Source organism: Mauremys reevesii, linkage group 2 (assembly GCF_016161935.1).
Source record: "Mauremys reevesii isolate NIE-2019 linkage group 2, ASM1616193v1, whole genome shotgun sequence".
Lineage (NCBI taxonomy): Eukaryota > Metazoa > Chordata > Testudines > Geoemydidae > Mauremys > Mauremys reevesii.
Genome location: NC_052624.1, coordinates 98,730,501 through 98,995,615, shown reverse-complemented (window position 1 = coordinate 98,995,615; position 265,115 = coordinate 98,730,501). Strand labels below are relative to the sequence as shown.

Genomic DNA, 265,115 nt, shown 5'->3' with positions numbered 1-265,115 from the left:
AGGGAGTGTGTGGTGTGGGAGGGGGTGTGGTGTGCAGAAAGGGGCTCAGGGCAAGGGATTGGGGCAGAGGAGGGGTGCGGGCTGTATGAGGGGGCTCAGGGAAGGGGGTTGCAGTGCAAGAGGGGTGCAGGGTGCAGCAGGGGGCTCAGGGCAGGGGGTTGGGGTGCACGGGGGTATAGAGTGCAGCAGGGAGCTCAGGGCAGGGGATTGGGGTGCAGGAGGGGTGTGGGATGTACGAGGGGGCTCAGGGCAGGGAGTTGGGGTATGAGGTGCAGACAGGGGGCTTAGGGCAGGTTGTTGGGTGGTGGGGTACAGGAGAGGTTCGAGCTCCAGCCCCGCTTACCTCAAGCGGCTCCGGAGTGGCAGCAGCATGTACCGGGGCCAGGGCAGGCTCCCTGCATGCCTGCCCTGTCCCCGGCCTGCACCACTCCAAGAAGCGCTGCGGCCCCTGGGGGCTGTGGGGCGGAGGGCTCTACATGCACTGCCCTTGCCCGCACCTCCAGATACCTCCCCACAAGCTCCCATTGGCCACGGTTCCCTGTTCCCAGCCAATGGGAGCTCCAGAAGGCGGTGCCTGGAGGCAAGGGCAACGCAGGGACGTGGTGCCGGTGGCGCTGCGGGACGAATCCAAAGCCCTGAGGGGCCGGATCCGGCTCGCAGGCCGTAGTTTGCCCACCCCTGTCCTAGAGCATACCTTTTAGTGAAACAGCCAATCTTGGTTTTAAAATTGCCAGTGATACAGAATCCACTGAGACCTGTAGTAAATTGTTCTAATGGTTAATTACCCTCACTGTTAAAAATTTCCAGTATGAATTTGTCTAGCTTCAACTCCCAGCCATTGGATCAAGTTATAGTACCATTCTATGCTCAGTTGAAGAGCCCATTATCAAATATTTCTTGTTCCCCATGTAGATAGTTATAGACTATAACCGAGTCACCCCTTACTTGTCTCTTTGTTAAACTAAACAGATGGCCTCCAGGAGATCAATCATTGTAAATCATGTGTTCTGATCCTTTAATCATTTTTGAGGCTCTTCTCTGAACCCTCTCCAATTTATCAATGTCAATATTTAAAGGAGAATATTGAGGTACCTGAAAATTCTAGGTTTTTTTTGTAGATAATGGGTGTGTGTGTGTGCCCAAATTTATGTCCAAGAGGGTGCTGCTGCAGGGCTGGCTGTGTGCTGCTCAGTCCCTAGTTGGTGTGAAAGTAGAATGAATTATGTTACAAAATAGATAGGATTAAAGAAATGCTGTCTGTACCTTTAAGGAAAGTCGCTGGAATGCTGGAGTCCAGGTGTCAGGAAAACAGACATTAACATAGAACAATTTGCACCGTTTAAGGGCAATTGGTGAAGCATTAGCCTTAGATCGATAGGAGTTAGTAAGGAAGTAGGATATGCATGCTATGCCCCAGGTGAATTTTGCTGTTTTCTCCTTTGTCCCTTTGTTTGATTCCCGCTCTTTTATCTGTATAAATAAGACTGTTTGGGTCTTGCATGGCCACTCACATTATCTGAATGTTATTGGCGGAGCGCTTTGCTAATAAAAACAGAGTGGTCTGACAAATTGTGAGTCTTGATTTTAACTTTGACAATTTGGAGGTTCCACCGAGATGGCAACCGTCTTCACTGGGGCTGTGTGATTCCTGACTGTTTTTGTAGGATGACCGTGGCAGCCGGCACCTGGGCATTTGGCCCGAGCGGTCCTCCACTATAACAAGAAGGGTGCACAACCACAGTGAAGTCTACGCCATCGAACCTGTTGGTTCCCACTCTGTTCTGGTAGGGATCCCAGGATCTGGCATCAGGAATCTGGTCAGGTAATTATATCTGTGTTTTGTCCGGACTGAGGACTGTCCTGTCTCTGTGTCTATCCGTCTTCCTGTGGAGTGTTTGAGTCTGGGTGCCATCTCCGTCCGGGGATTGGCCGACCAAGGGGTTCCTGTCCCCGCGGTCTGAGTGAGTGGAATCTGCACAATCGCAGCCGCACCGCACTTTGGGTAAAAGCCCTGGTGTGAAAGCAAGGGCGATTGAGGCAGTAGCCTGTGGGCTCCTAACCCGAATTTCCTTCTTGTGCGATTGGTGTGTGAAGTCCTCCTGTATGGGTAACCAGACGTCTAAGTCAGGACAGTTCCCTAAACGAACGCTGGCTCATTTTATATATTTAGGATGGGTCCAGACTCCTGTAAGAAGAGTCCGGACTCCTGTAAATTTCTGGAAAAATGGTCTAGGCTAACTCAGGGGGATCCCAAAACTCAGTGGCCACTGTTAAAATCTTGGAACAAAGACCGAGTGGACGTCTTAAAGGACAAACTCGGCCAACCTAAAACTAAATTGGCTAAAGAAGAGGTTAATTGTTTCATTCAGTGGTGGGAAGAGGCAAATCGTAGCTGGACAAAGAAAAAAAAAACTCGCCTCTCTCAAATATTCAAATAATCAGTTAAAAGCTTTATTAAAAGCCTCCTCTCCCACCACCAGACCGAGCGCTCCCCTTTACCCAGTTCTCAAAAACCCACCCCGGATCGATCCAACGCCCTTAATACTCCCATCTCATTGTAAAAAGGACAAAAAGCCCCTTGTTCTGTTCCCCTTTGTTGTCTGCCTCAAAAACTGATTCTTTAGAGTTCCACTACCAATTCAGCAAGGAGGGTTGGCTCCTCAACTAGCCCCCACCCTTCCTGGTCCCTTTCCTTAAACATTTATTTCAAAATTGTGAAGTGACCACAATATCACTCACAAACAGTTCATTGGAAAAAAAAAAGACTTAAAGAGTATCAAAGAATCATCAGGCACTGCTTACTACCCAGATGGCTGTTAAACTGTCTGGCATCCGCAGCATGAGTACATGCTTTGCCGTGTAAGAATGCACCACCCCCAGTGAACCAATCACCACCTCAGGACCACGCAGAGTCAATTTTGACTCCAGAAGATGACGAGGAACAGCCTGCAATACCTTACAATCACGCTCGTAAGGGTTGCCAGAAGCAGACGACTACCTAAAGCAAGGCCCAAGAAAAAGCAGTAGTGAGCCTAGCGCCTGCTGCCTGGTGGACATAAAACTGTGACTACAGTTCCCTCAGTTGAGGTTGTCAGAACCAGAAGGGCCCTGCCTCCAACATGTGGTGCCTGTTCCTCGGCTGTTGGTGTCTGAAGGTCTGGGGAGTCCACAATGACAATTCTTTTATCCAGCAGCAAGTGTGGATAGCTCAGACCCTTAATATTTCTAAATGCTGGGTCTGCAGCCACATCCCAGCCCACTCTCAAACTGATGTTCCTGTCCTGGCTCAATTCCCCAGACCTCACTGGAGGACCTTGTCCGTTTAACACAATATGGAACAGTAATGACACCTGGGAAGAGACTATTGGCAGTTCCTTTATCCCTCTTGGGGGAGTAATACACCATGCAAAAAGGCTCCTGAGGTTACAAGCAGTAGTTGAAATAATGGCAAATGAAACCGGAGAAAGTTTAAAAACTCTGGCCAAAGAAACAGAGGCGATCCGACAGGTGGCCCTTCAAAACCGTCAGGCATTGGACATAGTGCTGGCGGCCAAAGGAGGGACCTGTGCACTCATTGGAAAAGAATGTTGTGTGTATATACCTGACAATACCAATGAGGTAATAGATCGCGCTAGCCACTTAGAACAAATCGCATATCTTCCCCATGAAGAGCCGAGTTCTTTATGGAAGTGGTTAAGCAACCTGTTCAATTTCTCTGGCCTAGGAAACTGGTTGTTTCAGGGAGCCCTGACTATCCTGTTTGGAATCTTAGTGATTTTTGTATGTTTTCAGTTAATCTCCTGTTGTATCCAAAATTGTGTAAAATATGCCACCCAGGTGACTGCCCCAAAACAGAGTGCTAATATGATGATTTTAAATATTGCTGATGAACAAAAAGATAAAGAACGGTTAATATGTGGAACCCAGTCCATCGTTGGTCATGGCGAAGCGTGACCAAAAGGAGGGATTGTGAAAGTAGAATGAATTATGTTACAAAATAGATAGGATTAAAGAAATGCTGTCTGTACCTTTAAGGAAAGTCGCTGGAATGCTGGAGTCCAGGTGTCAGGAAAACAGACATTAACATAGAACAATTTGCACCGTTTAAGGGCAATTGGTGAAGCATTAGCCTTAGATCGATAGGAGTTAGTAAGGAAGTAGGATATGCATGCTATGCCCCAGGTGAATTTTGCTGTTTTCTCCTTTGTCCCTTTGTTTGATTCCAGCTCTTTTATCTGTATAAATAAGACTGTTTGGGTCTTGCATGGCCACTCACATTATCTGAATGTTATTGGTGGAGCGCTTTGCTAATAAAAACAGAGTGGTCTGACAAATTGTGAGTCTTGATTTTAACTTTGACATTGGCATAGTGGGGGCAGTTCTGCGGGACAGAGGCTGGGTGAGAGGCATGCTCTGCACGCCCGGGAACATGATGGGCGGAGGGAGGGGGACATCTCAATATCAGCTTCTGCCTGGCTTTGCATAGCAGAACAGGAACCAGGCGCTCAGTGCCAAACAGCGTGGCCAGCTGTGGCTCCATGGCAGAGGGTGGGGGGAGGCAGAGGCAAAGTGGTAGCTGCAGATGGCAGTGCCACAGGACAGTGGGGGGAGGAGGGGCAGCAAATTTCACCCCAATGTGGTACAAAACTTGGGGGGGGGAGTCCCTCTGCCCTCCCTAAATGTGGTGCCTGCTGGCATCACTGTCAATAAGAAATATCCTAAAGTGAATGAGAGATTATAAGTATAGTGACGATAGGCTATGAAGGGCCTGGAAAATGAAGACAAGAAGCTTATATTTGTTGTAATGGCAAAAGGGGAGCCAGCAGAAGGACACAAAGAGAAGGGTAACATGGTCAAAGTGCCAAGCTAGGACAGAGGTGGGCAAACGACGGCCTGTGGGCCGGATCTGGCCCATCAGGGCTTTGGATACGGCCCACGGGATTGCCACCCCTGTGGTACCACAGACCCCACGCCGCTCCCGGAAGTGGCCGGCACCATGTCCCTACAGCCCAACGGGTTGGGGGGGGGGGCAGCACGATTTGCACGCTGCCCTTGCCTGCAGGTACCACCCCCTGCAGCTCCCATTGGCAAGGAACGGGGAACCGCAGCCACTGGTAGCTTTGGGGGAAGAACCTGCAGGTGAGGGCAGTGCACAGAGACCTCTGCCCCCCCCCACTGAGGAGCCACAAGGACGTGGTGCCGGCTGCTTCAGGGCCAGGGCAGGCAGGCATTCTGCTTGAGACCCGCTGTGCGCCGCTGCCACCCCAGAGCCGCTCCACGTAAGCGGCGCCGGGCCAGAGCACACACCCTGAACTCTTCCTGCACCCTGCACCCCAACCCCCACCGCACCCTTCTTACACCCCAACCCCCTGTTCTGAGCCTTCTCATATACCCTGCACCCCTCCTACACTCTAACCCCCTGCTCTGAGCCTTCTCATATACCCCACACCCCAACACGAGCCCCTTCCTGCACACCACACCACACCACCTCCCACACCCCACACTCCCTCCCATACCCCAACCCCCTGCCCCTGCCCTACATTCATGGCCTTGCATACAATTTCCCAACCCAGATGTGGCCCTTGAGCCAAAAAGTTTGCCCACCCCTGAGCTAGGAAAATGATCTTCACAGCAGTATTTTGAATTGATATGAATGGGGCAAGATTGTATTTGTCAAGGCCAGAGAAGAGATGTTGCAGTAATTGAGGTGAAAGATGATGAGAGCCTAGACAAGAATTTTATAGTTATTTATTATTTGATTCTTGTAATACCTAGGATCCCCAGTTGTGGACCAGACCCTATTGTGCGAGGCACTGTACACACAGAGAACAAAAAGATGGTCCCTTCCCCAAGTGCTTGCGTGGATGGATTGGAAAGGTTGTATCTTAGAGAGGTGATGCAGAAAGAATCAGCTAGATTTAAACACAGCCTGGATGTGAGGATCTAGAGAGGGCAAGTTAAAGCTGAAGATCAGATTACGGGTCTGAGTGATGGGGAAGATAGCGGCATTGCTAGGGGTTGGCAATACCCTGAGAGAGGATATAATTAAAACTACATGATTGAGCAGTGAGGTGGACCATACATCTTGCTGGTGCTATGATTTTTGTGGTTTTGTTAACATGTGAGGGGAGGACCTGGTGGGCTGTGGTTCACAGGCAGAGAGCACCACATGGAAGAAGGTGTGGACAGAACATGCAGAAGACAGAAAGGAGTGGTTATCTATATGGTTTAGGTCAGTGGTCCCCAACCTTTTTCGTCTGGCGGGCGCCAGACAACAAGCCACAGAGAACCGTGGCGGTGGACGAGTATCTGTCAAAATGCCGCCGACAAGCTGCGTCATCCACAGGCGTCACCGCCGAAATGCCGACAAGCATCATCATCCAGAGGCGTTGCCACCAAAAATCGGCAGCATTTTGGTGGCAACGCCTCTGGATGACGCAGCTTGTCAGCAGCATTTTGGCGGATGCTCATTCACCACCCAGTACTTGGGTGCACTTAGACGCCCCGGCAGGCGTTGGGGACCCCTGGTTTAGGTGAAGGACAGAGCAGAGCTGAACGGGGGTAAGGGGCCCGTCTACACTAGGCAAGTTTTTGATCAGCCTGGCCATATCCACACCCACTAGAGGCCTGGCACAGCTGCAGTTTTGAATGGCCTGGGCCATTTTTACTGAAGCCAGTTGCTTCTGGAAGCTGGCTCAGTCACGGCAGGTCCGGCTGCCTTCCAGGGAGCTACAGGGCGGCTCCACAATTGGTTTAGCCGAGCTGGTTTGGGAACTGGTTTAGCGAAGCCAAGGTCAGAGGCGGGGCTGTGATCGATGCAGGGCGGAGCGCCTCAAGCTGTGCTCTGCCCGCCTGGGAGTGGGAAGCAACAGGCAGCGGGGAGGGACGCGGGGCTGCTGAGCTTCCCGCGCCTCCCTCCCGCGCGCGCACAAGCATGACAGTTAAAACCGTTACAGCTCCCAATTTCGAACTGATTCAAACTCTCAGCAGCGCCGAACAGGGCTGCCCCTCCCTTCCCGGGCTCCGCGGGCGCCTCCTCCTTCATCCACCCCCAAGCTCCCCACCCGCAGCCAAGGCGGGCTCCAGGCTCTCCCTCCCCGCGCGCCCCGATTCCCTCTCCCCAGGGGGCTCAGGAGCGCGCGAGGACTGAGAGAGAAGCACGGAACTCGCCATCTCCCCAGCCAGCGCGAGAACAAAGAGAGCTCTTCCACCCCCTCCCCCCCGCACGTGGGGAGCGGACTCCCCGCCCCCGGCTCCGCCTCTAGCCGCTGCCGATTGGCTCAGGCGGCCCCTCCACGTCCATCCAATCGGGGCGGTGCTTGGTTCTCGCCAATGAGCGCGCTGCCGATTGGGCCGCCGGGTTTGGCGCTCGGTCTGGGAGGGTGAATCCGGCGGCCGGAGGCAGAGAGGAGCGGAGAGGGGACCCGGAGGCGGCAGCACCGGCGGGGGGTTGGGGGGGTGAGTGAGCGAGCGAGCGGCCGGCACCGCGCGGGCGGGCGGGAGCCGTTATTATAACCGGCGCCCTTTATACTGGGGGAGGAGGCGGCGGCGGGAGGAGTGGAGCGGGGGGGGCAGAATGAGGAGTGGGGGCCCCAGCCGCGAGGAAACTCGCCCCCGCCCCCCGGGGAACAGGGTGGCGGCCGCGGGGGGAAGCGGCCGGCGGCGGGACACGCTCTGCCGGCCGCTGACAGCTGACGAGAAACACGGAGCGTGAAGCGCCCTTTGTCTAAGTTGGCTCTGCCCACCCTGGCGGAGGGTCCCCCCTGGCCCGACCCGGCTGAGACAAAGGCGGGACTAGAGCCGCGGGCTTGGGACCGCTTTGGACCCCTAACCAGAGCGGGGTTCGTCTGTGATTCTCCTCCTCAGACCTCCCCGTTGACTTCAGGCTAGTGGCGGGTGCAGGGGCAGTTTGACCGAGGGGACGCCCCCCGCTCCCCCTTCAGTCCCCCTCAAAAGGCGAACGAGGTTTTAAATCGCCTGATTGAAACGCCGCAAAATCCTTCGTTCCCTGAGGATGAGACGGGAAAAAATACAATTAACCTCCCCAAACGAGGGGGCCTCCCTGCTACGGGGACAGGTTTGGGCACTTGAGTCTCATGTGCTCTTAGATAGTCTCCCGGAAGCTGATGTTCAATGCGGAGCTGTCTGTGGGTTGTTCCTTCTTTTGCTGTTTCACACGAGTTGCCGCTCTTGATTCTCCCCTTTCCTTCTCCCTTCTCTTTGTATATGAAAATCCCGGGGGCAGGAAGGATGTTAAATGCAAAGGCAGTGGGATGGTATTACTGGCAAACCTGCCCGAAGGCAACTCGAGTGAACTTCTAAGGACAGTAGTGGGTCCCTGTCTTCCACAGCATTGCATGGCATTTCGCAAGTTCAGATAGGCTGGCGACTGCGATTCTAGAACAAAGTGTGTTGAACATGAGGCATGCTCTTACTAAAAGCATGGTTTGTCTTGAGTCATTTTGGTAGCTGTAAGGGGGTGGTGATGGGAAGAGCTGCCTTTTTATTACAATTGTAAGAGCAAAAGAGTGACTGACTGGTAAATATGACAAAATAAGATTGATGCGTGATCTGGTATTATTTTGAAATGTTTGATATTAACAGTTGCCTGCAGTGATTCAGAAGTTATTGGGAGTGAGGAGAAAAAAAGCTTGTAGGTGTGTTTATGTAAATTAATTTGGGTTTTGTTCCAGTGGCTTCTCTCTCCTAGTTCTGGAATACCATCCACATTGTTCTGGAGTGGGAACAATACAATATAGAGCTAGAGAGTTGGGAGTTCAAATCTCTCTTCCCTTCCATCTCAGAAATTAAGTCATTGGAAGACTTCATTTTTATATTTGAATTTCACTAATACATCTTTTGTGCTACTCCACTGAATGGTGTTGTATACAGATGTAGAACTATATAAATGTACAGGGATTAAAATACATAGTGGGAATTCTATCGAATTTCTAAACTGGGATTTCCATATTGATTTCTAGGGTGTAATGCTTTCTAGAGTCTGAATGTAATTTGTAAGAGTTAATTAAAAGGCCACTCTTTCTGTTTATCCCAAGTGTCCATATCAAATTGGGAGCCTCTGGAATGTTTATTTGTGGTAACCAGAAAGCATGTTGTGAAGGGTGAGTACTTGTATGCATTGTACTGTAAGTACTTTCAATTTGGTCTGTTAAAATTTGAATACTCAAGACCTGCTGATACCTCATGAGCAACCCTGCAATATAGCACACTTATTGTTTTTTTTCCTGCAGTATTTTAGTGTGGAATCTTGCATGTAAATAGGCTTTTTAATAAAAAGTTCAGCTGTTCTCTTATGTGCTTTTTTAATCTTTCACCTAAAGAGACAATCCTCTATTGCTTAGTTGTTGTGAAGACGATTGCGACATCAAATAAAGGGTTGTATCTTTTAAATAATAAGACAGATTATTAAGAAACATAAATCCTGTTTTCACAAAAAATGTCCCTAGTAATTAGAGGGCAGTGATGGTAGTTTCTACTTAAACTTGTTTTTTTAAAGCTTTCCATGAGGTGTCAACAATTGTCGTCTTAGAACTATGCCATATTCAAGATCCTAGTTTTGGTTAATAGAAATCTGTAGGATTTGGGTTTCTCACAGGGATGTTAAAATATAGCTGTACTCCAAAAAGTGACTTTATGGAATTCCACTTTATCACTGACTTGCAAATCAAATTTGCGTAGTTTATCCAATCTATCTAAAACCCACACTGTAAACTGAGGCTGGGAACTTGAAGGTCAAGCTGTTTTCTTTTCTGCCTCTCAGTAGAACTACTAAAGACTTCAACTGGAATTTAGTTAGAGAATAGAAACCAGTTCTCTCTGATAACATTACAAAGCAAAGAAGACTGATATATAGTGCCCATTACATCATTACACTTAGGCAGCGTATATACTAAGATTTAAAGGTTCTGACTATTGTGTTCTAATTCTTTGTCATAGACAAGGCAATGTAGACTTCAGTAACACTAGTTTGAAAACATGTTAAATCTTTAAATCCTAGTCTAGACATTACTGTAAATACTCAGGAAGTAGATCTCTTGAATTTGAAGGTGTTGCCATAGTGTTTTTTGTCAGATCCTAAGATTTAATTTGCAAACATCTGAAGTGTTTAGGCTTTCTGGTTGTGAAGATAACCTTCAGTGTAAAAAAACAAACAATGTTCTTAAGTCCTCATCTAGCCAGACAAACACAGGTGTTAAAGTGAACAAAATTAGGCTTCGAAGTTAACAGTTTCCAAGCTGATAGTACTTATATAGTGTGGCTGGACATATATTGACTTTCCAACATGTCAAGAAGCTAAGCTATAAGTCTCAAACATTATTGTTTGTATTATGGTAACAGCTAGGAGCCCTAGTGATAGACCAGGACCTTATGGCGCTAGGCACTATACAAACTGACCCTTTCCCAGAGAACTTACAGTATATAAAATATTTGATATTTCAGGTGGTAAATTTAAAAACTAGGGAAAGTGTTTTTATTATTAGATACTATTGCATTCCCATGGTGCAATTAGAGCATCATTGTGGATTTTTTAATAAGAATTGTTGCAGTAGTAGTAAAGAGGATAACTTTAATAGAGGTTTGCTTGCATGATACATAAATAGCATCATGGGACACTTCACAGCTAATTGTAATCTATATATGCAAATAAAAGGAAATAATAGGTTACAGGTAGCATTTATAGATATTATGACACTTATAGATAGAATGATTGAGCGTGAGGAAATAAATAGGCAAGAAGGATTTGAAAAGATGGAATCTGCTAGGCTTTCTTTACAAAACTTTTGCCCACCCAGGCAAAAATTTGTTTACCAGCTCTTATAAGGATGGAATGGGCAGAGAGTTAGTTTAGGTAAGCTCATTTTTGAAGGGCCTCATTAGTCACCAAGGCAGTGTCTGCACTAGAAAACTGAACCATTGTTAATTAAAACAGTAGGACAGAACCTGTTTAAACACTTGTTTCAGTGTGTCCATAGTAGCCACTCTGATTTGGGTTCTGATGAGTTGCAGTTTTGCCCTGTATCCACACTAGCAGTGTTCTAAACAGTTTCATACATGGTGTGACTGTCCCAGAGGTCCCGGGATAGCTTCCAGAAGTAGTGAATTCTGGGAGATTTTGAAAGCCCCACCAGTTTGATGTGGTAGAGTCATGGAGGGATTGTTTAAGCATTTTGTGCTTTTGCTGCAACCTCTGTTCCTCGTCCCACTAAACTAATGGTGGTTAGACTTAGGGACAGCAAGCCTAATCCAGATGGTATTTGGGACCCTTGTACATGGTTTTGAACAGTTATAAAACACTGCATCCACACACAAGTGTTCTAGGAGGACCAAATCGTGAGTTATTCTAATGTTGTCGGGGTCCAAGAGATAATTCCAAATAGTGGGGTGCGGGAGGGGAGAGGAAAAGGAACAGGGGACATGACAGTAGACATAGGATTTACTACCCATTTTGGAGAGAGGTGCAAGGAGGGAAAAAAGCCTGATGTGAAAAGTGTTGAATGGATGCAAGAATAGAAAGATGGAGGGGAAGGCAAATTCATGGAAGAATATGAAGACACTGGTCACTATTTAGCATGTGCTAAGCATGCATTCATTTTAAATAGATGTGTAAGTGTTTTGCTGAATCATGGTTTAAGAGGGAAACTTTATACTAGTTTCTGAAATAGATATTCTGTCTGCCCTCATGAACAGCTACTGAAGATTTGAGATGAGGGCAGTGTATTCCTGTGAATGGCTTAAGATGAACTGCTACACTTTAATTTGGACAGTTGAGATGGGAAAAGAGAGAACTGTTGGGATCTAGACAAGGGGAGCTGAAGCTGTAGCTGAAGCTGGAGTAGACGTATCCTAAGTCTTGGCCCAGGCTCAAGCCAAACCCCCCTTGGGTCCAAACACCAATTGTGGAACCTAGGGTCTGAGCCCTATTGCTTTCCTGTGTGCACGCAATACCAGTTTGGCTCAGATCCCAGAAGTCTTCTAGATGTGTCCCAGAGTTCCTTGGAGCCAGGGTGGATTTGATTGAAATCAAATTGATTTAAATCACTAGTCAGGAAGACTTGATTTAATCATGGATTTCTACATAAAAGTGCGTTCTTGTTGGTTGTTATAACCTTAATACATATTCTTCACCACTCAGAGATAGATTTAGGTTTCATTTTTAGAAGGTACACACTATACATTTTTAAAGTGATTTATTTTGAAAACTTTTCAGATTAGTTTTACAGCTATATCAGAAAATGAAGGGTTATTTCATTTACCAAAGGTAATTGAAGCAGATATTTATGAAGTCATTGAGAGGTGAACTATCTCCAATTCAACAGGCTAATCATTAATATTTGGAGGATTTTCTTGCCATGATATATTAGTAGGAGAACATCATCAGACAGACATTTAAATCGTTTTATTTAACTAAAATAACAACGTTATGTATTCTAGATTTTTTCCCCCTTGAACAGCAAACATAATATTTTAATAAAACAAGGATATACATTTTTGAGTTTAGTTAAACATTCAAGCTTTTTTAAAATCAGTTTTGTTTTTGTTAAAATTGTGTTACTAAAATAGTTAAATGAATTAAAAAAAAAATTAAATTGACTGTCAGACATGAGAAATTTAAAATTGGCTTCTGCAGCTAACTTAGTCATCTTCACCTTCATTTTCCTGTTTGTTCATAATCTGGGAAAGAAAAACAAGCTTTCCTGCTTTTACAGGTCCCAAACGATTTCTCACTTTGGAATATATTAGTCCAAAGGAAGAAAATATTCTTCGTACACTGAAAGAAGAAGCTACTGCTGTTAAAAGTGAGATTATCAGTCTCTGAATCCAAGTGCTTAAGTGACTTCCACCAGTTCACTGCTGTGACTTTCTTTAAAACATCATCAGCAAACGTATTTCTTGAATGGTTCACCCTTAGATCTGAAGTTTATTATACAGTAAATCCTCACTTAACGTTGTAGTTATGTTCCTCAAAAGTGCAACTTTAAGTGAATCAATGTTAAACAAATCTAATTTTCCCATAAGATTTAATGTAAATATGGGGGGTTAGGTTCCAAGGAAATTTTTTTGGGCAGACAAAAGGCATTATATACTGTACAAAGCGACCCTGGCTTATCCCACGCAGGCACAGCCTGCTGCAAGCTAGGATGCTAGGAAGCACCTTTGCAGCAGCAGCGGCAGCTTCCTCGGAGAAGAACAGGCGCTGTCTTTGCCGGGAATGCTCCAGGCCCGCTCCACTCCAGGCCCTCCTCTTCCCACCCCTACTCTACGTCCTCTCCAGAGCACGCTGCATCCCCGCTCCGAAAGCCCTAAGCACTGCCAAACAGCTGTTTACTGGTGCTAAGGATTTTCTGGGGAGGAAGGGGAGGAGTGGAGACGCGGAGCTTCCCCGCTCCTCCCCCTCCCTCCCAGCGCTTTGCGCTTAGGACTTTTTATTTAGATAGGTTTTTTCCTCAAAAAGCATTTTATAAAAAAAAGTGATTTAAATTAAAAAAATCTTTGATTTTTATACACCCTGCTTGGGGCAATTTACTTCATCTTCTGTATGCCGACAATCTGTGGTGCAGTCTATTGCGAACAGAAGTCACATCTCCCTTTGCAAATGGCAGCAGCTCAGGTCAGTGTTAACGTATTGTCTGTTGAACACCAGTCTGGAAGCACACTATCAGAGAGCCTGCAAGGTCTCAAAGGAGATGGATCAGAAAAAGCCTTTTGCAAAGAGCTGTCTCTTGGTCACAGGATTTTGGTGGAAGGACCAGAGAGCAGAGTGGGAACTAAGTGGCTGGCCTGCAGGGAAGTGGAGTGGCAGAGCTCCTGGTTGAGCACAGCTGGAGGAGGATAACCCCAACACCTCAGCCACTTCTCCTCCCTGAAGGGCAGCCACTTGGTCCCTGCTCTGCGGGCCCCCCTGTGTCCTCCCTAGGTCTGCATGTGCAGGGGTGCCCAGGCTGCGTGTAGAAGCCAGTCCCAAAACCTCCCCGCAGCCTCTTGCAGCGGTGGCGACCCTGGCTCCTTGCTGCCATGCAGAGCTTGTTCAGAGCAGGAAGCAAAGCTGACAGGGAGGATGTGGCTTCCAGCTGTCAGAATGTTGGGGATCATCCCTGAGCTGGAAGCTCTGCTGCTTCCCCTCCCCTCCCTGCTGGGCAGCTGCTTGGTCCTGTGCCGCTGTCTGTCCCTTGTTCCCAGGCTCCTGCCCTCCCTGGGGCTGTGTGCAGAGGTGCCTGGGCAGAATGCAGTGTGAGGGTGGTGAATGGGAGCCGGACCCGAACCTTCCTCACAGCCTTCCGGGAATCCTTATCCATGCCTTCTGGGGTGCGGCGGAGGCAGGGATAATGGATTGGGGGAGGGTCTGGAGCACACTGCAGTCCAAGCTCTGGTGTTGCACTTCACCACTCTGCAGCCGGCAGCAGCCAGACTGAGGGTGTGCGTTTTTCCTCTAAAACCTACATTTTATGACATGCTTCATAATAGACAAATAAAAAAACCAACCAAACAAAAACACCTTAGAATTGCAAAATGTCATTTTAACTGTTTGACAGACCTGGAGACTGATGTTCTAATTAACCTCAGAACAGGTGCACATGGACATTTTCTTGCCAATATAACTCCACCTAAAGGTAGAGAGCCCAATTTTCAGGTTAGATGGTAGTTCAGGATACAGGTTAGATGGTAGTTCAGTATAAAACCTTCTCAAACTGCTGTCGTTCTACTGAGATACCCAACAAAGGAGCTAATTATGCAGTTTATGTACTTGTATTCCTTATAGGCTCCTGAGTCCCATCGATAGCACCATCACAGTTAGGAAGCAGGGTGGGCAGTAGAATTTCCCCACCATGCAACAAATTAATAGGCCTAGAGTGTCGACACTTTGGGATAGTGTTACTTTGGCTTGGGTCTGTACACTGCAGTGTAGATGCCAGAGCCCAAGATTCGAGTGTGGGTCAGAGAATCCTTAATCTAGGGTTAAAATGCAGTGTAGATATGAGAGATGTACCCTCACTGATTGCTGACTGTATCTTGATTCATCCACCTTAACCCCCCCCATTGGGGATACTGCAGACTGTATGTGTTATGTGCTATCCAGTGTCAAAATACTAACATCCCCCTATATTCTGTATGGTACCCCCAATGACTATTAACTGAATTTTCAATGCTCTGTATCATTTATTTTTAAACATTTTCTAATAAAATTTTAAAACTGTACTTAAGCCGATGATTCCCTGATGGGTCAATTGACTCGAGTCCTATTAAATCTAGGTTTATGTTGTTGTGTAGACATACCCTAAATCAGTGGGCCCCCAAACTTTTCCTCTCATGCTCCCCACCCACCTTAGCAGTAATAGAATGTGTCTGCACCTCCCCAGGCTGGGAGTGGAGCCGCAGCCGGGAGCAGGAGCTGGGGGCCAAGAGCGGGGTTGGAGACAGAGAGGGACTGGGTGGTGCTCCCACTCCACCCCCTCATGGGCTTGTCCTGGGCCCCACTCTACCCCCTTGGACATTCCTCCGTGCCCCCATATGGGGGTACGCCCCACAGTTTGGTAACCACTGCCCGAAGTGTTTCTGTAAAGTATTGAAGGAGTGGCTGGTGCCAGCAGGCAAGTGTGACAGTGTCACAGACCTAGGTACTAGGGATGTAAAAGGTTAACCGGTAAGCATTAGGAAAATGCATATTGGGGACGTCTAATGGTACGGGTGTCAATTGCTAGTCATAAAAAACCAAATCTTTACTTTAGAGAACAAGCTGTCCATGAAATTGCTGGGTGATTAAGTAATATGAACTCTTTATAGCGAGCTTCTTCCATACAGTATTATGGATGGACTTATGTCAGATTAGGTGGTTCTCCCTATGCAAGGGAAAACTGCAAAAGTGGGAAATAATAGACTTGTATAGGAGGAACTCATCTCCCTATATTACTGGCCTTTTACTTATATTAAACATTAAAGATCTGCATTCATGAGACAAAAGTTCCTTGTTCATCCCACACATGTAAACTGACTAGTCTTAGATATATAATGTTGTATGGTATACGTCTCTCTAAATGGTGAAATCAGTGGTGCATCTAAGGTTACAAGTTTGGCTGGAGTCCACACTGAAACCTAGTCTAATACTGTTCATGCTGTAAATACTGTAGATAAGAACTTTTTACTTTATTTTATTGAATTTGCGTAATCTGTCCAATGAAGTATTAATTGCTTAGGAAAGTGAGATACCAATACTTGAGCAGTTTATTTAGGTGTGTAAATTAATCTGACTGGGGGAGAATATACTGCCATTTTATTGCAGCCAAATAAGGATGTATCAAATATGGACTTGATAAAGTCATTGAAATTTAGTAATACTTCGTAAAAGTGCTTGTTCATGTCCATTCTAATGTAGGTGTGTGCTTGCCCTGAATACTGCCGCCGTAAAGCTTTTCCCTCAGTGGTATCCGTCGGGTCGGCTCTGGTACCCCTTGGAATTGCACCCTCATAGCGTCGCTATAGAAGGCCCTGCTTCCCCTTCAGTTTCGCCTTACCGCCTGTGATGGTTTCTGGAACTTCTGTTCATCCTTGTATTTGCACAAGTACTCTCCTCAGTGGACTTTTCCTTTTCCTGTATATAGTTAAGGATAGTAGTTAGAATTTACAAATTAGTGTTACTTAGTAGTTAGACCCTGGTTGTCGGGGTTATCCCTTCTCTGGTACTAGGGCATGTGTGGGTCCCTGGGGTTTAAGGTATGTGTGGCTTGCCATCAGCCCATGCCTGCTAGTGACCCCCATTTTAGTTGCCTTAAGTGCTTGGGGAGTCCCACCTGCGGAGCAATGTAGGATTTGTAAAGAGTTCAAATCCCATACCATAAAGGACAGAGACCAGAGACTTAAATACCTCCTTATGGAAGTGGCTCTCCATCCCCCCTCAGAGCTGAGCCACACCAACTCAGCACCGAGCACTTCTACCTCAGTGAGAAGTGCACCGGCTTCTCAGAGAGACAGGCAGTGCAGCTCGGCATCTTTGGCATCAAGGAAGGGACTCTCGGCACTGCCAGGGTTCTCTGGAGGAGGCTTATGCCTCAGTGGCAACACTGCTCCCAGTCGCTGGTGCTGAAGAAAAAGCAAAGGAAAATGGACTTTAGGGTCGCCTTGAATCCTTTAAGCTCTGGAGCTAAGATATGCCTGCTCTGAAAAGAGAGACATGCCCTCAAAAGAGGGCCTGGATGGTCTGCTGCACTTGGTGTGGAAGGCTTGAGGCCTGCAACCATGCGTTTCTGCTCATGACCACAGCCGAACCCATGGTCTGTGCAGCAGAATCTGCCCCATCCAATGCCACTTGGAGGGATGCTTTCACAACTGGTTTACCTTTCTTGAGCAGAGCTGAAAACTTGGCCCTGGATTACTGTGGCAGCAATTCCTTGAACTCGGTCATTGTTCCCCAAGAATTCAAATAATAGTGGTGGTTGGTTCATCTTGAGTTGGAGACACCTTGTGGAGTAGACCTTCCTATGAAACAGATGTAGTCCCCCATTTAAGCCCTTGGCAATATGCTCTCTACTGTACTTGTCCTGGAAGGTAGCCTTCCTGGTGGCCATCACCTTGGCCAGAAGGGTCTCTGAGATTAGGGCCCTTAATTCAGAACCTCCAAACATGATTTTCTTCAAGGACAAGGTCCAAATGCACCCTCACCCAGTCTTCCTCCCGAACGTGGAGGAATTCCACAATAACCATGCTTCTACCAAGAGCCACATGTCAATAGGCAGGAACAGTGGCTTCATTCACTAAATGTTAGGCAGGTGCTGGTGTTCTACATAGAAAGGACTAAATCATTTAAGAAAACTACTCAGCTTTTCGTGGCGGTGGGAGACAGGATTAAAGGTCTTCCAGTCTCAACCCGGAGAATTTCTTTGCGGATCACTTCTTGTAGCCGTACGTGCTACTACCTCGCAAAAAGTCCTTGCTTCTGCCCTGATGACACATTACACAAGGGCACTAGCGTCTTCAGCTACATTCATGACCCACGTTCCCATCCAGGATATCTTAGAGTGGCAGTGTGGTCTTCAGCCCATGCTTTTGCAACTCGCTATTCTGTCACTCAGCAGACCAGAGACAGTGCTGGATTTGGCAGAGAGTTGCTGCAGTCTGCTTGTCGTTGAACTTCAAATCCTCCTCCTACATCTGCTTGGGGGTCACCTACATTGGAATGGACGTGAGCAAGTACTTGAAAAAACAGTTACTAACCTTCCATAACTGCTGCTGTTTGAGGTGTGTTTCTCATATCCATTCCACATTCCACCCTCCTACCCCTCTGTCAGAGTTAGCTGGCAAGAAGGAACTGAAGGGGTGGTAGGTTGGCAGGGTCCTGTATACCGGCGCTATGAAGGCACGACTCTAGGGGGCACCAGAGCCGACCAGAGGGATACCACTGACGGAAAAACTTCCTGGTGGCAGTGCTTGGAGTGAGCACACTCCTACATTGGAATGGACATGAGCAACAGTTCTCTTAAGAACAGCAGTTACAGAAGGTGACTGACTATTTTTTATTTGGCTTTTTTTAGACGTGCATATTTGACTTGCATTATTTTTGTAAATACGCAAGTGAGGTGGCACAAGGTACTATCTACAGTCAGACCCTTTAAAGGGTATTATGACTTTTTAAAATCTGCACAGTAATAAGTTCATTAAAGCTTTTGTAAAACCAGAAACAGATGAGTTGATTATTCTCCTTTATATGTTTACATCTTCCCGTTGCTCTATTGATTCCACTTTGTGTTGCCTTTATTTCCTTCTCCCATTATGTCTCTTCTATGCTTGGAACAATTTCTATGTACCATGCTATCTCCCTCTTCAAAGTGTACATCTTTTCATAATCTTCAATTCCTCTGTCAAAACAATTTGCTATAACTTAAAGAAACAAAATTGTACTTTCAGAGACAAGCAATCTCAATCTTAATATGTATAAGCATTCCATTCCATTTGTTTTATCTTAAGAGGGGGGGAGGGCCTGATCTAGAAAACTTTACATGAGAAATTCTTAGTCATGTGAGTAGTCTTGGCTTCATGGGGACTATTTTTATGAAAGATTGCATTGTCCTTGGGATTGGGACCTTGTCTGTTATTTCTTTAAGGCTCTGTGCATGCTTTTTGGTACCACAATCAAATGTAAGATTTGTGTATAGGGCTGAATTTAAAAAAGCAGAGATATCCCCCAGGTTCTATGGTGCAGATTAAAATATTTTTTCTAGTTTGTTCTGTGTGGTAATTTCCTCCAATTAAATGTCAACCATTTGTACTTTTGATATGTTTGACTGGTGCACGTTACTAGTGTTGTCATAGAAGGACAAAATTCACATTTCTCGCGAACATTGTGTTTAACAGAAACCATTGGAAGGGGAGACTGATGACTGAATTTATTTGTTTCTACATGAAAACTTCTGCATATTTATTGAAGACAGTATAGATTCTCATTCTTGGCTCTTGTGCCTAAAAAGATCTATTTTAAGTGCTATGGATCAGGGTTCAACTGTCTCCCATCATGCAATTGAGCTATTGGGAATCCAATCCTGCAGCTTGAGAAACTGAGCACCTTGAGCAAAGTGTTTCTTTTTTCCTTTGGACGAAAGCAATTTTTCTTTAATTTTTCACTTAAACATTTAACATACTGTGAGGGTGAGGGGAGAAAACGGAATTCTGGAGGGAGAATGATTTAATCCATCAGGCTTATACCCATACTTCGTAGGGCCAGAATACCACGTATTACTCTGTGTTGTGTCAAGACTTTAGACTGAGATTTGGCAAAATAACCATTTTTGACTACTTCCACTGTTTTAAGGCATATTCCTAAATATTTCAGACCATTTGGGAGTCAAGATGCTTCTTCATTTCAAAGGTTCAATTAAGACTGTTCTCCAGTAAATGACTTCTGTGGAGTTAGAACACAGTATTAATTAAGCTTTCTTCCAGTATGATGGTGGTAGTGGTGAAGTATTTCATGACTTGGGGTATGTCTACACTACAGCCGCCACAGTGGTACTGCTGCAGCGGTGCCACTGTAGTGCCATAGTATAGATACTTCCTACAAGGGTTTTTTTCATCAATGTTTTTAATCCACCTCTCTGAGAGGCAGTAGCTAGATCAGGGATTGGCAACCTTTGGCCTGCCAGGGTAAGCGCCCAGGCAGGCCGGGCGAGTTTGTTTACCTGCTGCGTCTGCAGGTTTGGCCGATTGCGGCTCACACTGGCTGCGGTTTGCTGCTCCAGGCCAATGAGCACAGCGGGAAGTGGTGGCCAGCATATCCCTCAGTTGCCGATCCCTGAGCTAGATAGGTGGAAGAATTCTATACTGGGAGTAAGGTCTACCTATCTATATAACTCAGGGCGCAAAATTGTTCACAGCCTTGAGTGATATACCAAGTTTGATCTAATTTTTAAGTGTAGACCAGGCCAAAGTGCTTCAAGCAATTATTACTTGTCTTCCAAGTTATTACACTGTTTGTCAAAAAGCCTTCTGTTTTGAGAAAATGGAGGTGAGCAACAGTCGTAATTTAGGACTGCGGCCAGTGGGAGCTGCAGGGGCAGTGCCTGAGGACTGTAGGAGCTGGAGATGGGACATGCTGCTGCTTCCAGGAGCCACTAAAGGTAAGCGCTACCTGGAGCCTGCACCCGTGAGCCTCCCCTCTTTGCCCTAGCCCTGATCCCCCTTCGAACCTCTCAGTCCCAGCCCGGAGCACCCTTCTACACCCCAAACCCCTCATCTCCAGAGCCCGCACCCCCAGCCAGAACCCTCATCTCCCTCCATCCCAGCCCGGAGCTCCCTACCGCACCCTGAACTCCTCATTTCTGGCCTCACCCCGGAGCCTACACCCCCCCCCCCCCACCCCAACCCTAATTTTGTCAGTATTCATTGCCCAACATACAATTTCTATTCCCAAATGGGGCCTTTGGGCCAAAAAGTTTGCCCATCCCTGGTTTGGAGGCATATTTTAAAATTATATATGAAAAGTAGTCAGACTTGATTTGTGTGTCCTTTTAGATATTTAAAGACCTACAAAAGACTTTAACAAAACTGGGTTCATGTCCATTTTTACTTCCGTATGAAGTGTAAAAGAAAAAAAAAAAGAAAAAAAAAAAGGCCTGAGAGGTGTATGGTGGTGGTTTTTCTTTTTCTTTTTTAAGAAAACAAATTGTTGGGTTCTTTTACTTTAGAAATCTTAAGTCAAATCTGGTGTTTTTATTATTTTGCCGAATGACCTGTGGGAGGCATAAGGGGTGTTTAGTGTGTGTTCTTATAGTTTAACTGAAGGGGGATGGAAATGTTTGTTTACTAAGACATCCTTAATCTGCAATCAAGATATTCTTAATCTGTTTATCAAGATGTCCTTAATCAAGGAAGTTGTTAGATGTTTAAAAGCTTTAAACATTCTCACTGAAAATTCCTTCCCTTCAGTTGCTCAGCTTTCACTTTCTGGGTTCTTGTGTGTCAGTTTAATTAGTTCTCAAATTATAGAATCTTCCAGCCTGGGCAAAACTTAAATTTTTAATTTAAAAAATAAGCAGAAAAAAACCAAAACCTTTTCATACTTTATATATCATAAAATACTGGCTATTACTATATTGGGTGATTACTTTTAAGTGAAATCTAAGACATATGTCATTAACTTAATCTCATTTTCCACCCCTATATAGAACTAGAGTTTATCAAATTCAGATTAATTAAGTCGGTCAACTGTAGTTTAAACAGTTCTTCAAATGCACTGTTTTAGGTGTAAAATATCCTCCAGATATTCTCCAACTGTTCATGCCCGGAAGTGGGCTTTTGTATCAAAGTATATGCATTTCAGTACTACTGGATTTGAGGAATTAAGGGACTTAAATGCAAAAAAACTTTTGCAAACGTTTGGTTAAAGCAAGTGCCATTGTTTGTTTAGTAAAATGTCTGTAACTCTATCTTACGTGTGTCAGGTATTGTGTTGACTAAAGCTCCTTGTTTATATTTTCTGCAGACATGACAAAAAAAATTGTCCTCAGCCTTTTTGGAAAGTTGAAATTAACAAAACTATGTTTTTTTGGGGGGGAGGGGAGGGAGCTGCAGATCAAGAGGAAAGTGAATAGTATGTTGCTTAATTTTTGGTAGTAGTTATATTTGAATTTTTGGGCTGCTAATTCAAACTTCGATAAAACCTTCCTTTTAAATTTTTGAATCTCCACTTTTCCATCTGAATGACATCTTAATCATATGAATATATATCAGATGCATATATCCAGTTGGCTAAAATGCGCAAGATGCCCTGGCTATATATCTTGACAGTAATCCAGGTTTCCTAATTTTCTGTAGCATTGAACATCCTTATGCTCAAGATTTGTGTTGTCTCCTGTAAGAGAGATTTTGCTGACTCCATGCTGAACTGAAGTTGGATTTCAGTGGTAGGCTCAAGTGTCCATATTGGCTTGTGGTTAATATTAACTGCCCAGTCGTTCACTACTTTTTTGAAATATAGCAGCACTTAATAGTCTTAAATGAAGCATTTTATCACAAAACAGTATTTTTGGTTGCAAAGTTTGCAATGAAACAGAAGATGAAGGAATTTCATCAAGATTTACTCAGAGGTGTTCAATAAGTGAACCCCTTGTGTATTTGGATTTCAGAAAATCCAGTAGCCGTAGGTTTATAGAGAAAGGTCTTTCAATATTACAGAGGAGATTTTGCAGATAGCTTACAGTTCTTCACTGTAGAACTTGGTCAGCCTTGCTGTGAAAACAGGCTATGATATGCTGCAGCATTCTAGTGAAGAAATGTGTTTGTAAGAGGTTTCTGGGTAAATATTCTGAAGCAAGATTTTTTATTTAAGGGATTAGATTTTGTCTTGTTAGGTGGTATAATTTGAAGGGTGTATCTTGGGGCGGGGATCTAATAACATCTCTTGAAATTTCTCACTGTCAGATGGAAGTACTGAAAAGCTTTTCCCTCAAGAATTTAGGAAACTATAAGGGGAAGTTAACACGTGGCCTCATTAGAGGACACTTAGAGAATTAAACCAAAGCCTGATGTGAAAACGCAACAAATCCAGTGACAATGTGCACGCTCCTTCTCTTCTCCACAACTTCTGGAATCTGGAAGGTGTTTGGATTCTTACCAGGGGCTCAATCTTGTATAAACCTTTTGTAGTAAGAGAGTGCCTGAAACTTTAGAGAAGGCTATAAAGGATTTTTATTAAGATTGGGCTTGTGGGTTGTTTGCTTTTGCTCCTTTATGATGTCAGGCAGACCTGGATAAATACTTTGTTTTTGCTCTACAAATACTAGGAATGTCAAGTCTGTCCTCCTTGATTTTGCTAGAATACTTCTGGTAGATCTCAAGGATGTTTATTGTAGGCTCTAACACCTTAATTGAAGGGGAAAGAGCGTTGAATCTTTGTCTGTATCCCAGGTGTTAAATCAATGAAGTTAAATAGTTATTGAAGTTATTTCACTAGTTTTCCAACTTAGCCAAGACCCAACTTCTTAATGTAAATTTAAAAAGAATATTTTTTTGGAAAAAAGAGCATAAGCCCAGTGGTGGTTTTTTTCTTTTTCCTTTGCAGGTCACCTTTAAATCCCCTTCTGGTTGTTGTGAAGGAGAAAGGGTTGTTTTTTCTTCCCTCTCCCGTGTGTGTGTGTGTGTGTGTGTGTGTGTGAGAGAGAGCGCACTGCTGGAAAGAGGGGCCTCTACTTTCCTCCTCCCAATTGTTTTGTTTTTTCCCCAGTGCTCTTACCCCATGTATATTCAGCTTTTCTAAGCAACAGAGAAAGCAGATTTGCATTAATTTTGTAATTTTCTGTCAGTGTTCCGAATAATAGCTGTAAAATGGATCATTGTGGTAGGGGAGGCATATTCACTCTGCTGTTTTTAGGGAAAGCTCTGAGCATCAGTGGATGCACTTGAACTTGTCTACAGGCTCAGAAGCAGCATTTCATTGGTTCACATTTGGAAGATCATCTAATGCAACCACAAGCTAAGTTCCCTCTAAGCTGCACAGCTGCCTATTAAGCCCTGTGCAGGGGCAGGGCTGTGGCAGGGAGAGATTCCTCTCCCCCAGCGTGGACCCGCCCTGGTGTGGAGAGGCACCCCTCCCCGCCAGCCCCAGTGCAGACCCGCCCTGGAAAGCAAAGTCATCCAAATGTGATTGTAACTGGTTCTGTCATTTAGTAGTTTTTGATGCAAGCCCCATACAATATCACATACAGTTTCCAACAACATTGAAACCAGTTGGATTAGTAGCATAAACAAAGATTCAGTGAACAGAGCCATCTTTATAACATGTTTAATTAAACTTACTTTCAGAGGCTTAATTAAACCAGTCTGACATCCATCACTATCTTTTTGACTTGTCTACATGAGCACATTCAAAGTGTTTTTCCAGCATTTGCCACTTCCTGATTCTAACTGGAAACTGAGCTTGGAAACTACATAGATTACTAAAGCCTTGTCCAGACTAGTGCCTTTTTGTGGCGGGCTAGAAATATCTCCTCATTGCACTACTCCTGGTAGCAATGGTGGGAAGACTAGTGTAGGTTGGATTGAGGCATCTGTCAGCATTTTTACCTCTGTCATCTAATTTTGCTCTGAGCAGGTTTAAGACTAGTGCTCTACCTTATTAGTGCTCTTCTGGTTACTACCACTGTTACTATTTGCAGTGATGGAGGATCTGAAGTTAGTGTAAATATAGCTGTAACAGAAAATGTGATATCTATCAATAACTTCGATTTGATTAAAAGGTAGAAATCTTGGTAAGAGGGGTTACTAATGCAAACAATGCTACCTCTGTAAGACAATTAATTAACAGCTGAAATGGGTGAAGAAAATCACCCAGAGAAAGTGGTAAGAGGCAAAAATGGACTGAGTCTACCGTAGTGACTAGACCCTCCTAATAAGCATTTGAAAAGGAATGGAGGAACCAAGAAGTCTCTTAAACCAATTTAACCAAGAAAATGGGCATAAGAGTAGTATCTAAAAAATTGAGATGGATATCACGTACAAGAAAGTGGTAACTTTCCCACAAGTGATTGTAGAGGAAAGATAGTCTTGTATAATAAATCAGAACTGGGTAAACATTTTTGAACAGTGTCAGGTATATATCACCAAGGACTGGTGCAAGGAGGAATTGGAGAGACCCTTGAAGTCAAGAGAGGGAAATTAAATCCTGATATGTAGTCTCTGACAAAAGGGTCAGAGTAGAGTGATGCGCAGGAAATATCTTGCAGGCTGCCCCAAATATATGACAGTGGGAGAAAATCTCTTGTGAGTGATAGAGAAGGAAAAAGGGTGTTTGGAGTCCTATCTATAGTTTAAGGTTTCGGTCAAAGGGTTCTTATTCCAGAAGGCGTCACAATAAGGGCGTCACTATGAAAATAACCTCAAGGATCAGAAAGGAGATGATTTTAAAGAGATGCAGGTGACAGAGCAGAGAGGTCTGGGTTTGGCTTAACAAAAGTGGCTTTTTCTCTAATTTGCTCGTGGTAACAGAAAAGACTTTGAGAAACCAGTGAGGAGATGACACATTTTCCAAGCTTGGGGAACAGGGAGAGGACTCTACAGTGACAGTGTAAGTGCTGTTCTATACTTACAACTTCTTATCCTGTTTAGGGGTATTTAATATTGTATAAGTCTTAAATCTGCCTTTTAAATTAAGAAAATAAATTTAGAGTGTAACAAGTTACTTACATATTATTTGCATATTACAAGGGAAAGAAACGTACTTCTGATTAAGAATGTCAGAGGTGTAAAGGCTTTGAACAATCACAGCAGAGATTAAAAGATGAAGGGAAATAAAACTTGAAAGGGCTTTGGGGCCAGGAAGACATACCAAGGCGATGGTATGCTTTGGCATAAAATAGAGCAGTCCAATGAATTCTCTCTCCTATCCAAGTAGTAGTTGGGATTTCTGCTCCCAGTCTTCCCACCCTTTCTGCCAGAATCTGAATTCTTGGAGGATGCAGCTGGGGGAAGTTTTTCGTTACTTGTGGGAATGTCTCAGCATAACATCTATGTGACATCTCCGCATCTTGTGCAATGCTCTGCTGCATATATTGTTAGAGCAACTTGCCAAATACTTGAAGTAGAGGCAAGGACCATAAACAAATAAAAGACCATTGTATCGGGTTGGATCACAGAAACCCCCATGGGAACTGCCAACTGATGTGCCAAGACTACTTCTGCCCCTGCTTTCCCTGCAAGTCTGGGACTCCAGCCCCCTGTCTTGCTGAGCCAGACATGCCAGTCTGCTCCAACACAGACACAGGGTACTTGTCTTTATTGGGAGTTGGGCATCTGAGTGTTAGAGTCTAAACCCCAAATAAATCCGTTTTACCCTGTATAAAGCTTATACAGGGTAAACTCATAAATTGTTCGCCCTCTGTAACACTGATAGAGAGATGCACAGCTGTCCCCCTCCCCTGTATTAATACATACTCTGGGTTAATTAATAAGTAAAAAGTGATTATTAAATACAGAGACTAGGATTTAAGTGGTTCCAAGTAGTAACAGACAGAACAAAGTGAATTACTAAGTAAAATAAAATAGAACACGCAAGTCTATGTTCAAGAAAACTGAATACAGATAAAACCTCACCAGTTCCAATAAGCTTCCTTTTACAGACTAGTCTCCTGCTAGTCTGGGTCCAGCAATCACTCACACCCCCTGTAGTTACTGTCCATTGTTCCAGTTTCTTTCAGGTATTCTTGGGGGTGGAGAGGCTATCTCTTGAGCCAGCTGAAGACAAAAATGGAGGGGTCTTCCACAGGCTTAAATAGACTTTCCCTTGTGGGGGGGAGACCCCCTCCTCTCTCCTATGCAAAGTCCAGCTCCAAGATGGAGTTTTGGAGTCACATGGACAAGTCACATGTCCATCATGACTGAGTTTCTTACCCGCCAAGCCACATTCCTGGGAAAGCGCCGATGTGGATTGGCGTCTTCGAGTTCATTGTTGGCTTAAGTGGTTCTTGATTGGGCATTTAATTTGCACATTTCTTTCTCAATAGAAATCAAGCAAGTATACAGCCAATATTCCTAACTTCAAGTACAAAAATGATACATGCATACAAATAGGAGGAATGTATTCAGTAGATCATAACCTTTACATAGATATGTTGCTTGGCATATGTAGCATAAAACATATTGCAGTTATATTATATATACATTCATTAGCATATTCCCATGAAGCCTTATGGGGTACAACGTCACAACCATACTACAAACTAATTGAGAGTTCACCATGAACACAACTATTTTTGCATTTTGTTTATGAAGGAGGATGGGTGTAACCACACTTCAATCAATTTTCAGTTTCCTGTTGTGAATACAGTTCCATCTAAAATTTTAATGATGGTGAAATGATGGTCTCACAAAAGAGATGTATAGAAAATTGCTAAAGTAACGTGGTAGTGTGAGACAAAGTTGAACTTGACATTATTTACACTAGCCTCTTTTATTGCGAAATCTTCTACCATTGCACTTTTACTGGGGCACTAGTGTAGAGAAGTAAGTGTTTTTACCTCCATGTTGTTTACTCAGAGCCAGGACTAAATGACCAAATAGAAAAAATGCTAGCCACGGCTGTTGCTTGGCTGCACTTGGAAGTGAAGGCAGAGGCAAACACCTCAGAGAGGTGGTGCTACTCCAAAGGATGTTGTTATAGCTATAAATTATGGCCTTGGATAAACATCCTTTAAATGCCCAAACTAACAAGACATAAAGTTAACTTGGTTTTTGTCCTTTCCAATTAAGGGGGAGTTTTTGATTTTATGAGCTGCAATTGTCTTATCTAACTTGGATAGTACCTAGGAATGTCAGTTTTCTCCTTCCTGATAACATACAGGCTTGCGTACAGCATATATGTTCGTCCTGTGTACTTAATCTTTTCTCCTCCCTCACCCTCCAATAAAAGAGATTGTGTTTTGGCAGAGGGAGACACTGGCATAGCTGGCATAAACTGGCCACAAAACAGCTGTCAGTTTCCTCAGCAGGAACAGAGCTGGCTTTACCATTTTTATGTCCCTGCCATCTAGGGGATTCAGGGGGTGAAAAGATGTGGTTGGTGTGTTCCTATATGCTATATCCTTGGGGGCAGCCGGTTTAGGAAGAAATCACTTGAGGCCAGACAGCAGACAGCTAACAAAACTACCATTTTATTTACAGACACAGAGTTCACCCAACTGGCCGAAACCGGCTGCGCTATCCCCTAACAATCTAACTCAGTTGCCATAGGAACAAAAACCATGACAACCAAATACACAACATATTCCTCCCCCCCAATAAGAACATCCCCTAAATAAAGCACACACTAGTCTAGAGAAGGAGGGTAGACTGCTTCCATTCCCGGCTAAACCCTGGGGATTATTTTGCCCCATAACCGTGGGTTCGCCCTAGCTAAAGATCCAGCCGATGAGGAGGCCTTCTGTCTCTAGGTGGATTATGGCGAACTTCTGGTGTTCTTGCACCCGAAAGTACCATGGGCTCTGGGTCCGCAGCACGAACAGGTGAAGTGGTGGTATCAGCTCGTGCTGGGCAAAGGGGTATCTCAGCCGCTGGCAGTAATGGAGGAGAACAGTCAGAAACAGGTGATTTGTGATTCGGTGTCTCACCAGAAGTGGTGAAGTCAGACCACTCAACTGCAGATGTGTCCTGAGGACTGGCATGACCTGGCAACAGCTGATCTACATGTCGCCGCCAGGTAAGATTCTCTGCAGTCCGGACTGTGTAGGAAACAGGTCCTGTTTGAGTGATGATTGTGGCAGGGACCCATTTAGCTCTGGAAGTATAATTCCAAGCCAAAACTGGCTGTCCCGGGCTAAAGGTTCGCTCTTTTGCTCTGGGTGCCCATCTGATAACTTGATTTTGCTGCTGATGTTGCACAATTTGTCGGGGTTCAGAAGGTTTCAGCAGATCAAAGCAAGTGCACAGCTGTCGTCCCATCATTAGAAAGGCCGGAGATGCCTTGGTCATAGCATGAGGTGTGTTTCTGTAGGAAAGTAAGAAGGTATCCAGACGCTTTTGAATGGAGTGTTGTCCCCTTGCTGATTTCAAAGCGTGTTTCATTGTCTGCACAAATCTTTCAGCTAATCCGTTGGTGGATGGATGATATGGTGCTGATGTGATGTGGTGTATCCCGTTTGCCTTTATAAAATTTTTAAACTCCTGAGAGATGAACTGCGGTCCGTTGTCGCTCACAAGTTGTTCTGGCAGACCAAAACGACTAAAGAGTCCTCGTAGTTTTTGAATAGTACTCTCTGCAGTAGTGGACTGCATTATAGAGACTTCTGGCCATTTAGAATGGGCATCTACTGCCACCAAGAACATGCTTCCTTCAAGGGGGCCAGCGAAGTCAACATGAATACATTGCCACGGGTTTTCAGGCCAGTCCCATGGGTGTAGGGGTGCCCACTGCGGTGTATTCCTCACACCCTGACATGACATACAAGCTTTTGCCTTTTCTTCAATAGCACTGTCCAATCCAGGCCACCAAAAATAGCTTCGTGCAATTTCCTTCATGCGCACTATTCCACAGTGACTGGAATGTAGCTGTTCTAACATCTGTGATCTCAGTGGTGGTGGAATAATGACACGTCTCCCCCACAACAAACAACCAGATTGGACCGATAACTCCGTCCTCCTGGACATGTAGGTAACAAGGTCTGGTGAGACTGGAGAGGTTTGTTGAGATTTTCCATGCATCACCAGGTCCATAACTTGGGACAATACTGGGTCAACGCGAGTTGCCTTCTTTATCTGAGTAGCAGTGATGGGTGTATTCTCTACCTGTTCAAAGTAGAAGATTTCCTTTTGGGCACTATCTTGATGTTTGACTGGCAAAGGCAACCTTGAGAGGCCATCTGCATTGCTGTGCAGAGTGGATTTCCGATATTTGTTTTCATATGTGTGTGCTGAAAGGAACAATGCCCAACGTTGCATACGACTAGCAGCTAATGGGGGAATGCCTGTGTAGGGTCAAAAAATTGACGTCAGAGGTCGATGGTCTGTGAGAAGAGTAAACTTTCGCCCAAACAGGTACTGATTAAACTTCCGAATTCCAAAAACAATTCCTAATGCCTCACGTTCAATTTGGGCGTAGTTAGTTTCTGCTTTGCTTAGAGTGCGTGAAGCAAAAGCAATAGGTCTCTCTTCTCCCGAAGGCATAATGTGTGATACGACTGCTCCCACTTCATAAGGGGAGGCATCACAGGCCAATTGTAGGGGTAAGGATGGATCAAAGTGCATTAGAACTTCAGAATTTAGCAGTGCATCCTTAGCTTTGTTAAATGCAACATCACAGGCTTCAGTCCACTTCCAGGCCTTGTTCTGCCCAAGGAGCTCATGAAGTGGTTTTGGCAGTGTGGCTAACTGTGAGATGAACTTTCCATAATAGTTCAGTAGTCCTAGAAACGAGCGCAGCTGGCTTACATTTCAAGGTGGGGGAGCCTCCACAATAGCTTTAACTTTTGCAGGGGCCTTATGAAGACCTGCGGAATCAATGATGTGTCCCAAATATTCAACAGAGGGCTTGAAGAATTCACACTTGTCTTTGCGAACTCGTAGGCCATACCCTTCCAGTCTTTGTAGGGTAGCCTCTAAATTCTTTAAGTGATCCTCTTCATTTCTTCCAGTGACCAGGATATCATCCAGATAGCACTGAACTCCTGACAAGCCACACAAGATCTGGTCCATAGCCAAAAAAAAGGTAATAATTGGGAGATATACAATCTCCTAGAACTGGAAGGGACATTGTACAGGGGCTCCGAGCGCCGCTCACCAAGGAGGTCAGAGCGCAGAAGAAAAAAAAGCCCGGCTAAGCAGCCTCAGCTCTGGTCAGCTCCGGAGAGCAGACCTGCCTGAGGGAGCCCTGAGCGGGAGAGAGGAGGGGGAGCCGAGCGACTGCCCTGAACTGACGGGAGAGCACCCTACCTCGCTCCTGGGAAGACCAGCGCCCTGTGTCCCCCCTGCCCACCCCACCGGTGGTGGCAGCGTCCCCTCACCTACTGGCTCAGCCTGCCACAAGCAGCCTGCCACTGGCTCAGCCTGCCACAAAGCCCTGAGCTTGTGTGTACTGCTACTGGCTCCAGCCTGCCACAAAGGCCTGAGCCCTTATACCTGTTGCTACTGGCCACCCTGTGAGACAGCGCGCGGTGGTGTCCCTCCCCTCCCTCTCAGAGTTTGAGCCCCCGGGACCGCCTGTTACAAGTGGCAGATTTGATGGGGGGGGAGGGAGGGTCCCCCTCCCTCCCCAACCCCTCCTCAGTCCACCACCAGTGGGAAAATACCTAACTCAGGGCCGACAGTAGCCGGGGAGAATTTTGGGCAGCCCAGGGCGGCAGAGGCGGAACTATAACCAGGAGGAGGCCCGCCGGAGGTTCGCTCCTGGGGACGGGGTCCTGCTGCTTCTACCCTCGCCAACCCGTCTCAGGTCATCAACCTGCTAAAGCCATGGTGGTGGACCGAGAGGGCCCACTGATCGACCCTGCCCGCTGCCCTGAGCCTGAACTGGGCCCGACCGGACACACAAGGTGAGGGGACCCTGGACCGACGATAGGCCGCAGCAGAGCAGCCAGCGTAAACAGGCATGTCTCCTGCAGGCTTTCTTTCGAAAAACTTTCCGGCCCCGGGAGTATACCACCACCTGGCCTGTCATCGATTCTGACCGGGCCAGAAAATCATCAGGAGACCACTGCCTTTGCCTTTGCCTTCACGGCGGGTAAGAGAAGGAAGAGAGGTCCACGTTGCCTTGGGAGTCATGGGAGCCTTCCTGCCTTGAATGGCGGAATCGGTGGGTGGTGGTGTTGGTCCCCAAACCGACGCGCCCCGATTTTTGTATAGACCGCCGGGTCGTCGCGCTTAGCCAGCGGTTGCGCGCCTATCCGATGCCAGGGTGGGACGAACTCCTGGGCGCCTGAGAAGCCCCAATTACCACCCCCCTGGACCTGCAAGGGTATTGGCAGATCCTCAGGCCTTTCAATGTTTAATGCCGTGTTCGGCCTCCATGGCCCAGCCGACCTTCCAGCGGTTGATGGACCACCTCTTCTTGCCCACCCCCAGTATGCGCGGCCGCCTACTTGGATGACGTGGTAATCTACAGCCGCCACTGGGATCATGCGATGGTACTAGCCTACAGCCTATGCCTTTTTTACCATCCGGCATCGGGCGGGCAGGACCACGCAAATGCCGACTTCCTGTCCCCCCCGGAGGGTTGAGCCCCGGATACAGGAAGGGGCGGGCTCCAGCGTGGTGAGCCCGCCCCTCAGAGCCTACCGCTCCCTCCTGGGACCAGCCGGGCTCCCGCGCCACCACCGACGAGGAGCCCGGGGGCGCCCAACCTGTAAGTGTGTGTTGTGTGGCCACCACCCACTGACCGCCAGCGGCGCTGACGCTGCCAGGCCCGGGCCCGGAGTGGACACAGTGTGGTGGGTGGTCCCCCCCCCCCACCACACACACGGTGGCCCCCGTCTCCCCTCTGCCTACTGGCTCAGCCTGCCAGGCCTGAGGCTTGTACTGTACCTACTCTGGCACTCAGCCCCACAAGAGAGGTCTGAGCCCTTATGCTGTTGCTACTGGTGCCACAAAAAGCCCTGAGCCTTGTACCTGTTGCCCCCCTGTACTGTTGCTGCCAAGGAGGCCTGAGCCCCTACTGTTTTACTACTGGCAGAGCGGGCGGTGTGGCTCCTCCTCCCCTCAGCTCTGGAACAGGGCGGGAGCAGATGTTATTCCGAAGGGTAGGCGACAGTATCGATAAAGCCCCTTATGAGTCACAATAGTCAACAGCTCTTGGGACTTTTCATCGACGTGCATCTGTAAATATGCTTGACTCAGATCAATCTTACTGAACTTTTGTCCCCCAGCCAGGCCTGCGAAGAGGTCATCGATGCGGGGAAGCGGGTATTGCTCTGCACACAACACTGGGTTGACAGTGACTTTAAAATCACCGGAAATCCGGAGAGAGCCATCTTTCTTCACTATTGGAACAATAGGAGTGGCTCATGAGCTATGGGTAACTGGTATTAGGACTCCATTGGTGACCAGGCGCTCCAGGTCCGCTTCGACTTTCGGCCTGATGGCATATGGCACAGTTTGGGCTTTCAGATATTTTGGTGGACTGTCAGGTTTAATGTTCAATGTCACAGTGATTCCCTTCATACTTCCCAAATCATCTCCAAAAACAGCAGCATGTTTCCTTAGTATAGGGGTTAGACTGGTTTCTTCTTTAGTCATCCGGTGCACTTCTGCCCAGTTCAGTTGAATCTTCCCAAGCCAAGACCTACCCATTAAGGCTGGGTAGTTACCTCTCACCACAAACAGTGGCAATTTAGCAGCCTGTCCATTGAGCTCCACCTTAACATCAATAGTGCCCAACATGGGCACAGCTTCTCCCGTATACGTCTTCAGAACAGTTTTTGTTGCCTTAAGCGGAAGATGCTGTAGCTTTTCTTTATACACAGTCTCGGAGACCAGCGAGACGGCTGCACCGGTGTCCAATTCCATGCGTATAGGTTTGCCATCCAACAACGGGGTTACCCAGTATTCATGTGAGCCCATTGCCAAAGACAAAACATGCAGTGGCACTTCCTCTTGCGATGAGGTGTCACTTTGATCATCCTGGGTCTGCTCTAGGGTATGCAGGGTTCCTCTTTTTGTCAGCCAGGCCACAGGCCTCTTTTTCTTTTGTTTACAGGCACACTCTCAATGTGTCCCGTTTTGCCACAGTGTCGACACACCAGGTCCTTACACCAGCATTCTGATGCCTGGTGACCCGGCTTACCAAAGCGGTAACATTCTTGACTCTGCACAGTTTTTGTGGATCGGTTCTTGTGACACTTTTTGCACCCTAGGGGATGCACCGATGTATTGCGCCTCCCTTGTAGCCAGTTCCATGGAGACAGCAATATAAACAGCCTTCTGTAATGTAAGCTGAGCCTCTTTCAGTAGGCGCTTCTGTATAGCTTCACTGTAGAGGACACACACTAACCTGTCACACAGGGCATCATTTAACATCTCCTTAAATTCACAGTGTTGTGCTAGCTTTTTAAAAATTGCTACAAATTGTACAACTGTTTCATCTTCCTTTTGGTTTCTTTTGTGGAACCTATATCTTTCAGCAATTACCAGTGGTTTGGGGGAAAAATGGGACCCCAGGATTTCCACAATGTCACTGTAAGATTTAGTTGCTGGCTTAACAGGGTGTAGTAAGCTGTGTAGCAGGGAGTAGGTTTTAGCCCCTACAACACTTAAGAATATTGGCATCTTCTTCGCTTCTGTAATGTCATTTGCAATAACAAAAAGCTCAAAACGCTCAGTATACACATGCCACTGCTCTATATTCTCATGAAAAGGTTCCAGTGGCCTGGTCAGAGTAGCCATGATTTTTAGTTTCACTTTCACAGTCAGTGCAAACAAGCAGCCTTTTTGTTTGTTTGTTCTTTACCTTGACTTCTGTTTCCTTCTGTTACTGGAGCAGCACTGGACTCCCATCCTCGTCGCCACTTGCTATATCCTTGAGGGCAGCCGGTTTAGGAAGAAATCATTTGAGGCCAGACAGCAGACAGCTAACAAAACTACCATTTTATTTACAGACACAGAGCTCACCCAACCGGCCAAAACCGGCTGGGCTATCCCCTAATAATCTAACTCAGTTGCCATAGGAACAAAAACCATGACAACCAAATACACAACACTATACTCCTTTTATTACCTAATAGCACAACAGTCCAAAGGGCCCATTGCAGTAAAGGCAGCCTTCAGAGCTGCATTCACCTATGCTGTGGGTTGAACTACCCATTGGTAAACTCAGCATTTGGGAGGAGCAGACAAACTCCCCTTCCATCTCTGTACCTGGCTCAGTGCCAACACAGGGATGAATTTCCTCCACTATCTTTTTCCTTGCTGCAAACCAAGGGATCTAAGTTCTTCTGGGGAGTGCCTCTAAACTAGCTCTTGCAGCCTCTTTTTACAAGACAGATCTGGCTTCCTTAAGAGTCTATGAATCTTGTTCTGAAATGAACTTGAAGTTAATTTGTCATAAATAGTTAGTGTGAAATAGAAAAATATTTAAAATATTTTATCTTGTTCTAGGATGTCTTTCTAAGACTATTCAATACTGAATGTAGTCAAATCATGATACATTTTTAACTGCTTACTTTTTTTTTTTTTAGAAAAGGGTGAAGGTGTAACTAGCTCAGAAGACAGCCCTTGGGTTACTCGCAGTATGTAAATAGCTGTCCTGAGAACATAGCCTAGGGTATGTAAAGATGATACTGCATGTACATTCATTATCAGCTGCAACTTGCATATCTTCTGTGATTTCTTTAAAAATAAATAAATAAATAAAAACCAACTTTGTTTTGAAGAGAAAGTGGCTTCACGACTTGAGCCCTGCAGAAGTAAATTCCCTCTATGCGTTCTGATCTGCGCACACACATTTTACCAATTTAACTAAATCTGTTTTGAAATGTATTTAGCTGAATCTGTGTATCTCTCCTGTGTTGGCACTCTTAAATCTGTTTTAGTTGCTTATATCCATTTAGCGTAGTCTGAGTGGTTTTTTTTTTTAAGTATCCTCTGCTGCCCAGGTGTGCCAGGTTGAAGATCCCTTTGTCCAAGTGGACTGATGTGTGGTAACTGCAATATAGGTCTAAATCTAGGCCATAGGTAGTAGTAATTTGTAGTTCTGCATCATGGGAGAAGGAGAGTATAGGAAGAAAAGTTACTAACTGGAGGTTGAAGATGGTGCGGTGGGATGACTGTTTCATTGTGTACCCTACCATTGGTTCCCTTTCCTGTCGTATTTGTCGTCTTTGCCACATCCTAGTTACATTAATTTTGCACAGCCATTGGATGCCAGATAGTTAGTTACATCACTTGCCAAATCCACTTAGATGGTGGTGTAAACCCCTAATGAATACATTCCATAGATTTCAGTTAGAATTGTACCTGTCTACACTCTGGTGGATCAAAGCAAGTTCAATGTAACATGGTTTTACCTATAATGTGGTAAGATTATTTGGCTCCCAAGGACAGCGTTATATCGAGATAGAGGTGTATTAATAAAATACAAATATAACTTTTCACAGAGACTTACTACTAGCAAGTCTAAAAAAAAAGGGGGGGGGGAAAAAAGCAATAACGAGGGACAGGAACATGCAAAGCACATTATTTGATTCTGTTCTGTTTAGGTCCGGTAAAGAACAGAGAAAACTGTAATTATTTTTATTATTGAGTCTGTGAAGAAACTCTGCATAAATAAATTACAATGATTTGGACATGTATGTATGCATATTTATTTGTTTTCCTAAAATTAATTGAGTATTTTAGGAAAAATTGTGAATGGCATTCTGAGGCCACCAAAAAATTTCGTGAGAACCCTTGGTCTTAGACCCTATGCTTACTCCAAAAGGAAGTTTTCAAGAGTCCATCAGTGTCCATCTAAAAGTATCTATCTGGATTGTGCTAAAAATTAATTTAAGTTTTAAATAGTAAAGTTGAATAGACATTACTTTCATTTGAGTGCATTTTGTGATGCCGAATTCAGTAAGCATCTATAAGTAAGGCTACGTTTTAATCACGGGTATATTTGGTAAAAGTCATGGACAGGTCACGGGCAGTAAACAAAAATTCACGGCCCATGACCTGTCCATGACTTTTACTATATACCCCTGACTAAAACTTGGGGAGCAGCCTGGACGCGGGAGGGGGTTCCATTGGTGCTGGGTGTGTGTGCGGGTGCTGGGGCGGAGGGTGTGTCCTGGGGGGGGGCTCCCATGGGTGCTCCTGGCAGGGAGTTGTGGTCCGGGGTGGGGTGGTTGGGACAGGCTCCCTACCTTGCTCCTGGGAAGCAGCGACCCCAGCTCCATGTGCTGCCTCCACTCCGCCCCAAGTCCTGGTTCTGCAGCTCCCATTGGATGGGAATTGCGGCCAATGGGAGCTGTGAGGGCAGTGCCTGCAGGCGAAGGCAACACATGGAGCTAGGAGCAGAAGGAGAGGAGTTTCTGTCATCCTTCTGGGGAGCTGCCCCACCCCCAGGTAAGCACCGTGCCCAACCTTGAGCCCCACTCAGACCCAAACTCCTTCTGCTTGGGGAATATGGGGCGAGGGGAGTCTGAGACTGCCCCAGCAGAGGGTGCACCTGGCCCAGGGGCTGCCTGAGCTGCTCAGCAGCCCTGGGCCAGGCACACCGGCCGCTGCAGAAGCCACAGAGAGATCAGAAAGTCACAGAATCCATGAGTTCTGTGAGCCTTATCTATAAGTACTCCAGTGGTTAATCTTCTATTATGATATGAATATATTTATCCTGAGTGAGGCCAAAACATCTTATCAGAATCTTTTCCAGTCACTCAGTTTTAGTGTACATAGTCTTGTAATTGATCCTTTGTGAATAATCTAATCATAACTCATCAGACTTTTACCCTATAGAAATCCTAACTCTCAGGCTTTGTTGTTCCATGATCTTGCACAGAATCAGGGCCTATTATTTGGGGTTCAGTGAACTGTATTTTTCAGTTTGTAGTCAATGTTTGACAAATTTTTATCCAAGAGGTCTGCAGCCAAGAAAATTTATCCTATTCACTGTTAATACTCTGTGTGCGTTTAGGATTTATTCCCACGTTTTTTGTGTGTGTCTAAGTCAACTAGGATTGAATTTGCTGTGATGTGACTGTGTTAATGATGAAGTGTATAAGTAAAAGTATATTAATCTTCTGTGTTTTCTATATCAGAGCTAGAGATTTTCTGAGTCAGTCTGGTTTGGTGTCTGAAATACACAGGTTGGCTGACCTTGGAGAGGCGTTTTTCCCTATGGAAATGGGGTGCGCTATAACATGCAGATAAGGATGAAAGAAAGCTGTAATTTTGTTTTTCTTTAAAATAAAAAAATCAAGTTTTTAAATAATACAAATAAGGTTGTGCTATACCAATAGAACTGTAGCTGTTGATGCCCAGATGCCTGTCTCCTTCCTAGGCTCCAGAGTGATACACAAACCAGGAGAAGATAGGCATTTGGTTGTCGTGCAGAACCCAGCGCTGTAGGTGTGATCAGAGGCTGCTGACTAGATCAGGCCCTATTCAGAATTTGTGGGGGAGGAGTGCAGGAAGTGGGGTCATGGTGCCTGGAAAAAAAACAAAAAACTTCTAGCCCAGTGGTTAAAGCACTAACCTGGCACGTGGGAGACCCAGGTTCAATTCCCTCCCCTCTGCCAGTGCTGGGAGAAAATTTGAACAGGGCTCTCCCACCTTTCAGTAAAGTGCTCTAACCACTGAGCTATGAGAGATCCTGATGTATGGCTCCCTCATTCTCTCTTGTTGAAGCTATTCCAGTGTGGATAAATAGAGTGATTGGAGCAGTAGGACTGGACCGTGTGTGTGTGTCTCCTTTTAAATTCAGTGTGCAAAGTAAAAATAGTTATTATGCTGAAAACTCAGCAACTGTTTGTGGAAGATATTTTTAAATAGGGTTTGACTTATACAAATACTAGTTATCCATCGTTGGCCAACTGTTCTTGGTGGTGATTAGATTTTAAGTAGTACACAGCAACAAAATAGTCTATTTTAGAAATTGTAAACTACAGTCTTTGTAAAGTATAAATATTGTTGCAAAATGTAAAAGAAAGGGAAGATACTTTTAAGGTTATTTTTATTGGAAGACTGACTTTTGAAAGTTTTTTCTTTTCTTAGCTAAAAAATAAATTTTGGTACTCTTACTGAGCCTATTTTTTAACACAGACGTTTTGGGAAGCATATCATCAACTTTTCTTTATGCTTATCAAAAACGTAAGTTTATAGTTTTTCAAGTGAAAATCCAAAGGACCAAATTCTGCCCTCCATATTTCAGTGAAAACCATGTATAGATATGAATAAGAACTATGTACAAATATTTTAATGACTGAACTTGGTTCAAAACAAGGATTTTCTTTTTTATGGGCAAAATGCAGGGAAGACAAGATAACATCTACTGAAAAGACAAATGTTCTGTAGATGTTTCAGGCTACAGCAGTTCTCATTTACAACTTCTCTTTGGAAAACTGAGGCCTGGTCTACACTGGCGGCGGGGGGCGGGGTGGAAGAGGAGATCGATCTAAGTTACACAACTTCAGCTACGTGAATAATGTAGCTGAAGTCGACATACTTAGATCGATTTACCGTGGTGTCTTCACTGCAGTGAGTCGACTGCTGCCGCTCCTCCGTCAACTCCTGCTGCGCCTCTCGCGGTGGTGGAGTACAGGAGTCGACGGGAGAACACACGGGGATTGATTTATTGCGTCTAGACTAGACACGAAAAATCGACCCCCACTGGATTGATCGCTGCCTGACGATCCAGTGGGTAGTGTAGACATACCCCGAGGGTTAAAGAATTAAAAATATTGGTTAGAATAATAAAGCTATTACTACACTAGTGCTGTTTAAGAAATTTTGTGACATGCTATGGACAACCTTTTCGGTACAATGAATTAGAAGTGTGGATTAGGAGCAGTTTATTGTGCATTAGTATATTTTGTTGCATGCATGATATTTACATAACTGAAAATGTTGTAATGTTCATATAAGTGTCTAATATTTACGTCTTAAAACATTGCAACAATGCCCCATTTTGTACTCTCAGGCAAGGGTTTAATTTCTCTTTATTAGTTATTCTGATGGGGAGATTCCCAGCCCCCCCTTTTGCCACTTTAGGAGTGTTTTTATAGATCACCTTTAATTGGATTGGTATCCAAGAGACACTCAGTCTTCTTTAAATCAAGCAACCTCCCCAACCGGTTTAGCCGTGATAGTTTCCCATATGCTTGTGCATCCTTGATGGATGCTTCCACGGTGGCTGAGAAAAATAGGACAGGATTTTTAAACAAGGCTGTCTTTTTTTGCTTTCAGCAGCAAAATGGTATGAAATTGAACTGATTTTCTGCATTCACTTGCCTCCCATTGTGACTGGAACATGTATCATGTGTCACCATGCGACTCGTAACAGATGTATTTATTGGCTACGAAAATTAGTTCTAATTTACATCCTTGGCTGCTGTAAGTAAATAGAGCCCTGCTTAAAATTAATAGTAATTGGTCTCTAGCTCATTTTAGAGTGTAGGGAGGTTATCTTACTATATTATGAAACATTGAGCAAAACTTGTGATAAATTAGGGCAAGGTTTGAAACAAAAGTACACAGTGTCACATGTTCAACACTTGCCATTCTAAAATTAATAGAGGATGACCGTGTTAAAAAGATGCATTCAACTTAAAAATCACTTCTATTTGAATGTTTTTACTGATAGTAATTTTATTTTTAATTACAATAAGTGAATGAGAATTTTTTTTGTTCATTGTTTTTACTTGTGTATTTGATAGCAATCTCCAAATAACTTTCATTGTCTCCCTATATAGTCAGTTGAGGCCCATTTTACATATGTAATTTTACTGTCTGAGTAAAGCTACTTGTATGTTTCCAGGATTGGGCCCTTAATTAGTTTCCCATCTGTGTTAGGTCTTTCACACAGGAATAGAAGTGAGAAAGATAGGAAAACAAAAATGATTGTAAAACCACAGGAATTGGCCGGTGGTTGCAAGGGTTGCATCAGTATAATTAAAATCTTTTTAATGCCACACCTTAAGTAAACTTCTACAACTTTTGTGTGTGTATACTCCTATAAGCCTGGTTTAAACCAAGGTGAGTGTACACACTCAAAGTTGTAGAAGTTTTAAGTAAGTCTGTTTTAATCTCTTGCCTTTTAATTAAAACACTGCAATTTCTGTAGTCAGGCCCTGAAGTGATTTCTAATTTTATATTTAAAATTGAGTAGTCGTGACAACTTGTCCCTTTAATGCACTAGCCTTTCAATTTTGTAGTCATGGATGCAAATCCGGTTGTTCTTTGCATGTCCCCTGTATACTTCCATTAACAGGATGCACTGACCAGATGCAGCTTACACAGTGGAACTCTAACTAGCAGGGCCCATTGGAGTGTTTACCCTCCCCCACTTCTCTCACCATTCCTGAACATTATTAGGGCAAGGTTATAAAAGGGGGCAAGGTACTCCAGCTGCCTCAATTCCTTCCTAACGCAACCGGCTGTCAGTTCAGGAACAAACTTTCAGGCCCTCCTCCTATTTCAGTGCCTTCTGAATAGTTTTAGCATAGGCTTTTAGGATAGTTTGTGTATATAGTTATTTTTAAGTAGTGTTAAGTTTTTTACATTTACATATATATTTAATGAAGTGTTAGATTCGATCCTTCAGTTTTGAGATAACAGATCTGAAAATTAAGAGGTTGGGATTTCACAAATGTAGTGTCCATTAGTGTTTTTGACATCCAGTGTGCATGCTAGCTTCCTGGTGTGTCTAGGAGCATGATAGTCTCTGTCAGGGTGTTCAAGATACTCTGCTTTATTCTAAGTAAGGATGCTGTGACAGAAGAAACTGCAGGCTATACTAGTGCAGGAGGCATTGGCAGCTGCCAGAACTGATGCTTCACTAGTATCTAAGAGATTCCACAAACTGGCTTCAGTCCCTAATGCCTCAGGAGACAAGAAGCTGCAAAAATTTCTGCAGCTTCAGTTCCATGCTCTACAAAAGTTATGAGACAGGATCCAACATTACCAGATCCAAAACCTAAAAGCAGAAGACACTCTGTATCCAGAGCCAGTCCATGAGAGAGAAGTTCTTCAGAACCAAGTGTGCCAGTGCAGCTAAGAACCCAGTGAGGAGAAAGGACTCTGTTACAAGCACCAAGAGATGTTCTGTGTACTTTCAGATCTGACCATTTGGATTCTAGAACTCCCAAACTGAAGACTAAGCACAAGGAGACAGATTCTCAGATACAGAAAGAGGGAGCTGAGTACCGGTTCCAAACTGGCTTGCCAACAGTCTGTTACAGGGATTGCACAAATCTACCACATGGATCTGCATCTTCATGTCTCATGTCTGGCAGCATCGGATAAACACTTATTCAGAGTAACAACGATTATTCCAGTCACGTATGCTTGATACTCCACCACTGACAAAAAGGAAGAGTAGAAGACATATGAATTTCTCTACCTTTTCCTCCACCCAAGACCCTTTCAGATTTCTGAATAAGTACTTTCACCATTTTCTGTCCTGCAGGTGGGATCACTGATACGCCTCTACAGTTGGGATCGTAAACAAGTTTGAATCTGTAACCAGACTTTGAATCTGAGCTAATCCCATGTCATAAGGAGAAATACACTTCCACAGAAGTGTATGGAGGATCCTTATCCTAAATTCTATTGCATGGATCCAAATATAGACTTCTGGCTGGAGTGGCAAGTTCATCTATGGGTGAGATGGCCATACTGGCCCTTCCCTGGACAACATGGAGAGCTTGAGTATCCTTTTTATATAAAGAAACTTTCCCACCTAGGATTTGAGAGAGACTGCAAGGATCCGATCCAGTTTCTGGATTAGTCTATAGGTTAAAAAAAACAGTGCCTACTGTCTTACTTGATGCTCTTTTAAAGAAAGAAGAACTGATGATAGCTGAACAAAGTTATGAAACAGATAATGAATTGGAGAATTAGACAGCCTCAGACGTTACCGTGGGGGGGGGATTACAACTTCTTTTTCCCTTCAGAGGATGCAGTTCTCTTTCACAAGCTAACTGACAGGATGGCGGTGATGCTAGGGATTTCCTTTGTCTATTGAGGAGACTTCTCACCCCATATAGGACCCCCCTAGGTGCATTCTCTAGAAACAGAATTATACTTCCTGTCTGATTTTTGCTGAATGAGAAAGTCCATCTGATCTTCACCTGCCTCAGCACAAGCTATGTCGAAAGAAAGAAAAACTTTACCTTGTTCTTCAAAAAGGCTTTTCTATGTTCTGTACACATTCACCCCCAAACTCTTTATTGGTGGAAGCCAATAAATCACAAATATAACCTCAGTTTTGACATGAGGATAGAGAGGTGTTTAACATTTCCCACCTTAGCTTTTTCTACCCCAACTGGAGATTGCCTGTGCCATTTTTGTGGCAACCAGCAATCAATAACTTTGGACGGGTAATTTTTTTAGAGAGAGTACACAATGGATAATACACTTCAGTTTGTGACCGTTCTGAATCCCTCCTCCCCCTTTTCATGAGATCATGTCCCTATTGGACATCAGGAAGCTCAATTCATTTATAAATAGTTTTTGATTCCATATGGTGTCCATAAGATATTATTTCTCTTATTTCTGTATCTCTGTAAGATCATCCCATCACATTTTGTAGTATAAGGAAATCACATCTAATATAAAGTCCTCCTTTTTGGTCTTTCTACCACCCCCAAGAGTTTTTATGAAATGCCTTCCGGTAGTTGTGGCACATTGAAGGAGGCAAGGGATTTTTGTCTTGCCTAATTTAGACAATTTTCTGATTTAAAAACTCCATCCAGAAAAGACCGCTGTATCCAAGATATGCTCTCTCTCTTTGAGAGACTACAACATATAAATAATGTCAGAATAAACTGAGAAAAGACATTGTAACGTCCAGGCAATAGTTTCTGTTTATAGGAGCCGCATTGGACTCAAAACTTAGGCAGAGCATTCCTTTTAGAGAAAAGATTTGTAAACATATGGTCAGCCATCACCATTCTACATCGTTCTCTATAGCAGATGATCATTTTTCTCATGCTGATAGGGGGTTGTGATTTCTGCCATGGTGCATAAAGTCTTATTCCTGTTGAAGAATGAGGTCTTTACAATACTGGTTGGCAAAGAATTGTAAACCCAACTTAAACAGTATATTTCAAAAGGAAATCCCAGCTGTGGTGGACTCACTGTCACAATGTTATGAAAGTAGCATTCTTCAATCTTCTGACAGTCAATTATAGTCAGTATAGATGCATCTAATCTAGACTGGAGAGCTCATTTAGAGAGTTGGATACTCTGGGATCATTGGACTCCCACGAAAAAAAATAGTTATCAGTGGTTTTTTTTTTTGTTTTTTTGTTTGGTCTTTCTCCAACAACGTACCCAAGCATACATTTTTGTTTAACACATCCTACAACATTTCAGATTAATATATTTCCTTCTCCACACCCTGCATAGTAATTGGTCATAATTGAAATACTTGTTTACACAAAAATCTATTATGTTAAGTTTCTTGAGACTTTTATATATGACTAGCCTAAATATAAATGAAGGAGAAGTCATTCTAAGATTTATTAGACTTCAGCTTTATAGTTGTTACTTATAAGATTGTCCTAAAGTCCCTCTGAACTTTTCATGTTCTGTCTATACTGGGAAACCGAACAGTTGCTAAAATCAGTTCTTTGTCTCCTGAAAACTGTTTATTAGTGTAACCTGGACACAATTGTTTTCAGTACTGTTTCAGGAAGTGTGGCAAAGTTCTGACAAACAGCACAGGCACTAAAACTATTTGGCTCTAGATTAAGGAAGACAGTTCTGCATCGGTTACTCAGGCTATGTCTTCACTAGAAACGCTTTAGCGCTTCAGTGTAGATGCTAATTAAAGCAACAGGATCTCCTGTCATTGTAGTTAGTCTACCTTCCCGAGAGGTGGTATCTAGGTCACTGAACAAAACCTTCCGTTGATCAGATGCTGCTGATGCTGATTGGTTTTTTCCCCATCTCTGAGTGACGTAGCTGGGTCAGCCTAACTTTTTAGTGTAGACCTGGCCTTTAGTTTACATTTAGGAGGTTATCTTCACAACCACAAAAGCGAGAAATGATTCTTCAGAAGTTGATGACACTTGGCTAAGAGCTTCCTACTTTCGCCGATCCACTGGATTTTTTTCAGGTCTGCTAGCCAGAGTGGTTATTGTGAATATGATGCACTGTTGCAGATTAAAGTTCAGATAAAATATAGTAGGCTGTAGTCATTCATTTCTTTAGTGTAGGTAAGTCTTGAGGGAATGGCTTTGTTTTAGGAGTTCTAGCATTGTTGGCAGCCAGGAAGTGCAATGTACTTTAAATGGTGACAGCTATTTAAAGTATTTGTCATTGTTATGAGACCATTACGTAGGTATATTGGCAAAATGTGCAGATTGTGTTTAATACAAAGCACACATTAATCTCAGAATTTTTTTCATTGTCTGGTTGTTAATATTTGTGTGAAAAAACTTGTAAATAAATTATATGCATGTCCTTTCGTGTATTTAGGACCAAGTGTATGTAAATAGCTTACTTTACTATGGTTGGAGAATTTTTTTTGTCTATCTTGTGAATTTATTCAGTTTTAAACTCTTACCTCCATAATACTTGTTTACACAATAGTGCTTTTATTGTTAAAACATTTTGCAATGGTACTGTTGAATAGTAACTAGTTTAAATATCTTATTCTGATTCCCCATATCCCTGGTGACATTCACAGTAATGTGGCTTCCAGTTTGAAACTCAAATACCAACTATAACTAGAAAGTTTAACTTCCCGGTACTGTAGTTACTTAATAGTGTGAAGCGTTTCTCAGCATCCAAACTTTTCCATTGGCTTCCTGAGTAAGGGCTTGATCCTGCAAGGTGCTGAGCAGGGTGGCAGTTAAGCATGTGCTTAACTGTAAGCACATGAGTAATCCCATTGCCTTCCAGTGCAGTTGCTCCCATGCTTAAAATTAAGAACATGTTTAACTGCTTTGCTGGATTAGGGCCAGACTGTTCAGCACCTTACAGGATCAAGTCCTGGAAGGTTAACTGTTTTCTATAAATGTCTGATTTTTCTTTAACCCATTGTCCAGCTATCTGCTCGGTCATTGTAAAATGATCTATAAGACACTATCCTATCTATAGTGGCTAGGTCAGTGAATCTTAACATGATATTGTTGATTACAGGATAATCATGGGTCAGACAGGAAAGAAATCTGAAAAGGGACCAATTTGTTGGCGGAAGCGTGTAAAATCAGAATACATGCGACTGAGGCAGCTCAAGAGGTTCCGCCGGGCAGATGAAGTTAAGGTATGTCACCTCTACCTCCTTCATGAAAATCTTATATGGTAGACATTGGAATGGATTTTCTTCTGAAATATAAATTAGAATTCTTGCACTTAACAAAATATATTTTATGTATATATTTGTTGGAAAATATGATTTTTTCTGAAGGAGAAGAGATAAATACTCATTTTTTTTATATAGAAGGTGTTGCACATCTCAATTAACATTAATACAATTTTTGGCACTTGATAGTTTGTCTAATTAGAATTATGAATTTGTAGGCAGGCATTTACACAATACATTCGGTTACACATTTACTTCAGTCAGGATATGCCAAAGTCAGTATTCATTCATGCTTGAAAAATCCTTGCAGTTTTTAGGGGAGTTGACTCTGGAGAGTGGCCATATCCTCCCTGTCCTGCAGCATCATCATGAAACCCTAGATCTCCAAACGTTTAGAAATGGCGTGCATGTAGGAGGAGGAAGGAAGGATAATACAGTTACTCTCAGTACCTTTCCACAGACAATATCGAGTCAGTTCAGTGCTCTTCCTCCATGCCCCTTCAACCCCATTTTTGTTTAATTCCTTTAATGTAGGGGGGGAAACAGTAGAGATGGGTTGGCCTTTTTATTTCCACTTTCCCATAATTCAGAAATAACTGACTGTACTTTCTCACCTTTAAAAATAAATAAATAAATAAAGTTATATCATGGCTGAGATCAAGCCCGAGTAACTTAAAACTGAGTTATTGAGAACGGAAGCATTAGATCATGAAGCATAGTGTTGGTAATATAGGCTATGTGTAAAAATTGTAAAATTTACAATAAAAGTGACGCTAGGATTCTTAAGTCTGTTTGCCTTTTATATCATATGCATTAATGTCAAGGATTTTTGTGACTTTATATATAAATCAATGCACCTAGAAACTATGAAATATGTTTATCTGTGATTTGTATTGTTTAATCATGGAAATACAGGACCCCTCTTTTTGCCGGTGAACATGGCTACTTTAAAGAAAAATAACTATTCCATAATTCTATATTTAAATATTTAAGAGGGAAAAATACTTTTCAAAACAGGTAGAAATGCTGAAAATTATTTTTCTAGTAAAATTTGTGTTCATTTTATGTATTATCATGGTGCTGCTTAAGTGCAGTTAGTGTTTTCAAAGATGTATGCTCTGTTAATAAAATAGACCTGATAGTACTTGAAGAGGTTATTAAATGAATTTTGACTCCTTTCTTATTTTGCTTGCAACATTCACAATTTTCTTTCATTCTTAGAGTATGTTTAATTCTAATCGTCAGAAGATACTGGAAAGAACAGAAATCTTAAATCAAGAATGGAAACAACGTAGGATACAGCCTGTACACATCATGACTTCTGTGAGCTCATTGCGTGGGACCAGGGAGGTTGGTTAACGTGTTGTGGTAATTCTAGTTACAAAGTTGTCAGCACATTTTCGTTTTACTGGTGGAAAAACTGGCTGGCAGATCATGTGCTAGCCACTGTTCTTTTTTCATATGAAGACCTAGCACCTTTCTAGGAATTATTGATTATTACTCCGATCAGATGCTTACTGGGAAGAAATCAATAAAATGCTACTTAGTTAAGATCCTAACGTGCACAAAATTAAGTCTTTTTGCAACAGAAAATGCTTAGGTCACACATTACCATCCTTTAATCAGGCCTTGTCTCATGGGAACTTGGGGTCTGATCTAGCTGCCACTAAAGTCAATGGAAAAAAATTTGTTGCCTTAAATGGCAGCTGGATCAGGCCCTCACTTCATAAAAGAATGTGCATGAAAATAGTGAACAGATTAGTTTGCATAGGTCTCACTTACACTAGAAAAGTAGCACAGGTTTAACTAAGTAGTTTGAAAATGGATGTAGTTTGAACTGGGGAAAGTAACTGAAATACTTTCCTCATGGATTGTATTTTCTAAATGGACAACCTATCCTAAATTCTCAATTACTGAGGGACAGTCTTCATTCATTGATGTATGTGCTTTTCACAACCGACTCTCTGTATAACTTTTCGTGAGTGATGTACCTGAATACTTGAATGCTAATATCTAAACCAGGGGCGGGCAAACTTTTTGGCCTGAGGGCTGCATCGGGTTTCGTAAATTGTATGGAGGGCTGGTTAGGGGAGGGGGTCGGCATTGCACTGGCCAAGTGAGCTGAGGCTGAGGGGGGACAGCAGGGGAGGGGCTGGGGGCGAGCCTCCCGGGCCAGGAGCTTGGGGGCCGGGCAGGGCGGTCCCGCGGGCTGGATGTGGCCCGCAGGCCATAGTTTATCCACCTCTGATCTAAACTGTATTCTTAAATTTACTCACCAAATTTGAGATACTACTGCTTATGCACTATATGTATCTTATGATTTTAAAAACAAACTTTGTATTTGTGGATAATTTAAGCACTATACCCAGATATACAGACACTCTTTTCTCAACTTGTAAATTACATAATTGTAACATTAGCTTTAATAAAATTTTTAAATCTGTTCTTAAACTGGTGCAAAACCCTAATGTCAGCAAACTTAAACTAGTTTAGCTTCTGTAGGTAGATTGACTTTTTGATGTGAAATGATCTGATGACAGGGAAAGTGTCTTCCTACTCATCAAATTGAGATGGGCTACCCATAAACAGAAAGTGAATTTAATTGACAAATCTTCTGTGTTTTGGGAGGGGGATGACTTTTTATGAAGGGGCAAAAAATAACACAAAATCTGAAATGATTAAAAGGGAGCTTTTATACAACTAGTACTTTTAGCCATAAATATATGTATCTTCCATTTGTCTTCTTTTTTTAAACTATTTCCAGACCATGTATCTTAGTGTTCCTTGTGTTCCTTCTACTCTCTTATGAAAGTAGTCCCGCAAGCAAAAATGGAAAACAGATGACTGGTTCCAATCCTACAAAACAACGCACACAGGCAAAGTCACACTGAAGTCAGTGGGGCTCCATACTTGCATGAGCTACACCCACATACATACGGGATCAGAGCTTTTGATAGTATTTGACTGTTTTAACAAATGCTGAAACCAAAAATTGTTGTAAGGGTCATGCATCAATTTTTCAGTTCTTTGGAAGAAAAGGGCCAAATTTCACCTTCAGAGTTATGATTTGAATATATCAGATTTTGACTTGCTGATTGGAATTGTCTTCTTAATCAAAGGGGAATTTTATGTTAATTTCCTGTCTGAATCAATGAATTGATTATTGCATTCTAATCCAGTTTGTCTCAGAAAGGACTCTCAATACTTGATTTAAAAATTGCCATAATTTATAATAGGAGGATTAAGACAAGAAAATACTATTTATAAAAATGTATCTGAATCCTTTTAAAATAAATTTAAATATTTATTTTAGTCTCAAATACATTGGCTGGAGACTTGGTATCTTGTGTGCAGTTTTCATGAAGGTGACACACTCTATGTGGGTTGGTGAGACTCCTCTGTTTCTGTTGAGCCACAGACCTTGGTTTTCAGTCACCTCCAGTGACTAGACTATTGAGTGGCATTGACCAGAGCCACTCCCGCGAATGTAATTTCCTTATTTAATGATTATTGAACTGAGTTCAAAAGCAGGCAGAGTATCACACAGGATCATAAAGGGGATTTAAAATACTGACTTTGTTCTTAACTTTGCATAAACATAATGTTGCCTTGAGATTTTTAGTTATATTCTTTTTTTTTAAAAGGACAAAATCATTTTTATAATTTTGCATACTTTCTAGACTTAAATGATGGCATGAAAAAATTGCTAGAGAGCTACTAGTCAAAGAACTAAATCTAAATCAAATTTCTAAAGACACCAACTAGCCAGAGATTGATACAACAGATAGTCTTCCAAGTTAAGGTGTCTCTGGAAATTTGAAGCCTACCTTGCTTGCTTTTGGAAGAAAGCTTTCTGTCTCCCCTTCCTCTAATCTTCCTCAGTACTCTGATGGGAATAGAGGTCCACTACTGTACCCCTGCAGCAGCATAAAGGCTTCTGAAAAGCATATGGTGAAACTGATCAGTGTCTTGTTAATTTCACATTGCTCCTGACTGTCAAAGTAGTACAGGAACAAAGGTACTGCAGCTATCTGGCTGCGTACCCAGGTGGAGTAGTTTGCACACTGTAACATTCTCTTAAGGTGTTTAATATGAATAAAGTTGTGAAGTCAAATACTCAAGAGATGGGGAAATGCCAGAACTACATTTTTCAATACAAGCTTCATTTGGTTCCTTTTTGTGTATGCATTATGATAGTCTTTACTTACATGATCCCATACTATTTTTTTCCCCACAGAACCCCTGCCTCATTCAGTGTACGGGACAGACTTGCTTTGAGGTTGTGTAGTGAAGGAGAAGGCTGTTGTCTGTAGGATCTGTCTCACTTGTTGCAGAAGTTGCAAGGTGTATACTGACAGACAGGGATGTGCAGGAAGAGAGGGGATGGTTTCATGGTTCAAGCTGTTGAATGCTGCTCTGAATTCTGTCCCTGCCTGTGCTGCAAAGTTCCTGTGTGGTGCCACATTTTCTGGATACCCAGCTGGAGATCCTGTGGTTTGATTTACAGAAGTGCTGAGCACTTGCAGCTGCAACTGAAGCCAATTGGTGTTTTTTTGTTTTTTTTTAATATTTTATATATAGATACTATAGTGATGAGTGCTGTAGAAAAGCCTATGAGGAAATTAATACTGTTTTCAGAGCAGTGTTTGAATAGTGTGCAGTAAATAAGGCATGTGGCCACACATTAAACAACGAAGACAGAGCAAAATACTGAATAGGTGTCCTGTGGAAAAAATATGTGATAGTTTAAGTAAAGATGGTATAATACATATGTACAAGAGCATTGAATTAAGATTCTATGGACAATCTTAATTTTGGCATCTCCTAACTCTTAACTGCTTGACTTTGTAACCTTAATATTATTTTTGAACATAGTTATTTTATGTTTGATTTTGTACAATGTGGGGCCTTTTATATATTGTACATGTCATACAGTGACACACAGGAATCTCTTCCCTCCCATCCTTCCTGCACGTCAGCTTGTGGCTCCAAACCATGGAGGTGTTAGAGCTTCTCAATGAAACTTTTTTTTAAAAAAAAAGTATTTAACATGGGCTCAACAATATGTTTTTCCCTAAACATGTTCTGAGAAATGGCTGAATTGTTTGAGCTGAAACTAAAAAAACAACAACAACAACAAAAAAGAAATCAATAGCAACGAGTCAGCCAGGCAGATACCTGGCATGAAAAAATTCAGCCTGAATGGTTAAAGTTTGGTAAAGTTATTGGCAACTCTAAACAGGGTTCCCAAAGGCAAAGTATTGAGCAGCCTTAAGTATAGGCTCTGTTACCACCTCTGCCTATAATTGGGAAGGTTACCGTTGCATGTATAAGGGCTAGATACTTTAAAAATAGAACCTACAGAAACTGGTTGTGTAGGTTCCCCCAGTTAAGAGCTAGTGGATTTTTCAGGCCCTGGGTTAGAATGTTCATGTATTATTCTAGGACTAACCAAATTTATTAATTGTCCAAATGTTTCATTTTTAAAACCATTTCTCATTTCACATTTTGAATGTTCTGTCCTCTCACCTTCTTGTGATTTCTCTTCCTTCCTGTTCTAGATCTGCAAAAAAGTGAATTGTAAAAGAATGTCATATTGAAAGCACTGTTTGACAGTTCAGAGTTCAGTATTAGAGTAAATTTCACTTTACTGTTGTCCTACACACAATATACACGGTCAAAGGTTTTGGGATAGGATAGGAATACAGTGGAGGGAGGTCAAGACTTACAGACAAGTTGAAGTGATAACTTGTTGAAATAGACTTTCTGGTATTAAAGGATCAACATATTTAATATTTCTGAAAAGAAATTCTTACTTGAGCTCAGCGGTGCATTAATGTGAAGCCTGGAGGAATTCTTCTTTGTTTCCCAGACATCTAGTTAATACACTATAAACACCAGATAAGACAGTTTATCATCAAGTACTAAATCTGTTTTAGATAACCAAATGAAATGATGATGTTTTTCAGTTAAGTAGGCTGAGTGTAATGGTACATGAGAACCTGGATATCCTTGTATGTGATAGTAAACAGAGAACTATGGAAACTATTAACAAATATTCTGCAAACAAAATAATTTGTGCCTCTTGCTTATTAAACCTATTCCTAATGCTACCACCTAAAAATTGAAGCATTTTTCCAAAGACAGACTTACCTAATTCTGATATGGTTTAAATTTGATAAATTGAAACATTCTTTTGTATTTTGTTATCCGAATTGCTACCAGGAGAGAAGTGTAATTTCTACCTCTCATTTCAGTGCTCTGTTACCGGTGACTTAGATTTTCCAAAACAAGTCATCCCGCTCAAGACTCTGAATGCTGTTGCTTCAGTGCCCATAATGTATTCTTGGTCTCCCCTTCAGCAAAATTTTATGGTAAGTGTCACATTTTCAGGTTAACTGCACCTGTATTCCTGCACCCATAGTCCACTCCAGGAATGCCACTCAGGTCTGCCCTGTCTCCTATCTCTTGGTAGGAATCTTTCTCCCACTCTCTTCTGATTGGGTTTTTATGACTACAAAGACCTCTGCCATCCACTGTGATATCTCCAGCAAGCCAGTCTGATTAAAGGCCAGCTCCTGCACTGCTTTCTTTCAGACGACATTTGATAGTGTTTTTCACAGAGACCATACAGCTTTTGTAAGCAAGCACATTTATTCATAGGGCAAAAGCATTACAGAGAAAACGGAGATTTAAATCCACATTAAACGTACCAGAAACCACTCATCTTCCATATGGGGAGTCTGATATGCCAACATTCCTTCTAACCCTTTAGCAAGGGTTGGAGCCTCCCTTTGGACAGAGAGTGATGTCCATCTGCTGAATCAAAATGAAGGCCATGAGCCAGTTCAAGCTCATCCTTTTTATATCAGAAGCCTTTTCTCTCTTTCCCAGTCGCTGGCAAACCTAGCCTGATCCAGAACATGCAAACTACCTGAATGGTTGGAACTTCTCTGGAGTTCGTTAGTCTCAGTGACTCACCATATTTTAGTTCCTGGAGGAGCTGTTAACTCTTCCCCCTGAGTAAAACGCAATCATACATAAACCATTCGTACATTTAATACACGTGTCTCCAAAGATGCTGCCTGGAGTTGCAATATCTGTTAAAGTAAGTTTAAAAAATAGAAGCTGTGTGCATTTGGGGAGATAAATTACAGTGTAAGTGGAAACCAATAAATTAGTATATCCAAAAGAATAGAAATCTATTCCATTTGTTTTAATATTTAGATCTATATAAAATACCTGAAATGTTGCTTTCTGCACTGCTTTACATCAATTTTCTTTTCTTGCTCTACCCAATTGCCTCTTTCAGTTTTTACCAGTTACTTCATAAATTTGAAAAAGTATGAAAAAAGGTTGAATATTAAAAAGGTGGCTGGATGGCAGGTTTTTCTGAGCAGACAAAAGTTTTAGTACTGATTCAGTTTTAGAAAGAGGACATTTTAAAGATATTTGTTATTTACACTTGGTGAGTGTTAATGCTCAAGCCGAGAGAGAGAGAGATAGCACTGGCTATAGACTAACCTTTCTCACCTAAATCTTCCAGGGTTCCATAACGTGGGTATTGCAAAGTTAAGGGTATTCCAGTCCTTGGCCTCACCAGAATAGAAATCCTGGTTATGTACAATGGCTTTGTATTTAGGACAGATGTCAGTTAAGGTCTAGATTTTGACCTAAGTCAAATTTGAACTACATTTTTAGAAATTAGGACTAGTGCTTTGTGTCCAAAAGGAAGTCCTAATAAGTTGTTGATTATTCTTGGATAATCTACTGTCAGTCTCCATTAAGTGATGTTAATTCTATGAGATCCAGGATTTATTGTATGATCTGACTACTTATATTATGAACAGACATGTAAATTACTTAGGGAACTGCACTTTTGATACTGTACATATAATTGGTCATCCTTTTTCATGTTAGTTTAGTGCACTGAAGGCAACCATTTTTATTTAGAATAAAAAAATACAAAATACACAAATTACTATATGTGCCTCAAACTGACCGATCTTATTATTAGAAGTGATTTTTAACTCAAATAAAATCAGCAGCTAATCTACAAGAAAACTCAATCCACAAGGAAATGTTTTTCTCAACAAAAACGAAACATCAACCCTCTATCACTGAAAGGTGTAACTTTTAATTTAGGCTATCTTATTTAAATTAAATAATTGTAAAGGCATTATTATCAACAAATATTTAATCCATTTTAGACAACTGCTTATCTGTTAACATAATGAGTATCCTGTTGAGGATAAGGGCTTGTCTACATGGGGGGAAATTGATCAGAATACTTATCGTGGAAAAGCAATTTCACTGTAGCTATGCATCAGTAGCTGCTCTTGTGAGTATTCTGTTCCTGAAAAAGAGTGACTTTATTTCAGAATGATTACGTGATTATATGGAATGCCACTTGTCATTGCAGGTTTGGGGCAGTCACACTGCTGAAATGGGAGACTCATCAAAAAATTTTCTCATGTGCTCCCTGAGAGAATATCTTTGCTTCTATTGTAATCATAAATCTTTCCATATTACTTTTAGGTAGAGGATGAAACGGTTTTACATAACATTCCTTACATGGGAGATGAAGTGCTTGACCAGGATGGAACCTTTATTGAAGAACTGATCAAGAACTATGATGGAAAAGTACATGGAGACAGAGGTGAGTGCAACACACCATGTATATCAGTCATTTCTTCCTACCTAAACATGATTAACAGCTGCTTTTGTAGCAGTCAGCTTTATTATATACACCTCTACCTCGATATAATGCTGTCCTTGGGAGCCAAAAAATCTTACCGCGTTATAGGACTTGTTATATTGGACTTGCTTTGATCCACCGGAGTGCGCAGCCTTGCCCCTCCGGAGCACTGCTTTACCGAGTTATGTCCAAACTTGTGTTATATCGGGTGGCGTTATATCGAGGTAGTGGTGTATTTTTATTTATAAGTTAAATATTAAAACTGAAGTATGATTCCTGAGGACTTACAAATTCATTCATCATTCATGCCCGTCACCCCAACTGGGGTATGGGCCGCCAACAACAGATCTCCATAGTCTTCTATCCTGGGCCATTCGCTCTAGCTGGTTCCAGGTATAGCCCATTTTTTTGCTATCAACCTGAAGGCCTTGGGGTTCCACTGCAGTGCCTGTCTGGTGATGTTGGTTGGCTGAGTGTATGTCCGATCCAGCCCCACCTTCTCCTTCTAATTTCTTCCTCTGCTGGGAGTTGATGGGTCCTCTCCAAGAGGTGGATGTTACTGATGGTGTCTGGCCAGTGGATCTGGAGAATCCTTCTGAGGCAGCTATTAATGAAGGTCTGGATCTTCCTGGTGGTTGTTTTGGTTGTCCTCCAGGTTTCAGCTCCATACAGTAAGACTGATTTCACGTTGGAGTTGAACAGTCGAATCTTTATTGCCAAAGACAGCTCTCTGGAGCTCCAGATGTTCTTGAGCTGTAAGAAGGCTGCTCTTGCCTTACCAATCCTTACTTTGATGTTGCTGGTCGATGATGCTACCTAGGTAGGTGAAGGACTGCACTTCTTCCAGGGGCTTCCATTCAGTGTGACTGTGATGGAATTGATCCTAAGGATCTTGGTCTTGTCCTTGTGGATGTTGAGGCCAACCTGTGATCTTCTCTTGCATCTGCTGTTTACTGAGCAAAGTCCAGGTCATCAAGCTGGGTCCACAATGACCATTGGATCCATTCCTACGCTTGTAAGTGGATGTCTTCATAATCCAATCGATGACGAAGAAAGAGAAGTGGTGACAACAAGCATCCTTGTCTGACTCGTTCGCACCTGGAAGCTGTTTGTGAGCTGCCCTCCATGGATCACTCTACAGTGTATGCCGTCATATGAATTCTTGATCAGGTTGACCACCTTTGCTGGGATGCCATAGTGGATCTGTTCTGCCGAAACCTGCCTGTTCATCTCGTAGCTGTGGATCGACGGCATCCTTCATTCTCTCTAAGAGGACTCGGTTGAAGACCTTCCTGGCACCGACAGGAGTGTGATTCCTCTATAGTTGGCACAGTTGCTGAGGTCTCCTTTCTTGGGGATTTTGATGAGATATCCCTCTTTCCAGTCAGCCGGAATCACTTCTTCTTCCCATATTTTCTCAAAGAGGGTACAGCATTTCCACTGAGGCATCCAGGTCTGCTTTCAGGGCCTCTGCTGGGATATCGTCAGGTCCAGCCGCCTTCCTGTTCTTCATCATGGTGATGGCTTTTCTGATCTCGTCTCTGGTTGGTTTATCGCAATTGATTGGGAGGTCCTTGTTGGCTGGGTCGATGTCTGGTGGATTTGGTGGTGCTGGTCTGTTCAGGAGTTCCTCAAAGTGCTCCGCCCATCTGTTCATCTGTAGTTCTATTCCTGTTATAGACTTTCCTGCTTGTCTTTTGAACTTTCCAGACAGTATGCTGCCTGCTCTGCTTCTGCTGCCAGTCCATCCACATAATCTCTCTTGTCCTTCCTAATATTCCTCTTCACTGCTCTGGCATACTTTTTGAGCTTTGGCCTTTGCTGCTCTAGTCCTGCTGTTGTTGACTGCTGCCTTCTTCTTCTTTCTGTCTTCTATCTTTGTCAAGGACTCTGCTGTGATCCACTCTTTCTGCTGGTGTTTCTTAATTCCAAGCACTTCCTGGCATGCTGACCTAAGTGTGTCTCTCACTTTCTGCCATCTGTTGGGTACACTGTCTTCCTCGTCCTCAGACCGATCCTGTAGTGCTGAAAACTTATTCTTCAGCGTCAATCCAAAATCTTCCTTGGTCTTATGGTCCTTCAGAAGGTTAGTTCTTCTTCAGCTTCAGCTTCAATCTGGCCACCACTAAGTGATCTGCTCCTCTTCTAACTCTAACGTCCTGCAAGGATCTTCTGAACTTCTTGCTAATGCAGACATGGTCGATCTGGTTTTCTGTCATGCCTGCTAAGATGCTGCCTCCTATGACCAGATTGTTAAGTGCACACAGATCCACAAATCTCTCTCCATTCTCACTCATCTCTCCCAGAGCATGGGTCCCCATGACTTGTTCGTATCCTGTGTTATCAGGTCCAATTTTGGCATTAAAGTCTCCCATAAGGATGGTAATGTCTTTGTCTGGGAGAGTCTCTAATATTTTCTGGAGTCTGTTGTAAAAGTAGTCTTTGTCCTCCTCTTCACTGTCATTGGTTGGGCGTAGCACTGAACAACATTCATCTTAATCCTCTTCATTTTAGTTCTGAAGGATGCTGTGATGATCCTGGGACCATGTGCCTCCCAACCAATCAGTGCTCTCTGTGCCTGCTTGGACAATACTTCATGTCCTGAATACAGCAACAGCTCTCCTGTCACCATCTTGTCTCGCTAATGCCTAGTAGGGTCAGGTTGTTGCTCCTCATCTCTGCTGCAACCCCATGTGCCGATGGTAATCCTCCTGGCTGCAAGAAGGGTGATGTTGAAGACCCTTCTTTCCAGGCTAAAAGTCTCAAAGGACCTCTCTGGTGGAGTTGACTTACAAATTACTGTCTAGTATTCTCCATCATCCCCTATGCCATGTTGAATAGTGACTATAACAATCTTACTTAGCTTTTTTACATGGATTTAATATTTATGCAGTTGTTTGAAAATATAAACTAAATCCTCACACCAGTCCTGAGAGGTGAAATAGCGAGGTTAACTTTGTTGCCCAGAGCATACAATTAATCATTGTAATAGCTGTAATAGCTGAGATTAGATAAGTGACGAAACATTTCAAGGAGAATCCAGACATACTCCTGTCCCTTTTGACAAGACTTCTGAATTGTAGGGCAAAATGGCATAGCCAGATTGAGCCCAGAGATAGGGTGTTACGCTCTTTGGCATTTCACTTGCCTTTACTGTGTATGAGTGAATTCCTCTGGCATGCTTCTTGGGTGGGTGGTGTAGTTGATTGGGGAGACAATAGCAGTGAACTACCAACCACCTCTCTCCTCATTGCCAGTATGGCACAAAGTGACCAGTTCCCCAACCAGCCCGGTCCCATTTATCTTATAGGAAGTGTGATATTACTAGAGCTTTATTTTTCTATTCCTATTTTCAGGTAGAAGGATTTATATTCCCTCTCTTGGCTGGCATAGGGGGATTTGGGAAAAATCCCTCAAAATTAACCAATAAGAAATTGTTGATTCTTATTAATCCTCCTGCTCAGCCCCTCCTGTCTTGTACTAAATTTATGGATTGTAATGTGCTATGAGCACAGGATCTGATAACTCAGGGGTGGGCAAACTACGGCCTGGATCTAGCCCACGGGAGTGCCATCCCCGTGGTATCGCGGGCCCCACGCTGCTCCTGGAAGCTGCCGGCACCACCTCCCTGCAGTCCCTGGGGGGGCAGAGGGCTCTGTGCGCTGCCCTTGCCTGCAGGCACCGCCCCCTCAGCTCCCATTGGCTCCCCCAGGGGCTGCAGGGATGTGATGCCGGCTACTTCCGGGAGCAGCGCGGGGCCAGGGCAGGCAGGGAGCCTGTCTTAGCCCCTCTGCGCGCTGCTGCCACCCTGGAGCTGCTCCAGGTAAGTGGTGCCAGGTCGGAGCCCATACCCTCAACCCTGCTGCACCCAAGCCCCCTGCCCTGAGCCCCTTGTACACCCTGCACCCCTCCTGTGCCCTTGCCCTGAGCCCCTTCCTGCACACTGCACCCCCTCCCACACCCTGCATTCCCTCCCATACCCCACCCCCCTGCCCCAGCCCTACATTCATGGCCCTACATGCAATTTCCCTACTCAAATGTGCTCCTCAGGCCAAAAAGTTTGCCCACCCCTGTGATAACTAAACATATAGCCATAGTTGTTCACTTTTAAAAATAAATATTTGGTATACACTTCCTTTGTTTTTTGTTTTTGCTTTACTTCCAATCTTGCTGAATTTCAGAATGCGGATTTATCAATGATGAGATATTTGTGGAGCTGGTAAATGCACTTGGTCAGTATAGTGATGATGAAGATGATGATGATGGAGATGATAATCCTGATGAGCAAGACGAAAAACAGAAAGACCGAGAAGGCAACAGAATGGGTATGTCAATCCAGTAGATTTTAAAAACCTCTATTATTGTAGCAGTTTTTCCTGTATTTATTTCCTCAATAAATGGAAGATGTTCAGATTTAGATTTTTGTATTTATGCTCAGTGAAGTGAACAACGTTATTTCTTCTAGTGATTGCCCACATCCATTCCACTTCAGGTGTGTGCATGTCTAGTGCACTGTTGAAAACTTTTCCCTCAGTCGTACGCACTGAGGCAGCATATGTGCATTCTGCTGCCTCGTGCCACCTTGCAGTGGTATAAAAGGCAGAGCTGCCCCTGATTCCACTCAGTTCCTTCACTGCTCATGATGGTTGTTGGAATGTGTTATCTTGCTATCGCAGGCTTTTCTTAAATTGTCTATTTTGTATATAGTTGGTTCTGGTTTTAACCATAGTTCTAGTATTAGGGTCTTCTAGTTGGGGCCTTACCAATTTCATGGCTGTGAAAAACATGTCACGGACCGTGAAACCAGCCCTCCCCTGTGAAATCTGATCTCCCGTGCTGCTGGGAGTCTAGGGCTCCTAGCTGCTAGTCCAGCCACACTGGGGACACATTTGTCCTTCCCCTGCATGGCTGCTCTGGCTGCTCTTGGTGGTGAGGGATAGGTCAGTGGTTTGAGCACTGGCCTGCTAAACCCAGAGTTGTGAGTTCAATCCTTGAATTAGGGATCTGGGGCAAAATCAGTACTTGGTCCTGCTAGTGAAGGCAGGGGGCTGGACTCGACTACCTTTAGGAATCCCTTCCAGCTCTATGAGATGGGTATATCTCCATATATATTACACATCTTGCAGTACATCATGTGCCTCACCCTTCTGAGTGTTTACCACCTCTGGCACCCACCAGAGGCTTCATCTTGGCCAGCCACTAGAGCCTGGAAGAAACTGGGCTCTGGGACTTTACCAGTGGCAGTTTTGGCACACTTGAGGATTTCTGCCAGCTCATCTCCTTACCCTCCCCATTCTACTTCATCTAGAAGACATCAAGATCCACTCTAAGTGCAGCAGGAAAGCACTCCTGGTGTTGGGCTTGGTACCGAGCAGGTGAATCTCCCCTTGGAGATACCAGAGGAGGCTCCACCACATCCAGCCTTGGCTTCATCCTCTTCATCACCTGTGGAGCAGGTGTGTCTTTGCCTCCCCCAATGATTATAGAGCCCATCAGGACGTTTTAAGGAGAGTGACTTATGCTTTAGATATCCAGGTGGAAGTTGTTAGAGAGAGATCTCAGGCTGATTGAAATTTTAGCTGCCATAGGACCTCCTCAGATGGTGCTTCCATTTATTTAAGCTATTTTGGAGACCACCAAAGTGCTCTGATAGACTCCATCTTCCTTTCCCACACAGCAGAAAGGTTGAGGTGCAGGTATTATGTCCTCTCACAGGTGTTGACCATTGATTCACCCCCTCCCCTCTGGTATCAGTGGTGGTTTCAGCTGCCATTCGGAGAGCGCCAGGGTCAGCAGACATCTACCCCAAAACAAATGACGCAAAAAAACTTGATCTCTTTGGCAGAAAATTGTATTGAACAGCTGGCTTGCAGCTCGGGATTGCTAATCAGTAGGCATTGCTATGATTTCTACCTCTGAGACAATATCTGAAAGCTTAAGGACAGATTGCCAGAGGGCAAGAGTTCCTTGCTATGGTGGATGAGAGTAAGTTGGTGCTCAGAACCTTGCTTCAGGAGGGTTTGGATGCTGCTGATTCTACGGCCAGAGCCACGTCGGTGACTGTTTCAATGCACAGATGTTAGTGGCTCCGATCATTAGTCTTCCTCAAGAGGTCAGTGCAACCAACCATTCTGTGTCTTCCCTTTGAGGCTCCGTCATTTTAGGAGGGGAGATCTCTCTCTTCCCCCCCTCCCCCCCCCAACCCCTCTGCTGTAACTGTTTGCAGTTTGCAGGCAGCCTGGTGTGTTTGTCAAGGACTGTTTCTCCTACTCCTTTACCACCAGGCTATCCCACTATCCAAGTGCTTGGTCTTACATCACTACAGATCAGTGTGTCTTAAGCATGGTGGAATTGGGATACAAGCTTCAGTTTATTTCTGTCTTCCCATCGCACCACCTTCCTAATCCTTTTTTAGGGATCACTCTTACAAGGAACTTCTTCTTTAGAAGATGCAATCTCTCCTCTAGTTGGAAGCCATAGAAGAAGTTTCTGAGCAATTCAAAGGATTGTTTCCTGATCCCAAAAGGAGGGCTCACCATATTAGTCTTGTGACAGCTGAACAGATATCTGAAGAAAATAGTTTTGCATTGTCATGCTGGCTTTCATTATCCCCTCCCTGGAGACTTGCATGCTGGCTTCAACTTAAAAGATGCAAATTTCCAAGTGGCAATACATCAAAGCCAAAGGACGTTCCTCAGATTCCTGGTCAACCAATCTTGCTACCAGTTGGCAGACAGGCGAAATGATAGTACTGCAGCTCCACATGTTTTCAGAAAGTGCATGGCAGTCGTGGCAGTGCTCCTGAGGAAATCAGGAGTTCACGTGTTTTCCTACCTGGATGACTGGCTGGTGAGAGGTTGGTCCAAAGTTGTGGTGCTGACCACTGTCTCTCCTGCAATCCACCTTCAGCACTCTAAGGTTGCTTAGCAACACAGAGAAGTCAATCCTGTCACCTATACAAAAGATGAAGTTTATAGGAGCTGTCTTGGACTCTCTGGAAGCCAAGGTCTTTCTTCCACAGATAAGATTCCAGACTCTGCTGTCCATTGCTTTAAATCTGAGGGCCTATCCTATAACAATGGTACAAATTGCCTCAGGCTTCTGGGACATATGGTTCATGCACTTATGTTCATCTCGAAAGCTGCAAAGGTGGTTATTATTGGTGCACTCTCCAGTTGTCATCCTCTAGACATAGTAGTTTGAGTACCCACACACGTCTTGACCTCTCTAAGCTAGTGGAAAAACCGTTCATGTGTGTATGGAGTGCTATTTGTTCCTCCACAGTTGGCTTTGACCCTAGTTATATACGCTTTTGCCCTTGGTTGGGGTTTCACCTCAGGTCCCTGGAGATGCAATATCAGAGAATTAAGGGCCATTCAGCTACCTTGTAAAGCTTTCCTTCCCCATATCAAGGAAAGAAATCTGCTCATACTTACCACATAGTGGCCATGTTCTCTGTGAACAGACAAGGACAAGCCCAGTTTCTGCTATGCCAAGAGGCAGTGAGGATTTGGGATTTTTGTATCACCATCTCAGTCCACTTCAAAGCCTCCCACTTTCCTGGTGTCCAGGGTAAACTGGCAGACTAGTTAAGCAGATCTTTCACCAGTCACCACAAGTGGTCTCTCTGCCCAGACGTTGCCAGATTCATTTTCCAACAATGTGGGACTCCCCAAATAGACCTGTTTGAAACAAACGTCAACAGGAAGTGTCATCACACAGGTCACAGCCCAGAGTCCCTCAAAAGATGCTTTCCTGTTGCCCTGGATGGTCACACTCCTGTATGCATTTCCTCCAGTTCCACTCCTGCCCAGAGTGTTGTCGAAAATCACTCAAGACTGTGCTTGAGTCATACTTCTAACTCCAGTATGGACTTGGAAACACTGGTTTGCTACTTTGCTGATCCTCTCAGACAGGTCTGTTGACACTACCCTCACGACCGTGGTCATCTCCTCCACCCCAACCTGCAGGCCCTCATCTCACAGTCTGGATGCTCCATGGCTAATGCCTCAAGAGGAGACTTGCTCAAAGGGAGTTCAAGATGTACTTTTAAATAGTAGAAAACTATATACTTCATTGGGAAATTGGAAGACATTTTCCATCTCGTCCGAAAAAAAAGGGGTTTCTCCAGGCAGAGCTCCCATACATTGTGTTCTGGACAATCAGTTACACCTGAAACAACATGGTCTGGCAACTAATTCCATCAGAGTCAAACTAGCAGCTATCTTGGTTCACTTCCCAAAGCCCTATGCTCAAGGACGAGGAGACACTCCATACTACAGGTGTTAGATCATTGGTGGTGTTTTTGGACAAGACTAAGCAGTTTAGATTGTCCTCATAATTATTTGCAGCAATTGCAGACAGAATGAAGTGGCTTCCACTCTGTTCTCAAAGAGTCTCATCCTGGATAGCCCCCTATATATGCTTATGTTACAAATTGGACAGTGTAGCTCCACCAAGCAGAGTATTAATACATTCAACAAAATCGCATACAGCCTTTGCAAGCATTTTAGCTCGAGTGACTATCCTAGAAATTTGTAAAGCCTCAACGTGGTCTTCAGTACATACTTTTGCCTCGCACTAGGCCATCTCTCAGCAATCTAGAGATGATGCGAGATTTGCACATGTGGTCCTTTAGGCATTTTTCAGGTAGACTCCGATCCTACTCTGGCTTGACCTGCTTGAGTGTCACCTGAAGTGGAACGGGCATGTGCAGTCACTTGAAGAAATGGTTACTGATCTGTTCCGTAACTGTTGTTTGAGACATGATGTACATATCATTCCATGACCCGTCGTCCTTCCCCTCTGTATTGGATTCTGTCCAGTAAGAATGAAATGAGGGAGGTCAGTAGTGGTTCTGCTTTAACTTTAAACCATTGCGCAGCAGCGGGCATATGCACCATCTCAGTGGGCATCGCTGACGGAAAAATCTCCAACAGCATACTGGGCGCATACACGCCTGAAGTGGAATGGACATGTGCAGCACATCTTGAAGAACAAGAGTTACAGAACAGGTTAGAAATAGTTTCTTTCCTCAGAATTTCCCTATACCGGTCAGTCCCAGATTAGCGTAGAGTGTGTTGCAAAATGTGGTGGTGCTAATCATAGACCACTGCCAACACAAGGAAATGGTCAACTCCTTCACTGTCGTTGAAGGATACAGTGGTGCAGTATTTTACTGAGGAAGAAAGCACCATTCATCAAGCAGTTACGTGAATGACTGCTGATGGCAAAATAACAACATAATTTATCATTTGTCCAGAAGAACCTGTTGGTAGGAAAAATCATTTTAAACTCCTTAATCTAACTTCTCTGTAATTATAAACCGAAAGCGTCAGATTTTTGAAGAGCTAATTCTTTCTTTGCTTTGTAATTTAAGTTCTTGGTCAGCTTTTTTCATCCTTAAATATTGGTATAAACAGTACATTTACAAGTAGATTAACATTTATAAAGCTACTGTGTGAAATACAAAAGGAGCACAATATTATTCAGAAAATATTTCCTATTAGTCTTCATATTTCTTTGTCTGCTTCTCTGTGCAGAGAAAGAGAGCCATCCACCTCGGAAGTTTCCTTCTGACAAGATATTTGAAGCCATTTCCTCGATGTTTCCGGATAAGGGTACAGCAGAGGAATTGAAGGAGAAGTAAGATTTGATTTCTTAAGAGGTGTTGGTACACTGCATAATATGGTACTTGGATTTCTGTACTGTCTAGAAAAGAGCTACAGTGGAACCCCGTTTATCCGATTTTATTGGGACCAGAGCCAGATCGGATAAACAAAAATTTGGATAATCCAGAGAATGGGTGGAGCTTGGCTCAGATAATATGGGAGAGGTGGATAATGGCATCTCAGATAAATTGAGTTCTACTGTATTAAAGTTTATTGATGTTTTGAGTAGGATCTGATCATTCTAGCCCCAAGATTGGGAAGTTATGAATAAACTGACTACAGCTGTACTGTTTATGTAAGTGATACTTGAAGGGTGGCTGTTTCAGACATAAGGAAGGCAGTGTGGCCTAGTGGATAGAGCACTGGACTGGGACTTGAAGACCTAGTTCTTTTCCTGGCTTTGGCCCGGGCTACTGGGTGACCTTAGGTGAGAGCTGTCAAATCAGGATATGGTTACTGACCTTGTTTGTAAAGCATTTTGTGATCTACAAGTGAAAAGTGCTATATAGAAGAGGTGGTGGTATTATTTAGTATTGTTAGCCTTCCCCATAAGCAGCCAGAAATCACTTTTGTATGGGTATATATTGTCCTCTTGGTATGGTGAAGGAAAGAGGAAATGCTTTGTTTCAGTGATTTTTTTGGGGGGAGGGGGGCAAGGGGGCTGGTGGAGGGAAGCATTTGTGGAAAGAACATTTTTGAAAAGTTAAATACATCCCTCCCCTGTGATTCTGGTCTCCCCTGCCCTGCCTCAGGATTAATAAGTACAGAGTTACTTAGTCATGCCTTTGAACATAGTCTTCATTGATGTACTTTACGTAACATTTGATTTAAGTAATTTGGCTTTTGACTTAAGCTATAGTATCACAGACCAAAGATAACTTAACTTCACGTTTTTGCCAAGTTAAATATTGTAGAACTGTTTTTTAGCAGGCAGTTTATTGTAAATGTCTAGTGCCAGATTTTTCTTAGTTAAACCAGTAAGTCCAGAATAAATACATTAAAATCGGGAGTTACTTTGGATTTACAGTGGTGTTACAGCAAAACTTGACTCTTTCTGAATAGAATAAGCAATGCCTTTTATTTACTTTTCTTTTTGAAGATACAAAGAACTTACAGAGCAGCAGCTGCCAGGAGCTCTTCCTCCTGAGTGCACACCAAACATAGATGGACCAAATGCAAAATCTGTTCAGAGGGAGCAGAGTCTGCACTCCTTTCATACGCTCTTCTGTAGGCGCTGTTTTAAATATGACTGCTTCTTACATCGTAAGTGCAATAGCCTTTTTGTAACTCTCCATTTCATTTTATGAGACCTCAAGAAACTCTAAAGTAGCCACAGAGTACAATACAGAATAAGAAAAGAGAACAATAGATGTGCTAAAATCTGCTAACAATGGACATGCTAACTTCATTGTGGTGTGAAAATTATAGTTTCTGATCTTTGAAATATTATCTATATTATTTGGTGTAGTTTGATTTCACATTTGCATTTTTGAAGTTGATAGAGTGCCTGGCCTGTAGTTGTGTTTCTCTTTTCTCTCTTTTTAAAAAAAAAAAAAAAAAAAAAAAAATTGTTTCCCAATACTATTCCAAAATTATCATACTTATCTCTTTTTATCATAGTGAGATTGAAAACTGACCTGATGTGTGTTGGAGGGATTTGTTCTTTTCGTGTTCAGATTTTTTTGGTCCTCAGCAGGGGAAATGAATATCCATGAACTGCTTTATTCTTTTATTCTCTTCTGAGACCACACCAGAGGTTACTTCTAGCCTTCTTAGTCTTATGGATTGGAATTATTTTTAGACAGGTGTGTCCTAGAAATCATTCAGAAAGGATGCCCTATTCACTTACAATTCATATTGCCCATACCTTTTGAAGAAATCTTTCAACAAAGTGTAGAGAGACAGTCAGTTTCCATTTCGAAGTGGGAACAATAAAGGACTTCCCTGAGTTCCATCAAAGCAATGGTTCTTTTATTTCCTCATCCTGAAGCCAGAGGCCCAGAATGTGTGATGCAACTAGAGAATGAGTGCAAAGGATTTTGGACTGTCTGAATTTGACACTGAGGGGAGTACAATATACAGTTACTTGTTAGTGAACTCAAATAAAGAGACTCTTAACCAGTAGCTTCCAAATGAGAAATTGTCTTGAGGTGATGACCCACTTGAGGGTGGTGAAATCATGAAGGATTGGGCCAATAACTTCCAGTCTCAAGAATTTTTTTCCTGAGCTGGGGAGTTAGAGAGAAAATTCCATTTCTATAAAATAAGATTTGCCAGACCTGATAGGTCTCTCTCTATCTATATTATATAACTAAACTATTGTCGTATGTAAAGTAAACAAGGTTTTCAAAATGTTTAAGAAGCTTCATTTAAAATTAAATTAAAATGCTGATTTTACGCCGCCGGCCTGCTCAGTCCGCTGCTGGCCTGGGGTTCCATTCATCTAGGCTGGCAACAGCTCTGCACCTGCATGTCAAAGAACTGATAGACCAGTAATAAGAATTCCCAGACAGGAAGTCTGTGCTGAACAGGTTCATGAAAATACTATATCCATTATGCAGAGAAGACACAGAGGTCTTCACTAAGAAGCCCCCAAGTACATGTTGCCATTCAAGGATGGCTGCTTCTTGATGGGATGATAGACATTTGAGATGTTAAGGTATTCGGGATACCCATTTTCAAGGTAGAATAATCTAGCACAGTGCTTAGATGGCTGCAGAACCTTGCAAAATCCCTAAGGCTGAAGATGAACATTCAGAGCTATTGTGCTTTACGTTCTTTTAGATGCAGCAGTGCAATTTGTGTATGATGCTACTTATATCTATAACAAAGGGAAAATCCATTGTAGTAAGGAAGCTGTGATCTGTCTGTATGGCCTAGCCTAGGGGTTGGCAACCTTTCAGAAGTGGTGTGCCGAGTCTTCATTTATTCACTCTAATTTAAGGTTTTGCGTGCCAGTAATACATTTTAACGTTTTTTAGAAGGTCTCTCTCTATCTATATTATATAACTAAACTATTGTCGTATGTAAAGTAAACAAGGTTTTCAAAATGTTTAAGAAGCTTCATTTAAAATTAAATTAAAATGCTGATCTTACGCCGCCGGCCTGCTCAGTCCGCTGCTGGCCTGGGGTTCCATTCATCTAGGCTGGCAACAGGCTGAGTGGGATCGGCGGTCGGGACCCCGGCTGGGAAGGGGCCGGCAACCAGAACCTGGGGCCAGCAGCGGGCTTAGCGGGGCCGGCGGCCAGGACCCCAGACAGGCAGTGAGACTGCTGCTCAGCCCGCTACCGGTCTGGGGTCCCGGCCCTGCCCACATACAGTGGGTACCTACCTTCTCCCTGGTTCAAGCCCATTCTCTTCCCCTCTCTCTGCACTGAGCTGAGGGTGGGAGTGAGCTGAGCACAGGGCTGGGGGTGAAGGAGCAGGTTGGGGTGTAGGGTCTGGCCAGGAGCTAGAATGAGGGAGGGGGCTCATGGTTGGGGCAGGAGGTTTGGGTGTGGAGTGCTTACCTGGGCAGCTCCCATTTGGTGCGAGGGGTGCAGGTGGGAATGTGAAGGGGGAGGCGGTGCAGGAGCTCCAATTTGGTGGGGATATGGGGGTGAAAGAGTGGGGGCTGGGGATGTGTGGGGGTGCAGGAGTCAAGGCAGGGGGGCTGGGTGTGTGTGAGGAGGGTGCAGGAGTCAGGGTATGGGGGGACTGGGTATGTGAGGGGGTGTTGGAGTCAGGGCTGGGGTCTTGGGGGGGGTGCAGGGGTCAGGGCAGAGGGTTGGGTGTGTGGGGGGGGGTACAGGGGTCAAGGCAGAGGGCTGAGGGATGTGGGGATTGTAGGGGTCAGGGCAGAGGACTGGGTGTGTGTGAGGGGAGTGCAGGGATCAGGGCAGGGGCTTCAGGGGTGTGTTTGGGGGTAGGGCGGGGAGCAGGGTGGGAGTTGGGACTCCTGGGCTCCGGGAAGGGGCTGGTGTCTGACGCTCAGGGGAGGAGTGTGGGAGCGAGGACTCTGGATTCCTAGGTTTCCAGCTGGGCTCTAGTTGTTCAAGGGGGTGGGGGGCAGATGGAGATTAGGGCTCTGGACTCCTGGGTTCTGCCCTCAATGCCAGAGGGGAGCCGGGGTCCAGTGACCTAGGGTGGGGAAAGAGGCACGACCCAGCTGTTCCCAGGGTCCAGCAGGCGGCGAGCCACAGGCCCGGGGCTTGTGTTCGGGCTGTGGGATGCGGCCTGTCCCAGTACAGAGACAAGCTCATTCCCGGCTCTGGGGCTCCAACCCCGGAGCAGCCTGCCTGAGTCCAGGGAGTGGGGCCGGCCGTGCTCAGAGCAGGCGGGCAGATGGCGCAGCTGGGACCCAGGACACTTCCCCACTTACAGGCCTCACAGGCGTTGCAACTCCTGTCGGTCCGGGTCCCTCTTCCTCCCTCCTCCCGCCCCCCCCACCCCAGCGGGGCCGCTCAGACTCCGCGGACACCAGGTAGTGGTATGGACACGCTAACCGGAAACACAACCTCCCGCCGGAAGTGATGGAGGTTGGGGAAGCATGTGCAAATGCCAGTGGGAGGGACGGAGAAGAGCGGGCTGGGCAGGATTTTTAATGGCACGCTGCTGCCTGCCGGGGTCCCAACCGCCAGCCCCGCTCAGCCCGCTGCCGAACCCAGGCCAGCAGCGGGCTGAGCGGGGCCGGCGGCCGGGACCCCGGCAGGCAGCAGCGTGCCATTAAAAATCAGCTCACTTGACGTCTTTGGCACGTGTGCCATAGGTTGCCGACCCCTGGCCTAGCCTTTAAAGGGCCACTTCTGGTTGGCAAAGACCTCTAGATACATTAAATCTGGGTTCCCCACACATCAAGCCTCAGAAATAGCAGTATTCCTTTCAGTCTAAACTTGACTAGATGCTGGCACCCCAGAGGAAGAGAGCTCAATGTAACCAAAAAAAGAGAGAGTCCTGGTAAAGACCATTCCTTTTGTCTCCACAGAGGTTGGAACAGCATTCCTCTTTGTTTGCCTTCAAGCAGATTGGCATGAAGATATGCTGACCCATGCAGTGTCAGATACCATAGTTGCTAGCATTTGCCACTTCCTCAGTAGATCAGCCAACATGACTTTGGATCTCCATTATCTTTAAATGAGACTATTCAATAGACATCAGTTCTGAACTGGGGCAGGGCCGGTGCAACCATTTAGGCGACCTAGGCGGTCACCTAGGGCACTAGGATTTGGGGGACGGCGTTTTCTTTGGCAGCGACCACGGTGGCCGGATCTTCGGCCCCCCTGGTCGCCGCCAGCATTTAGGCGGAGGGAGCTGGGGCAGGGAAGCGCGGGGAGGGCCACCTGCAGCAAGTAAGGAGGGGGGCAGCACTCAGGGGAACTCCCCACCCCAGCTGATCCCTGCCCCGCCTCCTCCCCGAGCACGCTGTGGCTGCTTCACTTCTCCCGCCTCCCAAGCTTGCAGCGCCTAAGCTGATTGGCGCCGCAAGCCTGGGAGGCGGGAGAAGTGAAGCAGTGGCGCGTGCTCAGAGCAGGGGTGAGCTGGGGTGGGGGGCGCCTCAGGGTGGAGGATGGGGGATGAGCTGCTGTGGAGGGGGGAGCGCCTCAGGGTGGAGGATGGGGGATGAGCTGCTGGGGGGGGGCCCTCAGGGCGGGGGCTCAGGGACAGGGGAGGGCGCAAGGTGGAAGTCTCGCCTAGGGCGCGAAACATCCTTGCACCGGCCCTGAACTGGGGGGCCATGGCTCAGTGTTCACATCTCACTCCCCATCAGTGCCCGGCCTGGGCCAGAGAAGCTAATGATCCAGCCAGCAGACCAAATTCAGTGATGAATCCTGGACACATGCTACCCCAGGCACATTTTGCATATGCTAAGAAGAAGTTGTTCTAAACCCAGATACCTTATCCAGTTCACTTGCTGCTGTCTCACAAAAAGGCAGAGCACCTAAAACACTTTGGCTCACCTATTGAAAATCTAGGGCATCATCCTGGTTTTCCCAGACCATGTAGCACCCAATATGGATCCATAAATTTCAGTTTAAAGAAAAATGCAACTTATACCCAATGTGTGTTGCAAGTTTCCTTGAAGTCACTGAACCATTCAGTCAACTCAGAATAGCTTCTGTTACGTTATCAGTGATTTCTGTGCCTTTAAAATTTTCATCAGTCGCTTCTGTTTTTAAATTGTAAACAGTCATAAGGACATTCACCAAGCTGGTGATGGTACTTGTAGCAGCCTTGAAAGAAAAGCATATATTGAGATGATTGGCTTGGAAAATTGGGTAGAAAACTAATAGGATGCCATTGTCACCTGTGCACCTTCCTAGACTGCTATTGTTGGATTGTTAATTGAACAAAGAGCCCCGTATTCTTATCTTAGCAGTTAGTCTGCCTCAGCTCAGAAGCTGGCAGAGTTTTCTTAGCATGGCACAGGCATGGCATACTTCAGTGTCAGATACATGCCTTCCTGTATGATCTTAGTCATTGGCTGTAGAATTGCATGTACTGGGATCCATGGCAGTGAAAATGTAGGTGGTGCCTTAGCCTGCTTCTGTAGGACAATGCTTCAGTCCTTTCTGCTCTCCCACTGGGAACCAAAATGTAACATCTTTTTCAATGTTGGCTGTGGCTCTCTTAGGTGGTGGTTGATAACATTAACTTGGGGAAAAGGATGTAACCTGGGTCATTCCCATGGGAGAACTTTGAATATATCTGTTCTATTGGAATGTAGTATTGTGCCCATCTTTCCAAATAACTGCTCAAAGCAAATGGGCTGCAAAGGGGGTGGGTGGGAGAGAAACATGGTTGATCAACTACCTCCATATGAGGCGGGTAAGACTTCTGATACAGGCTTCCCAACTAGTCATTTTGAGTGCAGTGTGATGGCATAATCACAGTTGCTTACATAAATAGGCAGGGAGACACACAAAGATGGCCAAAGAACAGCACATGTTGACATGGAAAAAACACCCATTAGAACTGTCAGCTACTCTCCTAGCAGAGAATTGAAACAACATGAAAGACTAGCTAAGCAGACAACATATGTCTAGTGGAATGAAAAATCAGTCACAAGCTGTTCAGGGCAGTATGGGGAACAACATATCAATCTGATTAATACCAAAGCAACAGGATGTCTTGAGTATTTCAGAAGTTCAGAGAATAAATATAATATTCCATGTTCGGTTTTGAGGGAATAGATGTCTAAAAGTTGAATTTTCCTTGTTATATAGGTATTCCCGCTCTGGCCCATGATGAGGAAGGTACTACAAAAGATAGCCAGGCCCACAGAACACATTATCCTCATAATTGAGGACTGGCCAAAATGACACTAGTTCACAGAATGGGTGAATCTGCAATTGTCATTTTGGCTTCCAGCAATAAATCTCCTCACATTGGACTTTGTCAGCCACAGTGATCAAACTCGCTTCAGGGATATGGCATGGCTGTAAATACAGTACCATTTTAATCTTGATAAATATACCTCTACCCCGATATAACTCTGTCCTCGGGAGCCAAAAATCTTAACGCGTTATAGGTGAAACCGTGTTAATCAAACTTGCTTTGATTCATTGGCGCGCACGGCCCCCCCCAAGCGCTGCTTTACCGCGGTATATCGGGTCATGTTACATCGGAGTAGAGGTGTAATCTATCCTGTTGCAGTATGAGAATTTGGAAGGTAGTGTGGCAATATAGGTAGTATTCCTGTGCTGTGTAGGAAGTTCATATATCCTGGAATTTTGGCAGGACAGTTGGGACATAGGGATGAATGCTGGCTCACTGAAAGTTAATTCAGCAGGAACTGTAACCTTTCAGGTTCATTCAGATAATGTGCCATTGTGGGGGCTCATTGCATCACAGGTTTTGGTTTGTTTTGTTTTTTAAAGACTGAAGAAATTGAGAATGATGATCAATCCATAATGAAAAGGTAATTTGGTCCTACCTGCTATCTACAAGCTTCCTTCCTACATAGTTTTCATCAGGACCAGGTAGCACTTAAGATAGCGCCACATGCTTTTTAATGAAGTCCCCCTCTTCTTTCCTTCAGAAGCAGGATGTATTTGCTACTTTCCTTGTCCTATCCCCAGTAACAACAAAGAAGCAAGATGACATTGTTTGAATGGAACTAGAACTTGAAAAATTTATCTGAAAAGAACCCAGAAATTCAGATTGTCTGACACCTTTCATTGTATATGAAGGTGTTAAAAAAGGACATATAGCCAAATCCACCTTGTTGAATTGGGACTAAACAACTAATTGGCCAAGTTTACTTCAGAGTGAGAAGACAGCGTTGGCAGCATTTAGGGTCCACTCAATATTAATGAGCTGCCTCTTGGAGAAAGCAGATGCATCTCTGATAGCAATCTGTTAAAATGTCACTGTGTGCTACCTTCACACCTTTGCTGAGCATTGCAGGATGAAGTCTAGACCTCAGTGGATGCAGTTTTTGGAGGAAATGGAGGAGCCCATTGTGGAGTGCTAATTCCACCCTATAGCAATCAGAATGCTACTTCAGGAGGTCCAAAGGTCTGGAATGGAAATTACCCACTTGATCTGTGGGTGGTTTTTTTTATATCCTCCTGTTTATCAGTCCAGACCCCCTTCTTATTGAGACTAGCGTCACTTTATGTAGTTTCAAGTTTTTTATCCAAATATTTTGAATTTCTAGTAAAATGCTGGAAAGAAGTTATTAACTTTTGAAATGTCAAGTACACTTGATGAGCTGGGTACCCCTTTATATACAGGTGATGAAATTACTGGAACAGCGTGTATTACTGTCTTCTTTTGCTCGTAGTTATACCTAATTGTCTGGAATAATAGAATTTAGAAGAAGGATAATTATTGGTTATAGAGAACTTCCCAAAAAGCTTGTTTATGGAACAAATGTACATTCCAGGCTAAAATACTGCCTATGCGTTTGCACCTTCATAAATATTAGGAATGAGTAAGGTCTTGAGGATTTGAGCCAATTGGGGACAATGCAGATAAAAAATCCCAGGAGAATGATTCCAGTCTTGATTGAAGAGATCCGGCTGTGGAATGAACTTCCAGACTCCAGCATCCCTAGGAAACTGAAACCTTCCACTGTCGGGGAGAGAAAAACATCAAAATCTTTCCACTATAGCAAGAATGACATTCACAATATTGACATCCCTTCTATGCGAATGGGTCCTCTTCCCTGCTCCCCGCCCCAACCAACAGCAATAAAAAATACCCAACACAGTTTTGACTGATGTAGACAAATTCTCGTGGTGTAGTTTTTAAAGTATTTGTATGTTAACTCCCGATGCACCTTCTTTTTCAGATGTCCATGGTGATGTGTTAAAATGCTGAAATGCCTAGTTTGCAATAGAACAGAAGCACAACAGCAGAGATTTCTTTTTTGGTTTCGTTTTTTAAATTTGCTTTTGTGCAGACCAGGGAGAAAAGTATTGGCACACAATTTTAGGACAAATATAGCCGCACCCATAAGAGATTGTAGTGGAAATGTTCACATGTGAAACTGATACATATAACTAAAATAGTTTTGATTTCTGCAGATTGCTACAGTCTTGTAAACCACTTGCAAGCAATGTTCCCAGCTGTATTCTCAAATTACTGCAGAGCCATTTTCCTTGTGGAGAGTAGAGGAGAAACTGTTAATATAGAAGAAAGTAAAAGTCTTTCAGAACAATAACAAGTCCATATTTTCAGCCCTAAACATTTTAAATACTGAAAGACTTGCTTTTCCTCTGTGTTACTACTTTCTGTTTTCCTGCTTCCCTTCATTATTTTTAGAAACTGAAAAATAATGTTTAAAACGTCTGGCATTAAATGTTTTGAGGTATAAGATTTCTTTGAGTGTATATTTCATATATTTAATGTACAAAACATCTGAACACATCAAGGCTGTATAGGTGTAGAATACATGCATACATTCCAGAAACTACAGAAAATATTAAAGCTATAAACTTCAATGTAGGGGAATAAGAAATGGTAAAGTTAAGTATAATGCATGCTCCAAAGGCGGCAGAGCTGAAGTTGTGCATTTATCCTGAACTTTGGCACTTCCTAGTAACTGAGAGTTCAACAATGCAGCTATTACTTCTAAATATAGAGTTTGGTAAGGAGTTATTTAACATATTTGGGACACCTGATGGTAAGAACTTTTTAACTAAAATAGTATTGTTAATATTTTATTTGATATTATAAAGCAATGTAAAGACTTGTGGTGCTTAAGAATCACAATTTCAGACATCAGATTACAAAGCCCATGTAGAGCAATACAAAGTATTTGGGAACAGTCTGAGTCTCATGAATGTTCTCTCTCCCTTGCCCCCCATTATTATTACTATTTTTTTAAATGGTACTTACTAAGCCTCAACTGGGCTTTATTGGTAACTATTAGGTTTAAATTGGAACCAAATATACCAATTCCGTTTAGGTTGTGGGATTAAAAAGTACCCTAGAACTACACTAATTTCAGAGGATAGCAGGTCCTGGTGTAAATTGGTGCAGTTCTATGTTAGTCTTTGGAGCTATCGATTTACATCAGCTGAGGATCTGGCTCAGCATGTTTAGTGTTTCAGTCTTTGTGATATTGAGTTCAAACTCTTCTCTGTATTTTGCTATATGTACACCTCTAACCCGATATAACACGAATTTGGATATAACGCAGTAAAGCAGTGCTCCGGGGGAGCGGGGCTGCACACTCCAGCGGATCAAAGTAAGTTCGATAAAACGCGGTTTCACCTATAACGCGGTAAGATTTTTTTGGCTCCCGAGGACAGCGTTATATCGTGGTAGAGGTGTACTACCATAGTCTAAAATTTATCTTTTGTGCTTCAGAATTGTGCAATCTGAGTATCAGATTTTCACTATGGAATTAAGTTGCTTACCACTGAGACTTGACATACGATCTTGTGAATGCACAGCAATTGCTTTTACATCTTAACTATTGCTGCTTGAAAATAATTCATGTTATTCAGGTTTTCCCTATACTAAATTGAGGGAGAAATGTAAACACTGCTGTTATGTTAATGTGGCAAAATTGTAAAAGATCTTTAATAGCTTTAAAAATAAATATTAGTCAATGTATACTAGAGGTTAAATGGAGGCTAGTTATCCTTTCAGAGCCTGATTCTCACTCTATTTGTTTTCTTCATTGTGTGTAATAGCCCACTGGAAATATAAGTGACATTCAGTTTCTTACCAATTTTTTTCCCTCTGTCATTGGATTCCTCTGAAAAGAAGTTGATTTTTATCTTCCTTCCTGGCTATATTTGTTCAGTTCAGGCGTAGCTAATATAGAAAGATATCAGTGAGGTAGCTTATCTAGATTATGCTTCCATGGTGACCCTGATCTGTGGTTAAGAGGGCTAAGTATCTTTTGAACAAATGATCATATGAATGTCTCTTGAAATATTGACGGTGAACCACAGAACAAAAGTGTGTTCTTCATTGCTTTTTTATGATGTATAAAGATGACCTCAGAGATGGTATTTAATTTTCATGCACACCCTCTTAAAAAGAAATTGGAAACATTAGGTCATTTCAGTTTTTCCCCTCAAATACTGGAGAACTAATTGAATAACCATCAGGCTGCATGTGGAATTTTCAAAAGCACCTACATAATTTAGAACACACGTTCTATTGACAGTGTAGCTGCAAGTTTCCCACACTACTTGAGATCTTACAGCAAAAAGAGCAAAGTCAAGATATTCGAAAGGGCTTGTTTTTTTTTTTATTGTATTTTTCTGTGGTGAAGAATTCTTTTGAGGTGGTCTTTGGACATCAAAGGAACAGTTAAGGGAATTATTAAATCTCATTTTGCATCTATGTGAACACTGAAATCTCATTTACACTAAGGCATATTTACACTTTCAAAGCAGTGTGAAGTGGCCTGGAAGTGGGTATAGTAAAAATTTGCTCCCACTTTTTAAAGTTCCAGATGTTTAATGTAAATGAGATCTTTGATGATTGCAAAAATCAGGATTGATTACCTAGGTGTCAGCCACTATTTGTCCTGGTCTTGAAGCAGGAAGGAGCATGTTCTTGAGGGAAAGTCCCTGAATAAGAAGTTTGACTCTCACTAGTAGTACCAATGCTCTGTCTGAAAGAGGGCAGGGGAAACAAAATTAACTCAGGACCCTGTGTGTGTAAAGGGTAATCATTTTTACTTAAGATAGTGATTTGAATAGGTGGAAACACATACTATAAGTTATCAGCTTTGCACAATTTTACTTGCCCATTCTTTTAAAAAAAATTTTTTTTTTAAATGGTAAATAAAATACCATTTAGGTTTTTCTTTCACTGTTACTATGGTTGCCATCAGGCCACTTTTGGTGAAGTTCAGATAAATTTTCAATTTTGCAAGTATTTGTTCATGAAACACATATTTAAAAATACTTGAGAAATACTTTTATTTTACAGCATTCCACGCAACTCCTAACACTTACAAACGGAAGAATACAGAAACAGCAATAGATAATAAACCTTGTGGACAGCATTGTTATCAGCATCTGGTAAGAGAACTTATTTCACTGGGTAGATAGAGAGTTGGGAGTTTTTTTGTACTTTCTATTTAGCAAAAAATAAAAATCAAGTGTTTGAAAAAGGTTAAGCCTGTAGTCAAATGAATCCAGTCAAGCCATAATATGCAGTGCTGTAGGAAACTCTGTTGATGACTAATGTCCCATGTGGTGTTAGGAGATACTGTGCTAATGAAAATGTAAAATTTAGGTGCTAGCAACTTGCAGTCAAAGCTTTCATAGCACTTTTCACAAAAGTAAGGATAGTGACTCCAGTGACCAGGCCTAAGTTCAAATTGGGAAGTTGAATTATTTCATATGAAAGTATGTACCTCTAACAGTATAGGGTTACCATATTTCAGGACATGGCCAAAGGGGGAGCTGGAGGTGTGTCTGTGTACTGGGAGGGAGTATTTGGGGTGTGTGGGAGGGGTTTGAGTGTGTACTGAGAGGGGCAGCTGAAGGGGGTACCTGCTGCCTCACTCTCCAGGTTGGGGAGGGGGGAGGGAGAGCTGTGTGTTGCTCCCTGTAATAGTGGCAGGGCAGCTGGCGCAGGCCCAGAACACAGCGCCTGCAGTCTGTCAGCACCTCCCTGCCTCTCCCCCTCCCCAGGGCTGGGAGCTGGGGCTTGGGTGCATAGGATTCAGCAGCAGTCGGGGCAGGGCAGGCGCCATACACACCCACACCCACCCCTCTACTTCTCCCCCGGGGATTTCCTGGCCGCCCACAGACAGTTCAAACCCACCCACCACCGATCTCTACGGAGGCCGCCCTGGAACCAACCAGCGCAGTAGCCGCCCCGCCCCCAACCAAAGGGAGGATTTGGGGGGTGGGTGTCTCAGCCCAGTCCTCCCCCCCGCCCACCCGAGTTGCGGCTCGAGCCCAGGCCGGACGCCCCTCCCCTCACTCAGCACTTCCAGTTCTGCCTTGTGGCCAGCGCTTCCCACCTCAGCAGGTCCCGGAAATGATGCACCCACTGTACGCCAGGCGGGGGAAGCGGGAGACAGAGACATGTGCCTTTCTGGCCGTTAGGGTGGTTGGAGCGCGGCGCACGTGGGGTTGTGAGGCGAGCCCCCTCGCCCCTCCGGGCAGGGGGCGAACCCAGTAGCCCCACCCCGCCGCTTGCCTGCGGGCCGTACAGTGGGCTGCATGTTGTGCAGGCCTGCTATACATTCTGTCAATCATATCCATCTCAAAGAAAATGAGAGAAAATACTATGCTGTATTCATCTTTCCCTGTAATACCAGACCTTTTTTTATTTATAACACCTTAACAGTTCCCAACATTTCTGTTTTTGGCAATGGACTTTATGCTGGAAAATTTTTATTTGTCCATCATCAAAGATGAAAGTATTTTTTCATTTCTTTAAGTGAAAATAGAATTTGGGTACTAATATCAAAGCTAAGTAAATTGAGATCTCAGTGTGTACTTTATTGATGCACACAGTAAAGATCATGAACATGAGATGACTGAAAAGCATTGTAGATAAACATTTTTAGATTTATATTAAAATATGTAAATAGTTATTTTATCTGAAACCTGCTGTGTAAATTATGCATTTTTTTCATGATTCAGGTTTTGGCTTTAAGTGACTAGTGATCCATTCTCACCTCCCTCCTTCCCAAATTAAAACATTTCAAATCCACGTACTGAAGACTCTTATTCTTTATTTAGGAAGGGGCAAAGGAGTTTGCAGCTGCACTGACTGCTGAGCGAATAAAGACGCCACCAAAGCGCCCAGGTGGCCGCCGAAGAGGAAGACTTCCAAATAACACCAGCAGGCCCAGCACACCAACAATAAATGTGTTGGAATCAAAGGACACAGATAGTGACAGGGAAGCAGGAGCAGAAACTGGAGGTGAAAATAATGATAAAGAGGAAGAAGAGAAGAAAGATGAAACATCCAGTTCCTCTGGTGAGGCCAGTCAATGCTTTAATAAGAAATGAATTGTGATTGTCAGGAGAGGTCTCAAACCGTAATTAAGCAACCTTAGAAGCCACATATTTTTGGGTGTATTTGGACTTTTAATTTAATTAGAAGATATGGGATGGTATCTTTATCACAGAGAGCCTTATAATGAAAGTTCAGAATAACTTCATTTGTTCAGCACTATCTCCTGAATACTTTCAGAAGCTAGACTGTGCTACCTGAATTCTTCCCACTGTCTGATTATAGCTTCTGTCTGTAGATGTGTTAAAATTTCTGTATGTGGTGTCTTCTCACTTAAAAAAACCAGGACTTTGTTCTGTTACAGTTCATATAACTTGATGTTTTTAAGAGTCATGGAAACTTAAATTGTGAGAGAAGCCTCAACCTGATTGATGCTCTTGATGTTGCAGAGGCAAATTCCAGGTGTCAGACACCAATAAAGATGAAGCCAAATATTGAGCCTCCTGAGAATGTGGAATGGAGTGGTGCAGAAGCCTCAATGTTCAGAGTTCTCATTGGCACCTACTATGACAACTTCTGTGCAATTGCTAGATTAATTGGGACCAAAACATGCAGGCAGGTAAGAAGTGAAAATTGCTTATTTAGGTGGCAGCATGCTATTTTCAAAACTGGATAGAAAATATATGTTAATACTCATTCTTATTATAAGAGAATTTATTAACCAACTTGGTTTTCCTGAGAACCCTGTCTTCTCTGATTTTTAAAAATTTGTACAATGAATTTTAGTGATTTGAATGTATCATACAGTTTAAAATACACAGCTATTTTTATTTGATCATTTAAGATCAAATAAGATAAAATAAGAGACATATCTATAAAGAAGAAATTTTGTGGCTTGTTATAATTTGTAAGGTGTTGGAGGAAATCATTCTAACATAATAGAAAGCTTCATTTTCTATCAGTGAGATATATGTTATGGTATCTCTTGCTAGGTGTATGAGTTTAGAGTAAAAGAATCTAGTATTATTGCTCCAGTTCCTGCTGAAGATGTTGATACTCCTCCAAGAAAGAAGAAGAGGAAGCACAGGTAAATCTGTTAATAAATAACCTTAGAAGCTAAACATGATAACCCATAGGACAGGGGTTCACAACCTTTTTTCTTTCTGAGCTCCCCCAACATGTTATAAAAACTCCACAGCCCACTTGTGCCATAACTGTTTTTATGCACATAAAAGCCAGAACCAGTGTTAAGGGGTAGCAAGGAGGACAACTGTCTAGGCCCCATGCCACCGGGGACCCCATGAAGCTAAGTTGCTCGGGCTTCAGCTGTCGGCTTGGGGCCCCAGGCTTCAGCCCCATGAGGTGGGGCTTTGGCTTTCTGCTCTGGGACCCAGCAGTCTAATGCCAGCCCTGCTTGGCGGACCCCCTGAAACCTGCTCCCCAGGAGGCGCTGGACCCTTGGTTGAGAACCACTGCCAAAGGAGACGTATTGAGCCAGCAGAATACAAGTAAGGTCTTTGAAAGAAAAGGCTGCTTATTTCTTCTCCTTATTCCTTTGCTTTCAAAGAACATCAGTGAAACAAAATTGTCCAATTTCTCAAAAACAAAACAAACCCTGTTCTACCTTTATAAATAGTCAAGTTTTTCCAAGGTGCTTATAGGCTTATTGCAACAAGTAAATTCAAGTTAGGGTTAGATTCACATTATTCCAGACAATGTTATAATAATCAAAAATTCACATTGATGTAGAATAGGTTAGGTTTTGTTGAATTAAAAAAAAAAGAAAAGGAAAAGGAGATACTACCACTTAGTAGATTTTTGTTTTTGTTTTTTTGTTTTGGGCAACATTCCTTGATTCCTTGAGGGTTTTTTTAAGAAATAACACTTCAGTAAGTCATGTGACTATGTCATTTCCCAATAATAGTCTGAATCAGTAGTGAATAGAAGATATTCTGCAAATTAGTATGCAGATTTTGTCCATATGGTAAAATGTAATGCTTCAGACAAGCAATAACCTGTAATTTGCTGGAAAAATAAGACACATCCTCCCTTTAAAAACAAAACAATTCTTGATCACCTACATGGACTTAGACATTCCGGCTTATTTACCAACTACATACTTAGTTGAAGAACCATGCTAGGAGTCTACTAAAGTTCCAGTACAAGACAAAAATAATATGGCAACTTATCTACCTTTAGTGAGATAAGTGATAAGGAAAGCTGTTATAAGGCTCTTTCTGAGGCTATAAAAAGCCCATCCAAAATTAACTTTCTAAAAGTTTTTTAAAATGCTCCCTTTCCCCCCTGTTTCTTGTCTATCTACTTTGCAACATGTGAACGCTTTTGATAGGGACAATTTGTCAACTAAAAATCTGTGGTCCAACAGAAACCCAAGCATGGGACAATTCTGTGCGTATTCTGGTGAATGTTTTTATTCCTAGAAGGGTGAGAGGAAAAAAGGAAGAGAAGAACTGTCAGCAGCCAATAGATCTTCGAAAAACTTTTTCTATTTTTCCTGAATGGCTGCCTGTTTCTCCCCTCCCCCTACTTTTTCCAGCAATTAATCCCTATTACTTTCCTGGCTCCCGTCTACCTGTTTCATAGTCTTCTTGCTCAAGGAGAGCCTTCCATTGATCTTCGTGCAGAAGCTGCAACAGTGATAAAATGAACTGACTGCTTGTAGTGTAGAGAGACAATCAAACCAGGGTAGAAAAGGGGGTCAGTGAACAGCTGGAAGCGGTCCTGCTCTGTTCAGATCACAATAGTACCATTGCTCCCTCTGCTTCATAGCTCTCAACTGTCCTGAGGCATTTGGTGGGCAAGATTTTTCAAAATCTGAAATTGTCCAGCCAAACTGGACAGTTGGCAGCTCTGTCTAGGAATGTTGTTAGCTTTGCATTCTGGTTTTCTCTGTTCTGGTTCATTGGGTGGGGAAGTGCTATACACCAATGTGTTCTTTCTGACTGGTCACCAATGTGTCAGTGATAAGTGATTTCAGGGTGTCTTTAATGCTTTTACAGCATCTCATTGGATTCTGCATTTTACTATGTCAGCTCAAAGACTAATGGGTTACTTTTCCTCCTATGTAAGAAGCATCTTGAGTAAAACAAAACAATATTGTCACACTTGTTCATGATGGTTTTCTTGTTTCTCTGCCTTCTTGGGAGAGATGCAGCTAGAGGTTTACAAGTGGCTGAAACACTCCGAAGAGGTAGAAAGTGTTCTTTATGTTGTTTCCAGTCTGAATCTACTGTACTGGAGCCAGACTGCGTAAATTGTGTTGAACAACCTTTCTCTGACTCTCCTAATTTTGGGACATGGCTTCCATTGCAGGCTCTGAAGAGCCTGCTGCACACTCCAGTTCCTTTCTGCCTGAAGACAGGAGAGAGCCTGAAGAACAATTCATAATGGCTTCCTACATTCACAGGCACCATCCTTCTGAAGGAGAGCTCCATTCGTAGAGGAGAAAAAGCAGCATCAGGCTCAGTTAAGAGCCTTTGTAACATCTTTCCTACCTGACTTGGTAGCACTTTTTCATTAAGCTTTCTGTTCAGTCTGGGTGGCCTCTTTACCAATATGCTGAAGCTGTCTTGCAAGCTAAACTGCTATTGTTTACTCCACATGAGCACTACCAAACTTAACTTCCTGCAGCATCGGGTTCCCACACCATCTTAGCATCCCAGTCTGCTTAAAGAATGGAGAGCCTAGTAGGAAATACAGCCTGCTCATTGCTAAGAGCAGTTTCCTTTGCTCCTTACTATGCCAAAGTCTTTTAGATTCCTGATAATGCTGTGCTAAAGAGAGAGGAAAACTTTCTTTTTTACACCTCTGTTGTAGGAGCCTAATAACTTCAGTTATCCTGAGGTGTCTTTTTATGTATCATCTCTGCAGCCTGACAATTTGTAAAAACTATTCTTACTAATTAAACCAAGAAAACAGCTCTGTATAAGAGACAACCAGTTTAACCAATTGAATAAAGAGCAACAATTCCACCAACTCAAAAGAATGTGACCATTCACTGAGAGGAGAGAAATTTGTACTTTAGTCATTCATTCTCATGTGCTTACATCCATATCTAGTTGATATGAATGAAATAGTTATCAATCTCCCTCTGATCTCACTGGATTAATAATGATCAGCTGTAATGAGTTTTCCCTCATTAAATAGGACTTGACTTCGTTTCTTAGACTACACTTAAGTGAAGAAATAATGATTTTCTATCCAGAGAGATTTCATTTCAATTCTTCTTTCTGTCCTTATTCTTCAGGGATTGGTTCTTCACAGCACCTCGCTATAGCTTTTCTGTATTATTCTGCCCAGGATACTGAGGCTCTTGTCCAAAGGCATCTTAAGTATCATCGTGGCCTGGCAAGCAGTGTGGCTGATGTCTTGACCCAAATTACTTGCATTCCCCTGTAAAAGGCTGCATCTTTAGAGCGAGTCTAGACACAGCATATTTAAGGAGTCTAATGAGAACAAAAGCAGAAAAGCAAAAACCTACTTTTCCAACAGATCTAACTACATATACCAGTTGAATTTTCATTTCTAAACTTGAGACAGATTCAGTGTTGTCTTCATGCCATTACTAGGGACAGATTTTAGCAGTTTCCCCAGAAATGTCTATAGCTGCTATCCAGTTGATGTCAGCATCTTCTGGATTTTTAGCCAGAAAGGTCAACATATTTGACAAACGATTTCAGTAATCAGAAGTGAACATAATCCAGAAGCATTCAGTTATTAAATGTGCAGGCAGGCAGGAACCAGATGTCTCCCACTTTGTTGGAGATCCAACATCAGTAATTGGCCTATTGTTCCTGATACCTGGATTTAGGAACAACACTTGTGAATGCTTTCTCATCTTCCAACATGTATTTATATACTGAAATTGCTCTTGCCTGAAAGATTCTCCAAGTACCACTTCTTGGTAAGCCTACCTCATCTGGCTTGATGTTTGCAACACCTCCTGACTATTACTGGGGAGAATGGGAGAAGTGGCATGTACAGTAAGAGGAAATTACTCACTAGTAATTGTTTGTTTGTCATGGTCCAGTATTTATTTCATCTTGCATCCCATGGGAAACATCACTTGAAGTTCCTCTATTTTATACTATCCTACTACTACTTTGCTGTGGAAATCTCCCACTTGACACTTTTGCCTCTTTGCTTCCTGGTAGTTGAAAATTCAACATTGTCTTCTGTTGCTGAGTAGGATGGAAGAAGAGATAAATAGAATTATTGGTGAAAAATCTCTCACCCCCACCACTTGTCCTATCCCCAGTATGTCACTCGTTGAGGCCATTAAAGGAAAGTTATAGTGCTTCCAGGCAACCTTCTACCTCTTAGTCATTCAGTTTCTGAAAGTCACCATGCTAATCTTAGGGTTTATGTTGCAACCCGTCGCCAATATCAAAGAGCACTAGTCAGACCTCTAATTATCCCAGTTGGCCCATGTTGAAGCATTCACTTGGTCCCTAAATGTCCTCTTTAATTCCCCCTCTGAACTCATGATCACAATATACCTTTAATCCTTAACTCTCAAAGTATTGTTTTGGTGGCCCTAGTTTTCTTCAGAAGAGTCAGTGAGCTGGCATAATTCATCACAACTTCCATATCTAATTTTCTACCACGTAAAGTTATTTTGGTTCTGATCTTCTTGGCCAAAGTGTTAATCTTTCATTTTAATTCATCTCCTTGCCAAATTTTCTATGCAATCTAATGCGCCCTTAGAAAGAAGGTGGCACACCTTGGACCTTTGCAGGACATTAGTACCGTATATACTTGTTCAGAAAGTGAATATTTTTTGTAAAAAAGTGACGCATCGAAGAGTGGGGGTCAGCTTATAAATGGGTTTACACCAACATTTGATTATTTAAAACTCTATGGAATCATTGAATTGAATATTTAATACATTGTTTACCTAGAGCGTCTACAAGCATGGAGTCCCTCAGCTCCCTGTGGCCACGGTTCGCTGTTCCCAGCCAATGGGAGTGGCAAACTGCAGACACTAGGAACTGAGGGGCTCTGTGCCTGCAGACACTCCAAGTAAACAAAACGTCCTGGCCTGCTAGCGGCTTACCCTAACGGGCCAGGAGCCAAAGTTTGCCAACCCCAGAAATATAGGGTCAGCTTATGAAAGCGTCGTATAGTTTTTGCTATTTTTACCTAACCATATTGGGCGGGGGGGGGTCAGCTTATAAACGAACGGGCTAATGAACAAGTATATACGGTATGTGACTTTGTTAGAATTGGAGAAGTACTTAATTCATAGACACTTCGTAATGATCAAAGGTCTGATTTAAGTTGTGCATTCATGAGTCTTAGCTATGAAAATCTTCCATTACCGGTAGGGAATTTGGCATACTACTAATCCATATTGTCATCTTGGGCCAAAAGAAGGAAAGCTTCTGTGGTGGAAGTATTGTTCAGTTGTGTAGTCTTTTCTACTTTTAACTTGTCTGCAGTGTTTGGCGAATGTAACATAATCATGTGAGCTATATTAAATTTTCTGACTTGAAATCTTATTTCTCCCTTCAAGTAGTTGGGAAGCAGAGTTCTAGAGAGGTTCTATGTCTCTTAACTGAAGTAATACAGTGCAGAAATAGGAATTTTTACCTGTTTATATCCTTTTACTTCAGTATTATACCCGCTTGGAGTGACCCACCTTGAAAAGGAATTAAATCTGTTTTGTATAACTTTTTTTTGAAGAAAAGTTATAAATCCGAACAAATTAAGAATCTGAACTCTGAGTCTCATAGTTACCTTGATAAGAGTCTACTGAATTGGATGGAGAACAGGTTAACACACATTTAATGTAAGCTAGCTGTGTGGAGAATCATGTTGCGTTTGGTTAAAGCTGTTGGGTACACAGGAGGAGAAAACAGTAATCCATCAGAATCCAAATTGACGTAATGCTGTGCAGAAAGGAAATTAACAGGTAGAAATTCCTATTTGGTTAAACATATATTTAAATGTATCTAAGCTTTGAAAGAAGAACTTCTGGGTGTTTGTAGTCATTGGAAAGAAATGCAGATTCATGGTTCTGTTCCTTAAACATTTGAATCTACCATGAGAATTTCTCACTACACACAACACTCTGCATTACGTGGACCAGTTACAAGTATTAACTCTCTCTAGAAATGGAGATCTATACAGAAGCAAATTGGCAGTCTGTCCCATAGTCACAAACAATAGAAATTGAATGTCGGTATTTAAACATATGAATTAACTCCTTGGGAATATAAATTTAGGAAATCCTGGCTGCAAATGATTGAACTTTATTATTGGTGAAACTTGGTAGTTCAATTAGTTTTAACTGCTAAAGAAACAATATATTGGAACTACAGCTTTAAAGCAAAATTAAAAACACTGGTTTCTAACATAATTTTTAGTAGATTGTAAATCGCCTCAAGCACGTTAATGTCACCAGATTTTAGCAGTAAACTGGGCTAGTGTGGAGGTTCTTCCGTAAAACTTTGATGTAGAAGGTTTAGGAATTCTTGTTACAGAAGACTTTCCCAGTTAAGTGATTTTGTAGGTACCTAGAACTGCAGCTACATTCCCCAGCCCAGTACAGGAGGAGTTCCTGTCAACCTTCTTGTGTTTGTTTTGTGTTTTTGCAGGTTGTGGGCTGCTCATTGCAGAAAGATACAGCTGAAAAAGGGTTAGCATCTTTCCATTCAACTTTATGTCCTGAATTTTTAAGATCCTACTAATGTTTTCTGAATGATGTTAGGCCATTTTATACTTTTTCATGGGGAGTCAGGGGTCACAAGGAGACGGAAGAATAGTAACCATACATTACTGATATAGCAGGGACAGAGGATATTCCACATTGTTTATGCAGCTGTTCAGAAAACGCTTTGCATATTTTAAAAGAAAATAAAACTAAATAGGAAGGAGGCAATGAATTCATAACACGTTAGGCAGGCCTTGTTATAGTGCAAATAACACAGCACAACTCTTATTGTATTGTGATGAGCTGCATTTGTGTGGGTTTTTTGTTTTTCATTTTGCAAGTTGCTCTACAAATTTGTGGGTATGGGAGAGACTTTGATTAAAGAATAATTTTCTGTTCAGTGGTGGATTTTTTTTTTTTTGCGCTGCTTGGTTGTTAACTGAAACAGATATAACATTATACAAATACACCTAAACCAGCATAAGTGCTAGTGGATTGAAGGCAGATATTAATTTATATAGCACCCAAAGTTTATTAGCTGCTCTACAGATAAAGTGAAAGACAAGATTCCTGCCTTCAAGAGCCTAGGACTTATCATCACAGGGAAATTGATCAGCAGAAATATAGCGGTATAATTGTATGGGTATTGCTAAGCAGTATAATTCCTCTTGTGGAATAAAAATGACCTTAGTTTAGATCAGTGGGGGCAGCCTGCGGGCCACACACGGCCCATCAGGGTAATCTGCTAGCAGGCTGCCCAACAGTTTGCTTACATTTGCATGGCTGCTCGCAGCTCCCAGTGCCCACAGTTTGCCGTTCCCAGCCAATGGGAGCTGCAGGAAGCAGCAGCCAGCACATCCCTGTGGCCCGCGCCACTTCCCGCAGCTCCCATTGGCCGGGAACAGTGAACTGTGGCCACTGGGAGCTGTGGGCGGTTGTGCAAATGTAAACAAACTGTCTGGTGGCCCGCCAGGAGATTACCCTGGTGGGCCGCATGTGGCCCACAGGTTGCCTACCACTGGTCTAGATTGTCCACATACAGAGCTATAGTGTTCACAGGTGCTGGCTTCTAATTTTCCATGGGGCACTCAACCTCAGCTCTACCCCAGGCCCCACCTCTTCACCCCCTGCTCCACCCCTACTCAGCTCTTTCTGCCCACCAGGGTGCCCTGTCCCCGCTCCTCCCTCTCCCAACTCCTCCTGCATGCTGCTGAACAACTGTTCCAAGGCATCCTGGGGTGGAGGGGAGGGAGTTGATCGGTGGGGGGCCACAGGTAGGCAGGAGTTGGGGGAGGAAGAGGAGCTTGGCTGCTGGTGGGTGCTAAGCACCTGCTAATTTTTTTTCTGTGGTTGCTCCAGCCCTGGAGCATCCATGCAGTCAGTGCCTATGCAAATAATTATACAGCTATAGTTCTGCTCCTCAATTCCCACTGTAGACGAGCTCTTAGGTTCTAAATACACTACAGATTAGTAATATGAGGGGTGAGGTGCAACAGCAAGCAAACAACTCAGTAATTAAGTTAACATACATCTTGTTAATGCCACAATTTTTGTTTCGTGTACTTTTCTATTATTAATACTTTGAGAAGAGTAGGTTTGATAGGCCTTTTTTGTTTAAGTGAATTTTAAGACGGGACTTCCCATTTGAAATTTTTGGTTAAACAAATTTAAAGTTCTCTCATTCTTAATCTTTTCAAATTATTACTATTTTTATTCAGATGGGTCATCTAATCATGTTTACAACTACCAGCCATGTGATCATCCTCGTCAACCTTGTGACAGCTCATGTCCTTGTGTAATTGCTCAGAACTTTTGTGAGAAGTTTTGTCAGTGCAGCTCAGAATGTAAGTAATTTTGGAAGGCATCTGCAATTAGTGTCTTTTCATAGACTAGTGTCATTTGTAGACACAAATTTGCTGATATTAAATAAAAGGGCTACAAAGGGCAAAAAAACGAGCGTGTACCATTTTTTGCTGTTTTTTTGACATTTAAAGAAGGCCTGGAAAGTTTTCAGAGAGGTTTTTTCTTTCTCTTGTGCGCCCCTCCCCCCTTAAAAAAAAAAAAAAAGCATTATTTCAGGTTATATCTAGGTGACCAGAACCATAAATGACATTACAAGTAAGGAGTGAAAGTGCTTTTTAGTCTGTTTACATCTCTTTGGTTGTCTTAACTCCTGTTCAACTTTAATGGCTAATTACACTTTGAATAGAGTCTTTATTATAAATTCAGCACCTTCACCCATTCAAGTAGGGAGTTAAAAGCTTAAAATAAATCCTCTGCCTCCAAGTGGTCCTCCAGCAAAACCAGAAAAAAACACTCTTTTCCTTACTGATATTTCTAAGGTAAGAAACAAGGGCGTACACACACCTGTACTCTGGCTTCCTGGTTCTTTTCAGAATTTATAAAGATACAAAAATCTCTAAATAAGTTAAGCATTAACAATGCCAAGTACAGCAACATCTAAATGGCTTTGAAATACATACTTAAGATGTCAAGTATCAGAGGTGTAGCCGTGTTAGTCTGGATCTGTAAAAGCAGCAAAGAGTCCTGTGGCACCTTACAGACTAACAGACGTATTGGAGCATGCATCCGACGAAGTGGGTATTCACCCACGAAAGCTCATGCTTCAATATGTCTGTTAGTCTATAAGGTGCCACAGGACTCTTTGCTGCTTAGTCTCATTAAAATCTGCACCTTAAGTATATGTGCTCATAGAGAAACGTGTTTAAATTAATGCAGGACGGGGGCATTAAGGAGCAGTGAGTTGGTTATTCTTGAATATAAAGCCTGTGTAAAGAAACTTACCATCCCTCTGTTTAAAGGAAGAGTTTCAAAACTAGTGCATAGGGTGAGCACCGCTTCATTCAGTAGAAGACTGCAGAGAAAACACCCTTAGAGAGTCTACTCAGCCTATGGTAATGAGCCTCCTGGCGTAGGTCAACTGGCTCAGGCTAGTGCTCCAAAAATAGCTCTTTAGATAGTACTTGGAGGTTGCAGCTTAGGCTGGAGCTCAGGCTGTGAAGCTCACCCACCTCCCTAGGCTTCAGAACTCAAGCTGCAATGTCAAAGTGCTGCCTACATAGCTATTTTTAGAGCCCTAGCCTGAGTCTGTCAAGCTGGCTGGGAGGCTCACAGCTGCAGGCTGCATAGTCACCCTGCCTGACTGTTCACTTTGTATTAACCTTAAGTATTGGGGAACTGAGACATCTGAGGCAAGGAATCAGTGTATTTTTGCTAAACTTTAGGACCTGAACTGTGATTCTTTTTTTCACATTTACTTGTTTATTTTTCTTTCCTCTTTAAAGGCCAAAACAGGTTTCCTGGATGCCGCTGCAAAGCACAGTGCAACACTAAGCAGTGTCCATGCTATCTGGCTGTACGTGAATGTGATCCAGACCTCTGTCTGACATGTGGAGCAGCCGATCACTGGGACAGCAAAAATGTTTCTTGCAAGAACTGCAGCATTCAGAGGGGATCCAAAAAGGTGTATATGCTTACCTTTCTACACACGTCTTCCTATCTCCACTGTTTTTGCCTTTTTACATCATGTGAACAATGAGGGGGGGGTGCCTAATATTGTTTTTATTCCAAAAAATCCCCAGTGCACTGGAGTTTGGACTCTGCTGTGGTTTTTGTGGCCAACAAAAAGAGAGAGACTAGCCTGAAAGGGAAAATGGTTTCCACCGACTTTGCCATTCTGAGTTATGTGCTACTTTAGTCCTCTTCGTACAGCTCCTTATGCAACTTGTACCACTATGGAATGGAACATCTACTGTTTTCTTCAGTACTAACTTTTGTGTGCAAAATATGTAAACTTAAGCTGAGCATCACATTTTGTAGGATGAAAAAAATATGCATTTTAAAGCACTGGTTCATGGTTTCCATAATCAGATTAATATTAAAGTGGTAAATATTGCAGTTGTACAAGCAGACTTTTGCAGTCTTAAAAATCTCTTAATTTACCCAGTTTTTTTACTATTCTGATCTGGAGGCCTTTAGTACAGACAGATACAGTTTTGCATGTGTCTTGTTACTTGGATTTGTAATCAAACAGTTTCTACCCCGTGGCCACTTCTACCCTGGAATGTTTTTTTCATTAGCACTGTATCTGGTCTCTTTTATGTGCACCTTCTTCCCCCCCCCACCCTCCCTTCCCAAATGTTAGTGACAATGTATGTTTATCATTTAAGTTGAACATTCCAGAAAACCCAAGTCAGATGATACGTTTCTTGTTTCTCCCCTTCTCTAGCATTTGCTGTTAGCACCTTCAGATGTGGCAGGCTGGGGAATTTTCATCAAAGATCCCGTACAGAAGAATGAATTCATCTCTGAGTACTGTGGTGAGGTATGGAAAGAGAGTACCTTTCAAGTCAGTGGCTTTCAACCTTTTTTACCTTTGCAGACCCCTCAAAAATTTCAAATGGAGGTGCGGACCTCTTAGGAAATCTTAGAACTAGTCCAAGGACCACAGGTTGAAAACCACTGCTTCAAATGTATGTTTTAAGCGTTACAGCTGTACGTTGGCAAAAGAGTAAGAAATTTGTTTTTTATACATAGATGTCTCACTAAAATATTCAAGGTCACTTTCTTCAGTGATGTATCAGTTTGTGACCTTGACTAATTATAAAGCAAAATTGGTTAAATGTCTCTAGGCTTGGGAACTAGCTTGTTTGTAGATTTAGTACCCTTTTGTGGAATAAAGGAATGTTATACAATAATTCACAGCAGGTTTCAAGGTCTTGGCATTGCCAAGAGAATAAAAGCTTCCCTAGCATCTACTATGCATAGATGAATTCATGGTTGATACTGCCATTTTTCCACTGGCAAGATTTTTCATGACTTTTGGGGTGCCTGTGAGGATGAGGCTGGAAGAGAGGATAGATCTAAAGCAGGGTTTCTTCAACTTCATTGCACTGTGATCCGCTTCTGACAACAAAATTGGTACATGACCCCATGATGGGGGACCCGAAGCCTGAGCCCGCCAGAGCCCCACCACCGTGGGTAGGGGGACCAAAACCCAAGGGCTTCAGCCTCTGGCAGGTGGCCTGTAGCCTCGGGCATGGGCCCCAGGCTCCACCAGGTCTAATGCCAGCCCTGTTGGAACAGTCCCGACCCACTTTGGGGTCCCAACCCACAGAAGTGGGTATTCACCCACGAAAGCTCATGCTGCAAAACATCTGTTAGTCTATAAGGTGCCACAGGATTCTTTGCTGCTTCTACAGAACCAGACTAACACGGCTACCCCTCTGATACTGATCTAAAGTTAACCAGTCCCAGTTAAAGCAAATCTGGAGTTTCTTGCAAAATCATTTGACTGCCAGCATAAGATGCTGCCAAGATTCAGTAGGCAAGACTGCCCTCTCATCTGCCCCAAATGTAGATATCAGGCTGTGTGAAAGGGAGAGCTAAGGCCCAGAAGTGAGTGTCCTGTACAGAGTGAATTGATTTAAATCAAAGCAACAATTGTCATTTTCAATCATAGTATGATTAAATCATGTTGTGCATTTGTACAATAGTTATTTTCCAAGTGAAAGGTTGATCCTTATTGGTTGGTAACTATTAAACACATTGATTTGCGACTAAGTAGTCTTTACACTAAATTTCGAGCTTCTTTTTGCTAACCAGGAGAATACACTATAGCTGTACATATTTATTTAAGCAGTTGTGTAGCTTAACTTGCATTTAGATTTTTAATTTTTTTTTTAAGAAAATGGTGAAGATGCATTTCTTCTTAACTAGATAGTTAACTTTTGTATCAAGCTCTATTTTCAGATGTGATTGAAAATGCACAAAAACAGCTTTAATTTTTTTTTAAATTTAAATAAAACTACCTTAAGTGTGCTGGATATGTAAGAGGAAAAAATTACCAAAAGTTTATCAAAACATGTTTTGTAGTTAAAACTGATTTATTAAAGGAAGTAATTATCTGTTAGTGAATTGTACTGATTGTTTCTGGTTGCCATGACCTTTAAGATTTCAGAACTAGTAGATCTCACCCTCTCACACCTAGTTTTTATTCATTGATTGGAAGAGGAAAACAAGCTTTCCTGCTTTTTCAACTATGAATGAACTAGAACTGAACTAGTTGAATAAACTGAATCAAAGAAAATATTCTCTCTGAACCTGTAGAAGAGGCTATTGATAAAAGCTGGCTTAGCACTTCAACAAATTGGTTCCAGATGCTTAGCCAGTGACTTCTACCAGTTCAGTGGTTTCACCTTTCTTAAAATGTAGCAGCAAACATGTACTGCTTAATATTATTTTATGTATTTAATGTAAATGATTATAAGCTTAGGCTTTAACATAAACTGTCTATTTCAAAATTAATTTTAAAGGGGTTGAATTGAAAAAACTTTTTAAATAAAATTGGTTTTTGATTTTTTTTTAATGTAAGTTTATATATCTTTAGAGAAACAGAATTATAAAATGTGTGTCTTCCTTCTAGGCTGAACTGATGGTGCTGTTTTGGGCTACTAAGTAAGAGAGCCCTAGTTAATGTAACTTTGTATGGCTGAATTGGAAATGTCTCCAAGATGACAGCTGTAGACTTTTATTAGTCTTGCAGTCATGGTCTTTGCATCCACCCACAGAACAGCATAGTCTAAGACCACTTGTCAGCCTTAGCTGAAGTGTTAGTTTTCCCTGTCTTAATTCCACTTGCCATATAAATTTCATTCCAGAATGGGAAAAGTTAGGATTCCAGTTATGATGGGCTTTAGATATGGAGCATGCTTGAGGCTGTAAGCTATTTCTATTACCAGCTGAAAAATAAGTGGCCTTTTTAAATATGCAATATTTCTTGCAGATTATTTCTCAGGATGAGGCAGACAGAAGAGGGAAGGTATATGACAAGTACATGTGCAGCTTTCTATTCAATCTGAATAATGGTATGTATTATGTCTAGCTATCCATTCTAATTGACACAACTAAGATTTTCAAAACCTCGATTTAACTGCCACCTAACCCACAGGCACCTAAGTTTGTGCAGGTGGCATGAATGAAACTACCTAAGTTCTGCCACTGCTGAGTGCCCATGTTCACGTCTATGGCCGGGTGGGATTCTCAGAGTAGGTGATTCCTGCTTCTCACCTGTGGGGCCTGATGCAGGCATACCTACCACATTGGGCCTCGTGCACGTAGAGTCCTCTGTAGCTGTCTTTTGTGAAAGGGTCTGTCCAAGAATCAGGTGCCTAAAAACCTTTGATAGATGGGGCTTAAGCCCCATCTCTTACCTTAGCATTTCCTATTGCCTAGCTTAGGCCTCAGCTTGCTAGCTTCTGAAAAATCAACTAGGAACTTAACTCTCCCTATGCCCTGCATAGGGAGCCTTGGGTGACTACCTCATGGCTGAGGATTCTATGGGACAGTGTGGTGCTTAAAAGCTAGGTGTCACAGTGCTCACTGTTGCACTGCCTAAGCCCCTTTGTGGATCTAGCCCTAAGTGCTGCAAAAAATTCATCAAGGAAGCTTTTTTATATAAAGGTCAGCACGTTTTAAAGAACTTGTAGACCTGGAAAGAGAGAAGAGATCCATCTAATTTAGAAACATCATTGTACGTCATTTGGGCAGGAGATGGATGGAGGGGGAATGTGTAAACATTCTCAGCAAGTGGAAACATCAGTTTTAGGAAGTTTAGAACGTTGTTTAACTACGCTGCCATGATATTTTAATATGGCAACTTGTTAGCCTTTCCCGAGGAAAATTGAACATCGGAGAAGGTTTTTCAAAATGACTTTCACGCTGAACACACTAAAGTTATAACCTGGCAGGTGCATAAAATAGGCTGTGCGCTGTACAGCATTTTCTCAGATGTGCTTAAAGCTCTTTAGAAACCTGTTCTAACTGCTTACATTCTCTTCTAGATTTTGTGGTTGATGCAACACGCAAGGGTAACAAAATCCGATTTGCAAACCATTCAGTAAATCCCAACTGCTATGCAAAAGGTAATACCAGAAAAAATTAATCTAGGGGTAGTCTAACAATACATGAAACATTGTTGTAGAGTGGTGGCAGAATGTGTAAATACAAATAAGTCATGCAAAGGTCCTGACTGTATACTTTCTCTTTTTTTTAAACAGTTATGATGGTTAATGGAGATCACAGAATAGGTATATTTGCTAAGAGAGCCATTCAGACTGGTGAAGAGCTGTTTTTTGACTACAGGTTGGTAGATTGTAGTAAGATCTTCATTCTAGGGCCACTGTGGCCAAGCCTGATTTTTTTGTCACATTGAATCTTTAATATCTGAGGTTTGATAATGTATTTAGATACCTCCCCTTTTATTGAAATCCATCTTTGGGTCTCAGCAGGTTGCTTATGCCAGCAGTTGTCTTCATCTCTCAATACTGGGCTTTTGCTGGTGAAAGAGACAGCAATGCACTTGGGGCACTTCTGAAACTCATAGGCACAGTCTAATTAAAGCAGCTAGTCAGAACCTTGCACACTTGAAGCCCAGGCTTTATAGGGAGGACTAGCTCCATATGTATGGAAGAGACAAGGATGGGACAACTATGTATTTTTTTTCTCCAAATAACACATCCAAGTTTGCCAATTACAAAAGACCAGCTCTACACAGTAAAATCTGTCAGGGGTGATTGAGACATTTTTATATTGGCATAACTGCTTGTGATTGAGTCCACCTTCCCCAACCCCCTCCCCCACACACACCCCCAAGCAAAATTTGTGCCATTGGTGCTTTTCTAGTATAGATAAGGCTCAAGTCTCCTGCTGTAAACACACATGTGGAGCAAACAGTAACTCCATTCATTGTCTAGTGCTGACTGCACACTGGGCCAGATTTTTAAAGATAGTTAGGGTTTGCAACACTAAACAGAGCAATCCCCAAGTGATTTTAACAGCCAAGTGCTGTATCCAAAAGTAGCTTGAGTAGCTTTAAAAATCTGGCCCACTGTGATTGTTCCAGTCGTGTGGTCCCATGAATGGCAAACTTCCTGGGTCATGGAGTTCAGTCCCCTGCTATGACAGGCAACCCACCCTCTGTCCTGTTTATATAGCTGTCAAATTAGTGCAAGGCTGTTTCACTCCTGATGGTTAGGAACCATCTAATTTATTCATGATCAATTTCTAGTTTGCCAATAAAAATCTACCCTTCCAAGGCTAATTTCAGTAAACATCATTTTACTGTACCTACACAAACTGGTGAAAAAACATTTCCATCAGTCAAAATGTACAGATGGGCAAAGGGAGAAAAATGCTGCTTGAGAACTGGTTTGATTTCAAGATAATTATGTTGATATTCAAAGCTCTAAACAGTTAACTGGCAAAGCAAACTATGTGGTATTATTGTTTCCCCCCCCCCGCGAAAATTTAAGCTAAGTAAAAAAAACAACTCCAAAATCTTTCAGTTAAATGAAATTCCCCCCAAGCTGCTGCATACTGATTTCTACCCCAAAGTCTGTTTTAACATGAATTGGGCTCTTACAATGCTACTGCACTCTACCACCACCACCACGGTTGGTCCTATGTTTTCTTCTAGAGCAGCAACTTAAAGGCAGGGGCACAAAAGCAACAGAATTGTGTTTAGCCTTTTATGTGATTAGTTCCCAGTATCTTTGAGAGGTTCAGCACCTTAAACGCCTCTTGAAGTTCCTGATGGTGCTCAGCATGATACATATCAGATTAATAAAGTTGTGTGTCTCTCTTTTCCCCCTCAGATACAGCCAGGCTGATGCACTGAAATATGTAGGCATTGAAAGAGAAATGGAAATCCCTTGATATCAGCTACCTCTACTTTTGAACAGCTGCCTTATCTCCAGGAATTTTCTAGTACTGTGGGCAATTTTAGAAAAATGATGCAATTTGAAATTCTGAATTTGCAAAGTACTGTAACAGTAATTTATAGTAAATTTCAAAATCAACTTTTTATTGCCTTCTCACCAGCTGCAAAGTGTTTTGTACCAATGAACTTTTGCAATAATGCGGTGTGGTACATTTTTCAACCTTGAATAAAGGATACTTGAACTTCTTCATTTTTAAGTGTATTTTAGCTATAATGACAGGTTTCAGAGTAGCAGCCGTGTTAGTCTGTATCCGCTAAAAGAACAGGAGTACTTGTGGCACCTTAAAGACTAACATTTATTTTAGCATGAGCTTTTGTGAGCTACGCTAACACAAAAGCTCATGCTAAAATAAATGTTAGTCTCTAAGGTGCCACAGGTACTCCTGTTGTTTTAGCTATAATGGTGGTTCTAGCCAGATTAAAATAACTTTGGTATATAAAGTAAATCACTTGATGGTACACAGTGCACTTAATCACTTGCTGCTGCTTTTACCTTCTGTGTGGGACTTTCACACCATTAGCTGAGCGGGAAGCACAGGAAAATAGGGTTAATGCAAAAACAAATCAGGGGGATTAAAGGACAAGTAATAGTCTTTATATTGGGGCAGGCATAGACCCTTTCTCCAAACTGTATGTGAGGGCAACTTAATTGTCCTGAGTGACATTCAGCTAAGTTAGTCCATGTTAAATAAAGGTGTGTATTTAAATGACACCTCTGTGGAGGCTGTTAAGGCTACGTTAGTTCTTGCTTTATAACTTTTTCCCTTTGGAAGTGAATTAAGTATGGCACAGTGTCCATCACTCTGACCTAGTGCTTCAGGGCAGTGGCTCTCAACTTTTCCAGACTACTGTACCCCTTTCAGGAGGCTAATTTGTCTGGCCTACCCCCAAGTTAAACTACTTGCTCACAAAATCACAATACAAGTCTCAGTACACTATTACTGGAACATTGCTTACTTTCTCATTAATTATAAAATAAATCAATTGTACTTCCACTTCAGTGTATAGTGTAGAAACAAGTCTTTGTTTCTATTGACTTCCCTAGTGCTTTTTATGTAGCCTGTAGTAAAACTAGGCACATATCTTTAGATGAGTTGATGTATCCCTAGGGGCATGAGAACCCCTGTTTTAGGGCATATTGTACACTAGAGCCCACTGGCCTCAGCATACTACCTGCAAGTCTGAATTGGATTGACTTTTATTAAAAAAAAAAAAAAAAGTCCTACCTGATCCTGGCTGATTTACTACTGCACAGCCATCAAGTTTGCAAGGGAACAGTTTTCCACTGGAAAATGCTGGTTTGATTAAATCTAAATATATTGATCTTGTCAGTAACTTCCTACAATAACGTTGAAAATGAAACCTTTAAGGAAGGTCAAAACCAACTATCATCAGTATGTGATGTTTTATTCTGTCCTTTAATTCCTGGATTCATCCTCCTCCAGTTGCAAGAGCTGCTATTGCCAACGCTGTGGGGAAAAAACAAATTGGGCTTGTAGCTTTTTTTTTTTATTGGCTCCTGGGGTGCACAGCAGGCCTACCACAGTCCCAAGCTGCACCCTGAGGGATCTAATCAGAATGGTGGGGTTCTTAGGGATTGACTTGTTTTGAAATGGGATTAGCTTGATTTTTGGTTTAGTATGAAAGTCAGGGTGCTTATTTACCACAGAAAAGTTGGCAACTGTGGTACCAACCCTTGGCATTAGTTGTCTGCTTTTGGTGCACAACAGCTGCCAGAGCCGTATCACTCAAAAGTGCAGACAAGGGCAAGGATAAACTTTCACAAAGTAGATGGGCTCAGTATATGAATTTTACTGCAAGAAGTTACACACTGGGTATTAGCCATATGGGAGCACAGTTCTCAAACCCCACTTTATATTTCAGTGATCTTTTGTGTATTAGTAACCTTCATCACACACCCCTGCAACATCTGCCCTATAAACCTCTCTGACAGACAGCCACCACTGAGGCCTTCCCAAACAGGTGCCATTAGCTTCTTCAAAGGCAAGTGCTGCAATGGCAGCACTACCCTGCAGTACTCACAGCTACAAGCTGTCTAATGTTAACTTCCATGGGTCTCTGGCTGATTGCTGGAACAACTTCTACCACCATCTTGGGACTATTTTTCAAAAGCTCCAGCAGAAACCAAGAATTCATTGATACCGCATTACTGAAAAAAGACTCAGGAAAAACACCAGCCACGCAAGCCTCCATCCAGCCTATATTGAAGACTCCATATACCTGTTACCACCCTGTACCCATATCAGTACTTTGGCAGGTCTAGCCAAAATGGATAATTGCTGATCTGTTAACTTGGGTTTTCAACAGGACGTTTCAGAAAGTGGCTATAAATCCATCTGCTAGCTCAACTTTAACCAGATTTTTTCTTCTGCTTCCATTTGTTGGTCCAGAGCAGTCCCATCCCTTTGTCTACCCTTGTGTAAAAACTACATGACCAATTTATCATAACACAGTTGATCTACCCAGACTGCAGTTTGAACAAGGAGCTTGGTAAGCCATAGCAGAGCAATTACAATTTGAACTAAGCCACTTTACCACTGCGCTGTATGCTGAGTTTTCAAAGAGTGTTCACAGCAACCATTTCTGGCATTTTCTCCCCCCTCCATTTCTGTTTTCCATTGGAAGAAGGACTAAAGTGCTGACTGTTCTCCAGAAACATTTTTGACTGAGTCTAACCCAAAACAACCACCACATACTTTCATTCCATGGCTTGCACACAAGTCAGTGCATCAAAAATGCAACTTTAAACCTAGCAAATAAAATAATCAGAGACAACATTCCTCAACTACAAATGGCATTCACCACCTTCACACCAGGGTTTGTTTTACTGTAAGGGCAGACTGCAGTGTGTTGACATGTGCACATGCTGCTACTAAGCCTATCTTAGGAGATGGTTGTGATACAAGACCGTTTTAAAGCCTTTAGCTCACTTGTAACAGCTCCGCACAATTCAATAAGGTATAGTCATTTCTGCCACTTTTTCTTCATCTGGCACATTTTTGTTAAGCCTTCACTAGGGCAAAGCAGCAGTGCTTTCGACAAAGCAAAACCAGAAGTTTTATCCCCTCTAAATGCTTCAAGTCTAGAAGACGCAGAATTTGCCAAGACAATCTCCGGCCACATCTTTGTTAGCCACCTTTCTTCGCTTCCCATAAGCGCTGTGAAGCAATGGGTATTGCTAAGAAAACAAAGCTATGGTGTCTCTGCATTGCCGAGTGCAGAAGGTGCACCCGAAAAATCGAGATAGAGCTTCTGCTCACAATGAGGACTTGGAAACACATACTAAGAGCAAGAATTTATTTTCCATGTGTAGAGATAGTGAGTACAGAACTCCCACCATTAGAAAACAAGGTTTTGGCTGTATTGCATTTTAATCAGGCTTCCACAGCCAGGAGATTATGTAAGTTTAAAGAAACAATGCTGTAGATGTTAGAGCTAGAGTCCTCTTATTCCAAGATGAAAAAAGATTTTGTTACCAACACACATCCCCAGATTCAAAACTAAAGCATTTATTCCCATTAAATACCTAATTTAATAATAGTTTTGTCTATGGGAATGTACATCCAAAATGTATTACTACATTATTCATAAAAGTGACACGATTAATCTTGGCCAAAAATATTACCTGACAGCATAAGTAGATGAGTTTAGTTTCTGTTGTATCCATTTTGAGAGAGTCAAACTCAAATGCCAAAACATTTTTGCACATCTTCCAAGTATCTGCTATTTATCTTAAATTCAGTGCACCCTTCTCCCCCAAAAAGCCACAACTACAGAATGATTTTTCAATCTAATGATGCGTTTTGCTTGAATCACAGGGAAAGGAAAGAGTAAAATTAACAAATTACTGTAGCTTTCATAATCATTATACCTTTTATTTACATTTTGAAAGTAGTGAAACTTAAAACAATAAAACCAAATGCAACTTGTACAGAAATCTTTTAATTTTTTTTTATTTATCACATTAAAAAATGAAACACACTATACAAATGGTTTTTCATAGCAGATTACACATAGGTCCATTCAGACTCGCTCTCAAAGTGCTGCCAACATTTCTAAGTGCCGCCTGTGGGGGCAGCTATTTATCATATAGCCAATGTATTGATTTAAATGCAGTAGCATGCAACCCTCAGTGGAGAAGGGTTTGATTCCTCTCTGTTCTTAAATTAGGTTAAATGGCATTGGTGTCCATATTTACATACTTGAAATGTATCAATCCTGAGCAGTTCCGATGTAAATCTGAGACTGGCTGATGGGAGTCCTAGTCTCAGTTATTAAAAAGGGAGGTCCAAATGGCAGCAGACTGGCCGCTATGAAGTTCAGTTGTTTTCATTCTTTCCATCACATAACTATTTGCTGAGCGTCTCACACAGTCAGACAACTGCTAATAAAAATGCTAAGCCAAGTAACTGTAGGTGTCCTTCTCACCATCCACACGCTCCAAGTACTCCTTCTCAATCAGAATGTCAATGCATTTCTGTAGGGGAGACATGGAAAGACGGAGTGCACTTCAGAAAACAAACCCCAGGCAGGCACTTTGCAACAGATACTTTAAAAGCAAGAAGTTTGGGCTGCGAAGTACCATGCTGAATACAGATTTCTCCTGAATACTAGCATTAAAACTATTTAGCAGGGAAATGGCATAAATAACTGGCCATTTAAACTATGGCAATTTACTCTACATTTTTGACCATGCCTAGAAGAGGCCACTCACAAAACATCATTCAATGCAATAAAGGTGACTTGATACAGTCAGTTCCCTGGGAGACTAACTAAACATTATTATTATTCTGTAAGTGAGCAATAAAATAATTAAACTAAGATGTATCTGGTTCCTTTATTTTGACAATTGTATGATAAATTATTATTTTACAATTCACACTCCAGTATGCTTATTGGCACATGATGAACTCTTATTATTTAGCCTCACCATACCAATATACTTGGAGAATCTATAAGAGAATAATTAAATGTTTCCTACTTAAAAGTATAATAGCTCAATAACTTATTTCTTTCATCTTTCTTAAATCAGTCCATTAACTCAGACGCTTGTTTAAAACAATTAAGATCCATTGGTGCTGTTCTGACATACCTTAATTACTGGAACTCGCGGTTTGAATCTTGAGGACAGCTGGGTTAGAACTTCTCCAAGCAACTGCTGGTGTTTTAGAACCTTTCTCATTTTCATAATTCTCACAATAGCAGCCTAAATAGCAAAGTAGAAACAAACCTTCTTAGGAAGATACAATTTGCCATTCTGGATCAAGCCAGTGGTTCCCAAACTTTTCACTAAGACAACCCAGCAACTCTGTTTTGTCTCTTTCTGAGACCCCTCCAAGGTCCAAATTTGTTGGGGGCGGGTGGGAGCAAAATCATAGGCCATTGTTGTCGTCCTCCTCCTCACCCAGCCAAGGACACCAACCAACCGCCCACAGCAGCACACTCCACTGCAACCATGACCTTGTCTCAGTGCAGCACAGTAGCAACTCCTGTCCCACGGGGCTGGGGCTGGCTCCTCCCTATGGGGACTGCATAGGGTTACCAACCTTCCCAGTTTAGCCGGGAGTCTCCTGGAATCAGACCCAATCTCCCAGAGGCTACTGACACCAAACCGGGAGATTTTAGGTGCTAAAAGTCCAGAGGCACAGTGGGGCTACAGCTCCCTGCCTACCCTGGCCTTGCGCCGCTCTCAGAAGCGGACGGCATGTACCTGCGGCCCCGGGGGGGAGGGGGCTGGCTGGCTCCGCACACCTCAAGTGCAGATGGGAGCCGTGGGAGCAGCGACTGCGGGCAGAGGCAGTGCATGGAGACCCCTGCCCTCCACACCTAGGAGCCGCTGCTAAAGGGGTGTGCTGGTCACTTTCAGGAGCCGCCCAAGGCAAGCACTGCCCCATGCACTCCAAACTCCCTCCCAGAGCCCAACCCCCTGCCCCAGGCTCGGCCTGGAACCCCCTCCCACACTCCAAACCCCTCAGCCCGGTGAAAGTGAGTGAGAGTGGGGGAGAGCAAGTGATGAAGGGAGGGAGGGAGGGGCAGGGCAATGGTGTTTCAGTTTGTGCGATTAAATAGTTGGCAACCATAGGATTGCAACGTAGCATATGGGGTCACAGAGCCGCTCAGGTTTGGCCCAGCCTCTCCTCTGTCATAATAGAGAGGTGGCTGAGCCAAATTAGGGAGAGTAGCGTTTCACCAGATGGCAACACCTGGAGCTGGGCCCAGTTCTACGGGACAAGAGACACCACTGAGCAGTGGGCTCACTCTCCACCACACACTCCCTCTTGGGGGCCTCTTCTCTGCACCAGGCTCACAACTCATCTAGAACCTTCCTGTGACCCGCTGTTTGGGAAACGCTGTCTTCAGAGCTTTATCATGCCTCTACCAGTGGCTGGTATCTGCTAACGAAGAGGGGGACGAAAGCATTGACCAGTGGTGCAATGAGAGGCAATGTATACACACACAGTTCTTACTAAGAACTTTCAGAGTGTCTGATTCGAACAGTCAACACTCACCATAAGCCTGTTCTTAGGCACGTAAGAATCTACATGATTACAAATGGCTTTGCATAAGGCCAGGATTAGTAATGGACATCAATGGCAACATTAGCCAGAACACTGTCAGACAAGCAGTCTACTGAATTAATCTATTTCACTTCAAAATGAGGCTCACACTTAGTGCCAACACAACTTTTTCCTCTGCTGGTGGATTTGGAGTGACGGTACAATACAAGCCAACTCCACTGTGATCATCTAAATCTGAACAACATTCTGAAGTTTACATCTCATCTAGATGTCCAGCAAAATCAATGTATGAATCCCCGGTACCTAAACACTCCTTACTATGCTGTTCAATGTCAGCAACAACAAAAAGCCAGCCCCCTACGTGTTCTATTCATAAAAGCTACATATCTGAAAATCCTGTTGTGTCTTTTGTTTCAAGTTTGTTTCACCCAGGAATATCACATTATTGTGTTCTTTTAGGAATAAATATAGAAAAGCAAGATTCTGCAATATTTTCATGAAAAGTATTGAAGAGTTATGAAGAGTTTAGTTCATGGGCTGAAGTATATTCAGACTCAGACTAAGGCCAGATTGTACCATTGTGATCATTTAGTCTGATCTGCATGCCACAGGACCTGACCCACCCACTCCTGTAATGGACCATAACCTCTGGCTGAGTTACTGAAGTCCTCAAATCATGATTTAAAGACTTCATGTTAAAAGAATCCACCATTTTGTCTAGTTAAATCAGCAACTGACCCATGCTCCATGCTGCAGAGGAAGGCAAACCCCCACCTGAGGTCTCTGCCAATATGACCTGGGGGAAAACTCCTTCCTGAGCCCAAATATGGCGAGCAATTAGATCCTGAGTATGTGGGCAAGACCCACCAGCCAGACACCTGGCAAAGAATTCACTGCAGTAACCGAGAGCCATTCAGTGTCCTATCTCCGGCAGTTGGGGATATTTGGTGCTAGCAGTCGCAGATTGCCTACAATGGCACGTGGTTGATCTCATCACACTACTATCCAACCTACCTGAATCAGTAGTTTCCTGTCTTCCTCTATATTTTTGTGTGTAGTTTCCTGTTCCTGCTTCTGCTCAGTCTTCATTGGCACATTGATGTTTACCCTCAATTTTTTGCTGCCAGGAAAGGGAAGTTAAGTAAATAATTAGCCTAATTTCAAAAAGAAAATTTGAGTGGAAAGTTAGGAATATCTGATTGCCCCGTCCATTTCCAGTTCTACAAAAAGAACAAATTCCTTCCATTTGCTCCCAACACAGCTTTTCTTACTTAGTGACATGTGAATAGTCCCACATTCGGACAAACCCTGGTACAAAAGCACACACTTAAATTGGGAGAACCTGAACATTGAGATTAAGTTTTGAGTCTTCTTTTAAGTAGAAAACCAAAATAGATCTCAAATTATGGTTTTGTTTTAAAAATAACGAAGAGAACAAAGTATAATGTTTGAAACACAGGAATTTTGATCACAAAAGGAAAATAAAAACTACTTGTGCATTTGACTGCCAAAGGAGTACAGACTTTGAAACTTAAAAGGAACTTATATCTAGGGGAGAAAAAAAGATTTATCTGCATTACTCAATTCTAAAGTTCATTTATTTTTTTACCATTCGTATTTGTTCACTATTTACATTTTACTTAGCATGGGACCCAAAACTGCAATTGCATACTCATGTGTAGATCCTGGCATCCATATGAAACCCTACTGAAGTCATTATGGGTCCATCCATACAGATCAGGGCCTTAAACAGTACAACCCTATATGCCAGTTTCACTTTCTGGTCCTCACCAACTACTAGCACAATGCATATATGAGAGAGAGTTTGATACTGTAGGAAAATTTACACATTAAAAACTTTAACAATAAAAACTCAAAACGAAACTTCTATTCGTATTAAATTTGCCTACAGATAAAACATACAAAGCATAAGATTTGTTCTGGGAACCAAGGATAACATTTTCAAAAGAGCCAAAACCCTATTTTCAAGAGTCACTTGGGTACTCTAAGTCTCATTGAAAATGAGGCTTGTAAGTTACTTTTAAAAGCAGAACTTTGAAAATTTACCACTTAATCTTCCTCAAGAACAAGCTGTGAACAGTTTGGATTATTGTTTATTTACCAGATCAACTGCAATTAGTTATCCCACAGACTTTTGGCCTCATTTGGAGTGTTGCCTCTAGTGAGAGAGAAATGCAATTGATGCTGCACTCCAATTCTATGAGCATACACATGGGACAACAGGGAATTACAACACTTAGGAGAAAAGTCAGTATGTTGCTTTACTTATTACATTCTGATCCTAGTGAGGAGAGAATTAATTTTGGATTTTTTCCCTCATAATAATGTTAATTAATTTGTCTCAAGTATAGATATTGTTGCAATTACACATTTGTATGTTTTGTGAAGGCTGGTATAAATCCTGACCCAAAAAACCAATATTGCAGTTTGATATTTTTCAAATAAGCCATATTTATAAACACCCCTGTGAATCCACTGCACTGTTGAAAACAGAATTTTACCAATTTAACTGTTTTGAAATTCAAACAAAAGAAGTGGTTGATTTGTAAAGGAGAGTATAAAAAAAGATAGCGAACATTATATTAAATAAAGCAAAACAGATGGAAATACACCCAGTGTTAAAGAACACTGAACAAGGATGATCATGTTACCTGCTGATCACATTGCTAGTTATTACCATTCCACATTTAAAATAAGTAACATTATTTCAGAACACTAGACTATAGAATTTGTAAATCTGATATGGCTACAATTACATGTAAATAAGAGGTTACTTCTAGACAAAGCATAACAACAACATCAGTGTTGCCAACACCAAATAATATAATGTTTATGAATTCTCGTAAGAGAAGAGAATACTCAGCCCTCTAGTTTGTTTGGAACAGCCCTCTAGCTGAGATACGGAAGAAAGGAAAAAGATTAAATACAAGGGAGGATTTCTAAATAAAAATTTAATTCATTTCAGTTATTTCATTTCACACAAAATGTGGTTTATTTAATAGAATGTGGATTAAGTTACATGCGCTACACTAAAAGGTTTCTTAAATAAACCATCATCATCAGTATGGAATTCATAACTGAGATTAGGCCTACCCTTCAGCTAAGCACACAACACTACTGTGCCGTAAGTAGTTTGAGACATATAGCTATAAAAACGGCACTGAAATAACAAGAGCTAACAGAAAGACACTGCAAAGAGAATCCTAGTTTTTAAGGCACTTCAGAGCTCGAAATCTCTAAATAAAGCACATTGATCTTTTCAGGGGCTGTTTTTAATGGCCATGCGCTTAAAACTTTGGATTTGGTGTTTTTTGGTTTTTTTTTAAATGAATAAGACCCCTTTAAATGTAATTTATTTACTTGGCATGTGTAAGTCAGGACCAATGGAAAAAAACGCAGTGATGGCACGCCAGCCAAATATGTCTATGTGATCAAAGTCTAACTAAATTAAACCAGATTTTACTGTGCCCCAGTGACTAGCAAGAATCAAGAGTTGAAGATGTGAGAGTATGTTTACTGACACTGCTGGTGAGTGCCATCCTGTTTGCTTTATAGACCCATTAGAGTGCTTGCTCAACCATAGCTATAGCATTGCTAAAGTGACACTATAAATAGCAGGAGCTTCAGAGTAACAGATTGTTACCATTTATACACAACCGGTTTATACTATTAGATTTTTCTTACTTTTTGTAACCAAGATAGAGTTTTATTAAGGTATCTGGCTTCAATTCCACCTCATCCACATTTGCATTTTCATCTTCTAAAACCTACAAGAAACAAAAAATTATTACATATTTGCTATAATGTTTTTCTGTAAATTAAATATGCAAGGAAGCAAAAGAACTTACCAATAACTTTGACTTCAGTAAGATCTGTAGAACTTGTGCCAAGATATCCTACAAGTTACAGGAGATATTATCAATGTAAACTTAAAATACATTTTTCTTTCAAATGTCCAATGAATTTTGACATTGAGTTATAACAAAATAATTGAAAGGTTTTGCATACACTGGAACTATTCAAATTTCATTTTTCATAGCTACAAAAATACAAACTGCAAGCAGAATTGAAAAAAATCACCAACAGGTACAGAAAACTTACAAAAGTATAAAATGTTGAGCAATCAGGCAGTGAATTAACAATTGAGAAATACCACAGAAGCTTATGGGAAATATTAACAACTTTTCATTTTAGAGTATTAAAGACAAAGAATTCCACTTTAGCATGAACCCAATAGTAGATTTTCCCCTTTCTTGTGCCAGACTACTCTGAGGTTCCTCAAATAGGCCAATTTCAAAGAACAGTTCTTTCCAATTACCCCTTTAATGATTCTTTCCCCCACTAAATGGTGCTGACATGCAGCAAAGCATCTATCCGAAGACTATTACATTCATGCTGAGTAAGAACTCAGAAAGTGCACCATGGCAGATGTCTGAATATTTTTCAGGCCTTATCTACGCTGGGGCTTTTTTTCCATTACAAATACTGGAGGCCAGTCCCTGAGGAAGCCGCACCAGTGTATATCTCCTGTATAGACATGGAAGCTGCTATTTTCCCTGCTGAAAGTGAATCCAGTTTGAAGCAGATGGATGCTCCATCCATGCAAATAGCAGCTTTGTCTGTTTACAACTATGGGTTTGCAATGGGTGCAGCTACATTGGTGTCTGACAATGTCCATAACAGAGGCAATTCCCCAATGCGGACAAGACCTATGAATTTTCTATGAAGCATCCAAAACTCTAATTTGTATTCACAGATTTATTCTCTCTTTGGCAGGTCACTTAAGTTTGCTGACCACAGATAATTTGATTTTCCCCCGACATGCCTTAGAAGACCTCATGTGAGCCTATTCAAAAGAGATACACCTGGTTTTTAACAGTTGAGGTACAGAGTCTGCTTTTGAAGAAACAGTAGGGAATTGCCTCTCCAAGTAAAACACACACTTAGCCAATGCACCTATATTCTCAACGTGTTCGTGTTCTTAATCTTTCAGGATATCAAACAGATGGGAAATTCTAGGAACCTGATAATAAAGAGAGACCACCATCTTCCCCAAAACAGAAGTTTTAAAATAAAAATACATGCACTAGAAAACCAATGACTAATTACAGGAGCAGAGGAGGGAGGCATAGAGTAATATAATTCTAAAGTATTCAGCATAGTGATCAGTGAGAGAGTCTCTACACTTCAGGATTTGCTAGAAACCTCAGAAATAAAACCTAGAAGAGGTTATGATTACTGGAAACTGAACAGGAAGGTAAGTTGACCAACAAAGCAGCAACAACTGCTACTACAAGAACAAAAACTAACATTTGAGTCAAACGGATCTCACCTCCTCCTCCCCTTTCCAGGACAGCAGTAAGTGTGCTGAACCCCATGAAAAGAGACTTTACATTACAGTGGTAACATAAAACTAGTGTAATACAATACATAATTAAGACACTACCATTTTTATCTGAGTACTGTCTGTCAGCTGTTGAACAGTATAGGCGTCTTCTGTGTTGTACTGTAGTAGGATTGCCATCTGGAATGTCGATGCCTTCCAGACCCCCAAAAAAGAAAAGAAAGGCCAAATATAAAATCTAAGTGAAAATATGCATAACTTGAATGTGTATTTGAACTTGACTGCCTTGGAAAATTCACCAATCATGAACACAAACACAGAGACACACAAACACTCCGCCACCCAAACTAAATTGAAACCTTGATGAAGCCTGATAGATTAAACTGTTATGGCTAGGCAAAAAAAAAAAAAGGTTCATAATACTCAATTTGAAAGATTCATTGCTTTAAAAAAGTGAATATGCAAAGTACGGTACTTTTAAATGATCCTTCGTATCCAAGTCTACCATTTCTTCTCTGCTATTAAACAGCATTCAAATGGATGTTTAAGCAAAAATCTAGTTCTCAAAGATGTACTATTTAAAAAAAATGGGAGCTAGGGACTGTACTATAGTTATTTTTGGAAAGATTTTGAATAAATTTTCCTCTATGCCTAAATATAATGAGAAAGCAAATAGGCATAATGTTTGCAGCACAACTAAAAACAGTGAGACATATTCATGCCTTCAGATATGTCTACACAACACAAACTTGAATGAGAGTTGTACATGTGAACGATAATTGAGAACTGAGAAATTAGGCTCACGTGCTTTCAGACTATGCTCTTTAAAGAGCTTTATGGAACTGCCAATAAAACATAAGATTTGCTATTTAAAATGGGAAATAAATCTTCACACCCGGAACCTTAAATGGAATCATTATGCAATGCAGCAAGTCTCTCTGTAGGATATTTCACATGTGCCCACCATTGTATTACCAACGTTCCAGTATTCTTTAAATCTAAATCTTAAGACTGTGACCAGTTGAACTACTACTTGCAGACAGTTCCTTCCATGTATCGTGGTGCCAAAACTATAGCTCTCTTTTTACCCATACATTTTCTGATTTCAAAATATTCCCCCTCAATTTGTTACCCAATTATGAGTATTTTCCATTTTATCCTTAATGTAAAACCTAGACACTGACTATTGGATTTCACTACATGACATTAGAAACATTTTACATACAACTGTAGATAAGAATAATTTCATCAAGGCCTATGGGTAAGTGCCCTGTAGTTCATAAACACACCTACGGTTTGTTCAAGTTTATCACCAGTAGTATTAACAATATAAATGTACATTAAATGCATAAGTTCAATAGTCTGAGTAAGGTATTTCAGAAGGCAAAAGTCTCAATTTATTTTAGATACTCAGATAAAAGACCTGATCCCACACACAGTTATGCACACTCGTAGCTTTAAAGTCAACTGGATTACTCATGTGAGTTAAGCAATGTGCATAAGTGTTTTTCAGAGTGGCCAGGCGCAATATACACATGTTTTAGGGTCTAACACTATGACCTAGGAATCTGATTTCCCTACAAGTGTCCAGATACTCGTGCTAGCTCTCATCCAGCTGATGCAAATATAAACAGCAGTGTAGCCATGACAGCATGAATAGCAGCAGCAGAGGCACAGCTGATCTGTGCCAAGTACACACATACCTGAAAACAATGGGCTCAACCTTGCCTCCACTGCCACTACACTGCTACTGGATGAGAGCTAGCATGAATATGTATACATGAGTAGGGGAATCACATCCCAAACTCGTAATGTAGACACAGCCTTAGAGAATTACAGAAATTATTAAATGAATTTAAAATGCTAACGTCAAATCCCATTATATGGCATTTACTCACTTCGTTTCAGGTGTTCAGACAAGTACAAAATAGAGCTGAACATACCCTATATTTATATTAGGCTGTTTGTGTGTTGACATAGGTAGTCACCGTTTAATTCCGGGCAGAATCTAAGTGAGATTTAGTCTCTCCCCGAAAACCAGAAGCTTACACCATACTGAATAACTTTGGGAGAAAGTGAGTACTCAGCCATTTTAAAAAGGAGTATAAAATAGGTAGTGGGGTAATAAAACTCTTAACCCACTAATCTCACTTTTTTTTAAATACAATTTATCTTCTTACAATGGATACCTCAGGGACTGCTGGCATACAAGGATTAAGACAAGCTGGAAAGCTTCTTGAAAAAAAGCAATGGAAAAACTTTTAAGGCCAGATTTTCAAAAAAGCTCAGCACCTATTTAGGCACTAAAATGAAGTGGGAAGGATTTTCAAAGGGAGCCTTTCAAGGTTTTGAGCATTTTAAAATCTGCCTACTTTATTTATTAGTCTAAGTGAGTGCTGAACTTTCCTAATCTTTCCAAAAATTAGTCTAAGTGAGTGCTGAACTCTTCGGAAAATCTGGCCCTTAAACACTTTAAAAGGAAACACAGTGATATGCATAATTTTTAAATGATTTTCCTTCTCACTGTTTAACCACCTCCAAAGTTTAGAGCGAAAATATATTTCCTAATTTTTTCTCCACAATTGCGCACTGATGTTTTGCTATTGTAGGGATGCTTGTGAAGGCTTGCCTCTTATTTTGAAGATACGTGAAGCATTTATTCTGAAACTTTTCTCCCCAATACACAGAATTACATATATATTTTGTCTGACATATACCAAAAAACAGATCAAGTCAGGGACTTCCAACAGCAAGGTCCCTCTACATAACAGCTTGGAAGAACTCAACACAAAAATGTTTAGACTAGTCAATTATTCACTAAGTCTTTCCACTAACACAAGGTTATTCTTACCTGTAATGTGTATCTATTTTTGAAACAGTTGGTAACCAGTTCCCCTTTGGATAGCTGATACAACCAGGTCAATTTTCTTCCACTATGACGACTGGCATAAAAAGCTGTAAATCTCTGATAACTGCGTTCCAACTGTATAAAAAAAATAAATAAAAAGAAAAACATCACTGCATTTTCACACTTTGAAGTGTATTTGAATCTACAGTGTGTAAATCAATCCTATGTTAACAAGCCATTTCTAGGGGGGCCTAGATAGAAAATTTTATAAAAGGTTCTTCAGACTTGGATATGAGTTTTCTTTTGACATCAACTTCACTTTAAATGCCATATGGAAAGGAAAAGAAAACAGGCTTATTGTTCTTTTGTTCCTTTGCAAAGTATTAAGGAGGGCCTTAAAGGTCATTTCCTTTCCCCCGCACTTCTCCTCCCCTACTCATTTGTTAAGTTAGAAATTCAGGTCTTATCTAGCCTGAGGACCAGAGTGACTGGAGAAGCAGTCATCATGTCATCTCAAGAATCAACAGAATGAACGCTGAGTAACTGAGAGGGTCAAAGTTTCGTAATAAAAACAAGAGCTTTAAAAGCATACACCCATTTTATTTTAATGACTACTGAAAGTTCTGGAGGAAGGCCATCTTGTTTAAAGACTATGAGTGCCCCATCGGTAACAAAGAAGGATTACACATCTCAGACTTCCCCCTTGGGAGGTTCTCCAGCACAATTAGGAAAGACAAGACTTGACATTACTGACACTTCGAAAATAAAAAAATAAGCAGGAAAAAATATTTCAGGCTCTCTTTATACACCATAAAACGAGAGATTAAAATCTAGGGGTTTTTTTATGTGAATAAATCCTTTGCAGGTCACTTTTAACAGAGGCAAAAATGTTCAAGTCATGACATTTTGTGTCAGAAAATACTTGGGAGTTCATTTTAGGTCATCGTTGAGAAAAATTTAAACTGAAACTTTAGTTTATTTAATAGAAGATTAAAAAGCTTATCACCTCACCTCAGAAGGTAGAGCAAATGTGCAGGACTGCTGAAAGGGCCATGATCCAGAACTGAGAACCTGTATACTGAAATCCACTGGAAAAGAAATGTACATAGATTAACAGGCTAACAGCTATCTCCCCTTTGGTATTACGGACCTGTCAATGTGCAGTTTGGGAGAGGCCAGCTCAAACAGGAGAGGTTTCTGTGTTGCCTGACCTGACATGGTGATGACACTAATATCAAAAGACAATGGGTAAGTATTACTATTTATAAAACATATTGTTAAAATTAAAGACACTGTGTGAGGCAAAGATAAGGTTGAGGGGTCAGATGTGTATTTACTCAGAATTTAAGTCACAATTCTCTGATATTTGCATGCATTTAATCTCATTCATTACCCTGTTAGCTTTTATTTTCTCTTTTTGAAAAGGAACATTTTCAAAATTAATGCATAACCATTTAATTAAAAATCTGCTATTGGCAAGAACAAAAGTGGCAAATTTATGTTTGTCAATTGCTTTTGAGACTCAGAGTGCATCTATAATGGGGGAGGAAAAAAAACGCTACAGCGAGTCTCAAGAGTTCAGGTCAACTGACTCAGGCTTGCGGGACAAACGCTACAGGGATAAAAACAGAAGTGCAGACGCTGGGGCACCAGAAGGGGGAGGTCTGAGGTGGTCATGGCCCCATCACTTTTTACCTGCCTTAAGGATGAGCAATGGGGTAGAGATGAGGGGGAGGGGGGGCTCAGAGGAAAGAAGCGGAGCTGGGGATGGGGCCATGGACTGGGTGCCGTTCAGCCCCCCCCACACTTTTAGGGAGCTTCTGGTGCTCCTGCGTAGACATTCTCATTCAGGTTGGAGCCCAGGCGCTGAGACCCAGCAAGGAGGTGTGGATCTCAGAGCCCGGGCTCCAGAACTAGTGGGAATGTATACATTGCTATTTTTAGCCCTGTTGACCTGAGGTCTGAGACTTTTTTGTGCAGCGCAGAATGCCTCTAAGATGCAAGGCAGAAGTGAATACATTATGTATTATAAAATAAAATTATATAAAACCTGAAGTGGGCCTTGCACAACATGGAATGTAATTAAGTAAAAACCAAGTGATAACTCTATCGAGAAGAAACTGAAATCTGAGACCTCTGAATCTGAAAGCAACAGGACTAATTACTGAGCTAAAGGAAGACCTGTAGTTTTTCAGTACTATTCCTACAAGTCTCCCTCTTTAAGCAATGATTTTGGTCAAAGGCAAAAAACATTTAACAAAAACACCAGGCTTCACTTTTAGCAGAGGAGGATACACTATGGTGAATCCTCTCTCTGTAACAGCTAACCCCATTGTGATCTGTAAAACTAAAAGGAACCTGTTCCTATCAGGAAGCATGAGGTGCTGTTTGAAGACCGCGAACAGACCCAAAAAAAGTCTATCCAAGCTGAAGTTTTAATAACTCTAGCTTTAAGTGGCATGCTATATGAATCAAATACATCCCTCATTCAACATCTGGTCATTTCCCCTTGTATCTCTACAAGTAAGGGAAGATGTGGCTAATTTAACAATAACTCAGCTTTTAAGAGAAAGGTTATATTAAATTTATACTTACAATCTAATGGTTCTGAATTTGTCAGGTGCTTTTTAAATTGCTCGTTCAAGTCCTTGCTTACACCAATGTCTTGGAACATCCTCTGAAGTTTAGAGGTGTACTCAAAACCACAAGCTTGCTGTAATTAAAGAGCACAGCTTTGTCTGAAAGACCATGTATTTTGACACGGGGAGAACAAACGGAACAAGAAAAGTCGGGTTTTTCTGATAGGAATCAATTTTGCTGGAGGAATATATGACAACCCATTTCCTGCATGTCCAAAAATCACTCTGAAAGTTCTGAACCCATTTAGACAAGTCGTGTTATTTTAACTGCTTTTTCTGTAGCTGTTCTGCCACCAAAAACGTGAGATCAACATTTTAAAAATTAAAATAAATCAGCCAGGAAACACTGTCATGAAAATCTACCAGTCTCAACATCTGGTCTACTTGGTAGCCCTTTATAACAACTATGAGAACGAAAAAGTTACTGACATTTTATTCCCCCTTCAAAAAACTGCATACAAGTAAGCTTTAGCAAGATTGTTGTAAACAGCAGCACAGTTACGCAAAAAAAATATGAACTCAGTTGTATTGATTAATGATTCTTTCACTTATTGCCAATGTCAAATTGCAACACAGAAAAAAAATCAACTGTTCTTAAGGTAGCATTCAGGGTTATTGAAAAAAGTGGCAGACTGGGAAGCTGTTTCAGCAGTTGTTTGCTTGGATAGCAGTCCTGCTTAAAGATCTCATTTCAAAGCAAGACATACTGACTGCAAATCCATGGGGTCAAAAGACTTGTGAACTGTAAATTTTGTATTTTTCTGATCAAAAAGTGCATATATGCATCGTGTGTGGAAAGTAAAGTGCCTTCCTAGCCAGTGCTAAGGCCTGGTCTACACTAGGGGGCGGGGTCGATGTAAGATACGCAACTTCAGCTACGGGAATAGCATAGCTGAAGTCGAAGTATCTTATTTCGGCTTACCTCCCCGTCCTCACGGCAGGGGATCGACAGCTGCAGCTCCCCCTGTCGAGTCCGCTACCGCCACTCACCCTGGTGGAGTTCCGGAGTCGACCGGAGCGTGTTCGGAGATCGATATATCGCGTCTAAATGAGACACGATATATCGATCCCCGATAAACTGATCGCTACCCACCGGATAGACGTACCCTGAGAAAGGGAAGACTTACCTTGAGTTTGGAGATCATGCTTGCTTCAGCATCATCACTAGCACTGTTCTGGTGTACCAGTCTCTTTGCCAGCATTTTAGCATAGAATTTTTGAAATACATCTTTGTCTTCAATGTACTTGAATACAACCATCTGGAAAAGCCAAAAAACCTTTTTACAAAAGGAACACCTGAAAATTTTTATCAAATCCAATTTTTAACTTCATTAAAAGTATCATACGTTTTAGTGTCAATTATTTTTGAAATGTAAATGAAGTCTTTTTTTTTACATGTTAACCTTTGAAATTGTTCAGAAGAGATAAAATGGTTTTACACCATAATACACATTAAAGAGAATGTTGATTCTGTTCAGCTTTCTGAGGTATACTATTGATTGAAGGTTTTTTTGTTTGGTTGGTTTTTTTTTTTTTTTTTTTTAAAGACTTCTGGCAACATTTTTTTAAAATGTTACCAAAAGCTTTAAGCAATGAAATACAGAGAATAAAAAGGTGCTGACTGCACATGACCTCTAACCTCCTGTGATGACCTTAAAATTATTATGAAATGTAAAAGTTTATGTAGAAGAAAAACTCTATTTAAGAATCTTACCACTTGATTGAGTGTATCTTCTAGCTCTGCTTCTTCTGGATTCTTTGAGCTGCAGTCAAAGAAGTGCATTACTGAGCAAATTTATTATTCATAACTTATGAATACTGTTACAGTCTAGATTCATGACTTGTGAACTGAAATTTAAGTCCAATATGGGATTTTCTTTGAAAAACTTTGTTTTCCAAACATGTTCCTATTCAACTTTTTATAGAGACTTTTCAAGCAATTACTGCATTGTCTTTTTTGCTTGAATTAAGTATTTCACAACATAAATATATTTCTATAGATGCAATGTGTAATTTCACTTCACAACTATGATAACTAATTTTTTAAACCAAAAAAACCCACTAGAAAACTAATTTTTAACTTTCCCTGTAAAACATACCTTTTCTTTAGCAAGGAGTCACAATATCGTGCCAGCAACTCTGGAGATTTACTGGATGACTGAGCCATTTTTGTTACTGCATTATTATTTATAAATCGACCACAAGCCTGCAAATTATACAAGAAAGTCAAAGTTTTGGAAATCCCCTAAATCAGAGTGATCTAATGGTTACCACAAACATTAAACATACAGTACCTTGTCCAGTGCAGCCACAAAGCCAGCATCATTGTTGAAGGCAGACATGACTAGAGCATTATATTTCTTATGGACATCCAACACTGTCTGTACATACATTTTTGGATCCTGAAAGAGAAAACAGCCTGTTGCTTGCAATCAAACTTGTTCAACTTTCTGCAAGTTTCTCCAAACAATGCAGATGACAATGTCTTCTTAAGCAGGTTTATAGAGTGAAAGTTTACCAAAAAAAAAAAAAAGTGTGTGTGTGGAAGAGATTAAAAGTATTTAAAAAAAATAGAAATAGGTTCTAGACTATTAAGAGCATTCAAGTGACAAGGAAAACTTATTCTAGTCATTATTACAGTAACAGATATGTATAAAGTATAAAGGGAAAAGCAATGATCTATTCAACCCCACGCTATGCAAGTGTCCAACAAGGACATGTTTTGAAGACGTAAGTTTAATTAAAAGCAGACCTAATAGTTTGTTGTTCAATCAACCACAACATGGCAATTTCTAGAAGAAACCATGCAATCAGTTTTTCCAATAATAAGATCTTACTTTTGAATACTTTACTAGAATGCAAATGATCATTCAAATTCCCAACAAGGTAAGCCAAGATAGAAGCTAACAAAAAATGTTCCCCCTTGAACAATTACAAATACTGCAAGAAGGTTCAGAATCAAGATAGTAAGAAACATTTAAGGCAAGAATCTCAGGAGCACATGCAAGACAAAAATTGAGTTTCCTGATCACAACATGACATATCTGAAGATACTAAATGTCACAAGAGTACTGATGAGGTAAGGAAAGAAAAGTAGCTGTATATAGGTGTAGGGAGAAGTACTTTTCAGGGAAGTAGGCATGATGGTTCCCAAGGGAATGCAATGGAGCTGGTGGCTCTAAGGAGAAGTAGGGAGACAGGTTCAAGGAATTGTGGAGGGAAAGCAGCAAAGGGGAGGAATGCAATGGCTTTTTCACTTTATCACCTGCTAGAAAGTCAAACACACACAACTCTTTAGTTGTAGCTTCCAGAATCTCCATGTAACTTGAAGCCATCAGTTTATTTTTGTAAGAGGTCATTTTGAAAACCAGATATGATTTTGCTTTTGAAGTCAGAGCTCAGTTTTGTTTTGTTTTTTTTTCATTAAGAGACTATACTCGACTCTCCCTAACCTCCCTCTCCCTCCATAAAATTAAAATACCTTCAAGTATATGAAAAATAATACATCTGATGACCTGCAATATGTGTGTTTAAAGTAAGGCCGTCGATTAATCACAATTAACTCATGTGATTAACTAAAAAAAATTAATTGTGATTAATCGCAGTTTTAATTGCGCCATTAATCAATAGAATACCAATTAATGTATTAAATATTTTGGATATTTTTCTACATTTTCATGTCTACATTGTATTCTGTGTTGTAACTGAAATTAAAGTGTATATTTTTATTACAATTATTCCATTCACCTCATACAAGTACTGTAGTGCAATCTCTGTCGTGAAAGTGCAACTTATAAATGCAGATTTTTTTGTTTTGTTACATAACTGCACTCCAAACCAAACCAAAACAATGTAAAACATCAGAGCCTACAAGTCCACTCAGTCCTACTTCTTGTATCGCTAGGACAAACAAGTTTGCTTATATTTACAATTTCACCAGAAAGTGAGAACAGGCAACTGCATGGCACTTTTGCAACCGGCATTTCAAGGTATTTATGTGCCAAATATGCTAAACATTCATGCTTTGGCCACCATTCCAAAGGACATGCTTCCACGCTGATGACATTCGTTAAAAAATAATGTGTTAATTACATTTGTGACTGAACTCACTGGGGGAGAGCTGTATGTCCCCTGCTCTGTTTTACCCACATTATGCAACATATTTCATGTAATAGCAGTGTCAGATGATGACCCAGTACATGTTGTTTTAAGAACAATTTCACTGCAGATTTGACAAAACGCAAAGAAGGTACCAATGTGAGATTTCTAAAGACAGCTGAAGCGCATTCCAAAATCTGAGAGGGACGAGGTATGGAACATGCTTTCAGAAGTCTTAAAAGAGCAACACTCTAATGTGTAAACTACAGAACCCGAACCACCAAAAAAAGAAAGTCAGCCTTCTGCTGGTGACATCTGACTCAGATGATGAAAACGGACATGCATTGGTGCACACTGTTTTGCACTGTTATCGAGCAGAACCCTTCATCAGCATGGATGCATGTCCCCTGGAATGGTGGTTGAAGCATGACGGGACATATGAATCTTTAGTGCATCTGGCACATAAATATCTTGTGATGCCCGCTAAAATGGTGCCACTTGAACACCTGTTCTCACTTTCATGTGACATTGTAAACAAGAAGAGGGCAGCATTATCTCCTGCAAATGAAAACAAACGTGTTCAGCAAATTGCTCAGACAAACAAGAAGTAGGACTGAGTGGACTTGCAGGCTCTAAAATTTTACATTGTTTTATTTTTGAATGCAGTTTTTTTTTGTACATAATTCTACATTTGTAAATTCAACTTTCATGATAAAGAGATTGCACTACAGTACTTGTATTAGGTGAATTGAAATACAATTTTTTTTTTTTTTACAGTGCAAACACTTGTAATAAAAAATATATAGCGAGCACTGTATACTTTGTATTCTATATTGAAATTGAAATCAATGTATTTGAAAATGTAGAAAACATCAAAAATATTTAAATAAATGGTATTCTATTGATAACAGTGCAATTAATTGTGCAATTAATCTTTTAAATCATGAGATTAATCGAGATTAATTTTTTTAGTCGCTTGACAGCCCTAGTATAAAGTTATTTAAATACTATTTGGTGACAATCTCAACCTCTGTGGATTGAAATCAGGTGCCTCATTACATGATTTCTGTACAATTGCAATTATGATTAATTGGCACTACTTTCTTTACTAAGAAGATTGTACTAGTAAACTGTTGTAGATGGAGGATATGAGAGATACAGATGGGCGAGGCAATATATTTTAACAACCAACTTCTATTAGTGGAAAGGATAAGTTTTTGAGCGCTACAGACTTGAAAAGAAGCTCTGTGAAGCTCAAAAGCTTGTCACTTCCATTAACAGAAGTAGATCAATAAAAGATATTACCTCAACCACCTTGTCTCAATTTTCAATAACCACATTCAGCATACATAATACTGTACACATCAGGTAAAAAAGGGCAAACAAATTCATTAAAAAGCTTACAAGTTGAGAGGCACAAGTACATATGATGCTGTACAGAGTAAAGAATATGTGGTCATTAGACCTAGAATGCTTCTTGAAATGGCACGTTTCATGGTTTTTGAAAGGGAGGAATTTATTCAAAGGGTTAGTTCAAGCAAATGGGTCAACGTAAAAGAAGGCAAAAATTGAGCAGTGGTTGAAGGAGAAAAGAAGGAGGTTGGCAAAAAATAGCAATAATATAGTTATACTGTAGTTATTTTATTTTCAACCTACTGTAACCAGTTAGTCCCAGCTGTTTTATTCTGAAGGAATACACACACACAGGACTATCAGAGGCATTCACCTCTCACAAAATGAGCTGTTAGCAATCAGATACAAAACTACATCTGAAAAGATACTTGCATTTAGAGCAGCTTCTCCACATTTCTCAATAGCAGCTAGACCCTGATTATGAATGTGTGTTTCCAAGAGTTTTTTCAGCTCTCCGAGGCCATCCTGGATTCGAGATACAAGGTTATACATGCGTCCCAAGTCTGGAAAAAAAGGAAGACAATTTCTCTGATCTGTATTAACACTAGGATTTCCTTTCTCCCAACACCACAATTCTGCATTTTTAAAGTGACCAAAGAACTGAGCCACACATTTGTCAACATATGCATACTTGCAAGTATTATCACATCACAAGCCAAACAATTTACACTAAACAATTCCAGAGTGGTGCAAAGAACTAGATGGCACTGAAGGACAAAAACTTGCTAAAATAAAAGATATTCTGATTAAACTACTTCTTACTTCTAGTACACTTACACACAAATCAAGAACAAAGATCAAGATATAAACTACAATAAATGTTAACTTATGTCTAGTTTTCATACAGTTTCTACATTTGAGAGGAGGTGTCATATGTCATACAACTTACTTTAAACTTTGAGTATGTAAATTAGGCCTTTTTGCATCCAAGTCTTCTACAATAGATACCACTGTTTCAGCACCACCAGTAGTAACAGTGGTGGGAGTGATAATGTAGTGTGGGCTCCAGCTGGCCACCAGCATAAGCACTGTATTCTGTAATCCTGCTCAGAGCAAGTATGGTACTTAAAACCTCAGGAACCACCTGCAGCTTTCTTTTCTTTTAAAACATGCTAATGCTCCCACTGGTGGGAACAAAACAGTGTTAGCAACCATGGGAAATCTGAGGCAAAAAAAAAAATCAAGTGTAGACATGGCCTTGGAGTGAAACCTGAAAAAGTGAGTTATCTGCAAATTTTGTTACAGAGGAGTGCTACTGCCTCCCCAACCCCTTGTTTCAGGGGGAAACATTCAATGACTGCTAAGTTTCAGTAAATTCTATATTTTGTTTTATAAGCCCAACTAAAAAGAAAGGGATGATTGTCAAGAGCCCCACTAAAAAACTCAAGGTCACAGGATGAAAAACAATGTGCTCCTCATTGGACATAATTTTGTAATATGTTAAAGACGTATATTAAACAAAAAAAACCAAAAAAACAACAACAATAGCTTGCAGCCTAGATTTTCCAGTGTTCAACTCAAAGGGGTGTGATTCCAGAGGGCAGGTACTCAGCCCTTTCTGAAGATAAGGCCCTTTTTAAGGTCTCAAATTGGGTACTCAAAAAACAAAACACAAAATCACTAGTTACTATAGAAAATCTTGGCCTCAGTAAATAGATACTCAAACTTAAAGGTAAAGGACCAGATTAGCCATTATGGACTAGGTACTCAGAGATGTGATAATCCAATAGGGTAATGTTAGGCTTTTCAGCCATATCCTACCATTCAATGGCGTGGGACTTTTCTGTACATCCTCTGAACAATTTATCAGAAATCTCAAATTACTGGATGTTAAATAAAACGGAGAGAAGACAGTAGGATTGCTTGCTAATACCACAATACAAAACACACACAAAATGGTGCCCTTTACTGCTCCTTTATTATCATGTGGCGCAGTAGTGACTCCTATATTAACGATGGCTAACTCTTTCCATTATAACTCTATTTTCAGTTACTTATATAACTTGGTGAACTTTCAGGATGATATATAAAGACTGTCTCAAACTTATTCTGAAAAAGTTTTTCTGTATAGTTTTATATATACACGTCAGGAATATCGGAGCCTCAGTTCCCTCTTTTTGTTTCAGGAGCCTGGTAAAATCTTTGGAGGACCTGAACAATAATGCTATGTGAGAATGTAACTCATGCTGTTGCTAGCCATATCCCAAAAGTAAGGGAACAAGGGTTGTTGCGTTAGATTGTCTATACTTGGAAGTAAATGGAAGACAAATGCAACAAGCTTGCTGAAGCTTTCATGGATTTATAAGGTAATTTTTCCTAAGTCATCTTATATCCTGTGTCCAATAAAGATAATTATTTCCTGCATTAATTCTACTGATGTGCCTAGATACCGGCTGACTAATGCACACCATGTCCTGTATTATTACTTGCATAATATGTTTAAGCAATTACACAACACTTCACAAGTGAGTGGTCTAATACAGTTTGCCTAACATACCTTATATATGGAGGACCTCAAAGGCAGCATGTTTCCAGGAGATGAGCTATAAAGAATATATTATGGTGTGTAGCTATATAAAGTTTTCATTGCTGAGTTTAAGATAATCTAAAACAGTTTGCTTCAATGTTTCATGAGGTTAGATCCAATGACTTGAGACTTGACTGGGCGAGATACAGATGATTTATATTAAGCTTGAATTCCTGGGCAATAGGTTAATGCAGCTGTTTCTAGCCGTGTTGAGTCACAAGACACTGGAGCTTAAAGTGATCAAGGAACATTAATTGTCAGTTGTGCAAGTGGAACCAGTTTAAGAAGAAAGCAAACTTTTTAAAAAGTAGTAGCTGTTTAAAAGCTGCTCAGAGATTTAGAATCATAGAGGTCGGAAAAATTAATGCACAGAGACTGGTGAGGTGAATAAAGATGCACGCTAAATGTATTAAGAAAAGGTATTTATCACCATATGGTATACACAAGAGCTCACATGAACCATTATAAGCTTAGTACTTTTTTTTAAAGTCAGTTAAAGGCTGATTAGACAAAGAATTTTTCATGATGGGGAAGACATTTATATTTTCAGAAGGGATTTATATTTTAAAAAGGTGTTAGTTTCTTATTGTTCCGTAGCCATATATTGCAAAATTGATTCATTTAGGCAGGAAAGAAATTTCTGATTTACAGTGCCAGTCACTTAACAGCTATTTTGAGAGGTAACTAGTGTACACCAATTTAGCTACACTTTCAGATAGCAACAGTTTATTTTTTTTGATCAATTAACCCCACTGATTTGTCCATTTTTTTTTTAAATCTTAGGTATGGATATTTTTAGTACAAATAAATGGTTTCTTAGCTCTTCTTCCACTAGCGAAGGAAGGGGATCGCTAGCCTAACTTCATCGGATAACCCTTAGTACCTTTGACAAAAATAAGTAGTGTTGGCCACTCTAGTCTTCCATTACAGTTGTTTTTAGTAATTATTTCTTTGTTATCTCAGCTACTTCACTCAAAATTCTTCAGAACTTTCAGATTAATACCTTCCAGCTCTGGGGATTTATCATATTATTTATTCAGTTCTATCACTTTCTTTTTTAAATCTTTATTTCAGACAGAGCCCACCTTCATTTCCTGTAACGCTTACCTCCAGATTGATGTAACATCTATGGCGAAGAGTTCTACACAAACAAATCACTTAACTGTCCCGATCTTTGACTGTGTCTTCTGCAAGACACTAAATCTTGGCATTTAGCAGAGCCACTGTCTCTCCTACAGAAGTCTTATACCTATTACACTTCAAATAATTTCTCAAGAATATTCCTTTGGCTATCTATTCCTCAAATTCTCTCTCTCAGCTCTTATAGTCTCCATTTTAGATTATCTACTGAAGTTTATATTCATTTCTAGAAGCATCACTTAAGACCCATTTCCTCTAATAAAAAGGATCTCTTTTTGCCTGAAAGAAGACTACTTGTACCTTATCATGCAATCATTTCCCCCCTTTTTCTTATGCATTCCATCTGTGACTCTAACCAGTATTTTGAGAAGCCACCAAGTTGATCCTATGGATTTCATTTTATTAAAATTTCCCATTTCTCAGATTTTCAAATTTATTTATTTACTGTTAACCCTATCTCTTGATGTAACCCCAGCAAAGACATCAAAGTTAGCAATATTATGATCACTAGTACCATTAAGGGGCGTCATCTCTGAGAAACTCCCAAACTGAAATTTGAACCAACTCACCTTCATTTTTGTCAGCATCCAGTAAGTTCTGAAACTCTGTATGAAAAATCTCCAAGTGTTTTTCAATAAGTACTTGCTCGCATTTTCGTGCTAATTCATCCTGTGTACTTTCATGGAGATAAACCTGAACTCTACGCTGTTCCTCCAAAAGACGAGCTTCTGCCTACAGAAAAAAGATATATGTACTAATGTATAACAGCCAAGATAGAACAGCAGTAAAACTAATGACTACAGTGTACACTTTTTTTTTTTTTTTAGAAAGTATGTTGATGTAACATTATAGTTGTCTATTTAAATACAGAGAATATAGTTCTCACAGGAAAAATAGTGTGACTCCTTTTTATTTATATGTAATATTTTGTGTTAGTGTCCATGTAATTAATTTTATATCTTAATCTGTTGAAACGGAAAAACGTCACTGAGAAAATATTTTCATCCTATGCCTCTGAACAGAAAAAGTTTTCAAAAAAAATGAGAAAGCAACCAAGTCAGAGCACCTATAGAGTTTAAGACATCAGGCTTTCCAGTGCACTGTTAAAAATAAACATGAACAGAAGGTCCTCCATACTTACACAAAAATTAACAGACAAAAATAGACAATTTTACAGTATGTGCACAACATGAATTCATTTGAGTGTTCATAAATATACAGGTTTATTAAAACATTCCAAAACTCAAACTGCACCAGCATTTATTTTGACCCATGGCGCCTTCCATATATATGTTTCTGCTGATCCAAAATCCTAACAGTCACTAGGGAAATCGTGTTTATTCCAAAATGTAAAACTGAATTTGTTTATATAGCCACCAATTTATCTCTATTTTGTTTGTAGAATGTGCTCAGATATGATCAATCTGTAAGAACAGTATGTTAGATGATGGGACACGCGTGGCCCCCCCACTACAGATTAGTGATATTTTTATTGAAAAATCCATCACTATAGAAGGGAAATTAGAAGACAAGTTTATTCATATTCCTAATACTTAAATGTATGGACTAAGCATGAAAGACAACATTAGGGATAAGAGCACACTGAGTTTTAAACCTACACATTAGACAGGCAAAGTCCTTGTAGAAAATAAATTTTTTCAATTATGCAGACACTAGTCTTTAGCTAAACCCATTTCTATAAAAGGTATTAAATACTCATCATCTCTTCTGATGACATGCATGTGGATAACAAGCTTCAACAGTTAAAACAGTAAGGACTGAAAATATTACAAACAAAATCAAGAATTTTGGAAAGGATATAAAGCCCCATGGCTTCAGGGGAAAAGCCAATTTCAAGCCAGTGGGGATTTGGAATCAGCCTTCCATACAAGCAAATTATTCTTTAATTGCCCAATTGCAAGGTTTACTACACCTTCTTCTGAAGCATCTGGTACTCGCTAGTATCCAGAATATTGGACTAGAAGGACAGCTGGTTTGCTTCATGGGAATTCCTACATTTCTATGAGTCAAGAGACTCCATTGCTTATCCCCTTCTTATAGGTAGCACTGTATCACGAAATTTATCAGTCAAAAGGGAACAGTAAACTTGAAATCTATTCATTTCCAAAAAATGAGCTCAAAATAATTTCTGATACTGCACTTGCTCAAGTCCCCCTGCCAATTTCTGTGCTTTCATAATTCTATTTTAAGAAGCATTTCACAAAGCAAGAGGAGGGAGACACACCCACAAAAACAATAATGGAAATCAGCTGATCATATAGAAGAAATACACAAAGTTATAAAACCAGGAAAAAGTAAATATTTCTTTAACCTGTTGTAATAATCTTAGGTGTTTCAGGTAACAACAGTTGATAAACTTCAGACTGAATTTGTGATTTTAAAATTTGATGGGGGTCTCTATGAATCCATCCTTTTCCTATGGCTACACAGGCCATCCCAGCTTTACTCCTCCCCATTTCCTATGGAGTGAGAGATTTGCTGAGTTGAGAGGAAATATGCTATCTGCATGACTAAATGTCCGTTTGTCAACTCCAATTAAGAAATTGACTGGAACCCTCTTACATCAGAAATCATATCTGAACCTCCACATGCTGAAAAGTTTGACGACACCAATGTACTAAAGTAGTGTGGGTTTAGAAATGATTGTACAATACCATTTATCCTCACTGAGAAATTAGCACATGGCAGTTAAGCATGAAAGCCATGTGAGTCAATCAAGTGCAAATTACTTTTTGTGGTCTCACTTTACCAATATAAATGATTGTTTCAAGCCCCTTTGCTAACACTTAGCTGGGTGGCTTGCAACAGCCTTCCCTGCACCTCTTCATGTCTGTCTCAATTGATGCCTTACACAGCAGAAAACTGCTTAACCGTATTCCAATTTACCATCTGAGTAATTAATTATGGGGAGAACGATTCTGTTCCAGGCATTTATATTGCACAAATCACCAAGTATATGAGCACATGGATTGTCTGATTAGGAAACTGCAGGAGGATTAATTTTTCCTCAATGCTGGAGTCGGAATACTCCAAGGACACAATATATACACACTGAAGAGGAAAAAGCAGGAGAAATAATCTAATACCTAATCACAACTAAACAGTTCTGATAACTTGTGTGGGTATTTCTATCAGTGTAGCCAGAGCATAGAAAAGAATTAGTGGAGAAGAAATTTATTTCAGTGATCTAGTATCTAACCCAACTACATACTGGGCCACATCCCTTGGTCTGCATGTGTTGTGTGTGTTCCATCCCCATTTAGACTGGTGTCTAATGTGCAGTTTTTTTGGTTTTGTCAGCTGAATTCTTATGATGGCTGTTCAGCTGGGATTGGGAGTTTGATTTCCAAGCTGGAGAGTCCTCTGTGAGGAGAAATTAAGATGGTGAAGGTGGTCGTGGACCCAGAGTGTTAGAATTTGCCCTCAGACTATGATTCCCAGTGAGGCTGTGCATTTTCTTTCTAAAGATTTCCTCTGCCCTTGGAGAGCTTTCATCTCTCTCTCCAGGCTTAAAATCATCATCTTGGAGGGCAACAAGTAACCTTTTGTGTAATTTTCAGGCCTCCAGGGTTGTCTGGGATCCTGTTAAATTCTATAAATTGCAAGAACCAGGGATTAGTGGCAAATGACCTTCAGACAGCTTTTTTGATGTCCTGCAGTGAGGAAGCCTGGATGAACCCATAGTTTAGATTGAGAATTACTATACTGGGATTCCTTCACTCTTCAGTGCTGTAGCTAATACTGCCTCTATTTTTATTTGTGTGTGGTGTGGTTCTCTCTCTTTTTATTTTTTATTTAGGGAGGCCAGACAAAGCCAGGACAATAAATCAAAAGGGAAACAGGAATCGCTGATTCAACAATTACTGGAACATGAAGATAGATGTTTATGAAGTTGACTGACACTCAGTAACTATCCCAAATCCAATGATGCTAGAGGGATGGCTTTTAATGTATCCACTTTGAAATTTTTGTAGATCATCCATTTTAAAATCAAGGACCACACTACCTCCTTCCAGTCTATGAAGTATAATGAAATGGAATAGAGAGTGCTCTTGATACAAACTATAACTAGGACCATGGTTCCAAAGCACATAAACATGTTTTCATTACAGCAGTGGTTCTCAAACTAGGGCCGCCGCTTGTTCAGGCAAAGCCCCTGGCGGGCCAGGCCGGTTTGTTTACCTGCTGCGTCCGCCGGTTTGGTCGATTGCGGCTCCCACTGGCCGCGGTTCACCGCTCCAGGCCAATGGGGACTGCAGGAAGGGTGGCCAGCACATCCCTCAGCCCGCACCATTTACTGCAGCCCCCATTGGCCCCAATCCCAATTGGCCAGTGGGAGCCGCAATTAGCCAAACCTGCGGACGCAGCAGGTAAACAAACAGGCCTGGCCCGCCAGGGTCTTTCCCTGAACAAGCGGCGGCCCTAGTTTGAGAACCACTGCATTAGAGTACACAAAACGCTCTGGGAAGGAAGACAGGATCACTTTGAAGAGCGGGGGAATTTCCTGATGTCAATATAACAGCCATTATCTGAGAAAAAACAAAATCTATTTATTCTGCATGAAATAAGACTGACCCAAGGAACCAGGCTAGAAATTGTCAAAGAATCTTTATCCAACTTGTTCCTAATTGTCTGAGAGAGACTTGCCAATGAAACTATCCAAGAATTTCAGGTCTTGATTGGAACGATTTTGTAGGGTCCATTACCCTAGAAGTTCTAGAAAAGATAGATTATTTAATAATCCATTTCTAAAGAAACCAATCTGGTAAGGAAGTGGTTTAATGGTTGTTTTCTTTGTGTTTTTTCAGTGTTTTTTTCCTCCAGGGCCTACGTACACCATTTAGGTGCCACTGACACTTCGAAAACCACCCCTCAGTTGGCACCTAAATCCGCATGCCACCCAAATTTCTACCAGTTGGCATTTGCAAAGCCACCAAAGCCCTGATGTTTCCCCACAGCTAATGAGCAATTTGGAGCCCTAGGTATAATGAAGTTATTCAGGACCCCTTGTGATGAAAGATTTTGCCTCAGTTGTTCGAATTACCTTAAAAAGGAAGGTTTGCAGAAAAACCTCAGGAGGAGGTTTAAAATCAGAAAAATTATAACTTGCTTAATTGGATATAAAAGAGTAGTGGTAGTGTCAGGCCCCTTTGGGATGCTTAGACTAGTAATTAGTTTTAAGAATAAATCTTTAATTAACTAGAAATTAATTGTAGTATAAATTAGAAAATCCAGTAATGGAGGGTGATGTAGTGGAAGATTGCATTCCTAAGGCATGCAGGGGTCCATTACCTATGATGTAATAATTTCACTTCCTGTGATGTAATGATAAATTCCACTTCAGCAAAATCCCATAGAACTACATTGTAGCCCATAAGAATACATGGGGCTTCCAAACAGGAAGTAGCAAGGGGTCATCCACAGGTCAGCTGAAAACCCCCCATAGGAATATATTGTAGCCCATAGGAATACATGGAACTTCCAGTGAGGAGGAGGTACCAGTCACATATTGGTACACGTGACTGGGGGAAGCTTGGCACAGAGCCAGCAAAAAACTAGAAGTTGATTGGCTGAGCCCGGGTGACCAAGACATATATAAGGGTGACAGCCAGCAGGTTAAACCCTGTAGTGGGATCAGAGACCTGGAGGAAAGAAGAGGCTGCAAGACACTTGAAAAGATGACAACGCTTAAGGAACAGTGGCAGAAGCCTCAGCGGAACCCTGCAAAGAGAGAGCTGCCTGAAAAGCAGCTACTGCAGCAGCAGCAACCGCAGAATTCCAAGGTTGCTCCAGACAATGGCTGTTTCCATTACCCAGCCACCCAGGGGCCACTGCAGCAGCTACCCCAGCAGCTACCAAGTGGACTTCCGTCTCGTCTACCTGAGGAGCTGTTTTATCTCAGGAACAGGCAGCTGCTCAACACAGGAACTAGCAGCTAGAGACCACCGGCGACAGCAGTCAACAGCTCGCAAAGAAATAGCCACCGGCAGTCATTGCACTCTAATTGTGAAAGAGCAGAAGGACCAAAGACGGTCTCAGAGATTTTAAGAAAGCTTTTGTAAGTTTAATCCTTCTTTTATTTACTATCCAAGAGTGTATGGGTTTCGTTTGTAAATAAAGCTGGCTGGCTGTGGTATGAGGGCTGGGGGCACGTGAGGAGGGTGCAGGAGTCAGGGCATAGGGTCGTGTGGGTGGTGCAAGGAGCTAGGGTATGACGGCGGTGCAGGGGTCAGGGCAGAGGGCTGGGATCAGGGGGTTGCTCCCAGCCCCCTGCTCTGAGCAGCCCATGGCAGGGGGCTGGAGGGATACGCCCTGATTCCACCCACCCCTTCCTCAAGGCCCCGCTCCTGCCTCTTCTCTGCCTCCTTCCCGGTCTGAGCATTGAGGGTGCTGGGGCTCCTCTTCTCCCCCCCCCTCCAAGGGCCATCGGCGGCAGGGAGGGAGAGGAGGTGGGGCACGACGCAGCATGCTGGGGGAAGAGGTGGAGGAGGGGGAAGCTTGGCTGCCGGCAGAGCCTGCCCTACAGCAGCAGCCGGCAGGACCAAGATTCTGCCCCCGCCACAGAGAGCGGTAGGCGGGGGGAGCGGAGAAGACCAGGTTGGGCTGGGCACGATTTTTAATGGCATGCTGCTGCCTGCCGGGGTCGCAGCCGTTGGCCCCGCAGGGGTTCAGCAGCAGGCTGAGTGGGGCTATTGGCAGCCGCAGTGTGCCATCTTTGACACGCGTGCCATAGGTTGCCGACCCTCTTATAGAGTATTATGTGAATGATTATATTGTTATTGTATTGGAGTGCCATTCATTCTTTTAACTATAATTCTTATATCTATCTCTATTCCTCTACTGTAACCACTCACTTCTAAATAAAATCTCTTTGTTTTCCAAGATTTACTGCTTGATTTTCTACTCTTGATCGGAGGGCTGTATCCATGTCCTTTCAAAGGAAAGCAATCTAGCTGTGGCTTTCCCTGGCAATTCCTTTAGGGCAGGCCCCAACCTTGGCTACCGGTTTAGATAAAGTAAGATCTGAGATTTTAAATCAAAAGCAGTGTTTTTAGGCAACATCATTGGTATCGGATAATCTAATCAAATCTTCCAGTAACTTCCTAGGGCATTCTCAAACTAGGCAGGGGAACACCTCTCTCACTAGTGGGGCTCAGTCCCGCAAGCATACTCTGACCAGACCTGATACCTGTCAGACCTTGAAGCAGAAGGTCCAAATGCAGGCCACGGACCAGATAGCTGGGCAGCCTAGTGCCTATACACAAGACAGCCGGGGGCACACAGAATATGGGGCAAGCATGATACAAGTATCGAGCAGGAGACCAAGAGACAGTTTTGGCTGCTAGGCACAGGCTACCTAAGTGACTAACCTGGCTTAGATGCCTAACTCCAAGAGAGGTTTTGCAGCTGAGGATCCTGAGCAGAGGGAGGTGCCTATCTGTGGCCCATTAGCCAGGTGCACCTGCTCAGCTGCTAGGCACCTAAGCCCTTCTCTTCAGCTTCACTCTGGCTAAGTTAGGTGGCTCATAGCTCAGCTTGCTGACTTCTGAGGATCCCTTTCTGAGGTGCGTAAATTTCTGTTTGCATTGTATAGAGAACCTAGGCACCTACCTCAAGACCGATGATCTCCCTAAGCAACAAGTAGTTAGGGATAGGAACAATGAGCAGATCAAGACCTAAGTACCTTTGGGGATCTGGACCTTTGTCTCTTAAAAGGAAAGGCAAGTTTTGGTGTAGATCAATTCTAAACCAAGCAATGATTTTAGAATGCAATATTCAGCCCTCTTCCTGTTTGCACTCACATTTCATCCTCCACACATGAGCCTCAGTCATTTTGGGAGTCCATATGGATTTCAGCTGCAGGAAGGACAAAGGATTTGAGCGAACCAAGTCATAACAAAGTGGTCACCAGATTCAGGGCACATTAATATCTGCCATTTCGATGTGTATATCAGCTAATAGGCTGCACAATTACTCTTTGAAGCTTGGCAGAATAAGAAGTATTTGAAAGAGTGCAGATGATAGGCATCAATTAAAGCAAAAATGCAAAAGCCACAAAGAACGTCACTGACTTGTTTTAATGTCAAAAGAGGAGACGATATATTGTCAGCACCAATATACTGGGCCATGGGGAAGCGGCATCTGAAATATCTTCACACTGCAAACCAAGCAAAAAAGACCTCTCCCTCCCATGCTGGAACAACAAATGCTCTCAAAGAGAATTCTGCTGAACTTTCCCTAAAACCTGCTTCTTGATGAAAAGGGGATTTTGCCTTGCCAATGAAGGTAAGGCCTAAAAGTGCAGGCCTTTCGGTACTGTTTATGAGGCCAGTGCTGGAACTGAACCCATGAGCATGTAGACCCCGAGACACAGTTAATAGCTTTTTCACTGGAAAATCTGACAGGCCTTTGACGTATCTAAATTTATTCCATCACCTCTTTTGCTTTGCCCATTAAGGAGAGTTTCAAATCACTGTAAATACATTGAAGAGGGAGGAATTTCAAACCAGCTAAGAGCAACAAAGATAGGAATAAGAATCTCTGTCCAAATGGCACTGGAAAGAAAGCAAATAGTTTTTACTTTACTACAATAATTAGCATCTCAAGAACTCAAATATCTATATTAGTGCTTACCTCTAATGGACAGCCGGATCCAGGAAATAAGCACTGAACTCCAGCTACTTAATAATAGCTCACCTTTTTCATGTATTCTGTGACTGGGTTTTGTTGCAAGAATTCAGTACTTTCTCTTGTATAAAACCTCTCTGTGTCAGCGAGAAACTGAGATTCAAAAGACTCTTTATAGACAGTTAGTGTAGGTCCCTTTGCAAATGCATCATCTTCATTCAGTCCCAGTTCCACTAAAAAACAAAGTATGCAATGATTAATTTATCCTCCGTTAAATGATCTACTGTACATTGAGTGTTTAGTTCTCTATGCAATTAATTATAAATCCCAGAAGTGCATCCTTAATTCTAAACCAATAATGTGCACTGAGAGATGCCCCAATTAATCAGGAATCTATTCTGTATATAAAAATTAATTCAAACAACTTCATTAAGGATAGATGAAATTGTGGTTGACAATGTGTGCTTACAGTTTTCATCTAAATAAAAACTCAAATAAACTGATTTTCACAACTTGACCTTTGGAACAAAGGTATTTTTTTAGCCTCTTGCTCATCTTCCTTGAGACAGGTATATATTTCAACTAGTGAATAAAGTGGTCTTTATTTAATCAATCATTTGAATTATCATAGCATTTAAGAGCCCCAGGCTATGTATACACTACAGCTGGGATCAACACTCTGAGATCGATCCACCAGCAGTCGATTTAGCGGGGCTAGTGAAGACCCGCCAAATTGACAGCAGATCGCTCTCCAGTCGACTCCTGTATTCTACCCCTGATGAGAAGAGTGAGCTAAGTTGACGGGAAAGTTTCTCCTGTTGACTCCCTGCAGTGTAGACCCTGCGGTAACTCAACCTAAGGTACATCAACTTCAGCCACGTTATTCACGTAGCTGGAGTTGCGTAGCGTAGGTCAACGTACTGTGGTAGTGTAGACATAGCCCCAGTCATGGAACATGATCCATTGCACTAGGTGCTATGCAAAAAGAGAACAAGAAAACAGTTCCTGAAAATTGATAGTTACTTTGCACAAACCTGAACTTCAGCGGAGTTCAAAAGTCTGACAAATCCACTATATAAGGAAAAATCAGAACTGTAAGTAAAAGGATGTCCTTAACCTGTCCCAATGTATGAAAATACTGTGACATGCAGTTATCAGGAATTTAAACAGAACAGGGTCATCACATTCTCTTATGCCACTTCACATTTTTTAAGTCAATTAACTGTGAGAACCCCATAAAGAGTGCAGCCTTGAAAAAATGTGTTTTCCTGGAGAAGCTGGCAAAGGCAGCAATATAAAAATTGGCCAAGACTGTACGCCTTGGTCAGCTTCAAGCTGCTGATTGTACTACAGGAACACTTCCCTCCTCTGGGGAGTTTGAAAGAAAATGGGAACTACCTGATCATAAAGAGTTGGGGAAAAACACAAACCAAAGGCTGTGGGAGAAAAATGTGTGAACTGGGAGATTTGGGGGGGAAGGGGAGGAAAGAAGAAATATGAAAAGATGGCAAGGAACGACAAAAGATGCACATGAGCAAAAGGGTAAGAAGAAATAAACTTGCGGGGGGGCGGGGATGAGAGAGAAAGAAATAGATGCTTCTATGTTAACTAAAGCCAAAGGAAAAGAAAAAACCCCACCACCCCATAATAAGTAACGTTTTCCTTTTCCCCTTCCATTTTGAAAATATGCATTTGAGAAGGGAACACTGAGAGAAGACAAAAGAAACCAAATCTATATTTGAATGATCTCCTAATTTTAATATTAAGCACAATGACAATTTTTCCAGCAATGTGTAGGGAAATGAGCCACTCAACTCCCATTAACACTAAATACACCCTTTCTTAAATTCTTAAGACTGCAACGATGTTCTAGGTTCTTGGTTATTCTACAAAGAAATCCCACTATATATATTTTCCTGTAAAGAAGGCACCTGGGAACATTATAGTTCTTCCAAATGTTTACTCAATATTAAACCATAAAAGAGAATTGCTAACTTTTTCTATAGATTGTTCATAATGTCAGAGTAAAAGATTAATACCCTGATCCTACAAGCTGCTTCACCTGGGCAGAGACATTGACTTATTCAATAGCCTTTGCATGGGCAGCAGAAAGCAGCTTATGGAATCAGGGCCTAAATAATTTTTTAAAATAAAAAGCCAGCATCAGACCCTTATAGTTTGTAGACATTGAAATTATGGGCTTTTGAGTTTAGTCACTGAACAAATAATTAGAAAAAGATGATGTATTTAGCCCATTATTTCTGACAACTTATGTGTATTATATTAGAATATGTATGTATGCACATACATGGTTCAGAATTTATTAGTAGTTGAAATTTATTTTATAAAAATAATGTCGTCATAATAATACATAAGAACTCACTCCAGTGTACTACTGTTAAATTTGCTGAAACACAGAAAGACTGCTCTTTTTTGGCAATTTAGCAAGAGTGAGGATGAGCAATGTTTGACAATTACGAAATACATTTAATAGATATACACTGCAAGGAGGATTGTGAAATTCGCATTATACAAAGACATGTAAAGCACCAGATGCTTCATGGAAGAAATTCTGAAAAATCTTTGGAAATATTGAGGGGGAAAAAAAAATCCCAAAACATCCAAGATTAGTACTAAAACCAGCCTAGACAACCTAGTTTTATCTTCAAAACCAAGTTCCAGGGCAGAAAACCCAGGAAGAATTGAAAAAGAAGACAGGCAAAAGACCCAGGGACTTTTAACAGAATTAGTATTTCTAGTACACCTCTACCCCAATATAACGCGGTCCTCAGGAGACAAAAAATCTCACCGCATTATAGGTGAGACAGCGTTATATCAAACTTGCTTTGGCTCCTCTGTTCCTTGCTCCCTGACTGCCCCCTCCAGAGACACCTGTCCCTAATCACCCCCAGGACCCCACCCAACCCCCCTGTCCCCGACTGCTCCAACCCCTATCCACCACCACCACCACCCCCGGACAGGCACGCACCGGCAGCGGCGGGAAGCAGAGCAGCCCAGCCCCAGTCCACTCCGCCAGCTCCCAGTCATGGTGTTCCGCTTCCCGCCATCGGTGAGTGTGGGGAGGTTGGGGAAAGGATGCCCCCCCGCCCGCACTCACCTGTGGCGGAAAGTGGACCGACGCAGCCCCAGCCCGCTCCGCTTTCCTTGTCCCGGCCCCAGCCATGTCGCCGGGGGTCAGCTGGGGAAAGGTCCTGCACTCACCTGCTCGGCGGGAAGTGGAGTGCCACAGCTGGGAGCTGGCGGAGGGGAGCTGGCTGGGGCTGGGCTGCTCCGCTTCCCACCACCGGTGAGTATGGGGAGGTTGGGGAAAGGATGCCTCCCACACTCACCTGCAGCAGGAAGTGGAGCGCTGTGGCTGGGAGGTGGCAGAGTGGAGCGGGCTGGGGACGGACTGCTCCGCTTCCGCCGCTGCTGGTGAGTGCGGGGGGAGGAATCCCTTCTCCCAACCCCCCTCCCCCGAGTGACACAGCTGGGGTCAGGGCGAGGGAAGCAGAGCGAGCTGCTCCCAGTCCCCCGCTAATCCCCCGGGCCACTCTGGGACTGCGGAGCCCCCAAAAGTGCCCTCCCACAGCTCCTGCCCCCCAGACCCTGGGGGGGGAGCCCCTGACTTCCCCCCGAGACCCTCTGCCCCTTATCGAACCCCTCGGCCTCAGCCTGGCCCAGCACCCTTAACACGCTGCTCAGAGCAGCGTGTCAGAGCTTTACTGCGTTGTATGAGAACCCGCCTTCTACTGGGGTAGAGGTGTATTTCTTACCAAAGCACAACTTAGACCTTCATAAAAGATCTATGGTTATAGCACTTATAACCAGAATATTTAAAAGCACTGACAGAGAAAACTAAAACAGACGAGAAGTGCAATTATTTTTTCTCATAATAGTGAATCCAGTGAGACAAATGTACAATTTGTTTGCATTGTGTGTTAAGGAAAACTGTACTTAAAATTAGTTAAGCTCTCTTCTTTAAAAGTGTTAAGAAACCAGTATAAAAGAAGGGGTTTGAAAAGAATAAGCTCTTTGTGGAATTTTTTTCATATTCTTGACAGCCAGTACATTAATTTAATATGGGTTTACAAAGAGAAAATTTGAATGTTTAACATGTAAATAAAGTTTAATACTTTAAAACAGTAGTTCTCAACCAGGGGTATGCGTACCCCTGGGGGTACACAGAGGTCTTCCAGGGAGTACATCAATTCATCTAGATATTTGCCTAGTTTTACAACAGTACTAGCAAAGTCAGCACAAACTAAAATTTCATACAGACAATGACTTGTTTATACTGCTATAGATACTATACACTGAAATGTAAGTACAATATTTATATTCCAATTGATTTATTTTATAATTATGTAGTAAAAATTAGAAAGTAACCATTTTTTAAGTAACAATGTGCAGTGGCACTTTTATATTTTTAGGTCTGACTTTGTAAGCAAGTAGTTTTTAGGTGAGGTGTAACTTGGGGGTATGCGAGACAAATCAGACTCCTGAAAGGAGGACAGTAGTCTGGAAAGGCTGAGAGACACGGCTTTAAAAAACATGTAAGGTATTTTTATTGTGCATTTGAAATATAAGTCAGTTGCATGGGGAACACTGAAATGTAGCTTTTTAAGCAGAAATTACTATAAATAATTAATGATTATGGAAACTGTATGACATTATGGTTTCCATAGTAAGTATCACAGAAACTAGCTCAAACGGCAACTTTCACATTATTCATGTCAAAAAGAAATTTTCTTTTAAACTTACAGATTGTTTGGATAAATAAATTAGGCGCACACATAAATTAACATTCACTCACTCCCCTGTAGGACACAGTATCAGAATTTAATGCAAATGAAAAAAAAATGTTTGTGTTGCAGCTCATATTTTTGTTCCAACTACAGCACAGTCTTCTTAAATAATTTCTTGGTAACAATGAAATGGAGATTATTACGTTTAACTGGCGGTTCTTTGAGGTGTGTGGTCCGTATCAGTATTCCACACATGCGATATGCATGTGTAGCACACGTCTGAGTCCAGAATTTTTTACAAACAGTGTCTGTTATCCCGCACACGAGCCATAGCTCTTCTCATGCTCCAAACAGAAGGCGAAAAAGGTTGTGTGGACCGACATCACTCCAGTTTCCAATTCTTTCTGTAGTTCAAACATTCTGCAGCACAGAGGACGGAGGGTGGGTAGTAGAGAACACATCTTGAAGAATCTCCAGGTACAGGTAAGTAACCTCCATTTCTTCGGTCAAGAAATGGTCCCTGTGTGTATTCCACATGTGGGAAATTAACAAGCAGTAGTGAGATGAGGTGGGTAAAAGGACACAGAAGTGTAGTTGACTGTAGTACTGCTGCCCTCACAGCTGTGTCCACAGTTATTGACTGGACAGAACATAATTTCTCATGAAGGTATATGAAAACCTCCAAGAAGCTGCCCTACGTATCTCTAGGAAGGCTCTCTCTCTCAGCAATGCAGCTGAAGTAGCTTCATACCCTTCTGGAGAGGGAATATAAGCTAGTTGGTAAGAAAGGGTAATACAACCTGAGATTCATTTTGAAAGTCTCTGCCTTGATATAGTTTGACCCCTTCATCTCTCTGCTATGGAAACAAATATATAAGGTATCTTTCTAACATCCTTCATTCTTTGTCTACAGAATACCATCTCTCTTCATCTGAAGCAAGCGGATTACTTAATTCTCATGAAACTTGGAAACTACTTTAGGAAAGAATCTAGGGTGAGGTCGTAACACCACCTTTTCTCTATAGAAAGAATTATAATGGTGGGTGCACCAGGAGCGCTCACTGACTCTTCTGGCTGACATCATGGCTATTAGGAAGGCCACCTTCGTGGAGTGAAGCCATGGAAGATGGAGATGGGCCACACAGCGTGTGTATAGAGCACCTTTCAGAAGTGGTGTGCCGAGTCTTCGTTTATTCACTTTAAATTAAAGTTTCACGTGCCGGTCATACATTTTAACGCAGGGGCCGGCAACCCTTCAGAAGTGGTGTGCTGAGTCTTCATTTATTCACTTTAAGGTTTCGCATACCGGTAATACATTTTAACGTTTTTTAGAAGGTCTCTCTCTATAAGTCTATATATTATATAACTAAACTACTGTTGTATGAAAGTAAACAAGGTTTTCAAAATGTTTAAGAAGCTTCATTTAAAATGAAATTAAAATGCTGCTCTTATGCTGCCAGCCTGCTTAGCCCACTGTCAGCCTGGGGGTCCGTTCACCTAGGCCAGCCGTGGGCTGAGCGGGGCCTGTGACCGGGACCCCAGCTGGCAAGAGGCCGGCAGCCAGAACCCCAGGCTGGCAGCGGGCTGGGCGGGGCCGGCAGACGGAACCCCAGACCAGCAGCAGGCTGAGCAGCTTAGCCCGCTGCTGGTCTGGGGTTCCATCTGCTGGCTCTTGCCAGCCAGGGTCCCGCCTCCCGGCGCCGCTTAGCCCACTGTCAGTCTGGGGTCCCGGGCCTGTCCACATACAGTGGGTACCTATCTTCTCCCTGGTTCTGGCCCATTCTCTTCCTCTCTCTCTCTGCACTGAGCTGAGGGTGGTGGTAGACTGAGCACAGGGTTGGGGGTGAAGGAGCGGGCTGGGGGGGTTGGGGTGCAGGGTCTGTCCAGGAGCTAGAATGAGGGAGGGGGCTCATGGTTGGGGCAGGAGGTTTGGGTGTGGAGCACTTACCTGGGCAGCTCCCATTTGGTGCAAGGGGTGCAAGTGGGAATGTGGGGGGTGCAGAAGCTCCTGTTTGGTGCTCAGAGTGGGGGGTGGTGATGTGGGAGGTGCAAGATTCAGGGCTGGGGGTGTGTGAGGAGGGTGCAGGAGTCAGGGCAGAGGGCTGGGGGCATGTGGGGGGGGCTGGGTACGTGTGGGGGTGCCAGAGTCAGGGCTGGGGTTGTGGGGGGGAGTCAAAGGGGCTGGGGTGTGAGGGGGGTGCAGGGCAGAGGGATGGGAGGTGGGCTGGGATTGGGGGAATGCTCCCAGCCCCCTGCCCTGAGCAGCTCACGGCAGGGAGCTGGAGAGATATGCCCTGATTCCACCCCCCCTTCCCTAAGGCCCCCGCTCCTGCCTCTTCTCCGCCTCCTTCCCGGTCTGAGCATTGAGGGCGCTGGGGCTCCTCTTCTCCCCTCCCTTGCAAGGGCCATCGGCGGCAGGGAGGGAGAGGAGGTGGGGCACGACGCAGCATGCTGGGGGAAGAGGTGGGGGAGGGGGAAGCTTGGCTGCCGGCAGAGCCTGCCCTACAGCAGCAGCCGGCAGGACCAAGATTCTGCCCCCTGCCTTTGCCAGAGAGAGCGGTAGGCGGGGGGAGAGGGGGAGGAGGAGAGAAGAGCAGGCTGGACTGGGCAGGATTTTTAATGGCATGCTGCTGCCTGCTGGGGGCCTGGCTGTTGGCCTCACTCAGCCCGCAGCCAGGGTTCAGCAGGGGGCTGAGCGGGGCCAGCGGCGGCTGCAGCATGCCATTAAAAATCAGCTCGCGTGCCGTCTTTGGCACGCGTGTCATAGGTTGCCAACCCCTGGTCTAGAGGCTCAAAGAGGGGTTTAGTGAGTGACGAACAAACAAAATTGAGGTCCCACCGATGTGCAAACTTCACTAATGATTGAAAGGATTTAAGAATCCCCTTCAGAAATCTAGTTGTGACAGGATGACTGTTGTCCACTGGAGGATGGAAAGTGATGACCACTGCTAAATACACTCACAGAGAATTGAGCACAAGACCTGAAGACTTAAGTATAAGCAGATGCTCTAAGACGGAATGGATCCAGCAGATCTGAGAACCGAGAACTTCAGCAGATCCATAAATCAGAACTGTCTCAGCCAGTTGGCCCCAATCAGGATGACTCAACCTCTGTCTTCAAAGATTTTCTGTGGAACCTGTGATATCAATGGGATGGGAGGGAAGACATACCGCAGAAGACCCTTCCATGATACCATGGCATCTTCCATCAAACCATTGCCCAGGGCTGCTCTGGGGCAGTACTAAGGAAGTTTCTTTTTCTCACGGTAGGCAAAAAGTTCCCAGGCTGGAATTCCCCACTGGGCTAAGATGTCATCAAGAACTGAATTGTGAATCTCCCATTTGTGACTGAGGAAAAATGTCTGCTCAAGCTGTTCACTAGGGAGTTTTACACCCCTGATAAATATGTTGCTAATAGGGTTATGTGATGGCTGGTGCACCAATTCCAAAGGGTGACTGCCTCAATGCACAATGGGAGAGATCTCACCCACACACACCCACTTACATAAAATATGATTGCCATGTTGTTTGACATTATTTGGATGTGTCTGGATTGGGTGAGTGGGAGGAAGGGTTTGCAAGCGCGATGGACTGCGCAGAGTTCTAGTAAATTGATAAGCATACGGGACTCCCATAGGGTCCAGATGACTTGCTCCATATGGTAACTCATGTGAGCAATGCAACCCAAGAGGGAGGCATTGGTAACAATGATTTCCTTGGGAGCTGGTGTGAGGACAGGGATTCCCCCCTTGAACCTTCTCTGATTTTGTCCACTAGACAACAGTCTAAAATTTTGGGTGGAACCATCATCTACCATTTACGTTGCCCTTTTCTGGTGAGTACATGGAGAGAAGCCAGGCTTGTAGGCAGCAAAGATGAAGCCTGGTGAACGGCGTCAAGTATGTGCATATGGCCATGTGGCCGAGGACAGAAAGGCAAGTTTTGATTGATGTTCTGGGTCTGACAGTGACCTGATGAATCAGAGTACTCAAGGCCTGAAACCTCTTGAGAGGTAGATTCATTTTTGCTGTAGTCGAGTCCAACATCTGGCCTAGAAAAATTTATGAACCCCAGGGGTGTTAATGTGAATTTTTTTGTGATTGATGCAGACACCCAGGGAAGTCAGAAGGTCGAGTACAACAATGGTTTCCTTGTAAGAACTGCCCATCAGAAGCCAATCGCTGAGGTAAGGGAAGACTGTAAATCCCTCTCTTCTCATCCACGCTGCCACGACTGAAAAAAACCTTTGTGAAGCTCTGAGTGCTGAAGCTAGACCAAAGTGGGAGGACTCTGAATTGGTAATGCTTGTGATCAGAGAGGAACCTGTGGAAACTATTGTGGGGTGGGTAGAGGATTATATGAAAATATGCATCTTGCATGTTGAAAGCTGTGAACCATGTTTCCTCTAACAAGGGAATTATTGATGCCAAGGATATCACACAGAATTTTAGTTTTTGAATGAACCTGTTCAGCTGTGTCATACTGAGAACTGGCCTCCATCTCCCATTCTTCTCGGGAATCAAGTAAGGTGAAAAGAATCCCTTCCCTTGATGTTGAGGTGGAGCCCTTTCTATGGCTCCCCTGGAGAGAATGGAGTTCACCTCTTGATGCACAATCTCTCATGATAGTGGTCCTTGAAAAGGAATCAGGAAGGAGGTTTGTGGGTTGGAGGTACCAGAAACTCTATCAAATAGCAACCACAAACAATCTCTAATACCATTTGTCTGTAGTTAGGGGATAACTACAATTTTTTTGGCAAATTGAGTAAGGCAACCTCTGAAATATCAGTGGAGGGGAATGAAGTGACATCAATAATGGGACGCAGGTCCTGACAGCCCCATCAAGAGAAACTCTTTGCTTGGAAAGCTGGATCCCTTCTCTCCAACGGGACTGATGTTATCAATGGTTACGCACCAAGGCTGGCAGGTGGGATGGAAGAACAACTTTGCCTTGTTCGGATAAAGTCTTCCTCTGGTGTAACGGCATCCCGGATTAGAGATGATCCTCAATAGGAGGGGTGAATGCAGATAGGAAAAAGCAAACAAGTCCTCCAGGGAGACCCAAGTCTCTGATAACCCTTCGGTACAAGGAGTCTCCATTGACAGAGCTGTCTGAACTGGAGCCTCCTTCCTCACCATGGTGGTCAGGCCTCCTTTGGGGCCATGCTGCTCCTGATACTGCATCAGCTCTAGAAATGGATGACATCACCAGGAGTTGTTTATCCTGAGCCTTCACAATCAGAGCCAATGTTAGAACCCGTTGGATCTGTACCACCTTCTCCTGCAAAGAAGATTTATTTGGGACTAAAGCCTGAGTGCCTGTGCTTACTAGCTCTCCCATCTTTGATGGGGTGGTTTTAGATAGAGATGGCTTGTCCTTAAGTCTGTGAGAATGCCCTTGGTTCTCATGTGAAGCCTTCTGCCTAGGCTTAACAGTCTTAGCCTCCGTTCCCAAACTCATGCTCAGAAGGCACTGCCCACCTGGTGAGACTGAGGTATGGGAGTAGAGGATGGTCCCCAGTCTGAATCTGATTTGGGCTTCGCTGACTTCTACGTGAGATGTTTTCTGAGTCTCAGTTCCCAATCTTCACAAGTTCTGCGGCAAAAAGAGCAGCAGATGCTGCATTTGGCAGAAACATGAGCCTCACCCACGCAATACATGCAGCATTGATTATCACTTCTCTGAAGAGGAGCAAGGGCAAGAAACACAATTTCTGAACTCCGGGCATAATCCCAGACTTCTCAGGAGGAAAAATATCCTTGTGTGTGGAAGAAAGTGGGGGAAAAAAACCCACTATCTAACTCTGCTATGTAGACTATGCCTTGAAGACTACTCAAACTAAGTATATACAATATCTTACAGTAATGGCAGTAAAAAAGGAGCTGAGGATGAGGAAGATTCTGACTCAGACCATGCAGCGGTAAGAAGGAACTGGAGAGGTGTTCAGACCACAACAAGAGCTACAGCACATGGGCAGGCCAAGGGACACTGCTTGCAAAAAATTCCAGACTGAAACATGTTTCGCATGCATATCCCAAGAGTGGAATACATAGGGACCATCACTTGAAGAAGAACATCTACTACAAGCTTAGAGTTCTGATTATTCCTAGCTATGAGTTTTTGCCTCTCAAAACAGAAAAGGTTGTGTTATTTTGTTTTAGAGGCATATATTGTCTGTCACTTCCCCCCATTCTCAGACAGAACAACAGTTAAAAATTTTGCATGGCAAATTACACTACTAAAAGTTTCTTCCTCTGCAAAAATTTTTCTTAATCAGTGATGGTAAAAATGTTGCTTCAGGGCTCTAGTGGGAGATTTTCCCAAGTGGCTACAAGTAAACTTTAAGGAAAATTCATTTACCATAAGATTGTACGACTCCACTGATCAGCCTGGTGTTGATGGTTTCACCATTTCTTTCCTTTTCTATCAGTTTCAACACAGCATTTGTTACCTTTGAAATATGGATTAAAAATGAGTCAACATACATTAAAACCAACTACTTGGTCAATAAATACAGTAACAAATCAGGCATGCACTTCCACGCTCAAGACAATCCAAACTCCTGAAAAAGAAATAAGGCAATGCGCTAATCTTAACACCAAACAGAACTCCCCCAAACATCATTGAAAGTTGTACACATCAGTAACTTACAATATTCCAGCTAACGAACTGCAAAGAAATATAAAAGCGTCTGTTTGTGCCTTTACTGTTTCTCTATAATATATAAGCAACCTCTAATCTTTGGTTTAATAAATTCTGCTTGTTTACATTTGAAATATACAGTAGAACCTTGCCAATCCATGCTTTGCTAAACCATATGCCTGTAACATGCACACAAAATTTACAGTCTCTCCTCATTCCTCCTATGTAACAGATGATGCAGCTGACATCCCATATTACTAAAAATTCATTAAAGGAGAAGCAGAAGGCTTTTTTCTTCCCTTTTGCAGTTCACCTTGGAATAGTTACTTGTGATATTTTAATACCAACCTTGCGAAATAATGCAGTATTCATAAAATATGTACCTGCTTATTTAACGGCCTGAACAAACAGTCCCTCCAGGTCACCAAGGCAAGCTAAGATTGGGGAAGGGAGAAGAAGAGAGGAAGGGGTTATATATACAGGATAATCCTTTATGAAAAACTGAAATATTGTATTATGCTAAACAACTATAATTTATTTTTAAGAAGCTTTTTGTTATGGCAGGCAAGTCTCAGCTAAGCTATCTCAGGAAAAACTTACATGTTTTATAACTATCCCCACACTCTAAATGATAAGATAATATTTTTGAACTCCTGTTTTCCTCATCCCCCAGAGAGGAATTGGATTGTCCAGTACTTACCTTGACAAATACTCCACTCTTAATAAAAAAATTTAAAAATGAGTTTTCCTGTGACAGGCTGATGTGCGGACTTTGAATTTGAATGGTCAGAGAAGGACCAGCTAGAAGATGAATACTCAGTAAAGACACCCTCCTAAACTGTTTTTATCATCCTGCCCAATGCAGAGTTATTTTCATAGTGCAATAAAATATATACTAAGCAGAAACTAAAATTAAAAAAGATTCCTTTACAATATAACAATCTACACTCACAAATGAGTACCACAGAGTTCAAATGAGAGGAAGAATATCATCACTGTTAGATCTGACAGTTTAGACTGGTTTTCAGAAGTAATACATAGGAAAGGTAGGGTGCCTAGAACATATTTATTGAGAGGTTGTTTCAAATACAAGGAGTGAAATGGAAGAGGATTTGTAGCCTGCACCCTAACACCATCCCAATGAAAGAGGGCATAGGGCTCATTAGTATCTGGTAATGAGTTTCAGCTGGCCTGATCAGTTTATTGTACCCCAACTCACTAATGACATAACATATATCTAGATGGTGTCACATAAGATATCAATAGAAAGCTAATCATATGGTGATATGTACGGAGGACACATTCAAAATTACAAACATACTGGAACTTATGTTATCGAATAGTGAGACAGGGCTGCAGTTACCCCAACCTAGCAAAAGGAATGCCGTTCTGCCACCTTGAAGGTTTTCCAAGGTACATTAGCTACATTAAGAGAAAACGTGAATGCAATTTACACAGAAGGTAAACAGGACCATCAAGCCAACAAGGGGAGGATATATCCACTCAGCATCACAGCAGGGGTAGAAAATTGCAGAACAGATCAATTTGCATTTTAGCAAACACCAATGGGGGAAGAAACGAGCATGAAACCTTCCTTTATCACGAGATTCCACGTCCCTTTCTTCACAGCTTGAATTAACTTACTGGGGGGGAGGGGAGGGCAAGCCTTCAGAAGAATCCATTTAAAAGATGCACTAGACTATAAAAAACAGAGGGCCAAAGAACCCCAAGTTATGTTTCACCTAAGACAACAAAAGAACCAAGCACTCCGGGGGAAATCCTGACCCAGGGGGTGGCCAGCCATCCTACAGGAAGGTAGATTGGTAAGGAAACTACCATGAACAAAGGCTGTAGCTTGGTTTTGTTAAATCTTAGCCCTCAGAAAGTGTTTTTCACTGTTATTTTCTTGTAACCATTTCTAACTCTATCCTTTTTTACTTAACTCACTTAAAATCCTGTCTCCTTTTGTTAATAAGCTTGTTTTACTTTTAATCTAAGTCAACCCACTGCTGTGTTTCATTTAAAGTGAATATTAACTCTAGTTAATGTGGCAAGCTGCTGGGTATTGTATCTTTAAAGGAACAAAAGAACGGTCTAGGAGAGGGCTGGATATCACAGAGCACATGATTTTGGGAAATTTGGGACTGGAGGGTTTTAGGGTCATCTAGAACATGGCAGTGGTATAACAAGAAGGCTGCTGGAATCAGAGCTGCTTAACACAGAGACACTCAGTGCATGCTTATATGTTGGCTGGAAGCATCCAGACAACAGAGCTACAGCACTACAGCATTTTGAGGCACTCAGGGTTATAAAGCAGGAAGTGACCACCCTTCAGTTGTCTGGATTGCTCCCCAGAACACGCATAGATAGAAGTTAGAAGAATACACAATCAGGAAAGAGGTTTAGATGGTATACAGCCCATTAGACAGGGAAATAAAAGGAGAGCTGATCAGGAGGCTATCACAAATAGTTTTCAAAGTGAAAAAAAAACTTCAATTTTTGTGGAAGATGAAAATTGAGTGAAAGGAGAGAAGAGGAAAATATGATTAAAATAGCATTAAATGATAATTTTTGCAGCAGCATATTAAATTGTATGAAAGAGGTATGTCCAGAAAAAAAAAATTACCAACAATACCGATGACTGTCCCCACCAGAACACAGAACAACATTTTGGAGGCAGGAAGAGTAAGGAAGTGAACTTTGGAGGTTATATAAAATAATATGGTTTAGCTTGTCTAGACATGGAGAAGGAAAAAAGGTATCATATAAGCTTGCACATCTGCCAAATACTGGTGAGCCTCATACAAATAGTCAGTTTTAAAGAGTGATTTCTGTGAAGAGAAAGCAGATGCCTGGTGCAGTAGGCTAGGAACACAGTAGGGATATGTTTATATTTCCATCAGAATGTTTTAATTAAAAGTTAAAACCAATAAAATACTTAAAGAGAATGCTGTTTAAAATGCTTACTGAGTAGATTTCGTATATTCCTTTACGACCTTCATCACACTCACGACGAACCCAATGTCGATTGAGGTAGGCACAAATCCCATTCAGAACTTTGCTTGAAAACCTATAATCTTCCCACTGTTGAGTGTAAAATTTCAGCACACTCTCATCCATCAAGTCTTCACCATCCTGAAACAGGGAAAATCCACCAATACTGTAGACTGCTTATTTTTTAATATACAATATAATGCTACGTAGAGACAAAAGTAATCATCTACTGTAAATCAAAATCCATGACATTTGCTGCTGCTTCCAGTAAGAGCTCTACAACAGGTATGGCTGCACATAGGAAACAAAGTATTACTAAATCCATTCTTATCTTGATAGTGGCCTGGCAAAACGTTAAGAGTTATGGGTTAGATATCTAGTAAAAATGCTTGAGCCCCATCTACTCTACAGCTTCCACTATTACTACCACCTGGGGTCCTGCAACAGTGTAAAGGCCACGTGCTAAATTTCTAAGGCCTGGTCTACACTTGGGGGAAAATCGATCCAAGTTACACAACTTCACCTATGTCGACATACTTAGATCTACTTACTGCGGTGTCTTCACTACGGTGAGTCGACTGCTGCCACTCCCCCGTCGACTCTGCCTGTGACTCTCACCGAGCTGGAGTACAAGAGTAGACGGGAGAGCGCTCGGGGATTGATTCATCGCTTCTAGACTAGACGCGATAAATCGATCCCTGCTGGACCGATCGCTGCCCGCCGATCTGGCCAGTAGTGAAGACATGCCCTTAGTATAGCTGCTGCCCAAGAGTCAAGAGTGAATACTGTCACTCTCTCCTTGGTACCCCTGCACGTAGCAGCAGTTAAAGTTGCTACCTGGGCAGAGATAAGGCATCATACCTGGCTCTTACTGCAGCACTGAAGTCTGGGATGGAAGTCTGGGATGTAAGAAAAATGTTACAGGATACAGGAGAAGCTAAAATATCTTTCCCGGCTAGACCAACAAGCTGCCCTTTTTCTTTTTGCAGTAGGGTTAATAATGAGGTTAGCTATTAGCTAAACAAAATTCAGCTACATGCACAGCAATTTAAAAAGTTACACAGTGCGAGAAGTTTTGTGTTTATTTCACAGTGACTGACTTGTGTACAAGGTAAAAAGTCAAAAGGTTAATGAACCAATTAAGATATTAAATGTCATGATTTGTCATGAAATGTCAAAAATTTGACCACTCGACAGTTTTACTTGCAATGGCTTTAGATATTTTTAGTTTTTACTGTACTATTTTGACTCCAATTCACATGAGTTTAATGTAATTATTCATTGAGTTGACATGATGCCGCCTTACCTTAAGGAGATTTGTCAAGTAGTTCTTCAGAAATTCTTTAAGTCGTTTGTACAGTTCTAAGCCAACAAACTGAGCTCCTCCAGGTGTCTGGCCTTTTTTAGATTTAGAAGGAGGTACTCCCGCTCCTCGTGCTTGATTAGACTGGTGTACGCTAGTACAGTAGTTATAAACATGACTGATAGAAAAGTTAAGGAATATCTATGTGTGTATGACAAATATTCTATGCAAATTCTAGGAGTTCCATTTGAACATCTCAGAGTTTATAAACAATGATTTAGCCTGCCTGCGAGGATTACCTGTGGTGTCAGTAAGTAGCATCTGCATGTTGCAAACGGGAAAAGTGAAGGAAAGAGATTAAGTTATTTGTCCAAAGCATCTCAGTCTGTACTGGAACTGAAAACAGAACAACACATTTCTGACTGAATTAATGTAGTAACAATTCTCAAAAGGTCAAAAGTTATCCTGGCAATTGTTTTCTTGTTAATTTAGTTTCTGTTCCCAGCAAAATAATCAAAGAAAACAATATTAAGAGAAGAAACATCATGAAATACATTTAGAGGGTGATAGCAGGAAAAGAGACCACAAGCTTACGTAAAGAAATCTTTCAAGTCTAATCTGACTGCCTTCACTTTTTGCTAGAATTACAAAATGAATGAATAAAGGTGGAAACACAGTGGATATATGTTTATTTTAGTAAAGCATTTATAATAGTCTCAAAGTCTTCACAGAAAAATTCACACTGGTTTGATAGGAATATTGTCATGTTGAATTAAAACTGTCTAAAAGACTGAACAAAAGGTAATAATCAAATTTACCTAAATGCACAGAGGGATCTAGGAAAGTACTGCAGGGATTGATGTTAGGACCAGTCTTAGTTAACATCTGTATTAATAAACTGGAAGATGAAGTAAACCACACTAATTTGCTGATAAAGGTGAAAATGACACACAAGGCTTCTGCGCCAGTTAAACTCCATTTAAACTTTAAATGGATGCACAGGCATTGTGCTGGCCTGCTGCACAGATGTGAATTTCACTTGTTCCTGAACTGGAAGGAATTTAAGCACTACTCTGAACAGACAAAGAAAGGGACCAGAAACATGGACTGAAAATAAAAGTAGATTAATTTTTGAAGAATGCAAGCTAATCACTGCCATCTCCAGTGTTTTTGCCGCCCCAAGCAGTGGGGAAAAAAAAGGCAAAAAAAAAAAAAAGCCACGATCGACACTTCTACCACCGCCGCTTGATTCTTCAGCAGCAATTAAGCGGCAGGTCCTTCCCTCTGAGAGGGACTGAGGGACCCGCTGCCGTTGTGCTGGTGCCTGGAGCCAGCCCTGAAACTAATACAAGCTGAGGAAAAACAAACAAGTGAGCATGTGCACACACAGGGGGAAGGAGAAATATGGGAAGCAGTTATGCAGAAAGAGATCCAGTATCACTAATAGACAGCAAAGTACATATTTGTTTGCAATGTGATGTGATTAAATAAAAGGCCAAAGCAATTTTGGCTGCAAACAGTCATCAAGTCATGGAGCAGTGTGGTAATAATTCCATTATAGCTTTAGTTTGACCAGACATAGAAAACTGCATTTAGTTCTGAATGCCACATTCCCAGGAGAAATTCTAATTTTTAAGTCTTCCCAAGGAATCAGTGGATGTCCCACTGCTCGGGACACATCAAACTAGAGGAGACAAAACTAGGAAGTGTCCTTTACAAAATTGCTTTCCTGTGACTGGGAAATGGATTAGATGATCTAATAGTCTTTATTTTTTAATTTGTAAGACTACCACTCCAGGTCTATGCTTTGACCACTAGGCCAGGATTCTTCGATAAAAAACAAGCACACCTCAAAACTATTTTGCTGAAAGTATGCTTGTGTTTTGATTTTTAACCCTCCCTTTAGAAAGGCGAGCACAATAAAAGGAAATCGGTGAGCAAAATTAAATATCAATAGAATTAGATAACCCAGCATACATTGTGCATCAGAGTCACTATGGACAGATTTGTAACATCAAACTTTAATCACAATCAGAACCTCTGAAAGACAGCAAATACCGCCATCCACATTTTTTTTTTAAATGTATGGCTATCTTAATATTAAGTCACGCAGATTCTTAAAACTAGTTCTCAGCTTAATCAAGAAAGTATTTGACACTTCAGCAAACACAAAGGCTCAAGGTTGTTATGATCACCCTGTTTCCCCCCAGTTTATTTTCTCATTTTCTTCTGCAGCCCCACTTGCATGTTTAAAAAGTCATCTACTTATACCCCAAGAATACAATCCTCTTCGCTTAAATTTTACCCTTTTTGGAAATGTATGCCACGTGTTTATTCCCATGTGTTACCCCTACCTCAGTGCCAAATAGGATTTCCTATAAAAATCCTAAAAAAACACAACATAAAAAATTGGATTAGTGCGAAAATGATGGCAGCTTCATTCCCTGCACCAGTCTTTGATTTCCTGGACACTATCAGTTCATGAAGGTATAAGATCAGAACTATTGTCTTTTTCTAGAAAAGATTAAGCTGACCTTCAACCTAGTTTATCCAAAAGTTCTGGGATCTGTCATTACTCTTACTGATCTGTACCTTAATTCAAGGCTCTCTATTTAAGATGTGATTAATAGTACTATCTGCAATATAATGTTACACTGTCAGCCGAATGCTATATAGTCATCTTTCCAAGTAAGCCTGATACAGAATCCTCTCCCACTTATGCTTTAGTCATACAAGTTATTGGGCTCATTACAAGGATAAATGGGTAAACTTTAATGGTCTGTGATTTACAGGAGGTCAGACTGGATGATCTAGTGATCCCTTCTGGGCTTAAACTCTAGAATCCACTTAGATGATATGCTTAAACTTGGCTTCTATAGAGATGATCATTTGAGAGAGTTGATGCAGATTAGCACAGTTAATCTCTTTCCTTCAATCACATTTTTACTTAAATTCTCATTATTTACTATGTTACCATTATTTACTCATTATTATGCTGCAATTAGCTGTAAATAAGTTTCATTTTCTATAAAGTACTTTGAGTTCATGGGACACAAATAAAAAGTATTTTATTAGTTTTTGGCATTCAGGAGAACAGACCCAGTTCACAGTTGGCTTTTCCTTTTCAGCTTTGTATAGAGAACGGTATCACTGCAATTTACAGTAGTCCAATGGAACTGTAACTTTTAACGGTAGATTGTGTTCACACTAGCCATCCTGTTTTGGTTGAACCATGCCCATTTAGCATTTCCTCCAGCAACTGCAATAACAGGCATACAGTCCCCAGAGCCGGAGTCGGAGAGATGCAATGTAGTTGGGAGAAGTGCTGTACTACAACATTTAAAATGTGTGCATCATCAATGGAGTATTTCCCTACATAATTTTCTTTTAGAGATCCCAATCTCTATCTGACTATACACATACATCTTTTTCCACTTCTGGGGATATAAAAATAGAAGTATATGTTCTGCTGACTAATCAAAAGAAGTTCTATGGTAAGATATTAACTAGAGATTTCTTTAATTTGAAATGTATAAAAAGTGATTCTAATTTGAATAGGGAGGAGTCTGGACTGGCATAGAGAATCTGAAAGGAAAAAGAAGGATCAGGTATGGAAAACATCTCTTTTTTTTTTAAACCTCCTACATGCTAGTCAAGATTCTTAGGTCCTTGCAAAACAGCATTCCATTTGCCATAGGATTAGCATCTCACAACAGCCTACAGAGGCTCCTTTTGAACACTGCTTTCACTGGAACCCGTGATGCTTGGAAAGGTGTAGGTTATGTGCAAGTAGCAACTTCATAGATTACCAGCAAATACATCCACTTCCTCTGTCCTCAGAAAGGCCAGCTATCTCATTCAGTAGACCTTGAATGCTTCCTAGAACTTCATTAGAGAGACTTATTTCATAGTGGGAAAGGAGTTGTTTTATTTGATTAGACAAGGCTAACTAGGCTGCTGTTATCCCTTTCTTATGGCCTCTCCCCTCAAAAAACATTATGTTTTTCTAAGATGCTGAACTTCCCTCACTATTTGTACTTGGGTTAAGACTAAAAAAAGACAGGGTTATATACTCTGATTCTCATGAAAGGGCAGGGAATCATTAGTAAAGAAGCGTGGCACTGTTTTGACCACAGCGTTGCCCGGAGGCAACTCCAAGGTAGGGCATGATGTTCTCCAATTAGCACAGCCAAACTTATGGCAAGCAAAAACAAGACTCTGAGGGATAAATGTAATGGTGATGTCCCTCCTGATAGCTTGAGCAATGATTTGGTAAGGGCATTCCGATCCAAATTTACTTTAATGAAAAAATGGGTGGTTTGAGTACAGGCCTTTGTGCCCAATTTAGCAAACGTCTCAATATGACTGGAGATGTTCCCAAAAGTTGTATGGTCTACATCAGTGGTCACCAACCCATCAATCTTGGAGCCTTGGCCAGTTGATCACGATCTCCGGGCCGCTAAAAGTCTGGCAGCGCAGGGGCTCAGGCAGGATACCTGCCTGTCGTGGCCCCACACCGCTCCCAGAAGCAGCTGGCTGCTGGCACATCTCTGTGGCCCCTGGGGGAAGGTGGAGGATGAGGTGCCTCCGCACGCTGCCCCCGCACCCAGCACCATCCCCACAGCTCCCATTGGCTGGCAACCGGCCAATGGGAGCTGTGGGGGCAGGTGCAGGCAGTACACGGAGACCTGGTGACCCTCTTTCCTCCCCAGGGGCCGTAGAGACGTGCCAGCAGCCAGCCGCTTCCGGGAGCAGCGTGAGGTCATGGCAGGCAGGCAGCCTGCCTGAGCTCCTCTGCAACGCTGACTGGGAGCCGTCTATGGTAAGTGCTGCCCGGCCAGAGCCTGCACTTCGCACCCCCTCCTGCACAGACCCTGCACCCCCTCCCACACCCCAACCCGCGGCCCCAGCCCCCTCCTGCACTCAAACTCCACCCCCAGAGCCCACACCCCTCACCCTCTCTTGCATCCCAACACTCTGCACCAGCCCGGGGCCCTCTCCTGCACCCAAGCTCCCTCCCAGAGCTTGCACCCCAACACCCTGCCCCAGGCTCAGCCCGTAGCCCCCTCCCACACACTGAACCCCTTGGTCCCAGCCCAGAGCCTGCACCCCTCCGAACCTGCTCCAGCCAAGCCCGTGCCCCAGCCCAGTGAAAGTGAGTGAGGGTGGGGGCGAACAAGGGACAGAGGGAGTGGGGAGTAGAGTGAGCGGGGTGGGGCCTCAGGGAAGGAGCAAGATAGATCCTGGGTTGATCTTAAGTTCAAAAAGTGATCTTGTGAGAAAAAGGCTGGAGACCGCTGGTCTACAAGGTATTGAAAGGCTGCAACTGCAGCAAAGTTAACTTTCAATGAACTGGCACTCATTCCTATGCCCCAACCATTCAGCAAAAATTCCACAATATTCAGAATGTAATACAGCATAGCATCAAACCTCTATTTTCACATTATATAATGAATACCTTCTAAATTCTTGCATACTAAATCCAAATAAATTACTTCTTTGAATTAATCAAGGTTGAAAGGACCTTATCGAAAAAGGCCTCTCTCTACTAAACTTGCCCTATCAACAGCCACGCTGTAAGCCTGAAGTGAACTGACTGTACTTCTGTCACTAGGAGATGGAATTGAGGCTTCGCTAGGTCCAGGAAGCCAGGGTACTCACAGCAAGTCTGGTGAGTTCAGAATGAAGTTTCCTGTGGGCATGGCTTTCTTTTGGAGAACTTCCTCACCAGGGGTGTTCCTTAAAAAAAATGGGGAGGGGATGGCTGGAATGGAGTAGTACATGTTTGTCAGCAAGATGTGCCAGCAAGTAGATTATAATATGTGATTATTTTATATCCTGAAAAGTGGGAGGTAGGAGGTGGCAAAGAGTGGAAGACACAATAGAGAATGCAGACCTATGAAAAGTCAGGGGAAGGGGGGAACTGCCCTCCCTGCCCCAGAGCAAATGATAAGAACAGCCATACTGGGTCAGACCAAAGGCCCATCTAGCCAGTATTCTGTCTTCTGACAGTGGCCAATGCCAGCCATTGATGGACCTATCCTCCATGAACTTAGTTCTTTTTTGAATCCTGTTAATAGTCTTGGCTTTCACAACATCCTTTGGGAAGGAGTTCCACAGGCTGACTGTGAGTTGTGTGAAAAATGATGCTCTTGTTGCCCTCTATGTGCCAGAATGAGAACACATATAGCAGTTCAAAGTTCCACTCAAGTAACAGAGCATCTATTCCCCCAAAGACTGGATCCCTGAATGCGCTGAAATAACCCTCTGTCTTCCTATTGATCTTGATGATAATTCTGCAGTTCCCCAACTCTAGTGTACTGCAGACATCTTGTGGTTGAGTTCCCATGACCCTGGACCAAGTGGTGTTCAACCCAGGATGAACAGCCGCATGTGGGAGTTTGTCCGTTTACTTCCTGTGATTCCTTGCCTATAACCTCTGGTCGCATTGTCCGACTGCACCCAGAAGGGCTTGATGACAAGATTGTGTACAATGGAGAGCCGAGTGACTTTTGCCTTCATTTTGAGGTGATCAATTAACTACCACCTCTTTGTGGTCCCTTTGCTCTAGATCATCCCAATAGGTTCAATTTTTGTATTCAGAACTGACCACTGGGAGGTCCCCTCCGCCCCCGCCAGGTTCCTGTGATCCAGCCTTCACCATAGGGCCAGCAGCTGGAGAATCATCAATACAGTCCTTTGATACTGATTCCACACTGAAACAGCAATTTTTTCTGCTCTTATTGGTATCTAGGCCCCAAGGACCACCTCCAAGCTCACTGCTATGGATAAACACCTATAAGCAACCCTATACAGATGCTGAGGTCACAGAAGGACTGATCCCAACACTGTAAGCCTGCCCTGTGTTGACTCTGCTGTGTTCACTATCCAACTAGGCTTCCAGGAGGACCAAGTGTTGAGAGAGATAGGAATCATAGAATATCATAGAAGATCTTTTCTCTGCTAGTGATCCAACTCCCGGCTCTCCAAAAAGGAGCATAACCTGCTGATGGCCTCTCACCAGTCAATCATCTAAGTAGGGGTGCATTTGTAGTCCTTTCTTGAGGCCTCAAAGGACCTCAAGAACTATTATAGCGTTGCTGAGAGTTCTTGGCAAATTATCCCTAAATTTAGTTATTTCTGCAAACAGAATGGAAGCAAGGTTTAATTCTCACACAGAAACCAACTGGCATCATTTATTTACTTGCATGAAAGTGTGCAATTGACAAAGACATTCTAGCAAAAAATAAGACGGACATTCATAGAACAAATCTCAAGCATGCACATAATCAAAGTCTTCTACATAGTCAAATTTTGGTATTCTTCCAGCTTGACTTTTGTATTAATCAAACCACAAATTACAGAATTTACTCCTGTTGTGTGGTCCATCAGAAAGTATTCCTGTACATAAAATGACCTTCCGTATGTTCTACATGTAAAAATAATACTGCTCTCATGCTGTTGATGTTTACACTCTGTGCCCCAATATGCTATAACCAGCCACCGACAGGAAGACTGATGTATTCAAAACAAAATCTGAAATGCTGCATGTGTAATCAATCTGTAATCCTGAAACAAAGTACATCACATAGTCCAAAAATCACAAGGAGAGTTCTATAAAAAGAATTCTTGCCTTGGAGAAAGTAAAACCTAGTTTCATAACAGCAGCATATTTCAGAAGTCATGTGTGTATCCAAGTGGCTATTAGGAAATATTAAAAGATCTCACTGGAATGTTTTTGCAATTTTGTATAGTCATTTACAAATCAAGCTGAGGGGACAAATAATTACTCAGAGGGTATTCTGTCCCAATATGCAGAGGAGCGTAGTCTTACTTCTTTCCCAAGCTAATTGTCCAGCTAGCAAACATCAGGACCTGATCCAATAATGTGATGAGTATCTGCTAAGAGGGGCTAGTTGCCCTCAATTTCTATTACTTTCAAGACAGACACAACACTTTTCAGAATTAGAACCTAATGCAAGTTATTTCTAAACTGATCCTGCTATTAAGCGATACTGAGGCCTGGTCTACACTACGCGTTTAAACCGAATTTAGCAGCATTAAACCGATTTAACCCTGCACCCATCCACACAATGAGGCCCTTTATAATCGATATAAATGGCTCTTTAAACCGGTTTCTGTACTCCTCCCCGACGAGAGGAGTAGCGCTGAAATCGGTATTGCCAGGTCGGATTAGGGTTAGTGTGGCCGCAAATCGACGGTATTGGCCTCCAGGCGGTATCCCACAGTGCACCACTGTGACCGCTCTGGAAAGCGATCTGAACTCGGATGCACTGGCTGGGTAGACAGGAAAAGCCCTGCAAACTTTTGAATTTCATTTCCTGTTTGCCGAGCGTGGAGCTCTGATCAGCACAGGTGGCGATGCAGTCCCAAATCCAAAAAGAGCTCCAGCATGGACCGTATGGGAGATACTGGATCTGATCGCTGTACGGGGAGACAAATCTGTTCTATCAGAGCTCCGTTACAGAAGACGAAATGAAAAAGCATTTGAAAAAATCTCCAGGCTATGATAGCCAGAGGCCACAGCACAGTGCTGCGTGAGAAGCGTAACGGAAAGCCAAAGAATCAAATGGATGCTCATGGAGGGAGGGACGGAGTGCTGAGGACTCCAGCTATCCCACAGTCCCCGGAAAGCATTTGCATTCTTGACTGGGCTCCAAATGCCTGAAGGGTCAAAAACATTTTCCCGGGTGTTTCAGGATGTATGTCGTCAATTTACACCCTTCCCCCCCCCCCGAAAAAAGAAAAGGGAAAAAAATCGTTTCTCGCCTTTTTTCAATGTCACCCTATGTCTACTTCATGCTGCTGGTAGATGGGGTGCTGCAGCGCTAAACCGCAGCATCCTCTCCTCTCCCCTCCCCGGTGGTAGACGGTACAGTGCAAAAGGACTGGTATCCATCCTCATCATCCTGTGAGTGCTCCTGGCTGGCCTCGGTGAGGTCGGCCTGGGGCGCCTGGGTAAAAATAGGAATGACTCCTGGTCATTCCCAGCAGATGGTACAGAACTGCTGGTAACCGTCCTCATCATAGCAACTGGGGACTGAGCTCCATCAGCCCCCCCCCCCCCTTTCATGTGTAAAGAAAAGATTCTGTACTGCCTGGACTATCATAGTAGTATCATAGTAGTGGGGGCTTCCTCCCCCTCATTTTATCTCACTAAAAGGTCTTTCTTATTCCTGCATTCTTTATTACTTCATCACACAAATGGGGGGGACACTGCCACGGTAGCCCAGGAGGGTTGGGGGAGGAGGGAAGCAATGGGTGGGGTTGTTGCAGGGGCACCCCCTAGAATGGCATGCAGCTCATCATTTCTGCGGGATCTCTGGGGCTCTGACACGGAGCGGCTGTGCTCTCTGGTTCTCTAGTACACTTGCCCCATATTCTAGGCTGGACTGACTATTTTTAGACAAAACAGAGGAAGGGAATGACCCGCGGAGTCATTCCCATTTTTGCCTATGCGCCCCCGGCCGACCTCAGCGAGGCCAGCCAGGAGCACCCATAATAGCAGCAGACGGTACAGAACGACTGATAACCGTCATCTCATTGCCAATTTACAATGGCAGACAGTGCAATATGACTGGTAATTGTCTCTGCTATCTTGCAAAGGCAAATGAATGCTGCTGTGTAGCAGTGCAGTACCGCGTCTGTCAGCAGCATCCAGTACACATATGGTGACAGTGACAAAAGGCAAAATGGGCTCCAGGATTGCCATGCTATGGCGTCTGCCAGGGCAATCCAGGGAAAAAGAGCGCAAAATGATTGTCTGCCGTTGCTTTCCCGGAGGAAGGATTGAGTGACGACATTTACTCAATCACCCGCGACACTGTTTTTGCATTGGGATTTCAACCCAGAATTCCAATGAGCAGGGGAGACTGCGGGAACTATGGGATAGCTACAGGTTCGCTACCCACAGTGCAACGCTCTGGAAATCGACGCTAGCCTCGGTACATGGACGCACACTGCCGAATTAATGTGCTTAGTGTGGCCGCGTGCACTTGACTTTATACAATCTGTTTTACAAAAACGGTTTATGTAAAATCGGAATAATCTCGTAGTGTAAACATACCCTAACTTTAAACCTAAGGCCAAAAAAACCACACAAAAAAATGTATGGGGGAAAATGAAGCCATAATACAGTCTCCTGATGCCCTTCAAGGGTATAAGATTCAAGAGACAAAAATCTCCGAGCTTTCCTTCCCTTTCTTGTAAATTGTGATACACAATCACCAGAACTGGCCAATAGCTAGGTTATAATTCAACTTCAACACATGCATCCTAAAAGTTGCTTGTCTCTTTGCAATGCTTCCAAAAATACCTTGACTACTCATCTAAAGCTCATCTGTGCAGAACACAGAGTTGTCTCAGGGGCCAGCCACAGTGTGTGGAACAAACAAGCACACTCACCACCTACTGCTCAAATTAATTCACCATCAGGCAGAGTGTTTACAAGGCTGCTGCACAATTTCAAAACAGTAACATAAGCTTCTAGAAAAAATATATTTCAGATCCTTCTAGGTAGCTCTTATATACCCAGGCACTAGTATGAAACCGCTCTCCACAATTTTTTTTTTTAATTATTTCCCATCTGTACTATGTCGGGATAGTTTTCCACAAGACTGACAAAACATTTACCTTTAATCATGTAAAGTACTATATAAAAGTGTTGTAGGCATATTCCCAGTTTACATGGGAAGAGATGAAGCAGTTCGCAAAGGGACTTGTTTAGAGAGTCAGTGGCAAAATTCAGATTAGATTTTAGCCATCCCTGACAGCAAATATTGTGCAGGAGCAACTATACATATGTATATTGGCGAAAGAACGCATTTGTCTACAATGTGAACTTCAACTGTTTAAATACAAGTCTGAATTCCATAGGAAGAAAAGCAAAAGAAGCTAACCTAAATCTACCAAATAAATTCCAATGGCCCTCCTCACAGCATAAATCTCAGATTTCCCTGCAATCCCAAACTCCCCTTTGCAATCATGGTAACAGACTACAACAAATAAATTATAACTACACATACATATACATAAAAACATACTAACTTTTAGGCATGTATATCCACACACTATTAAAATTCTATGGTAACAGAATGCTGTATCTGGAAGCGTATAGGATACCTTCGGAGTTAGGATACCTTAGTTATGGTTTCCAAAGCAATTTTAACTTGTGTGCCTTGTGGAAGTGTAATATTTAGTTGCCACGTCCATTTACAAACACACACAGGAGATATAGTATAGAATATTTCTTACTGTATCTGTAAGGGAGCAAGTTACGATAAGAACCATAACTCAGATTTCTTGAATCCATGCATTTAAAAGTTTCAGCATCAACACTCCAATAGCTGTGATCAATATGAGAGTCAAATGAGAAAAAAGTGACTGATGATGCACAATGCAGTTATTTCAAACTGAAGAGATCCAAATGCCAGAGTTACCATATAGTCATATCTATATGTCCAAGGCTGTTTATTGAAGTTACTGTACAAGGGAAAATGTGCAGAGTGTGTGTGTGTGTGTTTCATTATCAGATGCAACTTTTTCCCCCACACATAAATGTATAGGTTTTTATTTCAACCTGAAGGGCTCCTTATATGCATATGCTGACACACATTCAGAGATGTTGTGAAACATCATATACTGCACACAAACAGCATGGATGGTGATGGGTAATGGATACTGCACTGATGTCCCCAGTGTGATCCCAAACTACTTGACAGGAAAGTGGAGGGCTGCCTTGCAATGGAGCTGAAGGAGAAGCAGACAAATGCCAGGTGTTAAAAACTCCCTTACTGAACCCCTTAGTGTACTATCAATGTGAGGAGAGCACAGTCAATTCAGCTAATGTGCCAGATATGGGGAGAGGAGATACATTAAGTTTAAAAAGTGCTCCACCTACATTCTACTAGATTGTACTGAAAGTTTGACTTCTGTCAAGAGAAGTGGATCCATCATAGAACTGTCTTGTTAACTCCTTCACTAGTATCGTACTTCAGGTTGTTTGCAGACAGAAATCTGTATTGTGTAAACAGTTTAGTATCAATAGCCAAATAAAAATAAGCCTCATTTCTGGAATGACTGGAGAATACAGACAACTGAAGCAGCAAGTGATCCTAAACTTGAAATATTAAGAGAAAAACAAACAAACCAACCAACCCACCAACACAGCACATCACAGAGCAGAAACAGAGGATGTATGCAGTAGAAATCATTGTCTACTTAGCCAACTGCTTTTCAAGACATTTAAAGTTTGCATTACATAGTGGTCAGAAGTATCCCAGTGGAGGCTTCTGTGCAGCTGTCTTTGGTTAAGATAGAAATGCCTACGGCCTAAATAGCAAGAGCTAGCCTGAATTTGCCTACGGCCTAAATAGCAAGAGCTAGCCTGAATTTGTATCGCATCTGGCCATTTGCTTGGGCAGTCCTCCTACTGATATTGTAGGAAAAGCCAATCTGCCAAATAAATAAATAAATAAATAAATAAAAATAAATAAAAAAAATATACCTTACCATGATTTTATATTTTAATTTATAAAAAAGTTATTTTAAGTTTATAAACTGTAAATACACTGCATTTAACTGTTATTTTAGTTCACAATGGTAGGTGGATGTGTTTGTTTACAGCTGGTATAGTAGGTAAAGCAATTACATTTAACAGAGGAATACTAGAGAAGTCTAATTCTGCCCACAGATACGCTAATATTTAGCTCTAACAGAGGTCAAAAAGTGACAAAAAAAAATGATTTCAAGGAGTAAAGCAGAAAATGGTTGAACAAAAATTTTAATCCCAGTAAAACAATTTTACAAATAAGGAAAAGATTATGCAGGAAATAATGAGATGTAGCAAAACAAGATCTTTAGTGAAGCTCCTAAATTTAAATATTAAAAAGGAATACCTGGGAAATCCTTGTTAAAAGTAATTAGTGAATTGTTAATCAGAACACTTTAGTGTAACAAACAGCTTTTGGAGTATCGGGCTTATTGGAACAATGCTTATTCAAATTTTAGATCATCCTAAATTTGGACAGCTCCCTTTAATGTATATTTCACATAGAAATTAATGTCATGGAATACTGACTAACCAAATGTTTTGTATGTTCTTCTGAGATAGATAACTTGTTTTTTCGTTTTTTAAAAACTAAAAGATAGAGTTTTTTAAATGCCAGTATCAACAAAAATGGTACTTACCTGATTGAATATTTTACAGACTGTGCACTTCCCATCTCTCCCCAGAACAAATGAAAAAGGTAAAAACATGTTCTACCCGCATGAGTAGAATTGTTATTTATTACAAATGCATAGCTTTTGAAGTGTTTAAACAGTATAGATTTTAAAGATATAAAGTAGCCAGATTTTGTTTTAAAATTTAGAACCATACAATATGATTGCTCTGACTGGTTTAAGAATAAATGGATTAGATAGTTCCTTGAGAACAATGATCATCAAATTATGTTTTACAAACGAAGATGGGAAAGTGCTGCAGGGAAATGGAAGATCGTGAGGCTATTCCACAAGATTTATGGCAGAGTATGCAGAAATTGAAGAATCACGATTTTGAAGAAAAGAAAACGTATGTTTTTACCCAAAGTAAAATGCGCACGTACGGTGGAACTCCAAAAAGAAATGCAATATTTTAAAACTTTTGATATTTCTATTCATCAGACAATTTATTGACAGCCATTCATGCTTTCATCCTTTGTTTGGAGCAGACAGAATAGAGAGGTTAGCAAAATAATACTTATTACTACTACTGTATATGTTGTGCTAATTATGGCAGTGTATTAGCTCTCTATTATGGAAGTAAACTTGAAAATAGGACTTGGATGCTTTTGAAAGTTTTACCCATTTATTTTTTGTTTGGTCACTTTAGGCAGGGTGTGGATTAGTGGACATGTTTCCTTGGAGACAATAAATTAGCCAGTAAGAATATTTCCTCTTTGTTGGAGGAGACACTGCTGATCTGACATTGAAAGTGACTTACAGATAGATCAAGTCAGATAAACAGGGTGGAGAGGTTACTCACATTGTGCAGTAACAGCAGATCTTCAAGATAGGAGTGCTCCACTTCAGATGTGCATGCATACCTCAAACCCTTGAAAGGAGATTTTCCCACTAGCAGTGCCTGTTTGGCACACACATGCACTCTATGCCTCCTCGTTCCAGACCAGAGTCATACAGGGATGCACAGATGAACTGCCCTCAGTTCCTTCTCCACCCGAACATCTACACAGAAAACAGTCCAAACCAGAGGGGAAGGAGGGTAGGTAGTGGAGCACACATAGGGACATACATCTCGAAGAACTGAAGTTACTGCACAAGGTAAGTAACCACTTCTTTTTCTTCAAGTAGTGTCCCTATGAGTGCTCTACTTCAGGTGACTTCTGAGCAGTTTTCGCAGAGGGAGGAAGCTTTGGAACTAAGTCCAAAACTGAAGATGACAGAGCAGTACCCAGAGCCGCACTGGCTCTGACGGCATAGATTAAAGCATAGTGTTTCAAAAAAGCCCACACAGCAGCCCTACATATCTCAGACACCAGTATGTTTAAGCAATGCTGCAGTTTATGAAATTGTATTTGACCATAACAGCCCGATAGTTCACTAACAGCACCCTTGCAGTTAAGGATGAACAGGACTTCTGTCCAAAGAGATCCAGCCTCTTTTGTCCCTGTCATAAGAAACAGACCTGAGAAGTGTTGCCTGCCCTGTCATTTACCACATCCATTTCTAGGGAGTTGGGTAGAGGGTTGGAGAACAAGAAATCAGATTCCTTATGTGTGTGTGTGTGGGGGGGGGGGGGTCATCATACTTTTTATTTGCCTTTTTACACATTGGTGGAATAGGTATTTAGCAGGTGTCTGCCACACTGGATCCAGGAGCACCTTGTTAATGGCTAATGCCACCCTGGAGGATTTTGCTGACTGTAGAATATCCAATGGCTTGCATTGTGAATCCCTGACCTTTCTGGGTGGAACCTGAGCGTCAGCTACCCTCTACATGAGATCTTGAAATTGCCAAAAACTGTCGGTCACAGAAGGTGGAGGAAGCATAACTGCATCATCTGGAGATGAGGACGAATGAGTGTTTTAGGGGTGGCCTGGCCTCCTGTTCCTCAAACATCTCCTGTTGTGATAGGGAAAGAACTGAACAACCCTAATGTCCTTTTGAGATGGTGGTGGTCTGGAGAATTGCTGTCAGTAAGCAGTCCAGGGATCCCAGTATGGCCACTGAGAGGGGGAGATGTGGCATATGGGAGTGAGGATGGCATGCAGGGTTGGTTCCACTTTTGATGATGGTTGCTATCTTCCCTATGACTGTCAAAGAATGGGTTCCTGACAGGATATGTTGGGGAATGTGGGACTGAAACAGAAAAGGCCAACTGGAAGGTCCCTTCATCCTCCTCCACATCATCCAATGAAGGAGCCCATACACAAAAAGGTGGAGAGTGCTGCAGTACTTCGGGAAGGTAGCAGTCTGGAGACCAAGCTTTCAGTACCAGAAGACACTCGGTACCCATGAGGAGTAGGGATACTGACTCATCCATTAAAGACTGGTCCCTTGTGTAGCTAACCTTTTGCAGTACTGAGTAGGGAATCAGTCCTGATGCGGTAGCTGAGGATGCAGTAACTGATACTGACAGTACCATTATGGTGGGCATAATATAGGCACTAATGGGATCTGGCGCTGTTACCTGCTTGGTACCTAAAGTGGCGAATGGGTAGGTACAGACGGTGGGACTGAGCCTCACAGTACTGGACCGGGGTGCTTATGCTTGCCCTCTTTGTCCCTAGCAGAGCATACCGAAGCCCTTTCAGAGCCATGTCTCTCCCTCAAGTTCGGGGGCTTTCCATCTCTGCCTGTACCGGAGAAATCCTGACTCAACAGTACTGAGCCGAGAGGTCGAGGCTTTGGAGACCACAGATTTTTCATGGGAACTAAGCTTTTTCATAGCAGGCTCCTTCAGATGAGAATCCATACTCCTCTTTCAGGAAGCCTTCTCAGAAGCCTCCAGTGACCTCTCTTTCTTAGGGGAAACCTGCACCAAGGTGGAAGGAGAGCCGGATCAGTCCAGAGACAAATGTAAGGGATGGGGGTGAGGTTCGTGACCTAAGTCAGATGCTGGTTAAAGTGAGCACATCATCAACAACAGTCTGAGCTTAGTCTCCCTATTTTTTTGTGCCCCCAATTTGAGGGCTAGGCAAAAATCGCACTTCTAGGAGACATGGGACTCCCCAATCAACAGACTCACTTAGATTGGCCATCACTCACAAGCGTAGTTTCTCGGCAGGAGTGGCAGCCTTTGAAGCCTGGCAAGCCAGGCATACCCTGCCAGAAAGACAATGCTCCCCAACAAGAAAGAGAGAGAAGGGAGAAAACCCCACCCCAAAACCCTATCGTCTCAGTACTACTAGCAACTAACTAATCTTAACAACCCACCATAACAAGAATACAAACTAGCCAAAGCATGCTCAAGGTGGGCACCTAGAGGTGTCTCAGGCCGAAAAAGTAGAGAAGGAACTAGGGCAGTTTGCCCACGCATCCCTATATAAGCTCTGTGTCCGACACAAAGAGGCACAGGACACTGTTAGTAAAAAATTAAAAAAAAATAAATCTGTGATCAAGGGCTCAAAGGGGCACATGGGCACATGCAGTGGAGCACACTCAGGGACACTACTCAAAGAGGAATTTTATTTTCCCCCTAATCAGCTGAACACGTTATAAACACAATATAAATATTTTGTCTTTTTAAGTATATGAATACTAGATCACACTGTTGCTGTCTACATGTCTTCTGCCTAGAAGCTGACACCCTGATCACTCAGGATGATACTGTTACTCTAGAAAGTTAAGTGTACTATTTATACATTTGGCAGCCAAACGCTCTTCACTACATAGCAGAATTGTATCGCCAAAACCTATCATTTTGAAACTGCCATCTGAATTTAGACAAATGGTAAAGGCAGATATTCTAAAAAAACTTTAGTGCTTTTTGAAAGAAAACGAAGAAAAAAAAAAAAAAAGAAAAATCTCTGCAGATCCAGCTTGTGCCATTACTTATATCATGGTTGGGTAGCTGGATAAAAAGGGAGCACACATTCAATTTTCCTGATTAATGGAAAAATGAGGCTGCTTCAGGTGTGAATTCTGACGTTCCTTAGACTACTTTGTTCTAATGAATAATGTTGAATTAATTTTCATTTTTGCTGGCAGTGCTGTTTTAGCCACATAGCTCCTAGGACAGAGGTCGGCAACCTTTCAGAAGTGGTGTGCCGAGTCTTCATTTATTCATTTTAATTTAAGGTTTTGCGTGCCGGTCATACATTTTAACGTTTTTTAGATGGTCTCTCTCTATAAGTCTATATAACTAAACTACTGTTGTATGTAAAGTAAACAAGGTTTTCAAAATGTTTAAGAAGCTCCATTTAAAATTAAATTAAAATGCTGATCTTACGCCGCCGGCCTCCTCAGCCCGCTGTTGGCCTGGGGTTCTGTTCACCTACGCCAGCAGCGGCCTGAGCGGGGCCTGTGGCCGGGACCTTGGCTGGCAAGGGGCCAGCAGCCAGAACCCCAAGCTGGCAGCGGGCTGAGCAGGGCCGGTGGCCGGGACCCCAGACCCCACTCAGCCCACTGCCGGTCTGGGGTTCCGGCCCTGTTCACATAGAGTGGGTACCTACCTTCTCCCTGGTTCTGGCCCATTCTCTTCCTCTCTCTCTGCACTGAGCTGAGGGTGGGGGTGCACTGAGCACAGGGCTGGGGGTGAAGGAGCAGGCTGGGAGTTGGGGTGCAGGGTCTAGCCAGGAGCTAGAATGAGGGAGGGGGCTCAGGGTTGGGGCAGGTTTGGGTGTGGAGCGCCTACCTGGGGAGCTCCCATTTGGTGTGAGGGATGCAGGTGAGAATGTGGGGGAGGTGCAGGAGCTCCCGTTTGGTCCTCAGGGTGGGGGGGGGTGTGGATGTCGTGAGGGGGTGCAAGAGTCAGGGCAGGGTGTGCAGGAGTCAGGGCAGAGGGCTGGGGGCATGTGAGGGGGGTGCAGGAGTCAGGGCAGAGGGGGGGTGCAGTGGGCTGGGGTGTGAGGGGGCTGCAGGGGTCAGGGCAGAGGGATGGGAGGTGGGCTGGGATTAAGGGTGTGCTCCCAGCCCCCTGCCCTGAACGGCTCGCAGCAGGGGACTGGAGGGATACGTCCTGATTCCACACACACCCCCTCTCAAGCCCCCACTCCTGCCTCTTCTCCGCCTCCTTCTCAGTCTGAGCATTGAGGGCGCTGGGGCTACTCTTCTCCCCCACCCCTCCTCACAAGGGCCATCGGCGGCAGGGAGGGAGAGGAGGTGGGGCACGACGCAGCACACTAGGGGAAGAGGCGGGGGAGGGGGAAGCTTGGCTGCCGGTGGAGCCTGCCCTACAGCAGCAGCCGGCAGGACCAAGCTTGCTTCTGCCCCCTGCCCTTGCCAGAGAGAACGGTAGGCTGGGGGCGGAGAAGAGCGGGCTGAGCTGGCCGGATTTTTAATTTGAACCATACAGCTTTCCCACAATGCTTATTTGCTCAATGAAATTTAAAGCTGTGGGACAGCTTGAAGCTGTTCTCAAAACATTTTATACCAAACCAGTGCTACTGTAGTAATAAACAACTTTATCTCTGTATTCTACAGTGTGATATTGCCTTAAAATGGCAAAAGGTAAGGTAATACAATAGAGGTTAAAAAGTGAATTGCACTAAGATCTGAATTTAGTGGATCTTTACCCTTCAGAGGGTATCTGAGGTATAACTCAGATCTTGCATTTACGAGAATCTCAGATATCTTATGTGATCGTTTCATTAACCTGCAGTAACACTAACACAGTGGGCGCCTAGCATTTCCAGACATCTAGATATAGAATAGAGAAAAGAGTATCCTCAAACTGTATTTTTAAATGTATCTGATCTAGTATGACTTACTTTGTACTACTTGTACTCCATTTGCTTTGGAAAAATAAAAAACCTAAGAGTAAAAACACAGATAGGCCTTTCCAGAATATTGGTTCTCTCTCTTCCATTCAAGTAATAGATTTATGAAAAAAGGACCTCAAGTCTATACATTTCAAGAGATTTTTAGACACTAGATACTGAATACAGTTGAATCTCAGTGTTCTCATAAGTTTTACTGCACATCACTTTCATAATATTTCTAGCACTCATTTAAATGTTGTCAATTTTTCTCATTCAACCAACACACAGCCTGCTCCATCTAGATCTGGGGCTAAAAAAAGGTTAACCTATTTGTTCTGCTCTCGAAATTCTAAGACCAGATCCTGAAGCATTAGGTCCAGAATTCAACACATTTCCAACTATTACTGAAAGAGCACTCTGTAAAAATTCAATGAAGAATACATTGGTTATTTCCTCTGATTTGGAATCTGAAGTCACAATTCAGAAGATTATTATGAGCGCACTCTATGAGGGTATATCTGAAGAACATTTGATAGATTACATATATGACCCCACCCTCTTATGAAATCTAGAGAACTGCTTACATTACACAGCCTTCAGTCCATCCATCCTACACAAACTTTCTTCAAGTTTTGAAATTAAGTTCCCATTTATTCACAACACTGAATCCAACAAATAGGACAGCAATTTGACAGATGCACAATTTCTGAAACTCCAATACAGTTTCAAGAATATTTAAAAAAGCTGAATTGGGAGCTATCATGCCCGTCTGCTTACCAACCATTTAAAATGGTCATTTTAATTCATCAAGGAGAGTAATGGAATTAGACTAAAAATTAGGAGAGAACACATTCAATTCCAAATGACATTTTTCTTTATTCTATCTCTAAACTTCATGACAGTGTTTTCTTGTTATGAAGCACCTGCCCTACCGCAGAAATACAAGGTTCTTATGAGGGTAAAAAGAGGGAACTGGTGGTTGCCAAGCAGAAAGGGCATTTTCCAGACCTTTGTGAAAATCATCTGTCTCTCTCAAGAGTTCATAAAAGACTCACTTCTTCCCTTAAAAGGCCTGAAGATTTCGAAGGAGACATATACTTCCTGATGCTTTTTGCCTTTCTCCACCATAAATAACAGATCTGACAGAAGAGAGTCTCTGAGCAGGAACATTTTCCTTGAATATAACTTTCAAGTATTAGGAAACATGAACATGAAAACAAAAAACACCACACTGTTTTAGAATCCTTCTAAACATTAAAGCAATCACTAGACTGGGAGCTGCCCAAAAAATTTCAAAATTCTAGAGAGAAATTCACAGAGCTATTCCTTACTCCAGACTGAAAGCTTTGAAACTGACTCCAGTATTCTGCAGAGAAAGATGCTAACCCTATAGTTGGTAAAGCCCTACTGCAAGAGAAAATTCTTCCACTACTCTGAAGTAGATAACTGAACGTTACAAAAAAGCCTTGCAGTAAAATGTCAAAGTGAAAAGGGTGGAAGGAAAAAATGTTTCCACTGTACTGATCATTAATGAGGAATGGTAATATTTAGTGCACCATGTAAATATTAAATTATCTATTAAAAATCACCTTTAAGTGTATGCTGTCTTGTAAAACTAATATTTTTAAAATGTCAAGTGGAATGCTAAGTACAATTATTAAAAAAAATATTTCCAAGACAAGCGTTTATCAAGTTAAACACATTCAGTCATAATTTTTATTATACCAGTGACTGGTCTACTTGTTTTTGTCACAACGAAATAGGAAAGGCTAACCGTTTTCAAAAATGAAGTTTAAAAACAAAAAGTATAAAACATCATCAAAAGTTAAAAAAAAAAACTTACTTTAAGTTATATGGTGATTTTAGTTCTTAATTGACAGTAAAATATTTACCAACCTTTATTTATTTATTTTTAAGTATAAGGATACGTGTAGAGTTCCATATATCTGGATTTTGCCATACTTTGTCTGGTATAAACCTGTTGAATTCCAGCTCTAAGGTCATCCCATATCTGGTCAAGACCAATCTGTTTAAGTCCATGTGGGTTCTGACTCCTATTCGACGACATGTTGTATTTCCTGTAAAGTCTTCCAGAGTAGAAGTCTAAGATCTGGCTATTCCTCCATCAGATTCACAAGTAAAGTAACATTCCAAATTCAGTGACTAAAAAAGATGTTCTTTACATATGAAGAATGATATCCTCTTGCAAGATAACCTACCAAAAAAAAGTAATTAGTTAATAACATTCAGTGACATCAGATTTAATTTCATCAGCTGCTAGAACAAAAGATATGCCATCAAGTCATCCAAAAGTGAACATTACATATTTAGAGTGCTGTCTGCTAATAATATCACCAAAGTACCTGCTCTTTTACAACAGAACATGCTAATCAGGAGATTATTATTTTCAAACATTCCTAAGCTTGCATGGTGCTTTATAAACAAATACAACAAACAAACAACAGCTCTTGCAGCCTAAATTCACAAAAAAGAAGGCAGTGACAAAGAGAGGTGAGGTCAAAGTATAATGAAAAATTTCTGAGTGATGTGCATGTTTTAGGAACTTTGTATATTTTTGCAGCTTTTTATGACCTGCCATGCATTTGATAGCTATTTTGGGTGTCATATTTGAAACCCAAACCAAGAATGACTACAATTTATGTACAACAAATCCTCAATTTTAAATATATAAGTAGAAGAGCAATGATTTTACTGTGTGCCTTCCGTATCACTTCAGCTGTATTCATTAAAATAAGAATTTGGAAGACAACTATACTGTTAAACTGCCAAAATATTGAATATTTTAGGAGTCATCAGTATACATGATTGCTGCAGATGGATATTAAAGATCTTTGTAACATTCATTATTAGTTCTCTGTAATGAATGCAAGGTACACACCAAACCATGAAAGGTCCACAAGCCCATTTTATTTTTTCAGACAGTAACAGAAATAACATTTCTGGAGGTTAACCTATGAGAAATGATCTCTGGCCTCTGGTTAGTAATTTCTCCCAGCCATTCATTACACCCAGGATAGACACAGTATAGAAGGCTTTATTTCTTACATATGATGTAGGACAATTGGATATGAATTTTTAATTCTGAATTTAAGTGATCCAGAATGAAGGTCTTAAAAATAAACGGCTGCTGAACATATTATTTGCATATGATCCAGAATAATACTGTATAGTAATATAGTTAATACCTGAAATTAGAAGGACATTTAAAAAAAACACCTATATAAAGAAATATCCATATAGGACATATTTTCTGAAAGTAGCATATACAATTCCCTAGAAATTATCCACTCCTCCACAGAGCTTCTTAGCTGCGTGGCAACTGACAATAATAGACTAGTATGCTGAAGTGAACAAGTAAAATAAATAAAGCTAGCTTGTTTTACTTTCTGACATCCAGGTACCAAAATGAAACAGTTGGTGTAAGGAGGTTAACAGATGTTGATGACAAGAATAAAAAAAAATCTAAATTGGAGGATATGAACAAGTCCACACCAATTACTTATACTTAGCTTCTTTCTTAGATAAAGTGATGATGATGATGATAAAGACTCCAAAGAGAAAAAAAATACAGTTGTACATGCACGACTTTTCTGAATATCTATACTTAGATTTCAAGCCCTTGGAATCAGTCATGGCAAGGAAAAACTACTATGTAGTATAGCGGAAAGAGTAATATCTATAATACTTCTGAACTTATTTTCACAGTGCTGTACACTGTATCAGCCCCATTTTGCAAATAAGGAAACTGAGGCATGGGATTTATAGTGACTTGCCCAAAGCAACAATTCAGCAAGGCAATGACAGAGCTGGAATTAGAGATCTGACATTCTTGGATTCCAGTCCCGTGTTTAGTCCACCAGAACACGCTGCCTTTCCAAGAAAACACACACTGCCAGTTCAAAACCAAAGGCTCAATTTTCTAAAGTCTATAGGACTTCTCACACTGGTAAGCACTGTTATCAGCAATGTGTAGAAGATCAGTCTTGAACTGTCAGTCAGCGTCCTTTCTTGAAAAGACTGGATGCTCTGCTGGACCGAGTTTGAGACTAGGAACAAGGAACTATAACCCTAGCTCAGCCACTAACTTGCTGCGTAGCTTTGGCACACAGAATCTAGATTCCAGCCATACCTTCCTCCAGCACTGACTACACCTCCTAGTCATGCTAATGAACTGGTAAAGCAATTCCCAATGCATCCCTTGGTACATGTCAAGGATGCAATGAAACCATCTCATTCTGCGTGGCATATATCCAGAACAGTTTTTCAGAATACAACGTATATTGTCTGCTGCACTACCCAAAACTTAACACACACAACTGCAGAAGAGTCCTATGAGATAAAGTTCCATAATATTCTGCCAAAGTAAACTCATAACCTTGATTAACATGAGCAAGAGACAAAAAACAAAAGGAAAAAAAAGGTTGATCAGACACTATCTGGAATTATGATCCTGATGGCTCAAAATGGGTAACCGAAGATAATGAATTTGCACTTTAGGAGCATGATCCTCCATTAATGACATCAATACAAGTTTTGACTTTAGCATTTATGGCATAGCCTCAGGCCAACACAGCACTTTTTATTAGAAGCATTATCTATTCATTTCCATGGACCTCTATCACAACAACTTCAGCTTGGCTCAATACGTACCCCCTGCCAAGAATCTGTTTCAAATAGTGGAACAAACAAAACAAACATTTAGTGAAGTTTCTCAGTCAGTTTCTTGCCACAACTTTACGTGAAGCAAGGGAGCAATGGTGGCAACCTTCATGTGGTCTTCCCTGGTAAGTACCTTTTAATTTATGTGTATGAACTAATGCCACCACTTTGTAGACTGATAATTATTCATTGACTTCTCAGTCAAAATAGCAACTTTTTCAAGAGCTACACTAATTGACTTTTGGGCTAGTTCATTTGTCTATGCAAACGCACTGAATGTTCAGGGCCTATCTTGTTCAAAGGTTGATGTCATCGCAAGGCTACTGATGGACAACATAATCAACGTCCTGGTGCTGCAAGAAACACACATTGCAGAAGGCAGCTCGGTACATCTCAAAATACCAGGATACATCCTTCTCTTCCACCAAAACCATCCAGAACATGGAATGGCCACCTGTATCAGGCCAAAATTAAAAATCATAGCCAATGCACTACCAACAACAGATGACAATTTCACAATTGGTATCCAAGTCAGTGAGCTGACAATATATAACACGTGTAAGCTACCCAATCAGCAGTGACCTTTACCAACCCTATCAAAATCACAACACCCACCTGCACAGTTTGGCAATTTTAACTGCCACCATCCAACATGGGGCTATTCAATGAACGACAGCATAGGCAAATGGCTCACTGAGTGTGCACTGGCTCAGTACCTCTTGATGCAAAACAAAAAAAAGTGTACCTTCTGCTCAGCCCGATGGAAGAAAGAACACAGACCTGATTTATGGACTCTAGTGGATCACAACTCATTGCATTTTGAACTGTCCTGGACCCCTTCCCACACAGTCAGCACAAGCCAGTGGCGGTATAATTGGCCTCAAACTCATTACCAGTGTACCGGTTCCATGCTGGTACCTGAGATGGGTGGACTGCCTGGATTTCTCCACCACCATTAAAAAAACAAAAAAAAACAAAAAAACAAAAAATCAAACCATTAGTAGCATACCTCCAAAGCCTTAAAACTTCAACCTCTTCACAAAGCTTATTATTAAAGCCACAAAGAAGACTATCTTCCATGGTTACAGGAACTTCTTTATGCCATGCTGGAGCCCAGACCGCAAAACTCTCCTAAGGGAGTATTAAGCTTCTGGTGACCCAAACATAGCCACTGTTCTCTTGGAATCACTGGATTCTACACAACAATGATGGACAGAGATGATGGAGGCCACAGACTTCACAAACTCAAGTCATAGCATGGGTCATTCTGTGGAGGTGGAGCAGCACCATCAAACGCACATACTTTTCAAGTCTCTGCTAACAGCACTGCCAGCCTCCTACTAAGAAATTCTAAGATGTCTGTAAGCCAACTGAGAGGAAAAATAGCTCTTAAGGAATCCTGTGCACAAAGCGCCCCTTCTACAAGTCTGTGTCAATCCTTTACAAGAGCCAAGATTGATGTTGCCATTTCTACCACCAAAGCAGGAAAAGCAGCTTTCACTGACGACATTCTTCCAGACTTCCTTGAATACCTCAGTCCAAAAAGGGCACAACTAGAGGGCAGCACTATCCACAGAACTCATCAACACCAACCAATTCCCAACATCTTAGAGATGATCAAAGGTCATCGCCCTTTTCAAACCAGAAAAGATGTCAAATGATCCACAAGCTACCACCTTATTTCCCTCCTCTGTACAACATACAAAGTACTGGAGCAGGTAAGCCTGGTGAGGCTGACCATCATCATGGAGACCACAACCCCTATGCCCCCGAACAGGTTTTAGGGCAGGGCGAATGCTGTGACCAATTGCTTACACTGACTGCATATCGAGGCCAGCTTTCAATGGAAGCTTGAAAAGGACGCAGCTTTTATCGACTGGTCATCAGCCTATAACACTGTCCGGCACAAGGGCCTACTGCTGAAACTATCCAATCTGCTTCTGTGTGACCAGACTCACTAGGTCAATGCTTTTGGAAAGAAAGCATTATGTGCCATCGTGGAAGTCAGGCTAGCAAAAAGCAGAGTCTGCACAATGGCCTCTCAAATAGGGATCAGCATTATCACCATCAATTTTTAAAAACACACACAATGTGCCCAAAATGAAATGTTGCAAGTTAATTTATGCCGACGACCTGGAACTAATGACATAGGCCACAGTACTCAAAGAAGCAAAAGACGCCTTTAATACTGATCTGAAGAGGATGGAAAATTCGGTACTGGCAGCTCAAACCCAATCCACCAAAACTGATGTCATCAGCTTTCCATCTCAGCAATTCTGAAGCTAAGAGGATGCTTAACAAACTTCTGCAGCAAGAAAATTGCCCACGATCCTAACTCCCACTACCTACGGGTCACTCTCCATCACAGTCTTACCTGTCAACATCTGAAGCAGGTGAGCCATAAAACGAAGAGTTGCATCAATATCACCCAAAAGCTAGTCAGGGGTTGTGATGACTGAATATTATGAACAGCAACATTGTCTTTAGTAGAAGCTCACTCAGAAACTTGTCAATATCCAAGTAATTGCGGCTCTAGGACTTGTAACTTGCATTCTGCTGTCCAATCCTCACAAACATCCTTCCTCCAACCATCCGGCGAGAGATGGGAACATTGCGAGAGTACAAGAAAGCTCTCACTAACCAAAATCTCCCACTGAATGACAACCTCATTCATTCACCTTACATTCTCCTTAAGTCTTGCCAACCATTCTGGGCAGCTAGAGAAGCTCTTCTGTCACCCACTTCAACCCAGAAGATACCTGGTGGATGCAATGGGCAGGCTCTGAAGTAAACAGCAAGCACCTCACAGATTATACCAAAGTAGAATTGCCTGGTTTCTTGCTCCACAGGAGACTGTGGACAACCATAAACTGTATCACAATGTTACATGGAAAACGATCACACTTGATGCACAAATGGAGAATTAAGGATTCTCCACAGTGCAAATATATAGACTCCAAACCACTGAACAAACTGTGAACAGTGCCCCAACCCCACACTGAGCCAACGGGAACAGACCAATCACTGTGGGCCCAGGAGGCCATGCCCCTGCTGCGCATGCTCCTGGTGGAAAGGACAGATAAAAGGAGACAGCCCCAGCTCAGTCTGGGCTGGTTGAGGAGGAAGGACACAAGTCGCAAGCTCCAGCAGAGAAACCAGAGACTCCCCAAACGGTGGGAACCATAGACTCAGAATAAGTTGCAAGAAACCAAATGACAGAGAGATTGACAGGGATGCTGAGCCACTGCCAGCTGGGGAGATGACGAGATGCAGCTTGTGGTAGGAAGTGACCCAGGGAATTAAGCCGATGCTTAATCCCATAATGGGGAATTTCCCAATTTCATAGTGCTCTGGGTCAGAACCTAGTGGAGCGGAGTGGGCCCTGGTTCCCCTACCCTCCCTTGCCACTAGGAGGGTGGCTACTGTATATTTGCTCTGCCCCGCCCAGAGAGTCAGAACTCCCAGTGGCTGTTTGCCTGCCCCAGCCAGGAGGCTCAGGGGACGTAGACTGTTTTGTTTGTTCTTCCTCGCCAGGGGTCCTGCAAACACTGAGGACCATCCCTCAAGGAGTCCAGATGACTGTGTGACGGGGTGTACCAACCCCGCACTGGGCCAACAGGGGTGGCCCCCCTCAACAAACAGGGCCCCCCGTCATACCCCATCTTTTAATTTTCAAGAGGTATAGCAAAGGTGCACTCTGCATCTCCTAAACTCCTCAAATGGATCTCCAAGTTTTCTATTAACTTGAACGAAAAAGAACATGAAGCAAGAGAGGAAGCACAGTGCTTAATATGTACCAGCATTTATTCACCAAGGAGCCAGTGAAAATCCTCAAACTCAAAACTATAATCTCAGCACACATGGTGCAGCAGTATCAACAACACAAAACCAATTAAACAAAGTTAAAAATTATTCTGCTATAGCTATGCTGACATAACTCACCCAGATGGACACAACTGTGAAATCAAAGGGTATGCTTATACCGCAATAAAAGACCTGGTCTGGGTCAATTGACTCTGGCTTACAGGGCTTGGATTGAGGGGCTAAAAATTGTGTAGGTGTTGGTGCTCAGGCTGGAGCCTGGGCTCTGAGACCCCACAAGGGGGAAGGGTGTGACAGCCTGGGCTCCAGCCCAAGTCCAAAAGTCTACACCCCAATATTTAGCTCCGCGAGCCTGGGCTCTGAGAATTGGTGCCACGGGTTTTTTATTGCAGTGTAGATGTATCCAAAGTGACTTTACTCCAGAATAATTACTCCACTTCCAAAGGCTGCAAAGATCCCTTTGCTACTCCTAAGAAGTGATGAGACATACCAAATTTCTTGGTGACTGTAATCTCCCTTTATTTCCCATTAGCTAGTATTATACTGTACATTAATAACTTTATGCAGCAGCACAACAATTTCCTGCATCACATTTTTCTAATGCCACCTTATTTTTTCCCCCGCATCCAAAGAGTGGCAAACTGAGACCTAGTAAAATTCTTGTCATTAACGCTGGTGCCAATACCATGGAGAAATCTACTGCTTGAATTTTAAAGTAATAATAGAACTACTCTATATAACAACATTCCTGCTAAAACTCTGGAAACTCCATATCTGAAGGGGAAAGGGCAGAAAAGTAGAGAAGATTCCCTTCCTTTATACTAAAATAATATTAAAACTATGTCTTGCACGATAACACAGAAACAGTTACAAAATACTATATTATTTTAAATCCAGTCAATAAAAATTTGCTTTCAACTAAAAGCCAGTAGAGAATGCTACATCTCTTTTAGAAATTCAGGTTGCGAAGAAATGGATGTGCATATTTATGAAGCTTATAAAAACACCAATATTTATCCATCAATACCAATCAACTATAAAATGTGCTACTGTAATTCAAAACAATGGTGCTTTATAAAACATTTCCATGAGATATTTCTTTATTAAAAATATATTTTACAGGCATGGTGCCAACGTACATACACCCATTCATTTCCAAAATCAATTTCTAAAGTTGAGTAAACTACAATTCTATTATTTTAAATGCTCAACTCTTATGTACTAACAAGCAGGTGTTTTCTGACCCCAACAATCACTTGTAGTTCTTGGGTAAAAATTTCAAACATGCTTAATTGACTTAGGACTCTACGTCACTTTTTCAAAAAAGTAATGTAATCAGGCACTTTTCAAAAGTTTAACCCTTGCCTAATTTCAACCCATAGAAAGAGAATACTCTTCTATCACTCCTAGAACAAGGTGCAGCAAAGTATCAGATTTCACTGTGCCAAAAAGCAGTAAAATATTATGAAAAAATCAAATTTCACTACATATTACACCATACATTCAGAAATCTCATATGCTTTGAATACTAGTAATGAAGTTTAAATCTTGGCAGAGTCATTACATATTATTTTACAGATTAAGATCAGAACTCCATTTTTCATATTTTGCCAACATATCACAAAATACTGAACTTACTGAATTTTTCTAAAAATGAATATGATTCTCAGTATCACAAATACAGTACATGCTTGTAAGGGTATGTAAGCAGTTGTCAGTCCTTGGCAGAATCTGGTTCACTCACCCTACTCGCTGGACAGCTGCTGCAATCATATCAGGCCTTTGGCGGTCATCGCAAAAAGCGAAGCCGAAGCCAAACCAAAAAAGGAATAAGGCTTAATACAGCCAGAGTCCAAAAATGCAAAATGAGATTCTTGCAGTTCAATTCCAATAGTTAGACAAGAGGCACCTTTTTCTAATAAGTCCCTCCCACCCTAAAAACAGTCTTTAACACCTCAGTCAAACCCTGCTCCCTCAGACCAGAGATTTAGCTATAATCCCTAGTGAGTGAAGGCACCTGTTAAATTTAAAATTACCTGCCCTGATGAGCAACATATCACCACTAAACAAAGGCAACTGTCTAAACACCCTATCACAGAGATCAGTAAGTAAGCATACCACATAAATACAAGCACGTATGCTCACAAGAGCAACGGGAACACTAGACATATATACTGCAGACATACTGTATAATGCTATCAGGATAGGTGCGTGCCCCAACAGAAGTATTATGATTTGGTCTATGACACTAGCCTACTGTAATCTGGACCAGCCTTTAAGAGGCCTGAACCACATAGCAGATTTTAGAAACAACTCAGGCTGCTACATGTTCTAGCTCAGGGGTCTCAAGCTCAAGTGACCACGAGGGCCACATGAGGACTAGTAGCTCCAACTAGTTTTAAAATAAGTCCAGCTGAACTAACCTTAAAATATTAAAATTTTCACGGAAAGCTCCCTTACCATAGATTCCTTAGATTTTTACTTTGTACTGTACTTATCTGGGCATATAAAAGAAACCCTTTTCTTGGCATCTGTTGCATATAAAGCAGACTTTGTCTTCTCAGTAATAGACTTAGTATGAAGCAGACAGTTCGAAGCGTATAAAACCAGTTCACTATCCTTCACCTCCGCTCACCAAAGATGGGCAGCATGATTCCCCTCAGATTTCAGTATGTGCAACATAAATGTACATGTGCACACCATAAAACTTTCTTACGAAGCTATATAAATGCCATTAAGGGTGCAACAGTAGACGTTTGGCAATATATGCATGAATGTACAGTAAAGAGTTCAGAAATAATACTATGCCCCTGCTGCACATATCTAACGCTATTTTACGGAAGGGTAACACCTTTGCAAGTTTGTTCAATTGTAATCATTAACATGAAAGAAAAGTGATGTAAGATTATCATTTAAAAACAATCCAAGTATAATTTTCCATATAAAGAAGTTCTGCACAGATTTTTTTTTTCCTCCGCATAAGAATATTACGGGCCAGATATTGAAAGCCTGGCCTCTACAATTTTTGTATCACAAATTTGATGGCATAAAATTCTGGGCACTATTTTCCTCTGTGATGGAGTATATCAGGGCTTCTCTCCCCTAGCTGCTGGCGGTGGCGACACCCTACAGCTCCCTGCTCAGGGAAAACCCACTCAGATTGGGCCACCAACAAGAGGACTCCTCCACACACCTACAGGGGTGAGGAGGATTCATAGATTCCAATGCCAGAAAGCATCATTGTGATCTAATCTGACCTCCTATATAATAAAGGCCACAGAACTTCTCCAAAATAATTCCTAGAACATATCTTTAACAACAACAAAAATCCAATCTCAATTTTAAAATTGTCAGTGTTGAAGAAACAAATATGGCCCTTGATAAATTGTTCCAATGGGTAATTACTCTCACCACTAGGTATTTATATTTTATTTCCAGCCTGAATTTGTCCAGCTTCAAATTCCAGCCATTGGATCATTTTACACCTTTCCGATAGATTGAAGAGATCATTATTAAATATTTATTCCCCACATATAGACTGTAATCAAGTCACCCCTTAGCCTTCTCTTTGTTAGACTCAAAGAACTCAAACAATTTAGCTTATCACTACAAGACATGTTTTCTAATAATTTAATCATTCTTGTAGTTCTTCTGTGAACCCTCTCCAATTTATCAACATCCTTCTTGAATTCTGGGAACCAGAACTGGACAAAGTATTCCAGCAGCAGTCATACCAATGCCAAATAACGGTAAAATAACTCAGTGGTTCTCAACCAGGGGTAAATGTACCCCTAAGGATATGCAGAGGTCTTCCAAGGGGTGCATTTAGATATTTGCCCAGTTTTACAACACTAGCAAAGTCAGTACAAACTAAAATTTCATACAGACAATAACTTGTTTATACTGCTCTATATACTACCCACTGAAACAGAAGTACAATATTTATATTCCAATTGATTTATTTTATATGTTGTAAAAATGAGAAAGTAAGCAATTTTTCAGTAATATGTGCTGTGACACTTTTGTATTTTTATGTTTGATTATGTAAACAACTAGTTTTTAAGTGAGGTGAAATTTGGGGGTATGCAAGACAAATCAGGGGTTTGTCTGAAAGGGGTACTTCCGTAGTCTGAAAAAGTTGAGAGCCACTTAAATAACTTCTTCTCCTACTTGAAAGTCCCCTGCTTACACATCCAATGTTCGCATTAGCTCTTTTGGCCTTAGCTTCACACTGGGAGCTCATATTCAGATGATTATCCACCATGACCCCCAAATCTTTTTCAAAGTCACTGCTTCCCAGAATAGAGTTCACCCACATCCTGTAAGTATGGCCTATATTCTTTTTTCCTAGATGTATAGATTTACATTTAGCTGTATTACAACACAGTTTGCTTGTGCCCAGGCTACCAAGCAATCTACATCATTGACCTATCCTCTACATCATTTATAAATTTTTGTGTCACCTGAAAACTATCAGTGATGATTTTAAGTTTTCTGTAGGTCACTGATAAAAATGTTAAAGAGAGAGAGAGAGAGAGAGAGAGCGCGCGCGCACACGCCTAACCTTTCTGAAGGGCAAACATTTTTAGTGTAGACCTGACCAAAGCAAAATTTCAAAAGAAAAAAGTGTCATCTCTTTACTTTTAGTAATTTTAGACGGTATTTGTAGCAACAGAAGGCAGAACATTTTCAGACAAATCTGATTTTCAAGTTAATCTGTCCCTTTAATTCAAGACCTTGGTTCTTCCTATGTCTGACATATGTTACAAATCACAGGATGCTTTTAACTGAGCCTGTAGGGGTTAGCTTTGCACTTTTTTGCCTACCATGTCTAGCTTTTACATTTAAAGAAGAATGAGGTGCTTTGGGAGAAGAGAGCATATGTGCATTGCAGGTCAAGCCAAAGAGTGAGCATGAGAGAAAGAAGAAAAGCTACGGTGGTCAGAAGGACTTGCAGACCTATTTCATTCAAACCTAGCATAAAGTCTAAATCAAAAACTGAATAAGCTGAACAAAGATAGCAGATATACTGTCCAGAAGGCTTGCTGCAAGACCAAGGCTTGCTGTTGAACTGGCCACGGAGATGCAGCAAAGGAAGGTGAGGGAGGACACAGCCAACAAATGACAAAGATATAGCAATAAGATAGCAGAGCAGGAAAAAAGGCAAACAATTTTTTTTTTTAAGTGAGTCAAGACAATGCAATTTAGCAAGAAGGGCAGCAGCATCATGGAAACCCAGAAATACCGATTTGGGCAGTTCAGAGACTTCACTGCCCCTAGAGTCAAAAATTCTGTTAAGGGTGCTTGCCTTCCTGAAACTTTTCCCCCGCTTTTTTTGAAGATAAGTAACTTTTTTTCCGATAAATCTCAAAACGTCTATTTAAAATGCATTTAATAAATTGGAATACTATGATCCCACAGATCTCTATAGAGCAAAATACCATTTTAGCGTGGCCTGACATTTCACTATAGCTACCACTGTATGTGAAAAACCTCAGCAAAATTAGAAACTAAAGCACAATCTGCTTTTCCCTAAACCCAGAGCACTGCCCACTCCATTTTAGAGAATTTCGCTTACCACAAAGTATGATTTCATATGATGTTTTAGCTACACACTTGAATTTTTAACTGTAATTAACATTCTTTATATAGGCACCCTATTCTTCATCTTATTGTCACCTTAAGGTTAGGTAAACTCTAACTTTTATCAGTTCCTTAAAAACGATGAAATTTTAATCACTGCCATTCAGTTCTGGCCCCAATCTTGTTCTCATGAGCTCACTAATTTTACAGCTTCTTCCACCTTGTTAAATTTCGCAGGACCTCAGCTGATCAAGGCACATCGGCCACATAGACTGCCTATTCAGCTTATAAATATAAAGATAATAGTACATGGATTTGTCTTGCAAGCAGTCTGAAGTTTCTAGATGTCCAAATATATTATTAAATCCTGAAGTGCTTCCTCCTCCTATGTACTCAACCAACATTTCATTCACAGGTGATAAAAACACTGGCATTACAACTAGTATAAAGCTAATGCAGATCACCAAAAGAAATTAGTGATGCTATGTTTGGAAATGAAGTATGTTTTACAGGATTATTATAGTTAATTAACTTCCTATAAATAAAAAATGATCACTCCTGGACTAACTTTCCTTGTTACTCCAGTTTTTTAAAAATAAGCTTATATTTTAAGTTCTATATTTGACTGTCAATTTGACTGTACTGCTTCCAGTTTTAGACATATGCCAAACACAATGACATTTATTGGCAATTTAAAATAATACCATGGAGCAACACTACACCATTTTTAATTCCACACAGTACCACTAACTACCTTAACTCTTGATGCCTAAAAGACAACAGCTACCAGGTGCATAAATACAGACCAGGCATATAATCCTACTCTTCCAGCAAACAGAAAAACCCACTAAAAAAGTTACTGATTCATGAGATTTTTTTCCTCCTGGTTAAACCAAATAGCTTAATTATAATAAACCAAAATTTAACTTTCTGCATTACTCAGAACTTATACCTCTTAAAAATATCATTTGTTCTGTTCTATAAAAGATCAGATGACTATTCCCAACAATTCTTATTTTTAAATTAATCTTTGCTTTCCAACAATTACAACAGCTAACTGCTGCTACACTTTGTCTATACAAAACAGTGCATCGGTTTAACTAAAAAAGTTTATTAATTAATCTAGTAAAACCAAAGCAAACCCTCAATGTCGACACCCTTAAACCTTGCTTGTGTCAAAGTTACAAAGTTAAGCTTGCACCAGAACTGATTTTTTCACTTGATTTACTTAAACAGGTTCGTTTTTGCATTGCACTAGTTATATTAGTAAAGGGATTTTAGGAAGGGTATACTTTCAAGGAAAACAAAGAAATTTGGGAACATGCTTGTAATAAAGAGTAATTTGTGTGGAGAAAATATTTAAAATTGTGAATATTTTGAATTAAGAAGTTGAACAGTTGCCCTGTTTTTTGCCTTCAGCTCACATATTGTTGCGTATGTGTATGATGACATCACTAGCACATAAAGCAGGCTAAGAAATGTATCATTACTAGCAACTCCATCAGCACCATGGAATCCTGAACTATGAACTTTTTATTCTCAAAGAAGTTTCAGGTGTTTAATTTTGTTTGAATGTGTTTCAAGATCTCCCCCCAAATGGTTTCAGATTACAGAGGAGAGGAATTGCTTTTTGGAGGATAAAGGGATTATTTCTGAGTTTCTCTTTAAAAAGCCAGACAACTTATTATTTAGTTTTTGCAGAAATTGGTTATCCTTTTCCTTAATTGGATGCATCCCTTCTCTCCTCTTTCATCACTTCTCTCCTTCATTTTTGCTTCTTTTCAAAACCTTTGTGTTTCAGGGATCTTCCAAAAATCCTTCCCCCTTCTCAGTCTCCCTCTCTCCCTACCCCACAGTCTTTTCTCCAAAATTCATGCATCACAACCACCTCCCTTTTGGTAAATATGGAACATGACTTCCTCCAAAGCTCCTTCAGCTCCTCTGAGGTAGTTACTTAACAGAAAATGAGGAACATGCTTACTTCAGAAGTTAAATAGGCTTCCTTAACAGCATATCGAACCTGTGCTAACAGAAGCAGCAAGGGACTAAGCTTTGTATTATACTTTGATGAGCTACAAAAGAACAATGGATGAGCAGAGCTGCTACTAACACATTTGGTTTGCACATCTCTCTCTCGGTTTGCATGTCTAATCTCACCCAATGTCTTCTCCTCTCTAAGGGAACCACATCTATGCTGCAGCTCCATCCCACAGCACTTTCCCAGCTGTACAAAACTGTGCAGAATTACAATTTCAATTTGCTGCTCCTGCTGGCGCCAATCAGAAAGTACTAAGTTCAAGAGCAGCAACATAGGAACTTTTAGAACACAGGGAGGCAAACCATACAATTCCCAAACCAACTATACCCCAAACCTCAGGTCAATTTCTCCTTAACTCAAACCTCTGCACTTTCCTTCAGCAGATATTCTCCATTGTCATGAGACCACAGAACTGTTCATGAATTTACACACTAAATTTAAATAGCCAAGCAAAACACAGTGAATTAAGCACAGAAGTGTAGCCCTAATACTAAATTCTATTAACATTACTGAAGACCTTATTTCATCATAAAAACACAAGATGAAATAATACATTTTACACCGAAATATACCAGAAGCAACTTAAACTCACAAATAAGATAATTTGAGTTCCGTTAAGGCTGAAATTCTGTCCTTTAGTTCAACCTGCTTCCCTACATTTTCCTGATTTATAGCTGAAATTGACCTTTAGCATTATTTAGTCTCATTTCAGTATAGTTTCATCTTGTAAATTTTATAGATAAGAATTCCTCTGAGTATGAGTTATTATTCCCCTGCTCCTCTCACTTTCTAGGAAGTCACTCTGACCCCTGCTGGGAGTTTCTATATCAGCAACAGAGACTGGAACCAGAAGCAGCAACACACAGAATGATAGAAATGTAGGGCTGGAAGGACCTTGAGTCATTACCAAGTCCAGCACCCTGCACTGTGGTAGGACCAAGTAAACCTAGACCACCACTGACAGGTGTTTGCCCAACAATGTTTTTAAATACTTCCAATGATGGGGATTTCACAACCTCCCTTGGAAGCCTATTTCAGAGATTAACTACCCTTATAGTTGGAAAGTTTTTCCTAGTGTCTAACCTAAATCTCCCTTGCTGCACACTAAAACCCATTACTTCTTGTCCTATCTTCCGTGAACAAAGAACAACTGATCACCATCTTCTTCATACTAGCCCTTAACGTATTTGAAAACTTATCAGGATAATCCACAGTCATCTTTTCTCAAGATTAAACATGCCTAGTTTTTTTTAATCTTTCCTCAGAGGTCAGGTTTTTTAAATATTTTACCATTTTTGTTCCTCTCCTCTGGACTCTCTCCAATTTGTCCACCTCTTTCCTAAAGTGTGGCGCCCAGAACAGAACACAGACTCCAGCTGAGACAACCCTAATGCCAAGTAGAGCAGGACAATTATCTTGCTAGTGTTAAGGGTTTTCGTTCTGGAGTGTATTTTTTGCATCTCCACCACACTGCTGACTCATATTCATTTTGTGATCCACTATAACTCCAAGTTCCTTTTCAGCAATATTACCATCTAGCCAGTTATTCCCAATTGTGTATTGTGCATTTAATTTTTGTTTCCTAAGGGCACTGGGAACTTAGATCATCATACCTACATCTCCAAGGGATGTGAGAAATCCAAACCCCTGAGAGATGTATCTACGCTGACCTAATGCCCAATATGGGGGAGACAGAAGAATTCTTCCATCAACCTTGCTATCTCCTCTTAGGATATGTCTTCACTACCAGCCAGATCGGCGGGCAGCGATCGATCCAGCAGGGACTGATTTATTGTGTCTAGTCTAGACGTGATAAATCGATCCCCGAGTGCTCTCCCATCAACTTCTGTACTCCAGCTCGGCAAGAGGCGTAGGCAGAGTTGATGGGGGAGTGGCAGCAGTTGACTCACCGCGGTGAAGACACCACGGTAAGTCGATATAAGTCCATCGACTTCAGCTACATTATCCACGTAGCTGAAGTTGCGTAATTTAGATCAATCTCTCCCCAGTTAGACAGGCCTGAGGGATATAGATTACCTATACTAGTGGGAGAACCCCACCCTTCAGTGTGGGCAGCATCTACACTTAAACTATTACAGCACCACAACTGCTACACTGGAACTATGCCACTGTAGCGCTTTAAGTGTAGGCATGTGCTAACTTAAGTACTTCGCACTTGTCTTTAATGAATTTCATCTTGTTGAATTCAGACCAATTCTCCAATTCATCAAGGTCATTCTGAATCTAATCCATAGCACCTGTAATCCTGTCCAGTTTGGGGACATCTGCAAATTTTAAAGCACACTCTCCACTCCATTATCCAAGATAATAATGAAAATATTTAACAGTACAAGATCCAGGACTGACCCCTGCAGAAAATCATTGAACTACTCTTTGAGTATAGTCTTTCAACCAGTTGTGCAGCTATTTTAGAGTAATTTCATCTACACCACATTTTCCTAGTTTGCTTATGAGAATATCATGTGGGACTTTGTCAAATGCCTTCCTAAAACCGAGATATAAAAATCTAGACATGCCACGTGCAAATATATTTTTGTGGCTGCTGTGCCTCCCTAGTTGCAACAGTATCAACAGCCCTAATAACTATAGAAGGAAAGAGAGAATGAGCACCTCTTCCCACTCTCTCTAGAAAAATGGTAGCAGCAGGCCAGAGGAAGAAGCCTCCCATAATTCCCCAAATCCAATAGCAGTCTATTGCTCACCATGCCCCTCACTTTGTATGAAAGTGAGGTCAGTTATTTCAACTTGAATTTCTCACACACTAAGGTAGTGTTAATGACAGCAACTTTGACACAAGGACAAGTAGCACTGTATAAACCATTACTACTGCAGGTGTACATATGTTTAATTAAAAAGCAGATCCAAGAGTGATGTTTTCAATTAATCTTGGAATAAAATGTACAACTGGGAAGATATTAAGATTAAATATGTTTCAATCCTTTACTTTTAGTATGAGATTTAAAAGTGTCACCAGGCTACACCGATCCCACATGACCATCTAACAGTGAACCTTCTGACTCTGACAATCCTTCCAAAAGCAGAATAATCAAAAGGGAAGATGAGGGAGATGGGGAAAGTAATGCAATTCTGTCCCAGGTTCTGAAAATAACAAATAAGAATTATGTTGCTAACTTGAGAAAAGAAGGATGGTGCTGAGGTTGAGGTACAATACTAGGTACTGACAGATCCAAGAGATCCATGGCTCTGCCACAAACTTCCTATGCCACAGTTACCTAATCTGTAAAATAGGGTTAATATTTTCCTAACCTCAAAGGTATAGTAATTCAGGTTTGTAAACCCTTCAAGATTCTCAAATAGAACACACTATAGATGCAGAATGTATTATACTAAAAATACAGTGTAGAATCTAAATGAAATTTATAATGCAGCTTCTTTGGATTTTTTAAAAATGTTTGTAGAAGACAAATAAAATTGTGTTTCTAAAACACTGACAAGCTGACCATTCTATTTTTTTTTTAAAGAAAGAAAAATATGGCAAAGAATTTGACCATCTTATGAAACAATATTGCCCCCCACACACACCAGTGCCGGAGATAGTCCAGACATATTATAATGCTACATTAAATGGTATTACGAAAAGCCTGATACAGATATGTTGTCTCACTTCTGTACTAGTGCCATTGTAGCTCCACCAGTGGGAGCCCTGGTGCAGACTGACCTTGGCAGTTTCACCTCCATGTAATTTAATGCTCCTCACAGCAAATCTAGGCTGCACCGCAGTAAACACATCAGTAGCCAATCTACATTAGTTCTCCCAATGGAGATGCAACAATCATAGTGAAACATCTGACAAAAAATGCTAGTGTAGACAAACTCAATAGCTTTCTCTCTCATTTCTTAAGCTATTTCCTTTTCTTTCTTGCCTTCATTAGAAGTTCTCTTGTAATAAATGCAAAAAACATAGCAGTCACTGTGGCTGATTAAAAATACATCCTATACAATCCCTATATAACACGAGACTACAACTTTTAGCAAAGCTTGCAATTAGTTATTGGCAGGGCTGGCTCAAATCACCATTTGCTTCAATTTACCTCATCTTTAAAATTCAGTAACTGTGGCAACTAACAGTGTTTTGCCCCTGCCACAGCCCTAGGCTGGCACAAGGTTGTCTTTCTGAAACTGGCTTACACATTTTTACAGTGCAGTCAGGACCCCCATAACTAAGTTTATTACTGGTTTCATGGGGTGTCCTTCCTCACTGCTACATGCAGCAGAAAACCATAAAGATACACTACCCTATATGCTGCTGATATTGTTCTGTGTGTATGTCCTCCAAACCCTGTGCCCCCTGCCAAGACATCACAGGTCCCCAGATTTTTCCTAGAATGCATGGATAGAAACAAGTTTATACATTATGGTAAATACAGACTCTCAATCACAGCTGTGATAGAGCAAAGCTCTACAGACAAAACTGAACTTTTATTTGTAAGACCATTAACATGATTGTGTCAACAACTGGCTATAAAACCATGGGAAAGTTGTTGCATAACATAGCCTTTATATCTATCTGCAATAGGAAAATGACCCTTTGTTAAGCTGTCTATCACAGTAAGTCAACCTATGCTTCACAACTCCAGCTATGTGAATAACTGGAGTTGACGTACCTTAGGTCGAGTTACCATGGGGTGTACACCACGGGGGAGGGACGGCGGGGGGGCGATGGGAGTTCTCCCATCGACTTACCTTACTCTTCTTGTCAGGGGTAGAGTACAGGGGTTGACTGGAGAGCAATCTGCAATTGGTCTGGCAGGTCTTGACTAGACCTGCTAAATCAACCGCCGGTGAATCAATCCCAGAGCATTGATCCCAGCTGTAGTGTAGGCTTGCCCTTGGCAATTGTTTTCAGCAATGGGTATGTCTCCACTTCCCCCACCATGCATTCGCAAAACCCGTGTTGAAAGTGATTTAATTACTGGTGCTCCTGGAACAAAACTATTTTCAGTAGCATTACAAAAAGTATAAAGGAATCATGTTAAAAACCATTTTGTCCACTAGCAGTTCTCTCTGCTGGCACTGAAAGTAATTTAACCCTATGCTGGTAACCACTGTCACCAATGAATAATTCCTGAGGCCATGTCTACACTTACCGGGGATAGATGCTGCTGCAATCGATGCAGCGGGGGTCAATTTAGCGGGTCTAGTAAAGTCCTGCTAAATCAACTGCAGAGCACTCTCCAGTGGACTCCAGTACTCCACCAGAATAAGAAAGTAAGGTAACGTGATGGGACAGCGTCTCCCGTCGACACTGCACAATGTAGACACCGAAGTAAGTTGACCTAAGCTACATTGACTCCAACTACATTATTCACATAGCTGGAATAGCATAACTTAAGTTGACTTACCCCGATAGTGTAAACAAGGCCTGATTTAGTAAAGTGGGCCTTTCTATGTACTCAAACTAACAATCCAGCACCAGAGAAATGTAATTGATGAACAATACACTGCTACCTCGATATAACGCCACCCGATATAACATGAATTTGGATATAATGTGGTAAAGCAGTGCTCGGGGGGGGGGGGGGGGGCTGCGCACTCCAGGGGATCAAAGCAAGTTCAATATAACACGGTTTCACCTATAACGCGGTAAGATTTTTTGGCTCCCAAGGACAGCGTTATATCGAGGTAGAGGTGTATTTAATAGAACAGAGTATTAAATATCTCCTTGAAAATATTATAAAAAACAGCAAAATTCTATAGGAATCAACTTAAGATAAACCCAAGTAAGACACACACAAACCAAAATAAGTGTCCACACGGGGGTTTGCATAAAGTTAGCTAATTTCTTTTATGAAGATTTAATTGAAACCGGTGCAACTGTCTGAGGCAGACAACAGCAAACTTATAGACACAAACTATAAAACAGGTTCAAACCAATGTGACAAACACAGTATTCTAATTATGCATGGCACTTAATTCTGACTGCAATATTCAAATTACAAGGATAAAGCAATCAACATTAACAGATTAGGCAACAGATATAACTGTGACAAGAGGCGCAAGGATAGGTCAACTACAAGGAGGAACAACTGACCATTTTTAAATCAAGTTTGGATGTTTTTCTAGAAGATATTCTCTAGTCTAAACAGGAATTATTTCAGGAAATTCTATATAATAAAGGTCAGACTATGTGATCACAGTGGTCCCTTCTGGCCTCATAATCTATGAATCTTCTGAACCACAAAAATCAGAGAGGGAAGCGACCAATTTTTAAGAGGGTCATATCAGGTCAATTCATCTGCCAGTGCAAACCTCTACAATAAGTGCCCAGGGCTGCAGGTGGTGAAAGTGGGCCAATTTACTACACTTCTGCTTTTGAAAAGATTCCAAACAGTGTTACCTCCCAAACATCCCTCCCCGCCTCCTGAAAATCACCAATTCACAATACTGTAGTGGAAACAATTTCTGAGTTGTACTTTAAGCTAATTCCCTATACCCTCACTAGTCTCTCCCCCAACTTCTCCAAAATAGCAGGTTTTACTAAAGCACCTGATGGACCAGGTAATTATCCCCAGATAAAAAGTGAGACAAAAAGATAAAAGTTATACATGCAGTAAATAAAGCAACATTGATTCGGGGTGGGGGGTGTTAAACTGGTTAGCTGTTATTCCCAGAGAACTAAAAACATAATTGAGACAAATTAGTAGAGATAGGGAAATCTGTGCGCACAGCCTGGATAGGAAAAGATGTGCAAAAATTAAGCCAACTGGCGCAACCCCATCCCAAAAAAAGAAAAAAATGGCACAGCAAGAGCATATAAGTACAAAGTAGTGGAGACAGTATGTGGGTTCACAGAAAGGAAGGAAGAAGTGTAATGCGAAGATGATGAGGGATCTTAGGGAAAGATTTGAGGACAAGTAAATAAGATCAGCGGGGGTAAAAATCACAGTGCGGGAAATAGTTTTTTGGAGAAAGAATTACAGCAGGGGAATAATTATGGTGGATGAATCCTCCACACTGAGGGACAAAGAACGATTAAGGGGAGGGTGAAAGGATCCCAGTTAAAGGAAAACAGATCACTGTAAGGCTTTGTTACAGAGCTGTTAGTGGGTGGCAGAATATTAACTGGACAATTATAAGGATTTAGTTGAGGAACACTGAGAACTATGGAGATAGTCATTGGGTAGGGGCAGAAGAGGGTTACAGGGAAAGTCACTGAGGATGAAGGGAGAGTAGGGGGCTTTGGAGAGTAGTTAGTTGCACAGTCTTAAAGAGTGGGAGGAGGTTGGAGGGAACTGGGATGATATGGGGTCAGGGATAACTGAGATGATGCAGCAGTCTGGCGGTGAGGGGCTGTGGAAGAGAATATTCTGGAGTGACTGGGATAATATTGGGAACGAGAGGGGCTGGCCACAGGGGGTGAGAGGGCCAGCCACTGAGGCTGCCCCTTGGGGAGGAGGGGGGCTCCAGGAGCAATACTGAGGCATGGTGGGGGCTGCCCCCTTGCGCGGAAGGCTCCTGGGGCGACACTGGGGCGCTGGCGGGGGGCTGCCCCTTGGGGCGACACTGGGACAGGAGGGGGGAGGCTCCGGGGCGGTACCGGGAAAGGCATTTCCAGTGCGTAGTTCGAGGCCTCTCACTAGAGGCCGAGCCGGGGGCAGAGGGGCCGGATCCCCGGCCGGGCTCGGCCCCACCCCGGGGCTGGCGGGCCAGGGCATAAACGCGCCCGAAGGGAAGAACGAGCAGCGGCGGCGGCCGGGCCTCCCCTGCGCGGCGGCTGCGGAGCGACTCCGAGCCAGGCCCCGCCGCCCGTCCCGCTCCCGCCGCCTCCCCGCGCCCGTCCCGCCGCCGCCGGCCTCACTGCGACACCGCGGCGCCGCCGAGGCCTCGGCACTCACCAGCATCGCGCGTCCCGCAGAGTCAGGCCCGGCCGCGCCGCGTCCGCCCGCCCCTTCCGCCTCCGCCAGGCCCCGGATCCGCCGCCGCCTCCCTCCCGCCCCGCGCGGCCCCAGAGGAGGAGCAGCGAGCACCGCCCCCGCCGCACAGCGCGCCCCGCCCCGGCTGCCACCCGCCAGCCCGCGGGGAGAGAGCGCCGGGGCCTGGCCGCACGCGGGGCAAGCGGCGCTCGCTCGCTCCAGCGCCGGGGTCTCCCCAGTAGCAGAGCGGGGGGGGGGGCACCCAGCTCCAGACCAGGCTGATTCCCCAGCACCCACCTGCCAACACCACCCGCTCATTCCCAGGGAGAGAAATGAGGTTGAGTGACCTAGCGACACTTGGGGAGCTCGCCTCCCCGTCACACTAGGATGGAGAAAGAGGGGGCGCTAACTAACCCTTCAGCAACTGCGCGCACACACACACACCCCGCACTCAGCGCCAGAGAGAATGGAAGACTGAACCCTCCCACAGCCGGTATTAGAGAGGAAGGGCGGGGAGGGCTAGCTAAAACCCTTGCCAAGTTAATATACTTTTATTTATGCCAGTCACGTTGGTCATTGAGCCCTCTGTTGCCCTCCCTTGGAGGATGGATGTAATATTACATTTGATATCAACATATCACAATGTAGTGGTATATCTCGTGGGGAAGATCAAGTGCCCTCAAAGTCACATGCATCCGACGAAGTGGGTATTCATCTACGAAAGCTCATGCTTCAATACATCTGTTAGTCTATAAGGTGCCACAGGACTCTTTGCTGCTTTTACAGATCCAGACTAACATGGCTACCCCTCTGATACTTGACACAACGTCACAGAAATTGGAGGGATGGCTATAACTCAAACTTGTTTTTTGTTAATTCGGACAACTTGTGCTGAAGTGGCACAACTCCAGTAGTGGCCACAGTTTGACTGAAAGAGGTCTCGTTTGAGTGAGACTCAGCCCTGTTCTGTTGACTGGGGCAAGTGTTGAAGCGTCAGGCCCATTTATTTTTTTTATTTACAGATATTTAAATGAGAGCTAGAGGATGTGATGATGTTAGGGTAATGTATTGCCTCACTGGGTAGGCAGAAGTCATAGCAGACAGGAATTATAGAAGGAGACATTGAAGGCCTGGTGCTGCTATATGACATTGAGCTGCTTGTAACATTTTCAGTTATTGCAAGTTAAGCTGAGTTGAACCTGAGCAGTGTTTGAAGCGGAGACTTAATTCAGTAGTTGCCATTTGCTCCCTATAAGCGATACCCTCACGTGGCAATGATGGCATTGTTCTGGTGGAAGTGCTGCCTTTCACAAGACAACCCCTCTGAAGTTACTAAAGACTGTAGGGCATATCTTGCAAAACTGAGAGCATCCTGACAAAGCAGCAGTTTAGATAATATACTGACTAGTTCTAGTGCCCCTGCCATTCAGTTGGCTATATCTTCACTGTCTGTCCTAAACTGGTGTCTGTTACTCACTATTAAAGAGGTTTCCCACTGAAAAAGGAGAGGGGATGGGATTTAGGGACCCTTACACTTGAGAATTTTGCTGTGGCAGGACTCTCTCTGCACCCCATCATTACAAATAGTGCAGAAACAGATCCACTGGCCTTTCTCTGCAGATGGAGGGCCAGATTCTGATCGTAGTTATACCAAAGGAAATCTGGAGTAACTGCATTGAAGTCAATGGTGTTACTCTGCTTTTACACCAGTATAAAGGACATCAGAAACTGGCCCAAGGAGTGCAACACTCAGAGTATACTATGGGTACAAGTTGCACAAACAGTAGAGAACCAGGCTCGGGGAGAATATTCCTTTACACCCTGAAATTATCAGCTCACACTTAGGCACCACAGGCTGTGCACCATTTTCAAAATTTGGCCGTTAAAAATACCCCACAAATAGCTGTTGTCCACACAACTTCTTCAAATAATTATTTCCTTATACAATAAAATCTTCTCCAGAACCATCCACTGAAGTGAACATAATCAAATACATGGAGACAGCTCCTCTAAGAAAACAGTGCTGGCATAGCAGTCAGGAAGCACCACTTTGGAAGCAGGGTCAGTAGATGTGATGGACCCTATTTGCCAACTGTGGAGCATTGCATCATGTGCACTATGATTGCTCATGAAAAATTGTTTTACAAGCACTATCCCTGGGCATGACATAGCCCTTCCTATTTGCCAGAGCAGGAGTTATGTATTAGAGGTGAAGTTAATGCACCTGATGAATAACATGCAGCCTTCTTGGTCTTCTTGTTAGTCAGGACAAAGACGATCAGAGGGAAGAGGAAACCAAATATGAGGTGGGGAAACAATTATTAATAAATGAGGCCAATGATGATAAAATCTCTGAAGGTTTGTTTTAACTTCATTTTGCAATATTATAACATTTAATTAAATGCATATACCATTAAAGTCAGCATTGTTTTCAAATGCTAAACCAAGGAGAGGATGGGGCCACGCATAAGAGAAGAGGGGAGAAAAATCTGTCAAGGAGTGAAAAAGAAGAAAGGAAAAAGCGTGTATTATCATGCACAAACAACCATTACCATCTGGTTCTGAGTCCTATAGCACGACAAAGAAAAAGAGAGGTTTCTTAATCCTGCAACAGAAACTTGAGATCATAGAGAAATTTGAGCATGGCATCCCAGCAAGGAAAAAAAAACTTTCACTAGAGTATAATTGTGGTTTGCAAACTGTGTATGACTTGAACATGGGCAAGTCATGGATCTGTAAGTTTATTCCTGACGGTGACAGCATGTTTGGTGTGCTAAAGAGGAAGCCTGAAAAAAATCTTCATTGGAGGCTGTAGATGTTTCTTCATATACATGGTTCAAACAGAAACATGCTGAAGGAATTCCGGTTTCAGGACCAATGATAGCAGAAAAAGGCAGGGAATTTCATGCAAAAATGAACATTATTGTCAGGCCCTGCCTCTCAGTAGTCATGCCTAGTGGTTGGAGTGGAGCTAGAAACCAGACATTGGATTGGGACTGTGCTGAGGGTAGTGCTGGAACAAAGATATGGGAACAGGCCAGTATCAGAACCGAGATCAGTGTCTGGAGACAAGCCAAACTGAGTACTATAGCCAGAGTCCAGATACAGGCCGAAGCCAGGTGATCAGAGTCCATAAACAAGCCAAATCAGTACTGTGACGCTGACAGACTAGCTCAGCATGACGCTGGCAGACCAGCTCAAATCAAAGCCATAGGCCAATTCACTTGTTAGAGTAGAACAAAGAGGGATGTTACCACATTACATTTACCTGGCATATGAACCAGTAATTACATTTACACTAAATTTACCTATTGGTTGCTATTGCCTTACATTATGTATATCCCTGTACTTAATTAACCCTAGATCAAAAGTGTTTGTTAGTGAGAATTGATGTGTAAACTTCATGCAAACTAATGAAAAATTGTTTGGATTGCTATGACTAAATGCATTGTGTATATCTCTGTAATTAGATTGCCCATCAAACAGGATTGGAGCCTTGGAACTGTAAATGAAGAAGCATGCTAAGGAAAAGCCCATGTTGTGACAGAAAAAAACTTGCCAGATTGCTTTCCAGGGAAAACAGCTATAAGAATGGATCCAGGGAATGATCTTGTATCTCTGAGTTGTTTGGACACTTTCAGGGAGCATTCGAGATGCAAGACACAGATCCCCAAAGTCACTTGGGGTAACCCCAAGAGACTTATGGAAAACTAAGAAATTATTACATCTTTGCTATCATTTTGGACTTACAAACTTGGACTCATCTGTTAATGTATTTTACCTACTCTAAACCACTCAATAACTCTCTTCCTTTTCTTAGCTAATAAACCTTTAGTTTACTAGAGAAATTGGCGGCTAGCATTGTTTTTGGTGAGATGGTCATGAGTATCCATTGACCTGGGGTAAGTGACTGACCCTTTGGGATAGTGAGTATAATGTGAGGTGATTTTTGATTTTAATAACTTTTCACCACAAAGTTTACTTTGTCTGGGCGGCAAGATGCTCTGGAGAGCCTAAGCGGATTGTTGTGACTCCATGGTAAGACTGGTATAGTGATCCAGGAGTACACATATGTGAAATCTAATTATAGAATAAACCACCCGTTTGGGGTGTCTGCCCCGTTTTCTGACAGTCTGACCTGAGATTGCCGCTCTCAGTTGTGAGCTACTCTAGACAGGGACCATAGCTGAAGTCCAGATACAGGGCAAAGGTTGAAGCCTGGTGGTCATAGTCCAAGAGGGTCAGGAGGCAGAGGCAAGACTGGAGCGGGCCAGTAACAAGAGTGGAGCAAGGTTAGGGTTGGGCAAGGACAAGACTGGAACACAGCCCAGGCAAGGCTGGAGTAGGAACCAGATCAGGAGCAGGCTGGGCATGTAGGGAGTCTGGCCCACTGCAAGGCTGCAAGAGGGTTCCTGGCTGGGTAGTGCTGTTGCACAGACTCATCTGCAGCTCTGCCGGGGTTGGAGGAAGTACCTGAACCTGAGGATTATCTGACCCAGCCTCTACTCCTGGATAGGCTGCTGCTCCATCCTTGAAGACTGAGTCACTGCAGGCTCTGTGGGAAGATTAAGTGCAGCTGAGTTGTTGGTTCCTGCCTGAGTGCTGCCTCATCACAGCTCTGTTGTAGGGGCACCTATTGAGCCTCTGGGGATAGGCAGTTACAGGCCTGCCCACATCGAAAACCCCCACACCCAGCCTAAGGGGAGGAGCCACAGGACCCAGGCATAAAAAGATTACAGGGAACTGTGACACTGCATCCCATATTCTTCAAAGAGATTATTATTATGATATGATTATGGCATAACAACAATGTATTTTATACAAGATAGGTCATGTGAAATATTGTAAAGGTTATGATTTACTGAATATGATTATCCTATTTGTATGCATGTATCATTTTGGTATCTGAAGTTAGGAATAGTGTCTATGTATCTATTACAAATATGTTTACACTTGGGGAATGCCCACTAGACAAGAGACTGTTAGTCTAGATGGCTGGCCGGAAACGGCCCATTCAAGTCAATGGACCATTAGGAACAACAATAGGTCTTAGAAGAAGCTAATCTCCCACCCAGGAGCCTTCCTGAGGACCCTACAAACAGCCTCTGAGTCATGGTTGTTATGACACTACAGGGACATGTGACCAGATCACTTGGTACTGGACTCCATCTTGGAATACCAGTGTTTTTCCACTGAAAGGCATGGGAACAAAGCTTGGAGACAAAGGGTTCCCACCATATGCAAAAGCTATTTAAGGCAGGGGAGTGACATCAAGGTTGTTCACTGACTCCCCACCCAAAGAGACTCCTGGAAATACCTGAGGAACAAGGAATGAACTGGGGGGAGTGCTGGATCCAGGCTAGAGGGATTTTTAGCCTGTGAAAGGAATACCTGGGGATTCCAAGCTGTAATCAAGTGAAGCTTGTCCCTTAAGAGCCTGAAGCCAGCTTATATAATCAGTTAGGGTGAGAATTTGCTACTCATATCCAATCTCTTTAGTATATTAAGCTTAAATTGTGTTTTTGTTTATTTGTTAGGTAACCTGCTTCGATCTGTTTGCTAGCCCTTATAATCACTTAAAATCTATCTTTTGTAGTTAATACATTTGCTTTTGCTTTAATCACAAGCCAATGTGTGGGATTTATAACTTGGGGCAAAAATCTGTTGTATATTCTCTCTCCACATTGAGGGAAGGAGCGAATTTCATGAGCTTATGCTGTACAGACTTCTGTGCAGTGCAAGACAGTATTCTTTTGGGTTTACACTCCAGAGGGGGGTGTGCTCTTGAGCAGCTGGGCAGTTCCTCACTGTAGCCTCCCCATGCAGAGCTGATCACAGCAGCCTGTAAATTCTGCAGCTCGGTGTGTCCATACCTGTGTGAAATCTGGTGAAAGAGCAAGCTTGGAGAGCTTGGTAACTTATCACAGAACCACAGTGTGAGAGGGAGCCAAGGCTGGTGGATCAGGGGGGCTTAGTGGTACCCAAGTTGCAGGTGGCACCCCAGGGGGAACCCATTACAGGACAACAAATGAAAAAACAGGTACAAGAGTGAGGGTCACAGGTTCAAAAGCAGGGATGCAGAGGGAGATACCAAGCAGAGAACCCTGGACAGCACCCACTGCTCTTCAAAGGTGTCTGGGGAGCCAGTGTACACAGTCCAAAGCAGGGGTCCCCAATGTGGTGCCCGCGGGTGCCATACGCCCGTGTCCTGGCCGCTGAAATGCCACTGAATTTCTGCAGCGTTTTGGCGGCGATGCCTCTCGATGATGTCATTTGTCGGCAGCAAGTGACGTCATCGAGAGGCGTCACCGCCGAAACGCTGCAGAAATTCGGCGGCATTTCGGCGGATGCTCCACGGCCGCCACGGTCCTTTGTCTGGCGCCCACCAGACGAAAAGGTTGGGGACCACTGATCCAAAGGAACTCTGCCCAGAGACGTGACTTAAGGGAGGATCAGAAGTAGGCCCCAGTGTTGCAGAGCACCTCTCCATCCAGCTTCCTCCACCATGGCCAGAGCCAGGAGAAGGTTGACGAGGAGGTCTCATGACTTCATGGCCAATTGTGGGGCCACAGATGGGGTGTGCAAGATCAAGAGGTGCAGGGAAAAGTCCGCCAGAACGTAAGGAGAAGGTTTTGGAGAAGCCAGAAAAGGGGCTTTATCCCAGTGCATTTCAATGTAGATGTGCACAAGATCACCCTCTCACCATGGAAGGGGCAGGTCTCAGGGGAGGTAGTGAACTGCGCCAGGTACATGCCTGTGTTCACAGTTCCGTGAAGGAGCTGCCAACTAATATCCCCATTGGGCTGTGGGGCCAGGGTGGAATATGGACTGGCCCATCAGGTTTCCTCACCCTCGATGGGTGGTAGGAGGTCCCGCCTCGTGGTGTAGGGGCAAGACACGAGGCTGAAGAAGTGAAGGGTGAGGAGCACAAGCATGTATTGCTGTTTCCTAGGTGCAGTTCGGAGGCAGACTGGCTGCATGTCATGCAGCCAGCTCAGGTGGTGCGTAGGGGGCAGCAGGGGAGGTTTGTGGGGCAGAGGCCCAATTCTGAGGTCTGGTGGAGTGAGCAGGGAGCACTCCCTTGCAGGGCCTGCTCGAGGAAAGCACAAGAAGTGGGTGGTAAGGCTAGCCTCAAGCAGCCCTGGTTTGGCTGCTAGTTTGCCTCACAATTACCAAGCCTTTCGTGGCAAGACAAGGGTGGCTAATGCATTTTAAATCACGCCATGGAATGTGTGTGCTTTGCATATGAGGAGAAAAGCTTTTCACAGAGAGTGCAGCATCCAAAAATTTCAAGGATAGATTCCATCTGTGCATTGAAATGCACTTTTTTTTTTTTTACCAGATCAAGTGTGCAATGCTGATGAGACAAGTGTTTTTTGGAAATGTCTTCCAGGTTGCACTCAGTTGTGCCTGGATATATGTCAGGCACGAAAATGATCACTTTCATGTGCTGTGCCAATGCAAGTGGGAGGCATTGTTTGCAATTGGCTTGTATGGACAAAGTCAAAAGGTCACAGTCATTCAAGGACACAGATGTTCAGCATTTGGCAGTTCATTACTATCACCAGAAGGCAGCATGGATGGACAGGGATATTTTCTAAGACTGATTTCATGCAACCATCCACAGAAATAACAGTTGCTCGAAAAAGCAATTATATTGATGGACAGTGCTCCCTCACATCTTCAGGAAGAGCAACTGATGATAGATAACCAGATTTTTGCCATACTCTTGCCAAATGTGACTTCAATTTGCAGCCAATAAACCAATTTATAATTCAGACTTTTAAAAAAATTACAGAAAAATATTATGGAAAAAATTATTAACTGAACAACATGACGTTTATTTTTTTGGAAGTCACTGACTCTGAAAGATGCTATTTATGGTTCTGCAAAGGCATGGAATGATGTCAAAGACATCACATTTCAACATGCCTGATATTAACTGTGGCCGGATCTTGAAGACACACATTTCCTTGATTTTTAAACAGACCCAGAGGAAAACAATGATATTATTGAAATTATAAATCACCATCATGGTTTTGAAGAAGTGGATGAAGAGAATATCCAACAATGGCTCCTGTGTGACAGCAACCATCCCTAATACCAAATTTTAGATTATTCTGAGATTAATGTTGCTGTTCAAGGGGAAAATCAGGAGAAGAAGGCAGACAGTGAATAAGACATGACTGAGGACACAGTGCAGAATCTTCAGAATGTGTTTATGGTCTTTGAGCAACAAGATTATATGAGAGTATTCTGATATCCTGCAGCTGCATTCAATGTGTGACAAAGTGAGACATAAGATTTCTACAGGTCTCTTTCAAAAATCCGTTCCAGACAATTCCAGATAACAGAAACCTAAAGTACTACTTGTACTGTTAATTACATCCTAATATACTATTCTAGTATATTTTTTCATTGATCAATAAAGTAATGTTGGTTTGATGCAGTATAATTGATTTCTTTTAAAAAAATCCCAAAATGTTGTCACTCACAAAGGGTGTCCCAACCATTAATGTGGATTAAAGTTTATACAGTACATTACATATTAAATACAGTATTAGAAACGATGTATCTTTATTTATAGGTATGACAGCATTATTCAACTATAAATTTTTTTCTTTTGTGATTTGTTCTGCTGCGTCTTACAGATAGTTTGTTTCCTTTCTCATGACCTTAAGTGTATGGAGATGATTTGAGCAATCAGTCAATCGTTGAAACAGGTGAAGGTGTCATTGACCTTATGCTCCAGAAAGTTCTTTTGATATTGTGGGCACTAAGAAAAACATCGCTAATATACTTTACACAATACAGTCATGCAATAGGGCTGCAAAAACTATTAATAGATAATGTAGTCTGCAGAGCACATACAGAGACAAAAGGTTGCCAGCTATATACAAACTGAACTAATAATGTTGCTCTAATGAAGGACTGGAAAAGTGAAGCTAAGTTCTCAGAGAAAATAAATTGAATATGTGAATACTCATCTGGAGTTGCTTTACTGATATTTTCTGCAGAAGATAATATCTTAGTCCATGATGTGGAAGTGGACTAGGGGTTTTGTGCTTTTAGATCAGTAGATATTTTCACCAGCATTTGCTTTGTAGGCTTTCTTGATACAAGTCTGTATTCATCTTGCTCTGATAGTCTTCTCCTTCACGGCAATGTTTCCACAGAGCCCCATAGTAAAAGTTGTCATAGGCCTCGCCACACAGCCATAAAACCTTGTTGAACAGTAGTTGGCAGTTATGTGATGCGTAAGTCTCATGAGCTTGCTTTTCAGGTGATGCACTGATATTTCCAATCTGGGTTGGTGTGCACATATAGGATCCGTAAACAGTCCATGGTCTTTGGAAATCTCAGGATTTGAGGTTCTGCATAAAACTTGCTAGAGCTGAGGGCCGTGAGACTCTCTCAAATCATATCTTCCTTACCCTCAGGACAGATTTAATGGCTAGTATTGTTATAACATATGACTTTAATAGACATGGAGAGACCTCATTCCCCTTCTGTTGTGTCAGAAGGCAATCCAATCTGTCAAGTATCAGAGGGGTAGCCGTGTTAGTCTGGATCTGTAAAAGCAACAAAGAATCCTGTGGCACCTTATAGACTAACAGACGTTTTGCAGCATGAGCTTTCGTGGGTGAATACCCACTTCTTCGGATGCAAGCCGAAGAAGTGGGTATTCACCCACGAAAGCTCATGCTGCAAAACGTCTGTTAGTCTATAAGGTGCCACAGGATTCTTTAATTCAATCTGTGAAAATGATGGAATTTAGAATGAAGTGACCCCATCAAAAATCACAAAAAACAGCATAACCAGAAACTAAGGTAAGGATCAGTGTAAGTGGTTGATCAAACCTTTAGTGGTTTGTCTGATATTTTCCAGGTAGAGCCATCCAGATATGGGCTTGTCTTGCTACAGATCTAAGCAGCTACAAATCTACAAGTCCAAGATTCAGCCTGAGAACGGGCAAAGATGCACAGTGTCTATCAGACAGTTTTCATTTACACAGAGGAAAAGGACTCATACCTTTTTTTTTCCATTTTGCTGAGGAAGATTCCACAGGATAGTCTAGAGTTCCTGGTTTGAGAACAGCAGATCTGGTTCTCAGAGACAGAGCCACAGTGAAGACAGCAAAGAATCCTGTGGCACCTTATAGACTAACAAACGTTTTGCAGCATGAGCTTTCGTGGGTGAATACCCACTTCGTCGGATGCAAGAAGACAGTGAAGACAGTGAAGTCTATCAAAACAATATATTTAGAGAACAAGCTACTGCTGGCAGATTTTTGTGCTTCCTTCCCACATCAGGAGAGGGTGGCATGAAACAAAGAGGCATTTGGATTTCTTGAAAGCATCAGTTCATTTCAAGTAAACTTTTAGTCTTTCATTACATCCATTTTATGCCATAATTCTTTCTGGTCATGTCTAGTATTTAAACAGCAAGAAGGGAACATTTTCTGAACATCTCTGAAAACTAGTGTTACACTTACAATTAAAGTCAGGTCAGGTAAATAGCAAGGCCTCTTCTATTTGGGAGGTGTAGTGTTGCTCCTCAGTTGATAGAGTTCCTTGATAGTAGACCCATCTTGTGGATAATAGATAAGAATTTGAAAAATCTCAAATTAGGAACTCAGGGACTTTCTGGTCAGGCTCTAAAGGGGCATGGCTGAATCTTTTTGAAGGTTGTTGGAATTCTGCTGTTTTGAAATCTCTTAATTAGTTGGTGAGAATAAATTTGTGACTATGAAAACATTGGTATGGAAACAAGTGTTGATAATTGTCCCCTCAAGGTTTATATTGCCAAGTTGAGGGACAGGTTATCCTGTAAATATATGAGGAATTAGAGATCTGCAGTTTATTGGGATTAATTTGGCTGCCTCTCTACTTGCAGTGAAGATTTGTTCTTGGTATTACACTATTTGTATTTGGAGAGTTTCTTGGATGTTAGGAGGATGCCTCACTCTGGCAAATCTGCTTTTCTCAATCTTCCATACAGTGATAATTTAGTAATGGTGGATTCCAATGTTAAGGCATAGGTCCTGTTAAAACAAGCTGGAGGTTATGTTGAGCATGGATTTGCTCACTAGTTTTAAGAACTTCTGCTGCTTCAATGGGTGAGAGGCAACTAGGAAGATGCAATCCTTTTCTCCATTATCTCATGAACCAGCTGAGACAAGAAGCATATAATTAGGTGCTCGGGTTAGGGATGAATCCTTAGCTACAATAGCTTATTTGGCCATATGTGTGAGAGGGTGTCAACTGCTGTTGCTCTTCTGTTGTGAATGGAGAAGTATAATTCAAACTTGTGATTGCCAAGTGAGGTGAATAAGTAAATTGTGGGTTATTCCAATGAGCCTATCATTCAGTTTTATATAGACTAATAATTAAGGGATCATTTCCCCTCCTGAATTATTTTTCTTCTCAGTCAGTCTGCCCTGTCACACTGGTGGCTCCATTTATGTGCATAGCTTTTACGAAGAGTGTGTTCTTCTGCCCACTGAAACAACTTTTTTGATCTCTAATGAAGCAGTTCCAGCAGTTCCCCCTTGTCAGTTCAGATAGGAGATCATGTTTATATTTCTTGACCAGGATATGCTTATTTTTTTAGGACTAGCTGTAACTTTCACAGAATCTGCTCATTTCTCTGAGTTCCAATGGGTTGGTTGATTTTTCTTTCTTTCCGCCCTGATCCACACTCTTTTACCAAGTTCTTCCCCAGTTGGATTCTCTAGACTCTAGCCTTCAATACTCAAGTTTGGTGAGAATTTTCCTCTTTGTTTGGCAGAGATATTCCCTTGATCAATCTCTAGTCTTCCGTCAACCACAACAAAGTGTATTACCTTGCCTGGAATTGTGACATCTGAATTTGGTAATAGAGCCTATCTTGCTCATGTAGTAAGGAGGAGTCTCTAATGTATCCCATGGGCTATCATTCTCAGAGCCATTCTGTGATACAAGAGGCCACGATGCCAAAGAAATAGACTCTTTCCACTCCACGAGTATCTCAGGAGGATGTTAAATGGCAGCTACTAAAGTTTGACATTAGTTTTAAAATCAGCAGGTCCAAATAACTTACATCCAAGAGTTTTAAAAGAGCTGGCTGAGGAGCTTGCTGAACTGTTAATGTTGATTATAAAGTTTTGGAACAGTGGGGAAATTCCAGGAAACTGGAAGAAAGCCAGTTATGTGCTAATACTTTTAAAAGGGTAAATGGGATTACTTGAGAAATTATAGGCCTGTCAATATGACATCAATACCAAGCAAGATAATGGAGAGGCTGATATCAGTTTGATTAATAAAGAATTCAAGGATAGTAATATGCCAATCAACATGGGTTTATGGAAAGTAATTAAAAAAAAAAGATTACAAGTTTGGTTGATACACTGATGTAATATACTTAAGTCTAGCACCTTAGGGAAGTTTATTACTGCATGAAATTTTGATTAAAAACTAGAATATAAAATTAACATGGTACATATTGAATGGATTAAAACTGGCTAACAGATAGGTCTCAAAATGTAACTATTAACAGTGAATCCCTCCATTTAGTGGAGTGCTGCAGAGATTTGTTCTTGGTCCTACACTGTTTAGTATTTTTATTAGGGCTGTCGATTAATCGCAGTTAACTCACGCTATTAACTGAAAAAAATTAATCATGATTAAAAAATTAATCACAGTTTTAATTGCACTGCTTCACAATAGAATACCAATTGAAATGTATTAAATATTTTGGATATTTTTCTACATATTCATATATATTGTATTCTGTGTTGTAACTGAAATCTAAGTGTATATTTTTTATTACAAATATTTGCACTGTAAAAATGATAAATGAAAGAAATAGCATTTTTCAATTCACCTAATACAAATACTGTAGTGCAATCTCTTTGTCTACAAATGTAGATTTCTTTTGTTACATAACTGCACTCAAAAAAAAAACACAATGTAAAACTTTAGTGCCTACAAGTCCACTCAGTCGTATTTCTTGTTCAGCCAATTGCTAAGACAAAACTAGTTTTTTTTTTACATTTACAGGAGATAATGCTGCCCTCTTCTTATTTACAGTGTCACCAGAAAGTGAAAACAGGCATTTGCATGGCACTTTTGTAGCCAGAATTGCAAGGTATTTACATGCCAGAGATGCTAAACATTCGTATGCTTCTTCCTACTTTGGCCACCGTTCCAGAGGACAAGCTTCCATGGTGATGATGCTCGTTAAAAAAATAATGCGTTAATTAAATTTGTGACTGAACTCCTTGGGGGAGAGCTGTATGTCCCCTGCTCTGTTTTACCCATATTCTGTCATATATTTCATGCTATAGCAGTCTCAGATGATGACCCAGCACATGTTGTTCATTTTAAGAACATTTTCATTGCAGATTTGACAAAGCGCAAAGAAGGTACAAATGTGAGATTTCTAAAGATAGTTACAGCACTCGACCCAACATTTAAGAATCTGAAGTGTCTTCCAAAATCTGAGAGGGAGTAGGTGTGGAGCGTGCTTTCAGAAGTCTTAAAAGAGCAACACTCCGATGTGGAAACTACACAACCCGAACCAGCCATAAAGAAAATGTACCTTCTCCTTGTGGCCTCTGACTCAGATAATAAAAATGAACGTGTGTCGGTCAGCACTGCTTTGGATTGTTATTGAGTAGAACCCTTCATGCATGGATGCATGTCCCCTGGAATGATGGTTGAAGCATGAAGGGACATATGAATCTTTAGCGCATCTGGCGCATAAATATCTTGCGATGCCGGCAACAACAGTGCCATGAGAACGCCTGTTCTCACTTTCTGGTGACAATGTAAATAAGAAGCGGGCAGCATTATCTCCTGCAAATATAAACAAACTTGTTTGTCTGAGTGATTGGATGAACAAGAAGTAGGACTGAGTAGACTTGCAGGCTCTAAAATTTTACATTGTTTTATTTTTTAATGCAATTTTTTGTACATAATTCTACATTTGTAAGTTCTACTTTCATGACAAAGATATTGCACTACAGTACTTGTATTAGGTGTATTGAAAAATACTATTTCTTTTGTTTTTTTACAATGCAAATACTTGTAATCAAAAATATAAAAAAAAATTGAAAATGTAGAAAACATCCACAATATTTAAATAAATGGTATTCTATTATTGTTTATCAGTGTAATTAATCACACAATTAATCACAATTAATTAATTTTTTTAATTGTTTGACAGCCCTAATTTTTATCAATGACCTGAAAGAATACAAAGTCATCATTGTTGAAGTTGCAGATGACACAAAAATTGAGATAGTGTAAATAATAAAGAGGACAGGTCATTAATACAGTGTGATCTGGATCGGTTGCGCTCAAGCAAACTATGCATTTTAATATGGCTAAATGTAAATGTAGACATCTAGGAACAAAGAATGGGGGGAGACTATTTGGGAAGCAGTGACTCTGAAAAAGTTTTGGGGTCCATGGCGGGTAATCATCTGATCATGGGCTCCCATGTGATGCTGTGGCCAAAAGCATAAATGCAATCCTGGGATATATAAATGGGAATTATGAGTAGGAGTAGAGAGGATTTTTTTTACCTTTGCATTTGGCACTGGTGTGACCACTGCTGGAATACTGTATGCAGTTCTGGAGCCCACAATTCAAGAAGGATCTATGGCCTGTATTATACAGGAGGTCAGATGAGATGATCACAACGGTCCCTTCTGGCCTTGGAGTCATTGAAGCATTTTTAATTGTGGCTCTCCTAATAGCTGACACACAGATCTATCACTGGTGCCTATAAAATCTGTCAGTGATAAATGATGCTCTGCCCTTCAGTGTGCTCTCACCATTCCCAGGTAAGTAATGGGTTATGAAGAGATTACATTACTCTTTTCAAAATTGATGATGAACCTCTGCTTTTGAATGAGGGACAATGCCAGATCAATAGCAAAGGATAAGGGATGCAGTCTAAAAATGGGTGCATATACTATATACGCATGATTTGGTTAATCTCCTGACTATGTCTGACATCCTGAAGGAGGAATAATTTGTACTGGTACTGCTTTGAGTTATACACAAACCATAGCTATAGCCAGGTACGCTTCTTTCTTGTTTGCAGAGATCAGGAAATTTCTCAGCAGGATGCTGAAGAGTATTATGAGCAGGTTTTTCCATTCTGAAATTATGATATTAGCCTTCAGATTCTTGATATCCAGTACTGGTGGTATCTCTTCTGACATTTTGAGTTAATTTACTTTGTTAAAGTATTGCAAATAGTATTGAATAAACACCATGGAATTTCTCATTATGGAGTACAGCCACTAAGGTTTCTATGCAAAGCAGGTGGTTTTTAGTAGTTTGAATCACAAGGGAATTGTCAGGCTTCTTTAACGTTATTTGAAGGAAAATCTGAGAACCTGGGAAAGTATCACAAATTATTGTAGCATAACCGTCTTTTATAATTTTTAAGACTTGTCTTGGTCAACTTTTCCCATTCAGACAGAAAATGGGATCCCAATCTCAAAAGACCTGTTCTAGTGATTGACAATACTTGCTGCCTTCACACACTCATGAGAAAGAATCAGCAGACCTGTACTCTATAGAGTAAATGACCAGTCTTTCTGCACTTTTCAGGAGCTATTTAACAGCAAAGTGTTATAGTGAGTCTTAGTAACATGAGAATTCTTTTTTTTCCTACTTACAAAATATAGAGTCCTTTACTACTAAATTATAAAACAGTTAAACTACTTTTGTCAAAATGAATGAATAAAGTACATTTTGTGATGCATTATTCTTAGGCTTGTTCATTTAGTCAGTAATTTACAGTGGGTCTCCCAGGTTCTGCTGAGTAACCAATACCATAATCTCAACTCTAAATAAAAAACTATACACTGAATAATGACCTTATTAGTGTGTAAAAACCTAGAGCTCTAGATTCAAAGAACCATTATAGCCATATTGTATGGTAGCTATAGCGAACAATGCTTCTCTGTACTGAAGTGTGTCATGGAAACTCTAGTGACATTAGGTTTAACTAAGACTTGGGACTACATTTTGAGGCTTTAAAAATATCTAGGGAGTTCCATACATGTATGCTGTAGACTTTTATTTAAGCAGGGGTGGGACCGGGAAGCCACAAGACCAGCGGACCCTTCGCAGGCACGCCTGCGGGAGGTCCACTGAAGCCGCGGGACCAGCGGACCATCCGCAGGCAAGCCACTGGAGGCAGCCTGCCTGCCGCCCTTGCGGCGCCGGCAGAGCGCCCCCCGCAGCTTGCTGCCCCAAGCACGCGCTTAGCGTGCTGGGGCCCGGAGCCACCCCTGTATTTAAGACATTATCAAACTAACTAACCCCTCTTCCTCCCTCTCCTCTCCCGAGTTTGTGTTTAGTTTCATCTAGCTTTCATGTTTCAAATGCAAATAAATATACCTGAAATAGTGGATAGGAGGCAACCCCATCTAATTAGGTAACAATCATAATTACTAACACTTTACTTTGTGTAGTTACCTGAAAATCTCAAATTATATTACAAAATTTAATCCTCCCCAATATGGAGAGGCAACCAGGTAAAGTGATTTTCCCAGGGTAACATAAAGAGTCAGGACTAGTATTCAATCCTAACTGTCATTTCCCTGTTGAGTACCAGACCGTATTTATGGCCACTGAACACCATTCAGCTCACTTGTCAGTCTCTGGGTTAGCTTCATTTTCAGGTGAAAAGGCAAAATGGAGCCTAAGTTTGAGTCTTTGACACACCCCTTGTCGTATGCTTGAGAGTGATGACTGATGTTTATCATCATGGACAATTCCCTTAATTAAGGAAATAAATCTTACAGTTGAAAAGTAATTCTCCCCACCACACATACCCTTTCAATATCACACTACCCCCAGTGGAGAAAATGTTAAGCCATACAAGTAATTCCCAAGGCAATAAATCCCTAAGAATACTCAGGAACATCACACTAAAACACTTGCTGAAAATATTTCTAAAGACAAAGGTCATTAAAGCTTAGGTCATGCATTGTACAAGATCACAGCATACAGCTTGAATGATCAAACCACAACGTATACAACACAGGCTGAAAATGGCTCTAACTGCTAATTGTGATCCTGATTATGCCCCCTGCTTCAGTGCTATGAGAGCCAGCAATGCAGTAATTGAAACAAATTATTACAAACATGATGATGAAAATGCATGCTGGACTTTCTGCTCAAAACTCTATTATTAATCATATAATGAGAGAAACTATTCAGAAGCTAGCAGATGTAAGCACCCAGCTACATCTAGTGTTTAACACTGTGTAGATTATCATGTCTAACACATTGCAATTTTCACCTATAGACAAGCTGTACCAGATGAAATATCTCACATACTGAAGCTGGTAGGTAAGCAGAGAAGCTTTAAAATAAAATATGCAGTTATCAGCAGACTCATTGTACATAATATTCCAAGTATTGAAATTCTAGCTGAAATATCTTTCTAGGGCCTTACATAAACCTATTTGATCTTACCTATATTTTGAGGTATCAACATTAATGGTTACAAATTTCAAAGGAGCAGATTTTCCATTATAAACTAACATTGTAAGGAAGAAATAAAGAAAACATTCATTAAACTAATCTCTCAGCCAAAAAATTTCATATGTTATCTTATTAGTACACAGAACTCAACTATAGCAATTAAAGATGCACTAATTCATATGTATGAACTGCTTGGTTAACACTGCTCCAAACCTTAGATTAGGTAAACAATAAAACCATCCTGACTGTACACTACTTTTCAGTGATTCATGCATCTGATTTTATTTTTTGGTAACAATACTTATCTACTTTGCAGGGGCTGTGCAAGGTCTAATTCTTTCATTTTGGGTTCAGAATTTTGAAGTTCTTTGATAAAAGGAACTATCCAAAACTAATTACTAATCTAATTTCCCCTCCTTAACCACTTTCTTATAAACATTGAGTCTTTTAAGATAAAGAATAAACTTAAAAACCAAATTTTTCTTATTAAATCAGGGAAACCATTTTTTTTAGAAACTACTGAAGTGAACACAACTGGATAAGATATTTAACACAATCCTTCTGGAGAGAAAGGTTATGCTCACTCTCTCTCCCCTGCCTTCCCCCCTCCCCCCCGCCACCGCTGCCTTAAAGGTGGTAAAGATTTTTTTCAGTTGTTGCTATATATTGCTATTTATGACAATTCCATCCTCCATATGTCCAGGTACCACTTCAAGGTTCCTGTCACTGTACATTTATGCTGAGAAGCCTGTTCAACTTTGTTCCAACTAGGAGATTCTCTCCTGAGCCACGGAAGCAAATTTAGTATTAACAGGGTTGTACACACCAATGCCACTCCATCAAACTTCAGTCATGCACAGAAGTAATTAGTTCTGTGTCCCCAGATATGTTGATGCCCAGGAGGAATTTTGCAGGGCTGCGAAGGCAACTGTCGTTTTGGTACAGGTAGAGCTTTCTGAAAGGCCCAGTCTTAAGCAGGAAGCTATTACCTACCATGACCAGCATTTTCAAACCTGGATGCTTAATGTGAGGTATATATTTAGAACCTAGTTAAAAGTCGCCTGAATTTCAGAAACACTGGAGCACATGTAAGTTTCAGTACGGGCTGCAGGAATTCGGCACTTTTGAAGGGGAGGCCACTTATTTAGGCACCAACTATTTTAGGCACCCAAGTTTGCACAAATATACTTCTTATGTATGGTATGCTTCTTATAACACTGCAGAAAAAAGCAGGTAAGTGTGGCTAATGAAGAATTCAAACTCTTATGAGATACATTTTTAAATGAGCACATGACTAATTAAAACTGCACTGAAAACTTAGGAGTATATGTTTCATAAGAATCAACCTAATAAGTGGCCCTTGCATGCACATGCAATGGTGTAAAATGTAAATACTACTTAAACAAAATTGGCCCTAAAGTTAAGCAATCAGCTAGTCAGGTCTAAACAATCACAAAGGGCAAAGCAGAAAAACCAGTACTCAAGTGCTTAAGCCTAGATTATTAAACACTTAAATTCAAGATATTACTGATATTATATAAACTTTTTGTGTAGGACTTGTTAGGGACTAAGCTGTTCATTTCTTTTATTCTAACATTTTTAATATACACACTTAGTTCAAATCTATTTCCCACAGACGGAGGCAGATACAGTGGAACAAATGCCATTCCACTGCATGGGTGGAGAGAGGTAGGATTTGAGGGGTTCACAGAGTATGTGAACTTCATGCATATCACAGGAAACAGCATGTAGCTCTGCACATGCTGTTGCACAGGTGGATGGAACATGGGGAGGAAAAGAAATGAGGATGTGAGATCTCCCACTAACCATTATTGAGTGGCCATTGTTCTCTGAAGGAGCAGTGGGAGGAGAATGGGCAATACTGCAGTGTAAGGACTGAACTAAGGGAACAGTTTTATTCTATGACTTGGGAGGGAAGATTAATTCCCTCAACCTTGTGGAGATTCCCAGAGCCCAGAAACAACTCAGACATTAAGCATGAAGAAGCATTTGCCTCAGAGTCATGTTCATTTTCTTATTTACATTTGGATTGTGACTGAATGTTGGTGGGTTTATGGCAAGCAGGGCCGGCTCCAAGTTTTTTGCTGTCCCAAGCAAAAAAAATTTCCTGTGACCCCTGGCCCCGCCCCAACTCTGCCCCTTCCCCACCCCATTCCTACCCCTTCCTCAAATCCCCGGCCCACCTCCTCCCCTGGGTGCATCGCACGCTCGGGGGAGGAGGCGGAGGTGAGCTGGGGGGGAGCGGTTCCTCTGCCCCCCCGGGTTACTTCCTGTGGTTCTCCCCGCTCCCCCCCACCGCCGCAGCTCACCTCCGCTCCTCCTGCTCCCCTGAGCATGCCGCTGCTGCCGCTCCGCTTCTCCCTCCTCTCTCCCAGGCTTGCCGCAAAACAGCTGATTCACGCAGCAAGCCTGGGAGGGAGGGGGGAGAAGCGAAGCAGCGGTGCGCTTGGGGGAGCACGCGGCAGTGGAGCGGAGGTGAGCTGGGGTGGAGCGGTTCCTCTGCTCCCCCACAGGGTTACTTCCTGTGGCCCTCCCCGTGCCCCCCACTGCCGCAGCTCACCTCCGCTCAGGGCCGGCTCCCGGCTTTTTGCACCCCAAGCAAAAAAAAAAAAAAAGAGCCGGAGTGCCGCCCCTTGGAAAGTACCGCCCCAAGCACATGCTTGGAGTGCAGATGCCTAGAACCAGCCCTGATGGCAAGGGAGCACAAGGACCTTCCTCTCTTCCATGTATTTTCCAAAGGGACTGACACATTGTCCCTTTATTTCCCTTGGGTGTGCAAACCACTCCAAAAGTGGCAGCAAGGTCCTGGCTCTGCCCAGCATTACCTTTCCTAATAGTGGACTACCCGAACACTGGGAAGCTTGGGCAGCTATTGGTAATGTGCTTTCCCCAAAGTGGTGCACAGTTTAACTACCACAATCTGGCTCTTAGGTATTTTATCTCATAATGCTCATTAATACAAGTGTCAAGATAGCTAATTTGGGAACCCCTACTTTGCCATTGTCTCTCAAATTCTCTTAACTATGACAACTCCTGCTGTGACTGAGATAGTAGGAATTGTAAGTGCCAGTTTGACCCTGTCTAGCCTGCATGAAACACAGTATATCAACATACCAGTAACTATCAAACTACAGAGTGGGTATATGTTGTGCAGTCCCTGCCAGCTCTGCTCAGCCATAATCCTCAAATATCACCATTTGTTCATTTATCGCCTCTTATGCATCCTTTCAGAAACTGTTCTCTGTGTGTTTTTAAACACAATATGGGAAGGTTCAACAGGAAAAGTTCTTGCTTAATTGATGCAGGAACTGATCTTAATCCTCCCTAGCTCCGTAGGATTTATTTTGTGCAGAGGGAAAAAAAAAGGCATTACTGAAAACATTTGGACAAATACAGTGAGTCATTGGGGAAATGTATTAAGTTAATTAGCATCCCATGTAATAGTAGATGGAAGCTTTGCTTTCATACGGCACAGTACTGATTAAAGAAAGAGACATTCCTTATCTGAATCTTAATCTGCATCCTATGGGAGAGAAACTAGCAGAGTTCATTTTGTTAGCTGACAATTTACAATCCTTGTGTTTTTAATTCCAAATATGGCTAGAGTGAGTTCTTTACCTTACCCTATGAATACCGATGGTAATACAGCACGGCCATACTTATAAATTAAACCCCCATATACTCTACAGAGATTACTGGATATATATCACCTTCAGTGGGGGCACAATTTTTTTATTTATTGAAGTTGTTCCTCTTGTGCAGCTGTTAATCATTTCTTGGGAAAAAACGAATGGCGCCCTTAACTCCCACCAGGTGCTTGATCTTGCAAATGTTCTATCCTCATTAACATTAGGTCATCAAGCCAGCTCTACCTTACATTTCATTACAAGTTAGTTTTCTCATCATGTTTTACATGGATGGTCTTCATAGTCCTAGATGCCACAATATGGCATGGCAACAGTATCATTAATGGCAACATTTAAACACCAAGCAAGAGAATTTTGTTTGAGACAGATAAGTTTGTGTTTGGAGAGGACCTTCAAGAAATTTTGAAATCCAAGCCTTAATTTTCTATATCTTAAAATATATTAGGCCACATGAAAACAAAGGTTCATGTGTATTTCATTGTAACACTGGCATTATATTAAGAAAACTACACAGTATCTAATATAATAAGATTTCCCTTCCGTGTGTCCTCTTTTTCCATTTCTTTTCCCCTTTGGCTTTCTAAAGTATCTCTCTCTGTTTCTTTTCTTCCATCTTTCACGTGTTTTCCTACAGTATTTCCCTCACCCATAATGTTTATTAAAATTTACAAACTTATACCATGCCAACTAAAAAACCCCCAAACAGTTTTGTTTCATCTCTTACTTCAGGACACTTCTGTGATTCATTATTGTATCTCTCATACAGTATTTGATATTACATTAATCACTTCCCTGTGGAAAACATCTCCTCCTTTGGTGTTCCACATTTCCCCCCTGCTTTATTATCTCTTATCTCCTCAACCTCCCTCTCTCTCCTTCGTGCCTCAGTACCTTTTGAGGTTTACCTTTCAGAAGCCTGAATGAGACTGCACAAAACATGACAGAAGAGGTTCAAGTTAATTTCAAAGGATGATATAAGTTGGAAGAGGACCCTTTGAATATATACAGAATACAATAGGACTGATATGAAGCATACTTTCAATATAACAATAATGCTTTGCTCTTATATATCATTCATCATCTCAGACTGCTATACAAAAAACAAATGAAGTTTCACAAGATTCTGAATGAGGCAGATGAGTAGTGTACTGGGGTGAATTTCACCCAGTTCTTGTAAGGCCAACATTTCCAAACTTGGGTTCCTAAAGGAAGATGAGTAAATTCATATTTAGTAGCCTACATAAATTGGCCTGATTTTCAGGAGGCATGGAGCACCCACAGTTCCTGTAGACTTTAACAGGAGCTGCTGGTTCTCAACATCTGTGAAAATCAGGCAAATTTTATTTAAGTACCTAAACTTAAACATCCAAATAGGAAAATTTTGTCATTGGTGGTTTACCCAAAGTCACATGGAAAATCTGGAAGAGCATATAATGCTATCCAGGGCTCCTGACTCTTAGTCCTGAGCATTAGTCATGAGAAAATCTTTCTTCCATTAATCCCTAGCCGTGCCTCCATCCCAACTTTATCCCATGATGTCTTATCATTTTGTAGTGTTTGCAAATTATTGCATCTGGTAGCTCAATGTCCCAGAGAAAAAAGAAGGTTACTCACGCTGTGCAGTAATTGAGGTTCTTCGAGATGTGTGTCCCTATTTGTGCTCCACTGTAAATGGGTGTGGCACTGCTCCGTGCACCTGGGATCAGAGATCTTCATTAGCAGTGCCCACTGTACTGCACAAACGCACCTCCTCGTCTCGAACTCCCAAGTTCCTTCTCTATCACAGAGCTTATCTTTCAGCTCCGAAGCAGAGGGGAAGAGGGCAGGTAGGGGAGCACCCATAGGGATACAGATCTCAAAGGACCTCTGTGACTGCACAGGGTGAGTAACCTTCTCTTCTTCTTCTTCAAGTGATGTCCCTATGGGTGCTTCACTGTAGGGAACTATAAAGCAGTGCCTCTAGTTGGAAGGCTGGGGCTTTGGAACAGCATTTAATGCAGATGATAGGACAGTGTGTCCTAGCAGAGTATCTGATGCTGTAATGAGTAATAGCATAGTGGTGGCTAAAAGTGTCCATGGATGTCCATGTGGCTGCTTTGCAAATGTCAGCAATCAGGAAATTGTAGAGAAAGGGGCAATGAAGGTGGATAGAGAGCGGGTGGAATTTGCTTGAGTTCCAGGAGGAGATTGTTGATTATGCAGTTTGTAGGACAAGTGTTTACACTGCGAGATCCACTTGGAAAGGTGTTGATTAGAAATGGCCATGTCTTTCAATCTTTTGGCCGTTGATAGGAATAAGTTTGGTGATCATCTGAAAGGTTTAGTTCTGTCCAGGTAGAACGCTAATGCTCGTCTTACATCCAGGTATATAATGCTGCCTCCTGCTGGTTACAGCGTGGCTTTGGAAAGAAGCAGGAAAGGTGGATAGGTTGTTTGCGATGGAAAGAGGACAGTACCTTGGGTAAAAATGTAAGGTGTGGACATAACATAACCTTGGCCTTTATGAAAAATCTTGTATGGGAAGTATCCCATGAGTGATCCAATTTCACCAACCCAATGGGCAAAGGTGATAACAACAAGAAATGCTTTTTTCATGGATATGTGAACATAACAGCACATTACCATTAGTTCCAACAGTGGTCTAGTAAGAGAATGTAGCACAGGGCCGGGGTCCCAAGCTGGGGTGGAATCCTGTATGTGAAGGTAAAGGTTTTGGAGGCCTTTCAGGAAACTTTTCATGAGCAGGTGGGTGAACATGGAGTGAACATCTATCTTGGGGTGAAAGGCTGTAATGGCTACCAAGTGCACACAAATGAAGTTGATGGATAACCATGATCTTTTAAGGTGTAAAATATAGTTCAGGATGAGCAGTAATGGAGCACTCATTGCGTTAACATGATTAGAATCTAGTCCATTTGTGGAGTTAAGTGCATCTAGTTCTATCACGTCTGCTGTTCAAGAATAGTTGTTTAACTGCCTCTGAACAAGTCATCTCTGAATTCCAGAACCATGGAGGAGCCATGCCATCAGGTGGAGTAGCTGTGGATTGGGATGGAGTATTCGACCCACATCCTGTGAAAGGAGTCGTGGAGTTGGTCACAGAGTGATTGGAGGGCATACCATCATGCTAATAAGGTAAGTATACCAGATCTGTCATGGCCATAGAGGAGCTAAAAAGATGACTCATGCTCTGTCCTCTTGGATCTTGTGGAGTACTCTGAACAAAAGGGGAAAGGGAGGAAAGGCATAGAGCAGTGGTGCATCCCATGTGAGGAGGAATGCATCTCCCAGGAATCTGAGTCCTAGGCTTGCTCTCGAGCAAAATTGAGCACATTGGCATTCTCTGCTGTGGCAAAGAGATCTATGGTGGGGAATGCCCAGGGGCTAAAGATGTAGTGAAGGGCTCCAGTATCCAACTCCCACTCGTGATCTTGGGAGAATCTCCTGCTCAATGAATCCGCTGTAGTGTTCTGGTATCTAGGGAGGTGTGTGGCTGAGATGTCATGCTAGATACATCAGTTCAATAATGTATTGCTTCTGAGCATAGTGGGACCTCGCACCAGCTTGCCTGTTGATGTAGAACATGCAGGCAATATTGTCCATTATGACTCCGATGTGTGACCAATGATAGAAAATGTTGGCAGGCATTGCAGACCACTCATAACTCTAGGAGACTGATGTGTAGGGTGGATTCAGTTACGGACCTACCCTGCACTGTATGGGTCTGAAGGTGCGCTCTCCAACTGATTAAGAAGGCATCAGTTGTTAGTGGTTAGTTGATGGTGCTGGTTGAAGGAAAGGAACCCCAAAAGAAATGTTTTTGTGTTGTGTCCATCAGAGTAATGAGTCCTTGACCTTGATAGGCATGAGGAGTTTGTAAAGGTTGTGTCTGTGAGATACATGTACATAGCTATGCCTGGAGACACTGCATGTGCAACCATGCGTACTTTACCATGAACATGGCCAAGCAGCTGGAGACCTGTCTGGCTGAGATCTGGGGACAAGTTCTCAACATGGATACAAGATTGACTATTGCTGAAAATCTGTGAGCAAGGCTCTGGCTTGTATGGCGTCCAGTTGTGCCCTGATACATTCCAGGTGTTGCACTGATGTCAAGGTAGATTTTTCCAGGTTCAAGAAGAGGTCCATTGTTGTTTGTATGGCATGAAGGGCATCTGGTTCAGATGGTGCCTTGAGGAGACAGTCTAAGTATGGAAATGTGACGATGTCCTCTTTTCATAGGTAGGCAGCCACTACCATGAGGACTTTGGAGAACACTTGAGGCACTGTAGCGAGTCTGAAGGGCAGTACTTTGTATTGATAGTGATTGGTCCCCATGATGACTTGGAGGAACTGTCTGTAGGCAGGGTGTATTGTCACGTGAAAATACGTATATTGGAGGTCGAGGGCCGAGAACCAGTACCCCTGTTCCAGTGTTGGGATAATGGTGGACAGGATAATGATCTTGAAGTGTTGCAGTTTGATGAACTTGTTGAGGTTTCAAAGGTCGAGGATTGGTCTCCATCCACCAGATTTCTTTTGGATCAGAAAATAATGGGAGTAAAAACCCTTCTGTCTGTGCTAGGCTCGGACCGATTCTATGGCTCCCAGTTGCAGAAGGTGGTTTGTTTCTTCTCATAGAATGTGTTCATGAGAAGGATCCCTGAACAGGGATGGGGGTGGGGGAGGACGGTTGGAGGGGGAGATAGGAATGGGATGAAGTATCCTTCCTTGATGATCTCTAGAGCCCACTTGTCTGAGGCAATTAGTCAGGGCCAGCTCCAGGCACCAGCCCAGCAAGCAGATGCTTGGGGTGGCCAACGGAGGTGGGCGGCAGGTCCCTCACTCCCTCTTCAGCAGCAATTCGGTGGCAGGTCCCTCACTCCCTCTCAGAGCGAAGGACCTGCCGCTGAAGACTGAAGCGGCAGCGGTAGAGCTGATCGCGATCGCGGCTGTTTTTTTTTTTTTTGCTGCGTGGGGTGGCAAAAACCCTGGAGCCAGCCCTGCAATTAGTCACCATGATGGAAAGAAAGGGGCTAAATGGTCACCAAACTGGTGGGATGTTGGAGATGGTTGCTGTGACTGGAACAGGGGGAGGCTTCTTGGAGCCTCAACCACACCTTCAAAATTGTTGTTTGGTCAAAGGTGTGTGAGAGGTAGCCCCTTGAGGAATTGTATGTCTGCTTTTGGTAGGGGGCTTCTGTCAGTGGTGTTGTGTGTGTTGTATTGTCGCTGAGGAGTGAACAGCGGTGGTCAGGATCGTGGGGGAGGTTGGTATTTCCCTGGTCATCTCTTCGGTGCTGGCGTATAAATGCCCAGAGAGCTGAGAGTTGTTTGAGAGTCCTTCAGGGAGTGCAGGGACTGATCCATGCACTCTGCAAATAATTTGGAGCCCTCAGAGGGTAGGTCCTCAATGGTGCTCTGTACCTCATTAGGGAGGCCAGAGAGGTGCAGCCATGACACCCGTCTCATGACTATGGCAGTCACTATGGAACAGGCAGCAGTATCTGTGGAATCCCAGGGGCCTTGTAAAGCTGTATGGGCCAAGAGTTGTCCTTTGGATACAAGTGCCTGGAGCTGCTCCTTCTTGTCATCAGGAAGGTCTTGGCAGAATTCCTGTATTTTCGAATAATTGACATAATTATATTTGGCCAGGAGAGCCTCATAGTTGGAGATGTGGAATTGGAGGATAGCAGATGAATATGTCTTGCAGCCAAATAGATCCAACTGCTTCCAATCCCTGTTATAAAGGGTAGATCTAGGTTGGTATTGGTGTCCCTTTTTGTGCATGGCATTGACAACTAAGGAATTTGGAGGGGGGTGAGAAAAAAGAAATTGCATGTCCATAGTGGAGACATAATATTTTTTGTTTCCCTGCTTGCAGGTCGGTGGGATGGACATTGGGGTCTGCCAGAGCACCTTGGCCATGTCAAGAAAGGCCTCATTGACAGGGACAGGTATTTTGGAGAATGAGTGCAGGATGTTGAGCAGTTTATGCTGTTGTTCTTTCAATTCCTCCAATGGAATCTTAAGGGAGTCTGCTATCCTGTGAAACAGCTTCTGGAAGTATTTAAAGTCATGGGATAACATGGGGGAGGGGAGGCAGAGGCATGATAGTCTCATTTGGGGAAGAAAAGGAGAAATGGAATGGTGGTGCAACCTCTCCCTCCAGTTCTTCTTCCTCATCCGCTATCAGGAATGGCTTGGTCCCTGGTGGTAGAGAAACAGATGGGGATGGTGAACATGTAGGCCTCCAGCTTTGCTATATAGGAGGCTTCCCGAACTGCAATCTGTGCATGGCCCCTGGATCCCAGTATGGCCAACAGGGAGGGAATAGTATGTGGCATTGCATCCATGGTAGGCCATACCAGGGCCCTGGGTCTGTTGGGGCTCGTGGATATTGAGGACATGTAGATGATGTGCTTTGTGCCTGTCCTGAATGTAAGGTGGGAGGCGGGGTAGTCCTCCTCCCCTTCCTCTATGCTGGGGAAGCATGGTGCTGTCCTCAGAGGTGAGAGGGAACAGTGCTGTGACTCTGGAGAAGAGGACAGAGGTGGAGGGAGCTCATGCCTGAGTAGTGGTGACTCAGGCAGGTCAGATACAAGCAGGTCCTTGGGGTATCTGAAGTTCTGGGGAGGAGGAAGGAGCACCATCATCACCAGTGGATGCATTGGTGCCAAGGAAGAGGTGCATTCTCTTGAGCAGCCAGCAGATGGAGTTGAGGACTTGCTCGGTGCTGAGGATGTAGTTGGTGCCAGAGAGCGCAGTGGCGCTGAAAGCTTGGCTGGTGCTGCATGTTTTGTCAGTGTCAAAAAGGATGTTGGTGCTAATAGAACTGCCAGTGCTGGTGGTTTCGTCAGTGCCGTGGTGCCCAAAGTTGACTTGGTTGGGGCAGTCTGCATCAGTTTTGAAGGTCTTGCATTACAGTCTCTGGTCCTGAGAGATGGTGCCAACACCTGCAGGTCCACCTGTTTAGGGTCTTTAGACCTATGTTTAGCTCCAGTACTGGAGGTATTTGGACAGTTCCTGAAGGTATGTCTTGTCCCCGAAGATGTTGAGGCTAGTGACCTCACAGAGTACAGTGTTCTGGCGGGCGGTGCCTCAGAAGGCGATGAGGGAGCCTGTTTCTTCCCATCAGCATGGGAAAGAGAAGATTTCCTCTTAGAAGAATGCGGTGAATGGGGGTTGGTAGATGACCTAGTGGAGTGTGAGAGCCACGTGGGGGAAGTGTCGAGGCCAGGGTCCAATGCTGGATGCAATGATCTCTGTCCAGGAGGATAAATTGCAGCTGAATGTCCCACTCTTTTCTGGCCCTGGCAGTCAGGCTGTGGCAATGAGTGAACTGCTGCAGGATGTGTCCCTCTCCCAGGCAGCAGATGCACTGTAGGTGATAGTTGCTTACTGGAAAGGCCTCCTGGCAGGAAATGCATCCCTTAAACCCAGGAGACCCAGGCATAAGGGTGAGGGAGAAAGCTTCCCAGTCAGGAAGGGTGGGAAGTGGAAAAAGGAAATTCTAAACTATGAACTAATGGGGAGGGCAAGAGGAAGGAAAACAATTTTAAGGGAGAGGATAATAAAGGAAAGAAGACTACTAAACTCTACTAAAACTAATAGGTAAGGCATTATCTAACAGCCCAAAGGATAGGCAGGCTCTGCTGCGGATTCCATTCCTGACCAAAGGCGGTTAAGAAGGAACCAGGGACAGTTGGACCGCACAGTGCTATATATACACATGCAGCTCACAGTGCGAGATCAGGAGGTGCGCATGTGCAATCCAGTGGACACCGCTAATGAAGATCTCTAATCCCAGGTACAGGAGGCGCTGCTGCACCCACCTACAGTGGAGCACCCATAGGGATATCACTTGAAGAAGAATAACTGATTACAGCATGCAACATGCTGTAGGGGTTTCATACAATGGGCCTGTTATATACTCCATTTCAAATAGTAGTATTACAGAGATATAATTATAATGATTAGTTCTTTGAAGTAACATAGCTGAGGCCACTGTGGAAATTTATGTATCTGTATATATATCCAGCCTACAGATATCAAATAAATGCTCAGTTGCATGTGCGTGTGTACAGCAAACTCCTTCTACAGTGCTGATTTGGACCAGTGTGTCATTCCAACTGTATTTTTGATAGATGTTCATAGTCTCAAAAATGTGACTGAAAGGAGTATCTTCATTTTACAGATGAGGTAACTGAGGCACAGAAGAGTGAAGTGATTTGCCCAAGCTGACATGATGAGTCATTAGACAGACAAGGTGGGTGAAGTTAAAATATCTTTTATCAGACCAATTTCTGTTGGTGAGAGAGACAAGCTTTTGAGCCACAGAACTCTTCTTCAGGTTTGGGAAAGGTACTCCAAGGATTACAGCTAAATGTAAGGTGAAACAGACTGTTTAGCATAAGTAGTTAGCACATATTCTAAGGCAGAGGTTTTCAAACGGTGGGGGGAGGGGGAATGGAATGTATTCTTGCGGGACGTGAGAAACTTTAGGGGAAAAATGTACTGTGCATGTTTTACCCACAGCAATGAATAATTATCAAAACTCATTCCTCGAGACATATCAGGTTCCCAGATGGTGCTGTGCATTTGACTCTAGATAGCAAAGATGACCCATACTTGCCGATAGTGCGGGGGAGGGAGATAGTGAGGGCAGAGGCTTCAGCAGATGTTACTGAGCACGCTCAGTCTGTGTGACTCTGTGAGCATGCTTAATACAAGCCAAGCAGCAACTGTTGCAGGTGCACGTGACCCTGTGTGCTGCAGCTATGTGTCGGCTGTGGTAGATGATGTTGTGCATTTTACAGATTTATGTTAAGCTTGCATAGCATTATACAAAGTTGTTGCCATCTGTGCGTTAATCTGTTTGCTACAACATGGTGTGGACATTTAATTGTAAGCATAGACCACAAGCAGTGTTTTGCTTTTGCTCTTCTTACAGCGGATTGTGGTTCATTCGTGCAACAGGAAAAAAAAAAACCTCAAGTGAAAAACAAAGAAGCCGAAACTGATTCCAGTGAAGCACTGCCACCGCATATATCCATATATGAACTTGTGTGACGGGCGTGGGCAGTAGTGAGGGGACAAACTACAACAGGGAGGTGGGATCAAATAATTTTGAGAACCACTGTTCTAAGGGACCATTTAAGGTAGAGTGGCCTGTTACTACCTCTACAAAAGGTTGTTGTAATAAACTATAAATCCATCTTGAATGGTCCCTTACAATATGTGCTAACTACTTATGCTAAACAATCTGTTCCACCTTACATTTAGCTGTGACAGTCAAATACCTCTCCAAGACTTGAAGAAGAGCTCCATGTGGCTCAAAAGCTTGTCTCTCTCACCGACAGAAGTTGGTCTGATAAAAGATATTACCTCACCCACCTCTCTAATATCCTGGGACCAACATGGCTATAACTACACTGCATACAACATAAAGATGAGTCATTGGTAGTATCAAAATAGAATCCAGGACTGATTCACTCCGATGCTTGGTCTGCTGGATTATACTGGCTCTCAACAAGAGAGCTATATGAAAATGAATAAAGATTGAGGGGAGGTAATAGAGACAGAGAAGAGGAAAAGAGCAGTGATTGGCTGATTTACCTTGGATGTCATAATCTCAGGAGGATGGATGTCAGAATCCCATCATTGAACAAAGAGCTGTGTGAGCACAGCTAAGGAGGAGGAGGAATGGAGTAGGGGACAGGAGAGAGATTTGCCTCTGAGGTCATAATCCTACTACTCAACAATGAGCTTTTCATAGGGTTGTAACAGAGGGAAGGAAGAAAGCAAAAGCAGGAGTAATCTGAATGGGGACAGGCGTATAGTGCATCAGCAGGATACACACCTAGGAATCAGGGAGTCTGTTTCAAAAGTCCACCATGGAATGCCCTTGCAAAACAACAAAGGGAGGAGAGGACCCATGCAGTGTAAATACAGTAGGCTTCAGGGGAGTGAGGCTCAGGATAAAGCAGTTAAGCCTTGCAATTCCTTGCCTGGTCCGTCTTTATCTACATGTCGATGTGGAAAAAGCAGTCAAAATCTTGCCATTTTTCTATACATTTACTTTCTAATTAGACCAACAGTAGCCTTCATATAAGTAAAATACATCTGGCTGTAAAATATATATTTAAAAAACCCCTTGTGGAAAATACTTCCATATTGAATATCTAAAAAAATTGTTCAATATGTTGACTTATTAACCTTTAAGATAACTAGCCTATTTAGTCTGTTCCAATGCAGGTTTTATTTGATATTGTGATAAATTAAAAATAACAATTAGAAAAAGCTCTAAGTGATTTGTCAGCTACATAGATAAACCTGGATTGATAGCCAAGCTGGAGTACTTGTTTTTTCTGGCAGGAATATTTTGTAAAGATTTAAGCACTGAAGAGTAGCCAGGGTGTTTGGAATGTTAGCATTCCCAGGAAATACAGACCAGGATACTATTACAAACCTCTCAGAGGCAGCAAGAAATATCTTACTGGCAATGGATAAATCAAAACTGTACTCGGGCCACTTTCCAGCTTCAGGAAAATATGGGACAGTGAGACCAGCTTGTTTGATGAATGAATGGATTATGCCTTTAAACTTTGCCAGGATTTACTTGTGGTTACTTTGTCATTTGCTGTATTTTTATTTATGTTTCCTCTATTTGGAACATTGATAATTCAGAACCAAAAAGTTACAAAAAAATTCATGTGAAGCCCAGTCGTCCTACAACAATAAATCCTCATTTAGCAATCCTTGAAGAATGAGTGTATCAAGAAAGTTAGATATCTTTTCACAGCAAGAGTTAAAATTAAAATTAAAATGAAATGGTAAGGATCTATCACAGACTACGTATAATAAATTAGGGTTCTATGCATCTATTTTTCACAGAGCTGTTAAGCGATTTTTTATTTAAGTGTATTCAGCATTTGTATTATAGCAAAAAAGGAAAAAAGAAAATAACCAATTTCAACTGTGTCCTACCTGATATAGAGGGAATCTCAAAGTTGCCAATGATCTAAAAGTCAAGCCTTTGTAGACCTATTCTTTGTTGTTTTCCTACAGATCTATAGTTGCGGCATTTGAATGAGCATATATTTTAAGGTTTTTATCAGGTATATTTTTTCTTTTTCTCTTACCATTTTTACCACCTGAAACTTTTCTGGTAAGTTTCCAACAATCTAATTATGATTGCAATATAATAAACACCATTGGAGTAATAGATTTTTTTTAACGTAAAAGAAGGAAAAGGCCACTGCATGTGGGATCATCAAATAAGGGGATGCTTTCAAATGTGCATTCCTTAATAAAATATTGACTTCAGTACAGCTTATGATGTCTCTTCTGGCCTGATGCATGAGCTATGAAATTAATTTGTATTGATGAACCAGGTAAAGCCCAAAACATATTGGCTTATTGGTCTCAGATCTATCCAATTTAATTTATTTGCAATTCTAAAGTGTCTACTGCAGTAGTAATGGCTGGGCCCTGTACATGGATTATTTTTAAAAGAAACTGTCCAGCTGTCAGTCCTGCACCCTACTCTTGTTTAATTGTGAGCTGTTTGTTTTGAGTGTGGTCCTGTTTATCTAATGCTACGGTTCTTCAGGAACACCATGGTGAAGGGTGATTTTTACAGTATTACCTCAGAATATTAAACAACTCTTCCTGAACTCTCCTTTAGGTGATCCAGAGCCTTGGGCCTGCTGTTAAGAATGCTGTATCACAGACTCCTTCTAATATGTGCTTGGACTCTGTTATACATAAGGCTTGTTTTCACTGCAGAGTTAATCCGGGGTCTTACACAGATGTTGTCCCTAAACTGTCTGGTCTGATGCGGTGGTACTTTACATCAAAGCTAAGTGGCCTACCCTAGAGGCTAAACTTCAAGCGCTGCTAATGTGTGAGCTGGTAACCGTCCCACTTTGCAGTGAGAACACAGGTTAAACCAGTCAATGCCTTCCCACAATTCCTCCTGTGTGCCCAGAATGCCAGACAAGTTCTCTCACAGTTCTCTGAAAGAGAATCATACAACAGCTCAGTTTACTGCAGTGGCAAGAACCATGGAATATGACCCCACAAGTCCTAATGACATACACCAGTAAGTAACTCCATGCTGGTAACTCCAGTATGGCTTTGCAACATGGCTGCTTGCACCCAAGCTGGGCTAACCCAGGTTCTTCACCGGGGTTACCTCTGCAGTAATGACCTACACTTGATTGTAAAGAACCCCTTGAAAATATGAACCGAGTATATTGGATGCAACAGTGTCTGAATTTGCAGAGAGCCTGAAACAGTAGCTGAGGGCTCAGAACAGCCTAGTTCCTTTCAATTGGTGCTTCAGTTGCCAGTAGTGATACTTTAAATGTCAACACAATATTTCAGTGCTCATCAAAGCATATAAGACAGATGAGAAGGTACCAAGAAAATCTATACAATCTACTGAGTGACAGCTCATTTTGGGTGGCCCTTTAAAAACATCACACTAGTGTTTTTTATATTCCTGTAGGAGAGTTCCATTTCCCAAGTTTTGAGAAGCCTTGCCTTACCACTTTAAGGGCTTTGTAAATTGGTTCCAGAGCTTGAAATGGATGTGGTAGTGAATAGGAAGCAAGTGCAGTTTGAAGTTTTTGCTTCATCTTCACTCTTTAGCTTGTCCTTTTAGGAGATTTTAGAATTATTTGCCTCAATACATAATCTCTAATCTTCAAAATATTTCACTTTCAGAGTTTTTAATCGAGTCAATATGAATATGAAATCAAACCCTGAAGTCCACTAGTAGCATGCCATTGAGGTCAACTGGAGTTTTGCCTGACTAAGGACATCAGGATTTGGCCCATCCTAAGTGCCTGAAAATACTGATACCTAAAGAGCTCTACGTAGCTCATAAACATGTGTATTCCACCAACAGAAGCTGGTCCAATAAAAGATATTACCTCATTGACCTTGTCCTTCTGAAAATATTGCAGTCACATAGAAACAGAAATAATAACAACTGTGCATTTAGTGACAAGTTCTATCCTCTCCTGAAGCAGAACTGGATACTCCTGGAGGGAACTCTGCACCACTGTGCATGCACAAAATTCACGTCTCCCACAGATTATTTTTTCCCTCCCCAGAATATAGATTCTGCTGGAGAGGTGCTGCAAGTGTACCCTTCACCCACCGGGGCTGCTGTGGCACCAGAAGAGAGGACAGCCAGCCGGCAGAGAGGCTGCATTCCTCACAATAGGGCCAGGTGAGGAGGCATGGGACAGACGGAGCAGGGTACACAGGGATGCTGAGGGGTCACAGACTGAGGTTCAGAAGGGCTAGTGGGTGGGGGACAGACTGGGACATGGGCTTAGGTGCTAGCAGGGTGACATCATTGAGCCAGGAGCTGAATGGGAGGGGGGCTTCGGGGCCACATGGAGAGCGGGGCTAGTGTGCAGGGCCACACATGGACAGCGGGGGGGGGGGAGAGGGCTGTAGGGCCACATGGGGATGGGAGGGAGGAGGGGTGCAGGACCACACGGGGACAGTGGGTTCAGGGACACACAAGAACAGGGGCAGATGTGTCTAACTGAATGGGAGACGCTAGGGGTATGCATGGGGGGGCTACCCAACTCCCTAACAATTCCCCCCCAAAACCTGTTCCATACTTCTCCCACCCATACCAAACAACCTTGCAGGTTCACTCTCAGGCTCCTTCCCTCTCCCTTAGCGCCTCCATTACCCCTGACTCCCCCAAGTGTTTGCACAACAACACTGAGTGGGGCAGGAAATATGGTTCTCTATTGTACTTTAAATGAATTACTCAAAGTTCTGTATTAATATGCCTAGTAAGGAATCTATTTGTCAAAAATCATTTCCTGAACCTTTTTTTGGTCTCCATTGTTACAGACACACTTACTGACAGATATTTTGAAATAAATTATCAAACGAATTGAAACTGGCAGGATTATATTGTGTTATTTTGATAAATAAAATATGCAGAATTTTAAAATATTGTGTGCAGAATTTTTAAATGTTTGGCACAGAATTTTTAATTTTTTTATTCAGAATTCTCCCCAGAGTAACTGGTGTAGTTTCACTGTGCATGAAAGATGGGGAGCAGGATTTGGAAAGCATGCACAGACTGCATGTAGTGCCTTTATGCTGGAGGGCCCAATTCTGAGGAACTCCTACATAAAACTCATGAAAGGGGATAGAAATTGCTAGGTTAGGGCAAGGCTAGAGTATAAATATCTTGCAGTCTGTTAATCTCTAAAATTCTGCAAACAGTAGAAGTATGGGACAAGTCATTTATAATTATATAAGCTACTAAAAAAATCTCTAAAAATGGTTTGTGATTTCTGTAAGAGTCTAATGCTGGCGGTTAAGGAAAAAAATTCTCTATGTAGAAAATAATCAGTTCCATATATTATACCTCAGTGAGCAATAAGAAAAAAAGAAATCAGAAGAACCGTTATTGTGCCAGATTGTTTTTAACATAACGAATATTTAATATCTTGACTGGCAGGGGCGGCTCTAGACATTTCGTCGCCCCAAGCAGGGCAGCATGTCGCGGGGGGCGCTCTGCCAGTCGCCGGGAGGGCGGCAGGCGGCTCCGGTGGACCTCCCGCAGGCGTGGCTTGGCGTGCTGGGGCCTGGAGCCGCCCCTGTTGACTGGACTGTCATCAGGTGAAAACATTGACAGAGAATTGCAACTGGCAATCCTATCCAACAGGCTTTCAGTTGTTAGAAAATAAAACTAATATGATGGTATACAATATATGACTCAATAGTATGAAAAGACAGCATGCCAAGATGAATTCATTTGCATATGAATAAATTGACTAGCCCCAGTTCCTACCATACTGACGCGCTAAGGCTTTTGAAGCAATAAAAGATTTATTCCAGGGGTAATCAATTGATAGATTGTAAAATACAGTCTCTTTGTAATTGATAATTATAAAGCACTTAGAATTGTAGTTGTTTTTCAGCTAATAGGATTGCTTGATTAACTGAATAGCCTATCTTTGATACCTACCTTGATCAACATATAATGATGAGGATGAGTGGCTGCATTCATCAAAAGGGCAAAATGTCAGTTATAGTAAAACAAGCAGTGGTGAGACTGATGTTAACCTTACCAATTGCTAGCCTGTGTGTAGTCTCCCATTTCCAGAGAAAGTATTTGAGTGGATGGTAATGGATCAATGCCACTTACACTTCAAATCCACAGATTTCTTGGCTCCACATCAATCTTATTTTAAATCTAGGTCTGGAAAAGAGATTGTAGTGAGGTGCTTGGTTGATAAGTGAAGGAAAATGTAAGGTGTGTATGTTGACATTTATTAGAGTCACGCTGTGTCTGTGTCATTTATTTTGGGTCATATACCAGACCTATGCAAAAACTATTCTCACGGTTAGGGTGCTATTGGATCTACCTTTACTCTTGAATTTCAAGATTTTGGTGCCTTATCCTATAATTAGGCAAGCAAGTGATCCTGAAATAAAGCTGTTGCTTAAACTTTTTTTTTTTTTAAATCACTGGTCATTTAAAGTAACCTATTTCAACTACGGTTTTCACTGAAACAATTTAAAACAAGTTAACCAAAACATTAGTACTATCAAGTGATTAAAAAACTTAATTGTGATTAATCGCATGATTAAAAAATTAATCACAGTTAATCATGCTTTTAAACAATAGAATACACTTTAAATATTTTTTGATTTTTTTTACATTTTCAAATATATTGATTTCAATTACAACACAGAATACAACATGTACAGTGCTCACTTTAAATTATTTTTCATTACAAATATTTGCGCTGTAAAAAAACAAAATAAATAGTATTTTTCAATTCACCTAATACAAGTACTTTAGTGCAATATCTTTATCATGAATGTTGAACTTACACATTTAGAATTATGTACAAAAAATAACTGCACTCAAACATAAAACAATGTAAAATTGTAGAGCCTACAAGTCCACACAGTCCTACTTCTTGTTCAGCCAATCACGCAGACAAACTAGTTTGTTTACATTTGCAGGAAATAATGCTGCCCACTTCTTGTTTACAATGTCACCTGAAAGTAAGAACAGACATTTGCATGGCATTGTTGTAGCCAGCATTGCAAAATATTTACGTGCCAGATGCACTAATGATTCATATATCCCTTCAGGCTTCAACCACCGTTCCAGAGGACATGCATCCATGCCGATGATGGGTTCTGTTTGATAATGATCCAAGTGGTGTGGACCGATGCGTGTTCATTTTCATTATCTGAGTCAGATGCCACCACCAGAAGGTTGATTTTCTTTTTTGGTGGTTTGGATTCTGTAGCTTCCACATTGGAGTGTTGCTCTTTTAACTCTTCTGAAAGCATGTTCCACACCTCTTCCTTCTCAGATTTTGGAAGGCACTTCAGATTCTTAAACCTTGGGTCGAGTGCTGTAGTTATCTTTAGAAATCTCACATGTGTTTTGTCAAATCTGCAGTGAAAGTGTTCTTAAAATGAACATCATGTGCTGGGTCATCATCCGAGACAGCTATAGCATGAAATATATGGCAGAACGTGGGTGAAACAGAGCAGGAGACATACAATTCTCCCTCAAGGAGTTCACTCACAAATTTAGTTAACACAATTTTTTTAATGAGCATCATCAGCATGGAAGCATGTCCTCTGGAATGGTGGCAGAAGCATGAAGGAGCATACAAATGTTTAGCATCTCTGGCACGTAAATACCTTGCAATGCAACTTTCAGGTGATGTTGTAAATAATAAGGGGGCAGCATTATCTCCTATAGATGTTTGTCTGAGTGTTGGCTGAACAAGAAGTCGGACTGAGTGGATTTGTAGGCTCTAAAGTTTTACACTGTTTGTTTTTGAGTGCAGTTATGTAACAAAAAAAATCTACATTTGTAAGTTGCACTTTCATGATAAAGAGTTTGCACTACAGTACTTGTATGAGGTGAATAGAAAAATATTTCTTTTGTTTATTATTTTTACTGTGCAAGTATTTGTAATAAAAATATAAAGTGAGCACTGTACAGTTGATATTCTGTGTTGCTATTGAAATCAATATATTTGAAAAATGTAGCAAAAATCCAAAATATTTAATAAATTTCAATTGGTTTTCTGTTAACAGTGTGTTTAAAAGTGCGATTAAATTAATCACAATTAATTTTTTAAAGTTAATTGCGTGAGTTAACTGAGATTAATTAACAGCCCTACCAAACACACACAAGCTCACTCCTATTACATTAGCAAAGGTAAACAGTGCTATACAATTTCTCCCCTGTGGGAAATCTTTAGGACCTGGCAGTTGCTCTATAGACTTCTAGCAAAAATATAGTGCCCGGTTACCATGTTTACTATCCTTAAGGCTCTGAGAGAAACATAGTTAGAGTTTTATTCTGTTTAACTGTGCAGCCTATATGTCTTTGCCACTAAATGTAAATAGGGCCAGTCACTGGTGGGGCAAGAACACACGAGAGTGCACAATTGCCCAATCAAAACAGATTTATATAGAACCAAAACTCTGGATCCAAACACCCCCAATTCCCTTGCAGGATCAAGGCCCTAATTAGTTTACTGTGTGCACATCACCATAATATCTAAGCACTTAGATTTCCAGCTACTGTAGAAACCTCTCTGCATTCACAATACTTTTTATTCAGGAGAAAACACAAGGCAAAATCATTCATTTTAATTTGTGCAATATTCTTTAAATGTCAAAGAATCAGAATATAGTAAAATTAGCTCTATGCAACATCACAGGTTTAATATTTTTTAGTGGAAAAATAAATCAAACTTCAAACATTTTAAATTTCTTTAACTAAAAGTTAGTGAAGGACTGTTAAAACATGCAATTTAGACACCTTTTAAAATAAATTTGATTAATTCACCATTTTAAAAATAACCACTTAAAACACAGAAGTTAATGAAACCTGAAGTTCATTTGTTGCTGATAGCTACTTTGAAGCTTGTGGAGAGATTCTGTATATAGAGTATGGTACTTCTGCTGACATCATTCTTTTTAGTTTCTCTCACTTTCCAGAGCCTAACCAGGGAGGGGAAGTACTTGGAATTGTTCTGGTGAAAATAATAGACTAAAGTCCTCCTGTTGGCATGGAGACAGGAATAAAATGAATCCATTGCAATGGAAAATTTGTCAAAAAGTTTATTTTCAGCATACTTTGGTGGGCGGCCTCGTTAAGAATTGTAATCTGTTGTCTTCCATTAAAGCATCACAGCTTTCAGGGACATCATTTTCAGTCTGTGTACTTTACTTTTACATCTATCATTTTTGTTCTAGTGGTAATCTAAAGCACAACTAATCTCCTGGGGGAGCTGGCCAGGTGGAGGAGCTTGGAGATGGATCACAGGCACAAGACCTGGGAGCAGGAAGCCCTCACCAGGACAAGCCCCACAGATAATGTGGCAGCAGCACTGACACAGGTTGTGGGGAAAGTGTTGGGGTCAGCTCAGTTTTCAAAATGACTGAACACTCTCAGATCGGGTTTGGGTTAGCTGTGCTCGGGTCAGGCTGGACTTTACATTGGGACCAACCAGACCGCTAATCCCTGATGCTAGTAAAAATATTCTTGAAGACCTTTTGAATGAAACAAACCATATCAGTGTCAGGTATTTTTAAAACCATTTCCAAGAAATAGTAGAGGAGAATACTGCTTGGCTCTCCCTTTCTGACATCCCATTACACAAGCTATATATGTTTGTTTGCAAAGTGGTACAATCTCCCTCTGCCTGGTTATGAATGTTTTAAATGGAAAAGCAAATAAATAAATTCTCCAGGCCCTCATCCCTCCTCTCTGTGCTCAAACTACGGTTGGGTAGATATCAAATTAAGAGGTAGGAATTTTTGTGGAAGTCTCTTGTTAAAATGGTGGTAACTCATCACTGGATTGAAAATCATCACCATGTGAGCCAATGGCCATGATGGTCTATGTTAAATAAGTTGAAGGTCAGTTTTATAGTGGACTGAAGTCTACATTATCACCCTTCTAGCTAGCTGAAGCTGAACAAGGATTAAATGGATATGAAGACTGAATTACCTTCTCATCCCATAGATAGTATCTGTCAGATTTCAGGCACAATGATGCATTCCTTCCTCTCTGGAAAACTTCTACTGGTAAATTTAGTTTCAATCATTCACTGGAGCACAGAACTGTTTTTCAAAAGCAATTGTAGTGACACTGAATGAACTCATATTTAGTATCTGAACATCAGCTTGGTCACTTCAGCTTTCCACTGGTGTTTTCCTATGTAAATACGATGGCTCCACCCCATAATAACTCCAGACTCTAAAGGTGACTGAATGATCATAAATGGTGGAGAGACACCATCTAGTGGTTTAATGTTTAATACTCATGTTCTTCAATGAGTGTAGTAGCCATTGTTCTGCATTTTATATTGATTGATTAAAGGAAGAGAAGGGTGGCTCAGTATGTTTGGCCTTACAGGGGAGAGAGCATAGGGAGAGGCAAATATGCTTGTTTCCTTACTGGGTTTAACAGCGTGCATCTGATTTCTTTGGGATTGTGTGCATCTGATTTCTTATTATAAGCATATCAATACTTTTCAACTGTAATTGATGTCAGTTGTATGTTAATGCAGATTCTAGTCTTACATACGAGAACATTTTCCAACATGTGTTTCTACTATCAGAGTATACATGAAAATTGCTTTATTCCTCCTATTAGGCTTGGTAGAAGTGACACTCAGCATGTAATGGTCTAATGGATTTTAGAAAAACCACAGAAATTAGAGACAGAATCGGTACTGGAACATCTATTCTATTCTCCAGCTAATACAGTTTCATCCCTTGAGGTACATTTAGTAGTGCTTTAAAAAAAATCACAGAAAGTGATGTTCCTATACAAACATCCCTATTAAACATGGCTGGTTTCCTGATTAGAGAGAGACTAGTTGGATCCACTCCAGTCTAAAGTACAGTTTGTTTTAGATGAAGAATCGAATGTGACACAATTATGTGTTCTTGAAAGTCCTTGTAACAACTTTTAAGGAAAGTCCCATTGTGGTTTAAAAAAAACGAAAAGCATTGGGGTGTGAAATGGGCATGAATTATAATTGCTGCCAGGATAAAAGACTTTTTGTTGATCTGTGGCAGTAATATTGTAATCTTTAGCACATTACCCTGTGAGTTACCTCATTTATAAAGAAATCTGCAAACAATTCTTACTATAATGCAGGCCTGGTAGCATCACCCAGTATAAAGGTAATTAAGACACTTTCCACTGTAAGACCCTGTTTTCAATTGGTTAAGTTTGCCAAACTTAAGCCCTTTGGGCTGAAATCTTCCATGCCAGGTTGTCTGCCTCAAGCTGCCTTTTTTTTAAAAAAATCAGTCAAAATAGTTCAGACATTCCTGGGAAGGAGGCTAGGGAAAAATATATGGTTTTGCCTGTGCTAAAAAATTCTGGATTTTTTTTTTTGAGAAACTTTAGCGAAGGGACCTGAATTCTGGCTGGGAGGTGACCTTTTTGTCAGAGATGTGCCTTTTGCCATCCATGTGAAAATCCACATAAATTTGGCCAAGTTATAAGCCTTTGAAAAATAACAGTTTGCACATGCTCACTAGAGCGTCACATCTGGAATCTCCAAAGACTCCATCTGCATTAGACATGCTCCAGCTCAGAGCTAGGCAAGACTTTTCCCTGCAGTTACAACTCTGGGCTGCAACAGGCTATGCCAGGGCTAGGCAGTGGAACCAAGAGTAGGGAGCCTACATCTTCTGTGCTCTCAGTGTTCACTTGATAATGTCCAGCAGCATTAGAGGAAGACGCTGCTTGACTCAAATGCAGAGGGAACAACGGGAAGACCAGGTGGGCCAAAATAAATTGGGACAAGGAGGCTGGAGGGATTGGAACTTAAAGCAGAGAGGGTGGACACTAGGACTGACTGAGCACGGAAAATGGGACTGGAAGCCAGGGAAAGAAAGACTGAAATCAGATGGGGACCCAAGGTAGGAGACTTGCGGGGAGGGATAGCTCAGTAGTTTGAGCATTGGCCTGCTAAACCCAGGGTTGTGAGTTCAATCCTTGAGGGCAGGGGCGGCTCTAGAGCCCAGCGGGGCAAGCAGCCGCCTGGGGCGGCCCTTTCCCAGGGGGGCGGCAGGCTGGTCCGGTGGACCTGCCGCAGTCATGCCTGCGGGAGGTCCACCGGAGCCCGGGGACGACCGGACCTGCCGCAGGCATGACTGCGGACGGTTCGCTGGTCCCGCGGCTCGGCTGGACCTCCCGCAGGCATGACTGCGGCAGCTCAACCGGAGCCGCCGGACCAGCGTATCGCCCGCAGCTGCGGGAGGTCCAGCTGAGCCGCGCGACCAGCGGACCCTCCGCAGTCATGCCCGCGGCAGGTCCGCTGCTCCCGCGGCTCGGGGGCACCTCCCGGGCATCATTGCTTGGGGCGGCCAAATTTGTAGAGCCGCCCCTGCTTGAGGGGGGCTACTTAGGGATCTGGGGCAAAAATTGGTCCAGCTAGTGAAGGCAGGGGCTGGACTCAATGACCTTTCAAGGTCCCTTCCAGTTCTAGGAGATTGGTATATCTCCAATTATTAGGAATGGGTCAGGGGTAGGGAGGAGACAGATTTGGTGAGTGTGGGGGTGAGCTGGGATTTGATGGAAAATGACACCGGGACAATAAGCCAGTGGACACTGAGACTTGACCAAGAGCAGGGGATGGGAGATTGGGATTGGGAACTGTGATCATGTAACTAAAAAAAAAATGAGGAGTATATGTGGCACCTTAGAAACTAACAAATTTATTTGGGCATAAGCTTTCATTGGCTAAAGCCCACTTCATCAGATGCATGCAATGGAAAATACAGTATTACATACACTATCTATCTATATATCTATCTATCTGTATATACACATACACACACAGAACATGAAAAAATGGGTGTTGCCATATCAACTCTAATGCAACTAATCAATTAAGGTGGGCTATTATCAGCAGGAGAAAAAAAAACTTTTGTAGTGATAATCAGGATGGCCCATTTCAAACAGAGACAAGAAGATGTGAGTAACAATAGGGGGAAAAATTAGCATGGGGAAATAGTTTTTACTTTGTATAATGACCCATCCACTCCCAGTCCTTATGTAAGCCTAATTTAATGGTGTCCAGTTTGCAAATTAATTCCAGTTCTGCAGTTTCTCGTTGGAGTCTGTTTTTGAAGTTTATTTTTGTTGAAGAATTGCGACTTTTAGGTCTGTAATTGAGTGACCAGGGAGGTTGAAGTGTTCTCCGACTGGTTTTTGAATGTTATAATTCTTGACGTCTGAATTGTGTCAATTTATTCTTTGTGTAGAGACTGTCTGGTTTGGCCAATGTACATGGCAGAGGGGCATTGCTGGCAAATGATGGCATATATCACATTGGTAGATGTGCAGGAGAATGAGCCTCTGATGGTGTGGCTGATGTGATTAGGTCCTATGATGGTGTCCCTTGAATAGATATGTGGACAGAGTTGGCAACGGCCTTTGTTGCAAGGATAGGTTCCTGGGTTAGTGTTTTTGTTGTGTGGTATGTGGTTGCTCATGAGTATTTGCTTCAGTTTGGAGGGCTGTCTGTAAGCAAGGAATGGCCTGTTGCCCAAGATCTGTGAGAGTGAGGGATCATCCTTCAGGATAGGTTGTAGATCCTTGATGATGCGCTGGAGAGGGTTAGTTGGGGGCTGAAGGTGACGGCTAGTGGCATTCCGTTACTTTCTTTGTTGGGCCTGTCCTGGAGTAGGTGACTTCTCGGTATTCTTCTGGCTCTGTTAATCCATTTCTTCACTTCAGCAGGTGGGTATTGTAATTTTAAGAATGCTTGATAGAGACCTTGTAGGTGTTTGTCTCTGTCTGAGGGATTGGAGCAAATGTGGTTGTATCTTAGAGCTTGGCTGTAGACAATGGATCGTGTGATGTGGTCTGTATGTAAGCTGGAGGCATGTAGGTAAGTATAGCAATCAGAAGATTTCTGGTATAGGGTGGTGTTTATGTGACCATCACTTATTAGCACTGTAGTGTCCAGGAAGTGGATCTCTTGTGTGGACTGGTCCAGGCTGAGGTTGATGGTGGGATGGAAATTGTTGAAATCATGGTGGAATTCCTCAAGGGCTTCTTTTCAATGGGTCCAGATGATGAAGAAGGTAATGGCCAGTAGAATGTGGTGTTAGAGAGCTGCCTAGCAGCCTCTCGTTCATATTCCAACCTATTCATGATGACGACAGCACCTCCTTTGTCAGCCTTTTTGATTATGATGTCCTGAGGCTGTGGATGACATTGTGTTCTTTTATTTATATATTGTTTTAAAATGTTTACAACAAAGTGTTGAATACAAAAGATACCATAGCTAGTCAATTTCAAAGACAGAATGAGTTTTACAACTAACTTTAGTCAACTTCAGGGATGGCTGTTCATGTACTGATTTAGCCACTTAAATGTAACTTATTTGGGTCTCCAAGTCAATTTGGGTCTCCAAGTAACTTATTTGGGTCTCCAAGTCTCCTAGTAGCCATAATATAGCTGAGCTGCGTACATAGCTTTAACGCCACTATTTTTTTCATAGTGAGGCTCTCTTGCATTGTGTGCAAGTCTTAGGATTTGTACACACTCCCACTTATGTTGGTTTAACTTATGTTGCTCAGGGCTGTGAATAAGCCACACCCTCTCCCAAGCAACACAAGTTACACTGCCCTAAGCACCAGTGTGGACAGCGCTATGTTGACAGAAGAGCTCCCACGGACATAGCTACCGCCTCTCACAGAAGTGGCTTTATTATACTGATGGGAGAGCTCTCTTCCGCCGGCATAGAGAGTTTTCACCAGATGCGGTGCAGCTGCGCAGCAGACTAGCCCTTAAATATCATTCACAGAGAGACTGATTTATGGTTACTCCTTTTGCCAACTGTAGCAATTCAGAGAGGCTGCCTGGTACACTGTCTTTTCAGCCAAAAAGTAGCCACATACATGTAATTTACCTTAACTAAATTACAGAAAGAGAAAAGCATTCCCAGCTGGATTATAAAACCCTTGTAAATCTCTTGAAAGATGGTAAATAAGGTACTTCTGCACTTTAGTCTTCTCTTAAAACCCTTCCTTTTTGCTTTCCTTTGTAGCTGATTCCTACTGTAAAACATTAGGGGAAGCTTTTTCTAAAGGATTCTACATAAAAGCAAACAGCATTATGTCATAATAGAGGAGCCTATTCTGTAACTTCATAGGAAGTGGATAAGCTAACTCAGAGAAAGACATTCTGGAACGAGAGTGTTTCCTGGGGAATTACTCTGGAATAACAAATGTAGTTGGGCATAAGCTTTCATGGGCTAAAGCCCACTTCATCAGATGCATATAATGGAAAATACAGTATATTACATATATACACACACACATACACACACACACACACACACACACACACACACACAGAGAACATGAAAAAATGGGTGTTGCCATACCAACTCTAATGAGACTAATCAATTAAGGTGGGCTATTATCATCAGGAGAAAAAAAACTTTTGTATTTTAAATTTGAATTTGAATTTTTGTAAAAAAAAATGGGGTCCATAGGGTTCCAATTCCTTTCTTGAAGCCATTACTGTGAAATAACTGTTCAAATTCACCTTTGGACACACCCATGTCACAGTCAATCATCTCATAGTAATGCCTATAATTGTGGGGAGTTTTGTTTTATATTTACCCCTAAATTTTCAAGAAAGACTGCAGGTATTTGGCTGTGCAATTTCAATGAATAACTCCTTATACTGCTTTGCAAATTTATCACTAAACTGAAGTTCAATTCAAATCTTACCTATATGAATCACGAGGTTAATTGAAAATCAATCACACGCAGTGATGAAAGTCTGCAGAGAAGGTGTGAAACAAACCCTTTGTAGCTCAACAGCGCCATGTGTGTAAAGTCTTAAATTACCTTTGTTTCGAATCCATCCCTGTTTAGTAGTTATCCTCTCTAAAGTGCTCCTTTATCTTGCAAGGCAGAGGGAAAGTAATTTAAATGTAATAAAAGGGCTTCTCCTTTAAAAGCCATTCTTAATTGAAAGCTGTAGGGAAAGTAATTAAATCTAATTGAAGCCACAGATTCAAAACTATTTTCTGGTAAACAAGAATAAGTAATCCACCCATTATGAATGCTTAAGTTTTAACTCATTAAGTACAATCACATATCACGTCAATGCCTTTAATCCATGAGTGATAGCAATGTTGTCAAAAACCAGATTACATGCATTTCTTGTTACTGCAAATGCAGCATGATGTACTTGTTTAAATCAGTATAACTTGTGGGTTCACGATCTAGAAATTTGACCTTGTGGAATAAATACTTGACAGATTTTTAAAATGATTTTCTACCCCTATACAAAGTTTTCTGCAAAGGCTCTGGCCCTCAGTTTAACTAGCTCTTCCTATTTCCATGTCCGCTCACTTTAGCTCCTACCTTCACCCCACCCCACTCCAGACAGTGGTTCTCAACCAGGAGTATGTGTACCACTGGGAGTCTTCCGGGGGTACATCAACTCATCTAGATAGTTGCCTAGTTTTACAACAGGCTACCTAAAAAGCACTAGAGAAGTCAGTACAACTAAAATTTCATAGACAATGACTTGTTTATACTGCTCATGCATTGAAATGTAAATACAATTGTCATAAACAGATAGTTAAGGTTTAAGATCTCTTTTACCTGTAAAGGGTTAACAAGCTCAGTAACCTGATGAACACCTGACCAGAGGACCAATCAAGGGACAAGATAATTTCAAATCTCTGTGGAGAGAAGTCTTTGTCTGTGTTCTTTGTTTGGGTTGCCGTTCTCTTTTTGGATCTAAGAGAGGCCAGACATATCTTCAAGTTCTCCAAGTTTTCCTGAAGTATTTCCTACTATCCAGTATAGTGAGTATTAGAAAGGCGGATTAGTCTTATAATTATTTTCTGCATTTGCAATTGTGTGTTGGCTGTAGAAATATCTTTATTTCTGTTTGCTGTTACTTTGATTATTCTGAGAAAGAAGGGGGGAGAAGTCTCTCCAGTTTTATAAGTTAGACCCTGTAATTTTTTCCATCCTGGTGTTACAGAGATAGTATTACTTTCTTTCTTTCTTTTAATAAAATCCTTTTCTTTTTAGAACTTGATTGATTTCTTCCCTTGTTTGGATTTTCAGGGGAAGGGAAGGGGGATAGGGAATCCCTCTTTGTTTGATTCAAGGTACCTTTCCCAAGGACTAGGGGAGGGGGAAGAAGGTGGGGGGAATGGATTATTTCCCTTTGTGTTAAGATTCAAGGAGTTTGGATCTGTGTTCCCCAGGGAAAGTTTGGGGGAACAGGGAGTGTGCCAGACACTAAAAACCTGGCTGGTGGCAGCTTTACCAGATCTAAACTAGAATTTTAGTTTAGAGGAGTCCATGCAGGTCCCCATCTTGTGGACGCTAAAGTTCAAAGTGGGGAATAAACCTATGACAACAATATTTATATTCCAATTGATTTATTTTGTAATTATATGGTAAAAATGCGAATGTAAGCAATTTTTCAGTAATAGTGTGCTGTGACACTTTACATGAACCAAACTGTACAATAGAATCTCTATGAACAGTAATTCCATGCTCGAATAAGAAGAATATAGCAGTAGGGATATACTATCCCTGAGGGATCGCCTGGTGTGTGGAGCAGGCATGGCCACCTGGAAAAATGCACCGAGACCACTGCATACATCACCGAGCAAACAGGAAGGGAACTTTCAAAAGTCCAAAGCAATTTACGGGGTGGGGCTGATGGTTGGTCACCTGAGGGCAGGGCGGTAGAGTTCAAACTGATGACCAGAGAGGAAAGAACAGGCATTGCGGGACACCTCCCGGAGGACAGTCGCTGCGCTGTAATCGACCAGGGTATCTACGCTGGCACTGTGGTGCTGTACCCCCGGCCTGAAACCAGCAGCACAGATGAGGGAGGCACTGCTTGGGTGTGTGGAGAGGCATGTAGGGCACATATACTAAGGTTCTGGCTTGTCTTTACTCTGTGTGCCTCACCAGCTATGTATACCACACTAGGGGTGTGTGCTGTGAATGCGGGGCCCTCCCTAGCTATTTGGTGCTCTACAAAGCCCCACCGTGGGGGGCTGTGTGGGGCCCCTGGCCTCCGTGGGAGGGAGCAGGAAAGAGGGCTGGCCCCAGGCCTCTGCAGGGGCGAGCGGGGGAATGGGGGCTGGCCCCAGGCCTCCGTAAGGGATCGGGGGAGGAGGGCTGGCCACTTCCTGCGGTAAGTGGAGTGACCCGCCTCCAGCCTGCTCTGCTCCCCAGGCTTGGGGGGCGGGGGAACTGGCCCCCCAGCACTCGCCAGCAGTGCAGCTGGGAGCCAAGGGATTGGAGCAGGCTGGGGCCGCTTCTGGAGTCCTCAGGGAAGTGGGAGCGGGGCGGGGAAGAAGCAGGGCGGGGGCCTTGGGGAAGAGATGGAGCAGGGGCTGGAGCAGCATGCAGCTGCGCAGGACACCAGGAAATTTGCAGCATGCAGCTGTGTACTGTACGTATGTGTAAGGACGGCCCTGTGTGTATGTACTCTCCATGCTTCTGTAAGTGTAGACCTAGAATAACAGCTATTGATTCCGAGTCTCTGCAAAACTCAGGCAGCAGTCTCTGTGTTAAATGACTCAAGTCATGTTTTCAATATTCTTTGGGCAAAGAAAACAGAGAGAGTCTCCCCCCACCATCTACATGTGAGCCAAGATTATTGAGAACAAGGCAGCAACATGGGAGAGGAGCCAGGATGCCATACTGCTGTGTACTGTCCCAGTTAGAGCCCTGGAGGCATCTGATTGAATTAACATCAAGACAAGCAATATATTTTCTGAGAATTGTTGAATATTTTAAATGTATATGATAGCTCTGGTATATAATTGGCAATATTAATATATCAAATATACACCATAGCCTGATCTTGAAGACATGCATATGAGTAAAATTATTCCCATGCATAAGTCTTTGCATAATTGGTCCTATAGGCAGTGTGACAGCTACAGCAATATACAGCACTTTCCTTGAGAAATCCTACTGAATTAAGTTAAATCTTACTGAATTACATTTAAGTAGCTTTAAACTTTAAATGGAAAGTTTATATATTATTGTGGGTAACTTCTCTGAGGTGGGGCAGGAGGACATGACTAATATAAACCATGGGAAGTGTTCTGAGCTTCAAAGAACTATTTGAAACAAAGGGCCAGACAAGTATGAATGTTTAAAGTTGTGTGTTTCCCCAGGAAATCTCTAGAAGGATGTGTATGCAAACATGCCCCCTCTGGTTATGCAAAACTTAGCCTTTTGAAACTTCACTCTGAGGTGGTGACCCTTGTCTACTGATCAGCAGCCCAAACTTCATAAAAGAGTGACTCTCAGATACATGGCTGTGCTTGTTCTGAGTAAAAGGTGTTCAACTGGGTACCACAGGAAAAAACCCGTGATGGGGGTTGAAGGATTGACGTCTGCGAGAGCACTTGTTGGAGTTGGGGTGGTCTCAGGAAAGCTTATTAGCATGCGTATAGATTCCTTCATTGTTTTCATGTATGCTCTCACCTTAAGAATAAACATGCTTGCTTAGAAAGAGCTGTGCGGTAACTTAATTGTGTGCAAGTATGCTGTTTATAACATCTGAGGAGAAAGCAAAGTAGGCCTGCTTAGGCAGCCAGACTTGCTGGGAAACTCACAGGGTAGGCAAGGGACTATACAGACTAGAAAAAACCCAGTAAGGGGAGAGAGAGTCATGCAGGTCCAAATGACAGTGGGGAGCTGGGAGCCTAGAGTGGGTGCCCTTGGTGAACCACAGAAGGCAAATACAGGTGCAGTTAATTGGCTGACAGTGTGGAGGCGCCAATATGATAATTATGTAGGATGTATAGATAAAATAAAAAGAACATGTGATGATGTTTGAGTAACTCTAGTTACTAATCAACTAGATTTCAGATCCTCAGATCAATAATGCTAGATTCTTCAGTGTTACATGCCATTTCCTGTCCTAAAGAGGATCTCAGGAACAGAAAGCCTGGGTTTCAGAGTGACTTGGCCTTTAATGTGGCCTTTTACAAGGTGGAAAGCACAATGTTTTTGGTAGAAGGGTTAAGTGATGCATGACTGTGACACAGCAGGGTGCAATCTAATGAGCAGCCGTGCCACCCTTGCTCTGCAACCTTGGGAGCCTTACAATGCCTTGCTGACGTAGTTCTCACCTGGGCCACTCACAAACAGATTCCCAGCATGAAAGCCACGTGCTGGGTGTCTGTGTGTAACTGCAGCCTGCCAACCACTCTTGGGTTACATTCTGGCTCTCACCAGCCTTGGTTATACTGCAGGGTGACCCTAACATACCCCCAGTCTTAGATTTTCCTGCAGAAATTTATGTCCTGTACCACCAAGCCTCTCCTGGACAATACAAGTTCTGTTAAATCCATTATTTCTTTAATAGAAATATGTACATAACTTACCAACACAAATGGAATTTCCAAACACTTCAGTTTAAACATACTGGCTTACATGAAACAAAACATGTTTATATACTACAAAGAGATATATTTTAAATAAGTACCAGTAATAAGGCATAAAAAGTCAAATGTTTATAAGAAAAATAAAGATTAAAATGCAACTGGTGCCTAACTTAACAAACTATGTTAAATTCAAAGTAATGGTCTCTCACCATATGCTTTCAGCAGTCTTACTGATCAGACTTCTTACGTTAGGGCCCTTTCTTCCAGAATTCAACAAATGCTTCATTTGTCACTTAAGGGGCCATGAATGTAACGGGTGGGGAGAATGAGAGGGGTGCCTTGGGTTGTTTGACCCTCCTTTTTATAGTTTCAGTCCCCCTCTTCAAAAAAAAAAAACATTTCCAGCTGGGCACCAGGAGACAAAAGTCTATGGGGGAAGGATGTTCCCTGCTGCTTTTTTCTCAACTGCTTGATCTTCCTTTGTTTCCCTTCCTACTTCATGACTCTGTTTAAATGCAAATTAAGCAGAGCACACATTTCCTTGTTTAAGATAGACTTGTTTGCCAACCTCAGTTGGGAACATGTGTTAACAACAACATACAGTGGAATCTTATAACTTCACATACAATGTTGCCACACATACATTAACCGAGACAATAATGATCAGCCTATTGAGTTTTCAAATGATACCTCACAAGCAGTATTTCCTCTATTTTTTTCCCCACAGGTGTGGAATGAATGTTATGTGCACCAATATGGAGGTGATGTGTGACACATCACCTTCATATTGGTGCACATAACAAAATTCATGTGGTGGGGGTGGTGCCGAGGCGTTTGGAGTGTGGGAGGGGGCTCAGGGCTGGGGCAGAGGGGTTGGGTGCAGGGGTGTGAGGGCTCTGGCTGAGGTTGCAGGCTTTGGGGTGGGGTCAGGGATGAGGGGTTTAGGGATGGGGCAGAGGGTTTGGCTTCAGGCTTGGGGGGGATGAGGGGTTCAGGGCTGGGGCAGAGGGTTAGGGTGTGGGGGGTGAAGGCTCTGGCTGGGAGTGCGGGCTCTGGGAAGGGGCAGGGGATGAGAAGACTCCCCCCAGTTCTCTCCCCCAATTCTCTCCCACAACTGTGGCAGCCCCGGGGCTGGGGCAGTGGGATAGGCACTCCTACCCTGGCTGCGCCAGGCCTGGTCCGGGGCTGTGGGAGGGATGCCTCTCCCCTGGCCGCAGAAGGTCCGGGGCTGGGTTGGAGACGGGGCTGGGAGTGCCCCTCCCCCAGCCGTGGCAGGTCCCGGCCGGGCGGGTTCCTTGAACACCTGCACGGTGCTATATAGGCTGGTGCACAGCTGTGCAGCGTACAGGGAATTTAGCTCACAAGGTATACTTTGTACAAAGATTATTACAATAATGTGGAAGGTCTGGACATAGGGATACATCCTGTCACAATTACATTGTACTGGCCCTCTACATAGGAGTGAAGCTCATCTAATACACTATGTGTATGTAGGGCTGCCAATTTTGGTTGGATGTATTCCTGGAGACTTCATCACAACATAATCTTTAATTAAAGATTAATCTTTAATTCCTGGAGACTCCAGGCTAATCCTGGGGGGTTGGCAACCCTACATGTACGATGATAGTATGGTTTAACAAATAAGCTGATAGTTGTAATGCATATGTTTGCACATCTCATACGTCTTCTTTTTATATGCAGATAATGTAGCTCCAGCTGTACTGAAGCATCCCAGCGGAAAAAAATATATCAAAAGGCACTGACTATGCCAGGTTCCTAGGAAGCAGAAGCGGATGTGGAATATACTGTTTTGTGACAAGCTTCATAGATTTTAGTGACTAATTAAGAATGATAGAGGATAGAGACAATTGATGACCTTTTCAATTGACTGCATCCTATCATTTTCAAACAGCAATGGAGAAGAGTCCTTTCCTCTTAGGTCCATGTTTTCAGACTGTTAAGATGTTGGACAGTTTGAATATTCAGTCATTGAAACAGTTTGTATTACTGGTTATGCTTTACTTCTTGAAATGTTAACCTCAGAAGTAACTTCAAAAAAAAAATCCCCCAGAGACTTCTGTTAGTTGGGGAATCACAGACACTGCATTAGGCGAAGATTGCCAACGGTGATAACATCCACTCAATGTGCAGCGGTCATCAAAAACGCTAACAATGTTAGGAACCTTTAGGAAAGGGACAGATAAGACAGAATACATTAATGACAGTATATACATAAATCCACATCTTGAATGCTGCATCCAGATCTGCTCACTCCATCCCACAAATGGGTATATTAGAATTGGAAAAGAGCAACAAATGATTAGGCATATGGAAGAGCTTCCATGTGAGGAGAGATTAAAAAAATACGACTGGGACTGTTCAGCTTAGAAAAGAGATTACTGAGGAAGGCTATGATAGATGTGTATAAAATCATGAATGGTGTGAAGAAAATGAATAAGGAAGTATTACTTACCTCTTCACATAACACAAGACCTAGGGGTCTCCCAATGAAATTGATAGGCAGTAGGTTTAAAACAAACATAAGGAAGTACTTCTTCACACAGTGCACAGTCAATCTGTGGAACTCATTGCCAGGGGATGTTGTGAAAACCAAAAGTGTAACTGGGTTCAAAAAAGAATTAGATAAGTTTTTGGAGAATAGGTCCATCAATGGCTATTAGCCAAGATGGTCAGGGATGCAACCACATGCTCTCGGTGTCCCTAAACCTCTGACTGTCAGAATCTGGGATGGATGACAGTGGATGGATCACTTGATAATTGCCCTGTTCTGTTCATTCCCTGTGAAGCATCTGGCACTGGCTACTGTCAGAAGACAGGATGTGGGCTAGATGGACCATTGGTCTGACCTAGCATGGGCATTCTTATGTTCTTAGTACCAGATTCCCCAGACCAAATGTAAGGGTCTGGATCCATCTAGCACTTCGCACCAGCACATGTAGCCATCTTGAGGCAAGAGGGGGAGTGTATGCTGTATCTTCTTAGAGGATGTCAGAGCTCCTGCTCCACTGTATACTCTACCAGATTCCCCTGGGTGCATTCTAACCTTACATTTGAGTTAAAGAAGAATCTCTACTAGATGTTAACAGTGTAGCGCTTATGGCACACAGCTGAGCAGTTTTTTTTCAATGAAAAGGACAGTCACACAAAAAGGAGATACATCTGGGCTAGTCTTTGCTAGCTATTTCAGTGAGGGAGCCCATTTTGATGTCCATGCTTTGTTTATTCTTAGTTAGTGTCACATTTTAGGGTGCAATCCAGACTAGTAAGGGGTTCTGCCACTGCCTGCCTATAACCTTGGGGGTGCCTTAAATGCACTGCTGCTGTGGCTCACAGCCCAGCCACCAGCAGTCAATAGACAAGCATGTAGTTAGTATCTTAAGTGTCTGTATGCTTTGCAGTCCTGGTTCAGTGCTCTGACCTCAGCAGCAGGTCACAACACAACAGCCCAACCCTGGGTTCCACCAGCTTTGGATACAGCTGGTACGGTGACTCCAACACACTTCCAGTCCTGAATTTCTCCCAAACCATTTGCCCTGAACACTCAGCCCTCTCCTGGAATAGCCAGACATAAGTTTTGTTTGCTCCTTTAAAGAGACAATATGCAGCAGCGTTTCACATAAACTGGAGTCAACAATTACTTCAATTCAAACACAGCACCGGGTTGGTTTAGATTATAATAAAACAAGTTTATTAACAACAGGACATAGGTTAAGAGATGGCAAGTAAAAGAAATGACTGTAGAGATAGTTATCCCCAGATAAAAGTGAAAACACCCATCTAAAAATCCAAAACTTAATCTAGCAAGGCACCTTGTTTATTTAAGATGGTTTTGCTTACCAGTTACTCTTGGTCCAGCATGGTTGACTGTCTCTCGGTCAGGACCTTCCACAGAAGCATGGGGTGCTAGTTTCCCTTGTCTTCTTAGGTGAATGATAAAGATGGACTCCCTCTCTGTTCCTTATATTCCCAAATAAATGTTTATGTTCTCAAAGTTAGGAAGGCCCCCTGGGGATTCAGTCTCCTGTATATCTCTGGTGTTCAGGAGCCACGTTAATTCTCTGTCTCAAGTTCAGGCTCAAGACAACCCCCAGTGGTTTGCTTGATAACTTTAATATGTAAATTGAGGTACACCCACATTCCTTTGTCTAGGACAGACCTACTTATCACCTTTACCTAGACTAGGCTGTGTCCTTGCACATGTTCTAGTGACATTATAAAGAGGGAATTCATAACTTCACATATAACGTTAACACATGCATTTTACAATGATATTAATGACCAGTGTGCTATTAGTTTTCAAGTGATACCTTACAAGGCACTTTTTGGATAAGCAGCTTGAAACTGTGTGTGGGATGTGAGTACAGGGGTATTTAGGGTCACAGTTAGTACATGCAACACTGAAGAAGCTCCACTTTTCATATATATTCCTTTTCATTTGTATCACAGCAGAGACTAAAATGTAGTCATTGTAGAAGCGACTCTGGTCAGCCACAAGGAGGAATCAGAGCAGGGCAATGCATTTCACTTTCTGACACCATGGTGAGAGCTGCATTCAGGACCGGCCTTATGGAAAATGACACCATGGGTGAACCTCTGCAACTTCAGCCCCTCCCCCAGCTGGGAGCTGGCCTTACCTGCCTGACCCCCTGGGCAAGCTCAGACACTGCGCAGGCCCTGGTGCCACCTGCAACTTCAGTCCCTCCCCTGGCTGGGCGCTGGCCTGCCTCACCCACCCCCTCCACCAAGCCAGGACACTGCACAGGCCATGGCACCTCTCCTGACCACAGCACCCTGGGTGGTCACCCTTGTTGCCCACCCCTAAGGCCAGCCCTGGCTGCATCCAGGGAGCCATTTCCAGCACATAACACTCTCACTGAACCTATAAATGCTACTTATTCCCCTGTGCACGTAGATGGCACTCTTTAGATTAGCTACCTCATTACAGACACAATAGAGCTGACAAAGACACACTGTGTTTCAGGGACAAAAATGATAAAACAAGATTAACTTTGACATCTGTCCACAAGCTTTTATACTATTTTTTAAAAATGACACAAAGGCAAAAGAGTTTTTGGACTTTTGTCATTTTGCCCCCATCCTTCTTTCTCATCCCCCCCCCCCCCCAGCTTACCTCTCTGTCATGGAGCTGCACCTGCTATCTCAGTTTCTCCTCAAAGATGGTCTTCCTACCTGGTAGGATAATCTTGACAGCTGGGCATGGGGAAGGGTGTCAACTTCCTCCTATCCTCTTTGAAAGATGCAGACTGGGGCTCCTAACCAAGAACAGATGCCAGCACCGGGCCTAAAGCCCACAGCAGTACTGTGGGGTTCCAGGTCCTGTTTTGCAAACCTTTCCTAGGTCCGTCTATATACTATCGCTTCACGGGTATTTTCCAACAGCAGCTCTGTGGGTGAGCATGTCCCATACATTCTTGATAAAGAGCTCTACTCGCTCCTTCTTGGCTAGAAGGAAGGCTGCTCCTGATATTCCCTGGTACTCCTTCCCAGAATGCCCTGCAGTAGTTTACAATCACATGATCCTTTGGGGATGATAATTCCCAGGATACCAGTACTTAAAGGGCTAGACATTGAAGCAAGCATATGTTGGCCCAGACCTGCTCTTAAAGGGATAGCGCATCCTGTGACATGGCCTATAAGTGTTCCTTCAGTTCTGCTTATGTTGTGGGGTAGTTGTTCCTTGTGGATGTGGCTCCCAAAGCATGCTAAGGTACTGTTGTAACACACACCCATTTGTAACACACACCTATTCAGTGTGACACTTTGTCCCCCCCACTAGTGGCAGCTGGGCCACATATGGAGATTGCTGAACCTGCAACAGTCTTGGTTAAGAGAGGTCTTTTAGTATGGGCAGCATAGATTTATGCACCCAGATCTGAAAGTCCCAGGTTCAATTCCTGTGGGCAGCAACCCACTGGGGGGACATGGTGTCACACTGCAGTTTGAAAAATAACATGCTGATTTCTCTTAATGCTATTTTTCTGACAGTTTCTTTCACAGATCTCTTTGGTGACCTTCTGGCTCTTCAATAAGATAGACAGCTTGTCACATCCATTTATCATGTGACAATCTTGTCATTCTGCCTTGGATGCAAAAGACCCTGTAGTGCTGTGATTCCATGTTGGTTTGCTGTGGGTACTACCATTAAATAAAAAAAGCAGATGGCCCACCTAAATTATTTTTCTTATTTGAAGCTGTGAATTTTGTCTATGCACTGCCACACATTGAGGCAGATGATATTGAATGTTTGTTTAATATAATTAGGGAAAACAATGGCTTGTTGAGCAATTAACCTGACATATCCGTTACTACAGAAAATGCTGCATGCGGATCAGAGCGCATCAATGACATTACGTATCATGAGTTTACTCCAACCAAACCTTTATTGCAAAATGCAAAGACTGCCCCATGACTTAAAATAATCATCTTCACAGATTAGCAATTGAATGCTTACCACTAGGAAGACTATGTTAGTATTGTAATTGTTCTGAAAGAGTATGGCTTCGTTTCTGATTTCACTGACCCCGACGCTTGTAGAGTTACAGAAGTAAATGAAATCAGAATTAGACCCTTTGTCTTTTACTTTGTTAAAAACAAGAAAAGTTCTGACATATGAATTACTTAGCTGCTTTAAAGCAAAGCTTAGGGCCCAGATTCTGGTTTCAGTGACATGAGTATAAATCCACTCCATTAAAGTCAGTGGAATTACTCTGAATTTACTGACATGTGACTAACTGAGACAGTATTTGATCAATGTATTTTATACACAAGGGGTGAAGTCAATGGAAAAACTAACATTAGCTTCAGTGGGGCTAGGATTTCACCCAAGATCCTTAGCATACAGTAGCTCTGTGGTTCTCAACCAGGAGTCTGGAGCCCCTGGGAGGGGCCGTGAGCAGGTTTCAGGGGGTCCTCCAACAGGCCTCGTGTTAGACTTACTAGGGTCCAGGGCAGAAAGCCAAAGCCCCATGGCATGGGGCTGATGCCCAGGGCTCCAAGCCCTGCCACCAGGGCTGAAGCCGAAGCCCGAGTCACTTAGCTTTGCAGGGCCACCTGAGGCATGGAGCCCTAGGAAATTGCCCTACTTGCTACCTCCTAACGCTGACCCTGGCTTTTATATGCAGAAAAACTGTTGTTGTGGCACAGGTGGGCCATGGAGTTTTTATAGCATGTAGGGGTGGGGGGCGGTTTAGAAAGAAAAAGGTTGAGAACCCCTGCAGTAGATAATGGAGACAGTCACTTTTTTGAATTGTGTTTGATAGGAAGTTTTTCATTAAATCTTCATTGTGTTTGTCATAACTATAAAGGGAAGGGTAACAACTCTCCTGTGTACAATACTATAAAATCCCTCCTGGCCAGAGGCACCAAAATCCTTTTATCATAGAATCATAGAATTCAAGATCAGAAGGGACCATTATGATCATCTAGTCTGACCTCCTGCAAGATGCAGGGAAATATATATATCATTGACCCATTGTACATTTTACCAGTGTGGCACTTAATTGACCCCTATATAAAGCCCCGTATATATATCATACATCTCCTCCATAAACTTATCTAGCTTAATCTTAAAGTCATGGGGACCTTTGTACCTTTAAATTTCTAAATTTCTGACTGACAGTTTATTTCCGTTTGTTTGTCCTCGTGTCACATTAGCAACTGAGCTGAAATAATTCCTCTCCCCTATCTATATTTATCTATATATTATAAAAGTGCAATCATATCTCCTCTTATCTTCTTTTTCTTTAAGGAAAAAAAAAAAAGAGCTCCTCAAGTCTCCTTTCACGACAGGCCTTCCATTCCTCGGATCATTCTAGTGGCCCTTCTTTGTACCCGTTCCAGTTTGAATTCATCCTTCTTAAACATGGGAGACCAAAACACTACACCTCCCTATCCCTACTAGAAATACCTCACCTAATGCATCCCAAAGCTTATAAAAAAATTGTTTAGTCATCCCTAAAAATGCATAACCTTACACTCACTACTATTGAATTTCATGTTACTAATACTCCCAGTTTACAAGGTCATCCAAATCTCCCTGGAGGATATCTGTCTGCAAACTTTATCATCCCACTCCTACTCTTGGTTCCCAGGTCAGCAATAAATAGATTGAATAAATTCAATACTACTCTGCAGTCTCTCCCCTTTAACCTCCTTATCACCTCTCTGATTTTTCATTGATCCCCATCTTTTCCAATTTAACCAGTAATTCTTCTTACTGATCAAGATATATTAGATCACATTTCCCCCTTGTCTAAAAATCTGTTACTTTCTCAGATTTTTCATGATTTTGCATACTACAGATGTTAAACTAACAGGCCTGTAGTTTTTAGAGATTTATTAAAAAAAGCTAAAATGGGCTAGCAATATCACTCGCCAATTCCCTTAATATTCTAGGATGAAGATTATCCGCCCCTTCTTCTTTTTTTTTTTTTTCTTCCTATTTAAAACCTAAAAAATTTTTTTTTTTTTTTTTTAATGCTAGGTCCCCCTCCCTCCACGCTTTTGCTTCTCTCTTTCTTTTTCCTACCTCCTCTGACCTCTCAATAAGGGTTTCTTTGCTGATCCCTCCCATTTTCCACTCCTGGTCTTTTTTTTTTTTTTTTTTCTTCTCCTAACTGCGCTTGCTCATCAGCTCGGTCTAAAAACTGCTACTACGAGCGTTTTTTTTTTTCGGGGGGATACATGCCTGACAACTCCTGCAACTTCAACCTGAAGTAACCCCAGGCGTCATCTGCCTTTAGATCCTAAATATGTTAGTCCAGTCCACTTCCTAATAGTCTCAGATGCACTATTGATTATCCTCCCATTTATTTTATGATCACTATCCCAGGGCTCTGGTGGTTTTTTTCCCCAATGTGACCATTGCCCAGACAGACTCTGTATTATCCATTTGCATTGCTAGTTATTTCATTACATTTCACCTCATTATTGATGCATTGGTGAACAAACATCCTAATTTTAGTGTCTAGTTATTCTTCAATTAGTTCTCTCTTTTTATCCTGGCAAACCTTTTACCTGTAAAAGGTTAAGAAGCTCAGGTAACCTGGCTGACACCTGACCCAAAGGACCAATAAGGAGACAAGATACTTTCAAATCTTGGGGGAGGGGGGGAGAGGAAGGCTTTTGTTTGTGCTCTTTGTTTTTGGTGGTGTTCGCGCTTGGGACTAAGAGGGACCAGACATCAATCCATGTTCTCCAAATCTTTCTGAACAAGTCTCTCATATTTCAAACTTGTAAGTAACAGCCAGGCAAGGCGTATTAGTTTATCTTTGTTTTCTCAACTTGTGAATGTTCCCTTTGCTAGAGGGAGGTTTTATCCCTGTTTTGTTGTAACTTTGAAACTAAGGCTAGAGGATGGTTCCTCTGGGCTCTTTGAATCTGATTACCCTGTAAAGTTATTTTCCATCCTGATTTTACAGAGATGATTTTTACCTTTTCTTTTAAATAAAATCCTTCCTTTATGACCCTGACTGATTTTTCCATTGTCCAAAGACCCAGAGGTTTGGGTCTTTGATCACTTTGTAACCAATTGGTTAGGATATTATTCTCAAGCCTCCCCAGGAAAGGGGGTGTAAGGGCTTGGGGGGATATTTTGGGGGAAGAGGAACTCCAAGTGGTTCTTTCCCTGTTTCTTGTTAAATCACTTGGTGGTGGCAGTGTACCAGGTTTTAACCTGAGCTGGTAGAAATAAGCTTAGGGGCTTTCATGCGGGTCCCCACATCTGTACCCTAGAGTTCAGAGTGGGGAAGGAACCCTGACAGTGTTACTTATTCTTACACCATTATAGGTTTGAAGTTATTATGTGTTTTAAGTTAGTTAACATGCTGTGCATGCTGTAGATATGTGGTATAAAAGAGAATTGTGTGAAGTCATTGTCATTTGCAATTTTGTTCTTTTTTCTTGTTTTCTGTTCTATTACAGCAAATAAATAAGATATATAATATAAACAAATGTAAAAAAAACAAATGTTTATCTTCAATGTCTCCAAGATTACTAACCATTGTCTAGAGAGGTATAAAGATTATTGTTAATTGCTTACTTGAGAGAGGAGATCCCGGGACAAGGTTCCTGACACTCTCTCCTCTCTCCTCTTGTGTTTCACTAATAATAATAAAGTATTTTTTTTTTTGCTGCAAACAAAAAGCGAGAACTTAGTTTTTCTTCGACACACCAAAACTTGCCTTAGAATTCAAGCTACTCAAATGTAATTCCTCTCAGAAATGGTACTGCTATGCCACCGCAGGGCTTAGGAGTACTCTGTGCAGCAAATGAAGGTGGCACTGAAAGTATTTGGGCTGACAGAGAGCTGAACACATCGAGGATAAGTCTCTGGTGATAAGATCTGTCTGTTGGTATGTTAGGTGTGAAGGGGATTTGATGCTGCTAAGCACCTCCAGTAGCTCCAAAATATTCTCTAGACTCCACCGAACTGACTCCAGAGTGCACTCAGCCAATTTGTAACACTTTTGATTTTTCTATTCTATTATCGCTCTCCATTCTTCAATTAGTTCTCTCTTTTTATCCTGGCAAATCTCTTCTTACTTGTGCCCTTTCCCATATATCTTGTACCCTAGGTGAACCTTTTCCTACCCTCTTTATGGTCTCTGCAGGGTCAGGAACTTTCTACATATGATAGACAGACTGCAAAAAGAAGCTGATTAGCATCCTAGGCCATTTCCCTTGCAGCACCTTTCAAGTGTAAAGCCTTGTTGTTCTGACAGCAGAAAAAATGATTAGGATTCACCATTTTCTAGCCACCCCAATTCTTCATTGTTCATTTCTAGTCAACTGTGCTTTGCCATCAACTCCCTGTATAAAGCACTTGATGCAGAAATTGTCTAATATTCCAATTTTCCACCGGCAGCAATTTCTTTACACAGGAAACGTGTTGTTAGCTAAGAGGTCAGTGAGGCAACCAGAACCTAAGAAATAGATCTTACAGTTATGGGCTGAATCCTCAGCTGGTGTAAGTCACCATAGTCCCACTGAGATCAATGGCATTATGACAATTTACACCCGTACACAGAATTCCTTCTGTCCTTGCTGCCCTCTGCCTTCTTTCTTGACACTGCTCCCTACATCTGAAACAAAATCCCACCTCTGGGGAACTAGGCAGCTTTACTCTCCACCTTCAGGCCCCTCCTCACCTTCCCACAATTTCTGCTGCTGACTTCTAGACTTGTACTACCTGTGCCTCTCTGCTTGCCCTGTCTCTGCTTAAAAAAACCATCAGAACTTATAACGCTCACACTATTGCTATGGTGACTCTCAGGAGCCTCCTTCCTTTTTACCCTACCTCTTCCTTCGTCTGTTTTCTCAGCTTTCTAGCTGTGACTACTTTGGGGCCAGATTTTGAAACCCTTATTCACACTGAGTTGTTAGTTACTCCTGTGTGCGAACTGGGCTGAATGGACCCTACCAGTGAGCGAGGTATTATTCAACACGAATAGGGGAGGCAGAATCTGGCCCTGAGAGTGTTCATTCGTGGGGTAGGGACTGTCTCATTTTTTAATCCCTCCAAAGCAATGTGCAAATGTAAAAGTTTAATAATAAATGTCATAACAATGAAGAGAAGAGGTGAAAAGAATCCAGTGATCTGAATGCATCAATAACTTAAGTGCAGCCTAATTCATAGAACCAAGCAAGACTTCCATTCTTTCCTTAGGCAGGCCTGATAACATCAGTGTTACTGGGGCAAGACCAATCCATCCATAAGTTTTACTCACCCAAAAGGTAATTCAACTGCTAATGTACTATCTTGGGGATTGTTAGCGTGTGTTTGGTACTGAAATTGATTGTGACCAAATGTAAAAAAACCCCCAAACCCAATGCATTTTGTTTTGCTACATCAAAGTGAAAGGGTCGCCTTGATGCTGCTTTTTTTCTTGTATAGCGCTAAAAAGACATTCATGTGGAGCTTACAAATGGTAGAAAATTGGGGAGGCCTATTAAGGGGGTTTCAGACAGTTGTTTCCTTGTTCCTTTGTAACAGCCCTTTATTGGAACTTAAAGGCATCAATAGGAGACTCACTGAAACATTTGCTTTATTAAAAGTATTCCCAGGATGCTGCTTTCCTCCTTTTGGATAATGTACATTCTGCCATTGACATTTGTATGCTCTACTTACTTACTGGTGGGGTTTCTAACCAGACACTGTCATTTGCTGGACTGGCGCTGACTCTACCCTTTTCACATGTTGAGCCCCCAGAATGTTTTTTTTTTTAAATGGAAAAATGGAGCTTGCACAGTAACACAGATCTGTAAATCTAACAACCAGGAGCCTGATTCTGTTCTCAGCTACACTGCTGCTTTGGGGAAAACTGGTGCTGGAAAGGTAACATCCCCATGGGGACAGAGTTAAGATTTGGGTGGTGTGTAATAGTTTTGGTAGTAGTAAATAGCGTGGAGAATGAGCATTATGTACGATTAGGTGGTATAACGCTTCATCTTCTTGCTTTTGTGGTGGTGTCTCAGGAATGTTAGCTATGTGGCAACCTTAACTTTTAAGCAACAGAGGTGGTTTTTGGGGGGGATAGGTATACAGTAATTCCTCACTTAACATTGTAGTTATGTGCCTGAAAAATGCAACTTTAAGCAAAACAATGTTAAGCGAATCCAATTAACTTTCACCCCGCATACCAGCTACACTCTGTTTTTCATCTGCTTATTTTGAGCTCCTATCTTTCCAACACATCTCGCCATTTATCACTATCTTCTTTTAGACTTTTGCCTCACTGCATAGAATGTCATCTGCAAACAACGTGCAACACAGTGGCGTCTTCCGTATATTCCTTGTGAGGGTATCCAGGATGATGATAAACAAGAAGGGGCTCAATGCTGAGCGCTGATGCACTCCCACCTTTATCCAAAGATTAATATATATATATATATATATATAGTAAATAACGTCCAAACTAGTCTTTAACTCTTCAAAAACCAACCCCCCTCCAAATAACCCCAGAAAACAAACAAACAAAAAAAACCCCACCACACTTAAATTGTTAATAAAGAAAACAAATTTCAGTATTAGACCTAACATTCTAAACAGCAAAAAAATCATTTATCATGCTATCAAATACCCAACATGCCTGGTTTCATTAACCACAAGCCAGCACAAAAAACATTCTTCTCTGGCAGGAGACCATTTATATGAAATATCAGGGGAAAAGAGCTTAAAAAACATTAGGATGTTTGTGAGGTTGGTTGAGTCAGAATTACAGAAGTCTGGTAATGCTATAGCCTTAACTATGCCAGCAATGCCAGTACGCCATAATCCATAGACCAAGTACAGCACAAGCAGTGGCAGCAGTAACGCCCTCCACTCCTTATCTCCCTGCCATTGTGTGTCCATCCTGACCCGGAGGGACTAGATTAGCCTTAATACCCAGCTCATCTATGACTGAACAGCTCCACCACAGATTTCTGTGTGACCCTGGGCAAATCACTTAGGGGACTGAGGCACAATGAGGCTATCTGTAAGACTGGGGATACTAGCACTTCTTTACCTCTCAGGCATGTTGTGAGGCTAAATACAATAAAAGAATGTGAGGCTATTACAGTGATTGGACCCATATAAATACCTTAGTGATATAGCTTCATTGCCAGTGGTGGTGGTTTTAGTAATGTGGACAGTTGGGACTCGTGTGTGTGTGTGTGTGTGAGAGAGAGAGAGAGAGAGAGAGAGAGAGAGAGAGAGGGACAAAACTTTGGAGCCGTGAGCAGATAGCCATGGAGCATTGAAGGCACCAGCGTGAGTTGAATAATGCAAAGTGCATTTAATGTGACCCCTAAAATCTAATTTTTACTTGAATACCTTTTGGCATATTGTATTTTCCTATAGCTATGCTTAAATGAACAAACAACCAAGTGCGCGTGAGAGAAATACAGCATAGATTACCATGATAAACAATGAAACTTCCATAAAAACCCCCCACTTCCACTAGAATCCTAGAAATTTAGGGCTAGAAGTGACCTCGAGAGGCCATCGAGACCAGCCCGTGTGCTGAGGCAGGACCAAATATATGTAGCCCAGACCTGACAGCTGTTTGGCAAATCTGTTCTTAAAAAACCACCAGCAATATGGAGTCCACAATGTCCTTTGGCAACCTATTCCACAGATTAACTGTCCTTAATATTAGAATGTTTTCTTACTAGCTAACCTAAATCTCCTTTGCTGCAGATTAAGCCAATCACTTCTTGTTCTACTTTTAGTGGACACCAACAACTGAGCACCATCTTCTTTATAACAGCCCTTAACATATTTGAAGACTATCAGGTTCCCCTCCCTGCCCTCACCCCCCCGTCCGCTCTTCTTTTTTCAAGACTAAACATGCCATCTTTGATCATAGGTCAGGTCTTTTTTCCTAACACTTTTATCATATTTGTTGCTCCCCTCTGGACTCTCTCCAATTTCTTCACACAGTACTCCTCATCAGTGCTGAGTAAAGTGGGACAGTTACCTCTCGTGGCATACTTATGACACTTCTGTTACTACACTCCAAAATATGATTAGCCTTTTTCGCAACTCTGTGATGGTACTGATTCATATTCAATTTATGCTCCACTATAGCCACCAGATCCTTTTCAACAGTACTATTGCCTAGCCAGTTATAGCTGTGAATTTGACTTTTCCTTTCTCAGTAAAGTACTTTGCACTTGTCTTTACTTTATTTTATTTATGTCTCAATTTTATTTTATTGACTTCAGCCCAAGTCTCCAATTTGTCAAGATTATTTTGAATTCTAACCCTGGCCACTAAAGTGCTTGGTAAAGGGGTGGCGGGGGGGGTCATCCACGACTGTTATGAGCGTACGCTCCATTCCATTATCCAAATCATTCATGAAACTATTGACTAGTTCCAGGACTGACTCCGGTGCATGCCCAGTTTGATAGTGACCCATAGATAACTACTCTTTGAGTACAGCCTTTCAACCACTTGTGTGCCCACTTTAATCTAAACCGGATTTCCCTTGTTTGTTTATGATACTGTCATGTGTGACTTTGTCAAAAAGTCTTACTAAAAGCAAGACATATCTCATCTGCTGTTCCCTCCTGTCCACTAGGTCAGTAACCCTGTCAAAGAAGAAAATTAGTTTGATTTGGTGTTATTGGTTCTTGACTAATCTATGCTGGCTATTCCTTATAATCCTATTATCCTCCAGATGCTTAGAAACTGAGTGGTTAATAACTTGTTCCAGAATCTTTCCAGGTATTGAAGTAAGGCTGACCGGGCCGTAGTTCTCTGGGTCCTCTTTGTTCCCCTTTGGAAAGATAGCTGCTATGTTTGCTCTTCTTCAGTCTCTGGGACCTCACCCAGATAATTACTAATGGCTCCAAGATTGCTTCAGCTAGTTCAGGGGTTCTCAAACTGGGGGTTGGACCCCCTCGGGGGGGGGTCATGAGGTTATTACATGGGGGTCACGAGCAGTCAACTTCCACCCCAAACCCTACTTTGCCTCCAGTATTTATACTGGTGTTAAATATATAAAAAAGTGTTTTTAATTTATAGTGGGTGGGGGGTCGCACTCAGAGACTTGCTGTGTGAAAGGGGTCACGAGTAAAAAAGTTTGAGAGCCACTGAGCTAGTTCCTTAAGTCCCTTAGGACGAATTTCATCAGGCACTGCTGACTTGAAATCATCTAATTATTCTGTAACCTATTCTGGGTTGTGTTCCTTCCACCATGTTGATAATATTAATTGTATTAATTATCTGGTCAAAATTAACATTTTTATTGAAAATTTAAGCAAAATGAACACCTTGGCCATCTTGATGTCTGTTATTGGATCTCCTGCTCACTCATGTTCCTAATTTATAGAACTTCTTCATATACCCTTTTATATCCCCTGCTAAAGTTACTCATTTTGTTCCTACCTTCTTGTGCTAGTCTTTTGTACTCCTCACCAATTTGTATGATTCCTTTTTGACTTTCAGGTCATTAAACAGCGCTTGATGGCCCCATACTAGCCTATTCTTCTGGTTTTCCCATTCACATTAGGATCTTTTGCTGTTGTGCATTTGTATTGTCTCTTTGAGAACCTGCCAGCTGTCCTTTTCCCCTAGGTAAGGTCACACAAGAAGAAAATGGATCAGTCTTCTGAATTTGTTAAAGTTTGCTCTTTTGAAGTCCATTGTCCTTAGTCTGCTGATCTCACACCTTCCTTTACTTAGAATGATAAAAATGTGTCATTTCATGAGCATTTACACCCAAATTGCCTTCAACCATGAGTTTCACAACCATTCTTCCTTCCAGACTCAACTCTCCCTTGTTACTTCCTCCATCTTCTGAATGAAGAAGTTGGTCTCAATACATTGTAAGAACTTACTTGACATGTTGTGCTTTGCCATGTTAGTTTTCCAACAGATACCTGGGTATTAAAGAGCCCGCCATTATGACCAGGTCTTATGCTTTGGGTATTGCTGTTATTTGTCCCATTAATGATTGCCAGCAAGTTCAAGACATATGGGCTGGATGAATGGACTATATGTTGGATAGAAAGCTGGCTAGATCATCGGGCTCAATGGGTAGTGATCAATGGCTCCATATCCAGTTGGCAGTGGAGTGCCCCAAGGATTGGTCCTGGGGCCGGTTTTGTTTGGATTGGGCCAAAAGAAATCTGATGAGATTCAACAAGGACAAGTGCAGAGTCCTGCACTTACAATGAAAGAATCTCATGAACTGTTATAGGCTAGGGACCAAATGGCTAGGCAGCAGTTCTGCAGAAAAGGACCTAGGGGTTACAGTGAACGAGAAGCTGGATATGAGTCGACAGTGTGCCCTTGTTGCCAAGAAGGCTAATGGCATTTATGGGCTGTATAAGTAGGGGCATTGCCAGAAGATTGAGGGACGTGATCATTCCCCTCTATTCAACATCGGTGAGGCCTCATCTGAAGTACTGTGTCCAGTTTTGGGCTCCCACACTACAAGAAGGTTGCGGAAAAATTGGAAAGAGTCAAGTGGAGGGCAACAAAAATGATTAGGGGGCTGGAACACAGGACTTATGAGGAGAGGCTGAGAGAACTGGGATTGTTTAGTCTGCAGAAGAGAAGAATGAGGGGGGATTTGATAACTGCTTTCAGCTACCTGAACAAGGGTTCCAAAGAGGATGGATCTAGACTGTTCTCAGTGGTAGCAGATGACAGAACAAGGAGTAATGGTCTCAAGTTGCAGTGGGGGAGGTTTAGGTTGGATATTAGGAAAAACTTTTTCACTAGGAGGGCGGTGAAGCACTGGAATGGGTTACCTAGGGAGGTGGTGGAATCTCCTTCCTTAGAGGTTTTTAAGGTCAGGCTTGACAAAGCCCTGTCTGGGATGATTTAGTTGGGGATTGGTCCTGCTTTGAGCAGGGGGTTGGACTAGATGACCTCCTGAGGTCCCTTCCAACCCTGATATTCTATGATTCAGCCACTTCCTCTTCTTGATTTGGTGGTCTATAGTAGACCCCTACCATGGCATCACTTCTTTCCACCCCTCTCCACCTTTTAGCTTCACCCAGAGACTTGCCTTCCTCTGACCTTCTGGGTCAAACAAGTGTTTATATTCTTGATGTACAATGCAACAGCTCCTCTCATTTTCCCCTGCCTGTTCTTCCTGAACAAGCTATACTGCTCTTCCAGTCATGAGATTTATCCCATCAAGTTTTGGTGTTGGCAGTTAAGTCATAATTTAACTTATGTACTAATATTTCCAGTTCTTCCTGTTTATTCCCCATACTCTTTGCATTTGTGTAGAGCCATCTAAGAAGTTGCACGGTTTTCCCCACTTCTGACCCTCTTGTAATTTTCCGGTCCTCTCCCCCGTCACCTCTGATTCCCCAACTTCTAGCCTTCTGGTAAGGTCACCTTTTTTTTTAATACCTACCTATGGTCTTTGGTCACTGCTCCTTTTAAAGCCCTTCTCACTAGGTTGGCGGTACCTTTAGAATAATCCCATACAGTTCCTAGCACAATTTTGCTAGCCTGCTATTTGACCACCTCTGCTAAGTGAATACTTGCCTGCGGGTATGTTACTGAGTTTTGTTCCCTCATGTTCCCTGCACCCTCCCACTGATTCTCTGTGGGTCAGATTGCCTTTTTAGTTGTTTTATTATAAGCTCACATATAATATCCTATCCTTCTATGGATGTATTTATACAGCCTCCGTCACGATACTATCTGAGTTAGGTTCCAGATGCCTTTGGCTACCGAGTACATTAATGAATATTAATGATCATTATTGCTGATCCCTAGGGATCATCATTTGAAACAAGTTCACATCGAGTAAGTTAATGAGGTTTTTGATGACATCCTGGTAGTCATAAGGGAAAAGCTTAAGCACTTTGGGACAAATACCTACTGACTGCCTAATCATTGGCTGAGACAAGGGTCAGAGACTCCATTGATTTGCTCTCTTGATGGGTTGATTCCTGCAGCAACATGGCATGCAACCAATCCTATACCTGGATAAATTAACTAAGGAAAGTAGGCCGATTGAAATGAATGGGACTATACAGAACAAGAGCGTTTTCAAGATTGAGCCCACAGTGACTCAGCCCCACATTTTCAAAGGTGTTTAAGTGTCAAAAGGCGCGGAGAGGATCCTAGCGGGACTTTCAAAAGTACCTAGGTGCCTCACTTCCATTGATTTCAATGGCCTTCGGTGGGTGCCTATCCATAGCTTTAGGCACTTAAAGACCTTGAAAAATCTAGCCCTCAGTGTCATCACTGAATGAGGCTTTTGGCTTGAGGAAGGTGTTCACATTTTACTAGTGTAACTGGCTTCTGGAAAGTGCTACCCACTTAATCTCAGGTTGAACATTTTTATTCACCTCTGTTTTTGTTATGCCAGGAACACTAAAAGAAACAAAAACACAAGCACACAATACAAGCCTGATCTGGCAAGGCTCTTTTAATGTTGTACTTTTACCAAACCACAGTACATACTTCAAATAAGGCCTAACAGATTATGCTCTTTATAAATTTACAAACAATTTCTTCTCTTTAAAGAGACAGTGTATTCTTTTATCTGTCTTGTGTACTTCAGTGAATTATATGTTTATTCAAGCATAACATAGCAAACATAGCTATAAATCTGTAGACTAAATGCCTGTAATGGAGGAATCTCAGATACACTATACTCTTGGATCAGGGTTTATGTATTTATTTAAAGGTGGTAACCATAATGTCCTGATTACATTTTGGGGAAATTGTACTCTCTGAAAAGGCCAGCAGATTAGAATGATTGGAAATTGATGCCATCATGTTTCACCAACTAGGTAGGGTGTGCAGATCAGTGGATAGATCAGCTTTGCAGGCACATCCTCCTTGGCACGACTTTCTTCCTGATTCTGAGGGAAGAGATTGAGAGGTTGGTTCAGTTTTCCAACTAGCTGATGGCCCTGTTCCTCTTCCAGGTACACACTGCTTGTCAGTTACGTCATGAGAGGTGTGAGACTAGTAAACATGAGGCACACGTCTATGTCTGAACAAGAAGAAGCTGAGTTAGTTGAGTGCTTTGGCCTCCCAGTGAGTGCAGAATGCTTACACATGGCATAGAACCAAACAGAGTGCAATAAGGGAAAATAGGAAGTGAAATATTCTGTGTCAATTATGATTCAACAGTTTCCTATAACTGCAAGATCTCTTGGGTCTACGCAGCCAACTGAAGTTTGAATCCTCATTCAAACCTAATCTCTACCACACCCTCATCTCCCCCACTCCAGTCCTGTCCAAACAAAATCCATGTGTCACCATCTTGCTGGGCAAGAACGGAGATACCAGAATGTATCACCCTGTGAACAGAAGTGAGTTCTGAGGCCCCAGAGAATCTAACAAAGCAACTGATGTACAGGGGGCCTAACGCTAATGGAAATCACCGAGAGTGCAAGGCAGCTGCTGCAGTAGGAATGCACAACACAAACAGGTTCCAGCTCTAGCCCAAAGTACTCCTGCCAGAGCAGCCATAGTTAAAAGAGGAGAAAAAAAGACACCAGGAAAGAGAAGCAAATCCAAACTGTGCAAATAATAACTGAAAAAAATAAAAAATACAAGCAGAAATTCCCTCCCCACAAACCCGAAGTGCAACAGTGATAAGACGCCACCTTCTAAAGGCTGCAGCCTACAGCCCCAGCCCTTCTGCTGCGTCTAAACAACACCAGCCTGGCAAAAGTTACCATGCACAATTAAAGGCTAAGACAGGAAAAAATAAAGGCCACTTATAAAACATCTCCATAAAAATATCTGTACATCTGTCATTAAAAGTCAGGAAGTAGCTTCAGACTGAGCACAACCCAAGCATTTTGTTGCAAAAGCACTCAGGAAACCTATTCAATTCCCAATGAAATGAAGCAAGAGTCATTTGGTTTAACATTTACATTTGCGATTAACTCTGTACAGCTCATTTCCAGGAGGTATTATTAGCAACATTCAAATAGTGGTGTTGGGGGTGACAGAGTTTTTAATTAATGGAATCCTTGCAGATATACAGTTGGCCAAATTATGCCTTTGCACTCAGTGAATCTCCCTGGACTCCTTCCATGCAATAAATAGCTCTCCCAGAGTGAAAGTATTTTATGTCACAACTACCCAGGTTGATCCATGTGTCTGAGCCGGTGAACATGAGACCTGGATATAAGACCTTGCTAAGTCACATATGGAGTGAAAGTCACCTCTGTGCAGGCAGGTTGCCTGTACAGGGCCAATGAACCATTTCAGTCTTCTAAAATAATGCTTAAATGGGACTCAGTTAATGCTTTAGCCTTGCGCAGGCTGTCTGCACAGGAAGGCATTTTGGGCCATATGTGATGTAATGGGTCTTATGCATAGATCTGGTTCTCAATGGATCAGACACAACATGAGCAGGGTGATTGGCACAGAGCAATCGCTCAAAGACTCCTGATACAGAACCAGATTTTGCTCTCACCTGCATAATTGAGCAAAGAATCTGGCCTGCAGAAAATAAATTCACAGATAAAACTCCCTTTATATTTCTTGGACCTACCAGTAACATCTTAAAAGCAGTTGGGAATGATCTCTATTGAGATGGTCCTCTACAAATGCATCAAAGTACCTACACCATTTAGGATGAGCTAGGCAATGCTCTTACGACTTTACTAAATTCACTTGGAAAAAATAACCATCCTTTTTTTGTTGCTGGGGGAGGGAGTAGAAGGGCTGGGGAGAGGATCACACAGGGAGGTACAGCTGAGAAGTAATCCTGACTTTTTTAGGAATATTGTGGCAATTCTCCACTTAAGGGAAATAAAAAGTCTATTTATCCAGGCATTGCTTTTAAAAGTAATAGAGCTTGAGGAAAATGAAAACTAAGCTAAGATCTAGTTAGTCTTACAAAGAATGGGTCTAATATATAGGTGCTCTCTCTTTGACACAGAGATATGGTTTTGACACAAATAGGAACACTTTATGATAGAGCTGCTTTATAGAACTTGGTGATGTAAAATTTTATTTTCAGGCATCAAGTGCTATAAATTAGAAACAGCTCTGCTATTATGAACCAAGCAGTGATTGTAAGAAGTAGCAAATAACTTTTTCACTGGGTCATTGGCACACGACAGAGCCCATGATACCAGAACTAAGAAGCACTGTTGACAATGGTAGAGCAGCTAGCAAGTCAGGATAGTGTTGTATGTATTTGTATGTAGGAGAGGAGGGGATTTTTGATTAGGAGTAAGAGCTGGGGATAATAGAGCACATTCTTTGCTGACTTATTTCCTACGCAACCCCTCTGAAAGCAGTGGGCTTGTCAGTCTGTGCAGCATTTAGCTCCTATAGCAATAACTTTAAAAGGAAAAGGGCTCAAAATTGGGATTCAGCAAAATGACCCATTGGGAATTTTCCAATGCTGCTACTATCCTGTTGCAGTGGATTGTGCAGCAGATAAAACTTTGTGCTTCTGTGCACTGCATGGTTGGAAACAAGCCTGGGAACTCTTCCTTTTATAGCAGAGCACGTTAGTATGATCAGCCACTTGGCATGGTCCACCCATCTCAACACATTTATGATGACATGCAGTATATCTATTTTTAAATATTCATCAAACAAACATATTTTAAGACCTAGTACTGTTGAGTGGTTGGACCAGCTTGCACACGGAAACTTTTTCTGGGCTGCTCCCCCAAAGAACATACTGCTTCAGTGACATGCTAATAGTAAGTGTGACTTTAGAGGGGGCAGACATTGCTGGATAAGATATGGCTGCTGATTGAACACACATAGAGACTAGTTCACCGGAGGCCAGGCTGATGTTTGATGTCTGAGCAATTTAAGGCGTTTACAACTCCCGCTGAGTTCTACTTGTGAAGCCAGTCAATGTTTTCAGAGCAACGGTAGAAGAATTACGATTTTTTTGCATAAATGATGCCACAGATTTATCATTCGCCCATCCTTAGCTAGTCTGACACACACAGAGAATTTCATCCTTTAAAGAAATATTCACTTTAAAAACATTGTCTAGGTGCACTCTTGATAACCAAAGACACGTTTGTGTGTAAGAGAGCTATCAGCCCGGACTCTCGGGCTGGGAATGCTGCAGAGGAAGCACACGCAGCCCCAGAGGGAAGGCAGTGACTCATCACTGTGGTGATTGTTCAAGAGCAGTATTGACTAGCTCCAGAAAGAGCCGCCACCAGCTAACCTTGGGCAAAAGAGCAGTTGCAACAACATGGGGATAGAGCGGAAAATTGGGAAGGACACCAACCCTTCTAAGAACTGCCTCAAAGGCAGAGAAGAAGGGTTGTCTCCTGGTTAGGCCGCTGGCCAGTGACTTAGGCTTCCCTGCCAGTGTCAGCTCTCTGGCTGGAAAAAGGGGATAATACCATACAGAGTGGTAACGGGGGCTGTATAAATTAGCTAGATCTATCTAGTTTGAAGTGAAAGGGTGGATTTAAAAAAACAATCTATCAAACAACAAAATTCCATCTACCTAGGTACTTAGAGGGTCGTGCCAGAGTGGTATTTGAGCACTTCACAAACAGTGGTGAACTTATCCTCACATCACCCCTATGGGGTAGAAAGATATGAGTCCCCATTCCTAGATGGGGAGCTGAGGCATAGAGTGATGAAATGACTTACTCAAGATCACACAAAAAATTTGGGAAAGAACCAGAATTTGAACCCAGCACGCCAGCCCTTCAGCCACGACCGTCTTTTCTCTCTGCTCTCAATCTGACCTGCATATAACGGAGCCACCAAGCAGAGCACTGTTTTGTATATCCCATACTGATTATGCCTGCAGACTACGCATTACACAGATACTCTGAGGAGAGCTGTCTCGCTGTACCTAACAGTTCACACTACTTACTGGAGAGGAGAATGCTGACTAAAGACTCTATAAATACATAGCTCATCCATTAGCTAGCAAAACAATCCCACAAACATCAAGTTATATTTCTGTGTTTCATTCAGATCCACTAATTCCTATTTCTTGTTTCCTAGAAATCTCATCCACATGATTCAATGTGCCGGACAACAGCCTTCATTAAATATCAATGCTCATTACCACAGTTTGCTCAGGAATGGCAGGGGCTACTCTACATTATCACCAATCAATATCTCTGCTATGTTTCTAATGAGTTAAATAATAATGTCATCGCTCCAGCTTGTGCAAAGGGCAGAATTAACTCTGCATAAGGTAATTTACAGCAACTAAATTTGTTGGTTAAGCAAGAGATACACACTTTTCTCAATCCTGGTCGATACATTTAGATGCCCAACAGGGGCATAAGCAGTCAATATCACAGCCTGGCATGTTTCAGAAGGGAACCGGATGAAGCAAATAGGGCACCTGATTTTAATTTCAAAGCTGCAGTGCTTTGCTTTTCTCATTTGATGTCTTAGAAACAGAAAACCTCATTACAATCAAAATAAACGTTCTCTGTGCTGAAACCTCTTCGCACCATGCTCTCTTTTTACAGTGCCTGACCTGGTTTTGTTTTTGTTGCCTCAACAATTTTCCTTCTCTCTCTTTGACTCACTAAAGTCCCTGAAAGTTTAGTTTGGATGCTTTTTGGCAGGAGAATTGTTTGTATGTGAAAAGTGGCGTCACAGCCATATTCAAAGACAGAAGTATGGTGCTGAAGGAACAGGAGATGTAGAATTGCGGTGCTGCAGTTCTGCTGCTGGAACGCTAGTGTAGATGCATCCTACAGAAAGGGAAGTGTTTTTTTCCATCACTGAAGGGAATCCACCTCTTGGAGCGGTGGTAGCTAAATCAATGGAAGCACTTCTCCATCATCCTAGTTGCGTGTACACCAGGGATTAGGTCGGCACAGCTATGGTTCTTAGGATTGTGAATTTTTCACACCCCAAGCAACATAGCTATGTCACTCTAAACTTTTAGTATAGATCAAGCCTTCAACTGTATTTTGGATGGCCAAAGAAATGCAGTTCAGGGTACTGGGTCCAGTTGTGTTCTCATTTAAGTCAAAAGCAAAATTGCAGTGT

The 265,115-nt window shown here is 42.1% G+C and overlaps 2 protein-coding genes and 1 long non-coding RNA gene across 10 annotated transcripts; 2 read left to right on the top strand and 1 right to left on the bottom strand.

The window, feature by feature from the left end:
* Positions 1-7,365: 7,365 nt before the first annotated feature.
* On the top strand, positions 7,366-96,329 carry EZH2 (enhancer of zeste 2 polycomb repressive complex 2 subunit). 5 transcript variants are annotated; one of them, XM_039524247.1, is made up of 22 exons: positions 7,366-7,458; positions 9,057-9,122; positions 45,763-45,886; positions 47,147-47,275; positions 52,183-52,299; positions 54,464-54,584; positions 58,805-58,948; positions 64,166-64,268; positions 65,394-65,557; positions 74,923-74,970; positions 76,677-76,768; positions 78,449-78,689; positions 79,115-79,284; positions 79,658-79,752; positions 86,285-86,325; positions 88,059-88,184; positions 89,646-89,824; positions 90,590-90,685; positions 93,146-93,227; positions 94,203-94,283; positions 94,419-94,503; positions 96,015-96,329. In XM_039524247.1, exons 2-22 carry the CDS (start codon positions 9,085-9,087, stop codon positions 96,073-96,075), a joined length of 2,337 nt encoding a protein of 778 aa, XP_039380181.1. In that variant the 5' UTR covers positions 7,366-7,458; positions 9,057-9,084; the 3' UTR covers positions 96,076-96,329. The 5 variants fall into 5 exon arrangements, with proteins under 5 accessions (XP_039380181.1, XP_039380179.1, XP_039380182.1 ...); XM_039524249.1 differs by lacking the exons at positions 7,366-7,458; positions 9,057-9,122 and adding exons at positions 34,731-34,762; positions 35,154-35,239; XM_039524245.1 differs by lacking the exon at positions 7,366-7,458 and having other exon boundaries at positions 47,147-47,248.
* A 3,757-nt stretch (positions 96,330-100,086) lies between these two features.
* Positions 100,087-220,895, bottom strand: CUL1 (cullin 1). 4 transcript variants are annotated; one of them, XM_039524355.1, is made up of 22 exons: positions 220,785-220,895; positions 167,914-168,200; positions 147,048-147,222; positions 145,715-145,882; positions 143,131-143,181; positions 142,466-142,556; positions 131,427-131,590; positions 123,278-123,440; positions 119,414-119,544; positions 115,825-115,932; positions 115,630-115,736; positions 115,245-115,293; positions 114,658-114,789; positions 113,487-113,604; positions 111,903-111,979; positions 110,895-111,026; positions 108,146-108,238; positions 106,548-106,595; positions 106,384-106,466; positions 103,693-103,798; positions 101,253-101,366; positions 100,087-100,637 (listed from the first exon to the last, which is right to left on the bottom strand). In XM_039524355.1, exons 2-22 carry the CDS (start codon positions 168,051-168,053, stop codon positions 100,557-100,559), a joined length of 2,331 nt encoding a protein of 776 aa, XP_039380289.1. In that variant the 5' UTR covers positions 168,054-168,200; positions 220,785-220,895; the 3' UTR covers positions 100,087-100,556. The 4 variants fall into 4 exon arrangements, with proteins under 4 accessions (XP_039380289.1, XP_039380290.1, XP_039380291.1 ...); XM_039524356.1 differs by lacking the exon at positions 220,785-220,895 and adding an exon at positions 194,477-194,500; XM_039524357.1 differs by lacking the exon at positions 220,785-220,895 and adding an exon at positions 190,418-190,439.
* Positions 220,896-220,961: 66 nt separating this feature from the next.
* Positions 220,962-229,582, top strand: LOC120396908. Its single transcript, XR_005593522.1, has 4 exons — positions 220,962-221,110; positions 221,856-222,001; positions 224,291-224,409; positions 229,458-229,582. It is a non-coding gene; the product is annotated as an uncharacterized LOC120396908 (long non-coding RNA).
* The last annotated feature ends 35,533 nt before the right edge of the window (positions 229,583-265,115 follow it).

Bases quoted from the DNA above. Each gene is read 5' to 3' on its own strand.
- EZH2 (XM_039524247.1), top strand. From the start codon at position 9,085: ATGTTTATTTGTGGTAACCAGAAAGCATGTTGTGAAGG. The intron at 52,300-54,463 runs GTAAGTGTCACA...TATTACTTTTAG, and splicing joins CCCTTCAGCAAAATTTTATG to GTAGAGGATGAAACGGTTTT. The intron at 74,971-76,676 runs GTAAGTTCGATA...TTTATTTTACAG, and splicing joins GCACACTCCAGCGGATCAAA to CATTCCACGCAACTCCTAAC.
- CUL1 (XM_039524355.1), bottom strand. From the start codon at position 168,053: ATGTCGTCGAATAGGAGTCAGAACCCACATGGACTTAAACAGATTGGT. The intron at 142,557-143,130 runs GTACATATTTTA...CATATTTCAAAG, and splicing joins TCAGGCCGTTAAATAAGCAG to GTAACAAATGCTGTGTTGAA. The intron at 115,737-115,824 runs GTACTGTATGTT...TATAATTTGCAG, and splicing joins TTGTGGCTGCACTGGACAAG to GCTTGTGGTCGATTTATAAA.